This window comes from Bufo bufo, chromosome 4 (genome assembly GCF_905171765.1).
Source record: "Bufo bufo chromosome 4, aBufBuf1.1, whole genome shotgun sequence".
Lineage (NCBI taxonomy): Eukaryota > Metazoa > Chordata > Amphibia > Anura > Bufonidae > Bufo > Bufo bufo.
In genome coordinates this window covers 565,376,959-565,665,316 of record NC_053392.1, presented here as the reverse complement: position 1 = coordinate 565,665,316, position 288,358 = coordinate 565,376,959, and the positions used below count along the sequence as shown (strand labels likewise).

The 288,358-nt window shown below is 45.2% G+C and overlaps 2 protein-coding genes across 3 annotated transcripts; one reads left to right on the top strand and one right to left on the bottom strand.

Moving 5' to 3' along the window:
• Positions 1–100,185: 100,185 nt before the first annotated feature.
• MSH6 (mutS homolog 6) lies at positions 100,186–156,771 on the top strand. The gene is made up of 10 exons (XM_040430304.1): positions 100,186–100,457; positions 108,508–108,710; positions 109,811–109,974; positions 125,992–128,500; positions 131,013–131,278; positions 138,709–138,826; positions 152,261–152,350; positions 154,419–154,573; positions 154,661–154,860; positions 156,638–156,771. The coding sequence occupies exons 1-10, from the start codon at positions 100,258–100,260 to the stop codon at positions 156,708–156,710; spliced, it is 3,978 nt and encodes a 1,325-aa protein (XP_040286238.1). The 5' UTR covers positions 100,186–100,257; the 3' UTR covers positions 156,711–156,771.
• Positions 156,772–156,952: 181 nt separating this feature from the next.
• FBXO11 (F-box protein 11) lies at positions 156,953–257,993 on the bottom strand. 2 transcript variants are annotated; one of them, XM_040430305.1, is made up of 23 exons: positions 257,609–257,993; positions 215,758–215,882; positions 191,601–191,682; positions 188,097–188,241; positions 185,366–185,495; positions 179,378–179,461; positions 177,344–177,476; positions 173,282–173,388; positions 172,601–172,712; positions 172,391–172,497; positions 172,163–172,300; positions 168,027–168,244; positions 165,669–165,754; positions 165,493–165,587; positions 165,018–165,140; positions 164,280–164,365; positions 164,102–164,178; positions 163,881–164,024; positions 163,520–163,630; positions 162,416–162,523; positions 160,802–160,910; positions 158,193–158,291; positions 156,953–158,116 (listed from the first exon to the last, which is right to left on the bottom strand). In XM_040430305.1, exons 1-23 carry the CDS (start codon positions 257,697–257,699, stop codon positions 157,987–157,989), a joined length of 2,640 nt encoding a protein of 879 aa, XP_040286239.1. In that variant the 5' UTR covers positions 257,700–257,993; the 3' UTR covers positions 156,953–157,986. The 2 variants fall into 2 exon arrangements, 1 of the variants encoding a protein (XP_040286239.1); XR_005778523.1 differs by lacking the exon at positions 160,802–160,910 and having other exon boundaries at positions 157,976–158,116.
• Between the last annotated feature and the right edge of the window lie 30,365 nt (positions 257,994–288,358).

Here is a 288,358-nt window from a genome sequence, read left to right as displayed (position 1 = left end):
CTCCTTTCTAGAGGAGTATTTTGTTGATTAATAATACCCGAGAGATATCCCCCCAGACTCTCTGGGATGCACATAAACCATACATTAGGGGCCGCCTGATAGGTCTTTGTTCTTTCCTAAAGAAAGAATCCGAAAAAAAGCTCTCCACATTATTAACTAAAATTCATGTCGCAGAAAAGGCCCATAAACAGTCCTTGCTCGCCCACCAATTATTGGAACTCTCTTCTCTTAGAACTCAATTGAAAAATTTATTGAATGAGCGTTCAGCTAAGTTTTTTTTATCTGCTCAACAAAAAACCTTCGCTCATGGAAATAAAGCATCAAAATACATGATGCGTAGGATAAAACAGAGAAGAGACTCCCGATATGTACAGAGCATCAAATCCTCTCAGGGTACTCATCTTTTTAAAGCGGAGGAGATTGCGGAACAATTTAGACAGTTCTATGAGTCCTTATATAACCTTCCACCTTCTGCTCTTCCAAACCCTCTCTTGGGAAGAGAGGCCAACATCAAATCCTTCTTAGACACCCTCAACCTTCCGTCCCTAACCCCATCAAAACAGGAATCTTTGTCCAAACCATTTACCCCACTAGAATTGGCTACGGCCATTAAATCAACCCCTAAAGGGAAAAGCCCTGGTCCTGACGGCCTTCCTATAACTTATTACTCAGCCTTTGGAGAACTACTACTACCATATATGCTCCCTATTTGTAATCGTGCTTTATCTGGCCATCCGCTTTCCTCAGACATGATAAAAGCTACGATCACAATTATCCCTAAAGAAGGAAAGGACCTCTCATCCTGTTCCAACTACCGACCCATATCATTGCTTAACCTTAAACTTTTAGCAAAAATGTTGGCCACAAGATTGCAGAATTTACTTCCCGACTTGATCCACCCTGATCAAGTGGGTTTTGTCAGGGGACGTGAAGGGAAAGACAATACTACTAAGATATTAGATGCTCTATATTATGCGTCACATAAAGCCACCCCCCTAGTTATGATTGGCACGGATGCTGAAAAAGCATTTGATAGAGTGGACTGGTCATATATTAGGCAGGTTCTCTCCAAATTCCAGCTTCCTGAACAGTTCATTAATGCTATGTTCTCTATGTATACACATTCTTCAGCATCCGTGTCAGTCAATGGCCTTATGTCCTCCCACTTCCCAATAAGAAATGGTACGAGACAAGGTTGCCCGCTGTCACCCCTCATATTTGTCTTAGTGATGGATTCCCTATTGCTGTCTCTTAGACAAGACAAAGAAATTGGTGGATTGATGATCGAAGGTTATGAGCTTAAACTGGCAGCCTTTGCTGATGATCTTCTGATCCTGACTACTAACCCCCTTAAATCTATGCCCAAAATAGTTTCAAAACTTAATCTATTTGGCTCTCCATCCAACTTCAAAGTCAATCCTTCAAAGTCCCAAATGAGTGGAGTATCACCCTTTAAATCCACGCTCTTCTCTCTCCTACTAGCAGCAGCCAGACTGCTTCTCCCGACCCACTGGTTATCCCCTGTGGTCCCTAGTACTGAGCATTGGATCAACAGAGTTGACCAGATTTACAGAATGGAGGAGATCTCGCATTGGGAGCTGCGCTCCAGATCTACTTTTCTTCAAATTTGGTCCCCCTGGAAATCCTTTAGAAACTTTACCTAACCCCCTTTCCTCAACTTCAGTCTTCGCTCATTGGCTCCTAGAACTGAAGATTTTCCTGCGCTAGTGGTGTTTCATCCCATGCCATAATATCCTCGTTTCAGTGTACCTGTCATAATACTGTTTACTCAATCGAGTATTTATGTTCACTGTTTATGGACAATTGTCCATCTGAGGCCTTGTAGGCCTTCTTTTGCACTTTCAATTGTTTTTTGTGCTTATGTCGGTCTTTCTCAGGCATTTACTGTAAAAAAAAGTCTATATATTATGTATCTGACAATGCTTGATCCAATGAATATGAAAAACAATAAAAATTGTCAATTTAAATAAAAAAATAAAAAAAGGAACAGCTCAGGCAAGATGGCTGCCCCCATAATCATGTTCAAGGATGTGTGTCGCTATCTGGTTTTAACTGGCAGAAAAAACATTTTGGTGACACATGTCCTTCAAGTAGGCCCTGTGAACAGTCAGGTCAGGGACCTGTCGTAGCATAAATGATGATGTCGCTAAAAATATTTATAGTATAAAGTCTTCAAAAACATCTTAGTCTATCAAATTATATTAATATATTAATATTTAGTTTTTACTTTAATGTTTATTTTCTGTAAAACCTGAGTCATAATCTATATATCAGTACAGCTACTGCCAGGGTTACTATTCGGCTACCCTAGAGTCCCATTTTTCCCAGATATGCAGGAAATTTTGTAAAGCACCATGCACCTACCTTCCATCCTATCGTACTAATATTAGATCAATGCAGCATAGCAGGGGCACTTTAATATAATTAGTTTGACCTTTATGGGCCTTATGTTGCACATTATTGAATCTAATGATATAGTAGGGATAATATAATGAATGTTTCTTGGTGAAAAATGATCTCATATGTGTGTTATTGATTACAAAAGCAAAGCTACGTATTGGCGTGTAGTAAACGCTGGCTGCAGAGAACTGTATATTTTTCTGTTTTAAGTATAATATCATTTAGATTGTATTCTTTTTACAAGTAAAGCATAGATTAACAGATAATTCTATGACCTGAGCTTTAGCGGAAGCAATCTGGGTGATAGAGGAAAGCAGAAGCCAGGCAATCAGACCACCAGTGGCTGTTCTACATACAGGCACTTTTTACAGCAGCCTGTCTGCTGCGAATACAGAGAGGCTCTGGTATTGGAGTACATATCATTTATTTATTAAAGGGGTTCTCCAGCCCTAAATTGAAAAATATGACCTGAGTCTAACCTATGGAGATTGGGAGAGCCCTAGTTACTAATATTGGCCCATTACTCAACATACCTAAACAGAGATTCCTAGGCACACCCAAGTTTGGCACCTTCCCATGTCTCCACTGTTTTCAGTGCTCTAACATCCTCAAGGGCTCTCACTTCCACCACCCCCAGTCTGGTCATCGCTTTCCCATCAAAGATTTCTTCATGTGCGACTCTTCATTTGTTATTTATCTGCTAAAATGTCCATGCGGCAAAATTTACATTGGGGAAACCACACAGAAAATTAGAGACCGAGTGTGCCAACACAAGTCATCCGTCCTGGTTTCTGTTTTGCAGGACTGGACTCCTGCATAATGGAAACCAGGACGGATCCATTATGCTGCCCATAGACTTGTATTATGAAGGATCAAAACGGAATGCCTCTTAAAGGCTTCCGTTTTGACTTCCGTCATTGATTCCATTATTTTCCTTTATACCCATGTTATCTGATCCGCAAAAAAAATACGGATGATGTCCGTGTGCATTCTGTATTTTGTGGAACGTAACAGCTGGCCCTTAATAGAACAGCACTATCCTTGGCCGTAATGCGAACAATAATAGGACAAGTTCTATTTTTTTGCGGAACGGAAATATGGAAACAGAATGCAAACCGTGTAACTTGCTTTTTTTTGCAGACCCACTGAAATGAATGCTTCCGTATACGGTCACCAAAAAAAACTGAACGGACATGGAAAGAAAATACGTTTGTGTGCATGAGCCTTTATGACCGCACAGCTGTCACTGTTATGACCGCATTACAGATGTCACTGTTATGACCGCACTGCAGATGTCACTATCATGGGAGCACAGCTCATACATGTGAAAGTGATTGGCCCAGGACACACGTGTCAGCTGTATCTCCAACACCGACTGCAGCTCCCCTGACCCGAACTGACTGTATCATAGTAATTTGTGATACAACCATTCTCTATATCTGATCGCAAAGCTATAGCAGTGTGCTCACATCATCACGTGCCCCGCGATCATATACAAACTGACTGTATCATAGATTTCATCCAACTGTGTTTTCAGGGCTGATCATGGTCGTGTGCATGAGCCCTTACATACAGAAGCTGATCAGATAGTATCACACATGATAGGCCTAGATGAACACTTCAGCAGGCAGCAGCAAAAAAGATAGTGATAGGACTCATGCACACAACCGTATCCGTTTTGCGGTCTGAAGATCGCGGATCTGCACCATCCGTGTGCTTTTAACGTCTGTATGTCTTTTCCACAAGAGATAGTACATGTCCGCACTGAATCCGGACCCATTCATTTTTATGGGGCTGTTCACGTGAGTGGTGATATTCACGCATCACTTGTGCGTTGCGTGAAAATCGCAGCAAGCTCTATTTTGTGCGTTTTTCACGCAACGCAGGCCCCATAGAAGTGAATAGGGCTGCGCGAAAATCGCAAGCATCCGCAAGCAAGTGCGGATGCAGTGTGATTTTCACGCACGACCCGATCATCATTATTTCCCCTTATAACATGGTTATAAGGGAAAATAATAGCATTCTGAATACAGAATGCATAGTACAATAGCGCTGGAGGGGTTAAAAATAAATAAAAAATAATTTAACTCACCTCAATCCACTTGCTCGCGCAGCCGGCATCTCTTCTGTCTTCTTCTTTGCTGTGTACAGGAAAAGGACCTGTGGTGACGTCACTCCGGTCATCACATGGTCCATCACATGATCCATCACCATGGTAAAAGATCATGTGATGGACCATGTGATGACCGGAGTGACGTCACCACAGGTCCTTTTCCTGTACACAGCAAAGAAGAGAAGCCGGGCTGCGCGAGCAAGTGGATTAAGGTGAGTAAAAAAAAAAAATTTAACCCCTCCAGCGCTATTGTACTATGCATTCTGTATTAAGAATGCTATTATTTCCCCTTATAACCATGTTATAAGGGAAAATAATACAATCTACACAACCCCGATCCCAAACCCGAACTTCTGAGAAGAAGTTCGGGTTTGGGTACCAAACATGCCGATTTTTTCACGCGCGTGCAAAACACATTACAATGTTTTGCACTCGCATAGAAAAATCGTGCATTTTCCCGCAACGCCCGTGTGAAAGGGGCCTTAGGCTACTTTAACATCTGCGTTTTTGCTGGATCCGGCAGGGTTCAGCAAAAACGCTTCTTTCATAATAATTGTCACGGACGTTCCTGCGACAAGTGGCAGGAGATCGGTGAGACTGGCAACACGTGGTTTGATCTGACATGTTTTCCGTTTGGATCAAATGACGTCTGTGTTGTTTCTGGTGCTTGCCATACCTTCTTTCCCCAGGTATGGCTATTTGGGTCATTTAACCTTCTCTATTTATTGTTTTTTCTCAGTTTATAGCTTCAGTTGGAGTTGTGGATAGCTGGTGTGTGGATCTCGGCTGAGTTCCTGGTGCTTCCATAGTCACTTGAAGTTAAGTGTTTTCTTTCCCTTTTATATCTTGTTTGGGTTATTTTGTGTGTTGCATTTCCCTGACATTTGTATTAAGGCCTGAGGGAGACTCCTGTTCGTCCTTCCTTTTGGAGGAACAGGTTGTCTCAGTCCTGACATTAGTACCAGGGTCCTATAGGGTGAGTTAGGACATTAGGTATTGCTGTGTATGACCTCACCTACCTCTGGGGTCTGTTCATACTGGTAGTTAGTCAGGATTTTGATTAGGGTTTTACTAGGAGGTGTCCATCTTCTTTCCCTAGATTCCAGGCCTTATTCCCTCACCCCTTTCCCTCCTATGTTCGGTGTGGTGTTTCCCTCCCACACCTTATCTCTAAAATTGCCATGACGGATCTGGCACTATAACCAAACCAGTCAGAAGATCAAAGCTTGCAGTGGTTTTCTGTCGAGTATGGAAACGCAACCATACGGAACAGAACAGAATTAATTCTAGTGCACTCCGTTTGATTCCATTTTGTCCCCATTGACAATGAATGGGGACAAAACAGAAGCGTTTTTCTCCGGCATTGAGATCATATGATGGATTTTAATACCGGAAATGAGAAACGCAGATGTGAAAGTAGACTTAGGCCGCCGGGACAAACAGAGGAAGAGGCTCGGCTGCTTCCTGCTCTCTCTCCCTGCCCTCAGGTACCGCTCTGCTGCGGGCACAGGAGAAGGCAGAAGCGGTAAGAAAAAAGGGGTATGTGCAGATAGGATGTATATATCCAGTGGTCAGTCTGGAAGGGGTTAACACGCCTGTACATCCAAGCCTGCAAACACTGAGGCCTTTGATAATATTATGGAAGATAATAGTATGTAATGGTGGTCGTTGTATTCTTTCAACTTTCCACATGAGTATTATTTTCACATCTGAGTCTCAAGAGCCCCCATGCATATTAAAGAATTAATGGAAGGTGAACTTTCAAATCAACATCTGCTCTGTTTTTTTAAGATCAGAGATATTGACGTGCAAGCTGGAAGATAAGCACTAAATACTGGTGTTAAGATGTAATAAGTGAGGTGACATTTGCAAAGCACTGATATTACAGAGCATTTGATGAAAAGCCGTTCTTACACAGTGTGCAGGACACAGCAGACTGATGCTACAATGCGAAGCCTTCTAGTTGTTAAAGGGGTTGTCCCACAAAATTATTCTACCATTTTCAAACCAGCACCTGGATCTGAATTCTTTTGTAATTGTATGTAATTACAAATTCTGCATAGCCACTGAGTACTTCAATAAAATGTATCTGTATAGCACCACCTGCTGTTTGTTTTTTTCTTATTTCTTTGACCTGCTCACTGAGAAGGCCGCACATGCTCAGTTTCATCCTTCAACTGCCTCCTGAGCTGTGATAGGGAGAGCATGGACACGCCCCCTGAGCTGCAGCAGAAAAGACACTCCCCTTGAGCTGCCAGCTTGATATAAATTTAGAAGAGCAATGAACGGGGAGATCTCTGGATCCACGTGAGGTACAGGGCTAGTTCAAGTTTTTTTTCAGAAAGAGATGTATAATATCATTTTATTTTTTTACGTTAGTCATGGGATAACCTCTTTAAAATAAGCCTGTCAATACATAGGCCACTCTAAAATAACATTATCTTCTAGTCTAGTGAGACTGGTACTGTAGCACCTATGTCCCATCTCAGGGTCTGCCTTCAATAAAAGAGATAATGAAGGTAACAGAAGATGGTGAATAGGCAATTCAGAAGGTGGAATACTGCCATACAATGTCCCAAGTAAAATCACCATATGCTTCTACATAATACTGGGTTGTGTTTGGGTTGATTTTAATTTAGGCCAGTAAATGGATTAATGGTAACAGTCCGGGTGGTCTTGGGTAGAGAAGAGGTAAATGTACAGATATGCCAAACAAACATTTTGATCACTATGCTATTAACTTAAAATAATGTTAATGCTGTAGCATGCCACAACTGTTAGCATTAATCCTCAGAACTCCCTCAGTGCGCCTGCGCCGATGACATCACCGAAATAGAAGACGTCATCGGCGCAGGCGCACTGAGGGAGTTCTGAGGAGGCGAGCCTCCTCATCTCAGTGCGCCTGCGCCGAATGAACACAGGCGCACGATTTTTGAAATGCCGACAGGGCTGGCCGGAGGAGGAGATCCCGGCTGGCCCTGTCAATCAACACGACGAGGGGGCGGTTTTCTGCAGCTGCTACCAGCAAGTAGACGCCCTACTTGCTGGTAGAGACCGAATTTACATATTATAAAACTTCGTTTTTAGAAGAAACTGCTGAATCAAAGTAAGTAAGACCATTATATTTTCATATATCGCAATATAAGTAATTTAACTAGCCCAAAAAAAAAAAAAGACTTTAGTGGGGTGACAGAAGCCCTTTAAAGAATTTTCCACAGGAGAATATATTTATGACATCCTCAGGATATGTCATCAATACCTGATTGGTGGTTCTAACACCCGGTCTTGCCACTGATCAGCTGTTTTGAAGGGCTGCAGCATTCCAGTCAGCATCACAACTTCTTCACAGCATACCAAGCATAGCGCCATTCACTGTATAACGGCTCTGCTTGCATCCCAGAACCAATCACGTGAATGGGACTAAGCTAGGCTTAGGCAATCTGCCCAATGTATGTATGGTGGAATCATTGGCCTAGGAAGAGGCTGCATTGATCACTTGAGTGCTGGGGCCTCTATAAGCAGCTGTTCGTAGGGGGGTGTCAGGAGTTTGACTCCTACTAATCTGATATTGATAACCTATCCTGAGGATAGGCCATCAAGATTTAACTTCCGTAGTGCCCCTTTAATGGTTAAATCCCCGGTGGTCTTGAGTAGTGAAGGGGTTTACACGATAAATACCTATTATCTAGTTCAGTGTTTCCCAACCAGTGTGCCTCCAGCTGTTGCAAAACTACAACTCCCAGCATGCCCGGACAGCCTTTGGCTGTGCGGGCATGCTGGGAGTTGTAGTTTTGCAACAGGTGGAGGCACACTGGTTGGGAAACACTGATCTAGTTCTTTCCTCTCCAGGTTCACATAATATCTTGCTATGAGAGGAAGCTGAATGGTCAGGGTCTCACTACAAGGATCACCTTTTTTACTTCTCTTCCTGCATGGTATAGACCATAGGGATCTGACCTGGGCAGTCACAAAGCAGTTTTCTCTATGGTCAGGCAATTTACAATGCAGTTGTGGATTCACTTCATAATTATAGAGCTGAGACAGCTTTACATGTTCTGCTAGGCAAAGACTTATTAGAGAAAATGTCATTTTCAGCAAAATCATATTTCACTTTGATCATAGTTAATCCAATTACTGAAATGTTAATAAACATGAATAATTAATATATCCAGAAGTCAGTTTTAAGAAAGAAATGAAAACCTGTAATTTACTGATACAAAAAATAACCTCCTGAAATCTATAATGTGTTTTAGGCTGCTGGAAACTGATAAATCAGGCACACATTAAGTAATGGCAGTCTTATATGTGAGTATCGAAGTAATCGTCCCAATTATTTTAATATTTAAAATAAAATAAATTCTAATAAAAGCATTTTTCATGAAATGTGAGAGTATATGACTTAAAGGGTTTGTCCCAAGAAAAATATTCTAGTTTTCAAACCAGCACCTGGATCTAAATTAATGTGTAATTGCATTTAATTAAACATTTTGCATAGCCACTGAGTTATTCAATACAATGTATCTGTATATCGCCACCTGCTGTTTGTTCTTTTTCTTATTTCTATGTCCGTCTCACTGAGAAGGCCGCACATGCTCAGTCCCATCCTTCAACTGCCTCCTGAGCTGTGATAGGAAGAGATGAGACACGCCCCCTTAGCTGCAGCAGAAAAGACACTCCCCCTGAGCTGTCAGCTTGAGATAAATCTAGCAGAGCAATGAATGGGGAGATCTATTATATAGCTTTGTTAGAAAGAGATTATCATGTAATAAATTATTTTAATTTTTTTTTCATATTAGTCATGTGATAACTCCTTTAATAATGCCATGTCTCAATCTTCTTTTAAAATAGTTATATCCCAGGTTGTTTACTGCATCCCGACTAGGTGGAGAAGTTAGCTACCTCCTCACTTATGTCCCATATGAGCTATAGTTTTCAACATTTAATTCCTTTAAGCGGTGTTGACATCTGGAAGTTTATGGGATAGCCACAAGATATGCCATAAACATTCGATAAGTGCGGGTGCAGCCTCTAGGAAATGGTCTTATCCTGTGAACATGTCCTAGTCTCACACCATTGGGACAGCAGAAGAGGATCAGGCCATATATGCAGGGCTCTCTCCATTCACTGCTATGGAACTTGCGGAAATAGCTGATGCTAGCTGTTGTTGGAACATCCATAGAAGTAAATCGAGCGAGCTGCGCAAGAGCAAACACCTCTCCATTCCCAGCAGTGCAAGACTGGGTCCTGTTCTTGAGATAGATAGATAGATAGATAGATAGATAGATAGATAGATAGATAGATAGATAGATAGATAGATAGATAGATAGATAGATAGATAGATAGATATGAGAGAGAGAGATAGATAGATGATAGATAATAGATAGATAGATAGATAGATAGATAGATAGATAGATAGATAGATAGATAGATAGATAGATAGATAGATAGATAGATAGAGAGGAGCCTGATATACCATGGACTCCTATATCCCCACCATGGATGTGTCCCCATCCCCCAACCCTACCCAATTATTTCCCACTTGCTTTGGCAATGCTAAAATGTATTTAGTCCTGCCAATAAAGCTTATTTGATTTGATAGATAGATAGATAGATAGATATTAGATAGACAGATAGATAGGTAGATAGATAGTGCAGTAATTTATATGGTGACAGATATAATGTGTATGTATTGCTGCATATTTTTTTATGCTGTGGGCTTTTTAAGCAATGGCCTCCCCTGTACCGAATTTTTTAAAGGGTTTGTTCCACAAAAAATATTCTACATTTTTCAAACCAGCACCTGGATCTGAACACTTTTGTAATTGCATGTAATTAAAAAGTTTGCACAGCTGCTGAGCTATTCACAGAAATATGTATAGCACCACCTGCTGTTTGCTCTTTTTTTAAATACTTTGTCCAGCGCATTGAGGTGGTCGCACATGCTCAGTTCCATCCTTCAATTGCCACCAGCTGCAGCAGCAGACAGAACACACGCTCTGAGAAAGGACACGCCCCTGAGCCGCTAGCTTGAATTTAATCTAGCAGAACAATTGGAAAGTGTAGATCTCGCGATCCATGTGAGGTACAGGGCTGGTTCTAAGTTTATTTGAAAGAGTCATGTACCATACTGTATGATGTCTGATTTTAATTTTTTACATTAACCCTTTTAACCGTGTTTTTCTTCCCTACTGAATGTAATTTTGCCCGCATTTGGTACCGTAATATGCTTTTCCATAGCAGCAACATTAGGAAAATGTCCTCAAAGCACTTAACAAGCTGCCCTGGGATTTGGGAACTCCAAATATGAACATTCCAGATCTTTTTTTTCCACGGTTATTAGGGAAGCTTGTCATGTACTTTTACCATCAGGTTTACATGGGGCTTTATTGAAACTTTACTACCTCCATGTCGTTTTGTCATATTGAGACGTATTACATCATCTGTTCCGGGTAGAGAAGGTATAGAGTGCAGTAAATGGATTTCTCTTGTAGCAATTCCTTGGGTAAATTAGGTGTTTCTTAGCAGGTCAAGCCTTGGAATCGCATCTACGCTCTGTGGCCTAATAGAATTGCTAAGATAAGGTAGTTCACGTTTCACTTAGCCAGGCTGAACCCTGCAGATATGGTTTCCCGTTCAGCCCAATATGTTATGTAACTTGTGTAAATGTTCTGTTACCCGCACAGACCTCTACACCTTCAGTGAATGGTCCGTCACAGCTCAGCACTCAGCTTCTTTACTGGATATATCACAGAAGCTCCTGGGCCCCAATGCAATCTGTATCAGTGGCCCCCACCGAGCATGTGCTGCAGTCATATTATGTGGTGGGGGGGTCTTTGTGCACCCCTATTGTTACGGCCCTGATATATGGTTATAGAACAAATAGGAAAACTGTTACATATAGGAAAAGATTAAGTAAAAGCAGGACAGCAATGACTGCTGGTAGAAATGGACACTTTACTCTCGAGTTAATATGTTTACAGGACACGGAGAAAGGCGATAGGTTATCCGTGGCGCTTACCACACTGTCATCAAATTAGCAGTTAGGTTAGCTGCTGTGACATCACAAGTCAGTTTCAGTCAGGTGAGCAGCTGTGACATCACAAGTCTGTTTCAGTCAGGTGAGCAGCTGTGACATCACAAGTCAGTTTCAGTCAGGTGAGCAGCTGTGACATCACAAGTGGGTTTCAGTCAGGTGAGCAGCTGTGACATCACAAGCAGGTTTCAGTCAGGTGAGCAGCTGTGACATCACAAGTGGGTTTCAGTCAGGTGAGCAGCTGTGACATCACAAGCAGGTTTCAGTCAGGTGAGCAGCTGTGACATCACAAGTGGGTTTCAGTCAGGTGAGCAGCTGTGACATCACAAGTGGGTTTCAGTCAGGTGAGCAGCTGTGACATCACAAGTCGGTTTCAGTCAGGTGAGCAGCTGTGACATCACAAGTGGGTTTCAGTCAGGTGTGCAGCTGTGACATCACAAGTGGGTTTCAGTCAGGTGAGCAGCTGTGACATCACAAGTCGGTTTCAGTCAGGTGAGCAGCTGTGACATCACAAGTCGGTTTCAGTCAGGTGAGCAGCTGTGACATCACAAGTCGGTTTCAGTCAGGTGAGCAGCTGTGACATCACAAGTGGGTTTCAGTCAGGTGAGCAGCTGTGACATCACAAGTCGGTTTCAGTCAGGTGAGCAGCTGTGACATCACAAGTCGGTTTCAGTCAGGTGAGCAGCTGTGATGTCACAAGCCGGTTTCAGTCAGGTGAGCAGCTGTGACATCACAAGTGGGTTTCAGTCAGGTGAGCAGCTGTGACATCACAAGTGGGTTTCAGTCAGGTGAGCAGCTGTGACATCACAAGTCGGTTTCAGTCAGGTGAGCAGCTGTGACATTACAAGTCGGTTTCAGTCAGGTGAGCAGCTGTGACATCACAAGTCGGTTTCAGTCAGGTGAGCAGCTGTGACATCACAAGTCGGTTTCAGTCAGGTGAGCAGCTGTGACATCACAAGTCGGTTTCAGTCAGGTGAGGAGCTGTGACATCACAAGTCGGTTTCAGTCAGGTGAGCAGCTGTGACATCACAAGTGGGTTTCAGTCAGTTAAGCAGCTGTGATGTCACAAGTCAATTTCAGTCAGGTGAGCAGCTGTGACATTATTAGTGGGTTTCAGCCAAGAACAAAGTTAGACCAGCACCTCTAAACAATATGAAACAGATATACAGGTGCACTCTACCATGGGTGACATGCAAATGCAAACACACACTACATGTAGAAACACAGATGGATGGATGGATAGATAGATAGATAGATAGATAGATAGATAGATAGATAGATAGATAGATATGATAGATAGATAGATAGATAGATAGATAGATAGATAGATAGATAGATAGATAGATAGATAGATAGATAGATAGATAGATAACGCAAAGCAATGTTTGTGGGTGGATAAGGCTACTTTCACACTCGCGTTTCCGTCATGGATTTGCACAGATGGATCCGCACCGATAATACAACCGTCTGCATCCGTTCAGAACGGATCCGTTTGTATTATCTTTAACATAGCCAAGACGGATCCGTTTTCTATTGTGCCATATTGTGTCAGTGAAAATGGATCCATCCCCATTGAGTTACATTGTGTGTCAGGACAGATCCGTTTGCCTCCGCATCGTCAGGCGGACACCAAAACGCTGCAAGCAGCGTTTTGGTTTCCACCTCCAGAGCGGAATGGAGACGAATCGGAGGCAAACTGACGCATTCTGAGCGGATCCTTATCCATTCACAATGCATTAGAGCAAAACTGATCCGTTTTGGACCGCTTGTGAGAGCCCTGAACGGATCTCACAAACGGAAACCAAAACGCCAGTGTGAAAGTAGCCTAAAGCGGGTCCACCACCCTTTCACCTTATTTTGGAATGCTGCCTCATTCTTAAATTTTATACCCACTGGTCCATAACCCATGGCCTTGGAACGCACGCATGATACACTTAGGCCTCATGCACACAACCGTTGTTTTGGTCCGCATCCGAGCTGCAGTTTTTGCGGCTTGGATGCGGACCCATTCACTTCAATGGGGCCGCAAAACATGCGGACAGCACTCCGTGTGCTGTCCGCATCCGTTGCTCCGTTCCGTGGTCCGCAAAAAATATATAACCTGTCCTATTCTTGTCCGTTTTGCGGACAACAATAGGCAGTTATATTAATGGGTGTCCGCGCCGTTGCGCAAATTGCGGACCACAAAGCACACAACAGTCATGTGCATGAGGCCTTATTTTGACAAGTCCTGCTATTTCTTTCCGTTGTAGAGAGATGATAGATAGATAGACTGATAGGTATTAAGGCAGATTGCCTGGATTTGTGGGAGGGGCTGAGGTCCGCCTCCAGCCTATTTAGGGCACTCCCCTTACCTGGCTCCTGCATCATTGAGGTCTGAGCTTTTGAGAGAGGAGGTCGCTTGTGGAGTGTCTGGAGAGTTGCCTGCGAGTCGCTGAATTTCTGGGAGTTTTCGTTGCCATCAGTTCTGGATTTGGAGCATTTCGGTTCTATTTTTCCGGCTTTACTCAGGTTCACTGTGGGTCACGTTTGCCCGTTAAACTGCGAATCATCCATACGGTACAGCCGGGGCCTCACGGTTGCCCCCTGTACCGGTTCAATTCATTTCACCAAACGCTGCACCAATGTCACTGTTTTCTCATACAAGTCACCAGTATTTCATTTCTGTCACGCCTTGTTCATGCACAATTTGTCCACACCGTACCACTATTCCGGTCAGCACCCCTGCGGCAAACATGCAGTCGTTTCCTGGGCAATCCCCCATTTCTGTTCATTTCATTTCACCAAACGCTGCACTAATGTCACAGCTTTCTCGCCCAGGTCACCAGCATTTTATTTCTGTCATGTCTTGTTCATGGATAATTTATCTACACCGTATCACCACTCCGGTCAACACCCCTGCGGCTGCAGGCAGTGGTTCTGAGTCATCCATACGGTACAGCCGGGGCCTCACGGTTGCCCCTGTACCGGTTCATTCATTTCATCATACGCTGCACCTATGTCACGGTTTTTCTTATACAAGTCACCAGTATTCATTTCTGTCACGCCTTGTTCATGCGCAAATTTGTCCACACCGTACTACCATTTCGGTCAACAGCTCTGGCAGCATGCGGCCAATGGTTCCTGGATTAAATCCCCCAGTTCTGTTATTCTTTTCACACACGCTGCACCCATGTCACGGCTTCTCGCAGCAATCACCGGCAGCTCATTGCTCTCATGCCTATGCTGGCGTCTCCCCACAGGACCGACACTCCGGTCAGCACCCTGATGGTTCCAGCCCCATTCCCCATTTCTGGTTTATTTCATTTCACCCCTCAACATCCAACATTCATGCCCCTCCCCCCCTCCTCGTATTCATGTACACAGCACAGGGGCCAGCTGCGGTACACCCGGCGAACCCCCCATTCATTTCAACCTCCACTGGACTTACCGCTGCACAGACATCCCCTCCCCACCGCCTCCTGCCTGTTTTGCCGCTCCTCCTGCCGCGCGGCCGATGGCGCCAGGCCGTTGCATAGAGAGGGCCTTACCTGTCACTCCCTTCCCCTAGTCCTGTCTTACAGTCACCGAGAGGCCAACGCTCCTGCCACTACCACAAGTGGCCTCATTAACCCCTCACGCCAAATCATAGGTAGAGCCTCTCAAGCCGCTTGGCAAATTAGCAGGGCCTCATCTGTCACCATGCAAGTATAATTTTTTCGCCGTCCGGCCTAGCTAGCTTGCCAGCACGATCCTGTGTTTCCCCAAGCTAATCAACTGTTTTGTTTTACTATGTCTCTGGAAGGGATAGAGAACTTCTCCCTACCTGGCACCCCTGCTAGATCCGTCACTGCTACCCAGGGAGACGGTCTAGCCAGTCCAGCACCCATCAGATCCTGGACAATCCCGCGCATAACGACGGAGTTAAGGTGTCGGCATGTTCCCTTCCCCGCCACGGCGAGGGAAGCAGAGCTTTTTCCGGCTGCTGCGCACGCCAATCGATAACAGGAAGGCAGGGGAAGGACCTAGCCAGTCCAGCACAGGGGATATACATACCATGCTGTCCTCCCTAAATGTCATCCATGTCTAAAGTCAACGCCAGGTTGGAGAGGCTGGAATCGGTCACCGCGACCCTCTCCTTGGCAGGGCCACCACCGGCAACGTCACCGGCGCCGGCCGGATTACCAGTGATCACGTCGACCGTTAGCCTGGAGGACCAAGAAGTCAGCCCGGCGCACATAATACCGGAGGAGGAACCTGGGGTACCCATCGCCACCAAGAAGACAGAAGGGCCAGACACGGTCATCACCTTTCCTGGGTACCCAGTTGGATTCAGCCTCAAGGCAAGCCAGTTTGCCATCCGGGAAGATCCAGGACATTCTCGCCCACATAGACAACTACCTTCAACTCAGCACCGGCAACCGCAAAGAACTGCAGTCCCTGCTGGGCTCCCTGATCTTTGCCATGCGCATCCACCTCAGGGTCGCTCATTTATATCACGGCTCCTGCACCTCTCCCCTTTTTTCCTACACGACTCGCACGGGTTGTCCCTGAGTGCCCACGCTGCAGGCAGGTCTGGGCATGTGGGGGAGATTTCTGTCCTCCTGGAATGGCGGGAGCTTGTTTCTCTCTCAGCCGTCGGACTCTTCCCCCTCTATCTGGTCAGATGCGGCATCTACCACAGGCTTCGCGGCCATTTTTGGGAACGATTGGCTGTGGGGCAGCTGGCCTCCTGCGGTCCGGGGTTTGGAAGGATTCTCCACTGCCTCAGCGCTTTTCAAGATCTACCCCATCATGGCGGCTGCCGTAGCGTGGGGTCATTCATGGGCAAACATGTCGGTCCGGTGCTATTCAGACAACCATACGACCTGCCAGTTCATCAACAGGATCGTTCCAAATCTCTCACAATCGTGAGGTTTCTGCGGAGACTTCCTTGGTTGGCCGCTTGCAATATTTTCTTCTTACATTGTTTCCATGTCCCGGGGGCGGGCAATACGGCAGCGGACAGTCTGTCTCGCGTCAAATTTCAGGCATTTCATCAAGCTCTCCCATCAGCGTCACCCACGGCCTCCATCACTCCATCATTTCAAACAGCTCATTCTGGATTAGAAGGCATCATGCGGCATAGCCAGTCTTTGTCCCGCTTAGCACTATTAGACGATACACATAGAACATACGACAGAGCGTTCACACTATTCAACAGGTCCTGTTGGAACACAACATCACGCACCCTTTTGTCATGACGTCTCTTCCGGAGTTTGCTTCTTTTTGCCACCTCAAACTCATGTCATACAACACCATTAAACTATATCTCACTGGCATTTCAACATCATATGCTAATCATACACCCCAATAACATCAGCTTCATGTCCTCGCACCAGATCAAATCCATACTCAGAGGTATTCAGGAAACGGAACCCGCACGTCCAGCCCAGAGGCTACCCATAATCAATCATATCTTCAAAGCATTATCCGACTTACTGGACGCCACGCTTCTTGAAACAGATACCAACTCCATCATCAAAACGGCAATTTACTTGGCCTTCTACGGATTCCTGAGTACCGGGAAATTCACTACAGCCTCCACGACCCGAACCTCACCTTGTCTTCTTGTCTCCCACTTGTCAAAACACATGGTTCACTACATCCTGTCCTTACCTCACTCCAAGAATAGTCAGCACTTACCCGTCAACATTTCATATCACCCCACGCGCAACAGATGGTTTCCAGTCAGGGTCCTGGATGCTCACAATCAGCGTCACAAGTTCTACCCTCTCAACCGCTACTTCAACTACATGGTTCGGTACTCACCACCACCACCTTCATGACCCATGCCGGGTCACCCCTCACACAACTAGGCCTCAACGCAGCCAACTACTCAGGGCACTCCTTTCGCATTGGAGCCACGTCCACGGCCTCCAGTGCCAACATTCTCACTCATGTCATCAGGGGATTGGGGCGCTGGGAGTCATCCGCTTACGCGCAATACATTCCCAATCCAACACAAGAGTTAAGAGTGGCTTTCCAAGACATGTCGGGTTAAGCTATTGATACATCAATTGGCTACAATAAACTGGTTATTTCCATTTTTGCCCTCTTCTTTCTCAGGCCTACCTCATCCTCGGTTTCGGCACACCACAACCGACTGCACCCATTCCCTGCTTTCCCAGGGCTCTTCACTGTACTACCGTAAGCCCCATACACAAATATAGATAGATAGATAATTTCACATGTACTTTATTTTAGAACCCAGAGAAACACTATTTACAATGTGCCTCAATTACCAGTAAAAACTGCAAGGCAGAGAAATGAATGGTTCGCAAAGGCTGAATTCAACCTTTATTGCTACAGGGATTTGAGTAATGATTTCCGAAACTGTTTTCTGCATTTTCTAAAGCTGGAAATACTTCATAGACTCCAGCAGCACGGGAACACAACTTGTCCTGCTCCTGCTTCTCTGCAGAAGATGAAATCAGAGGAATGTGCACTTTATGGAACTAAATCGCCACCTAGTGGTAGGATGAGGCAGAGACACCCTTGGTACTTCTAGAAATTGTTGTAGAACATTTTATGCAGCAATTAAAGTGATCATGCAGCCTTTTGAAATGGATGACCTATCCTTTTAGTATAGGCCATTAATTGTGGTTGGGCCCCCCCCCCCCCCCCAAAATGTTTGAAGGAGCAGCGGCGCTCAGTCAGTGTTCTGAGTATGAACAATGTCCAGACCAAAGTGAACAAGGTAGAGACTGCAGGGGCCATACCTGGCTCTTCTAACAGCTAATCGCAAAGGGTGTCGAAAGTCAGACCCTCCTGATCTGATATTGATGGCTTATGCGAAAACCAAGTCATCTATTTTAACCCCATCCTGACCACCACCATACCTGTATGGCAGAAATCGGGCCTTTAAACATGGCGGACGGCACCATAACCATAGAGATTCTGCTGTTTTAAACTCATAATGCCAATAACAGACATATAACCCCTCAGATGCTGGGGTCAATTGTGACCACAACATCTGAGACGGCTTTCCCTCTGGAGTGTTGCACTCCCGGGCCCCGAACAGCTCCCCCGTGTGGCGATCTGGGAAGCCATGCCTTCTCTGTGTAATTAATTTCAGTCTATGGGAAAAGTGATCTGAAAATAACATGTTCTTTTGTTTTTAAAATCTGTTAGGAGAAAGTTTATAAAAAAAAGTTAAAAAAAATAAAAAATTCTAATCATTTCCCTTTCCCCATTATAAAGACAAAAAATGACAGGCATCACTGCATTCTAAAATGCCTAAAGTATTAAAATATAAATGTGTTTATCTCGTATGGTGAACACCATAATGGAAAAAAAAAATATCGAAATGGCCCATTTGCCATTTTTCATTACTTCACCTCCCCAAAAAAGTGAATAAAAGTGATCAAAAACGGATCCGGCTGTATTATCTTTAGTATAGCTCTGCCGGATCTCAATACCGGAAAATGTAAACGCAAGTGCGAAGGAAGCCTAAAAGTGGTATCATTGTAATCGTACTGACCCTGAGAATGAAGGGAACTGAACTGGTCAGCTTTACTACATAGGGAACGCCATAAAACAAAACACATAAACCTGTAGTGGAATATATATTTTTTTCAATTCAACCTCATTTGGAATTCTTGTCCAGCTTTTTAACCACTATCTTGTATGCAACACATGCCATACAACTTGTCCTGTGATAAATTAGCCCTTACATAGCTATCTGAATGGAAAAATAAAAAAAGGTATGTCTCCAGGAAGGAGTGTAAAATGAAACAACAACAAAAAAAATCACCTGATCGGGAAAGTGTTAAAATGCCAGATAACGCTTTAAAAAAAAAAAAGCTTCACGGCTTTTCATGTACAATAAGATCTCATTACCTAGTCCATCTGAACACAGCAGGTACATTTTCTTATATACTACTCTCATAAAGCTTATATAAATGATCAAGGGCAGGTAATGAGCGTTACCTTTTTGTTTGCCCGGGTTGGACAATATTAAAATGTACTTAAAGGGTCCGCATTTTAACACTGTGCCATTTTAGCTCAATGATCTGTGATGATTACAGTAGTTTCTATGATAATTATATAGGGGTCAGAACTGCATTTCTCTGATTCTAAGATCACCCACATAGACATATGGGTAATGATAAAATTCTGGCTGCCTGCAGAGACCAATAGATGAGCTACATACTGTTCTACTATTCAGTTCAATGTACTTACAGTATGCAGTAAGCTCCTTAGCTCCCACTAGTGGTGGCTAATTATATAACCAATATAACAGAATATTAAAGAAGAGCTGTCACCTCTCCTGACGTGTCTGCTTTAGTAACTACTTGCATTCCCCATGTAATAACAATTTTGGAGCATCTATTCTTATGACTCTACGTTGTGCCATTCCTTTTATTATTGATGCTGGAAGTTAAGAATGAATTACTAGCCAATTGCAATGAAGGTCCAGATGCATGTTACCAGTTGGGGGGGTCCCTGCAAAATCTGACACTATCCAATCAGTTCTGCCAATGTCAGACTGGGAATGGACATCCCCCCAACTGGTAACACCCTTCTGGACCTAGTAATTCATAACTTATAGAAGGAATAATAAAGAAATGGCATGTCCTAAGAATGGATGCTCCAGAATTGTTAGTTCATGAGGAATGAAAGTAGTTACTAAAAAGGCATGTCAGGAAAGGTGACAACTCCTTTTTAAGATTGTTGGTGGTCAGATGTGTCTGCCCATCTGAGGTCCCACACCTGGGTTTGGTACCCTCCTCTCTTTTTAGTATTGAGGCTTCATGAGGAGCACACCTTTGGGGTCTTTGTGTCATATTCAGCATGTGGTTATACAGTCAGGTCCATAAATATTGGGACATCGACACAATTCTAACATTTTTGGCTCTATACACCACCACAATGGATTTGAAATAAAAATGAACAAGATGTGCTTTAACTGCAGACTTTCAGCTTTAATTTGAGGGTATTTACATCCAAATCAGGTGAACGGTGCAGGAATTACAACAGTTTGCATATGTGCCTCCCACTTGTTAAGGGACAAAAAGTAATGGGACAGAATAATAATTATAAATCAAACTTTCAATTTTTAATACTTGGTTGCAAATCCTTTGCAGTCAATTACATCCTGAAGTCTGGAACGCATAGACATCACCAGACGCTGGGTTTCATCCCTGGTGATGCTCTGCCAGGCCTCTACTGCAACTGTCTTCAGTTCCTGCTTGTTCTTGGGGCATTTTCCCTTCAGCTTTGTCTTCAGCAAGTGAAATGCATGCTCAATCGGATTCAGGTCAAGTGATTGACTTGGCCATTGCATAACATTCCACTTCTTTCCCTTAAAAAACTCTTTGGTTGCTTTTGCAGTATGCTTTGGGTCATTGTCCATCTGTACTGTGAAGAGTCGTCCAATGAGTTCTGAAGCATTTGGCTGAATATGAGCAGATAATATTGCCCAAAACACTTCAGAATTCATCCTGCTGCTTTTGTCAGCAGTCACATAATCAATAAATACAAGAGAACCAGTTCCATTGGCAGCCATACATGCCCACGCCATGACACTACCACCACTATGCTTCACTGAGGAGGTGGTATGCTTAGGATCATGAGCAGTTCCTTTCCTTCTACATACTCTTCTCTTCCCATCACTCTGGTACAAGTTGATCTTGGTCTCACCTGTCCATAGGATGTTGTTCCAGAACTGTGAAGGCTTTTTTAGATGTCGTTTGGCAAACTCTAATCTGGTCTTCCTGTTTTTGAGGCTCACCAATGGTTTACATCTTGTGGTGAACCCTCTGTATTCACTCTGGTGAAGTCTTCTCTTCATTGTTGACTTTGACACACATACACCTACCTCCTGGAAAGTGTTCTTGATCTGGCCAACTGTTGTGAAGGGTGTTTTCTTCACCAAGGAAATAATTTTTCGGTCATCCACCACAGTTGTTTTCTGTGGTCTTCCGGGTCTTTTGGTGTTGCTGAGCTCACCGATGCGTTCCTTCTTTTTAAGAATGTTCCAAACAGTTGTTTTGGCCATGCCTAATGTTTTTGCTATCTCTCTGATGGGTTTGTTTTGTTTTTTTTCAGCCTAATGATGGCTTGCTTCACTGATAGTGACAGCTCTTTGGATCTCATCTTGAGAGTTGATAGCAACAGATTCCAAATGCAAATGGCACACTTGAAATGAACTCTGGATCTTTTATCTGCTCAATGTAATTGGGATAATGAGGGAAAAACACACACCTGGTCATGGAACAGCTGAGAAGCCAATTGTCCCATTACTTTTGGTTCCTTAACAAGTGGGAGGCACATATGCAAACTGTTGTAATTCCTACACCGTTCACCTTATTTAGATGTAAATACCCTCAAATTAAAGCTGACAGTCTGCAGCTAAAGCACATCTTGTTAGTTTCATTTCAAATCCATTGTGGTAGTGTATAGAGCGTAAAAATATTAGAATTGTGTTGTCCCAATATTTATGGACCTGACTGTATATACATTGAATACGGATACCCCTTGATTAGAGAAGAACGAATTTGAAAAATATTCGATTTGGCCGGCTTGCCAAATTTTTAGGAAAAATTTGCTTTGATCCGAATTTATTCGCGGTGAATCGCGTTAAAAAAACTGATATTTCTGGGCTGCAGAGAGCCTTTATAGTGGTGTAGAACACTGTGCCTTGCAGTAACACGCATAGGGAGTCTGCTGTGGTAGTGAAACAATACTGTGAGTCAGTATGATAAGGACATGACAGGCGTCGCTCTTAGAATCACTGCATACCACACTTATTTGGGCAGTTACAGGGCCAAAACTGACCAAATAACTCAAGTGTGAACTCAGCCTTACAGGTCGATGTTAGCGTCAAGAAGAAGCGCACTCCTTTCACACCATCGTCAGCTGATTCCACATAGATGTCTACAGAACCTGTTCTATTAAACGCTTATACAAGTAGTGCCCCCCCCCTGACAGAGTGGAGAGGGTGTCAGCAGTAAGTTTGTGTTGACGTCACTGATTAATTTGCCCTTGCTCTGATCCGTCAGAACAATAACCTACAAAAAAAGGGTTGTGGAACATCCGCCTTCACTCGGTCAGCATTTGGTCAATAATCCATCAGTATTGCTAATGCCAAAAAAAAACAGGAATGGATGCAAAACAGAGATGACACGTGAATGGAATATTTGCATGTCTCCTGTGTCTTGCACCCACTCCTGCTTTTGGCTACCAAATCATAAGCCAATTCTGATGGGACCATACAGGCCTTACAGCTGCTACACAGACAGGATCCTTTGTGTGTCTCATTTTTCCTTCCTTCTGACAGATCATAAGAAAGGTCAAATAAATGATGATGTCAGCCAGGCCGAAAGTCAAAATAGTGGCCCAGTCATGAAGTGGGGAGGGTGGGAACAGCATGAGAAGTCCACAGAGTGGCCCTATGACATAGTGGTGAGGTGGAAGTAGCATAAGGAGGCCACAGAATGGCACAATTACAAAGTCTGAAGGTGGCAACAGCATCAGGAGGCCACAGAGTGGCACAATGAGCGAGTCTAGAGGTGGCGACAGTAACAGCATCAGGAGGATACCACAGAGTGGCAAGGTGACATAGTATGGAGATGGCAACAGCATGAGGAGACCACAGAGTGGCAAAGTGACATAGTTTGGAGGTGGCAGCAGCATCCGGAGACCACAGAGTGGCAAGGTGACATAGTGTAGAGATGGCAGTAGTAGCAGCAGCATCAGGAGACCACAGAGTGGCAAGGTGACATATTGTGGAGATGGCAGCAGCAGCAGGATACCACAGAGTGGCAAGGTGACATAGTGTGGAGTTGGCAGCAACATGAGACCACAGAGTGGCAAGGTGAAATAATGTGGAGATGGCAGCAGCAGGATACCACAGAGTGGCAAGGTGACCTAGTGTGGATTTGGCAGCAGCATGAGGAGACTACAGAGTGGCAAGGTGACATAGTCTGGAGGTGGCAGCAGCATCAGGAGACCACAGAGTGGCAAAGTGACATAGTTTGGAGATGGCAGCTGCATCAGGAGACCACAAAGTGACCCGGTAACAGAGTGGGGCAGTGGGTGGCAATACCAGTACCCGCTGACGAAGGTGGGTGAAATAAGGAGCACTTGGCATCAGATGTGTGACATCAGGCGGGTTGCAGCATCAGAGTAGTAGCTGAGGCAGGTAGTCAGAAGAAACCGGTCTCTTTTATCAAAGTGTTGGTGTGGCACCATGGATGATCTAGTCTGATGCATCAGGAATTGGTGGTTGGAAATCCTGGCTGATCCACTCCTGATTCATCTTGACAAAGGTCAGTCTATCCACATTTTGGGTGGACAAGCGAATTCTCCTTGTGGTAACTATGGCCCCCGCCACACTAAAAACCCGCTCGGATGCTACACTACTGACCGGGCAAGGCAGCTTTTCCAGGGCAAACTCTGCTAGTTGCGGCCACAAATCCAGTTTGGCTACCCAGTAGTCCAGCGGATCTTCAATGTTGGGTGGCAGGGTGTTGTCCAAGTATGCCACCACCTGCTGGTTCAGGTCCTGCTCCAGGTCTACCTGCTGCTGCTGGTGATTAGTTTCTTCACTATGCGTTTGAAGAAAGCTACTAATCATCGACTGTAGACTCAGGCTGCTGCTGATGGAGCTGGTACTGCTCCTGCAACCCCACCCCTCCACAGCAGCCATAGCAGTGGAACGTGAGCACAGAGGGACCCCCCAGTCAGACCTGTGAGAGGATGGACGATGACGCAGATAGGTAGCGGCCAACTGACTACATAGGATGTCTCTGTAGTAGTTCAGTTTGTCCTCCCTCTCGGTGGGTGTAAAAAAAGCCCTCATTCTGGACCGGTAGTGAGGGTCCAACAAGGTGGAGAGCCAGAAGTCATCCCTCTGCCGAATGGTGACAATTCGGCTGTCACTACGCAAGCAAGTGAGCATGCATCGTGCCATTTGTGCAAGTGGCTCGGAGGAACTCGCTGCCTCCATCTCCACTGCATACTGCCACGGTGTGTCTGGTTCCTCTGTCTCGTCTTCCTCGTCGCCCTGTAGCTCCTCTGGCTGCTCCTGCTCCTCCTCTCCTGTCAGCTGAGTAGAAAAACCACCCATTTAGCTACACATTGCCTGTGCTCCAATGTCCTCTTCCCCCTCCACTTCCAGTTCAGCCCCCACAGGGCTCATGTGGCCGTGAAATCGAGGCGCCGGGTCTCCTGTCCCCTGACCAGCCATAGTTACCAGCATCTGTTCCAGGACATGAAGCAGTGGAATTACGTTGTTCATTCCATAGTACTGGCGACTGACAAATAACGTGGTCTCCTCAAAGGGCCTGAGCAAACGGCAGATGTCACGCATAGTGATGAGCGGCAGGGGCAATATTCGAATTCGCAATATTTTGTGAATATTTTGTAGAATATTCGTCATATATTCGCGAATTCCTGATTATTTTCTTGATTGCGAAAATCGGCAATGTAATATTCACGTAATGCGCGCACAATACAGGCGTGGGCAGGGGCGGATTAAGTGCATGATAGGCCTGGGGCTGTCTACCTAACTTGGGCCCCTCCCTCTATTTTAGTTTAGTTTTTTTTTGTATGAAGAGGCTGCGGTGCTTCATGAGCGCCACAGTCTCTTCCTAGGCCATATGACATCTTCAGACTAAAAAAAATACCCCAAATTGGGTCCTAAACTGAAAAATTTAGTCGCCAAATTTAAAATACATATAATTATAATAAAAAAGACATGGAGGAGAATACAGCACCACATACCTCTTACATCCAGGGACATCTCCTGTCATGTAGACCTTCTCTTTCCTCTTCTCCTCCATTTGACCCAGACCACCATGGCAAATTCTTTCAGCCACATTTCGTCTCTACAGTTTGTAACACGGACATGTTAGATTTCTCAATTTTTACATCAACCTCCTCATCCTGGTGTCCCCACAGTGTCATCCTGCTGCCACTCCCAATACTGTGCCCGTTTTGCTCCCCAATGTCCAAGGTGCTATACTGCTGGAAAAAAAATAGTGACCCTAATAGACATAATTGGAGTAATTTATCAAACTGGTGTAAAGTAGAACTGGATTTCCAAAAGAGCTGTCAAATATGAAAGGTGGAATCTGATTGGCTGCTATGGGCAACTAAGCTAGTTCTAGTTTACACCAGTTTGATAAATTACCCCAAATGTCCCTATAGTGTCCACAGCAGCTATAATGTCCCCTAGAGTGCCCCGAGTAATAATACCACCCTCTATTGTGCTCCAGGCAATAATCCCTGTATAGTGTCCCCAAAAATAATAGAATTGCCCCTACAGTGCCTCCCCAATAGCAACACCCCCATATAGTAATCCCCCCATAGTAATTTGCCCCCACACAGTAATTTCCCCCAAACTGCCCCATATAGTAGTTTGCCCCCACACAGTAATTTCCCCTACATAGTAATTTGCCCCACACTGCCCCTACATAGTAATTTCCACCACACTGCCCCTACATAGTAATTTCCACCACACTGCCCCCACATAGTAATTTCCACCACACTGCCCCCACATAATAATTACCCCACACTGTCCCCACATAGCAATTACCCCACACTGTCCCCACACAATAGTTTCGCCCACACTGTCCGCACATAGTAATTTCCACCACACTGCCCCCACATAGTAATTTGCACCCACACTGCCCAATATAGTAATTTGCCCCCACATAGTAGTCCCACCCATAATAAATTGCCCCCACACTGCCCCATATAGTAATTTGCCCCCACATAGTAGTCCCTCCCATAATAATTTGGCCCCACACAGCCCCATATAGTAATTTTCCCCCACATAGTAGGCCCTCTCATAATACTTTGCCCACACATTGCTCCCACATAGTAATTTGCCCCCACACTGCCCCATATAGTAATTTGCCACCACACTGCCCCATATAGTAATTTGCCCCCACATAGTAGTCCCTCCCATAATAATTTGGACCCATAGCCCCCACATTCCCCCCCTATGTACTCGATGTCTCTTAATATGTCCTACTGTTTGTCCCCCACCCCCCACATGTCCCCCAAAGTAGGCAAATGAAAAAAAAAAAAAAAAAAAGCTAAATACTCACCTATGTCCAGGGCCAGGCGCTTGCTTGCAGAGGAAGGCGAGATGAGGCAGTGCTGCGTCCCGGCACAGGCGCGCAATGACGTCATCATGCACGCCTGCGCCGGGATTTCACTACCGCATAGGCCTCAGGCCTACTAGGCCTGAAGCCTATGGCGGTGATTGGCGACAGGACAGGGAGCTATGCGCTCCCGTGCCCCGCCGCAGTATGTGGGCGTTCGGGTCGGCGTTGGGCCCCCCAGCGGTGCTGGGCCCAGGGCTGCCGACCCGAACGTCCCTATTGTAATCCGCCACTGGGCGTGGGTCACTTTTGCTTCATTTTCCAAGCTGCTAGAAGTTTCCTGAGACTGGAGAAAATGGTTGGCACGGCAGAACATCAAAAATGGCTTTATATGCAGATAGAGTGCTCTAATATATCCACGATTGTGCTAATCGGCACTAAAGATGCAAATATTTTGGCGCAATATGTGAAACTTCACATTTTAGGCTACTTTCACACTAGCGTTCGGGTGTCCGCTCGAGCGCTCCGTTTGAAGGGGCTCACGAGCGGCCCCGAACGCATCCGTCTGGCCCTAATGCATTCTCAGTGGAGGCGGATCCACTGAGAATGCATCCGCCTGCCAGCGCTCAGCCTCCGCTCCGCTCAGTGAGCGGACACCTGAACGCTGCTTGCAGCGTTCGGGTGTCCGCCTGGCCGTGCGGAAGCGAGCGGATCCGTCCACACTTACAATGTAAGTCAATGGGGACGGATCCGCTTGAAGATGACACTATATGGCTCAATCTTCAAGCGGATCCGTTCCCCATTGACTTTCAATGTAAAGTCTGAACGGATACGCTCAGGCTACTTTCAGACTTAGAAAATTTTCTAAGTAATAATGCAGACGGATCCGTTCTGAACGGATGCAAACGTCTGCATTATAGGAGCGGATCCGTCTGATGAAACATCAGACGGATCCGCTCCGAACGCTAGTGTGAAAGTAGCCTTAGCAGGTCTGACTACATATTACTGATTGGTGCACTAAGTATTGTTGTGACATCACAGCACTATGTCTGTAGCATGTATGTATGGACAGCAGAACCTATATCACTACCTAACACCCTGCACTGCAACCTATCAGCTACATTATATCACTATCTAACCTACACTGACTATCTCCCACTAACTATCTGTATTATATATATAAGCTACCTAACTAACTAACTATCTAATGCAATGAGTGGAAAGCACAAAGCACAGCAATGACACTGCTGTCTCTCTCAGAACTTTAAAAAACTGTAGAAAATGGCTGCTGGGGAGGTTCTTATGTAGTAAGGGGTAGGCAACTTTCCTATTGGTTGCTAGGGATGTTGTTAAGCTCAAAGACATTGCAGCCTTCTCATTGGCCTACAAGCAAGAAGCAGGGAGGGATCATGGGTTCAGATGAAAAAAAATCTAAAATATTCGAAAATACGAATATACAGGGTGGGCCATTTATAGGGATATACCTTAATAAAATGGGAATGGTTGGTGATATTAACTTCCTGTTTGTGGCACATTAGTATATGTGAGGGGGGAAACGTTTCAAGATGGATGGTGGCCATTTTGAAGTCGGCCATTTTGAATCCAACTTTTGTTTTTTCAATAGGAAGAGGGTCATGTGACACATCAAACCTATTGGGAATTTCACAAGAAAAACAACGGTGTGCTTGGTTTTAACGTAACTTTATTCTTTCATGAGTTATTTACAAGTTTCTGACCACTTATAAAATGTGTTCAATGTGCTGCCCATTGTGTTGGATTGTCAATGCAACCCTCTTCTCCCACTCTTCACACACTGATAGCAACACCGCAGGAGAAATGCTAGCACAGGCTTCCAGTATCCGTAGTTTCAGGTGCTGCACATCTCGTATCTTCACAGCATAGACAATTGCCTTCAGATGACCCCAAAGATAAAAGTCTAAGGGGGTCAGATCGGGAGACCTTGGGGGCCATTCAACTGGCCCACGACGACCAATCCACTTTCCAGGAAACTGTTCATCTAGGAATTCTCAGACCTGACACCCATAATGTGGTGGTGCACCATCTTGCTGGAAAAACTCAGGGAACGTGCCAGCTAGATGAACAGTTTCCTGGAAAGTGGATTGGTCGTCGTGGGCCAGTTGAATGGCCCCCAAGGTCTCCCGATCTGACCCCCTTAGACTTTTATCTTTGGGGTCATCTGAAGGCAATTGTCTATGCTGTGAAGATACGAGATGTGCAGAACCTGAAACTACGGATACTGGAAGCCTGTGCTAGCATTTCTCCTGCGGTGTTGCTATCAGTGTGTGAAGAGTGGGAGAAGAGGGTTGCATTGACAATCCAACACAATGGGCAGCACATTGAACACATTTTATAAGTGGTCAAACTTGTAAATAACTCATGAAAGAATAAAGTTACGTTAAAACCAAGCACACCATTGTTTTTCTTGTGAAATTCCCAATAAGTTTGATGTGTCACATGACCCTCTTCCTATTGAAAAAACAAAAGTTGGATTCAAAATGGCCGACTTCAAAATGGCCGCCATGGTCACCACCCATCTTGAAAGGTTTCCCCCCCTCACATATACTAATGTGCCACAAACAGGAAGTTAATATCACCAACCATTCCCATTTTATTAAGGCGTATCCATATAAATGGCCCACCCTGTATATCACTATATTCTAGATATTTGCGAATTCTCAAAGTTCTGATATTCGCGATTAATATTCGCGATTCGAATATTCGCGTCCAACACTAGTCACGCATGAGCATCGAAGTTACACAGTGGAGTACTCCTATCCGCTTGCATCATCAAGAAATCGTTGATAGCTAGTGTTGGGCGAGCATGACTCGAGCTACGCAGCCAATAAACGTGCGAGGAAGTACTGGCACTCACTGTAATGCCATAGCCATGTTGGTTACTGGCATTATGTGATTGGCTGGCTAGAACGCGTCATCGGGTGCTATATAGCACCCAATGACATTTGGTTCGGCTCAGTCTAAGGCCCCCTGCACACGAACGTGTGCTTCCCGTTGCCGTATTGCGGACCGCATTTGCGGATCCGCAATACACAGGTGCCTTTCCGTGGGCATTCCGCATCACGGATGTGGACCCATTCACTTGAATGGGTCCGCAAATCCGGAGATGCGGAATGGTACGGAACGGAAGCACGGAACGGAACCCTACGGAAGCACTACGGAGTGCTTCCGTGGGGTTTCATCCCGTACTTCCGTTCCGCAAAAAGATAGAACATGTCCTATCTTTTTGTGGAACGGTCGGATCGCAAACCCATTCAAGTGAATGGGTCAGCGATCCGCCGTGGCTGTCCCACAGACTGTGTTCGTGCATTGCGGCCCGCAGCACGACCACGAGGCGCACACGTTCGTGTGCAGGGGGCCTTAGTCAGGGCGAGCCGCAACAGAAGGGATAGATAGTGTAGGGACAGGAATTATAATTATTTTTTTTTAGGGAGGATTTAGTTTTGAAAGGTGTTAGAGACCAAAAAGTCCTTTTAAGGACTATTGTTTTATCTGGCTGCAATATATATTATTAGCACAACCTGCACTAAATTGTGTGCAATTGTTTGGCCACTGCTGACAGTGACACAACCTCTGCTACATCTGTTGTGTTACATTTGCGCATCCTAAATATCTGTGACATTCAGCATAATTGTTTGGTCAATGGTGACAGCGACATTACCTGCGCGACATCTCATGTGTAACGTTTGCGCATCCTAAATATCTGTGACATTCAGTTTATTTTTTTCGCCGCTGGTGACAGCGACATTACCTGCACTACACCTCCTGTATAACATTTGCGCAGCCTAAATATTTGTGACATTCAGTGTAATTTATTTGCTCATATTTAACACCCCGGAGTTGTGTTACTACACGCCTCTACCCCGCTACTATCTTCTAAGAGCTTTATCTAATCGGTTAAGCACCAAGAGTCTGGTCAACAGAATCCTCACCCTGATCCTCCTTCCTCCCACCATGGAGAGTCTTGGCAAACAAGTGATCCCACACTCGGATATTCCGAGGAGCTCTTTTCATCGCCATTCCTTGATTTGGCCCTCTTGCCAAGCCCGCTTGAAGAGGGACATGAGGAGATCTTGTGCACTGATTCCCAAACTCTTGAGCCTCCACAGTCAGAAAAAGATGACGGTGGGGAACGGCAATTAGTGTTTCACGAGGTGGATGATGAGATACAGTTTTCAATAAGTCAACGGCAATTAGTGTCTTAAGAGGTTCATGATGAGGATGAGACACAGTTGTCAATAAGTGAGGTTCTTGTTAGGTTAACAAGTCAGGAGGACGACCAGAGTGAAGAAGTGGAAGAGGAGGTGGTGGACGATGAAATCACTGAGCCAACCTGGGAAGGTGGCAAGCTGAGCGAGGACAGCAGTACAGAGGGGGAGGGATCTGCAGTGGGGTGGCAAAAGGAAAGAAGGCAGGCCACACCAAACAGGCTTGCAACTGTTCCCAGAGTATCCCCTTACAGCAATCTCTCTTACCAAGGGGTAGGTGTTCCGCAGTCTGGCGCTTTTTTGAGGAAAGTGCAGACGATAAAAGAATTGTCATTTGCAACCTGTGCTATACCAAAATGAGCAGGGGCGTGAACACTAGCAACCTCACCACCACCAGCATGATGCACCACATGGCATCAAAGCACCCTAATAGGTGGGCCGAACGCCTGGGTCCACAATCAGTGTCTGCGGGTCACACCACTGCCTCCTCTTCCCCTGTGTTACGAACTGGTCAATCCCCTGTCCAAGACGCAGGCCCACATGCCTCAAGCCCTGCACCTGGACCTTCGCAAGCACCATCATCTAGCACATCGACTTCTGTGTTCCAGTGCAGCGTACAGATGTCCATACCCCAGGCCTTTGAACGAAAGAGAAAATACCCAGCCACCCACCCACAGGCCAAAGCACTAAATGCGCACCTTTCCAAATTGCTGGCCCTGGAAATGTTGCCATTTAGGCTTGCGGACACTAAGGCTTTCCGCAGCCTGATGGCGGTGACCGTCTCTCGTTACTCAGTCCCCAGCCGCCACTATTTTTCCTGGTGTGCCGTCCCCGCCTTACACCAGCATGTTTCCCGTAACATCACCCGTGCCCTGACCAACGCAGTTATTGGGAAGGTCCACTTAGCGACTGACACATGGACAAGTACTTTTGGCCAGGGACGCTACATTTCCCTGATGGCACACTGGGTTAACATTGGGGAGGCCGGGAGCGAGTCGTACCATGGGATGGCACAGGTGCTACCAACGCCAAGGATTGCGGGCCCTACTTCCATCAGGATTTCCACCACCACCTACATTAGTGACTGCAACCCACCCTTCTCCTCCTCCTCCACCTCCTCCTCCACTTCCACCTCTGAATTCTCATCTTTTAGCACCAGTCAGCCATCAGTCAGTAGCTGGAAGCATTGTAGAACTGCAGTGGGGAAAAACAGGCCGTGCTGAAACTAATTTGCTTAGGTGACAAACAGCACACTGCCGCAGAGCTGTGGCAGGGTATAAGGGACCAGGCTGAGTGGTGGCTCTCACCACTCAACCTACAACCAGGCATGGTTGTGTCTGATAATGGCCATGGCAAGCTCACACACATATCATGCCTAGCCCACATGTTCAACTTATTGGTTCTGCGGTTTCTCAAAACCTACCCCAATTTGCCTGAGCTACTGGTGAAGGTGAGCTGTGTGTGTGCCTATTTCCGAAAGTCATCTACAGCTGCTGCCGGTCTGGCAACGCTACAGCAGCCCTTGCAATTGCCAGCTCACTGACTGTTGTGCGACATGAGCACTCGACTTTCCACATGTTGGCCAGGCTTTGTAAGCAGCAGAGGGCAGTAGTGGAATACCAGCTGCAAAATGGTCATCGCCTTTCCAGTCAGCTTCCGCTCTTCACAAGCGACGAGTGGGCATGGATGTCTGACCTCTGTGAGGTTTTACACAACTTTGAGGAATCAACACAGATGTTGAGCGGCGATGCCGCTATTATCAGCGTAACCATCCCACTTCTGTGTCTACTGAAACGCTCGCTGCTCACAATGAAGGCGGACGCTTTGCATGGGGAAGAGGTGGAAATGGGGGAAGACAGTACACAGGGTGATAGCCAGACCACCCTCAGTACGTCTTCTCAGCGTGAATTGGATGATGATGAGGAGGAGGAGCAGAAGACAGTTGCCTCTGCTACAGAGGGTAGTACCCATAGCAGGTTTATTCCATCTGTTCAGCGTGGATGGGCCAAAGAGGAAGAAGAGGATGAGGAGATTGAGAGTCATCCTCTTGATGAGGACAGTGAAGTCTTGTCTTTTGGGACTCTGGCACACATGGCTGACTTTATGTTATGCTGCCTCTCCCGTGACCCTCGCGTTATACGCATTTTGGCCAACACTGATTACTGGTTGTTCACCCTTCTCGACTCCCGGTACAAAAAGAACTTCTCATCTCTCATTCCTGTGGTGGAGAGGACTAGCAAAATGGTGCAATACCAGAAGGTCCTTGTGGAAAAATTGCTCCTAAAATTTCCCGCTGACTACGCTGGCGGCAGAGTATGTAGTTCCTTGGGCAACCGAGGAGGGGAGACGAGGGAAACACACAGCAGTTCCAACAGAGGCAGGGCAACACTCTCCAAGGCCAGGGACTGTTTCATGACACCCTGCCAGCACCCTCACCCTGATGCACGGCCTAGTGTCACAAGGAGGGAAAAGTTTCGGAAGATGGTGAAGGAGTACGTAGCAGACCGTGTCAGCGTCCTCAGTTATCCCTCTGTGCCTTACAACTATTGGGTGTCCAAGCTGTACACGTAGCACGAACTGGCGCTCTACGCCTTGGAGGTGCTGGCCTGCCCTGCTGTCAGCATTTTGTCAGAACTGGTATTTAGTGCTGCTGGGGGCATAATAACTGACAAGCCATCCGCCTGTCAACTGAAAATGCTGACAGGTTCACTCTTATCAAAATGAACAAGACCTGGATTGCCCCTGACTTCTCTACTCCACCAGAGGAAAATGGCTGAATATAAAGGCACTTTAAAAGTGGCTTTTATGGTGTATTGAACATACTGTATTCCCATGCACCCCTTCCACCACAAAAATGGGTATATGGTTCAATCTTCTTTTTCTCGTCCTCCTCCTTCTCCTCCATCATATCAACATGCTTATTAGGCTGCCCTCGCTCCTAATGTTTTAGAGGGTCAGCTCAGCAGCAGACCCTCACCCCTAATGTTTTAGAGCGTCACAAGCAGGCCCTCGCCCATAATGTTTTAGATGGTCAGATCAGCAGCAGGCCCTCGTCCCTAATGATTTAGAGGGTCAGCTCAGCAGCAGACCCTCACTCCTTATGTTTTAGATGGTCAGATCCGCAGCAGGCCCCCTCACCCCTAATGTTTTAGAGGGTCACCAGCAGGCCCTTGCTACTAATGTTTTTGAGGGTCACCAGCAGGCATCAATCATAATTTTTTAAGGCTGTGTATGATGTCCTCCTTTATGTGTAATAAAGGGTATATTGTAGTGCCGGTTCCTTGTAATTTTTGGTAGCCCTTTCACTTAGTGCATAGGCCTTATGAGTGTAGGAGTCCCACTACATGAACAATTGTACCACAATGTGAATGAGGCCCTCCTTTATGTGATATACAGGTTGTATCGGAGTGCCTCTTCCTTGTAATTTTTGGCAGCACTTGCACTTTATATACAAGTAAATATACAGGAAATAATGTTTCCTAACAATTTTTCATCAAAAATCTATTTTATCTTGGTTTTGTGTGTATTATTGTCAGCAGTGGCGTAGCTATAGGGGTCGCAGCGGTCGCAATTGCGACCGGGCCCCTATGTCAGGGGGGCCCACGGGGCCCCCTCCAGGAAAGACAGAGTAAAGCCCTATTTAACTATACCTGCACGGCCCGGGCTGCGGGCGGCTTCACATAGGGGGGCGGAGCCTGGCAGAGCCGTGCGTGCAGGAGAGGGAGTGGCTCCCTGCGGCCGCGGCAGAGTTGTACTGGCCGGAAGAGGACGAGTGAGCAGTGAGGTGAGGGCAGTGTATAGGCGTATACCTGCATATGTCACCCTTAGGCTACCATTGTAAAAGAAGAACTGTACAGGAGCAGCACCGTCCACTGCACTATATAATACTGCCCAAAAAACCTGTCTCTGTGTCCTGAGGATGCAGCAGGGACAGCCGAATAGTGAAGCAGAGAGCCATCAGAGTCTGTGCAATCCCCAGCAGCACGGGCCATAGAGTGACGTCGCACAGCACAGGCCGGGGATGATCGGGGCTTTTTATTTTATTTTGGGGTAGGGCAGATCTCGTAGGGGGGCGGTGGCATAGGGATCGCCATAGCAATGGCTATGGGGCCCTACGCCACTGGGGGCCCGGGCTGCCGGCTGAGGATTTAAAAAAAATAATAATTTGAGTGGCGGTGCGATAGGGGGCCCCCCCAGCTTCATTGGTGGCAGCGGCAGTTCCAATCAGAGTTTCAGCAGTGTAATGCTGGGGCTCCGATCGGTTACCATGGCAGCCAGGACGCTACTGAAGTCCTGGCTGCCATGGCCAGTTACTCTGCAGCAATATACTTACATGCGCTGTGGCCGCCTGGCGCTCCTCCTTCTTGTAACTCGTCACAGGTCTGTGCGGCATAAGCAATGCGCTGCACAGACCTGTGAGTTACAAGAACAAGGAGCGTCGGGCAGCCACAGCGCATGTAAGTATGCTGCAGAGTAACTGACCATGGCAGACAGGACTTCAGTAGCGTCCTGGCTGCCATGGTAACCGATCGGAGCCCCAGCATTACACTGCTGGGACTCCAATCGGAACTGCCGCTGCCACCAATGATTGGGGGGGGGAGGGCGCACTGGCCACCAATGATTTATAATACAGGGGAGGGGGGAGAGGGTGCACTGCCCACCAATGATTTTAATACCGGGGAGGGCGCACTGGGGGCTGAGGGAGGGCGCACTGGGAGCTGCTATGAGGCATGGGGCTCATATCTGAGGTCTGATTGGGGGTCATTCATATTGGGGTCTGAGCTGAGGTGTAATCTGAGGTCTTATTGGGGTCTTAATAACATTGGGGATCTTATTGGGGCTGTTAGCTGAGGTCTGATTAACATTGGGGGTCTGAATGGTGGTCTGACCTGAGGTATAATGAAAAAACTATTTTTTCCGGAGCAGCTTGGAGAAAAAAGGCCTCACAGTCTCCCACACTCCTTTTGCCCAGCCAAGCGAGCCAGCACCCCTGAGGCCAAGCCAGCCAGCACCCCTGAGTCTTCAGAACTGTAAGTAAATTATATATAAGGAGAGCATATAATATGAAAGAGACTAATTATGTCAGAGAGGCAGTATCAGCACTAGATACATACATCCTTACTCTCCCTAATACCCAAATTACACAAGATACATATCCCTACCTTCTGTCTTATACACATACACACCCCACGATATGTACTTTCACCTTCTTGTGTTACAGACCCCTGTACAATTTAACAATCTTCTTTAAGGGTCCATTCACACGTCCGCAGCGTGTTTTGCGGATCCGAAAAACACGGACAGCGGCAATGTGCGTTTCGCATTTTGCAGACTGCACATTGAAGCACTTATAGAATATGCCTATTCTTGTACGCAATTGCTGACAAGAATAGGACTTGCTCTATTTTTTTCGGGAACAGAATTGCGGACCCGGAAGTGCTGCCCCATCGAAATGAATGGGTTCGCAATTCCGTTCCGCAAAATGCGCAACGAAATTGCGGACGTGTGAGCGGACCCTTATACACAGACATTTAGATTCATACATTTCCTGCACTGACACAAATGCGTTGCCAGTGACCAACTGTCTGTGCTCAATCCTACGCGTAACCGTCGCAAGTGCATGAGGAGCTGCGGATGTGGCAGCGAGGTCCGAGAGTTATGTGGGGGTGGGAAAATCAGGAGGGGGGCCCATAATTTTTTTTGGCTATGGGGCCCAGTCATTTCTAGCTACGCCCCTGATTGTCAGTCTGTAAAAGTGGCGTACTACTCGGACAACATCGTTCCCAGCAGCGACCTGGGAGTCCAAAATGCATCCAGACATCCTCCCCATGCTGTTCCCAAACCATTTCAGTGGTGTTTCCATCAATTTCTGACCTTTTCCTGTGAACCAGACACCCTCCACTCTTCGGAGCAGGGGGGGGGGGGCTGGTTTAATGCTCTGGTTCTCCCATTGACTTCCATTGTGCTTGGGTGCTCTGTAGAGCACCCGAGCATCCCAAAGTGTTCTACTAGAGCACCCAAGCACTTTGGTGCTCGATCAACACTATTGATGGCCTTTCTCTGTTCGTATTGTCGGTCCAACATATGGAGGGTGGAATTACAACGGGTGGAAACATCGCATATCAGCCTATGTTGAGGGATGCCGTTGCAGCTCAAAGAGGGGCTGCTTTGCAGTGTACGAGTAGCTGAAGTGCATGCAAAGTTTCCTGCCCATATTTAGGATGTCTTTCAGATGGGTGGAAGACTTCAGGAACCGCTTGACAACCAGATTGAACACGTGTGCCATGCAGGGCGCATGGCTCAGCCTTCCTTGACGCAGCGCTGACACCATGTTCTTCCCATTGTTGGTCAGCATGGTTTCGATTTTCAGTTGACGCGGAGAAAGCCAGGATTCGATTTCTTGATGCATCACACAAAGCAGTTCCTCCCCTGTGTGACTCTGTTCGCCAAGGCAAACCAGGTGCCGAACAGCGTGACACCGCCAAGCCCTGCACATGTGGTATGCTGGAGGGGCTCTGTGACTTGTCCCTGCAGTGGAGGCTGAGGACACGGTGGAGGATGAGGATGCAGAGGCAGACAACCTGGAGGCGTGCACTTTGGCAGACACCGACAGGCTCAAGGACTGGCCCACCTTCTGTTCGACATATCTGTGCAGGGCTGGTATTGCCTTTTTCGCAAAGGAATGACATCTTGGGACTCTCCACCTCGGCTCGGCAAAAGCCATCAGTTCTCTGAAAGGTGCAGAGTCCACCACTTGGAAAGGGTACTATACTGTTAATCTGATTTTCTGGCAGTTACATCTTGATCTTTAATAAAGCTGGTGTATCCTTCAGCCTCCTTGTTTGCTGTACTGTATTTGGATCCTACCTTGCGGTCTCTTCCTTCTCTGACTGCCACAACTGCAGCACCACCAACTTGGACAGGAGCACGTTCAGCTTCTGCGTCGTTGGATGCGTGCACGCATACTGCTGTCTCTTGGCAATCGCTTCGGTGATTGATTGCTGACGGAATGACTTACGAGGAGTAGGAGCATCTGGACCAGCAGAAGATGGGAATGACAGACAGCTCCCTTCGGCTGAGGTGGTGGACCCTTGACTGGCTGAAACCGGGTGCATGCCACTGGGTGATGCAGCAGTAGCTGCTGCAGGTTGGACCACCACAACGGAGCCACGGTTCTCCCAGGCCACTGCATGGTGACGTTGCATATGTTGACGCAGGGCCGTAGTGCCAACATTGGCACCCTGGCCATGCTTCACCTTCTGCCCACATTTTCTACATGTGGCCACGTTAACCTCCTCTGGCATCTTAATAAAAAACTGCCACACCGCCGGCAGTGTGATTTTCCCCCAACAGTCCGCACTGACTGACTGCTACCGCCGCTGCCTCAATGAACCCCTGCACCACTACTTCCCGGGCAGGAAGGCTGCTGCGAAGCAGGTGGTCTACTCTGGGCACGTTTGGCTCCCGACCTGCAACTTCTGCCACCCTGCTGACTCCCAGCCATGCTACAACGCAGATGGCTCAGCCGCTGCCTCACAGGCAAGCTGCCACCCTCTTCTCCCGATGATGATGAAGCCCCTTCTGCACCTGGCTTCCAAGTGCGATCGGCTTTATCATCATCAAGTAGTGTCAGCACGTCACTGATGTCCTCCTCAACGGTCTCTGGGTCAGGAGCCTGCCCGCTCGCAACACAAGCTCCTGCGCCACTTTCCTCATCACTACTTGCTGGCCTAGCGGGGGAAGCGGCGGATGTCTCCTCCAGATCTTGGCTGGGCAGTAACTGCTGACTGTCCTCGCTGTATAGTGGAGCTGAGCCCACAGCATACAATACTTCTGTGGCTGAGGTAACAGCAAATGACAGAGGCAGGTTAAGGACAGGTGTGGGCACAGAGCCTGCTCCCGGGCTATGCCAACTAAGGGTTGTGTCTGACGAACCCACCGACTGTTGGCTGGGGGTATCTGATGTCACTTGGGATTAAGTGGATGACCGAGTTAACCAATCAAGAACCGCTGGGTTGCTGGTCAAGACACGACCGCTAAATGACACCGGGAGCTCAGGCCTCTCGCTGCGACTCCTGCTTCCACGCCCCCTTACTCTGCTGAGACCTCTGCTTGCGCCCAAAAAATTCAGGCCTCTGCCACTACTCTGTGCATGGCCCGGCACTTCTCTGCCTGACATACTTGTAGCTGAACTACACAACTTAAACGGAAATTAAAACACTCCTAAAAGCGATGAATATATTTTTCTTTTTGTACTAAAATAGACCACTAAACGCTTTCACCACAATTTACTGCAGAAATGCACTGAGAATATATTATTCTAGTAGTACTGAAATACGCCCCTATATGCTTTAACCAGAAAAAACTGCAGAAGTGAAATGCGTATATATTTTTATTGTTGTACTGAACTACCCCCTATACGCTTTCACCAGAAATAACTGCAACAGTGCAGTGCGCATATATTTTTCTTTTTTTACTGAAATAACCCGTATATGCTTTCAACAGAAATAACTGCAGAAGTGAACTGAGAATATATTTTTCTTGTAGTACTGAACTACGCCTCTTTATGCTTTCACCAGAAATAACTGCAACAGTGCAGTGCGTATATATATATATATATATTTTTTTTTTTTTTTTTACTGTAATATGCCCCTATACGCTTTCAACAAAAATAACTGCAGAAGTAAAATGCGTATATATTTTTCTTGTTGTACTGAAATACGCCCCTATACACTTTGACTAGAAAACAATCAGAGTGAAGTGCGTATATATTTTTCTTGCAGTTCTGAAACACGCCCCTATACGCTTTCAACAGAAATAACTGCAACAGTGCGATGAATATATTTTTCTTTTTGTACTAAAATAGACCACTAAACGCTTTCACCACAATTTACTGCAGAAATGCACTGAGAATATATTATTCTAGTAGTACTGAAATACGCCCCTATATTCTTTGACCAGAAAAACTGCAGATGTGAAATGCGTACATATTTTTTGTTGTTGTACTGAACTACCCCCCTATACGCTTTCACCAGAAATAACTGCAACAGTGCAGTCCGTATATATTTTTATTTTTTTACTGAAATACGCCCCTAAACGCTTTCACCAGAAATAACTGCAACAGTGCAGTGCATATATATATATTTTTTTTTCTGAAATACACCCCTATTCGCTTTCACCAGAAATAACTGTGAACAATGCAGTGCGTATATATTTTTCTTTTTTTACTGTAATACGCCCCTTTACGCTTTAAACAGAAATAACTGCAACAGTGAAGTGCGTATATATTTTTCTTGTAGTACTGAAATACGCCCCTATATGCTTTCACTAGAAATAACTGTAATACGCCTGTGAGGAAAGTGGAAATTATGATTTAATGTCAACCATGATTTTGATTTGATTTGAGTCAACTTTATTGTCAGTACACAGGTAAAAATACAGGGTAACGAAATGCTGTCAGATAGCAGAGAACTCAGCAGGGGGTCCTGGCTGAAGCAGGCCACTTATGTACATTTCACACCTTCACCCAGCCAGCCAGGAGCCCAGCTAATTTAACAGGAAAAACCTCTCTGCAGGGGGTCTCAACCATTGCCCAGATCAATCAGATCCCTCAGACATCATGGATCCGGTGATTCATAAGGAATTATGAATTGCCCGTCCATCACAGGCATAAGTCAGTTATATATCTGCGACCCCCTGGTCATAGGTTGCAGTAGGGTGCCAGGAAGGGGAGATACACAGATCTCCCCACAGAAACCTAGTAATGGTACCATGTTTGGGCTCTCCTTGTAGCCGGAACCCAGGCGGATCCGTTGGTCCCAGAACCATCTCCCTGTGACCTTCTGGTCTGGAGCTATGAGCCCTAATGGGTTTTGTGGGTCATTGGGCTGCCAGGACCAGCAGGGAAGGGGGACCCCTCCAAGAGGCAGGGATGGGAGGGGCCGACTACAGTTGAAAATGGCCAGGCAAGCAGAGTCCAGCGTCTTTCTCTGGAGGGGGGTCACATCGTGTAACGTGTTTGGAGGGACATGGAAACTGCTGACATCACTGCCCCCCATATGACTACAGCCAAGCCTTACAGCAATCCAGAACTCATCTAAACCCAAAGCACTCATCCATCTGGTAAACTGACTTTTGTTCTGCTTAACCCTGTTTGTACCACTGTCATGGATGGTGTACAGGAAACAAGATAAAACAATACAAACAATGACTCACTGGACCCACAACTAAGGAACAAAAGGGAGACCCCTGCAATCGACCTGCCGCTCTCCCTTGTTGCTCAGCCTATGCGACCACCCCAAAGGTGGATGGGCGCATATCCACGTACCTCGGCTATCTTAGACCTGAAGGCCCTACAATAGTGAGGGGACACGACCACCGGCTCCCTACACAGACACGGAGGGAGTCAGGGTCACCTGGATCCAGAAAACAGAAAATCATAAATGCATAAACAGAACTTATCTTGCAGACGACTGTGGACAGGGAACTGGGAACTGGGAGCTGGGAGCTGGGACAGCATGCACACACACTCCAGGAAGAAGTATCAGCCGCACACTACTGCCATATGGGGAGGAATTTAAAGGGAGGTAATCAGTCTGACTGCATGACAGCTGAGATAGACTAACGAGGTGAGAAACAGAAACCAAAACAAAGAAACTCAAGGAGGAGGATCTGGACGGCTCCTGTCAGAGCTTCTCAGCTGTCTGGTTGTGACAGTACCCCTCCCTCTAGGAGTGGACTCCGGACACTCAGGGCCCACCTTCTCAGGATGGGACCTATGGAAAGCCCTGATGAGACGAGAGGCCTTAATGTCCGTCACTGGGACCCACATCCTCTCCTCAGGACCATAACCCTCCCAATGAACGAGGTACTGGAGGGAACCGCGGACAAGACGAGAATCCACAATCCTAGAGACCTGAAATTCAAGATTTCCATCAACAATAATCGGAGGAGGAGGCAAAGGCGAGGGTACAATAGGTTGAACATAAGGTTTCAATAAGGACTTATGGAAAACATTATGGATCTTCCAAGTCTGAGGAAGATCAAGACGGTAGGCAACAGGATTGATGACAGACAGGATCTTGTAAGGCCCAATAAACCTAGGACCCAACTTCCAGGAGGGAACCTTCAATTTGATATTCTTGGTAGACAGCCACACCAAATCACCAACATTCAGGTCCGGACCAGGCACACGTCTCCTATCCGCCACACGCTTATATCTCTCACTCATGTTCTTTAGATTATCCTGAATCTTTTGCCAAATAGATAACAAAGACGAGGAGAATCTGTCCTCATCAGGCAAACCAGAAGAGCCCTCTCCAGAGAAAGTCCCAAACTGCGGATGAAACCCATATGCACCAAAAAATGGTGACTTATCAGAGGACTCCTGACGACGGTTATTTAAAGCAAACTCAGCAAGGGACAAAAAAGAACACCAATCCTCCTGATTCTCCGCCACAAAACAGCGCAGATATGTCTCCAGATTCTGATTGACACGCTCTGTCTGGCCATTCGACTGCGGATGGAAAGCAGAAGAGAATGACAAGCGAACCCCCAAGCGAGAACAGAAGGCCTTCCAGAATCTGGAAACAAACTGCGTGCCCCTATCAGAGACTATGTCTGAAGGAATCCCATGCAATTTGACAATGTGGTCAACAAATGCCTGCGCCAGCGTCTTAGCATTGGGAAAACCAGGAAAAGGGATAAAATGCACCATTTTGCTAAAACGGTCCACCACCACCAGAATCACAGACTTCCCCGAGGAACGAGGCAAGTCCGTTATGAAGTCCATGGACAGATGTGTCCAAGGACGGGAAGGAATGGGCAAAGGAAGGAGAGGACCTGATGGCCGTGAATGAGGGACCTTGGCACGAGCGCAAGTCTCGCAAGCTGCCACAAAACCCTCAACCGACTTACGAAGCGCAGGCCACCAGAATCTCCGGGCAATGAGATCCAGTGTGGCTCTTGTCCCCGGGTGCCCAGCAAGGACCGTATCGTGGTGTTCTTTAAAAATCTTGTGTCTCAAAGCGAGAGGCACAAACAACCTCCCAGGAGGACAAAGATCAGGAGCTTCTGACTGGGCTGCCTGCACCTCTGCCTCCAATTCAGGAAAAAGAGCAGAGACCACCACACCTTCAGCCAAAATGGGACCCGGGTCTTCAAAATTCCTTACCCCCAGGGCGGAACGTAACAACAAAATTAAACCTTGAAAAGAACAAAGACCATCTGGCCTGTCTCGGGTTCAGACGCTTGGCTGACTCCAAGTAGGCCAGATTTTTATGGTCAGTAAACACGGTAATAGGGTGTCTGGCTCCCTCTAGCCAATGGCGCCATTCCTCAAAAGCCAACTTGATGGCCAACAATTCCCTATCTCCCACATCATAATTTCTCTCTGCGGAGGAGAGCTTCTTTGAGAAAAAGGCACACGGTTGCCATTTGGCAGGAGAGGAACCCTGAGACAAGACCGCACCCACCCCTACCTCAGAAGCATCAACCTCAACTATGAAGGGTAACGAAACATCAGGTTGTACTAGGATGGGAGCGGAAGCAAAACTCTCCTTGATATTAGAAAAGGCCTTACGCGCCTCTACCGACCAGGAAGAAAAATCTACCCCCTTTCTGGTCATATCAGTGAGTGGTTTAACAACAGAGGAATAATTCAAAATAAATTTCCTGTAATAATTAGCAAAGCCCAAAAAACGCATCAGCGCCTTCTGATTCTCAGGAAGCTCCCACTCAAGCACAGCGCGAACCTTCTCGGGGTCCATGCGAAAACCAGAAGCGGAGACAATAAACCCCAAAAATTGGATCTCTGGAAACGCAAACACACATTTTTCCAGTTTCGCGTATAATTTATTCTCCCGCAGGATGAGTAAGACCTGACATAAGTGTTCCTTATGAGTCTTGAAATCAGGAGAAAAAATCAAAATGTCATCCAAATACACTAATACAAATTTTCCCATTAAATGATAAAAAATGCTGTTGACGAAATGCTGAAAAACGGCTGGGGCATTCATCAAACCAAAAGGCATAACTAAATTCTCAAAATGGCCCTCAGGGGTATTGAAAGCCGTCTTCCATTCGTCTCCTTCTCTGACCCTAACCAGGTTGTATGCCCCTCTTAGGTCTAATTTGGAAAAGACTTTCGCCCCAACAACCTGGTTAAACAAGTCCGGGATCAGAGGAAGCGGATAAGGATCACGAATAGTGATACTGTTCAGCTCCCTGAAATCCAGACAAGGTCTTAAAGAACCATCTTTTTTCTTAACAAAGAAAAAACCAGCGGCAACAGGTGACTTCGAGGGTCGTATGTGTCCTTTTCTCAGACTCTCAGAGATATAAGCACGCATAGCGACCCTCTCAGGTTGAGAAAGATTGTATAAACGAGATTTAGGCAGCTTGGCGCCTGGGATGAGATCAATAGGGCAATCATATTACCTGTGCGGAGGTAAACCCTGAACTCCACTCTCAGAGAAGACATCCAAAAATTCAGAGAGGAAAGGTGGTACAGTTTTAGTAGAAACCTCAGAAATAGATGTTATGAGGCAATTCTCTCTGCAAAAGTTACTCCAACCATTTATTTGCCTCGCTTGCCAATCAATGGTGGGGTTATGTTTAGTGAGCCAGGGTAGCCCCAACACTAGAGGAGTAGGCAAACCGCTAAGGACGAAACATGACACATCCTCAACATGAGCATCATTCACAATTAAACGGATATTGTGAACTATGCCCTTTAATGATTTCTGAGAAAGTGGAGCTGAATCAATAGCAAAAACAGGAATATCTCTTCCCAAAGTGCATACCTGGAAACCATGAGTTATTGCAAATTGATTATCAATGAGGTTGACAGCTGCTCCACTATCCACAAAAATCTCACAAAAAATGCTCTTGCTCTCTAGCGCCACCCTAGCAGGCAGGACAAAACGGGAACTACAAGCAAAAGGAAAACCTTCAATTTCCGCCTCAACCCTGCCAATAGTAACCGACGGAACATTCTTAAAAGATTTCTTCCTTTTTGTCTCTTTATTACTCCCAGAAAACTGCCTGAATCTCCTAGAGGGACAAACATTTGCCAGATGATTTATACCTCCACAACAAAAGCAAACCCTCCCCTGCGGGCTGAATCTTCTATTGTCCGAGGCAATCAACCCCAGCTGCATGGGCTCCTGCTCAGAAGGGGCTGACAACGACTGAGACCCCTGTGCACAGAATGAGACCGCTGCACTGTCCCGGGACTGAGTATGACAGGAAGGAGAGATCTCTCCTCTCTCTCTAAGACGCCTGTCAATACGAACAGCCTGAGACATAGCAGAATTCAAGGAGGTAGGTCTTTCATGAAAGGCAAATGCATCTCTCAATCCCTCTGAAAGACCATAGCAAAATTGACTTCGGAGTGCAGCATCATTCCAACCCGTATCTGCTGCCCATCTCCGAAATTCTGAGCAGTAAATCTCTGCGGATTGTTTACCCTGGCATAACAGACGAAGTTTAGACTCAGCCAGAGCAATACGATCCGGATCATCATATATCTGACCCAGGGCTAAAAAGAATTCATCCACTGAACGGAGGGGCCGTGCCCCCTCCGGCAGCGAAAAGGCCCAGGACTGAGCGTTACCCCTGAGCAGCGATATAATGATACCCACTCTTCGTTCTTCATCACCAGAAGAATGGGGAAGAAGGCGAAAATGGAGTTTGCAAGCCTCTCTAAAACGTACAAAATTCTCACTACCCCCGGAAAGCGTATCCGGGAGCGAAATCTTAGGCTCATCACAAACTCCATGAACGCAAGCTGAACCGGTCACTTGAAACTGAGAAAAAGTCTTACAGAGATCAGCTACCTCCAAAGCAAGACCCTGAAAGCGTTCAGCCAAAAGTGTAACCGGATCCATGCTTGAGACGGTTTTGGGCGGCTGATAATGTCACGGATGGTGTACAGGAAACAAGATAAAACAATACAAACAATGACTCACTGGACCCACAACTAAGGAACAAAAGGGAGACCCCTGCAATCGACCTGCCGCTCTCCCTTGTTGCTCAGCCTATGCGACCACCCCAAAGGTGGATGGGCGCATATCCACGTACCTCGGCTATCTTAGACCTGAAGGCCCTACAATAGTGAGGGGACACGACCACCGGCTCCCTACACAGACACGGAGGGAGTCAGGGTCACCTGGATCCAGAAAACAGAAAATCATAAATGCATAAACAGAACTTATCTTGCAGACGACTGTGGACAGGGAACTGGGAACTGGGAGCTGGGAGCTGGGACAGCATGCACACACACTCCAGGAAGAAGTATCAGCCGCACACTACTGCCATATGGGGAGGAATTTAAAGGGAGGTAATCAGTCTGACTGCATGACAGCTGAGATAGACTAACGAGGTGAGAAACAGAAACCAAAACAAAGAAACTCAAGGAGGAGGATCTGGACGGCTCCTGTCAGAGCTTCTCAGCTGTCTGGTTGTGACAACCACGCCATCTGTATTTACCACTCAGACCACTGTATATATTCTTTGTGTGCATCGTGTAATGTCTAGTGCGCTCTTAAGGCAATTAAATATATAATTTAATCTTGTGCTGTCCTTGTATCTTGATCACGAATCCCCACGTCCGTGTTTCAGCATAGTCATACGCTACTGCGGGTTGGTTTCTCATCCTATATAATCCCATTAGCGGACCGGTCTTATATCAAACGAGAAACTGGTGGAAGTCTACCCGGGCTGAGAAAGTGCTGTTTTACTGGGTCAGTGAAAAGGCTCTCTCAGCTTGTGGCCTCTCTGTGCCCGCGTGGACAGTAGGCGTCTGTGTAAACTGTATCAAGCGGACCTTATGTACTCCCAGGAGGACGTAACATCACGTTTTGGTAATCAGTGACTACGTGGTTGACGTCAGGCACAGACGCGAGGTGCGGTATTTGTCACAATGCCCCTATACGCTTTAAACAGAAATAACTGCAACAGTGGAGTGCGTATATATTTTTCTTGTTGGACAGAAATAGGCCACTATACGCTTTGACTACAAAACAATCAAAAAATGAAGTGCGTATATATTTTTATTGTAGTTCTGAAATACGCCCCTATACGCTTTCACCAGAAATAACTGCAAAAGTGCAGTGCGTGTATATATATATATATATTTTTTTTTTTTTAATGAAGTACGCCCCCTATACGCTTTCAACAGAAATAACTGCAGAAGTGAAATGCATATATATTTTTCTTGTTGGACTGAAATACGCCCCTATACGCTTTCACCAGAAATAACTGTAACAGTGAAGTGCAAATATATTTTTCTTTTTTACTGAAATACACCCCTATACGCTTTCACCAGAAATAACTGCAACAGTGCAGTGCTTATATATATATTTTTTTTAATGAAATACGCCCCTATACGCTTTCACCAGAAATAACTGCAACAGTGCAGTGCGTATATATTTTTCTTTTTTTAATGAAATACACCCCTATACGCTTTCACCAGAAATAACTGCAACAGTGGAGTGCGTATATATTTTTCTTTTTTTAATGAAATATGCCTCTATATGCTTTCACCAGAAATAACTGCAACAGTGGAGTGCGTATATATTTTTCTTTTTTTACTGTAATACGCACCTATACGCTATCAACAGAAATAACTGCAGAAGTGAACTGAGAATATATTTTTCTTGTTGTACTGAACTACGCCCTTATATGCTTTCACCAGAAATAACTACAACAGTGCAGTGCATATATATTTTTCTTGTCGTACTGAATAAGATACTAAGATATAAGGCTTTTCAACATAACACTTACAGCCCAATAACAAATAGCTGGAATGACAGAGCTGTCTAATGACTATTTGGATCCCAAAATAATCATTCCGTGCACTTGTAAATCACTTTCCTAAGATGCTGGGAAATGATTCCTCCCTATCGCAGCGGAGAGCGTCACAGCCAGGGAGAAGGTGAGTTTTTTTTCTCTCCCTGGCTGTGACGCTCTCCGCTGCGATTAGACAGCGCTACAGCCAGGGAGAAGGAGACGCCCACGGAGAAAGACTCAGCCTCCTCCTCATTGTTCCAATGATAAAATTAGCATACCAGGCGGAAGAATACAATGGGGGCGACAGCGGCTCCCAGGCCCAGAAAAAATAGTAAGTGCAGTTAGATCCCTGCACTATGCACTACGTATCCTGCTAGTTAGTTTATAATGTTTGGACCCATGAAAGGCCCTCTTTAAGAAAAGGTAAATAGACGCTTTTTCTAGATCACCTCAACAGGTGCTGGCAACTTTTGGGGTGCATTACTTGGTCCCAGAATTACCATGACTGGGACAGGTGGTAATTCATCAGGCAGTATTTCACCTGCTATGGGATCGGACCTACATACTCACTTCATGTTCTTTTTTTATAAAAGTTACCCAAGAAATGACCCCAGGTTCCGTTCTTCCAAACCCAAGCGATTTTTATGAATTTATTACTATTTTATATAAAACCGTGTGCACTTGCTTGGAAGAAAGCACAGACAAATCAGTACACCGAATACCACTGCTGCTATTAGAATCCATCAAGGGCATAGCTGCTGATTCAGGAGGGAATATTATAGAGATCCAGCAGAAAACACAAAGCTAAATTCACTCCAAGGATAATATTAGGCATTGCATCATCTATTCTCAAGTAGCAACAAGGACAAGAGGGAATTTTACATTCAACCTTGCACTGCAGTAGCTTAGATTTTTTTTCACTGTGATGTTCAGGCTGCGAAGACCACTTGTGTGCACAGACAGTATACAGCTAGCTGTGAATGGCTCCTGATTTCTGCTGACAGCTCCTGCTGAGATTGCACATTGCCTTCTGACACCCCCACTATTAGATGAAGAGTAAGGCCTCTTTCACACGGGCGTTGCGGTAACATGCGCGATTTTTCTGCGCGAGTGCAAAACATTGTAATGCGTTTTGCACTTGCGTGAGAAAAATCGTGCATGTTTGGTACCCAAACCCGAACTTCTTCACAGAATTTCGGGCTTGGGATCGGTGTTCTGTAGATTGTATTATTTTCCCTTATAACATACTTATAAGGGAAAATAATAGCATTCTGAATACAGAATGGATAATAAAAAAGGGCTGGAGGGGTTAAAAAAATAAAATAATTAAACTCACCTTAATCCACTTGCTCGCGCAGCCCGGCATCTCTTCTGTCTTCTTTTTTGCTGTGTGCAGGAAAAGGACTTGTGGTGACATCACTCCGGTCATCACATGGTCCATCACATGATCTTTTACCATGGTGATGGATCATGTGATGACCGTAGTGACGTCACCACAGGTCCTTTTCCTGCAATCAGCAAAGAAGGAGACAGAAGAGAAGCCGGGCTGCGCAAGCAAGTGGATTAAGGTGAGTTAAATTTTTATTATAATTTTTTTTAACCCCTCCAGCACTATTGTACTATGCATTCTGTATTCAAAATGCTATTATTTTTCCTTATAACCATGTTATAAGGGAAAATAATAAAATGATCGGGTCCCCATCCCGATCGTCTCCTAGCAATCGTGCGTGAAAATCGCACCGCATCCGCACTTGATTGCGGATGCTTGCGATTTTCACGCAGCCCCATTCACTTCTATGGGGCCTGCGTTACGTGAAAAACGCACAAAGAGGAGCCTGCTGCGATTTTCACGCAACGCACAAGTGATGCGTGAAAATCACCGCTCGTGTGCACAGCCCCATAGAAATTAATGGGTCGGGATTCAGTGCGGGTGCAATGCGTTCAACTCACGCATCGCATCCGCGCGGAATACTCGCCCGTGTGAAAGGGGCCTAAAGGCTTATTCAATCGAGCGATGGATAACTGACGACTTTGCATCCACGTCAACTCAGTTTTATCTCCAATTGTGTTCACTTTGTCCAATATTTTCCATCCACATGGCATCAGTATGTCATCCCCCCCCCCCCCCCCCCCAAAAAAAACTGAAGAATGGCCACCCAGCATTTCCAAGCAAAATCAGGGAAATATGAACTGCACAAGGATGGCGTTCGTGTACGGACCTTTTTTTCATGGACCTATGGACTTGAATGTGCCAGACTATTGTGAAAATTGTACCAAAATGGTGCAGGCTGTATTTTTCTCTGCACCGACCAAAGGTCTGTTAAGAAAATTAGACGTGAATTGGCCCATCGACTTTACAGGGCTTGTCTGAGATAATGAAAAATCTTGGACAACCCTTACAATAAAAAAAAACATACACTCACCTAAAGAATTATTAGGAACACCTGTTCTATTTCTCATTTGCCTTCAGAACTGCCTTAATTCTATGTGGCATTGATTCCACAAGGTGCTGATAGCATTCTTTAGAAATGTTGGCCCATATTGATAGGATAGCATTTTGCAGTTGATGGAGATTTGAGGGATGCACATCCAGGGCACGAAGCTCCCGTTCCACCACATCCCAAAGATGCTCTATTGGGTTGAGATCTGGTGACTGTGGGGGCCATTTTAGTACAGTGAACTCATTGTCATGTTCAAGAAACCAATTTGAAATGATTCGAGCTTTGTGACATGGTGCATTATCCTGTGGAAGTAGCCATCAGAGGATGGGTACATGGTGGTCATGAAGAGATGGACATGGTCAGAAACAATGCTCAGGTAGCCCGTGGCATTTAAACGATGCACAATTGGCACTAAGGGGCCTAAAGTGTTTCCAGAAAACATCCCCCACACCATTACACCACCACCAGCCTGCACAGTGGTAACAAGGCATGATGGATACATGTTCTCATTCTGTTTACGCCAAATTCGGACTCTACCATTTGAATGCCTCAACAGAAATCGAGACTCATCAGACCAGGCAACATTTTTCCAGTCTTCAACAGTCCAATTTTGGTGAGCTTGTGCAAATTGTAGCCTCTTTTTCCTATTTGTAGTGGAGATGAGTGGTACCCGGTGGGGTCTTCTGCTGTTGTAGCCCATCCGCCTCAAGGTTGTGCGTGTTGTGGCTTCACAAATGCTTTGCTGCATACCTCGGTTGTAACGAGTGGTTATTTCAGTCAACGCTGCTCTTCAGCTTGAATCAGTCGGCCCATTCTCCTCTGACCTCTAGCATCCACAAGGCATTTTTGCCCACAGGACTGCCGCATACTGGATGTTTTACCCTTTTCACACCATTCTTTGTAAACCCTAGAAATGGTTGTGCGTGAAAATCCCAGTAACTGAGCAGATTGTGAAATACTCAGACCGGCCCGTCTGGCACCAACAACCATGCCACGCTCAAAATTGCTTAAATCACCTTTCTTTCCCATTCTGACATTCAGTTTGGAGTTCAGGAGATTGTCTTGACCAGGATCACCCCCCTAAATGCATTGAAGCAACTGCCATGTGATTGGTTGACTAGATAATTGCATTAATGAGAAATAGGACAGGTGTTCCTAATAATTCTTTAGGTGAGTGTATATTCACCCATCTTCTCCAGTGCCACTCTTTGCAACGCTCCTCTTGTGCTCTTTTTACGGTTTGCTTAAAAACAGTTCAGTGACCCAGTGGATCACTGCTAAAGGTTAATAGTTAATCTGATGTTTTGATCTAATGCTAAAAGTACTTGTCGCTTTATACCCTGTGTATTCTACATACAGTTGTGTTCAAAATTATTCAACCCCCACTGAAATTGAGTGTTTTGGCCAGTTTGACATTGATTTTGATCATTTCAGTCATCTTGTTTACAATTAAATCAAAGAGGCACTTGTAAGTCAGACAAATAGAACATAACATTTATAATGAAATAACCACAAATGTCTTTTCTGTGCTCACATCATTATCAGTTTTATTCAACCCCCAAGTGACATTCAATCTTAGTACTTAGTACAACATCCTTTTCCAGTTATAACAGCTTTTAAACGTGAAGCATAGCTTGACACAAGTGTCTTGCAGCGATCTATGAGTATCTTCGCCCATTCTTCATGGGCAAAAGCCTCCAGTTCAGTCACATTCTTAGGCTTGCGCGCTGCAACTGCTTTCTTTAAGTTCCACCAGAGGTTCTCAATCGGATTTAAGTCTGGTGACTGCGATGGCCACTTCAAAATGTTCCAGCCTTTAATCTGCAACCATGCTCTAGTGGACTTGGAGGTATGCTTGGGATCATTGTCCTGTTGAAAGGTCCAACGTCTCCCAAGCCTCAGGTTTGTGACGGACTGCATCACATTTTCATCCAATATCTCCTGGTACTGAAGAGAATTCATGGTACCTTGCACACGCTGAAGCTTCCCTGTACCTGTAGAAGCAAAACAGCCCCAAAGCATGATTGACCCCCCGCCATGCTTCACAGTAGGCAAGGTGTTCTTTTCTTCATAGGCCTTGTTCTTCCTCCTCCAAACATAGCGTTGATCCATGGGACCCAAACAGTTCTAATTTTGTTTCATCAGTCCACAGAACACTATCCCAAAACTTTTGTGGTTTGTCCACATGACTTTTGGCATACTGCAGTCGACTCTTCTTATTCTTTGGAGACAGCAAGGGGGTGCGCCTGGGAGTTCTGGCATGGAGGCCTTCATTACGCAGTGTGCGCCTTATTGTCTGAGCTGAAACTTCAGTACCCATATCTGACAAATCTTTTTTCAGTTCCTCAGCAGTCACACGGGACTTTTCTCCACTTTGCGCTTCAGGTAGCGCACAGCAGTCGAAGTCAGCATCTTCTTTCTGCCACGACCAGGTAGCGTTTCAACAGTGCCCTTTGCCTTGAATTTGCGAATGATGCTTCCTATGGTGTCTCTTGGTATGTTTAACATCTTTGCAATCTTCTTATAGCCATTGCCCTTCCTGTGAAGAGAAGTCACCTCTTCTCTTGTCTTCCTGGACCATTCTCTTGACTTCACCATGTTTGTAAACACACCAGTAAATGTCTAGAAGGAGCTGAGTATCACAGTCCTTTTAAATCTGCCTAATTGGCGCTTATTATGCTTGATTGCTGCTCCTTGACATCCACAGGTGTTTTCAATACCTGATCGAAAACACTTGAATGAACCTCTGTTCTTAAGAGTGGTAGTCTTTAAGGGGTTGAATAATTGTGTCAATGAAGAAATCACAAAAAAAAACATTTAATACTATATTACAAAAACAATTGATGTCATTTTAGTTGCATTTGGTTCTTTAAAAAGTCCTTGTAAGATTTCATTCTGAACACAATTACAAATGTACACTAAATTCCCTAAAACCCTTTACAGCATTGGGGGTTGAATAATTTTGAACACAACTGTAGCTGTGTATGGACAGTGTTAGCCTAGTTTCCAGGGTGATGGACTGGTCCTGCCCCTGGCTAGCGGTGGGTCTGAATTGTGCAGAGCTAGAAGCAAGAGCTACATGTGTGAGCTCCTGCCAAGTAGGCCCAAAAAGCAGCCTCATCCAGGAAACACAATTCCTGAGACTGAAAAACTGCCAGAGAAACAACTAACCCTGAAGGAACGAGAAGAGACATCCACAGAAGGTTTAGAACCATTACGGCCGTGCCTGGAAAGACAGTAATCAACCACACGTTTGTGAAAATAAGACTTTACTGCTTGTAGAAAAGGTATATTGCGCTTTGATACAGACTAGACATCCTGTTCTAAAGATTGCCCCCTGCAACTGGGAACTGTAGAGGGTTAACAAGAACAAAATTGAACATCTGTGGTTATTTTGGAAGGTTGTAAAGTGAACTTAGAGTGAGACTACTACTCCCATTATCTATTTAGTAAAGACAGACTTTATTGCAATGAAACAGGCCTGGTCATTGTCTCCAGCATCTGCTGGCCCCTGCACCTGACCACATGCCTTACACCTTGCCAGACAGCTACCATCAAGGGCACACCACCTAAAACCAAGCAGGAGACTCCAAAGAGTCCAGGGAGTGCCCAACAGGAAGAAAGGCTGCACCTTCCATTCACTGCATGACCCAGGGAGAGCCAGGGTAAGGACTGCCACCATGAACTGTGAGTACTACTACCCCCATCATAGCCACTACCACTTCTCCCTATCCTCGCCTTTCCTCCAGGTCACAGCATTAGCAGTGGTGACATGCCAGGATACGGCACATGACCACTGCAGCCAATCACAGTCCCCAGCTGTCTACAGTGTGGTCTGGTGCTGCATCCCTGCGCGTCATAGTTAGGGATGAGCGAATCGCCTTCGGATGAAACATCCGAAATCGATTCGCATAAAACTTTGTTTCAATACTGTACAGAGCTCCGTACAGCATTAGAATGTAATGGCTCTTATGAGCTGAAGCAATTACTTCGCGAAGTCTCGCGAGACTTTGCATAATAACTTCAGAAATTGATTTATACTGTAAAAAAACATTTCCCGAACTCGGGTTCGGTTCCAAGTGGTACCTTCTCTCATCTCTAGTCATAGTGTCAGGATCACAGCGGTTTACAGTCACATGACTTACACTTGCACACCCTACTGGAGGCAGGGCTTATGGGAATGAATACATTTTGTGTACAGTGCTGTGGTATACAGTATATGACTAATAGGTAAAAAAAAATAATTCGAATATAAACTATAGTTTTAAAGGGAATGTGTCATCAGGTCAAATGACCTATTGTTCAAATCATGTTTTTATGTTCACATTTTATTAGAATTTTTATTTTTTATTTTTCCATGTCACTATCTATATAAAAATGTAATCCTGCAATTCTCACACTGGCCACTAGGTCTAGTAATAGTTTATGATTTCCTGTTCTGTACATCGCATTATCACAACAGCAGGATTACAATGACAGATATCACCTCTGTATAGATAACACAATCCCCCATTCACAATAGGTGATATCACAGTAGATCTCCTCCCTCCTGACCTCTGCACAGAAAAGTCTCCCATAGAAGTCAAAAGGGTCAGCTCCAGACTATTGTGTCTTAACATATTTTTAAGCCTAGTGTCCAGTGTAAAAACTGCCAGATTATGTACATTTTTTTTAAATATAGATGAAATGGAAAAATTTGTAAAAAATTCTAAAAAAAAATGTTTAACATAAAAAAGTAATTTAACGAGGACCTGTCCCCTCTCCTGACATGTCAGTTTTAGTAACTACCTGCATTCTTCAAGTTTACAAATAAATTGCAGTCTCCAATAAAGGTGCTCCTGGGTGTTATCAGTAGATGGTGTGTTTGACTCTGTCCAATCAGTGCTGCTGGTGTCAGACTGTGCAAGGACACACCCCAACTGGGAACACCCATCTGTACCTTTACTGCAAGCTGCTGGCAATTCATTCATGAGATGAGTAGTAGAGATAACAGAGGAACGGCACAACATAGGAATAGATTCTCCAGAATTGTTATTACATGGGGAATTCAAGAAGTTACTAAGACAGACGTCAGGAGAGTGGACAGGTCTTCTTTAAAGAAAAGGTCATTTTCAAACGACACATTCCCTTTAAATAACCATCATGGTGCAACGTGGAGAATGGTGTTTTCCAGGAGCTGTCTTTTAAAGCTGCATCCTCTGATTGCCGTGTTTTGGAGCATCTTTCCCCACTGACTTGAGTAGCATGTCCTTCCTCAGCAACATGATGTGATTTAACGTGAGCCAAGAGACTGGCTGACTGTGGAGAAGAAATTTACTGTTCAACTGCAAATTCCATGGAGGGAAATTAAGCACGCCATCGGTAAAGTCTGGGTCTGCAGCCAAAAATGTAAAACCTCAGCTCTAACTACAGGTATGAGCTCTGCATTCCCCAGATCCTCCTCTGTCCTGCACTAAGCCATGTACTGGCCATGCCAATCCGCACGAGCCACCCAGGAGTTTCCATAGGGAATGCTCCAACTGGCAACTAATGGTAACCACAGATCATAGCTGCCTACATTCCCAGATTGTCCAGGAGCATCCTGGCAGAGCATGCAAGTCATGGGTATAAATGGCTGGCAGCCACTGCTAGGGGGGGGGGGGGGGACTTGCTGCATATTTACTTACATTGAATGGGAGCAGCATGAATATGTATGCATTGCAGAACTGCCAGAATCTACACCCATGGGAAGCAAGGCACTTTTCTATTGGCAGTGTTTGTGAGGGTCCGCCCGGCTTATCCTTCTGGAACAGGGCTAGGTTGGCTGGGTCTGCTCCTACGTACCACTTCTGTCTTAGTGGCCTCTGTTGCACAGAGACCGAAGCTCCCATGAGTACACAAGCCTAAGGGCCACAGCGTTTTTGGATATCCGCAAACTTTCTGTTCCAAAATCCTTGTCAAAAAATGCTTCCAGTGCTCTTCACATTAAAAAAAAAATTTCCACATCATGGAAAAAAACAATTTGAACGCTAGAATGAACGCTCATCAATGGACAGGTTCCACGTCAATGCAAACTGCTGCAAAAATCTGAGGGTCGGCCTAGGATTTCTTCCATGGGTTCCATGGCAAAAACACACATTGGTACCTGCACATGAAACAGATATGTGCTCTGCGGATACAGTGTCAGATTTTGCTGAGGATCTACAGAAAAATCCATGTGTATTACATACAGACGTCGTGGCAGATTTGCTGTGGATTTTGTAGAATCAGCGTGGCATGTTAAGTTACGTGTGTAGATCTACTTTTCCGGTACTATACGGTACACTACTTTTTTGCGGTGCGGACTGTCGGATGCGGATCGCAGACCCCGTTTAAGTGAATGAGTCCGCATCCGCAGATGACAGCCACACAGTTGGTGCCCGTGCATTGTGCCCGTGCACGGTCGTGTGCATTAGGCCTTAGGGTACTTTCACACTAGCGTTCTTCTTTTCCGGTATTGAAATCCGATAAAGGGTCTCAATACCGGGAAAAAAAGCATCAGTTTTGTCCTAAAGCATTCTGAATGGAAAGCAATCCGTTCAGTATGCATCAGGATGTCTTCCGTTCCGTCCCTTGTATGGTATTTGACCGGACAAAATACCGCAGCATGATGCAGTATTTTTTCCGGACAAAATCCCGGAACAATACCGCACTTGCCGGCATTAATTTCCATAGAGATGTATTAATGCCGGATCTGTTACCAAGTGTTCTGGAAATTGCCGCATCGCCGAATCCGGTTTTCCGGTCTGCGCATGCGCCAGGATATAGGAGGAGCAGGTTTCTCTTTTGATCTTTGAAGACAATTTAAATACCGGATTCGTTATTCCGGATGAGACGGATCCGGTATTTCACCGGATCCGGAAAAAAGAGCTTTCCATTTGTATATGGCTTGCAGGATCCGGTACGCAGTTCCGTTGCCGGAACTGCCTGCCGGATTGTAACAATACTTGTGTGAAAGTACCCTTAGGCCTCTTTCACACGAGCGTGTCCGGATAAGGTCCGGATGCGTTGCGGCAAATCCGCGCGAGTAGGTACCCAATTGCAGTCAGTTTTGACTGAGATTGCTTTCCGTTGTTCAGTTTTTATGCGTTTTGCACGTGCGTGATAAAAAACTGAATGTGGTACCCAGGTTCAAGGTTGTGTAAATTTTATTATTTCTCCTTATAACATGGTTATAAGGGAAAATAATAGCATTCTTAATACAGAATGCATAGTACAAAAGGGCTGGAGGGGTTAAAAAAAATAAAAAATTATTTAACTCACCTTAATCCACTTGTTCGCGCAGCCGGCATCTCTGCTGTCTTCTTCTTTGAGGAATAGGACCTTTGATGACGTCACTGTGCTCATCACATGGTCCATCCCGTGATCTTGTACCATGGTGATGGATCATGTGACGGACCATGTGATGAGCGCAGTGACGTCATCAAAGGTCCTTTTCCTCACAGATGAAGACAGAAGAGATGCCGGCTGCGCGAATAAGTGGATTAAGGTGAGTTAAATTATTTTATTTTTTTTTAAACCTCTCCAGCGCTATTGTACTATGCATTCTGTATTAAGAATGCTATTATTTTCCCTTATAACCATGTTATAAGGGAAAATAATAATGATCGGGTCTCCATCCCGATTGTCTCCTAGCAACCGTGCGTGAAAATCGCACCGCATCCGCACTTGCTTGCGGATGCTTGCGATTTTCACGCAGCCCCATTCACTTCTATGGGGCCTGCGTTGCGTGAAAAACGCACAAAATAGAGCATGCTGCGATTTTCATGCAACGCACCTGATGCGTGAAAATCACCGCTCATGTGCACAGCCCCATAGAAATGAATGGCTCTGGATTCAGTGCGTTCACTTCACGCATTGCACCCACGCGGAAAACTCGCTTGTGTGAAAGGGGCCTTAGTCTTTTATAATTCAGTTATTTGGTCAGATACTTCTATCAGTTATTGTGAGCCAAAAGCAGATCTGGGTCCAAAACACAGAACAGGTGAATATCTTTCCATTATACCTTATGTCTGAGTAGACCACTACTGGTTTTGGCTCACAATTAAGTCTCATTCACACGTCAGTGTTTTGGTCAGTGATTTCCATCAGTGATTGTGAGCCAAAACCAGGATTGGAGCCTCCACCTTATACATAAGGTATAAGGGAAAGATCTGCACCTGTTCTGTTTAGGGCCGCACCTGGGTTTGGCTGAAAATCACTGATGGAAATCACTGACCGAACACTGACGTGTGAACGATGCTTAGGCCTCATGCACACGAAAGTATTTTGTTTCCGTGTCTGTTCCGGGTTTTTTTTGCGGATAGGATGTGAACCCACTCATTTCAATGGGTCCGCAAAAAATGCAGACAGCACACCGTGTGCTGTCAGCATCCGTATGTCCGTTCCGTAGCCCCGCAAAAAAGATAGAACATGTCCTATTCTTGTCCGTTTTGTGGACAAGTATAGGCATTGTTACAATGGATCTGCAAAAAAAAACAAAAAACGGATGCCTAACGGACATCATCCATATTTGTGGATCCGTGTTTTGCGGAGCACAAAACACATATGGTCGTGTGAATGTAGCCTTAACTGATGGAAATAACTGACCAAATAACTGAAGTGGGAACTTGGCCTAATGGCAGTACACTGCAAAAAAATTGGCATTAGCATACGCAATAACATATTAAAAGCCAATTAGAACTAGAGCTCCGACGTTCTTGACTGCAGCCATCAATTAGGAGAACAATATACTAAACGATTACCGATGTTTGCACTCTCTGATTAGTCTTGTGCAGCAGAAACACACCCAAGGTTTTACTGCATCCAGACGTACAACCAATACATTATTCAATGTTCCCAAACATCAGCAAAACCATAAATAAATGCGCTTGCGAAACCCTCCTACCTCCTCAGATTCTCCTTCTCCTACAGGAAAATGACAGATTTGCCACAATAAATATTTATGCAGAAATTTCACTGTACACCCCTGAAGCAATTTTATCTACAGAAGCTTTTAATGTCTTCCTTAGCCTTGCAAAGAGGATCTCTAGCCTCTCCTGACATGTCCGTTTTAGTAACTACCTGCGTTCCCCATGTAATAACAATTCCGGAGAATCTATTCTTATGGTTCTATGTTGTTCCATTCCTTTATTATTCCTGCTAGAAGTCATAAGTGAATGGAGGTCAAGATGAGTGTTACCAGTTGGAGGTGTGTCCTTGTACAGTCTGACACTATCCAATCAGTGAAGACTGTGCAGGGACACACACCCAACTGGAAACAACCATCTGGACCTTCATTGCAAACTGCTGGCAATTACTTTATAACTTCTAGCAGGAATAATAAAGGAATGGAACAACATAGAATCATAAGAATGGATTCTCCGGAATTGTTATTACATGGGGAACGCAGGTAGTTACTAAACCAGACATGTCAGAAGCGGAGACAGACCCTCTTTCCTTGCATTTCCAGAGATCTGAACAAAACTGTTGGGTTGTGTCTCAGGACATACATTACAACAGCTGAAAATCCAGCATCTTACCTGTCTTGCCACGCAATTATTCCACAGACTGCCAATGATATGAATTTCTATTGCAAACCATATATCAGGAAAAGCTGGCTACTTCAGCTAACTACCGCTCCCAATAATGTTAGACTATGTTCACACAGTGAGTTTTCCACATGGATTCCAGTGCATTTTGACAGAAAGATCAGCACAGAATCCACTCTTAATTTGCCCTTTATTTTAAATGGGAAATCCGCACTCTAGTTCATATGGAGATTTTTTTATTTTTCTGTGCACTGATTCATAATGTGTGGAGCAGGAAAATAGGCAACATGTTTATTGTGCGTGGAAATTCACACTGAGAACAATGAGGCCTAAAATCCGCAAAAAAAAAAATCTATAAAACAATCTGCATCTGCAGGGGAATCACCAGGCCACTACCTCTTGGAATAGTCTCTGTTCAGATGATGGCTGGCCCACGGGGGTCAGGATACACCGGTGTGGAGCAGTGAGAGATCAGGGAAAACCATAGTTTTTTTTAATAGTGTTTATTTATAGAAAGCATTTTAAATTGCAAACTTGTCCAAATCCCAAAGGGATACAGAAAACGAAGACAACCGGACGACAAGTCCGTAATCCAGTACTCATACAAGGATCCCTACACGGGAAATACATCAGAATAGCACAGTAGCAATATGTTACAAAAAAGAAGGCAGTCCCGTGATACATCATGGCATATTTACTAGTACAGGACTAGACAACCATTCACACACACATCCATTCAACCTGGAGTCCCAGAACCCTGCACATAAAATCAGATAGTGCCCTGCACACTTAACCATAAGCCCCGAATCTATCAGGAGTTCCCCTCGCTGCATAAGTGAGTTTGTACATCTGCAGGTCAGCATTTATCAGTTGGATCCAGGAAACAAGGGTAGGGTTCTTTGGTGGTTTCCAATTCAAAAGGATTATTTTCCTCCCATAGAACATGAGTAAACATGAGTAAACGGAGCAACTTCCTTCCATATTTGGTAGGAATTATTTCTGCCACCAAACCCAACAGACAGACTATAGGAGAAAGTATCCCCGAAAGCCCCAACTTCGAGGAGATAAAATCACAAATCTCACTCCAGTACCCCCGCACAACAGGACAAGTCCATACCATGTGATATAAAGATCCTCTCGGCTCTCCACATCTGGAACAAGAAGGGTCTGGGAGCTTACGCATATGGTGCAGGCGCACCGGAGTGAGATAAACCCTGTGTATCCACTTAAGTTGAATGAACTGGTCACGAGCACTTATTACCGTGTTCTTCCAGACAGAGCTCAGTTCCTCCAGGTGAGACGCCTCCAGATCTGGGATATCAACCTTCCAACGCTCGAAGAAGCGACAGAGCGGCGAGTCTTGCATTTTCATAATTTCAACATACAATGATGAGATAGGTTTATAAGGTTGTTTCAACCGAGCCACAGATTCAATGGGGCCACATTTTAAACACAGGGATAAGGATTTGAATTGGGCCTCACAGGCGTGCCCCAGCTGGAGGTACCGATAGAAACATGTATGGGGCAAATTGTATTCCCTGCAAAGGTACTCAAATGAACAAAAGACCCCATCCACATACAATTGAGTAAGGTACTTCACACCCTTTTGGGGCCAAAATTCATAGTCAGATAAGTGAAACAGTTCTTGCAACTGCCTGTTGCGCCACAATGGTATATACGGGGACCAAGTAGCACTCCCCCTCACCCTCAACGTGCATCACCACAAACTTCCAAGTAGGGTTGAGCTTTAGGATTTTTGGACCCCGAACCCGAACATTTCAGTAAAAGTTCAGGTTCGGTGTTCGGCGATTTCTCTGCGCTTTTTGAAAGACTGCAGAGCAGCCAATCAACAAGCGTTTAACTGTCTGACCTTAGAAGCCATCACAGCCATGCCTAGTAATGGCATGGCTGTGATTGGCCAGAGCAGCATGTGACCCAGCCTCTATATAAGCTTGAGTCATGTAGCGCTGCACGTCACTCTGCTGTTACTAGTGTAGGGAGAGGATGCTGCTGGACTGGTGATTTCAGGGAAAGAATAGGAGAGAATCTAACTCAGTGATCTACATACAAATAATTGTGTGGGTGCAGGGCACAGTCTTTTTACCCTGCCCTGAGCCCATTGACCAAAAAAAAATTACTTTTATCCGTCTGTTAGTTAGGTAGGTGGCCATTTTATGCATGCTCAGTGCACCAGCACTGCATCTGAGCTTTTGGGACATTGAAAATCACCATTTTTTTGGGCAATATACAACATCTGGATTAGTCAATGTGCAATTTAAGCTAGAAATACAGCCATCATTTTCTGGGGTTTTAAAAACACACTTTTTTGCCTAAAAAACTGTATTTTCCTGATCTGCAAGTGTTAAATTCAAGTTTAATATATACAGCTTTCATATTCTGTTACCAAAAAAAAACTTTTTGGGCAATATACAACATCTGGATTAGTCAGTGTGCAATTTAAAGAGGACCTTTCACCAGAATAAAGCATCTAAACCAGGGGTCTCAAACTTGCGGGCCGCGGGCCATTTGCGGCCCTCAGTACAATATTTTGTGGCCCGCACCAACGGCCGGCCTGCGCAAAAATGAATGAATGAAAAAAAAAAAATCATCTGACTTACTGTAGTACTGCTGCAGCGCCGCGCCGCCTGCCCAGCCTGCGAGTGCCGTCATGGCAACACACGGTCACATGGGCTCAGGGCAGGCCACGGGGGTGTGACAGGGTGAGTGAGCAGCGCCGCGGCGGCGGGAAGCAGCCAGAGCAGAGGGACTGTCAGAGGCGAGCAGTCTGACACAGCCACAGCGGTCAGAAAAAGATTGAATTGAAGAGTCGCAGGCAGCCGGCAGCAGAGTCAGGACAGGTCAGGTTGTGTTATGTTAGGGTAGCGAGTGTGATGTGAGTGACAACACAACATAGATGGCATGGAGGGGGAGAAATATGATAACATGGATGGGGGGGAGAAATGTGACAAGATGGAGGATGGAGGGAGCCAGAGGGGGAGAAATGCGACAACATGGAGGGAGCAAGAGGGGGAGAAATGTGACAACATGGAGGGAGCCAGGGGGGGGGGGGGGAAATGTGACATTTAGGGGGGGAAATCTGACATGAGGGCATGATTTCTGACATGGGGGGCTGATGGCTGACATGGGGGGCTGATGGCTGACATGGGGGCATGATGGCTGACATGGGGGCATGATGGCTGACATGGGGGCATGATGGCTGACATGGGGGCATGATGGCTGACATGGGGGCATGATGGCTGACATGGGGGGCTCATGGCTGACATGGGGGGCTCATGGCTGACATGGGGGGCTCATGGCTGACATGGGGGGTTGATGGCTGACATGGGGGGTTGATGGCTGACATGGGGGGCTGATGGCTGACATGAGGGGGCTGATGGCTGACATGGGGGGTTGATGGCTGACGTGGGGGGCTGATGGCTGACATGGGGGCTGATCTGAGGCATTGGGGTCTGATCTGAGGTCTGATTAACATTTCTCCTGCGGTGTTGCTATCAGTGTGTGAAGAGTGGGAGAAGAGGGTTGCATTGACAATCCAACACAATGGGCAGCATATTGAACACATTTTAAAAGTGGTCAGAAACTTGTAAATAACTCATGAAAGAATAAAGTTATGTTAAAACCAAGCACACCATTGTTTTTCTTGGGAAATTCCCAATAAGTTTGATGTGTCACATGACCCTCTTCCTATTGAAAAAACAAAAGTTGGATTCAAAATGGCCAACTTCAAAATGGCCGCCATGGTCACCACCCATCTTGAAAAGTTTCCCCCCTCACATATACTAATGTGCCACAAACAGGAAGTTAATATCACCAACCATTCCCATTTTATTAATGTGTATCCATATAAATGGCCCACCCTGTATAATGTCATTGTGAAAAGTGAGACTGGGTGTCGTCGGCCCACTGGTTAGCAAAAGACCAATCGGCCCCTGCTCAGGCACCCTACTACAGGTTAAAGGGGTTCTCTGGGAATTAAGAATAGTGATGAGCGGGAGGTGCCATATTCGATTTCGCGATATTTCGCGAATATTCGAATGAATATTCTTATTATTTTCGGCGAAATCGAATATTCGTAATTATTTAATTTTTCGCGAATAATATGCGATTAAAATAATCGTGCGATTATTTTTTTTTTTCCCCTGTATAAGGCAATGTTCCTATGACTATGGCTAGGCTAATATGTGTATTTTACGAAATTTCTTAATATTGCTCTAACTTCGTCTTTTAGAATATTCGGAATATTGCTCTAACTCCGTCTTTTAGAATATTACGAATATTCTAAAAGACGAAGTTAGAGCAATATTAAGAAATTTCGTAAAATACACATATTAGCCTAGCCATAGGAAAAAAAAAAAAATCATAAGATTAAAAATAATCGTACGATTATTTTAATCTTATGATTTATTTTTTTTTCCTATGACTATGGCTAGGCTAATATGTGTATTTTACGAAATTTCTTAATATTGCTCTAACTTCGTCTTTTAGAATATTCGGAATATTGCTCTAACTCCGTCTTTTAGAATATTCCGAATATTCTAAAAGACGAAGTTAGAGCAATATTAAGAAATTTCGTAAAATACACATATTAGCCTAGCCATAGTCATAGGAAAATAAATCATAAGATTAAAATAACCGTACGATTATTTTTTTTTCTCGAAAAAAAAAATACGAATATTCGATTTCGCGAATATTTGGAACTATATTCTAAATATTCGCGAAATCTCGAAATTGCGATATTCGAGAAAAAAATTCGAAATTCGAATATTCGCGCTCAACACTAATTAAGAAAATGAAAATACTTAAATATGAGAAATTTTAAATATTTATTATAAATATACTCCCAAATACCTTTCATTAGTTATCATGGCTTGTTTTGTCTAGAGAGCAATCATTAGGATAAATAAAATGGCTGCCGTCCTATTAGTACTGTCACGGCTGAGGATGGGGAAAACCCTCAGCCGTGCGGTATCAGCAGATGGAGTCGCTGCAAGGCCAGGACAGAGAATTAGGGAGCTGGTCACCTCCTACACATCCCTAACTCTGACCCTGTCTCCTATCCGTATGAGCCAACCCTGAAGGTAGGAGGGCTCATACTCCGGAACCTGATATTCCTGCTCGCCCTCAGGGTGGCCCTGGACTAGGAGCAGGGTAAGACGACCCGTTCCTCCTAGACACGGAGGAACAGGAGTCTCACTGGCCAAGCTACATAGACAGGGGAACATAAACAGACATATGGCAATGACAGGTAAGTGAGACTAGTACCACACTTACCTGCCACAGACACACAACCTGGAACCCACATGCAAGTGCTGCTATCCACAACCAACACAAAGGACACAGCACACAACAGACATCACACGGGAACCCAGAAAACCATATGCTGCAATAACAGATAAACCATAAACTAACACCAGACATAACGTTTATGACAATCAGGGTGGCCCTCACTGGCAGATGGTAAATAAGCAGGAGGCTGTCTCCAGCAAGCATGGCTGAAGCACCCTCTCTGACTACTGCCTTCCACTGAGGCTTTATAGGGCCAAGTAGCCACACCCACAGTCAGACACACCCAGTGCACACACACACTAGGAAGGAAGTTAACCCTTCCAACACCAGGGAAGGGAAAACAACAACTTAAAGGGGAAGTGCACACAACACATATAACACCCCGTGCACACCGATAAAAGGCACACCTATAAAGAGAGGTTGCCAGGTGCAACCGCATGCCTACTGCAGCAAGCTGCCTAGCACCGCTCAGGCTGCTCTGCTGCCACATACACAATGTTGCCAGCGGCAACCACAGGTGAGGCAACATACTATAGCCCTCACCTGTGATTGACAACAACACCAAGACCGCAGGCAACTGCATGCGGTTAAGAGTCACGACCATGACCATGGCCGTGACAAGTACACACAAAACCTGTCCTAATCACAGGAGGACAAGTTACTTCACAACACTGAGCTAAAGAGCTGCCTCATCCGCCTCGCCCACTTATCAGGGATTATGATCCTGAATAAGGCCTCATGCACACGACCGTTGTGTGCACCCGTGGCCGTTGTGCCGTTTTCCGTTTTTTTTCGCGGACCCATTGACTTTCAATGGGTCCGTGGAAAAATCCGAAAATGCACCGTTTTGCAGCCGCATCCGTGATCCGTGTTTCCTGGCCGTGAAAAAAATATGACCTGTCCTATTTTTTTCATGGCCAACGGTTCACGGACCCATTCAAGTCAATGGGTCCGTGAAAGAACACGGATGCACACAAGATTGGCATCCGTGTCCGTGATCCGTGGCCGTAGGTTAGTTTTTATACAGACGGATCCGAAGATCCGTCTGCATAAAAGCTTTTTCAAAGCTGAGTTTTCACTCGTGAAAACTCAGAACCGACAGTATATTCTAACACAGAAGCGTTCCCATGGTGATGGGGACGCTTCTAGTTAGAATACACTACAAACTGTGTACAAGACTGCCCCCTGCTGCCTGGCAGCACCCGATCTCTTACAGGGGGCCGTGATCAGCACAATTAACCCCTTCAGGTGCGGCACCTGAAGGGGTTAATTGTGCTGATCACGGCCCCCTGTAAGAGATCAGGACTGCCAGGCAGTAGGGGGCAGACCCTCCCCCCCCCTCCCCAGTTTGAATATTATTGGTGGCCAGTGCGGCCCCCCCCCTCTATTGTAATAATAGGTTGGTGGCCAGTGCGGCCCCCCCCTCTATTGTAATAATAGGTTGGTGGCCAGTGCGGCCCCCCCCCTCCCTCTATTGTAAGAATTCGTTGGTGGCACAGTGTGCGCCCCCCCCTCCCTCCCTCTATTGTAATAATTCGTTGGTGGCACAGTGTGCGCCCCCCATCGGCCCCCCCTCCCTCTATAGCATTAACAACATTGGTGGCCAGTGTGCGGCCTCCCATCTCCCCCCCCATCATTGGTGGCAGCGGAGTTCCGATCAGAGTCCCAGTTTAATCGCTGGGGCTCCGATCGGTAACCATGGCAACCAGGATGCTACTACAGTCCTGGTTGCCATGGTTACTTAGCAATAGTACAATAGTAGAAGATTCATACTTACCTGCTGCTGGCTGCTGCTGCGATGTTCGTGTCCGGCCGGGAGCTCCACCTACTGGTAAGTGACAGGTCTGTGCGGCGCATTGCTAAATGAACTGTCACTTACTAGTAGGAGGAGCTCCCGGCCGGACACGAACATCGCAGCTCCCAGGTAAGTATGAATCTTTTACTATTGTACTATTGCTAGTAACCCGCTGCCACCAATGATCGGGGGGGGGGAGATGGGAGGCCGCACACTGGCCACCAATGTTGTTAATGCTATAGAGGGAGGGGGGGGGCGATGGGGGGTGCACACTGTGCCACCAACGATTTATTACAATAGAGGGAGGAAGGGGGGGGGGCGCACACTGTGCCACCAACGATTTATTACAATAGAGGGAGGAAGGGGGGGGCGCACACTGTGCCACCAATGAATTATTACAATAGAGGGAGGAAGGGGGGGGGGGCGGGCCGCACTGGCCACCAATGATATTCAAACTGGGGAGGGGGGGGGGGTCTGCCCCCTGCTGCCTGGCAGCCCTGATCTCTTACAGGGAGATATGATAGTACAATTAACCCCTTCAGGTGCGGCACCTGAGGGGTTAATTGTGCTGATCACGGCCCCCTGTAAGAGATCGGATGCTGCTAGGCAGCAGGGGGCAGTCATGTACACAGTTTGTAGTATATTCTAACTAGAAGCGTCCCCATCACCATGGGAACGCCTCTGTGTTAGAATATACTGTCGGAAATGAGGTTTCACGATCTAACTCATATCCGACAGTATATTCTAACATAGAGGCGTTCCCATGGTGATGGGGACGCTTCAAGTTAAAATATACCATCGGATTGGAGAAAACTCCGATCTGATGGTATAAAAGGGACTCCAGACTTTACATTGAAAGTCAATGGGGACGGATCCGTTTGAAATGGCACCATATTGTGTCAACGTCAAACGGATCCGTCCCCATTGACTTGCATTGTAATTCAGGACGGATCCGTTTGGCTCCGCACGGCCAGGCGGACACCAAAACGACTTTTTTTTCATGTCCGTGGATCCTCCAAAAATCAAGGAAGACCCACGGACGAAAAAACGGTCACGGATCACGGACCGCAAAAAAATACGGTCGTGTGCATGAGGCCTAAAGCTGATAAGATCTTCAGTTGAATATCTGTAGGATTAGAGTTCATGAGGAGACATTAAGTACAGAGAGGATGGACAGGACAGTCTGTGGTAATAAGTAAATGGTCTGTGGTAATAGAGACTGCATTCAAGTGTCACGCTGTATCTCCACGTCTGGAGAATAAATTAGTATGTCATCCAAATACACAACTACAAATCTCCCCACCAGGTGATGAAAAATATTATTCACAAAATGCTGGAAAACCGCAGAACCAGGTTCTCAAAGTGACCCTCAGGACCCTCAGGAGTATTGAAAGCCGTCTTCCATTCATCCCCTTCCTTGATCCTGACCAGATTATATGACCCCCTTAAGTCCAACTTGGAGAACACCTTGGCACCAACAATCTTTTATAACACATTATGAATCAAAGGAAGGGGGTAAGGATCACTGAAAGTAATCCGATTGAGTTCACGGAAATCCAGACATGGCCGAAGACCTCCGTCTTTTTTTTTAACAAAAAAAACCCCCTACTGCCACTCAGGCCCGGCGCTATAATAAGGCAGACCAAGCGGCTGCCTTAGGGCGCAGAGACAGGGGGGCAGAAAAATTAAACTTTTTTTGCCCCATAACACGCTGTCCCCCCTGTCCCCCAAAGTCGGGCGAAAATGCCCCTGCATCTTTTGGGGCGAATACTAATGAAACGCTTCCATTTTGGAAGCGCTTCATTAGTACCGGAGGACCGCTTCCTGGTCCTCCGCTTGGCTGTCTGCTGTGCAGGGCTGCGCACCATGTGACCTCACTGTGCGCAGCCTTCACAGCTGACAGCCGAGAACCAGGAAGAATAGAGAGAGAGCACTGGTGGTGAGGAGCGGAGGCGTCCAGAAGCAGGAGAGGTAAGTTTTTTTTTTTTGTGCTGATGGCTGACATGGGGGGCATGATGGCTGAAAAGGGGGCATGATGGCTGACATGGGGGCATGATTTCAAATTTGCTTGACCACAGCACTCTTTCTTTACCTGGCAAAATTGGGTGCACGTCCGGGTTTTATTCTTAGCTCCACCACAAGAACTGTGCACGTTGTATAGATTTAGACAGCACTCCAACAACACTTATGATGCTCGGTGAATTTTATTTCATTTCATTTCAGCCGGGCACAGTGGTACACAAGAAGCAACGTTTCGGGCTAGCATAAGCCCTTCATCAGGCGGTATCGTGACCACATAAAGGACTGATGGCTGACATGGGGGCATGATGGCTGAAATGGGGGCATGATGGCTGACATGGGGGCATGATGGCTGAAATGGGGGGCATGATGGCTGACATGGGGGCATGATGGCTGACAATGGGGGGCTGATGGCTGACATGGGGGTCTGATGGCTGACATGGGGGCATGATGGCTGACCTGGAGGCTGATGGGTGACATGGGGGGCTGATGGCTCACATGGGGGCTGATCTGAGGCATTGGTGGTCTGATCTGAGGTCTAATTAACATTGGGGGTCTGATCTGAGGTCTGATTAACATTGGGGGTCTGATTGGGGCTGTGAGCTGAGGCCTGATTAACATTGGGGGTCTGATTGCTGGTCTGACCTCAGGTGTAATGGAAAATATTTTTTTCTTATTATCCTCCTCTAAAACCTAGGTGCATCTTATGGGCCGGTGCGTCTTATGGGGCGAAAAATATCCTCAAACCAGCGATTGTCTGAAGCAGAGAGAAGATACCAGGACCACACAGAGGAGAAGCCAGCTGCTGCAGATGGGACCAGGGCCAGGTTAGCTGCGAGGGGGTGGTGGGGCGCCAAAATGTAGCTTCGCTTGTGTTGGAAAAAATCCTTGCATCGGCCCTTTTGCCACTGGAGATTTGGAAGGTCTTATGTGTCGGTAATATACTCTCTCATGGCCAGTCTTTCAGGTCCAGAAAGGTTATACAACCTAGATTTGGGCAACTTAGCTTCGGGAATAAGGTTGATAGGGCAATCATATTCCCGATGTGGAGGTAAATCCTGGCATCCACTCTCAGAAAATACGTCGGCAAAATCAGATATAAAAGAGGGTAATGTCTTAGTAGTTAAAACAGAAAAAGTTGCAATAAGACAACTGTCAACGCAATAATCACCCCAATCCAGAATCTGTCTAGCTTGCCAACGATGGTTAAATTGTGCTTGCTCAACCACGGCAAACCCAGAACCACCGAAGCAGGGAGACCCTCCAACACAAAACACAAGATAAATTCCTGATGAAAGTCACCTGTAAATGGGCGCCGAAGGCGCACTCGGTCTCCCATCAGCCGCAGACCTGCTGCTTAGCTTCGGGAGCAAGGATCTGTGTTCAGCCTCGTTCCCAGGGCGGCTTTTGCTAGCTGGGAGGCTCCCTGCTCTTAGGTCTGCCTTGAGCGAAGAGCTGATCACTCGGTGCTCGACTTGTTTGTCTGTCGGTCATATGACGCTGGCCACGTCACATGACCCTCACTCCCCACTATAAATACAGGCAACCTGCTGGCTACAGGTTGCCTGTGATTTTGGTCCCTTAGGCTGTGTATTATTATTGTTATTTAGCTTACCTTTGGATTTGACCCTTGATCTGCTTCCTGACACCTCTTCTGCCTGCTCCCTGAACCTTGATGCTACCTCTCGGATTTTGACCTCAGCTTGCATTTGGACTTTGTCTTTGCCTCTTCTCTTGTATTGACGTGACCTCCTGGACTGACCTCGGCTAGTTGACCCGCCTCGTCCTTCCGTTTTTGTTGGTACCTTGCTTGTTCCACCTCTCTGTCCGCTCTAGTGCTACCTCTCATTGGCTGTCCGCTTCCCTGCTGTCTCTATCTCTCTGCTTGCACTTACTCAGGTCAGGGACTGTCGCCCAGTTGCGCCCCGTCACCTAGGACGGGTGGTGCAAGTAGGCAGGGACAGGGGACCTGGTGGCAGCTCAGGTGGTGCACCTCCGCTCTATCTTTATACCCGTGACTCTACCCCGTGACAGTCACCCATTCTTAATCTGATATCATGCACCACTTGCGATAAACACTTCTGAGCTAGAGGTGCAGAATCAATAGCAAAAATTGAAATATTTTTCTCTAATGCACTCTGTGACTACCCGTGCATACGAACTGAGCATCAATCAGGTTCAACCCTGCCCTGCTGTCGATAAACAACTCAATCCCCACTGTTTTTGACTCTAGCGCCACCTCAGCAGTCAGGAGAAATCAGGTACTACCAGTCAAAGACAAATGCACATTTTCTGGCTCTTCTTTCACCCCTACAAGAGTCAGATGGGAATTAAACGTCCTTTTTTTTTTTTTTTTTTATGCTGAATGTATGGACAGACTCTCTCCTGTCCGCAGAAAAAAAACACACTCCCTTCTTACGACCGGTATGCTTAAAAATGGATCCAGGAGTAGCACTCCCTAACTGCATGGGTTCGTCCCCAGACCTAAACTCAGAAGTATCTTTACCCAAAGTGTCAGAGGAGGACGATACATCATGTGATATTACATCCTGAGAGTGGGGGCCCCTAGATCTTTCTCTCAGGCGTTTATCCATGCATATGGCAAGAGAAATAGCAGCCTCCAGAGACACAGGAGTTTCATAAAAGGCCAAAGCGTCCTTTAGCCTCCCTGATAAACCCTGATTGTTCCACTTAGTATCCGTAGCCCACCTCCTTAACTTGGAGCAATAAATCTCAGCAGAACGATCTCCCTGACGAAGGCAAAGCAGCTTAGTTTCGACCAGGGATGTCCGATCCGGATTGTCATAGATAAGACTCAAAGCTTTAAAAAATTAATCCACCGACCGGAGATACTCCAATCAGGTCGGCAAAGAAAAAGCCCATGACTGCGCATCGCCCTTAAACAATGAAATAACCACACCGACTCGCTGTTTCTCATCCCCTAAAATACAGCCTCCCTAAACAAAATGAAATTATCGCATCCCCCAGAGAATCTGTCCGGATAGGCAACTTTAGGCTCCAGATAGGTCTGGTTTCCACCACCACCACCAGGACCAACAGCCTATGGTCTCTAAATCTGCCAGACAGTTGTGCGGAGATCGGCTACTTCCAAAGACACCCCTTGCAACTGTCCTGCCAGTGCAGCAACTGGATCTATGACTGCACTCAAACAAACAAACAAAAAATGACGGTTTTGGCGGTTTATAATATCACGCTCTAGTGTGGGAGGGAAACCCCACACCGAACATAGAAGGAAAAGGAAATGAGGCCTGAAAACTAGGGAAGAAAAATGGACACCTCCTAGTGAAAACCCTAATCAAAGCCCTAACTGACTACCAGTATGAACAGACCCCAGAGGTAGGTGAGTTCATACACAGGAATAAAGTCCTATCTAACCCTAAAGGACCCTGGTACTACTGACAGGAATGAGACATCCTGTTCCTCCAAAAGGAAGGATGAACGGGAGTCTCCCTTAGGCTTCGTTCACATCACCGTTCAGCCTTTCCATTCTCCTTCTCTGTTTAGGAGCAGGAGAATGGAAAGGACCGATTCGGCACATAACTGAGACGAACGGAACCTAAGGACCCCATAGACTATAATGGGGTCCGTTAGGTTTCCGCTCAGAGGAAGAATTTTGAAGCGGAGACAAAAGTCCTGCATGCACAACTTTTGTCTCCGCTCCAAAATCATCTTCTCAGGAGAAACCTAATGGACCCCATTATAGTCTAAGGGGTCCTTAGGTTCCGTTCGGCTCAGTTATGTGTCGAATCCGTCCTTTCCGTTCTCCTGCTTCTAAACGGAGCAGGAGAACGGAAAGGCTGAACAGTGATGTGAACGAAGCCTAAGGCCTAATACAAAACAACAAGGAAATGCAACACACAGAAAGGCCAAAATACAAAGGGAAAGGTAACACTTAACTTCCAAGAAGCTATGGCAGCACCAGTAACTCAGCCAAGATCCAAACACCAGCTATCCACAGGTCCAACTGAAGCTATAAACCGCACAGCATTGTGGGAGAAACAACTATAAATAGGGAAAGTTAAATGATCACAATAGCAACACCTGGAGGTTAAGGGTGTGGCCAGCACCGGAAACAACACAGACTCTGATTGATCCACAAGGTAAACATGTCAAATCAAACCATGTGTTGCCAGTCTCAAAGATCTCCTGCCACTCACTGTCGCGGAGACGTCCGTATGTCTCGGTATGTCCGTGACAACAAGAGCTGCTGCTTATTAGCCACATCCTCACCTCCTCGCTATACTTTATGTCTCCTCATTAACTCCATTCCTACAGAGATTCAGCTAAAGATCTTATCAGCTGTATTCAGGATTATAATCATTGACAAGCAGAGCAGAGAGGAGAACAAGGCAGCTCTTTAGCTCAGTGTTGTGAAGTAACTTGTGCTGCTGTGTGATTAGGACAGGTTTTATGAGTACTAATAGGACGGCAACCTTTTTATTTCTCCTAATGATTGATCCCTAGACAAAATAAGCCATTAAAACTAATGGCAGGTGTTTGGGAATATACACTCACCTAAAGAATTATTAGGAACACCATACTAATACGGTGTTGGACCCCCTTTTGCCTTCAGAACTGCCTTAATTCTACGTGGCATTGATTCAACAAGGTGCTGATAGCATTCTTTAGAAATGTTGGCCCATATTGATAGGATAGCATCTTGCAGTTGATGGAGATTTGAGGGATGCACATCCAGGGCACAAAGCTCCCGTTCCACCACATCCCAAAGATGCTCTATTGGGTTGAGATCTGGTGACTGTGGGGGCCATTTTAATACAGTGAACTCATTGTCATGTTCAAGAAACCAATTTGAAATGATTTGAGCTTTGTGACATGGTGCATTATCCTGCTGGAAGTAGCCATCAGAGGATGGATACATGTTCTCATTCTGTTTACGCCAAATTCGAACTCTACCATTTGAATGTCTCAACAGAAATCGAGACTCATCAGACCAGGCAACATTTTTCCAGTGTATACTGTGGGTTCTGTATATTGTGGAGTGCTATACTGCTGTACTGTATACTGTGGGGGGCTGTATACTGTGGGGGGCTGTATACTGTGAGTGCTGTATATTGTGGAGTGCTATACTGCTGTACTGTATACTGTGGGGGGCTGTATACTGTGGGTGCTGTATATTGTGGAGTTCTATACTGCTATACTGTATAGTGTGGGGGGCTGTATACTGTATACTGTGGGTGCTGTATATTGTGGAGTGCTATACTGCTGTACTGTATACTGTGGGTGCTGTATATTGTGGAGTTCTATACTGCTATACTGTATAGTGTGGGGGGCTGTATACTGTATACTGTGGGTGCTGTATATTGTGGAGTGCTATACTGCTGTACTGTATACTGTGGGGGGCTGTATACTGTGGGTGCTGTATATTGTGGAGTGCTATACTGCTGTACTGTATATTGTGGGTGCTGTATATTGTGGAGTGCTATACTGCTGTACTGTATACTGTGGGGGGCTGTATACTGTGGGTGCTGTATATTGTGGAGTGCTATACTTCTGTACTGTATAGTGTGGGGGGCTGTATACTGTGGGTGCTGTATATTGTGGAGTGCTATACTGCTGTACTGTATACTGTGGGGGGCTGTATACTGTGGGGAGCTGTATACTGTATATTGTGGAGTGCTATACTGCTGTACTGTATACTGTGGGGGCTGTATACTGTGGGGAGCTGTATACTGTGGGTGCTGTATATTGGGGAGTGCTATACTGCTGTACTGTATACTGTGGGGGCTGTATAGTGTGGGGAGCTGTATACTGTATACTGTGGGTGCTGTATATTGTGGAGTGCTATACTGCTGTACTGTATACTGTGGGGGGCTGTATACTGTGGGGGCTGTATACTGTATACTGTGGGTGCTGTATATTGTGGAGTGCTATACTGCTGTACTGTATACTGTGGGGGGCTGTATACTGTATACTCTGGGTGCTGTATATTGTGGAGTGCTATACTGCTGTACTGTATACTGTGGGGGCTGTATACTGTGGGTGCTGTATATTGTGGAGTTCTATACTGCTATACTGTATAGTGTGGGGGGCTGTATACTGTGAGTGCTGTATATTGTGGAGTGCTATACTGCTGTACTGTATACTGTGGGGGGCTGTATACTGTGGGTGCTGTATATTGTGGAGTGCTATACTGCTGTACTGTATATTGTGGGTGCTGTATATTGTGGAGTGCTATACTGCTGTACTGTATACTGTGGGGGGCTGTATACTGTGGGTGCTGTATATTGTGGAGTGCTATACTTCTGTACTGTATAGTGTGGGGGGCTGTATATTGTGGAGTGCTATACTGCTGTACTGTATACTGTGGGGGGCTGTATACTGTGAGTGCTGTATATTGTGGAGTGCTATACTGCTGTACTGTATACTGTGGGGGGTTGTATACTGTGGGTGCAGTATATTGTGGAGTTCTATACTGCTATACTGTATAGTGTGGGGGGCTGTATACTGTGGGTGCTGTATATTGTGGAGTGCTATACTGCTGTACTGTATACTGTGGGGGGCTGTATACTGTGGGTGCTGTATATTGTGGAGTTCTATACTGCTATACTGTATAGTGTGGGGGGCTGTATACTGTATACTGTGGGTGCTGTATATTGTGGAGTGCTATACTGCTGTACTGTATACTGTGGGGGGCTGTATACTGTGGGTGCTGTATATTGTGGAGTGCTATACTGCTGTACTGTATATTGTGGGTGCTGTATATTGTGGAGTGCTATACTGCTGTACTGTATACTGTGGGGGGCTGTATACTGTGGGTGCTGTATATTGTGGAGTGCTATACTTCTGTACTGTATAGTGTGGGGGGCTGTATACTGTGGGTGCTGTATATTGTGGAGTGCTATACTGCTGTACTGTATACTGTGGGGGGCTGTATACTGTGGGGAGCTGTATACTGTATATTGTGGAGTGCTATACTGCTGTACTGTATACTGTGGGGAACTGTATACTGTGGGGAGCTGTATACTGTGGGTGCTGTATATTGTGGAGTGCTATACTGCTGTACTGTATACTGTGGGGGGCTGTATAGTGTGGGGAGCTATATACTGTATACTGTGGGTGCTGTATATTGTGGAGTGCTATACTGCTGTACTGTATACTGTGGGGGGCTGTATACTGTATACTGTGGGTGCTGTATATTGTGGAGTGCTATACTGCTGTACTGTATACTGTGGGGGGCAGTATACTGTGGGGGGCTGTATACTGTAAGTGCTGTATATTGTGAAGTGCTATACTGCTGTACTGTATACTGTAGGGGGCTGTATACTGTAGGTGCTGTATATTGTAGAGTTCTATACTGCTATACTGTATAGTGTGGGGGGCTGTATACTGTATACTGTGGGTGCTGTATATTGTGGAGTGCTATACTGCTGTATTGTATACTGTGGGGGCTGTATACTGTATACTGTGGGTGCTGTATATTGTGGAGTGCTATACTGCTGTACTGTATACTGTGGGGTGCTGTATATTGTGGAGTGATATACTGCTGTACTGTATACTGTGGGGGGCTGTATACTGTAGGTGCTGTATATTGTGGAGTGCTATACTGCTGTACTGCATAGTGTGGGGGGCTGTATACTGTGGGTGCTGTATATTGTGGAGTGCTATACTGCTGTACTGTATACTGTGGGGGGATGTATACTGTGGGGAGCTGTATACTGTATATTGTGGAGTGCTATACTGCTGTACTGTATACTGTGGGGGCTGTATACTGTGGGTGCTGTATATTGTGGAGTGCTATACTGCTGTACTGTATACTGTGGGGGGCTGTATACTGTGGGGGCTGTATACTGTGGGGGCTGTATATTGTGGAGTGCTATACTGCTGTACTGTATACTGTGGGGGGCTGTATACTGTGGGGGGCTGTATACTGTGGGTGCTGTATATTGTGGAGTGCTATACTGCTGTACTGTATAGTGTGGGGGGCTGTATAGTGTGGGGTGTTGTATCGTGTATAGTTTGGGGTGCTGTATACGGTGAGGTGCTATACTGCTCTACTCTATACTGTGAGGTGTTTTGCCCAGGGTCCAATCAATATTAAAGACAGCCCTGGTTATTCTCCTGGAAGAAGTCCCTTGTCCTGCGGGCATTGTGTACTGTAGCGTTGTCCTGTTGAAAAACCCAGTCGTTACCACACAGACGAGGGCCTGCAGTAATGAGGAATGCTCTCTGCAACATCTGGACATAGCCAGCGGCCGTTTGACGCCCCTGCACTTCCTGAAGCTTCATTGTTCCACTGAAGGAAAAAGCACCCCAGACCATTATGGCGCCCCCTCCACTGTGGCGCGTAGAAAACATCTCAGGTGGGATCTGCTTGTCATGCCAGTAACGTTGGAAACCATCAGGACCATCAAGGTTACATTTTTTCTCATCAGAGAATAAAACTTTCTTCCACCTTTGAATGTCCCATGTTTGGTGCTCTCTTACAAGTCCAAACGAGCAGTTCTGTGGTGTTCAAGGAGATGAGGTCTTTGAAGACGTTTTTTGTTTTTGAAGCCCTTCAGTCTCAGATGCCGTCTGATGGTTATGGGGCTGCAGTCAGCACCAGTAAGGGCCTTAATTTGGGTCGAGGATCGTCCAGTGTCTTGACGGACAGCCAATTGGATCCTCCGGCTCAGTGCTGATGAAATTTTTGTTGGGTCTTCCACTTGACTTTTTTGTTCCATAACCCTCAGGATCCTTTAAGAAATTCCAAATGACTGTCTTACTGCGCCCCACCTCAGCAGCGATGGCTGTGAGAGACCCTGCTTATGCAGTTCAACAACCCGACCACGTTCAAAAAGGGAGAGTTTTTTTGCCTTTGCCATCACTATGTGTGACTACCTGACAGAAAATGAAAATGAATCCACATCTTTGCACAGATTTGGCCTTTTAACCACTTCAGCCCCCAGTGCTTAAACACCCTGAAAGACCAGGCCACTTTTTACACTTCTGACCTACACTACTTTCACCGTTTATTGCTCGATCATGCAACTTACCACCCGAATGAATTTTACCTCCTTTTCTTCTCACTAATAGAGCTTTCATTTGGAGGTATTTCATTGCTGCTGATATTTTTACTTTTTTTGTTATTAATCGAAATTTAACGATTTTTTGGCAAAAAAATGACATTTTTCACTTTCAGTTGTAAAATTTTGCAAAAAAAACGACATCCATATATAAATTTTGCTCTAAATTTATTGTTCTACATGTCTTTGATTAAAAAAAAATGTTTGGGTAAAAAAAAAATGGTTTGGGTAAAAGTTATAGCGTTTACAAACTATGGTACAAAAATGTGAATTTCCGCTTTTTGAAGCAGCTCTGACTTTCTGAGCACCTGTCATGTTTCCTGAGGTTCTACAGTGCCCAGACAGTACAAACACCCCACAAATGACCCCATTTCGGAAAGTAGACACCCTAAGGTATTCGCTGATGGGCATAGTGAGTTCATAGAACTTTTTATTTTTTGTCACAAGTTAGCGGAAAATGATGATTTTTTTTTATTTTATTTTTTTCTTACAAAGTCTCATATTCCACTAACTTGTGACAAAAAATAAAAACTTCCATGAACTCACTATGCCCATCAGCAAATACCTTGGGGTGTCTTCTTTCCAAAATGGGGTCACTTGTGGGGTAGTTATACTGCCCTGGCATTCTAGGGGCCCAAATGTGTGGTAAGGAGTTTGAAATCAAATTCTGTAAAAAATGACCAGTGAAATCCGAAAGGTGCTCTTTGGAATATGGGCCCCTTTGCCCACCTAGGCTGCAAAAAAGTGCCACACATGTGGTATCTCCGTATTCAGGAGAAGTTGGGGAATGTGTTTTGGGGTGTCATTTTACATATACCCATGCTGGGTGAGATAAATATCTTGGTCAAATGCCAACTTTGTATAAAAAAAATGGGAAAAGTTGACTTTTGCCAAGATATTTCTCTCACCCAGCATGGGTATATGTAAAATGACACCCCAAAACACATTCCCCAACTTCTCCTGAGTACGGAGATACCAGATGTGTGACACTTTTTTGCAGCCTAGGTGGGCAAAGGGGCCCATATTCCAAAGAGCACCTTTCGGATTTCACTGGTCATTTTTTACAGAATTTGATTTCAAACTCCTTACCACACATTTGGGCCCCTAGAATGCCAGGGCAGTATAACTACCCCACAAGTGACCCCATTTTGGAAAGAAGACACCCCAAGGTATTCGCTAATGGGCATAGTGAGTTCATGGAAGTTTTTATTTTTTGTCACAAGTTAGTGGAATATGAGACTTTGTAAGGAAAAAAATAAATAAAAAAAAATCATCATTTTCCACTAACTTGTGACAAAAAATAAAAAATTCTAGGAACTTGCCATGCCCCTCACGGAGTACCTTGGGGTGTCTTCTTTACAAAATGGGGTCACTTGTGGGGTAGTTATACTGCCCTGGCATTTTCCAGGGGCCCTAATGTGTTGTAAGTAGGTAAATGACCTGTGAAATCCGAAAGGTGCTTTTTGGAATGTGGGCCCCTTTGCCCACCTAGGCTGCAAAAAAGTGCCACACATGTGGTATCTCCGTATTCAGGAGAAGTTGGGGAATGTGTTTTGGGGTGTCATTTTACATATACCCATGCTGGGTGAGATAAATATCTTGGTCAGATGCCAACTTTGTATAAAAAAATGGGAAAAGTTGTCTTTTGCCAAGATATTTCTCTCACCCAGCATGGGTATATGTAAAATGACACCCCAAAACACATTCCCCAACTTCTCCTGAGTACGGAGATACCAGATGTGTGACACTTTTTTGCAGCCTAGATGCGCAAAGGGGCCCGTATTCCTTTTATGAGGGCATTTTTAGACATTTGGATCCCAGACTTCTTCTCACGCTTTAGGGCCCCTAGAATGCCAGGGCAGTATAAATACCCCACATGTGACCCCATTTTGGAAATAAGACACCCCAAGGTATTCAATGAGGGGCATGGCGAGTTCATAGAAATTTTTTTTTTTTGGCACAAGTTAGCGGAAATTGATTTTATTTATTTTTTTCTCACAAAGTCTCCCTTTCCGCTAACTTGGGACAAAAATTTCAATCTTTCATCGACTCAATATGCCCCTCACGGAATACCTGGGGGTGTCTTCTTTCCGAAATGGGGTCACATGTGGGGTATTTATACTGCCCTGGCATTCTAGGGGCCCTAAAGCGTGAGAAGAAGTCTGGAATATAAATGTCTAAAAAATGTTACGCATTTGGATTCCGTGAGGGGTATGGTGAGTTCATGTGAGATTTTATTTTTTGACACAAGTTAGTGGAATATGAGACTTTGTAAGAAAAAAAAAATAATTTCCGCTAACTTGGGCCAAAAAAATGTCTGAATGGAGCCTTACAGGGGGGTGATCAATGACAGGGGGGTGATCAATGACAGGGGGGTGATCAATGACAGGGGGGTGATCAGGGAGTCTATATGGGGTGATCACCCCCCTGTCATTGATCACCCCCCTATAAGGCTCCATTCAGATGTCCGTATGTGTTTTGCGGATCCGATCCATGTATCCGTGGATCCGTAAAAATCATACGGACATCTGAATGCAGCCTGACAGGGGAGGTGATCAATGACAGGGGGGGTAATCAATGACAGGGGGGGTGATCAGGGAGTCTATATGGGGTGATCACCACAGTCATTGATCACGCCCCTGTAAGGCTCCATTCAGACGTCCGTATGCGTTTTGCGGATCCGATCCATCTATCAGTGGATCCGTAAAAATCATGCGGACATCTGAATGGAGCTTTACAGGGGTGTGATCAATGACAGGGGGGTGATCAGGGAGTCTATATGGGGTGATCACCACAGTCATTGATCACGCCCCTGTAAGGCTTTATTCAGACGTCCGTATGCGTTTTGCGGATCCGATCTATCTATCAGTGGATCCGTAAAAATCATGCGGACATCTGAATGGAGCTTTACAGGGGTGTGATCAATGACAGGGGGGTGATCAGGGAGTCTATATGGGGTGATCACCACAGTCATTGATCACGCCCCTGTAAGGCTTCATTCAGACGTCCGTATGCGTTTTGCGGATCCGATCCATCTATCAGTGGATCCGTAAAAATCATGCGGACATCTGAATGGAGCTTTACAGGGGGTGTGATCAATGACAGGGGTGTAATCAATGACAGGGGGGTGATCAGGGAGTCTATATGGGGTGATCAGGGGTGATCAAGGGTGAATAAGGGGTTAATAAGTGACGGGGGGGGGTGTAGTGTAGTGTAGTGGTGCTTGGTGGGACTTTACTGAGCTACCTGTGTCCTCTGGTGGTCGATCCAAACAAAGGGGACCACCAGAGGACCAGGTAGCAGGTATATTAGACGCTGTTATCAAAACAGCGTCTAATATACCTGTTAGGGGTTAAAAAAAACACATCTCCAGCCTGCCAGCGAACGATCGCCGCTGGCAGGCTGGAGATCCACTCTCTTACCTTCCGTTCCTGTGAGTGTGCGCGCCTGTGTGCGCGCGTTCACAGGAAATCCCGGCTCACGCGAGATGACGCGTATATGCGTCGCTGAGCGCAGGGCTGCCACCTCCGGAACGCGAATCTGCGTACAGCGGTCCGGAGGTGGGTAAAGACCTGACTTTTGTCCTACATATACGTTGAATGTCAGGAAGGGGTGGCCAGCCATAGGTTGGGGAAGATTAAGGTTGTGAACCCTGGCCCTAGAAAAGTCAGGGGTAGTGCGAAGTGATAGGCTGAGGAGGTGAAAGACAGGCCACAGTTGGAGTCTGCGTGGAGTGGGCAAACCAGCGCTACTATGGACCATCGGAGAAAGAGCAGAATAACACAGGTGAGATCTCCGCCAGCGAACACGCCCCAGTGAGTTGGTCCCCTGAACCGAGCACCACCCTAGGCACTGGGCCGCCACTGCCTAAAGCAAAATAAAACCCTGCTCCGTGGTAGCAAATAGCATACATGATGTATTGTCCCCGGTAGGTTAGTCTATAAGAGGATGAGACTGTTTTTTGTATTTTATTTAAGCTGAATGTATATATATGATAGGATGTGATATGATAGATCACACAATATGATATGATACCTCTATTTTGAATACATAAGTACTTACAGATCAGGACTTTAGTGTGCAATATAATTAAAGACTGTACTGCAGGATTAGGAGAGTCTTATAAAACACTATTACATTGTTGAAGAAAAAGTACGGTATATATCGTTATTATAATGTAACATTACAATAGGCATAATTAGGTTCACGCACAGTGCACTGGCATTACGGCAGCTGAATCAATCAACACCATTATATTCCCAGAGTGTTACAAATCTGTAACGTAGACTATAAGAGCACAAAGACAAGAGATTCTTCAGTTTTAGAGCGACCTCTTGTGGAAACTGTGAGGAACTGCTATTCAGAGAATGAGAAATAACATTAAAGGGTGTGTCTGGTATTTTAATATTGATAGCCTATCCTCAGGATAGATCATTAATATCAGATCGGCGGGGGTTCTGGGAGTCGCATTTACCAGCCACGTGGCCTAGCTGCAGCTCAGTCCCATTCAAGTAAATAGTGCTGAACGGCAATACCAAGCACAGCAGCTATAGATGGTGCTGTGCATGGCAAGCTACAAAGAGGTCACTGTGCTCACCAGAGCTCCGGTGAGTGCTGCGGCATCCTCAAACAGCTGATCGGTGGGATGCTGGGTGTCTGACCTCTGCTGATCCGATACTGATGACCTGTCCTGTGTATAGGTCATCAATATTAGAATCTCAGAAAACCCATATAATAGGGCATAGTCCATCACTTTATTGCGGCTCCATGTTGTATATTTAGTACCCAAAAAAAAAAAAAAAAGCTCCATTATAGTAAAAAAAAAAAATCACAAAAATATTTCTAGAAAGTTTTCATGTATTCCCACGTTGTGATCTCTTAAAGGGGTTGTCCAGGTTCAGAGCTGAACCCGGACATCCCTCCATTTTCACCCAGGCTTGAGCATCGGAGCAGTTCATGCTCCGATGCTCTCCTTTTCCCTGCGCTAAATCACGCAGGGCAAAGGCATTTTTTGGAGATCTGGTGACGTACCGGGGCTCTCCATGGGGCTGCCAGGAACCCCGGTGATGTCACCGGCACTGATGGGCGGCATTTAGCGCTGCCCTAGCCAGTAAAACGGCTAGGGCAGTGCTAAAGCCCGCCGATCAGAGCCGGTGACATCACAGAACACACTGCCGGGAGGAAGTTTCCGCCCGGCAGTGTGTTATTGAACACAAAAGAGCCCGTGCCCTGTGCGATCTAGCGCAGTGCAAGGGAGCGCATAGGAGCATGAGATGCTCCGATGCTAGCCTCAGGGGGGCTGCCTGGGTGAAAATAAGGATATGTCTGGGTTCAGTTCTGAACCCGGACAACCCCTTTAATTATGCAGCTTTCATACAAAGCATGCAGGACTTTTCTCTGGTCTACAATAACAGATCTCTGACGGAACTGACAAAAACAGATGCTCAAAATAAAGGATCAGAAGAAAGGAAAATTAATTTAGGCTGCTTTCACACCATGTTTGGTCTGTGATTTCCATCAGTAAGGGCTCATGCACACGACCGTTGTTGTTTTGAGGTCCGTTTTTCACTGATTCGTTGTTCCGTATCTGAGTTTTTTTCTTTCTCTGATTTAGGTCCTCTTTCATTCCGTTATTGCATAAAACATATCCATATAGTTTCCGTATTTGATCAGTTTTTTGTGGATCGTATACAGAAACAGTAACTTATTAATCACCAAACACATTAGCAATATGGGCTGGGCATAGAATTTCTACAGTATGGATCCGCGAAATACGGATGGCATACGGATGTGTTCCGTGTGCGTTCCGTATTTTTTGCGGACCCATTGACTTGAAGGGGGCCTAGGACCGTGATTTGCGGACAGTAATAGGACATGCACTACTTTTTTGCGGAACGGCCATGCGGACAAACGGAAACGGAATGCACATGGAGTAACTTCTGTATTTTCTACAGCCCCATTGAAGTGAACGGTTCCACATACGGTCGGCAAAAAAAAAAACGGAACGGAAGAGGAAAGAAAACACTTTCGTGTGCATGAGCCCTAAGGGCTGGCGGCCGTGCCTGCATTGTGTCCTGTAAACAGCGGGTCCGCATTATAGTAGAACCGGCCGTGTGTATACCGTTTCACAGACCGGATCCGTTTTTCCAGGACACTTAGGGCCAGATCCGGCATTAATGCATTTCAATGTAAAATAATGCAAGTGTTCCGGAATTTTGGGCATCCTGATGCATACTGAACGGATTGCTCTCCATTCAGAATGCATTAGGATAAAACTAGAACTTAATACCGGAAAAGAAAAACGCTAGTGTGAAAGTACCCTAATTCTTCAGTTTTTCTTCACGCTCATGAAAAACGCATCAAAAACAGATTGGATCCACATGGAAAAAACTGGAACATTGAACATAATCGTAGACAAAACTGATTAAACCTGCGTGCAAAATCATCAGTTTTTCCTTAGACAGATCCTGACACATATGGCGCGGTTGACTACTGAGCAGCCGTATGGGCCCCAGCAGGCTCTGATTTAACTACTGTTTAGTCGGTCTGCATTGTTAGGTCTCTTTCACACGAGCGTGATGGATTAGGTCCAGATGCGTTCAGGGTGCGTTCAGTGAAACTCTCACCATTTTGCAAGTTTAGTCAGTTTTGTCTGCAATTGCGTTCAGTTGTTCAGTTTTTTCCGCGTGAGTGCAATGCAATGATAAAAAACTGAAGGTTTACAAACAACATCTCCTAGCAACCATCAGTGAAAATCGCATTGCATCTGCACTTGCTTCCGGATGCAATGCTTTTTACACTGAAGCCCCATTCACTTCTATGGGGCCAGGGCTGCGTGAAAAACTCAAAATATAGAACATGCTGCGTTTTTTACGCAACTCAGAACTGATGCGTGAAAGAAAACGCTCATGTACACAGACCCATTGAAATGAATGGGTCAGGATTCAGTGCGGGTGCTTTGCGTTCACGTCACGCATTGCACCCGCACGGAAAACTCGCTTGTGTGAAAGGGGCCTTAATGGCTGCGCAGCACCTTCAATACTGCATGGCATATTGTGGGCCGCTATATGAGCCCTTATACTTTTGTAGGTACATCTATCTGTTAAAGCCCCGCCTTCCCAATTATCTTAAAGGGGTTAACCCATGAAAAGTATGTGACATTGATAACCTATCCAGAGGACAGGTCATCAATAGTAATTCCCAGATAACCCCTTTAAATTTGCCCGAGCTCCCTGTCTCTTGTGTCGTTACGAGTTATTTCAACCGTGACCTTACATTTTGCATTGTGCACCTGTTCTTCTACATGGGTCATAATGCAGAACATCTTTAACCACATTTAAGATATCCCCCCTCCCCCATAACAGGTCTGTGCTGTTTCCATTTCCCTTGGTCGCGAACCGTAACACGCTGCGGTATGTGTATGCAAATTAGGGGTTCACATTTATCAAATGTTGTGCTCAGCAGAGGTAACAATGAGGGCTCATGCACATGACCGTATATTTGGTCCGCATCCAAGCCGCATTTTTGGGGGGATCGGATGAGGACCCATTCATTTCAATGGGGCTGCAAAAACGGCACACATGTCCGTTCCGTGGCCCGCAAAAAAAAAGTACAACATGTCCTTTTCTTGTCCGTTTTGCTGACAACTATAGGACATTTCTAGAGGAGTTTGAAAAAAAAATGGCGGCATGTACAAGGCCAGGTTCTGTGTTTTACGGATCCGCAATTTGCGGACTACAAAACAGATAAGGTCGTGTGCATGAGTTCTTAGGTAGAACACTAGGGCTCTGTTCACATCATGATCAGAAAGGCTAGCTGGTTCTTCAATATTGATGGCCTATCATTAGGATAAGCCATCAGTATTAGGGGGTGTTAACATCTTGTTTTCGTTGTACGTCAAGCGGATAGGTTTCAGTAAGAAACATGTACACAAACGTATGCATTATTGTGGGTATCTATCCTCTTTTTAACATACAGTACAGACCAAAAGTTTGGACACACCTTCTCATTCAAAGAGTTTTCTTTATTTTCATGACTATGAAGGCATCAAAACTATGAATTAACACATGTGGAATTATATACATAACAAACAAGTGTGAAACAACTGAAAATATGTCATATTCTAGGTTCTTCAAAGTAGCCACCTTTTGCTTTGATTACTGCTTTGCACACTCTTGGCATTCTCTTGATGAGCTTCAAGAGGTAGTCCTCTGAAATGGTCTTCCAACAGTCTTGAAGGAGTTCCCAGAGATGCTTAGCACTTGTTGGCCCTTTTGCCTTCACTCTGCGGTCCAGCTCTCCCCAAACCATCTCGATTGTGTTCAGGTCCGGTGACTGTGGAGGCCAGGTCATCTGGCGCAGCACCCCATCACTCTCCTTCATGGTCAAATAGCCCTTACTTTCAAAGTTTTCCCAATTTTTCGGCTGACTGACTGACCTTCATTTCTTAAAGTAATGATGGCCACTCTTTTTTCTTTACTTTTTTCTTGCCATAATACAAATTCTAACAGTCTATTCAGTAGGACTATCAGCTGTGTATCCACCTGACTTCTCCTCAACGCAACTGATGGTCCCAACCCCATTTATAAGGCAAGAAATCCCACTTATTAAACCTTACAGGGCACACCTGTGAAGTGAAAACCATTTCAGGGGACTACCTCTTGAATCTCATCAAGAGAATGCCAAGAGTGTGCAAAGCAGTAATCCAAGCAAAAGGTGGCTACTTTGAAGAACCTAGAATATGACATATTTTCAGTTGTTTCACACTTGTTTGTTATGTATATAATTCCACATGTGTTAATTCATAGTTTTGATGCCTTCAGTGTGAATCTACAATTTTCATAGTCATGAAAATAAAGAAAACTCTTTGAATGAGAAGGTGTGTCCAAACTTTTGGTCTGTACTGTATATGTTTGATAGATGTGCATACGTCTCAATGGGCCAGATTTATCATTAGCTCAGGTCAGAATAATGGAGTGAAAAAGTCCCCAAAAAATGCGCAAACGCTAAAACTGCGCACAAATTTGCGACTTTTTTCTGCTCTGCACTATGCTCGCCAGTTTTCTGAAAGTGGACGTGTTTTCTTATGTAAATGAATCTCTAGACAGATTTACTATTGGGACTATTTAAAAAGTCGCAAAAAAGTCGCAAAAAAGTCGCAATTTCACTCCAGTGAGGACCATGCTTATCTTATGAGACTTTTTAATAGAACATGCGACTTTTTCATAAAGATGTGCGACTTTTGTAAAGCTGTTACTGACGGATAAACTGTTACCGTCAAACCACATTTATTACAGTCTTAAAGGGCCGATCATAAATCTGACTTGGCTAAAACTGACTTTAGCCATATGTGAAAGTGGAGTGAGCTGTCAGAGTAATGATAAATCTGGCCCAATATGTTTGTGTCCGTTTATTTATAACAAAAAATGTATATGTCTTTGTGAAACCTTTTTTTAAATAAAGATTTGAAAGCATCTGAAAGAACGGATATGTTTAATGGATGGAAACGTATTGTTTTACGTTTCCATCCATCTCTCATTCACTGCAATGTTAAAAAAAAAACTACATATGTCTATCTAATTTGGAGTCAAAAGCATGCACTCCAGCTGTGGTGAAACTACGACTCCCAGCATGCTCCATTCATTTCTATGGAGTTCTGAGAACAGCCAAGCAAATGTACATGTTGGGAGTCATAGTTTTATCACAGCTAGAGTGCCGGAGGTTAGCCATCACAGCTCTATGGGTACGTCGAGTAATACGTTTCTATACGTTTTTGGTTTACAAATGTGTCCGCTTGACGTACAACAAACATGAGGTGTGAACTGCCCCTTAAATCTGTTAGGGTCTGACTGTCAGCATTCCCTGCGATCAGCTGTGTGAAGAGACCACAGGGCTCTGACAAGCACTACATCCCCTTCATTGTGCAGTGTCCCACTCAGTGATGGTCGTGGGCACTTCAAACTTTTGTATATGCCTATCTAACGTATTTCGGTGTAAGCTGTAATTCCTATTACCAGGCTGTTAGAGTGTCATTACATCTATTCTCCCCTAGGTGGTGCTGACACCACTTATATATATATATATATATCCTGGGGTTTGCTAATACAGACAGGAAGTAGATCAGTGTAGAACAACAGAGAAGGTAGAAAGTTAATGGAGGAGCAGAACGGGCCTAGTCCACAATGTAGCTGCTATTTTAGCCCCTTGGCTCTGGCCAGGCTAAGGGAGCACAGATAACAGTATTATCAGCACAGCACAGACCAGTGAGTCTGCATATGGATATACTGTAGAGAAAGTCTAGTGGAGGTTAGAGCTAAATTAGCCAATGGACTTCACAAGCACCAGTGACCAGGAGAAACCTAAAAGTACCTGGACACAGCCGGATGATTAGTGCGCAGAATTATCCTTTACTGCATGCCTTGATGGACATAGTGAACCGTAATTCTTCAGTGAGCATCCTTTCCAAAGACTGGAGCAGAAGACTGATGCCTGCCATTAGGGAGACCTCCCTGTGGATTTCTACTGACCAGTAAGAGTTATTATATTCAGTACCTGAGTGCTAGAGAATGGACCTAGCGCAGACTTATAAAAGAGAGAGCCTTTTTCTTGCCTGTTAAAGTAAAAGTCTGACAACTATCCAGCCTGTTACAAGGATTACAGCTAAACCAATATCTGAGTCATATCTTTATGCCATATAAATGAACTGTACGGACCACATGGAGACAAGTGATTAAAGTAAAAGTTCAACTGTTTTACTACAACCGACTCGTCATCTTTTCCACCACCAACCATTGCACCTAACGGTGCTGGCGTCACGAACATAAGGGACCCTGCCTCCAAGGCACCCAAAAACCCATTCCACCAAGGACACCTCAAACACCATCTGGCAGGATTAGTGACACCCCCTCAAGCGCGGAAAAATTGAGTTGCCGCCCCTTTGAAAAAGATTATTTGCTGCAATACTATAGACTTTTCATTCCGCCTCCTGGTGGTGCCGCCCCCCTAATGCAAGTGAACCTAGGGGGCACACCTGAAAGAGAGGTGAATGTCAGCCTATCAGAGGAAGCGGAAGTGCTTTGCTGTGGTGGTGTTGAGGAAGATTTGATCATGGCGGATCACAGTGCATCGCAACCGGGAAGACCAAGCCACCCGGATCCCCAGCCATAGACCGAGGAAGAGCGGGTCCCTGAATATGAGGCATGGGCTGCCAATTGGAGGAGACAAGGCGTGGAACTGCCACCCTACAAGGACCCTGCCAAACCTGTGGAGCCGACTTACTTGCTCCATCAGTAATTGATGAGAGAGGGACCATCAAGAAGCCCTACCTTTCCTGCGCGTGGAGAGAGCATGTATACCGCTATGGCTCCTATTGGCCGTGCACTCCACCTACTATACCTCAGGAGATCCTGGCTGGACTGAAATGCACGGTTGATCAAGTCAGGAACAGAGAGGATCCACCACCCAGTGTTCCATCAGAAGATTCCCCAGTGGGCTGGATCCCACCTTTGCAGGGCCAGAGACATGGTAGTCTCCAAAATCGTTCTGGGCGGTATGGGAGTCCTGGAACCCTCCAGAGAAAGAAGTCCCATCAGAACCAAACCCATATTGGTAAGTAGGCCGGATGGCCAAAACACTTTAGCCTCCTTGTGAGAGACTACTGTATTGGGAGCCCGTACTGTCATGTTGGGGAAAGAACTCTTTGTTTAAGTTGCTGTTGCTGTGGCAGTTTTCCAGGCCACTTTGGAGTCCTATACTCCTTGTTCCAAATTGTTCAGGACTACCATGGACTCCATTACTACTGAAATGTCCTAAATTGCGCCTAGTTTGACCTATGTTATCTCCATTTTACCCCATTCTCGGGTTTCCTGGGACTTTAATTCAAAAAGTTTCTGCAACGTTCAAGTCAAGTGCCCAGAAGGACGTGTCTTATCTTATGCAACGCACATCCTTTTAATCAGAAACTTTTGCACTTTAACCAAATTCCGTGGATTACAAATATTTATACTCCAAATCTGGGATGGACTTAGTTGCCCCATTATAAGATTAACGCCCATTTTTGTCACTGTCAAGCACAGAAGATTCAACGCCCCATGTCCCCCTTGCGCCATGAGAACAAAGAAAATGTGTCTACAGTGTTATTTTAATAATGTGTATTTTCGTGCCAAATCTTTTACATACTGAAGTAACTTAATAATATTATGCAAATGTTGAATTGGGTAGAGGTATGTGTGTATCTGGCACATGTTTGGTGTTTTTCAGGTGACGGCGTAGAGATCCATAGCGTCCATCAAGACAAACGTCGAGGACGGCTTCTTTCAAAGCAGCGGGTAATGCAGTGTCCCACTCAGTGATGGTCGTGGGCACTTCAAACTTTTGTATATGTCTATCTAATGTATTTCGGTATAAGCTGTAATTCCTATTACCAGGCTGTTAGAGTGTCATTACATCTATTAACCCCTAGGTGGTGCAGGCACCACTTATACATATATATCCTGGGGTTTGCTAATACAGACAGGAAGTAGATCAGTGTAGAAAAACAAAGGAGAAGGTAGAAAGTTAATGGAGGAGCAGAACGGGCCTAGACCACAATGTAGCTGCTATTTTAGCCCCTTGGCTCTGGCCAGGCTAAGGGAGCACAGATAACAGTATTATCGCAGCACAGTCCAGTGAGTCTACATCTGGATATAGAGAAAGTCTAGTGGAGGTTAGAGCTAAATTAGCCAATGGACTTCACAAGCACCAGTGACCAGGAGGAACCTAAAAGTACCTGGACACAGCCGGATGATTAGTGCGCAGAATTATCCTTTACTGCATGCCTCTATGGACATAGTGGACCGTAATTCTTCAGTGAGCATCCTTTCCAAAGAATGGAGCAGAAGACTGATGCCTGCCATTAGGGAGACCGCCCTGTGGATTTCTACTGACCAGTAAGAGTTATTATATTTAGTACCTGAGTGCTAGAGAATGGACTTAGCGCAGACTTATATAAGAAAGAGCCTTTTTCTTACCTGTTTGGGGTATAGAGCTGAGGACATGGGTTGCTAGATGGCCGCTAGCACATCCGCAATACCCAGTCCCCATAGCTCTGTGTGCTTTTATTGTGTAAAAAAACTATTTGATACATATGCAAATTAACCTGAGATGAGTCCTGTCCCTGAGATGAGTCATGGTTATGCAGTGTCCCACTCAAGTAACCGTGGGCCCCGCAAACGTGCTTTTACCATGTATTAATGTCATGTGATATGCCTGTATTTTGTATTTTATCTCCTGTCATATTCTCCATGTCACAATGTCATTTTACATGCAAATATCCTTTAGACAGGCCTAGTCAGGGTGCACTACACTCGATTCTCCACAGGATGGAGCAGTGTCAGTGTGTATAAATAGCTTAGCTCAGACCTAAGTTAGGAGTGTGTGCAGTCATGTGTCCTGTGCAGTCATATGCCGTGTGTGCAGTCCTGTGCAGTCATATGCCATCTGTGCAGTCCTGTGTCCTGTGCAGTCATATGCCGTGTGTGCAGTCCTGTGCAGTCATATGCCGTGTGTGCAGTCCTGTGTCCTGTGCAGTCGTATGCCGTGTGTGCAGTCCTGTGCAGTCATGTGTCCAGTGCAGTCATGTGCCGTGTGTGCAGTCCTGTGCAGTCATCATGTGTCCTGTGCAGTCATCATGTGTCCTGTGCAGTCATGTGTCCAGTGCAGTCATGTGCCGTGTGTGCAGTCCTGTGCCGTGTATGCAGTCCTGTGCAGTCATCATGTGTCCTGTGCAGTCATCATGTGTCCTGTGCAGTCATCATGTGTCCTGTGCAGTTGTGTGCTGTGTAGAGCAGTTCAGTTCCTGGTTGAGGTGAATCCAGACCAGTGCAGATGAGCTCAGGTAAATCCAAGTGAGAGTTCAGTTGAATGCAGTTCTCTCATGAGCCTTCAAGAAAGCAACAGCCATGTAGCTGAATATCTGGAGGGAGGCCCCTTCCTAGCCTCTCTACTCTGCCCCTGTCAGTTCCATAACCCAGGGTTAAGACCTGCAAGTATTCTACCTAGAGGTGAGCAATCCACTCCTATAGATCGCTCTTCCAGGGTGACCAATGTCTAAACTGTATGCAGCCGAGTATATAAGGAATTATCACGTTTATGCAAGACAAAGGATTAGCAAGATAGTCATTACCTGAGGACTTATTAAGCACCTTTGTAGTAGGTGTAGGAGATAGCTTGAAGCATCTACATCTCCAGTTTAGATCCTGAGGACAGTCAGGCCAACTGTCAGAACAGCATTGGAATAGAAGTTTCAGTATTCAGAAAAGCACCTTTTTATTCAAGGATTAGGATCAGGCTGGAGTTGTTACCAGTGTAAGACGTTCATTATTACCAGCCTAGTCTGAGCAGTAGTTTCTTATGTGTTACAAGAGCCTGTACTTCATTGAGGATTTGCATTTCCCTTTCCCCATATGTATGGGAGATTGTGCTTAATGCCGGATTGTATCAAGAGACTGTTTAATGCCTATGGATGTATTGTAATCAAGATTCATCATCAGTAAAGTGCCATTTGGAGTTTCACCCTGCTTGCCTCAGACTCAGTTCCTCTATTAACACTATAGTAAATGGTTTTACCTCCATCCAAAAGGTACTGGCGCCACGATTACAAGGAACATTGCCACTGGCACATTAATACAGACCACCAAGGGCACCTCAAACCCACATCTGGCCAGTGTCCCTTACACCAGAGTGTGCCCCAGAGAATCCTTGTGCCATACTCCTTTTCACTTATGCGAGCCTGCCCAGGGACGACATAACCGTGAGTAACCAGAACTGTATTTACCTCGGACCACCTATTGCTCACACCATGACCTCACACATAATTCCCCTGCAAGCTCTGGCATACCGCACTTATACATAATCTCCTGCTCTCTCGCCCATCTGCTGATGATTGGCAGTTCTCTCCTAGAGAGAAAGGGAGAAAACTAGGTAGAAGACTGTCAGTCATCAGCAGGTGGCAGGAGAGCAGGAATTCCTGAATAACCAGGACTCTTCTCAGGTGGCCGTGACTCTTCTCCAGGCCTGTGCTGCAATGATTGTGATGTTGGTTCTCGGCAACCATTTGCTTTTAACTTAGAAATGACAGACCGCTGAAATCAATTCATTTGTCTCTACTTTATGCTGCTGTTAGTATGGGCTGCATAAAGTTGATGACAGGTTCCCTTTAACTGACAACTATCCAGCCTGTTACAAGGATTACAGCTAAACTAATATCTGAGTCATATCTTTATGCCATATAGATGAACTGTACTGACTACATGGAGACAATTGATTTAAGTAAAAGTTCAACTGTTTTACTACAACTGACTCCTCATCTTTTCCACCACCAACCATTGCACCTAACGGTGCTGGCGTCACGAACACCAGGGACCCTGCCTCCAAGGCACCTAAAAACCCATTCCACTCAGGGCACCTCAAACACCATTTCGTGGGATTCCCTGGACAAACAGAGAGTGCCCCGAAGGAACTGGTGCTGTCCTTCCCTTCACTGCACGCCGGGCCAGGGAGCTCTGCTAACCGTGATTAAAAATACTACTACCCCCATCGGCCCACTGTGCCTCATGTGTTGCCCCTGCGGACCTGGTCGCAGCAATTTTTTACCAGGTACTGCGCAGTACTTTTAGTAGCGCCTGTGTCTGGTATTACGATCGACTACATGCAGGGATCAGCAACCTTTGGCACTGTGGAGAGGTACGGGGTGCTATCTGCTACATGTATGGAGCTGTGGAGGGGTACGGGTGCTAGCTGCTACTACATGTATGGAGCTGTGGAGGGGTACGGGTGCTAGCCGCTACTACATGTATGGAGCTGTGGAGGGGTACGGGGTGCTAGCCGCTACTACATGTATGGAGCTGTGGAGGGGTACGGGGTGCTAGCCGCTACTACAAGTATGGAGCTGTGATGGGGTACGGGGTGGTAGCCGCTACTACATGTATGGAGCTGTGGAGGGGTACGGGGTGCTATCTGCTACATGTATGGAGCTGTGGAGGGGTACGGGGTGCTATCTGCTACATGTATGGAGCTGTGGGGGGGTACGGGGTGCTATCTGCTACATGTATGGAGCTGTGGAGGGGTACGGGTGCTAGCTGCTACTACATGTATGGAGCTGTGGAGGGGTACGGGGTGGTAGCCGCTACTACATGTATGGAGCTGTGGAGATGTATGGGGTGCTAGCCGCTACTACATGTATGGAGCTGTGGAGGGGTACGGGGTGGTAGCCGCTACTACATGTATGGAGCTGTGGAGATGTATGGGGTGCTATCTGCTACTACATGTATGGAGCTGTGGAGGGGTACGGGGTGCTAGCCGCTACTACATGTATGGAGCTGAGGAGGGGTACGGGGTGGTAGCCGCTACTACATGTATGGAGCTGTGGAGGGGTACGGGGTGCTATCTGCTACATGTATGGAGCTGTGGAGGGGTACGGGGTGCTATCTGCTACATGTATGGAGCTGTGGGGGGGTACGGGGTGCTATCTGCTACATGTATGGAGCTGTGGAGGGGTACGGGTGCTAGCTGCTACTACATGTATGGAGCTGTGGAGGGGTACGGGGTGGTAGCCGCTACTACATGTATGGAGCTGTGGAGATGTATGGGGTGCTAGCCGCTACTACATGTATGGAGCTGTGGAGGGGTACGGGGTGGTAGCCGCTACTACATGTATGGAGCTGAGGAGGGGTACGGGGTGCTAGCCGCTACTACATGTATGGAGCTGAGGAGGGGTACGGGGTGGTGGCCGCTACTACAAGTATGGAGCTGTGGAGGGGTACGGGGTGGTAGCTAAAGCGCTACGGCACCTTCAAGCAGGTGATCATTGTGGGTGCCAAGAGTCAGACCCTCGCCCCCGATCTAATACTGGTATCTTATCCTAAGAATAGGTCAGCAATTTTAAAGAACTGGAGAACCAGTATAAAAACACTGGGGGAGATTTATCAAACTGGTGCCAAGGAAAACCGGCTTAGTTGCCCATAGCAACCAATCAGAGTCCACCTTTCATTTTCCAAAGGAGCGTTGAAATATGAAAGATGGAATCTGATTAGGTTTCTATGGGCAACTAAGGGGGATTTCACATCACAGTTATGTTTTCATTCTTCTGATCTGTCAGAACAGAAAAATAAAGAGAAAAAAATGGATCCTGTAAAAAAACACATTTGGCATCTGTTACCATCAGAGATCCGTTATTTAAGATGGAAAAATGTCCTGAGTGGAGGACCATCGGCAAGTGTTCTCACTAACATTTATTAGTATCCTGCTGCCCTCCATTCCAGATAAAGACTTTAGGGCAAGTTTCAGATGCGGTTTTCGAAACCAAAACCAGAAGTTGATTCGCTCCTTTTACTTTCTCCCCTTTATGATTCACATCTAATTTTGTCTAGAAGTGTATGTTTAGGCTAGAGATGAGTGAAGCGAGTTTCGGATGTGACATTCAAAGTCGCTTCATTCATAACTTCGGATTAATAGACAGATCTCTGTACAGCATTAGAATGTATGGGCTCCGATGATCCGAAGTTAGTTATTTGCGAAGTTGCGTGTGACTTTGTTGGATAACTTTGGTAGTTGATTTTTAAAGTTGAAAACCACTTTAAAACTTGAAACCGAACTCCGATTCCAAGGTACTAGCTGAAACCGAAGCTGACTTTGGTTTCAAGTTTAATGCTCCATTCACACGTCCGTGGTGTGTTGCGGACCCGCAAATTGCGGATCCGCAACACACCCGCCCGACACCCCTATAGAAATGCCTATTCTTGTCCGCAAGCTGCGGACAAGAATAGGACATGTTCTATCTTTTGCGGAGCTGAAGATCGGGGCCGCGCTCCGCAAATGCGGATGCTGACAGCACACTGTCTGCTGTCCGCATCCATTCCGTCCCCATAGAAAATGAATGGGTCCGCACCCGTTCCGCAAAATTGCAGAACGAATGCGGACTCATTTGCGGACGTGTGAATGGAGCCTTAGGGTACTTTCACACTAGCGTTATTCTTTTCCGGCATTGAGTTCCGTCCTAGGGGCTCAATACCGGAAAAGAACTGATCAGTTTTATCCCCATGCATTCTGAATGGAGAGTAATCCGTTCCGGATGCATCAGGATGTCTTTAGTTCAGTCTTTTTGCCTTTTCAGGATGGAGATAATACCGCAGCATGATGCGGCTTTATCTCCGTCCAAAATTCCGGAACACTTGCTGGAATGCTGGATCCTGCATTTTTTCCCATTGAAATGCATTAATGCCCGATCCGGCCCCGAGTGTTCCGGCAAAACGGATCCGGCATTGCAGTCTGCACATGCTCAGGCTGCAAAAAAATGTGAAAAAAAATAAATGCTGGATTCATTTTTCCGGATGACACCGGAGAGACGGAGTCGGCATTTCAATGCATTTTGAAAAATGCCATCTGTTTGCATATGTTTTGACGGATCCGGCGGCGGAACTGCCTGCCGGAATCCTCTGCCGCAAGTGTGAAAGTAACCTCCAAGTGGTTTTCAACTTTAAAAATCAACTACCGAAGTTATTCAACGAAGTCACACGCGACTTCGCAAATAACTTACTTCGGCTCATCGGAGCCCATACATTCTAATAGTGTACGGAGACGGATCTCGGTACAGTATTAATCCGAAGTTATGAACGAAGCGTCACTCATCACTAGCTCAGATTTTGGGTGCAGTTTCAGCGCAGAATCTGTATTGAAAACCGTTGTTTTCAATGGTAAGCCACGCAGCAGTTCATGCAGCTGACGGCCACATGGTTGCCAAGACAGCACCAAGAATGTACAAGTCTTCTTCATTTCTTGGCGCAGTTATCGTGCTTGGACCCCCACCGATCAAGAGAATGGGGGCCCCGTGCCCCATACAGCCTTAAATGAACAGAAGGCAGGTCAGGCATGTGTGTGGCCGTTCCATTCATTTCTATGTGAAATACTCGGCTATCCCCAGTACTCCCATAAAAAATGAATGGAGCGGCCACCCGTGCAGTGATGGTCAGTTCACAGTGTTCGCCAGCGAACACATACGGGCAACCATCTTTAGTAAGGTAGACACACCCGTCCGGCGATGCACAGGTAAGCCCTTACCTGTGCCTGTGTCGGGAGCCGGTCTGAAATCAAATGCAGTCACCGGGAGCAGGCAGTTCCGAGAACAGCCCGATGAAGGCCCCCGGCGGCTGTTCTCGGAACTGCCTGCTCCCAGTGACCGCATTTGATTTCAGACCGGCTCCCGGCACAGGTAAGGGCTTACCTGTGCATCGCCGGACGGGTGAGTCTACCTTACTAAAGATGGCAGCCCGCATTGGGCTTATGCACATAAAGGTATTTTTCTCCTGTTTCCTTTCCGTTTTTTTTTTTTTTTACAGGTTTGTATGTGTAACCATTCATTTCAATGGGGCTTAAAAAAACCGGAAATGACTCAGTGTGCATTCCGTGTCCATATGTCCGCATGACCGTTCTGCAAAAAATATAGAACATGTCCTATTCTTGTTCGTTTTGCAGACAAGGACAAGATTGTAACCCATTTTTTTTTTTTGTGTGTGTGGGGACCGTAAAATACATACAGTCGTGTGCATTAAAAAAAACATACTGTCTGTGCATCCATTCTGGGACGGAAATTTCCCGGTAGGCCGGCAAGCCTGAGTGCCGCAAGGCCGCTGCCCTGGTGACAAGTGGGGGCGGCCGCGGCCGGCGGCAGGGCAGAGCAGGAGATGAGCGCCTCCATTGTGGAAGCGCTCATCTCCATAGTCATCTGTATTGCCGTCCTCAGGACGGCAATACAGATGCCTGTGCCGTGGCAGAGGAGGGAGAGGTGTGTCCCCTCCTGTTCCTCTGATAGGCTGCCGGCCTAGTGCTGGCAGCCTATCAGAGGCCAGTGCAGGCGGCGCGATGACGTCATCGCGTCGCCTGAGCCGTATAGCGAGGGACACAGACGGAAGAGGCGGCCTGCATCGCATCACATCGCTGGAGGTAAGTATAAGTGTTTTCTTTTTCTTTTTTTTTATATAGGTACAATACTGGGCTGGCACATGATAATGGGGGGACTACTGGGCTGGGCTGGCACATGATAAGGGGGGCTACTGGGCTGGCACATAAGGGGGGCTACTGGGCTGGCACATAAGGGGGGACTACTGGGCTGGGCTGGCACATAAGGGGGGCTACTGGGCTGGCACATGATAATGGGGGACTACTGGGCTGGGCTGGCACATGATAAGGGGGGCTACTGGGCTGGCACATAAGGGGAGACTACTGGGCTGGGCTGGCACATGATAAGAGGGGCTACTGGGCTGGCATATGATAAGGGGGACTACTGGGCTGGGCTGGCACATAAGGGGGGCTACTGGGCTGGCACATGATAAGGGGGGACTACTGGGCTGGCACATGATAAGGGGGGACTACTGGGCTGGCACATGATAAGGGGGGACTACTGGGCTGGCACATGATAAGGGGGGCTACTGGCCCATAAGGGGGCTATTGGCACATAAGGGGGGCTACTGGCACATGATATGGGGGGCTCTGGCAACTGGCACATGATGGTGGGGGGGCTCTGGCACATGATAAGGGGCGCTACTGGCACATGATAAGGGGGGCTACTGGCAGATAAGGGGGGCTACTGGCACATGATAAGGGGGGCTACTGGCCCATAAGGCGGGCTACTGGCACATAAGGGGGCTACTGGCACATAAGGGGGACTACTGGCACATAAGGGGGCTACTGGCACATAAGGGGGACTACTGGCACATAAGGGGGCTATTGGCACATAAGGGGGGCTACTGGCACATGGTAAGGGGGGCTACTGGCCCATAAGGGGGGCTACTGGCCCATAAGGGGGGGTACTGGCACATAAGGGGGCTATTGGCACATAAGGGGGGCTACTGGCACATGATAAGGGGGGCTACTGGCACATGATATGGGGGGGCTACTGGCACATGATATGGGGGCACTCTGGCTACTGGCACATGATAATGGGGGCGCTCTGGCTACTGGCACATGATAATGGGGGGCTCTGGCTACTGGCACATGATATGGGAGGACTCTGGCTACTGGCACATGATATGGGGGGGCTCTGGCTAATGGCACATGATATGGGGGGCTCTGGCTACTGGCACATGATGGTGGGGGGGGCTCTTATTTCTGGCACATGATTGGGGGCACTGGCTACTGGCACATGATATGGGGGGCTCTGGCTACTGACACATGATATGGGGGGGCTCTGGCTACTGGCACATGATGGTGGGGGGGCTCTTATTACTGGCACATGATTGGGGGCATCTATGGGGGCACATCTTACTGCAGATTATTGGGGGGCACTATAGGGGCATCTATTGAGGCTAAAAAGAAGATATTTTATATGGGGGGCTCTGTATAGGGGCATTTTATACTGGGACACATTATGGTGGGTACTATGGGGAAGGGGGGAGCACTATGGGGTCATCTACGGGGGCACTGAGAAGGGGTATTTTATATTGGCACATTATGGGAACATTAGCTCAACTGGGGGCATTACAAGGGGGTATGTTTTGCATATTATAAGGAGAATTATTACTACTGGGGGGGGCAATATGGTGGGCTTTATTACTCCCCCATGGTATGACCCCCTAGTAGCAGCACCAGCCTCTCCCTGCTCTGCTATCCCTCTGCCCTTTCTCCCAATCCTTATTATGAAATCTTTCTCATTAGGATAAAGCACAACATCAGCTCCGCCGAGCCCCCGGCCAAGTGTTGAACTGGTGTCCGAGATCTCCAAGGGCCAAGTCAAGTAACTGTAAGTTTTTATGGGGGTTCTACAAAAGAGCTATCGTGGGGCAAAGTTCATATTCGTGTTTACACATGTGTTTTAAAATTAATGCTTTCTCCTATTATAAACAAGTAAATAATGACGCAATGCTTTGGGGCTGGTGTGCAACTTTTTCCAGGGCTGGTTTTTTTATCCCCAGTCCGGCCCTGCATCCATTCAGCTAGAATAGGGGCCCATCCAAGCTGTGGAGCAGCAGAAGTACCCTACAGTCCGGCGATGTAATAGGCCAGGGCTTAGTGGCGCCCTGGGGGTGGAGCTTAGAGTGGGCCCCCATACATAACTTTTCTTAGGGCTCCAGAAATACAGAATCCGCCCCTCACCACACTTTTTACGGCTTCATGCGTAAGATAAAACGCGAGGCTGCAGGTCACGTGACTCCCGCTAGGCATTTCCCATAGATTTTACTTTAACAACAAGCAGCCCGGTCACCATGACAACAGCCGGGGCTCCACACGTGCTCTCTCTGCGTCCCCGCCCCCTTCTGCTGTCTCGTTCGCCGATTGGCTGCGTCGGCGCTCAGTACTTCCGGTGCGTGACGTTTCTCCCTCGGAGAAAGATTTTCCCGCCACCTCTGTGTCCCGCGTTGCTTGCTGATGCTGGGAGTGGGCTGAGCGGCGCCATGTCCAAGCAGAGCACTCTCTTCAGCTTCTTCACCAAGTCCCCTCCCGGGACCACCAGCAAAACCACCGCCAAAAAGAGCGGCTCCCCCACAGAGGCGGACGTGCCCTCCTTCACCAGCCACAAGTCAAACTCTTCTCCCAAAGAGTCAGCGGGGCCCCCGAAGCATGGAGGGAAGACCCCCAGAGCTGCCACGCCGAGGTACCGCCGCCGGGCAACTACATTGATGCGGTTATTAAGGAACTACAACGCCCAGCAGACTCGCGGGCAGCTGTGTTGGTGTATTAGTCTGGAGATTGCTGATAACTACACTCTGTGCGCCCGAGCATGCTGGGACTTGTAGTTTTCCTCAGCTCTATGGTAGAATATCAAGTAATGGCTTTCTTTGTATCTGTTTCTGGGAAAGCTGGGTGTCTTGTTCCTGGCTCCCCAGTGTTACCTGCAGTGATGTGGTATTGTAGTGGATGATGGCCATGTGCAGCAGTCACCCAGCTTTCCTAGAAGCAGATAGCATGTGCTGGACAGACAGGGGTGCACTATTGGCAGGACCACGCAGGGTTTCTATTCACTGACTGCTGATTACATGCACCTCTGCTCTCCTGCAACTTTAAAGGGGTTTCCTGACATTTTGATACTGATGACACGAGCCCCACCGATCAGAAAACCTTTTTAATAACCCTGTGCTTGTTGTTCATGACAACCAATACTTTCTAATGTTTTGTTAATGGGGTTGTCAGGGTTAGTGTGCCTAAACGTATAAATAGACTATTAAAGGGGTTGTCAGAGTTGGGCTACTTTCACACTTGTGTTGTTGCATTTCGTCAGGCAGTATCGTCGCCTATGTTAACCTCTTGCCGCTACGCTAACGCTGAAAGGCGTCATCGCGGCGGCTCTCCCAGGCTACACTAACGCCGATTGGCGTCATCTCGCGTGAGCCGAGATGAAGGTAAGCGAGTGGATCTCCAGCCTGCCAGCGGCGATCGTTCGCTGGCAGGCTGGAGGTGCGATTTTTTTATAACCCCTAACAGGTATATTAGACGCTGTTTTGATAACAGCGTCTAATATACCTGCTACCTGGTCCTCTGGTGGTCCCTTTTGCTTGGATCGACCACCAGGGGACACAGGTAGCTCAGTAATATGTAGCACCACACTACACTACACCCCCCCCCCCCTGTCACTTATTAACCCCTTATTCACCCCTGATCACCCCATATAGACTCCCTGATTCCCCCCCCGTCATTTATCACCCCCTTGTAAGGCTCCATTCAGACGTCCGTATGATTTTTACGGATCCACTGATATATGGATCGGATCCGCAAAACACATACGGACGTCTGAATGGAGCCTTACAGGGGGGTGATCACCCCATATAGACTCCCTGATCACCCCCATGTCATTGATCACCCCCCTGTAAGGCTCCATTCAGACATTTTTTTGGGCACAAGTTAGCGGAAATTTTTTCTTTATTTTTTTTCTTACAAAGTCTCATATTCCACTAACTTGTGTCAAAAAATAAAATATCACATGAACTCACCATACCCCTCACGGAATCCAAATGCGTAAAAATTTATAGACATTTATATTCCTGACTTCTTCTCAGGCTTTAGGGCCCCTAAAATGCCAGGGCAGTATAAATACCCCACATGTGACCCCATTTCGGAAAGAAGACACCCCAAGGTATTCGCTGAGGGGCATATTGAGTCCATGAAAGATTGAAATTTTTGTCCCATGTTAGCGGAAAGGGAGACTTTGTGAGAAAAAACAAAAAAAAATCAATTTCCGCTAACTTGTGGCAAAAAAAAAAAAATTTCTATGAACTCTCCATGCCCCTCATTGAATACCTTGGGGTGTTTTCTTTCCAAAATGGGGTCACATGTGGGGTATTTATACTGCCCTGGCATTTTAGGGGCCCTAAAGCGTGAGAAGTAGTCTGGGATCCAAATGTCTAAAAATGCCCTCCTAAAAGGAATGTGCCCTTTGCGCATCTAGGCTGCAAAAAAGTGTCACATCTGGTATCGCCGTACTCAGGAGAAGTTGGGCAATGTGTTTTGGGGTGTCTTTTTACATATACCCATGCTGGGTGAGAGAAATATCTTGGTCAAATGCCAACTTTGTATAAAAAAATGGGAAAAGTTGTCTTTTGCCGACATATTTCTCTCACCCAGCATGGGTATATGTAAAAAGACACCCCAAAACACATTGCCCAACTTCTCCTGAGTACGGCGATACCAGATGTGACACTTTTTTGCAGCCTAGGTGGGCAAAGGGGCCCACATTCCAAAGAGCACCTTTCGGATTTCACCAGCCATTTTTTACAGATTTTGATTTCAAACTACTTACCACACATAAGGGCCCCTAGAATGCCAGGGCAGTATAACTACCCCACAAGTGACCCCATTTTGGAAAGAAGACACCCCAAGGTATTTCGTGATGGGCATAGTGAGTTCATGGAAGTTTTTATTTTTTGTCACAAGTTAGTGGAATATGAGACTTTGTAAGGAAAAAAAAAAAAATCATCATTTTCCGCTAACTTGTGACAAAAAATAAAAAGTTCTATGAACTCACTATGCCCATCAGCGAATACCTTAGGGTGTCTACTTTCCGAAATGGGGTCATTTGTGGGGTGTTTGTACTGTCTGGCCATTGTAGAACCTCAGGAAACATGACAGGTGCTCAGAAAGTCAGAGCTGCTTCAAAAAGCGGAAATTCACATTTTTGTACCATAGTTTGTAAACGCTATAACTTTTACCCAAACCATTTTTTTTTTTTATCAAAGACATGTAGAACAATAAATTTAGAGAAAATTTTATATATGGATGTCGTTTTTTTTTTTTGCAAAATTTTACAACTGAAAAATGTCATTTTTTTGCAAAAAAAATCGGTAAATTTCGAATAATAACAAAAAAAAGTTAAAATGTCAGCAGCAATGAAATACCACCAAATGAAAGCTCTATTAGTGAGAAGAAAAGGAGGTAAAATTCATTTGGGTGGTAAGTTGCATGACCGAGCAATAAACCGCTAAAGTTGTGGAGTGCCGATTTGTAAAAAAGGGCCTGGTCACTAGGGGGGTATAAACCTTTGGTCCTTAAGTGGTTAATCCCACTAGAAGTTATGAATGAACTGCCAGCAGTCTGCCATAGAGAGCCAGGGTCCAGACTGTTGAGGGGGGTGTCCCTGCACAGTCTGACGCCAGCAGCCCTCAGACTGTGCAGGGCACACACAGAACTGGTAACACCCATCTGTACCTTCATTGCTGACTGCTACCAATTTATTCATAACTACGGAAGAATAAAGGAATTGCACATTATGGTCATAAGAATAGATGCCTCAATTATAACGTGGGGGAAACAAGTAGCTACTAAACCAGATGTGTCCGGAGAGGTGATGAGTGCTCTTTAAGGGTATGGCGTCAGGATCGCAGGGGCATGTGCTGCGGCCCTTAACCCCTTAGTGACCACCCATATGCCTTTTTACGGCGGTCACTAATGGGCTTCTCACATGAGCCGCGGCCCTGCTCTAACAGCCCGGACCGGCAGGAGTGCCGATCCAGGCAATTTAACACTTTACGTATCGCCCGCGGTATATAAACTGCTGACCGAGGGAGTGGACTCCCTCTGTCTCCCATCGGCACCACGCAAATGTGATCGCGGGATGCCAATGTGTGTGAAGGCTGGCAGGGGTCTGATGTAGGCCCCAGACCAGCCTTCAGTTATTTCCAGCAATCTTCCCCATTTGTTTGGTATTGCCGCCTCCGTAACGACCCGGACTACATAAATATCATGTAAATTATCCCCTACGGTGAACGCCTTAAAAAAAGACAGAATTGCTAAATTATTCTTAGTTGCCATCGAAAAAACGTAATAACAAGCGATCAAAAAGCGCCATTTACTCCAAAATGATACCAATGAAAAATACAAGTCGTCCCCCCAAAATCAAGCCCTTACACAACTCCATTTAAAGATTTTTTTTTTTTTAAAAAGGTGTTTTATTACAAAAGTAGCAAAACATAAAAAAAGATGTATTTGGTATCACTGTAATCGTACTGACCCAGAGAAAAGAGATTATATTTATACCAAAAAATGAACGCCGTAAAATTTATAATGTAAAAAATGCTGTGGCAGTATTGCTGTTTTCCCATCTCCCTCCCAGAAAGAGTTAATAAAAGTTAATCAGAAAGCTATATGTACCCCAAAATGGCGCCTTTAAAAACTACAAATTGTCCCGCAAAAAAACAAGCCCTCATAAAGCTATATAGACAGAAAAATAAAAAAGTTATAGCTCTTGGAACGCGACGATAAGTAAGGCCAAAACAGGCTGGTCACTAAGCGGTTGTCCGGGTTCAGAGCTGAACCCGGACATACCCAGAATTTCATCCAAGCAGTCCTCCTGACTTGAGCATCGGAGCAGTTCATGCTCTCCTTTGCCCTGCGCTGAATCGCAGTGCAAAGGCATTTTGTGGAGTTCCGGTAACGTACCGGGCTCTCCTTCAGGCTGCCAGGTGGAGGCTTCTGGTGACGTCACTGGTACTGATGGGCGGGCTTTAGTGCTGCCCTAGCCTGTAAAACGGCTAGGGCAGTGCTAAAGCCCACCCATCAGAGCCGGTGACGTCACCGAACACACTGCTTGGCGGAAGCTTCTGCCTGGCAGTGTTATAGTAAATAAAAAAGCCTTTGTCCTGTGCGATCCTGCGCAAGGCAAGGGAGAGCATCGGAGAATAAACTGCTCCAATGCTCAAATCTGGGGGGCTGCCTGGGTGTAATTATGGGTCGCAGGTGTGGCACAAAGGGTGACTCGTGCTGCGACCCCATTCATTTCCTTGGGATCCTGGCTGGGACCGGTGTCACCGAACCCTAACTTAGAGAAGACCTGTCTCCTCTCCTGACATGCCTGTTTTAATAGCTTCATGCCTTCCCCATGTAATAACAATTCAGGAGCATCTATTCTTATGGCTCTATGATGTGCCATTCCTTTTATTATTTGCAGTAGACGTTATGAATGAATTGCTATTAGCCTTCAGTAAGGATACAGAGGGGAGGTAACCAGTTGGGGGGGGTGTTCCTGCACAGTCTGAAAATGGCAGCACTGATTGGATAGATTCAATCTGTGCAGGTGCAGGTGGAGGTCCGGTCCTTAAACATGGCGCCTGCTTGCATGTGCAGCGGGTGCCATAGCCACCTGGTTTCTGCTATTTTAAATAGCAGAGACCCGTGGCGCATGTATGCGATCAGCCATAAGGCTGATCGCATACATTTTACCCTTCAGATGCCATGGTCAAATGTGACCACGGCATATGATATGACAGGAAGCAGAAGTCGCCCTCTTCCACTCCGGTAACAGCGTTCCCCGACTGATCGGGGAACCTGTTACATTACTGAAATAGCCCGAAGCCTCAAGCAGGCTTCAGTGCCTATTTCATGAATATACCAATACAGGCCACTAGATTGTTGCAAAACTACAACTCCCAGCATGCCTGAACAGCCTACAGCTGTCAGCCTACAGCAAGGCATTGTGGGAGTTGTAGTTTTACAACAGCTGGAGGCCCGCAGGTTGAACATGCCTGATGTAGTACAAATGAAGTGTTCAATGATGTCTATATAGCCATCAATGAACACAATGGGCAATCTAATAAAAAAAAAAAGTTTTTATAAATATGATAAAAAATAAAAAACCTAAAGTTCAAATCACCCCCTTTCCTTAAAATTAAAATACTTAACCAATAAAAAAATAAACATCGTGGGCATCGCCACGTGCGAAAATGCCAATACAATTAAAATATAACAATATTAATGGCATATGGCAAATGGCGTAACTTCAACTACCCAATAATTAAAAAAAAAAACCTTGATCAGATTTGCGTTTTCCCCAATTCTACCCCATTTGGAACTTTTTGTTTCCGCTTCCTACTACATGGTATGCAACCGTAAATTGTTCCATTAGAAAGTACAACTTGTCCCCCCAAAAATAAGCCCTCATAAGGCTATGTGAATGGAAAAATTAAAAAGTTAGGGCTATGGGAAGGCGGGGAGTAAAAAATGCAACAATGGTAAATCCCCCGGTCCTTAAGGGGTTAAAGGAGTACACCTCTATCATAGATTCTGAAAGATGACGGTTTCTTCTCTAGGACCCACTTCTATCTATATGACTGGGCTCCTGGCACCGGCGTCCTGTCCGCAGAGGCGGCTGTCGTAGCCCCGTTGTAGGATGAATGGAGAGGCGGCCTAACTGAGCACTCTGCTAGTTCTGACAACCCCATAGAGATTTCTCATTAGACGTCAATGAGGCCTGAACAAATACTTAGGAATTGATTAAGGCCCTGTTCACACTGCTTTCGTTGGTAGTCTCTCCAGATTTGCTACAGTGCAGTTCTTTCCATCAGAAATGAGAGATTAAGGCCTCTTTCACACGGGCGTTGCGGGAAAATGTGCGGGTGCGTTACGGGAACAAAAAAAATAAAAAAAATAATTAAACTCACTTTAGTCCACTTGATCGTGATGCCCGGCATCTCCTTCTGTCTCCTTTACTGAACAGGACCTGTGGTGAGCATTCATTACAGGTCAAGGACCTGTGGTGACGTCACTCCGGTCATCACATGATCTTTTACCATGGTGATGGATCATGTGATGACCGGAGTGACGTCACCACAGGTCCTTGACCTGTAATGAATGCTCACCACAGGTCCTGTTCAGTAAAGGAGACAGAAGGAGATGCCGGCATCGCGATCAAGTGGACTAAGGTGAGTTAAATTCTTTTTTTTTTTTTTAAACCCCTCCAGCGCTAGTTTACTATGCATTCTGTATTCAGAATGCTATTATTTTCCCTTATAACCATGTTATAAGGGAAAATAATAATGATCAGGTCTCCATCCCAATCGTCTCCTAGTAACCGTGCATGAAAATCGCACTGCATCCGCACTTGCTTGCGGATGCTTGCGATTTTCACGCAACCCCATTTACTTCTATGGGGCCTGCGTTGCGTGAAAAACGCAGAATATAGAGCATGCTGCGATTTTCACACAACGCACAAGTGATGCGTGAAAATCACTGCTCATGTGAACAGCCCCATAGAAATGAATGGGTCGGTATTCAGTGCGGGTGCAATGCGTTCAACTCGCGCATCGCATCCGCGCGGAATACTCGCCCGTGTGAAAGGGGCCTAAAGGTCGTTTTGCCCTGGACTATTATCGGGCCGATCACCTTAAACTCTCCTTACTCCAGTGGAATAATTCTTTAGGCAGATGCCAAAATCGCTGTTTTTGGGCAGCAGACTGTGCAGTGTCAACAGGGATCTGCTCCACAAAAACAATGAATCTGTATGAGCAAGAGAGATTGCAGTAGCCATAAGGGTCCATTCACACTTCCGTATGTGTTTTGCGTTCCACATTTTGCACTTCCACTGCACCTGGGCGGCCCTATGATAGAAATGCCTATTCTTCTCTGCAATTGCGGACAAGAATAGTACATGCTCTGTTTTTTGCAGGGCCGCGGAACTGAACTACGGATGCAGACAACACACGGTGTGCTGCTCGCATCTTTTGCAGCCCCATTGAAATGAACTGCGGAACGGATGCGGACCCAGAACGGTGGCAGTGGTGTCCGTCATACAATTGATCCAGCAGACTGCTGTCAGGAGGGTTTGTTTACTGAAATGGCTTGTCTATCAAATACAGAATAAAGGAATTCTACGTTGATGGGGGTGCGTCTTGGTCCCCCGTTTCAAATTCCTTGTCTGCTACCCCTGGAGTATCTGACACATCTTTTTGTTTTTTATTACTTCCCTCCTTGATTTCTGAACACTTGCAGCCAGGTTCTTCCATAGATTGTTACTCTATGATCTGTTCTCTTTGGGGGGGACCTGTCTAACAAAAAAGCTTTCCAGAGCAGAGAACCCCCTTTTAATATGCAAAATCTGTGTTGCAGCCTCCGTTTCAGATTTCTTTAAAAAAAAAAAAAAACTATGCTGCCCTGTCTTTTTCGGGAAAAATGATGGAAACTGATTGGATCTTATTGGTCAGTAGGGTCCCTCAGACGCTGTTGGTGCCCATCATGTGACGGATCCTGAACTTTTGTAGTTTTATTATTTTTCCCGTGACTGATAGTAATTGGACATTTACATAATTCAAGCCTGTGTTTATAAATCTATCCGTGTAAAAGAATAAAGCTTAATGTGCTCAATGCCTCCGTTATAGAAGTTACTTTCTTCCAATTTTGTTGCATTCATGACTCAAATGAAACTTCATTATTTTTCTTTCCAGCGTTGTCTGCGATTTTACACCTGGAGACCTGGTTTGGGCCAAGATGCCAGGTCACCCATGGTGGCCCTCCTTGGTGTACAACCATCCCGGAGAAGACACGCATCTGAGAGGAAAAGGGAAGTCCCTCCATGTTCATGTGCAGTTCTTTGATGAACCTGTGACCAGAGGATGGGTGGGAGCAAAGTATATAAAGAGTTATTCAGGTATGCATTTCATGACTGATTTAGGTAACCTGTATCAGATCAGCGGGGGTCCGGCACCCCTGCTGAGCAGCTGTTTAAAGAGAAGGCGGCACTCTATGCGAGCGCTGCCTTCTCTTCATTGTTTACCTGCTCGCCATCACAACCGCAGCGGTGAGAAGCTGTAATTACAAGAAGCTGTCCCATTCACTTCAATGGGACGGCTCTGTAGTATTCAAGTGTGTAGGAAGGAGCCATCCCATAGACGTTATTGGGATGGGGTATGTGTAATTACACTGCTCACCGCTGTGGTTGCGGCAGCAGGCAGGTAAACCATGAAGAAAAGGCAGTGCTTACACGGAGTGCAGCTTTCTCTTCAAACGGCTGATCGACCGGGGTGCAGGGAATCGGACCCCCGACAGTGTCATCCTGAGGATAAGTCATCAGTATAAATAAAGTGGACAACCCCTTTTAAAGATGTTCACAATCTGACCATTAGATGGAAAACCTGATGGCTGGGGATCAGAGTTGGCTATAATTGCACATCCACTCACTGTACAATTACATTGAGACATCTAAAACTGTGTGATGTAACCACTCTGCTGTTTTACTTAACTCCTATTAATTTCTAACGAGACTGGTTGCACAATGGCTGGTAAGGGATCCCAGGGCTTTGTCAACTTGGACTTTACTCTTAAGATCCCTTTACACTGGCCAAGAATCGGCCAGACAATTAAATAAGATGTGTTCGTAGGAACGCTTGTTAGTGATAATCCTCCTTTGTAAAGGTGCCCCCGATTACCTGATGAACGAGCAAAGCACTTGATCGTCTGGTAATACGATCGTTGATGTGAAGATTGTGTTGTCTAAACATGCTCTGCAGATGATTCTGTATGGAGATGAGCAATGGCATGATGATCGCTCCTCCCCATGCTGTGGAGGAGATCGCTGCATGTAAGTGCAGCAGTTTCCTCCACTGACGAGCAAGCGATTGTCGGGAAGGAAGTGTTCCTTCCCGACAATCATCTGATAAATCTAGCGGTGTAAAGGGGCCTTTAGTGTGTGTGTGTTATGAGTGTTATCAAGCTGTGTTCTGAATGTTTTTTTTTTATTTTCGATTTTAGGTTCAACAGCCCCAGATGCCCAAAAGGGAGGGATGTTTTTCAGCACCAGATCCGAGATAGTAAGATCAATGAAAATGGCAGATGAAGCAATGACAGCTGACAAGGAGAAGAGACTGTCTCTGGCGGTGTGCACTGAACCTTCTGATTCAGAGGAGGAAATGGAGGTAAAAGTTATGGAGGAAGAGGGCGATTTAAGCAGCTGCGTGGAACAGATGTGTGTTACATTTTATTCACTTCTTTTCTTGAGACTCAAACATAACACATTGCAGGTACTTTTAGAGCTGATCGTAAAGGGGTTGTCTCACTTCAGCAGATGGCATTTATCATGTAGAGAAAGTTAATACAAGGCACTTCACTTACTAATGTATTGTTGTTGTCCATATTGCCTCCTTTGCTGGCTTAATTCACTTTTTTATCACATTATACACTGCTTGTTTCCAAGGTTTACGACCACCCAGCAGCAGTGGTCATGCTTGCACACTATAGGGGAAAAGCGCCAGCCTCTCTGGTGGCTGGGAGTGCACATAGGCCAGTGCTCGTTCATCCTAATAATGTGATGAAAGAGTGAATCGAGCCAGCAAAGGAGGCAATATGGACAATCAATACATTAGTACAGGGGTCAGCAACCTCTGGCACTCCAGCTGTTGTAAAACTACATCTCCCAGAATGTTCCATTCACTTCTATGGGAGTTTTGAAAACAGACAAGCAAGTGTGCATGCTGGGAGTTGTAGTGTTACCACAGCTGCAGTGCCGAAGGTTGCTGATACCAGCATTAGTAAGTGCCTTGTATTAACTATCTACATGATAAATGCCATTTGCTGAAGTGAGACTACTGCTTTAAGAATATTCTGGGGAGTCCCATGTAAAAACTATCCCGTACATTATTATTTTTTTCTTATGCAGTGTTACTTAGGCCTCTTTCACACGACAGTTTTTTTTCCCCTTGTTTACGGGCTGTTTTTTGCGGTCTGTATACGAAACCATTAAAGGGTTTCTACCACCAGAAATACTTTTATGTAGCTGACTGACATTAGCGATGCGCCAATGTCAGCACTACATAACATGGTGTTTCTAACATTTGTCCCTGCAGCTGTTTTTGTAAAATAAGCACTTTTATTATATGATAATGAGCCTCTAGGTGCTATGTGGGCGTAAAATCAGCACCTAGAGGCTCCGTCCACGCTTTATCCCGCCCAGGTCCCCTGTTCTGCCCGCCCCGCTCCTCTTGATGTCACTGTTCCCTGCATCACAGATGAAATCCTGCGCCGTTTACTTCTGTATTTGGTGCAGTGAGTGAATGATGTGCTCCTGGTGCTGAATTCCTCACTGCGCCTGCGCTGACTACGTCACAGTGAGGAAGCCGGCATCAGGAGAGCAGCCTTCACTTACTGCGCCTGTGCCGAATACAGAAGTGAACGGCGCAGGCGCCGGATTTCGTCTGCGATGCAGGGAGCAGTGACATCAATCAAGAGGAGCGGGGCGGGATAAAGCGTTTTACGCCCACGTAGCACCTAGAGGCTCATTGGCATATTATAAAAGTGCTTATTTTACAAAAACTGCTGCAGGGACAAATGTTAGAAACACAGTTATGTAGTGCTGACATTAGCGCATCACTAATGTCAGTCAGCTTCATAACAGTATTTCTGGTGGTAGAAGCCCTTTAACCACCTGCCATCTGGGCCATTTGCCCCCTTCCTGACCAGGCCTAATTTTGCAAAACTGACATATCTCACTTTATGTGGTAATAACTTTGGAACGCCTTTACTTATCAAAGTCATTCAAAGATTGTTTTCTTGTGACACATTGTACTTCATGACAGTCATAAATTTGAGTCAATATATTTCACCTTTATTTATGAAAAAATCCCAAATTTACCAAAAATTTTTAAAAATTCGCAATTTTCTAAATTTCAATGTCTCTGCTTTTAAAACAAAGTGATACCTCATAAAATATTTATTACTTAACATTCCCCATATGTCTACTTTGTTGGCATCATTTTGGAAATGTCATTTTATTTTTTAGGACGATTAGAAGGCTTAGAAGTTTAGAAGCAATTCTTCAAATTTTTAAGAAAATTGCCAAAACCCACTTTTTAAGGACCAGTTCAGGTCTGAAGTCACTTTGTGGGGCCTACATAGTGGATACCCCCATAAATGACCCCATTGTAGAAACTACACCCCTCAAGTTACTAAAAAAAAAACGATTTTACAAACTTTGTTAACCCTTTAGGCGTTCCACAAGAATTAAAGGAAAATAAAGCTCAAATTTTTAAATTTCACTTTTTTGGCAGATTCTCCATTTTAATCCAATTTTTTCTTTAACACATCGATGGTTAACAGCCAAACAAAACTCAATATTTATTACCCAGATTCTGCGGTTTACAGAAACACCCCACATGTGGTCATAAACTGCTGTATGGGCACACGGCAGGGCACATGGCAGGGCGCAGAAGAAAAGGAACTCCACATGGTTTTTAGATGCCATGTCCCATTTGAAGCCCCCTGATGCACCCTTACAGTAGAAACTCCCAAGAAGTGATCCCATTTTGGAAACTAGGGGATAAGGTGCCAGTTTTATTGCTACTATATTTGGGTACATATGATTTTTTGATCATTCATTATAACACTTTATGGGGCAAGGTGACCAAAAAATTGGTTGTTTTAGCACAGTTTCTATTTATTTTTACAGCGTTCACCTGAGGGGTTCAGTCAAGTGACATTTTCATAGAGCAGATTGTTACTGACGTGGCGATACCTAATATGTATACTTTTTCTTTATTAAAGTTTTACACAATAGCATTTTTGAAACAAAAAAAATGTTTTAATGTGTCCATGTTCTGAGAGCTATAGTTATTTTTATTTTTTGAGATTTTCTTATGTAGGGGCTAATTTTTTGCGGGATGAGGGGAAGGTTTTATTGGTACCATTTTGTGGGACATGCGCATTTTTGATCACTTGGTGTTGCACTTTTTGTGATGTAAGGTGACAAAAATTGCTTGTTTTGACTTTTTTTTTTTTTTTACGGTGTTCACCCGAGGGGTTAGGTCATGTGATATTTTTATAGAGCTGGTTTTTACGGACGCGGCAATACCAAATATGTCTATTTTACTTTTTCTATTAACATTTTTTTTTTTTATTCCTTGGGGAATTTATTTTTTTACATGTGAAACCTTTTTTTATTTTATTTTTTTTATTTTACACTTTTCGTCCCCCATAAGGTCATACAAGACCCCTGGGGGACATTTGTTTCACTTTTTCTTTTTTTTTCCACTGTTGATTTCTCCTGTAACTGGGGCTGACATAGTAGCCCCAGTTACAGGAGAAATGCACCCCCCAGAGAGGCTGTACAGCGCTGTGCAGCCTCAGTGCAGGGCTGATCGAGGTCTGTGAAAGACCTCACACAGCTCCTGCACTCTCCGATCCCGGCGGTCACATGACCGCCGGGCCGGAACAGGAAGCGCATAGCGCTTCCTGCTCTGCATACACAGCGCTCGGTGAGCGCAGTGCTGTGTATGCAGCGATCCAGAAGGCAGGGACACCTGGGCACTGTCCCTGCCTTCTCTTAGGGTTGCCCTGCTGTCACTGACAGCGGGCAACCCGATCAGCAGCTGCACGATTAGCGTGCAGCTGCATTTTCTGAACGGACGTTCTGGAACGTCCATTCAGAAATAGAGAACCACCTCCCGGACGTTTATAATCCTATGGGCGGACGGGAGGTGGTTAATTTCAATGGTTCCGCAAAAAATAAAAAAAAACGGAATGTACTCCGTATCCATTCAGTTTCAGTTTTTCCGTTCAAAGATAGAACATGTCCTATTATTGCCCGCAAATCTCGTTCCGTGGCTCCATTCAAGTCAATGGGTTCCACAAAAAAAACATACGGAAATGCATCCGTATGTCTTCCGTATCCGTTCCACAAAAACGGAACGATCTATTGAAAATGTTATGCCCAGCCCAATTTTTTCTATGTAATTACTGTATATGCCATACAGAAAAACGGAACGGAAACACAATGGAAACAAAAAAACGGAACGGATCTGTTTAAAATGGACTGCAAAACAATGAAAAAGCCATACGGTCGTGTGAAAGAGGCCTTAGGCTACTTTCACACTGGCGTTTTGGTTTCCGTTTGTGAGATCCGTTCAGGGCTCTCACAAGCGGTCCAAAACAGATCAGTTTGCATTCTAATGCGTTCTGAATGGAAAAGGATCCGCTCAGAATGCATCAGTTTGCCTCCGATCAGTCTCCATTCCACTTTAGAGGCTGTCACCAAAACGCTGCTTGCAGCGTCTTGGTGTCCGTCTGACGAAACGGAGGAAACTGAGGCAAATGGATCCGTCCTGGCACACAATGTAAGTCAATGGGGACAGATCAGTTTTCACTGACACAATCTGGCACAATAGAAAATGGATCCGTCCCCCATTGACTTTCAATGGTGTTCAAGACGGATCCGTTTTGGCTATGTTAAAGATAATACAAACGGATCCGTTCTGAACGGATGCAGGCGGTTGTATTATCTGAACGGATGCATTTGTGCAGATCCATGACGGATCCGCACCACACGCGAGTGTGAAAGTAGCCTTAGATGGTTTACGGTTTTCATGGAGTTTTCCAATACCAGCATACTTAATATCCTATCCATAGACTAGGTCATAAATATAAGATCCTTGGCGGTCTGACACCTTAACCCACCAGCTATTAGCTGCAGGTTTGGGGCCAAAACGGTGTACAGAGCCAGAGCGCCACAGCTCCGTACAGTGGCCATTCTTAGGTACTGCAGCTAGTGCTCCTATTGAAGTGAATGGAAGCTGAGCTGCAGTATCCAAGCTCTGTACACTGTTTACTTTCACCGGCGGCTGCTGCTAACAGCTGGTGAGTTGGGGTGCCAGGTGTGACAGCCCTCCCCCAATCTCATATTGATGACCTATAAAACTTGTAATTTCCTAACCGCAATTGGCATCGACACCTGTTTGCTATTGAAACCTAAATATTTTTGCGCACCTAATTGTATAGATGCCATCTGCAATATGTTTCTTTCCAGGGATGATATGCTTTAATGCCCCATCATCGTAAAGGGCATTATGCCTGGAAGTAGACATTACGACTGGCATCCATATATTTTTTATAAGGTGCATAATTATATTTACTGCAAAGAAAAAGGGGGTCAGTCAGCACATCCCAAAGCGCAGGGGCACGTTGCTATGGCTGAGAACAAGACTGTTAAACAAAACAAGCAATGCAACAGCTCACTGCAAATCAAATAAAGTACAAAATTGCATCATAATAGCAAATGCTGAACTAATAAGTTAGAGATACTTGGCAAATCGTTTTGTACAAAATTATTTGAGCCCGTCTGCCGAACGCCAAGGCAATCTCTAGTTAGACGGGTTCCTAACACTAAATATACCTGTTATGTGCCATAGCGGCTATCATATAATTCAGAAAGTGCAGGTTCCACTTACATGCTGGATCCGCCTGAATTTCCGTAATTTTCGGTGCCAAAATGGCCTCCATTATATCCAGGGAAAGCAGTTACCAGCATGTACGCCGGGCCCACTCCACACCACCCCTGGCGCCACATGGTCACCAAGGACTGCAATTTTGTACTTTATTTGGTTTGCAGTGAGCTGTTGCATTGATTGTTTTGTTTAACAGTCTTGTTCTCAGCCATAGCAACGTGCCCCTGCGCTTTGGGATGTGCTGACTGACCCCCTTTTTCTTTGCAGTTTGTACTGGAGGTGTGGCTGCCTCCTTAGTCGTGCACTCCTTCCAGCTCGTCTGTCCCACAGGTTGATTTTAATTAGTGTTAGTATATAGCTTGGCCTGCTCCCCCCCACTCACTGAAGCCATCTGGCACCAGGAGAGAGATAGTGTGTGGACTCTCATTGCAGTCCTTGGTGACCATGTGGCGCCAGGGGTGGTGTGGAGTGGGCCCGGCGTGCATGCTGGTAACTGCTTTTATGATAGCCGCTATGGCACATAAAAGGTATATTTAGTGTTAGGAACCCGTCTAACTAGAGATTGCCTTGACGTGCGGCAGACGGGCTCAAATAATTTTGTACAAAACGATTTGCCAAGTATCTCTAACTTATTAGTTCAGCATTTCTATTATGATGCAATTTTGTACTTTATTTGATTTGCAGTGAGCTGTTGCATTGCTTGCTTTGTTTAAGATTATATTTAGGTTTGCATTGCTGATGCCAATTGCTTTGTGATCACCATGTTAAATAAATGGATCTGCGCTGCTCACTTTGCACTCAGGCCGAGGATCCTCTGATTACATAATGTCCTTCAGGAATCAAATAATCCCAACGGACCTGTAAAGGTATCCAAAATAGTGAAGCGCTGCTAAGATGGTATTCACATACAAGATTTATTTTATTTGGGGCAAAGAAAAGGGGGGTAAGTCAGCACATCACAATGCAGCAGCACTCTGCAAACCAAATAAAGTACATAGAAATAGAAATTATTCTGGTTCTAATGCTACGCTTATTTTGTAAATGTGAGATTCTTGGCAAATACATTGGGAACATCAGATGATAAAATTTCATATAAAACGGTGCCAGGGGCATCTGAAGCAGGAGTGAAACCTGGGCCGACCCCAAAGAGGGATTGTTTTATATGCAATTTTATAATCTGGTGTTTTTCTTGTGTGTGTGAAGACCATCTTAGCAGTGCTTCACCATTTTGGATACTTTTACCTGCTTTTCATACAGTCACTATTATTAGAGAACCTCCTTAACCCCTTAGGGACCGGTCTCATTTTCACTTTAAAGGGGGTTCTGTCACCCCCCCCCCCCCCCCCATTGTGCAATTTTCATTAGCTGACATTAGCCATTTGCTAATGTCAGCTGAGTGCAATCATACATGTCCTACCTTTGTCTGTGGCTAATTTCTGGTAAAAATCATACTTTTATCATTTGCAAATTTCTTCACTACCAGCAAGTTGGGCGTGTACTTTCTGGTAGCTGCCGCTTCTAGGCACGCCCAATAGTTGGTACTATTTTAGGGTAAATATGATTTTTGGTGTAGGGGTGTAGTTTCTTAGATGGAGTCACTTTTTTGGAGTTTCTACTCTAGGGGTACATCAGGGGGGCTTCAAATGGGACATGGTGTCAAAAAAACAGTCCAGCAAAATCTGCCTTCCAAAAACCATATGGCATTCCTTGCCATTTGGCTATACAGCAGTTTACGACCACATATGGGGTGTTTCTGCAAACTACAGAATCAGGGCAATAAATATTGAGTTTTGTTTGGCTGTTAACCCTTGCTTTGTTACTGAAAAAATTGATTAAAATTGAAAATTTGCAAAAAAATAGCTGTTTTGGGACAGTTTTTATTTTTTATTTACATCGTTGATCTGACAGGTAAGGCTACTTTCACACTTGCGTTCAGAGCAGATCCGTCTGGTGTCTGCACAGACGGATCCGCTCCTATAATGCACACGTTAAGATCCGTTCAGAACGGATCCGTCTGCATTATAGTTCAGAAAAAATTCTAAGTGTGAAAGTTAGTCAGACAGATCCGTCCAGACTTTACATTGAAAGTCAATGGGGACGGATCTGTTTGAAATTGCACCATATTGTGTCAACTTCAAACGGATCCGTCCCCATTGACTTACATTGGACGGATCCGTTTGGCTCCGCACGGCCAGGCGGACACCCGAACGCTGCAAGCTGCGTTCGGATGTCCGCCTGCTGAGCGGAATGGAGGCCAAGCGGAGCCAGACTGATGCATTCTGAGCGGATCCGCATCCACTCAGAATACATTAGGGCAGTACGGATGCGTTCGGGGCTGCTTGTGAGAGCCTTCAAACAGAGCTCATAAGCGGAACCCCGAACGCTAGTGTGAAAGTGGCTTTAGATCGTGTGCTATTTATATAGAGCAGGTTGTTGCGGACGTCACAAAACAAAATATGACCACTTTTTGGGGTTTTTTGTTTCAGTTCTACATAATAAAGCATTTTTGAAAAAAAAGTTTTTTTTTATTTTTTAGTGTCTTCACATTCTTAAAGCCGTATTTTTTTATTTTTTGGGCGACTGTCTTATGTAGGGGCTCATTTTTTGCAAGATGAGAGGTCTTTGATTGGCACCATCTTGGGGTGCATATGACATTTTGGTTTCTTGCTATTACACTTTTTGTGATGTAAGGTGACCAAAATGGCTTTTGACACCTTATTTATAATTATTTTGCTGTGTTCAACTGAGGGGTTAGGTCATGTGTTATTTTTATAGAGCAGGTTTTTACGGATGCGACTATGCCTAATGTGTATAGTGGTTTTTTTAAAAATTTATTTTACTTTAACGCAATAACAGCATTTTAGAAAAAAAAAATGTTTGTCTCCATAGTCTGAGAGCCATATTTTTTTTTACTTTTTGGGCGATTGTCTCATGTAGGGGATAATTTTTTTAGCGCAGCAGGTGATGGGGAGGGAGGAGGCCCCCCCTCCCTCTGTGATCCCGTCAAGAATCGGGCTGAAACGGCACAGCAGCCCCCGATGGGAGAGGGCGGGAGCTCCCTACCTGTTAACCCCTTCCATACAGCGGTCCCTACGGACCACGGCATGGAAGGGGTTAAACGGCTGACATCTGTGCCAGCACAGATGTCAACCGTTTCAAGCAGAGTGTCAGCAATGTGCTGATACTCTGCTAACCGCTCTGCCATCTTGGAAATGAGAGGGCGGGCGAATGATCACACATAGGCTGGTGCTTTTTCCTATATTGTGGATGCACGACCACCACTGATGGATTGCCGGGTGGTCTGTAACCATGGAAACGAGCAGTGTATAATGTGATAGAAAAATGAATCCAGCCAGCAAAGGAAGCAATATGGATAATAACAATACATTAGTAAGTGCCTTGTATTAACTTTCTCTACATGATAAATTACTTACTGTACTGAGACTACCCCTTTAGAGGACTTTGTGTGTGTGTTTTTTTCTACTTTATGAGATCACCAGTTTTTGGCCATATAAGTAAAGGAGGAGGTGGCTAAATAGTTACAGCTTGTTTCCATGTGGGTCCTTCGGTGTACTCTTGATTATTGTATTTTATTAATAAATCCTATCATACATGTAATTTCTGTACCTAAATTGTTTTCTCGCCTAATTCCTTGGGGGACACAGGAAACCTTGGGTATAGCTCATCTCCATAGGAGGCGTGACACTAAGTGAAAGACTGTTAAGCCCCTCCTCCAGCAGCTATACCCTCAGCCTGGAGCGAGCGACTACCAGTTTTTTGCTTAGTGTCAAGGAGGCAAGACACTCTCTGCACTGCAGAGCTGTCTTTGCTAAAGATTTTATTTTTTTCTCTTTTTTATTATTTTCAACTTTTTTCCATTTTTCAACAGGGACAACAGAGTCGCAAAGACCTCTCTGTTTTCCCGGGGTTGAGCTGCGCCAGTGCCGGCTATCCGCACTGTTGCCTCCCCCACAGAAGAAAAGGAGGACCAGGGCAGCCCTGCTCCCCTGCATCCCGCCAGCGCAAGGGTCGCCCGCCTGCAAGCCCCTCTCCAGCTTCCTGCCACTTCGGTGCCAGTGGCTGAAGGGGCGTCCCTGCTGGATGGACTGAGGGTGAAAACGTCGACTGGTGAGGTGGCTATGCAGCCGTTCCTCCCCCCCCCCCCCCCCCCCCTCTGTTAGGGTTCTAACTTCTGTGTTCCCTCTGCCTAGCCTTGTCACATTAAAAGGCTTACTGTCGGCTTCCCCCCATTTGTGTGTGGAGCAGGACGGAGCGGTGCTCGTGGGGGAGGGTTTACTGCACAAGTTTACCTCAGGTGCTGCGGCCATGTGGGGCCGCCTTTTGTTATCTCGGCCAGTGCTGCCGCGGTATTCAGCTGCCGGCTGACTTCTCTTGCCGGCTACCGGTGTGTCATTCGCCGCCGGTGTATAAGGAGGTGGTCGGGGGGCAATATTTTCTCGGCGGCATATTTGTTTGAATCGCGCGCGAAAGTTCCAGCGGGGGGCGGAGCTTCGTTCCGCTTCTCCTGTACATGTTAGACATTCAGTCGGGGGGGCGGACGTCTTTCTTCCCGCTCCTCGCTGGCCCCGCCTCCTCTTCGTGCCAGCCTGCTCTCAGGACTGATCGTTTTTACCTCAGGTGTTGCCGCTGCTGCTGTTGTCGCTGCTGTTGCCGTCCGCTCCCACTGTGACCTGGTAGGACTGTTGACCCCTTCTAGCTCTGCAGCCCTCTGGCCTGGACGCTTTTATATTACTTCAGCCAACATGTCTGACCCCTCAGCGCCGGCCGGTCCTTGGTATCACACCTGCACCGCATGTAAGGCGCCCCTTCCTCAAGGGCAGCCTGACCCGCATTGCTCGGCTTGCAAAGCCCCATTACAGGGTCCGCCATCTGTTGTGTCACCCCCTGGCCTCTTGGATCCCCCTGACTGGGCTAGATCCCTTTCCCAGGCTGTGGTCAGCCTCTCTAACGTTGTGGGCCGCCTTGCAGAGGTATTGCCCTTATCGCAGCCGGATATTTCCCCTGCTGGGCCCTCCGGGTCCGCTATCTTAGCTGACCCGTCTGAGTCCCTCTCTCCAGGCGACACCTCCAGAGCCCGTCAACCCCAGAAGCAGTCTAGGGCGGAGCGCCTATCATCCTCGGATGCTTCAGTATCACCCCCAAGGGTGCGCTCTCAGTCGGGCCCTTCCTCGATACAGGATATGCCCTCTGAAGGGGAACTAGTTGATTCAGATTGTGATATGGACTCGGCCTTGCCTTTAAAACTGGCTTCTGCTGTGGGCCACCTTATTAACAATATTCGTGATACCTTTAAGATTCACGATGATCCTCCTAATTCTGAAAAAACCAGTGTTTCCTTTTTTCGCCAAAAACAGACGTCTGCAGTTTTTCCCCTCCACACTGACTTCTCGTCGGTGGTTTCCAAGGCCTGGGCCCGCCCTGATGCCCGTTTTACCCCGCCTAAGAAGTTGGATATCTGTTATCCATTCCCGGCGGATTGCATTACAAACTGGGCGTCACCACCCAAAGTCGACCCCCCCGGTGGCCCGTTTGGCAAAAAGCACGGCTATTCCCGTTGCTGATGGCTCTTCCTTACAATCCACTGAGGATCGCCGTATAGAGGCCATTACCAAAGGTATCTTTGCAGCCTCCGGTTCCGCCCTCCGGCCGGTCTTTGCTTCCGCTTGGGCTGGAAAAGCGGTTTCAGAGTGGGCTTCTCAGCTGGATCAGGAGCTTGAATCCGACGTCCCTATTCAGGACCTCCGTGCTCTAGCCCAACTTATCGTTCAAGCCGGCAAATTTGTCTGTGAGGCATCCCTTGATGCGGGGGCTCTCATAGCCCGTTCGTCTGCCCTGGCCGTTTCGGCCAGGAGGGAGCTTTGGTTAAAGGTTTGGACGGCGGACTCCACGTCAAAGCGGTCTCTTACTGGCCTTCCCTTTACTGGTTCTCGATTGTTCGGGACCCGCTTGGATGAAATCATATCCGAAGCCACGGGGGGGAAGAGTACGCATCTTCCTCAATCTAGGACTAGGACCACCACTCGAGGCCGTCCCACTTTTTCTCGCTTCAGGTCTTCCCGCAGGGCTCCCGCACCTCGCACCTCTTCAGGTCCATCCCCTAACTCTGTCCAAGACAGACGTAAGAAACCTTTTTTTCGGACCCAGCCCTCCTGGCGCAAGTCACAGCCTGCTCGCCCTCCCGCGACCAAGCAGAACACTACCTGAAGGTGCGCCCCCACCCACCCGGGTGGGGGGACGTCTCTTCCTCTTCAGGGACTTCTGGCAGGCGCACGTCTCCGACGCCTGGGCTCTCGAAGTTGTGTCTTCCGGGTACAAACTCGAGTTTACGTCCCTCCCCCCAGTTCGGTTCTTTCGCTCCCGGGTTCCCTGGGATCCCCAAGGGGCGGCCGATTTCTTTACTGCCACTCGCACCCTTCTGGACAAAGGGGTCATCGCTCCGGTTCCCATGGAAGAAAGATTCAAGGGGTTCTATTCGAACCTTTTTGTGGTCCCCAAAAAAGAAGGCTCGGTTCGTCCCATTCTGGATCTAAAACGGTTAAACCGTTTCCTTCGTCTTCAGCGATTCCGGATGGAGTCTCTCAGGTCGGTGGTGGCCTCTCTGGAAAAAGGGGAGTTCCTGGCCTCTATCGACATCCAGGACGCCTACCTTCATATTCCAATCGCTCGGTGTCATCAGTGCTTTCTGCGCTTTGCAGTGGGGTCCGACCACTACCAGTTCGTTGCTCTCCCCTTCGGGCTGGTGACGGCCCCTCGCGTTTTCACAAAGGTCCTTGCCCCTGTCCTCGCCTTACTTCGTTCCAGGGGAGTTTTTCTTCTTCCATATTTGGACGATCTCCTTATCAAGGCACCCTCTCTGTCACTGACATCCGCCAGTGTGGACCTCTCGCTACAAACCTTACGCCGGTTTGGTTGGATTATCAATCTTCCCAAATCCGCTCTTGTTCCATCCAGGCAACTGATCTTTCTGGGGATGCTGCTGGATACAGATGCAGCGGAGGTTCGGCTTCCGTCAGAGAAGCGCCAGCTCCTTCATCGGTCGGTTCGGAGCCTTCTGAACCACCGCCATCCTTCCTTCCGGTTCAGCATGCGGGTCTTGGGACAGATGGTGTCCTGTTTCGAAGCTATCCCCTACGCGCAGTATCACTCCCGCACCTTTCAGACTGCCATTCTGTCCGCATGGGACAAGTCCCAGGAAAGTCTGGATAAGCACTTCCCCCTCCCCCCCCCCCCCCCCAGGTTCGCTCCTCTCTCCTCTGGTGGTTATGGACCCCTCTCCAAGGGAAGTCCTTCCTGCCGATAACTTGGTTGGTGATTACCACCGATGCCAGTCTGCGGGGTTGGAGGGGGGTGTTTCCTCCTCGGTCCGTACAAGGCACTTGGTCTCCATCGGAGTCCAAACTGCCGATCAACGTTCTGGAGCTGAGGGCGGTTCTCCTTTCACTCCGGCATTGGACTTCGCTGCTTCAGGGTCACCCTATTCGTGTCCAATCGGACAATGCCACGGCTGTGGCATACATAAATCATCAGGGGGGCACTCGCAGCGCGGCGGCGATGAGGGAGGTGTCTCTAATCCTTCGCTGGGCGGAAATTCATGTTTCGGCCATTTACATCCCGGGGGTGGACAATTGGGCGGCGGATTTCCTCAGCCGGACGACGATCGACCCGGGCGAGTGGTCTCTGCACCCCGACGTCTTCGAGTCTCTTTGCCTCCGTTGGGGTCGTCCGGACGTGGATCTCATGGCCTCCAGATTCAACCACAAGCTTCCCACCTTCATGGCCAGAACCAAGGATCCGGACGCTTACGGCGCGGACGCGCTCGTCCTTCCCTGGACGAAGTTCTCTCTCCTCTACGTTTTTCCGCCCCTGCCTCTTCTTCCACGAGTCCTTCGGAAGATCGCGGCGGAGGGCACGCCTGCGATCCTAATAGCCCCGGATTGGCCTCGTCGTCCTTGGTACGCCGACCTTATGTTGCTCCTGGCAGACGCCCCCTTGCCTCTGCCTCTAAGAGAAGACCTCCTCTCTCAAGGGCCGATCTTCCACCAGCATTTAGGGTCGCTACGTTTAGCGGCGTGGCTATTGAAACCGCGGTCCTAACGCGGCGGGGGTTTTCTGCTGACGTGGTCCGTACCATGATTCGTGCGCGTAAACCGGCTTCGTCCAGGATTTATTACCGAACCTGGCGGGCCTATTTGAATTTCTGCGAGACCTTAGATGTTCATCCCCTTTGGTTTTCTCTCCCCACGATTTTATCCTTCTTGCAGTCTGGTCTGGACTTGGGTTTAGGTCTCAGTACCCTAAAGGGTCAGATCTCAGCGCTTTCGATCCTTTTTCAGCGACCTCTGGCTCCGCTCGGTCCAGTTAAGACTTTTCTTCAGGGGGTTGCTCACTATGCTCCCTCGTATCGCGCTCCCGTTCCATCTTGGGATCTTAATGTTGTGCTGACGGCTCTCCAATCTTCTCCTTTCGAGCCTTTGCGCAGGGTTTCCCTTCGCTTGTTGTCTTGCAAAGTTTTTTTCCTCGTTGCCATCACGTCTCTTCGGCGTGTGTCTGAATTGGCGGCACTTTCTTGCGTAGAACCCCTCTTGGTTTTTCACCAGGACAAGGTGGTTCTCCGCCCGGCTCCGGATTTCCTTCCGAAGGTGGTGTCCGCTTTTCACCTGAATGAAGATATTGTCCTTCCTTCTCTGTGCCCGTCCCAGTCTCATCCTCGGGAACGGGATCTTCACCGTCTGGATGTTGTTAGGGCTCTGAGGATCTACTTGGATGTAACTAGACCCTTTCGGCGCTCGGATTCTCTATTTGTGGTTCCGGAGGGTCCGCGCAGGGGGCTGGCGGCATCTAAAGTGGTTATTGCCCGCTTCATCAAGATGGCTATTGCTGAGGCTTACCGTGCTAAGGGCAGGGAAACGCCCTTTGGTGTTACTGCTCATTCTACCAGAGCGGTCGGGGCTTCCTGGGCTCGGCGAAATCAAGCTTCGGCTGAACAATTGTGTAAGGCGGCCACCTGGTCTTCTTTGCACACTTTCACCAAGTTCTACAAGGTGAACACTTATGCATCGGCGGATGCTGCTTTGGGCCGCCTGGTCTTGCAGGCGGCGGTGCCTTAATGCCTATGGTGCTTTAATTCATCTTGGGTTGTGGTCCCTCCCTATTTGTGGACTGCTTTTGAACGTCCCAAGGTTTCCTGTGTCCCCCAAGGAATTGGGCGAGAAAACGAGATTTTTGTATAACTTACCAGTAAAATCTCTTTCTCGCTCTTCCTTGGGGGACACAGCACCCACCCATTGTTTTGATTGCCCTGACGGGAGTTTTGACTTGGTGTTAATTTGGTTGATCCTTGCCTTTGTTTTAACTACTTGGGCACATAACTGGTAGTCGCTCGCTCCAGGCTGAGGGTATAGCTGCTGGAGGAGGGGCTTAACAGTCTTTCACTTAGTGTCACGCCTCCTATGGAGATGAGCTATACCCAAGGTTTCCTGTGTCCCCCAAGGAAGAGCGAGAAAGAGATTTTACTGGTAAGTTATACAAAAATCTCGTTTTTCAGTCTTACTAGTTTTTACATATCATCTTGAGTGATAAACGCGGAGTTGCATTTGTTAAGAATAGTGTTATTAAAGTGACCCTCTAATTCAAGAAATAAAATTCTTCTGGTTCAAGATATAAAAGTTACATTAACAGGGGAACACACAGAACACTTACATAGTGGTTTCTTTTTCATCTTTTCAGTTGTATATCCCCTAAATCTTGTGCTTCTCTTCTGTCATCCAAGATGGCTGTGCCGTTTCTCAGACTACATGATGCATGTCTGTCCCTGTTCATGGATTGACCAGCACTGCTCACGTACCAAACTCTCATCAGACGGTCTGAGAAGTGGTGTCCCATCTTGGGTGGCTGAAAAGGACCCTGGGAACTGACAGATCTGCAAAGATGAAAAGGAGGTCACCAGGTAAGCGTTCTGTCCGTTCCCCAGTTAATGTGAATTTTATTTATTTTTCTATTTAAAGGGAATTGTCACCGCGTACCTGAAAATAAAGCCATTTCACAGTTGGTCCCATATGGACTGAGTTCGTAGAAATAAGTCTTTGTTGTTTTTATTTTTTTATGTAAGTGAGCCCTTAGGTGCAACAAGAGTGTTGCCTTTGCACCCAAAGCTCCGCTCACTTTTAGTGCTGGCTATGCTGCCTCCGCTTTGACTGACAGGGTCAGGTAGTGCAGACATACTCGATCCTCGCCCTGAAACCTCACAGCAGTGTTTGGTGCACATGCAGTACAGGTCTGGAGACCACCTGGAAGATGGAATCAGTCTGTGCAACTGCGCATTTGATCGCCACCCCTGTACTGCGTGTGTGCAGAGATTTCAGGGCCTGCACTTGATTACGTCTACACTGCCTGGCCTGGTCCTGTCAATCTAAGCGGAGTGGGCACGACTTGCAGTGAAAGGGAGCAGAGCTTGAGGTGCAGTGGCAACGCCCAAGTTTTACCTAGGGTCTCATTTACATAGTGTTATTTCTACGAATAGAGGGCCACATCAACATGAGACCAAGTGCGTTTCTTTCATCTACACAGTCCGATTTTATTTCCAGACATTTGGTGACAAATTCCCTTTACCCGGAGGGTTTCTTTAAAATCCCCTATACTGTGTAATCTTTGAGTTGGTTCTGTGTGTTCTTCATAATCTCCTTTTTTTTTTTTTTTTTTCAGGTAGAAGAAAATTCTTTAAGTGAGGAACCAACTCCCGAGCGAAAAAACAGACCAGTACGTCAAGCCAGGAGTGATGGAAAGGCCAAGAGGAGGAGAATTATAGTGGCGTCAGACAGTGAGGAGGGCTCTGATGATGAGTTCAAGCCAGACACTAAGGATTCTGCAAGCAGTGATGAGGGCAGCAGTGGAGTAGATGAAGATGACGTGTCTGCACCTGAAACAGAGGACAGCCCAGTCAAGGTCCCTATCAAACGCAAGAGAGGGAGTGTGTCAAAGCCTCCTGTTAAGAATTTGCAGTGTGAGCTTCCAGAAACTCCAAAAAGAACGGTCAGTGTTTCCGCAGAAGCAAAGTCAAAGCTGTCATCCTTTTCTGCCCCAGAATCCTTTGAATCACAGTCAAATGCTGGCGGTACTGGTGGTGTCTCTACGTGGGACCATGAAAAGTTTGAGTGGCTTCAAGATGGGAGGAGGAAAGACTCAAAACGGAAGAGGCAAACTGATGAAGACTATGACCCTGGCACACTGTATGTTCCAGATGATTTCCTCAATAAATGCACCCCAGGCGTGAGAAAGTGGTGGCAACTGAAATCTCAGCAGTTTGACGCTGTCATATTTTACAAGGTTGGGAAGTTTTATGAACTTTACCACATGGATGCTGTTATCGGGGTGAACGAGTTGGGCCTGATGTTCATGAAAGGCACCTGGGCTCACTCTGGATTCCCTGAGATTGCATTTGGCCGTTTCTCAGATGTTCTAGTTCAGAAGGGTTATAAGGTAGCCAGGGTAGAGCAGACCGAAACGCCAGATATGATGGAAGCACGCTGCAAATCCATGTCTCACGCCACTAAGTTTGACAAAGTTGTGAGACGAGAAATCTGCAGGATTATTACCAAAGGGACTCAGACCTACAGCGTGTTAGACGGAAGTCCTTCAGAGAGTCATAGTAAATACCTGTTGTGCTTAAAAGAAAAGATGAACGGTTCTTCTAACCAGCAGAGAACATACGGTGTCTGCTTTGTGGACACTTCAGTGGGAAAGTTTTATGTTGGCCAATTTCACGATGACCGCCATTGTTCACGTTTTAGGACCTTGGTTTCCCATTATCCCCCAGTACAGATCTTGTTTGAGAAGTGTAATCCATCGCTGGATACAAAGAAAGTTCTTAAAAGCTGCCTCTCCACGTCCATTCAAGAGGGATTAAATCCTTCTCAGTATTGGGAAGCTTCTAAAACACTAAAGCTCTTGGCTGAAGAAGGTTATTTTGTAAAAGACTCCAAGGAAGGCCAAGACAGCGGCGCTTTGCCCCCAGTTCTTAAAGCAATGACTTCAGACAGTGACTCTTTAGGGCTTACACCTGGCGAGAACCACGAGCTTGCTCTTTCTGCACTCGGGGCTTGCATTTTTTATCTCAAAAAATGTCTCATTGATCAGGAGCTGCTCTCTATGGCAAACTTTGAAGAGTACGTTCCTGTTGACCTTGACATTGAAAGGGCCCAAACCTCGACCAGTTTCTTTGCTAAAACAAGCCAGCGAATGGTCCTTGATGGCGTCACCCTGACAAACCTAGAGATTCTTCAGAATGGGACAAACGGTTCCACAGAAGGGACCCTACTGGAGAAATTGGACACATGCTTCACTCCTTTTGGCAAGCGTCTTTTAAAGCAGTGGCTTTGTGCTCCACTATGCAACCCGTTTTCAATCAATGATCGGCTTAATGCGGTTGAAGATCTAATGGCTACTCCGGGGAAAGTGTCAGAGGTTGGAGAACTGCTGAAAAAACTTCCGGATCTTGAAAGACTACTGAGCAAAATTCATAGCATTGGCTCTCCACTCAAAAGCCAAAACCATCCAGATAGCAGAGCTGTCATGTACGAGGAGACCACCTACAGCAAGAAGAAGATAGCAGATTTCCTTTCTGCCCTGGAAGGTTTTAAGGTGATGCGCGAAGTCATAACGATAATGGAAGATGCCATCGATGATTTTAAGTCCAATATTCTCAAACAGGTGCTTATTCTTAAAGAAAAAAATCCCAAAGGGCGTTTTCCAGATCTGTCCACTGAGTTAAAGCGCTGGGATACTTCATTTGACCATGAGAAAGCTAGGAAAACTGGGGTGATCACCCCTAAAGCGGGTTTTGATCCAGACTACGATGAAGCCCTGAGGGACATTAAGACGACAGAGCAGAGTCTGGCTGATTATTTGGATAAGCAGCGGAAGAGACTGGGATGCAAGAGTATAGTTTATTGGGGGACTGCAAAAAACCGTTACCAGATGGAAATCCCGGAGAGTGTCACGGAACGCAATTTACCAGAGGAGTATGAATTAAAATCTACAAAGAAGGGGTTCAAGCGTTACTGGACAAAAGCCATAGAAAAGATGTTTGGTGAACTGGTAAATGCAGAGGAGCGCAGAGATGCAGCCCTTAAAGACTGTATGAGGAGACTGTTCTATAACTTTGATAAAAATTACAAAGAGTGGCAAACGGCAGTGGAGTGCTTTGCTGTATTGGGTGAGTACCTTGATGCTGTAGTACAGCTGTATTGGTAGAAAAGGGTTAAATGGGGCAGGAGAAACTGAAAGGGATTCTGTAACCATGATCTTGGACTAGTATCTGCAGTACAACACGAGTAGTACTGCAGATAAGGTGTCCAGATTGCCATTTTTCGTTTTCCTTCTGCTTCCTGTTCCCCTCCTTAAAGCTGCAGTCAAATTCACCGTCTGAAATGCTTTGCCAGATTAACTTAAGTGAGAGGACTCCTGTGCGTGTGCTGACTGAAGGGGGTAATGGGGGCCGTAAAACTAAATATTGATCTCAACTCCTTATCTGTATTACTACGCACTATTATGGTTACGGATTCCCTTTAAAGTAGTTGTTTCATACTTTTACTGTACAGCGTGAGATTTAAACGGGTTGTGCAGTGGTATAATGTTGAAGACCTATCCCCAGAATTGGTCATGAATAGAGATGAGCTCAGCGAGCTTCAGAGGTAACATACGAGGTCTCTTCATTCATAACTTTGGATTAATACTGTACGGAGATCCATCTCCATACAGTATTAGAATGTATGGGCTCCGATAGGCCGAAGTAAGTTATTCGCGAAGTCGCTCACGACTTTGTGAATAACTAATTTCTGCTCATCGGAGAGCATACATTCTAAAACTGTACAGAGGCGAATCTCCATACAGTATTAATCCGAAGTTGTGAACGAATGCTACATCCGAAGTGCGCTTTACCCATCACAAGTCATGAATATCAGATAGGCAGATGTGTACTCCCAGCATTCCTGTGATCAGCTGTTTGAAGAGGCCATGGAGCTCGTGCCAGCGCTTCGTCCTCGTCACTGTTCAACTGCACCCCGCCTACTTTGTAGCGGCAGCACGGTGTAAATACAGCTGCTCGTTCTGTTCACTTAAATGGGAAAAGCAGTTGTAATTACACTACTACTGCTGCTATGGCTTAGGGCTCAGGCACACAAGCGTATGTATTTTGCGGTCCACAAAAAATACGGATGACGTGTGCACTTCGTATTTTGCAGAACAGTCTTATCTTTGTCCGTAATGCGAATGATAATAATAGGACATTTTTTTGGGCGGAACGGATATACCGTAACGGAATGCACACAAAGTAACTTCCGTTCTTTTGCAAAACCATTGAAATGGTTCCGCATACGGTCCGCAAAAAAAACTGAACGGACACGGAAAGAAAATTTGTTCATGTGCATGAGCCCTTGGACATCGTGCAGTTAAACAGTGAAGAGGACACAACGCTCTCATTAGAGCCGCGTCATCTCCATACAGCTGATCGGCGGGGGAGCCCAGTGTTGGACCTATCAATATACCAGGGCTGCACAACCCCTTTAAATGGTCTCTGCCTTGTTTTTATATTCTACACAGCAGTAGCGGTAATATGTCCGAGGTTTTTCTCAGTGAGAGACTCAGTGCAGTGACCTTCACAGGTCATTGGAGCAAGGGAACCAAAGCAATGTCAGTGTTGTGCCCATTTGGTTTCGATAGTTTGGCTTTCCTCAGAAGCGTTAGACCCGGAAGAAACTGTGTGTTCTAAAAGGGCACAACACTCATGTCAACCCACTTTCTGCTTTGTTTCAATGTTCAGTGGAGGTCTCGACAGCCAGAATAGCTCCATTCAAAACTTCTGACCTGCCTAAAGTCCTTTAAAGCAGCAGGTGCACTTTAAATAGATTTTGGTTGCTCAAAGAATCTGGTATAAACCATGGTTTGTAGCCTAGCTCTGTCAAATGTTTAGTCAAAGTCTATGTTGGCAGTTAAAGGGGTTGTATGGGGGTTTATATTGGTGACCGATTCTCAGGATGGGTCATTGATATCTGATCGGCAGGGGTCCGACAGTCGACACCCCTCACGGATCAGCTGTTTGAAGAGGAGGTGGCGCTCAATGTGAAATTTACTTCCTCTTCATTACACTGCCTGTTGTCTTAGAAGCGAGCGTCATTACAAGTACTCTCTCCATTCACTTGAATGCAGCGAGTACTTATTACACTGCACGCCGCTATAAGGGAGACTAAGCGCAGTGTAATAAAGAGGAAGCAGCTCTCGCATGACGTGCATCCGCCTCTTCAAACAGCTGATTGGCGAAGTGTCGAGTCAGACCCCCGCCGATCAGATGTTGATGACCCAACCCCTTTAACACCTAATGCTCTAGATCAGGCATCCTCAAACTACGGCCCTCCAGCTGTTGTAAAACTACAACTCCCACAATGCCCTGCTGTAAGCTGATAGCTGCAGGCTATTCGGGCATGCTGGGAGTTGTAGTTTTGCAACATCTGGAGGGCCGCAGTTTGAGGATGCCTGCTCTAGATCATCTTTTGAAATGGTTAGACAGTGTAGAATATGAAGCTCCTGTCACTGCCCCAACAGCTTCCTCTTGGATGCGTTCAGACGGCTGCAGTAGTTGGTATGGCTTTAGGATCCTGTCGGCACAAGGCCGGGGAGCCCTTTCTCTGATGTTTTCTTTGCACTCACCAGTTCCGATCTTTCTGCTGCAGATGTGCTTATATGCTTGGCGCAGTACAGCCGAGGTGGTGATGGACCGGTTTGCAGGCCTGACATTTTGTTACCTGATGACATCACACCATTCTTAGAGCTCCGCGGGTCCCGTCACCCTTGCATTACAAAAACCTTTTTTGGAGATGACTTTATCCCAAATGATATTGTAATTGGTTGCAAGGACGAGGAGGGCGATGAAAACAGTGCCCACTGTGTGCTCGTTACAGGCCCAAACATGGGTGGCAAGTCTACTCTGTTAAGACAGGTAAGCTTTGTGTTGTGTGACCTTAACGGACATGTATCATTTTATGAAGAGTTTTTCAGTCACCTTCAGTCTGGTTAGACAGGACTATTGATGACCTAAGCTCAGGTTATCATAGAAACATAGAATGTGTCGGCATATAAGAACAATTTGGCCCATCTAGTCTGCCCAATATACTAAATACTATGGATAGCCCCTGGCCCTATCTTATATGAAGTATGGCCTTATGCCTATCCCATGCATGCTTAAACTCCTTCACTGTATTTGCAGCTGCCACTTCTGCAGGAAGGCTATTCCATGCATCCACTACTCTCTCAGTAAAGTAATACTTCCTGATATTACTTTTAAACCTTTGCCCCTCTAATTTAAAACTATGTCCTCTTGTAGCAGTTTTTCTTCTTTTAAATATTCTCTCCTCTTTTACCTTGTTGATTCCCTTTATGTATTTAAAAGTTTCTATCATATCCCCTCTGTCTCGTCTTTCTTCCAAGCTATACATGTTAAGGTCCTTTAATCTTTCCTGGTAAGTTTTGTCCTGCAATCCATGTACCAGTTTAGTAGCTCTTCTCTGAACTCTCTCCAAAGTATCAATATCCTTCTGGAGATATGGTCTCCAGTACTGCGCACAATACTCCAAATGAGGTCTCACTAGTGCTCTGTAGAGCGGCATGAGCACCTCCCTCTTTCTACTGGTAATGCCTCTCCCTATACACCCAAGAATTCTGCTAGCATTTCCTGATGCTCTGACATTGTCTGCCTACCTTTAAGTCTTCTGAAATAATGACCCCTAAATCCCTTTCCTCAGATACTGAGGTTAGGACTGTATCACTGATTGTATATTCTGCTCTTGGGTTTTTACGTCCCAGGTGCATTATCTTGCACTTATCAACATTAAATTTTAGTTGCCATATTTTTGACCATTCCTCTAGTTTTCCTAAGTCCTTTTCCATTTGGTGTATCCCTCTAGGAACATCAACCCTGTTACATATCTTTGTGTCATCAGCAAAAAGACACACCTTACCATCGAGGCCTTCTGCAATTTCGCTGATAAAGATATTAAACAATATGGGTCCCAGAACAGATCCCTGAGGTACCCCACTGGTAACAAGACCTTGGTCTGAATATACTCCATTGACTACAACCCTCTGTCTGTCCCTCAGCCACTGCCTAATCCATTCAACAATATTGGAGTCCAAGCCCAAAGACTGCACTTTATTGATAAGCTTTCTATGTGGGACAGTATCAAAAGCCTTACTAAAGTCTAGATAAGCGATGTCTACTGCACCTCCTCCATCTATTATTTTAGTCACCCAATCGAAAAAATCAATAAGATTAGTTTGACATGATCTCCCTGAAGTAAACCCATGCTGTTTTTCATCCTTCAATCCATGGGATTTTAGATGTTCCACAATCCTCTCCTTAAGTATGGTTTCCATTAATTTCCCCACTATTGATGTCAGGCTTACTGGCCTATAGTTGCCCGATTCCTCCCTACTACCTTTCTTGTGAATGGGCACAACATTTGCTAATTTCCAATCTTCTGGGACGACTCCTGTTGCCAGCGATTGGTTAAATAAATCTGTTAATGGTTTTGCTAGTTCACCGCTGAGCTCTTTTAATAGCTTTGGGTATATCCCATCAGGCCCCTGTGACTTATTTGTATTAATTTTAGACAGCTGACTTAGAACCTCTTCCTCTGTAAAGACACATGCGTCAAAAGATTCATTAGTCTTCTTTCCTAACTGAGGTCCTTCTCCTTCATTTTCAATGTCAGATTCGGGGGAAGCTTTTGGAAAGGTCCTCTTCCTCAGCCTGTGATGTCACATAGCCATTCTGCAACTCTGTCCCACCCAAGTGAACGGGATTGAGCTGCAAGCACAGCTGCTGCGCAATATACAGCGCTATGCTTGATACTGTATGAGAAGACTGGCATGCGTCAGAGCACTGTGGCCCCTTCAAACAACTGATTGCTGGGATGAAAATAATCTATACACAGAATAGGTGATTGTTGGGACCCCCAAAGATCGCTAAGGCTAAATGCACAAGATCAGGAAAATCCTCACCTTAGGTCATGTACATTGTATTCTATGAGAATTTGAAATTCTCATGTACATGATATAGATTTTATTTTATTTTTTTCTGTGCAGATTTTAAAATCCACAGCATGTCAATTTTATTTTTCTTGACCGTATTTCATGCAGATTTTCTCCATTTACTTTGGTTAGTAAAATCCACATGACGCACACAACTAAGGATAAGCGAATTGACTTCGGATGAAACATCCGAAGTCGATGCTCATAAAGCCACTTGGAACCGAACCAGCGTTTGGGAAATGTTTTTTTTTTTTTTTACAGTACCAATTCATTTATGAAGTTATTACTCAGTCTTGCGAGACTTAGCAAAGCAATAACTTGGGCTCATTGGAGCCAATACATTTGAATACTGTATGGAGCTCCTGCTCCGTACAATATTGGAACGAAGTTTTATGCGAATCGACTTCAGATGTTTCATCACCCTACACACAACCAATGTGGATTTCGATGTGGAAAAATCTGCACAAATTCACGTGGATTGTCCACAAGGATTTCCCTGCAAACACCTGTGCAATTCAGCGTGGATTCTCTACACCTAAATCCTGATCATGTGCATTTACCCTAAGGGTGACTACACACGCTGCAGCTTTGTGCAGAAAATCTGTATGAAATCCACACCAAACACACACAAACCCGCACTATTTATTGTGTGTTTGGTACATTTTATGAGGTGTTTGATGCAGATTTTTTCAGATCTCACACTTGCATTGAAAAGCATCAAGTCCGCACAAGTGAAAAGCAAAAAGTGTCATGCAGATTTCAAAATCTGCATGGTAGGTCAATTTCTGCACCTAAGAAAAAAAGTGTCCATGAGATTTGTGTAATTTCATACACTTTGCTGGTTCTGTGGGTTTTCTGCATTAAAAACCACACATAATCCGTTTGAATGAAGATGCAGTGCGCACGTGTGACCAGCGGTTAATTCAAAGTCTATAGGGTTAATAGAGAGAGCTGCATAATAACGCTCTATTATCTTTCTAAGAAAAGAGTGTATGTATATATCATCCAGCCTAAATCGTGAAGTGGTGCTACAAGAACTAAATATAGTATAGTCCGAGCACTCGGAACGAATATCATTAGTAAAAACATTTAAAAAACATCGGAATACAATAAAATATAAAAACTGAAAATAAAACTCAGACTCCAGTTAAGGGGGGCTTGGTTGGAAATACACTCAAACACAAGCACTTTATATAGAGTATATTTCCTAAGAGAATAAAACGTCCTGAAACCGATAAAGTCAATACAACTTCAAACCGGCTGATGCATATGAAACACCACGGATGTGCACAGATTGACTCTGAAAAAACCTGCCTGTCAAAAGGACCCACAGCAATAGTTAAATCCAAAGAATCCAACACCACTTGTTACCTGTCCCGAGGTCTTCAGATGGAAATACCGTCCTCCCAGTAAGTAAGTCATGCGTCCTGCTGTTACGGGCCCAAACAAAGGCCACACCAAACGAAGGTAGGGAATGCTGGCTTGTCACGTGATGTGTCACTTGGTCATGATGATCCTGATATCCTCAATCGAATATGGAGGAAGTAAATCTAATGAAATAACCATCCAGTGGTATATAAAAATAGCACAAAGTTCTGATTCATCCAGGGAATCTCAAACTGACGTCAGGATGGGTCTCTTAGAACCAAACGCATTTTGGGGTATACAACTGCCCCCTCCCTCAGTGGTGACCCAAATGGTGAACTTTCCCTGTTTATATAGCCAATCTCGATCAAACATAAAACGTGGATACAACCTGGAATGGAATAGAGCGCTAAAATGTGATGAAAAATGAAATAAACAGCAATAAAAACTAAAGGTAAATACATACACAATAAAAAAAACAGTTATGATTTGACAATCAAAAAATGTAAAAAAAACGCAGGTGCGGTCAGAGGTTGCACTACATTTTTTCCAAAAGAGTAAAAATACTCCTCTTACCGTTTTTGAGTATTTTCAGCTGAAGAGTACGAAAGTTGAAGTAATCAAATCTATATAATACATGGGTCTAAATAACATTAAGAGGCTGCTATTTATGCAGGAAACCATTACCAGTCTACTCTAGAATTGTCTTCTGTACATAAATAGCAAATTTATACAATTTAAAATTTCTGACTTTTGTGCAATTTAAAAACTCGTGTTTTATCCATCATATTTAAAATACAACGCAGCCAAAAAGGCAAATTATCAGCGCTCTGCATCTCCAGTATTACATTGGCCCAGCACCATGATTATCCCCACAATGTCCTGCTGTGTAGATCCTGTGCCCACATATAAGATGTCCGAGCAGCGCAGAAATCTTTGTTGGGATGATGCTGATGGGGCAAAAAAATACAGGATACACAGAGCACTGCATTAACATGATATAGACTGATAGGAGGCAAATACACTCACTGATTACTGCACCAGCAGGCCCTGGCTGAGCAACTGAGCCAGAGCTTGCACTCAGCCAGAACGTGCTGGTGCAGTTAATCCACAGGCTCTTGCTGAGCACCTGAGCTGGTGCAGTGATCAGTGAGTCCTCTGACTCAGATGCTCAGTGCTCACTCACTGATTACTGCACCAGCAGGCACTGACTGAGCACCTAACACAGGGAGAACACAGGAGAGTTTAGCTTCATACTCTACATTCCGGGTGTCAAGATTCCTAGAGGTATGATGACCTCTTGTCTTCAGTCACCTCCTCACCTCTGATGTTGGCAGCTGGCTCCGCAGTCAGAAGAATACAGCCATGCTGCACTCTAAGAGTGATCCCATTACCCCAGTGCAGAGCAAAGATCAGTGCTCTGCTGTCCGTCCACAGATCCTTATCAGCTTGTCCCCAGACATCTGTTGGCCTCCTCACGGGCTGCTCTTCAGTCTTCACGGATCTTTCATCGGCCAGCCACTAGTTAGCCTGCACAGTCAGGGACTCTGGAGAAGCAGCGCACCGAAATTAGCCAATGAGCAGCCTCCCTCCCTCCCTAATAACAAGCTCCTTACTTGCTGCCATCCCTACTGCTGCCAGTAAGGAGCTTAGCTATTGGATGTTTTGGGTAACGGCAGTATTACTGTGCTGCCCATGAGATTCACAGCCTGCAGTGCGCTGGTTAACTACATGAAAAGCCTTAATGCGTATTCATACGTATTAGCCTTTTTTCAAAGTGTAAAATTGCCTGAACAGGCGTCTGACGCTTGTACAGGCGTTATTGTGACCTCTGGGTTCGGTTTTGATGCGTTTGGTGTAAACTGCTGTTTTAATACAATAAATAGATTCTATGAAGTATTTGGGCCTAGCAATTAGCGTAACCCAAAATATAAGGTAAAATCGTATAAGAATCATATAAGACATGTAGACATATGAACAAACTCAACAGGACGAGGCCCCCTGACTAGGGAGGACCAGAGCGGGTGGTCCCACTAGGCGTGAAAAGCGTTTCAGAACATCTAACGAATATAAGGAAGGGCTTTGAAAACCATACGGCTTCAAAGCACTTCAAACAGTGGCATAACCGAGACCCAAAAGGTCTTTCGTATATGGCTTTGGAAAGTGTGGGTCCACATTGGAGAGGGGGCGATTTCATTAAGCGGATGTCACGCTTGGAATCAAGATTCATTTTTGACTTTGGCTCCTTAATACCGGGCGGACTCAATGCAGAGTGGGAACTTTTGTGTTTTCTTTAGCTTGGGTGCCCCTGATTGATGGTCGACCAGAGGCGGTATGTCTCTACCCGCTCTGGTCCTACCTCGTCGGGGAGCCTCCATCCATTTCCTCTTGAGCTCGTCCTGTTGTTTGTTCATATGTTTACATGTCTTATGATTCTTATACGATTTTACCTTCTATTTTGGGTTACGCTAATTGCTAGGCCCAAATACTTCATAGAATCTATTTATTGTATTAAAACAGCAGTTTACACCAAATGCATCAAAACCGCACCTGCGTTTTTTACATTTTTTTGGCCTTTCTTGATTGTCAAATCATAACTGCTGGGTTTTTTTGTTTGTTTTTTGTGTAAGTATTTACCTTTTATTTATTATTGCTGTTTATTTCATTTTTATTTCCTTTTCATCCCATTTTAGCGCTCTATTCCAGTGCATTCCATTCCAGGTTGTATCCATGTTTTGTTTGACTGAGATTGGCTATATAAACAGGGAAAGTTCACCATTTGGGTCACCACTGAGGGAGGGGGCAGTTGTATACCCCGAAATGTGTTTGGTTCTAAGAGACCCATCCTGACGTCAGTTTGAGATTCCCTGGATGAATCAGAACTTTGTGCTATTTTTATATACCATTGGATTTACCTTCTCCATATTAGATTGAGGATATCTGGATCATCATGACCATGTTATCATCACGTGACCAGCCAGCACTTCCTGCCAACACATCACGTGACAAGCCAGCATTCCCTACCTTGTTTGGTGTGGCCTTTGTTTGGGCCCGTAACAGCAGGACGCATTACTTACTTACTGGGAGGACGGTATTTCCATCTGAAGACCTCGGGACAGGTAACAAGTGGTGTTGGTCTCGCACAGCTGTGGGACGCCTCGGCGTGTGGGTTATTACCGCACCACATTTACCGAACTTTCTTTGGATTTAACTATTGCTGTGGGTCCTTTTGACAGGCAGGTTTTTTTTAGAGTCAATCTGTGCACATCCGTGGTGTTTCATATGCATCAGCCCGTTTGAAGTTGTATTGACTTTATTCATTGTTTTCAGGACATTTTATACTCTATTAGCTTTGTCTCAAATGGAGAGAGACTACTGCACCATTCAGACTCATCGGTGAGGACTGAACAGCTGCCAGTCAAGTAAGGCTACTTTCACACCAGTGTGTTTGCTGCATCCGTCATGGATAAGCAAAAAACTATTCCGTTCTGATAATACAACCGTCTTCATCCGTTATGAATGGATCCGGTTGTATTATGTCTTATATAGCCAAGACGGATCCATCGTAAACACCATTGAAAGTCAATGAGAGATGGATCTGTTTTCTACTGTCAGAAAAAAGTCTTGCTCCGAACCACATCGCCGACAGAAAAACGCTGCTTGCAGCATTATTCTGTCCGTGATGGGAGCGCAACCAAATGGAATGGAATGCGTTCTGGTGCACTCAGTTTCGTTCAGTTGAGTTTTGTCCCCATTGACAATGAATGGGGACAAAACAGGCATTTCCCCCGCTATTCAGATCCTATGACAGATCTCAATAGTGGAAAGGGAAAGCGCTAATGTGAGAGTAGCCTAAAGAGTGACTGCAGCAGCACAGGAGTGTTTTATCTTGTGTTCACATGTTATAGTGACTGCAGAGTCACATCGTCTGTCATTTTTTTACCAGGCAGGTTTGATGAAACTTTCTTCTTTCAGGCTGGTCTCATCGTGGTTATGGCACAGCTGGGATGTTACGTGCCTGCAGAGGTATGCAAGCTCACTCCTGTGGACAGAGTATTCACAAGACTGGGTGCATCAGACAGAATCATGGCAGGTAACGTGGCTTGATCTCATACTTTCTGACAGATTTCAGATTTAATATTTTAATTAGTCACACAGATAAGGAGTCATAAAGTGATCTTCATCCATTAAAGCTGTAGGCATAAGTCTGTAAGGAAACTATCCAGTAGATCAGCAGGAGGAACAAGGGTGCACAAATTGGGGATAAAAATGAATTAACAGATTGCTTAGTCAAAAGTATAATTACATTCAGCTGAGCAAGCCGTACAAGGCATGGTCTAGTTTAATAGCGAATTCCATGATGACACTCCCTTTAACCCCTTCCCAACCAGCGCCGTACTAGTACAGCACTGGCCGGGTCTTTAAAGATGGCGCCCGCTCCTGAGTGGGAGCCATAGCCGCGGGGTGCCTGCTGTTTCTTATAGTAATGCTGGCCGTGGACATTTTACACTTTAGATGCCGTGGTCAATCCTGAGTGCGCGCTTCCGATTATGCTCCGGCTCCCCCGTGCGGCGATCGGAGAAGCCGGAGTGTGTGTGTGCAGCAGCCTGTCTTTGTGAATGATAGGAGGCTGCTGCTGCATAGTATTTCCTATGGAGCCCTTGCCTGTAATAGGGCTCCATAGGAAACTAGCAATTTTTCCCTTCCCCCACAATAGCACCACAGAGAGAGAGGATCTGCCCCCAGGGACAGGAAACCTGCAGAATAAAAAGGTGGATCAGTGGTTTCCTGTCCCTTGAGTGGGAGACCTGCAGTTTTCTTTTCAGGTACCGCTAGTCTGGAAGTCCCAGAGATGTTCTGGAGGGCTATGTGGTAATACCTGCTGGGGTCTATCGTCCATAGGTTTGGCTGACTGGGGGGGGGGTCTGGGCCCTCTGTCCGGTTCTTGCGGCAGGTGCGTGGGTCCCTCCATGGGAGTAAGGCCATTCCACGTTTGGTTGTCTGCCTCGGGGCCTGGTTTCAGGCCTTCCTGGCGGAATGTCTGTCGTTATGTGTTTTTTTTTTTTTTTTTTTGGTTTTTTTTTTGTATTTATTTTTTTATTACTGATGCCTGTATGGCTAAATGTCTTTGCATATATACCTGCTTTGTTGAACGTCTGTTGCATCTGTCTGGTCGGCTGAACGCCTGTAGAATCTTTTTTGTCTGGGAGACTATGCCTGTCTGGCTGCCTTTTGAGCCTGTGCCTGGCTGGAGGGCTGCATGTGAAGCTGTGCCTGTTGGGTCTATGCCTGGGGCTGACGGAACTTTAGTATTTGCCCGCTTGGCCTCATGTACCTAGGGAGCTGATTGCTTCTGTGTTTATGCTTGCTGGGCTGACTGCTCTTGCTGCAGGGTTTATCTAGTGCGGTTGTGGTGTTCGGCAGACAGCTCCCCATGGCCGCGTATGCATGGGGGACGGCTTCTGGCGTTTGTCAATTTGCAGTTTAATAGTCTACAACAGGCATAGCACTCCGACAAAGCCTATCATGTGAATAAGCACACTTTTCCAGCTCCCCTTGTATCTGGCCTTTCTGCCCGTATTCAGGAGCCTTGGGTGAGTCCCCAGGTACGGTAAAGTAGAAAATAGTAGAAAATTAGTATCAGGGATGGGATCCCTAACTGAACGCCTGGGCAGTTGGCTGGATAACATTTTACAGCCAATGGTGAGGGGTGTTCCAGGGTTCTTAAGGGACACGTCTGATGTCCTGAGAGCCATGTATAATTTAAAGTGGCTGAGTTACACTGGTTTTATTAAATGTGGGGGTAGACAATGCAAGACATGAAGTTTTGTTGTCCCTAAAAAGCATTTTGACAACTTTGATCACTCCCTTCGTTTTGCTATAAAAAGCTATATTAACTGCAATGCCAGGGGCGTGGTGTACGTTATTGTATGTACTGAGTGTGATCTCATGTATGTGGGAAGCACCACACGAAAATAAAAAAAATAGGGTATTAGAACACCTCAATTATATTGCTAACTCCGCTCTGATAAATATCTCTAATGCGGCCAAACACTTTGTTCAGGCTCACGCCTGCCGAACTAGATCCTTTTGTGCCTATGGGATAGAAAAAGTGAGTGCACCCCTACGCGGAGGAGATTTTCGTCAAAAACTTCTCCTCCGTGAAGCATATTGGATTTTTAGGTTAAACACGAGGGTTCCTGCGGGCCTGAACCTGAGGAAGGAATTAATGTATATATACCAATGACTGCAATATATGTTATGGATCCAGCATTGAGACATTCATGTCATGTCCCAATGTAGTTAAATATAATGTGGTGAAAAAGCAAATGTGGATTGTTATTACCTGTTGTTATTTTATTTATGTAACATGTAGCCGTTCACACTGTGCGTTTTCTGGTCCTCACCATGCACTCATTTGTGCATGTCAAGCCGTTAATGTGTTATGTAGAGGAACAAGAGCGGCAGAGGTTAATAGGGCGTGGGATGAAATCCCAGTGTGAAGGAAACATGAAATCCAATATGCAAATGGGTAACAGGTGTTACCGTGGTGGATTAACCAATGAAGGAGGTGGGACAAGTGTAACATTTAAACCATGCTTTCCACCATGATACCATTAAGGACGTATTGTCTGAAACGCGTGAACGAGCACTGCATATGAAGTGACTATCTGCTGTTGAATATTATGAATTAAAGGAGAAGTTTTAGAGGCCGAAAATTGCTTTCTGGAGCCGTTTTTCTACTATTTTCTACAAAGCCCTATAATGCTCTTGATGAGGAGTGAGAAGATGGGCTACAGTATGAATGGTGTATCAATAAAGCCCTATATGGCTCCTGGTTGGGAGTAATGAGATGGATGGCCTACAGGAGGTATGGTATACTTGTCGCCGATCTAGAATTCCCAGGCTGAAGGGTCCAGTGGACTCTTTGGACCTCATGTGGCAGACCTGTGAGCTGCTCCGGGGGATGGGTGCCACGGTAGTTTTTCCATCATGGATGCCAGATTGCGAGGAAAATTGGAGATTTGACATCTAAAGTTCTTCTGGTATGGCGAATGGTAAGGCGCCTGGAGCTGATGGCCTCCCAGTGGAGGTGTATAAAAAGCTGCAAGGGATATTACTTCCTGAATTACTTAAGGTGCTTGAGCACTCATTGGAGGCAGGTTCGCTACCACATTCGATGCAGGAAGCTATAATTGTGGTTATACCTAAACCTGGGAAGGATCCTAAAATACCGGATTCCTACAGGCCAATTTCGCTTCTCACAGCTGATGTTAAGCTCCTGGCGAAGGTGTTGGCGAACAGGCTGTCCAAAGTAATTCTGACTATAGTGCACCCGGACCAGACGGGTTTTATGCCTGGGAAATCGACTGCTATTAATCTCTGTAGGCTGTATGCTAGCTTAAATATTCCGGCGGATAACTGTGGAGACAGGGCCTTGCTTGCTCTTGACGCCGCCAAGGCGTTCGATAGTGTGGAGTGGAGCTACTTGTGGGGGGTCTTGAAAACTATGGGTTTTGGAGCACGGTTCATTCAGTGGGTAAAGGTCCTATACTCTAGTCCTAAGGCGAGAATCAGAGCTAATGGAGGGTTGTCAGATTGTTTCGCTCTGGCCAGGGGCACCAGACAGGGATGCCCATTGTCGCCCTTATTGTTTGCTCTCGCAATAGAACCGCTTGCGGCACATATTCGCTTATCAACAAATATAGTGGGGTTTAGGTACGGTGGGCTGCACAATAAAGTGGCTATGTACGCTGATACTCTTTTTATGGGCGATACTGGTGCGTCCCTGGATGCGGCCATGGCATTGATTGACAGATTCGGTGGCTTCTCTGGACTTCAGATAAACTGGCAAAAATCCTCTTTGATGCCAATAGATGGGCAGGCCTTGTCAGGCAGACAAGTAGATAGCCTGGTGCCATGGGTGGATAAATTTAAATATCTGGGACTATATATAACACCGAGACTATCGGATTTTGAAGACCTTAATCTATCCCCATTGCTGGCTACTTTCAGGCTTAAAGTAAGGTCATGGTGTAGACTTTCTTTCGGTGGTAGGTAGAGTTAATCTTTTAAAAATGGTTATGATGCCCCAGTTGCTGTATGTACTGAATAATGCTCCCGTATGGATTCCCCAGGATAGATTCAAGAAAATTCATTCTATATTTAGGGATCTCACTTGGAAATATGGGCAGGCTAGGATTAAACTGGAGACATTGCAATATCCTAAGTCGGAAGGGGGCCTGGCTGTCCCTAATGCATGGATTTACTTTCTGGCTTCCCAATGTCAACACTTTAAGGGATGGATTGATCTACAAGCTCCAGATATGACAGGGCAGATATTGCAACACTGGTTGGGCAGTCGTGACCTCATGGGCATTCTGGAAGGCTCAGGAATGCATGCTGGGAGAGAAAAACTCCCTCTTATTGAACTTATGAAAAAGGTTTGGGCAAAGGTGAAGCAGCTAAGAGGTGTAGGTGGAATTAGTGAACTTTCCCCTATTGGAAAGAATCATCTGTTGCCCGAATTTTTTGCCGTACCAGGACTTAGAAATTGGGAAACTTATGGAGTGACGAGAATTGGCCAATTAATCAAGGACAAGATATGTAAGTCATTTCAAAACCTGCAGCAGGAATTTAACATTCCTAGGGGGTGGTTTTATAAATATCTCCAGGTGAGGCATGCCCTTGAGGCCACACTGCGGAAAGGATGTGTGATAGCTCAAATGGAGACGGTTCATAAGCTTGTTCTCCCGTCAGGAGGAGGAAAAAGAGGGCTGATATCACAGTTGTATGCTCTTTTATTGGAAAAATTCCTGGAGGGGTTTCCGCTCTCAAGAATGAAAAAATGGGAGGCTGACGTGGGGGTTATGTCTAAAGACAAGTGGGAAGATATATTGGAAGGGGTCCCCAAGGTGTCCTTGAGCGAACAGGGCAAACTATCCCAGCTATTTATTATACATAGAGTGTACAAAACACCTGTGTTTCTAAAAAAGGTTGGAGTAAGAATTGATGACAGGTGTCCAAAATGTATGGAAGAGGGGGCGGATTTGCTACATATGCTGTGGTCTTTCCCAGTAATTGGTAATTATTGGGAGGAGGTAAGAAATATGATTAATAGCAGAATGACATTGAGAATCCAAAAGGACCCAAAGGTGTGTGTACTGGGATACGTGTCTGAGATTGGAGGGAATGAATCGGTTAAGGTAGCTGTGGGGGAGATTGCTATATGTGGCCAGGAAACTGATTGCTATGAGGTGGATCCAGGGAAGTCCGCCTACACTGAGTGAGTTTGAACGGAAGGTGAATGACATGATGATACTTGAGAAAGGGGTGTATGTGAAGAGAGGATGTCTGCAAAAGTTTGATAAACTGTGGAGTGATTGGTTATCTCACACTCATGTGGTTATATAAGCTCGTCAAAATCAAGACTAGTTATAAGGGAGGGGGGCGTTAGGCAAGGAGGGGGGGGGGAAGGGATTTGGGGGGGATTTAGATATGTATAATCCTTGGTTTCAAATATTTGTTTTAACATGTATACACATTATGTACTGTTATTGGATAAACTATGTGTCGTTATTGGTACGGTTACTGTTGTACTCTGACTCCACATGGTGGATAAAGAAAGAAAAAACAACGAACTTTTTGTTGTAACACTCTGTATTTATTTTTCAATAAAAACGACTTGATTTAAAGTTCTTCTGGTAAATGTAACACAAGGCCTCCAGTGGATCTTGGATCAAAGCATCTGTCTCGCAATATATTCTCCACCAAAGGAATCTGTGTTTTGATCATTCTTTGTCAAACTAAGTGCTTCTCTAAGGCTACTTTCACACTAGCGTTCGGGGCTCCGCTTGTGAGCTCCGTTTGAAGGCTCTCACATGCGGCCCCGAACGGATCCGTCCAGCCCTAATGCATTCTGAGTGGACGCGGATCCGCTCAGAATGCATCAGTCTGGCAGCGTTTGTCCTCCGCTCAGCAAGCGGACACCTGAACGCAGCTTGCAGCGTTCGGGTGTCCGCCTGGCCGTGCGGAGGCAAACGGATCCGTCCAGACTTACAATGTAAGTCAATGGGGACGGATCCGTTTGAAGTTGACACAGTATGGCTCAATTTTCAAACTGATCCATCCCCCATTGACTTTCAATGTAAAGTCAAAACAGATCCGTTTGCATTATAATGAACAAAAAAAAAAATATATATATATATATATATATATATATATATATATATATATATATATATATATTATTTATTTATATATTTTTTTTTTTTTTTGTTCATGGTAATGCAAACGGATCCGTTCTGAACGGATCTAAGCGTTTGCATTATAGGAGCGGATCCGTCTGTGCAGATACCAGACGGACCCGCTCTGAACGCAAGTGTGAAAGTAGCCTAAGATGTTTTGTTAAAAATCTGTAGTGATGATTTTGATAAACACTTGATGAGAAACCCATATGAGATTTCTTTTATAAGATTATACTAGATTAAGTATAATGTCCGGTATTAAAATTTTCTAGGATGTTATTGATCCGACCCTTTTTTCTTTTAAGTTCGGACCTTTAGTTAGCTTTTGGATTCCCTATGCTTCCATCTGGGTATTCTAAGCTTTGATTACTTATCCAGCACTTTTGATAAGTTGCCGCTATCTGGACATTAGGAGATGCCTTATACGTTACCTAGGGGTAACGAAGGATTGGAGAAAGTCCTCTGCGCTTTTTATTCCCTTTTTCTGGCAAATAAGGGTAAGGTGGCCTTGAAGAGTTCACTAGCCATATATATCTCTAACCCAGCTTGGAGTCACTCATGCTCTGTAAACCACTGAGGTTGGTTTATAGAGGTGGTTTCCTGTCCCTGGAGGCAGATTATCTCTCTATCTCTCTCTCTCTATCTCGAAAATCCATTTTTTTTTTCAATATTCTACTCGCCCCCCCTTTCCCAAAAATAAAAAAATACACCACCATGGGTATTGCCATGTGCGAAAACGCCCATAGATAAAAATATTAAAATATCTTCCTCATACAGCAAAACAGAAAAAGCATCAAAATGGCTGATTCGCCATAAATAAAAAAAAAAAAAACTATCAAAAAGTCACACAACCCAGAATGGTATCAATGAAAAGTTCAGATTGCCCCGCAAAAAATGAGCCCCCAAAAAAACTATACATATAAGATATCGCCGGATTCGTACTGACCTGTAGAATGAAAGTTACTGGTCAGTTTTATCGCACATCCAACGTAAAAAAAAAAAAAAACTGTGGCGGAATTGCTTTGTGTTTTTGCAATTTCACCCCATTTGGATTTTTTTTTCCTACATATGCAAAAAAAAACTCTGGGGTAGAAACGGTTAAAGGTGTGGTACATCTGTGCTATATCCACACAAGCCACTTAATGTATTGTACTAATGTATTGCCCATTTTGCTTCCTTTGCTGGCTACACTAATTTATCAATCACATTATACACGTCTCGTTTCCATGGTTATGACCACCCTGGAATCCATCAGTTGGCTGAGCTTGCATACTAAAAAAGCATCAGCCTATGGTCCTGGTCACTAGAGAGGCTGCCATTTGTTTCCTAGGTTGTGCGAGGACAACCACCACTGATGGATTGCAGGGTAGTAGTCACCCTGAAAACGAGTGGTGTATAATTTGATGGAAAAATGAATCCAGATAGCAAAGAAAGTAATATGGACAATCGCAATACATTAGTAAGTGCCTTGTATTAACTTTCTCTGTGATAAATGCCACTTTCTGAAGTGACACAATCCCTTTAACCCCTTAAGGACACGGCCATATTTCACTTTAACCACCTCAGCCCCTATAGCTTAAACACCCTGAAAGACCAGGCCACTTTTTACACTTCTGACCTACACTACTTTCACCGTTTATTGCTCGGTCATGCAACTTACCACCCAAATGAATTTTACCTCCTTTTCTTCTCACTAATAGAGCTTTCATTTGGTGGTATTTCATTGCTGCTGACATTTTTACTTTTTTTGTTATTAATCGAAATTTAACGATTTTTTTTGCAAAAAAATGACATTTTTCACTTTCAGTTGTAAAATTTTGCAAAAAAAAAGAGCCATATATAAATTTTGCTCTAAATTTATTGTTCTACATGTCTTTGATAAAAAAAAATATGTTTGGGTAAAAAAAAAATGGTTTGGGTAAGTTATAGCGTTTACAAACTATGGTACAAAAATGTGAATTTCCGCTTTTTGAAGCAGCTCTGACTTTCTGAGCACCTGTCATGTTTCCTGAGGTTCTACAATGCCCAGACAGTACAAACACCCCACAAATGACCCCATTTCGGAAAGTAGACACCCCAAGGTATTCGCTGATGGGCATAGTGAGTTCATAGAACTTTTTATTTTTTGTCACAAGTTAGCGGAAAATGATTTTTTTTTTTTTTTTTCTTACAAAGTCTCATATTCCACTAACTTGTGACAAAAAATAAAAAGTTCTATGAACTCACTATGCCCATCAGCGAATACCTTGGGGTGTCGTCTTTCCAAAATGGGGTCACTTGTGGGGTAGTTATACTGCCCTGGCATTCTAGGGGCCCAAATGTGTGGTAAGGAGTTTGAAATCAAATTCTGTAATAAATGGCCGGTGAAATCCGAAAGGTGCTCTTTGGAATGTGGGCCCCTTTGCCCACCTAGGCTGCAAAAGTGTCACACATGTGGTATCTCCGTATTCAGGAGAAGTTGGGGAATGTGTTTTGGGGTGTCTTTACATATACCCATGCTGGGTGAGATAAATATCTTGGTCAAATGCCAACTTTGTATAAAAAAATGGGAAAAGTTGTCTTTTGCCAAGATATTTCTCTCACCCAGCATGGGTATATGTAAAATGACACCCCAAAACACATTCCCCAACTTCTCCTGAATACGGAGATACCACATGTGACACTTTTTTGCAGCCTAGGTGGGCAAAGGGGCCCATATTCCAAAGAGCACCTTTCGGATTTCACTGGTCATTTTTTACAGAATTTGATTTCAAACTCCTTACCACACATTTGGGCCCCTAGAATGCCAGGGCAGTATAACTACCCCACAAGTGACCCCATTTTGGAAAGAAGACACCCTAAGGTATTCCGTGAGGGGCATAGTGAGTTCATGGAAGTTTTTATTTTTTGTCACAAGTTAGTGGAATATGAGACTTTGTAAGAAAAAAATAAAATAAAAAATCATCAGTTATACTGCCCTGGCATTCTAGGGGCCCAAATGTGTGGCAAGTAGGTAAATGACCTGTGAAATCCGAAAGGTGCTCTTTGGAATGTGGGCCCCTTTGCCCACCTAGGCTGCAAAAAAGTGTCACACATGTGGTATCTCTGTATTCAGGAGAAGTTGGGGAATGTGTTTTGGGGTGTCATTTTACATATACCCATGCTGGGTGAGAGAAATATCTTGGCAAAAGACAACTTTTCCCATTTTTTTTTTATGCAAAGTTGGCATTTGACCAAGATATTTATCTCACCCAGCATGGGTATATGTAAAATGACACCCCAAAACACATTCCCCAACTTCTCCTGAATACGGAGATACCAGATGTGTGACACCCCTCCCATGAGCAAATTATAGTCGTGGAATGAGAGGGGCTTTTCAATGACACGGGTTGCTCAATTTGGATTGTCGTGTCTGCGTGAATGGAGGAGAGCATGTAAACGTCACGCTTGTCTCTCCATTTCACCGCGAGCAGTTCTTCGTTACACAAGGCAGCCCTCTCCCCCCTTGCAAGACGGGTGGTAACGAGCCGTTGGGGGAAGCCCCGGCGACTAGGTCGCACGGTGCCACAGGCGCAAATCCGTTCTAGAAACAAATGCCTAAAGAGGGCCACACTTGTGTAGAAATTGTCCACATAAAGGTGGTACCCCTTGCCGAATAAGGGTGACACCAAGTCCCAGACTGTCTTCCCACTGCTCCCCAGGTAGTCTGGGCAACCGACCGGCTCCAGGGTCTGATCTTTTCCATCATAGACACGAAATTTGTGGGTATAGCCTGTGGCCCTTTCACAGAGCTTATACAATTTGACCCCATACCGGGCACGCTTGCTTGGGATGTATTGTTTGAAGCCAAGGCGCCCGGTAAAATGTATTAGGGACTCGTCTATGCAGGGGGTGATCTGGGGCTACAGTGTACTGTTGGTGCTACTCACAGTTCAGTCTGCTCCTCTGCTGGATCCAACCGACGAAAAGGACCAGCAGAGGAGCAGAGAAGTCATATAACAGATCATATTTACTAATATGATCTGTTATATGGCTTGTGATTGTTTTTTTTGAAAATCGCCAGCCTGCCAGCCAATGATCGTTGCTGGCAGGCTGGTGACGAAATTGTTCTTTAACTTTTGCCGGCCCGCGATGCGCATGCGCGGGCCGGCTCTGACCGAAATCTCGCGTCTCGCGAGATGACGCACGGATGCGTCCAGGAGGAATGAATCAACCACCTTCCGGACGCATCCGTGCGTTAGGCGGTCGGGAGGTGGTTAAGGACCAGGCCATTTTTTGCAAATCTGACCAGTGTCACTTTGTGTGAATAACTATAAAACGCTTTTACTTATCCAGGCCATTCTGAGAATGTTTTTTAGTCACATATTGTACTTCTTGACTGTGGTAAAATGGAGTCAAAAAAATTCATTTTTATTTATAAAAAAAAAGTTTACCAAAAATTTGGAAAAATTAGCAAATTTCCAAATTTCAATTTCTCTACTTCTATAATACATAGTAATTCCTCCAAAAATAGTTATTACTTTACATTCCCCATATGTCTACTTCATGTTTGGATCATTTTGGGAATGATATTTTATTTTTTTGGGGATGTTACAAGGCTTAGAAGTTTAATCTTTAAATTTTTCTGAATTTCTAAAACCCATTTTTTCAGGACCAGTTCAGGTCTGAAGTCACTTTGTGAGGCTTACATAAAAGAAACCACCCAAAAATGACCCCATTTTACAAACTACACCCTTTAAGGTATTCAAAACTGATTTTACAAACTTTGTTAACCCTTTAGATGTTCCACAAGAATTGATGGAAAATAGAGAGAATATCACTTTTTTGGCAGATTTTTCATTTGAATCCATTTTTTCCAGTTACAAAGCAAGGGTTAACAGGCAAACAAAACAATATTTATGGCCCTGATTCTGTAGTTTACAGAAACACCCCATATGTGGTCGTAAACTGCTGTACAGGTGCAGAAGGAAAGGAATGCCATACGGTTTTTGGAAGGCATATTTTGCTGTACTGTTTTTTTTGACACAATGTCCCATTTGAAGCCCCCCTGATGCACCCCTAGAGTAGAAGCTCCAAAAAGTGACCATTTTGGAAACTACAGGATAGGGTGGCAGTTTTGTTGGTACTATTTTAGGGTACATATGATTTTTGGTTGCTCTATATTACCCTTTTTGTGATGCAAGGTAACAAGAAATAGCTGTTTTGGCAATGTTTATTTTTTATTTACAACATTCATCTGACAGGTTAGATCATGTAGTATTTTTATAGAGCAGGTTGTCACGGACACGACAATACCAATCCCACACTTTTTTTGGTTTAGTTTCAGTTTTACATAACAAAGCATTAAAAAAAAAAAATAATAATAATAAATCTTTAGTGTCTCCACATTCTGAAAGCCATAGATTTATTTTCTCTTGTGTAGGGGCTCATTTTTTTTCCGGGATGAGATGACTGGCACTATTTCGGGGTGCGTATGACTTTTTGATCGCTTGCTATTACACTTTTTGTGATGTAAGGTGGCCAAAAATGGCTTTTTTGACTTTTTTTTTTTTTTACAGTGTTCACCTGAGGTCATGGGATTTTTATAAAGCAGGGTCTTTACGTATACTTTATTTTTTTATTTACTTAAGTTTTACACAATACCAGCAATATACCATATTCTGAGCCATAGGGTTTTTTTTTTGTTTTTTTGGGCGATTGGCTTAGGTAGGGGCTGATTTTTTTTTTTTTTTTTTTTGCTGGATGAGGTGACTTAGGTACTATTTTGGGGGGGCATATGCCTTTTTGATCACTTTTTGTGATGTAAGGTGACAAAAATGGCTTTTTTTTTACAGTTTTTATGGTATTTATTGGACAGGGTGGATCATGTGATAGATATAGAGGCGGTCATTACGGACGTGCCGATACCTAATGTTTTTTTTAGTTTTTTTCCTGTTATTATAAAATAAGGGGAAAGGGGCTTACTTTATTTCTGATCACTTTTGGTACAGTGAGTAGTACATAAACAGGTTGCCTAGGAGACCCAGCCTGAGGCTTGATCTCCTCGGCTCCCGTAGAAGGCAGGTCCCAATGCCGTGCAAGGCATTGGGCAGCCTTCTGAGACATAGAGTCCCCGCCACAGCAGCGCGGGAACTTGATGCGCTCCTTCAAACACAAACCGGTAGCGGCATAGAAGGGGTTAATCCGCCACGATCCCTGATGTGGGGGGGGGGGGGGGGGGGAGGGAGGTCGGTCACAGGACCCCCCTCGGCATTGACCTAAGGTGCCTGCTCAATGATTTAAGCAGGCACCTTGTTCCGATCCCCGCCCGCCGCGCGGCAGTGATCGAATAAAATACACAGTGCGTACAGGTACGCCCTGTGTCCTTAAGAGGTTAAAGGGAACCTGTCATCGGGATTTTGTGTATAGAGCTGAGGACATGGGTTGCTAGATGACCACTAGCACATCCGCAATACCCAGTCCCCATAGATCTATGTGCTTTTATTGTGTCAAAAAAACGATTTGATAGATATGCAAATTTACCTGAGATGAGTCCCGGACAAGACTCAAATCAGGTTAATTTGCATATGTATCAAATCTTTTATTGTGTAAAAAAAAAAATTAAGCGCACAGAGCTATGGGGACTGGATATTGCAGATGTACTAGCAGCCATCTAGCAACGCATGTCCTCGGCTCTATACACAAAATCCCGGTGACTGGTTCCCTTTAAGTTTCCATTACACAGGTCGTCTCTTTATTGGCAAGGTTCAATGGGAAAATAGAACCATCTCAACTAGCGCCACCTTTTGGAGGTGGCCTGCCTATGCTGCATCCAAGGCATTGCACTCAGCCAGCCAGAATCCTACTCTGTACTGTTGAGGGGCAAGCACCCTGAAGCAGTTCTCTACAGATGGATATTTGGCTAAATTCCCTCGTCATGTCCCAAGGCTTGTTAAAAAGTCAGTCTTGACTCATAGGGAGCCACTTCTAAAAAGTGGCGCTAGCGAGATGGTTCTTTCTCTGGGAGATATGCCTTGGCATAAGAAAATAGCAGAGCATGCATTTTTTTTATTTTTGCACTCATGCCGTAATGTGGCTGGATCCCATTATAATCTATAGGGTCTGGTGGTGAACAGAACTATTGGCAATGGCGGCAGTATGTTCTCTGCCAAATCAGGTTACCAGAGATGTGAATCTAATAAATGATCCTGAATGGAGGCACCCTCTATTGTACAATCCTTACTGACAACTGCAGTAAGACTAGATTCCAGGACATTATTGCCAAATGTATTTATTTCAGTATATTTTTATCATTTTCATAGGTGAAAGCACTTTTTTTGTGGAACTGAGTGAAACCTCAAGTATACTACAGCACGCTACTGAGCATTCCCTTGTGCTCCTGGATGAACTTGGTATGTTATACATATAACACTTTGTGTTTTAACGTTATGTTAAGTGTATTCACTGGAAAGCTCATGGCACCAGGGAAGTAATATACAGCATTTTGTGGTATGGAATAGCTTATTCAAATCCAGTTAAAAGGCATGCTTCACTTTATGCATTGACCAGTGCATAGATTCAAATATTCATGATAGTCCCAATCAGATAAATGGGTCAAAGCTGAGTATAAGGTGTACTGAAGGATGAGGCTGCACCCTCACAGCAAGAGCCAGGGCTTCAGGAACAACTCATCTGATGTCGATGGCCTATCCTAAGAATAGATCATTGGTAGGGTTGAGCAAATCTGGTTCGAATTGCTGTATCCAAACTCTATTCTTTTAAACACTTAAAGAATATGTCCTCCGGAGCTCTTTCTGAAGTTTACTACTTCTCGCTGTTATCGTGTCTTTGTTTATTCACATAAGTTACTGTATCAAAATACGAAGTTCAACTCTGCTTCGTTAATGAGGCGCACAAAGCTGATTTCGGCTTAGTATTTTGATAAAATAATTTATGCGAAGAATAACTGAAGTGACAAGAAAGAGGCGAGATTAAAGAAGGCTGAAGTTTCAATGGAGTAAAGTAAACTCCTGCACTATTTAGGGAAGGGGGGGGGGGGGTAGGGTCTAAATAGATAGACCTAGTGGCGTTCCTGTATTGTAGGGGGCATTTTGTATGTACTGGGGAGGAGCCTAATCAGGTCACTAACTCTCCCTACTTGCCCTAGTCTAGTCCGTGTAAATGCCTCAATGGCTGTAGTTGGGGCACTCGTCCTTAGGACGACCCCCAGCCTCAGGAACCTCGGGCCTATATTGTAGGTCCCTATGCTCTTACCTCCCTAGTAGAGATGTCCTGTGTCATCCTCCAGTGTCATGGAGGATGACACAGGACATCTCTACTAGGGAGGTAAGCGCATAGGGACCTACAATATAGGCCCGAGGTTCCTGAGGCTGGGGGTCGTCCTAAGGACGAGTGCCCCAACTACAGCCATTGAGGCATTTACACGGACTAGACTAGGTCAAGTAGGGAGAGTTAGTGACCTGATTAGGCTCCTCCCCAGTACATACAAAACGCCCCCTACAATACAGGAACGCCACTAGGTCTATCTATTTAGACCCTACCCCCCCTTCCCTAAATAGCGCAAGAGTTTACTTTACTCCATTGTCTCATTTATTTTAATAGAAAAAAGTTAAATCTTAACTTTAATACAAGGCACACTCTGTACACAAAATACACTATTTGAGACTACTGAGAGTAACTAATAGTGGGTCTACCCTATTTAGACACCAACTATTAACATATGATATAAGTCTGAAGTTTCAGCAAATATTGCGAGAGAGAACGCCACGGAGGCAACATTTTACAGTAGGTTGGAGCCCATATTCTTAGTTTTTAAAATCTGGTTTGGATACAGCAGGGATGCTCAACCTGTGGCCCTCCAGCTGTTGTAAAACTACAACTCTCACCATGCCCTGCTGTAGGCTGTCAGAGCATGCTGGGAGTTGTAGTTTTGCAACAGCTGGAGGGCTGCAGGTTGAGCATCCCTGGCATACTGCAATCCAAACCTGAATTTGCTCAATGGTATTAAAATGTCAGAGCTCCTGCAAGTTCACTATAATAGGGCGGCTCAGTGGTTAGCACTGGTGCCTTGCAGTACTGGGTTCAAATCTGACCAAGGACAACAGCTGAATGGAGTTTGTATGTTCTCCTGGTGTTTGTGGGTTTCCTCTCACACTCCAAAGACATAGGGAACATAGATTGTGGAGCCCCATTGGAGACAGTGTGATGCTAATGTCTGTAAAGTGTTGCAGAATATAGTAGTGCAATAAATTAATGATATACATTGCTGCTGGTAGCAAATCTGCATGCATTTCACACCGATTGAGGCAGATAATGCACACTGCTACGGTAAATCAGCAACTAATGTTGACACCTGCACTGCAGGCCAATTTTACACTTCAGAATTTCGCATTGATCACAGGTTTCTAAGTCTTGGCCACAGCATATTTGTCTCATGCAATCCCATTGATTCTTTCACAGGCAGGGGCACGGCTACGTTTGACGGGACGGCTATAGCCAGTGCTGTGGTTAAAGAGCTCTCTGAAAGGATTAAGTGCCGTACGCTGTTTTCAACACATTATCATTCTTTAGTGGAAGATTATTCTCATACGACAGCAGTGCGCCTCGGGCATATGGTAAATCGCAGCTTCTGACCTTTTATGAAGAGGGGAGGTTTCAGAATTTCAAAATCTTTGTACTAAGCAGATCAACATTTCTTTTAGGCTTGCATGGTTGAAAATGAATGCAAGGATCCCAGCCAGGAGACAATAACGTTCCTTTACAAGTTTATTAAGGGAGCTTGTCCGAAAAGCTATGGATTCAACGCAGCAAGACTTGCCAACATTCCTGATGATATCATTCACACTGGTCATAAGAAGGCACAAGAGTTTGAGTGTAACATACTGTCTGTCAAGATATTCAGGTAGGTTTCTATGATCTAAGGAGTTGTTGCACTGATGCAGCACGCCTGATGTGAATTTTCAACTGCTGACTGTTCAAGTTGGATGTACCTGAAAAGGGATAATTCTCATCTCAGACACTTATGGCCTAGGTTTCTGGAAATCTAGACTCCTATCACAGCCTGATTTGGTGGTCAGTGGGTGCTCTTTTCAAGACAAAACACTTGTTTTTTTTTTTTATTTATTAGATCTCAGATACTTATGGGCATGACGAGAGGGGAAAAAGTGGTACCGCTATTCACTTTTTTTGAATGATACGGATTGGCTCAGTGAAACTTGCACCATTTTGCAAGTTCAGTTTTGTCTGCGATCGTGTTCAGTTTTTTTCCATACGTCTGCAATCTGATTTGATGCGTTTTTTACTTGTGTGAAAAAAAGGTTTACAAACATCTCCTAGCAGCCATCAGTGAAAAATGCATTACATCCAGATGCAATGTGTTTTCCACTGAAGCTCCATTCACTTCTATGTAGCCAGGGCTACATGAAAAACGCAGAATATAGAACATGCTGCGATTCTCATGCAACAGACCCATTGAAATGAATGATTCAGTGCAGATGCTATGTGTTCACGTCGTGCATTGCACCCTAAGTGTTATTTAGAGCACAAAGGCTAGACAGACAAGTCCGTTCCATATGACTTCTGCTCCCTGACAGGATGATGATTTATAAATCTGTGTCCATGTAAAACAGGGAATCTATTGTATTACACTGATGTAATGCTTAGTGTAATTCAGGGATACAGCATTATGACTTTGAAAACATGCAGAATCTGAGGTTTATGTTTATTTCCCTCCCCCCCCCCCAAAGCTTACAATTCATTTCATGGGAGAGTCATCACAGACTGGGTTCCAAGAAAGAGCATGCTGGTGTTTTTGGAAAGGATTCTGTGTGTGGGGAATGCCTCATGCACACAGCTGTGCCATTTTTTGTGATCCGCAAAAAATGGAAGCCGGCAATATAAATGCCTATACTTGTCCGCAAAGCGCGGACAAGAATAGTACATTTTTTTTATTTTTTATGGGGGCCTCGGAATGGAGCCACGGATGTGGACAGCACACGGGAGTGCTGTCCGCATCTTTTGCAGCCCTATTGAAGTGAATGGGTCTGCATCCAAGCTGCCAACCCAAACAGTCGTGTGCATGAGGCCAAAGTCATATGAATTGGCCTATTAAGATCACACAGCATTAGGTCAAACAGAATTCACACAAGTTTCTCATTTAACTCTCTAGCTTTAGGGCTAATGGACACAACTGTATGTATTTTGCGGTCTGAAAAAAAAAATACAATCGACAGCTGGCTTGTAATAAACATAGTAACATAAGGCCGAAAAAAGACATTTGTCCACCCAGTTCGGCCTGTTATCCAGCAAGTTGATCCAGAGGAAGGCAAAAAAAAAAAATGAGGTAGAAGCCAATTTTCCCCACTTTAGGGGAATAAAAAATTCCTTCCCGACTCCAATCAGAATAACTCCCTGGATCAACGACCCCTCTCTAGTAGCTATAGCCTGTAATAATATTATGCTCCAGAAATACATCCAGGCCCCTCTTCTATTCCTTTATTGTATAATAGAATGGAAAGAATGTGCATGAGGCCTTAGATTGTGTGTACTTGCCATTGTTGCAGTTTTGTGACTATGCACCTGATTTATAGTGATCAGCCTTTCAGTTTTACAGTCCCCTGAGCAAAGCATGAAACTGTAGAATGAACCATATTTTGACACTTTTGATCTGCTTTGTGCAGGGAGCTCTGCGGTTTACTGGAAAGAGACATCTTGGACAGACAAGCAGTTGGCAAGCTCCTGGCGATGATGTAATAACATATAAAAGTACAAACAGTGATTTTTGGTGTTTATTCACAAGGCTGGTTTTCACACATTATGATCTAATAAACTTTATTTTTTAAAAATGACCATATTTCCATTTTCTTTCCTAGGAAATTAAACCCCTTTTTTTAATTCATACCTACCCTCTACATAATGGTTATTGAATACTCCACAATATATTAAGTCTAGATGTTATGGTACATGCATACACTTTCAGGCTGTTTGATTACCCACTGTCACCAATACATATAAATGGGGAGAGAAACAAAAAATAAAAAGCTATGAAACTTTATATATGCTTGTCTCAGCTTCATAAAGCAGGAAATCTCACAATTTCCAGCAGTGTACAAGTTCCAGGCTGTTCAAACAAAAAATGAACAGTAACATACAGGAGCGCTCGGAGGAGACTACAGTAAACTTTCAACCAAAGTCAACACCTGCCACTTCCTAGGGAGTGATAGAAGCTTAAACGTGGAGCTTCAGAGACTCCTCACGACTGTCCTCGGCTTGGGGGGAGGAGATATGGACATGAAAACTGTTGCAGGGGAAGGTACGAGAGGAAAGGAAACAACATTCTAACTTTTCCAAAAGGATACCAGAAAAATTGCTGGATTAAGATTAGTGTTTTCCTCTTTCATAGAAAGAACATAGATACTGGGACATGAGTACAGTTTACAGCAATGCTATGGTGTGCTAACAAAACAGGACACTTTCAAGTACAATAAACTTTGCTTGAAATTAAATAAAAAAAACTACATGAGATTAAAGCATTAAAATATTTCAATCTGAATACGTGTTAAAAAAAAAATCAAAAGAAATGCAGAAGTGCTAGCTCACATTTTACCATGTTACAAAAGCAATTGGTACCCATGTCCGTGTGTACAGCAGCAACAACAACTGCTGCCTGTCTACAGAATAGGACTACTGCACATTAGGCTGTCCGCCAGGAGTAAAACCACCAGCAGGAGACTGCCTCTATACAAACAGTAGCTTCTTTCTCTTCACTTCTGTCCTTCTGAAAGTCTGAGTAATGCTTAAAAAAAAAAATGCCCAGTTCCTCCTTAGATCCTGAGTCAACAACATATTGCCTCCTCCAGCTCTGCTTCCTTTTTTTTTTGGCAGGTTGAATATCATCACATCAACTGGTTTCCAGAAATGGGCAATTTTTTTGTTCAGCTTTCTTCTTTTTTGTAAATTTTTCCAAAAGAAAAAAAAAAAAAACCTTTAAACATATCTGTTACAATGGCAGGACTTCCCCTTCTTAAGTTCAGTTGTGTTGCAAAGTATTAGATTCTATAGGAGGAGCAGAGTCATATAATGTATCTGTGTCATGTGTGGGCTCTCCTGCTAATGTGCAAGGATTAGACAGTGTTCCGGCACCACAGTCACAGAAGAACCTGGACCAAGAAAAAAAAGTGCATTAATGAACTGACCACCATCAACAAACTGACAATAGAGGCAGTGTAGACTTACCGATCGTGTCTAATAAACTCTACATCATGGCCTTGGTGACATTTCTTAATGCAGTTCACACAGATGGCGTTGCGGTCTGTGGTGTTACAGGTGTGACATCTGAAGACCAAGAAAAGTGCAAGACATTATCTGTATGTCTCATTATTAATTCCAACCCCACGTATACAGGTCTTTCCAACTTTAATCGTACAGAGTTGACAGACACAGTTCAGTGGTCATCAAAAACATTGCAGCCCAGACTGGAGAAGAGTCCTAGCTATTCACAAGCTCCTTTTAAAAGGCAGTGTGTTCTTAAAGGGGTTGTTCACTTTAGAAAATCCTTTCGGTTTTATTGGTGGAGTCACCTGGCAATGAGCTGATCGCAGGATCTGAAAACCTGGCAAATAGTGTTTGACAGCCCTGCAGCACCACACACAATCCTGGCCTCCCAAGATGAACCATTTTGCTACAAATTATTTTTTTTGCGAAGTAAGCCAACCAATCGTTGGTATAAAGTTAGACAAATGTGCACCAGAACCACTAGAATAAACAGTCTATCTTCAGACTGCCCCCATCTAAAGTTTAGACAGCTTTAAAAGGGGTTCTCCAGGCATTTTGAGAAATCAGTTCTTAGTACTATGCTGTGGAAGAAAAATTGTTTAGTTAGTACTCCACCACTACTGCACTCAAACGATCTCCTCAGGCTGGGTGCTGACCAGATGTGTGCCCTTCTCTTCCTATTCAGCTGCATAATAGTAAATGCAGCTGAAGGGAAGACATCCGGACAGTAAAGTACTAACTTAATGATCTTTCTTCCACAGGATAGTGCAAAGGACCGATTTGCTGAAATGCCACAAGAACCTATTCAACCCTTTAGTGACCACCCATACGTGTTTTTACATTGGTCACTAAAGGGCCTTAGGTTGGACGGCCCAGTCTAAGCGCTGCATGGGTCTCGCAGGGACCTGGCTCTCACATGAGAGCCACAGCCCAGACCAGCAGGAGTGCCGATCAACACTTGACATGCCGCAGACAATGGCGCCTGCCGCATGCAAACTGCTGACAGAGGGAGCGGACTCCCTCTGTCTCCCATCCGCACCCTGCAAATGCAATCACGGGGTGCTGATGTGTGTGAAGGCTGGCAGGGGTCTGATTTAGGCCCCAGACCAGCCTTCAGTAATTTCCAGCAGGCTGCGCCCTGGTCAATGTTAGAATAGCATTGCAATTAAAATGCTATGCACTATAGGGATAATGCATTGCATTTTAAAAGCAATCAAAATACTGTCTGTTAATAGTCCCAACTAAGTGGTAAAAAAGTAATACATTTATTAAATAAAATTCCATAAAAAAATTACACTTTTTTTCCCACTGAAAATACATTTTTCAATGATAAATAAATAAATATCCCCTTATGTTTGGTATTGCTGCATCCGTAACAACCCGGACTACATAAATTATCCCCTACGGTGAATGCCGTAAAAAAAAATAATAATAATAATAATAAAATCAAGCCCTCACCACTCCATAGAAAGAAAAATGTTACCAGTCTTGAGACGCAGCAATGCAAAAAACTATTTTTTTTTTTCGTAAAAAAAAAAAATGTTTGGTATCACCATAATCTTACTCACCCAGCTAAGATGTTATTTATACCGAAAAATTAACGCCATAAAATTTATAATTTAAAAACGCAGTGGCAGTATTACTGTGTTTCCCATCTCCCTCTCAGAAAGCTATGTGTACCCCAAAATGGCACCATTAAAAACTACAACTTGTCCCGCAAAAAACAAGCCCTCAAAGCTATATAGACGGAAAGATAAAGGTAAAGCTCTTGGAATGAGACGATTAAAAACACTGTCACTAAAGGGTTAATAAATCTGTCCCACTATGTAGTCATACTCCCTGCTCTCCTAGCTGATAATACTAGTAACCTTCAGGGCAGTAGAGGCAAACCATCCCTACATTTTTCCAAAATCTGCCCACAAGTGTCACATTCCCCCCAGGCCTGGAGACTGGGAGTTAACATCTCCATTGTTTATAGTCTGGCAGCCGTATCCTCCATCACTGGTCATTTGTAAAATATTCGGCCTCTTAGACCTCCATAAACAGTTGGTTTTGGGGTACGGCCACACCGTCAAGTTTTATGATGCAGTTTTGAAAACCCAAAAAGAATATATATATATTTTTTTTTTAAAGTGGCAAATATCCTGTACACACTTTCCACTCCTAATTTTGGCTTCCAAAACTGCACCAGGAAACCTGACCGTGTGACCATACCCAAAAGTCTGCAGACTGGTTCCCAAGGCAACCACAGAATTTCTTTCATTTTCCTTATCTATCCTGCAGTATTTCCTCCTATAATAGTGTCTGATTGCAGTGCATACCAAATCAGCTAACATTTCAGATCCCTTACTAGGGCACTACTGAAAACCTTTCCAGTTGAACATAAAATGTATCATCTTCACAGGGGAAGTCATTTTAATAGTGTACCAGGAAGTGTGAGCAATTGCAGCATCCACACTGTATAGTAAGCAGTAGCACAAATCTAGAAACCTCCCCAGCTTTGACAACCCGGGAAATCTGCAATGTAAATGTATTAGCTGTGACCGCATAAGAGCAAAATGGAATGTTACCTGTAAAAGTCATGCATGGGGTAGCTGGTGTAACTTGATATCTTATATAGACACTGGCCTCTATTGACTGCTTTTTCTATGGCATCTTGATTGTTCATTATTTTATTATCTGCAAGAAATACAAAAATAGGACCGGAATACTTCATGGTAACATTCGCCCATTGCAGACTAGAAAATAATGTAGCTGCTTACACTAAGCAGCCCATATTAACTGAAATCTGAATGATCTATATGAACAACCAATATTTCATGCCAAAGTACAGATTGGAATCTGTCAGAAAAGCAGGGAAACTGTTTCCAAACTTTTCCTTAACTTAAGGGGGAGGGGTGTCTCACTTCAGAAAATGGTATTTATCATGTTGAGAAAGTTTTCAGTTGTATTGTGATTATCCATATTGCTTTCTTTGCTGACTTGATTAATTTTCCCATCACATTATTCACTGCTCGTTTCCATGGTTATGACCACCCTACAATCCAGTAGCGGTGGTTGTGCTTGCATGCTATAGGAAACGGCACCAGCCTCTCTGGTTGCCAGGATTGCACATAGGCCAGCGCTTTTTGCTATCATGTGCAAGCACGACCACCACTGCCGGAATCCCTTGATACGAGCAGCGTATAATGTGATAGAAAAATTACCAGCAAAGGAGGCAATGTGGACAATCACAATACAATAGTAAGTGCCCTGTATTAAAAGGGTATTCCGGTTGCTTCACGTTATCCTCTATCCACAGGATAGGAGATAACTATTAGATTGGGTCCTACCAATCACGTAAACGGGGGCCAAGTACCCCCTGCAGCCCCCCCTGAAAGGCAGAGTGGCGGATCTATTCATTTCTATGGGAATTCTGGAGATAGTGGAGCACTGTATTTGGCTATATCCAGAACTCCCATAGAAATAAATAGAGCAGCTGCAGGGGGTATAGAACCCCCATTCTCATGATGAGTGGGGGTTCCAGCGCTCTAATAGTAAGATAAGATGGGGAATAACTTGAAACAACCCGAATACCCCTTTAACAGCTACATGATAAAGGTCATTTTTTGCTGAAGTGAGTGAGTTAATAGTATGACCACACTAAAACCCGGAGCAAAATCTCTACGGTTTGGTGCATTTTTTTTTACCACTGCAGATTATTTGCAGGCTCGCAAGGTGTGGCTGTGCCCTTAAAGACTTTCCTGCTCCTCTGTGATACAGTTTTGGTATAGAATAGTATTGGCCATGTTACCAGCTGGACAAGTTACTTCCAGTACACGCGGCACCTAGTGTTCTACCCTGCCAGCTAGCAGACCACAGAAGGAGAAATAGATAAAAGTCTTCCACCAGTAGCACCTCCTGCTGTCTTCAAGTCTGAACTCTGAACGCAATATCATTGGTTCTTGGGTATCAACTAGCAGATAAAAAAAAGGGAACTTAGTAGAAACTTATTTGGGATCAAAAACCTATAGTGGGTTATGTGGACAGGTGAAATATAGAGGCACAAAAAATGTCAGCCAACATCTATCTGAAAAATCTCCACAAAATATTACATGACAAAGTAATAACTTGTGTGGGTTAATAGCAGGCATCTCCTGTGTAGCACCACTCATTCGGTGTGATAAGCCACGGGCGGCACATACCTTTCATAGTAACGTTAACACCAGATGCCAGAAATAGCCCTCCAAATCGGTTGTTGAATATCTGATTGCCTTCTAGGGTCGCGGTCGCATGGTTTGTAATTTCAATACCTGCAAATGAATAAGACATGCAGAAAACTGTAAACCCCAATCCTCCATACATCAGCGGCTATTATGCTATACAGAAAACAGAGCTGATTTCCAGCAATGCTCTAATATCAGGATTTCTGTAGGAGAAGGACCAGTTCAAGTCTAGAACAGGGAAAGGGAAGGGAAACTCATCTCCCTGCTTGTTTGTCCTGTAAGTCAACAGTATATGGGCCACTGTCTACGGCAACTTGTACTCTTAAAGGGAACCAGTCAGCATGAACGTTCCGTGTACCCTTGTTATAGAGCAGGAGAAGCTGAGCAGATTGTTATATAGTTTTGTGGGAAAAGATTCAGTGTATTTTATACATTTAGATTCCTGCTCAGTGACTGACAGCTATCTCTGTATACACAGTCATAGGGAGAAGGCTGTCAATCACTGACAGCACCGACTTCATAGCACAGAGGGAGCAGGAATTTAAATGTATAAAATCACATGTTTTACGGAATCTTTTCCCACAAACCTATATATCTGCTCAGCTCCTCCTGCTCTATAACATGCTGCCTGCAGCTCAAACACCATGTTCAAGGCGACAGGTTCCCTTTAACATGCAGCAGACACAAACGGCTGTAAAACAGGCTTTTTCTGCTGAGCTGCTCACTTGTGCTGAGAACAGGAGGAATAATAGGGGGTAATGCTGTACACGCACTTCCCTCATACACAATGATTGCTTCACTGCATTATTAAAGCTAATGACACCCAATATAAGTTGGTTAAAAACGTTCACACCATAGTTATGGCTTCTGGTATAATGGAGCCATGACAGCCAAGTCTAGTCAGGATGTAACCCTGGCATATTCTTGCAATTTTTGAAGCCCAAATCAGGTGTTGAGAAAATATTAAGAACAGATACTTTTTTAGATCTACTCCTGGTTTTGGGCTTCAAAAACTGCACCAAAAAACATGAACGTGCGGCAGCAGCCTCAAATTTGGGTCAGTGATTATTCCATGATACCAACCTGCAGCAAATCCATCAAATATCCGGTTTTTCCGTAAGACAGGGTGACTGTTGGTGCTAATTAGCACGCCGGCTTGAGCATTCCTGAAGATGTCATTTTCCTCGAGCAACCCTGCCACACACAATGACCAAATTATCAGAATGTGCAGTTTATATGTAGTGACAAAATAGATTCCGTTGTCTGCTTTCTGTGATACAAACACAGGTTTAGCAGCGCATAAAATAAAACCACCACTAGGTGGCACCTTATTCTATTTAGCCAATGCTCTAACTTGCTCCTCGATCAGCTTCCCATATGCTTATTTCATTAGAACTGGCACGAGTAACCTTATGTGCACTACATAAAAGGGCAATCGCTTTACCTCTGCCCCCGTTAAATATACAGATGCCGCCATCTCGTCCATCGTGGATTTTGTTTCGTCGTAACGTTGGGTTGCTATCTGTTTTGATCCAAACTCCAGCCATTGCATTGTCAAAAATCTCATTGTCCTCAATAAATCCAAGCCCTGTGTAAGAGGCACTGCGGTTAAAAAACTGGTTTAGAAAAACCTGCCAGCTGCACGGTCACATTGTATCGACTCACCAGAATTGTAGACTAGTATCCCGCCATTCTGACCTCCCCAGATCTTGTTTCGTCTAATTTTAGGGTTGCTTCCAGTTCTAGAAATAAATGAATACCAGAAAATTAGACGTATTACACTGTAAGTGTACCTCTGTGATAATATAATATATTCCTCAAGAAAACTGACTGTAAATCTTACCGTATCTGAACACCAGAATACATGTGGTTATAGATGTCATTGTCTTCTAGTACTCCATGGCCATTGTCGTAGAAGTATACTCCAACCTACCAAGCAAGAGCAGAAATAGATTTAAACATTTTTAACACTTCAGGATGTGTATTTTTTAGGCCAAAAACACTAGCCAGATAGTACACTAAAATATAAAATGCATTACACACAAAGAATTTTGGTGGCACTTTGAGTGTTTTTATTCCTCAATGCAGTACACTAGGGGCATGACCTTATTTTCTGGCATTTTTCCCCATTGGTTTCTCTATAGGACAAGAAAAAAACGTGTGTACAAATGTGGAAATAAAAGGCAACAAAAAAAACAGCATGAAGTTATTTTTTTTTTTGTTTTTTTTTTTAAAAACACTGAAAACGGGGGTGAGCCCAGAATTATTTGTGTATATGGTCTATTCGAGCTTGGCTCTTCTGCCCCTTCATTTTAGCATTAAGTGGTGGTCTCAGCACCTTGACCCCCACCAATCAAAACATGTGACAGATCACAAGATTGTGGTTGGTCTGGAGGAAGGTGAGGAAGTTGCAGTAAAAGCGACGGCATGCTCTATTTTGCAGGGCATTTGCTGCAGAGTCCACCTACAGTTTTCATGTAACAGAGCTCTGGGATAAAATGTGGAGGATCCAACGACACACGGAAGAGCCATCTTGATATTTAGAGGAGAACGCCGCAGTAGAGAACAGTCGGATACGTACCTGTTTTCCGCTGTGTATCCTGTTCCTCCGCAGCACCGGAGTACTTCCTGTTGTCACCCAAACACCAGCCAAGGTGTTGCTATACACTTCATTCTCTTCAATGACGCCCTGCCCTTTTTCATGCTGGGAATGAAAAGAATCAACCACAATCAACCCCGACATTAAAATGATACCTAAATTAAGACGGTTCAAGATTTTGTTCAGAGTGTCGTTATAGCTGTTATGATGTGGCAATGTGCTGAGCCCTCGTTCACCGGGCGCATCTTTTAAAGCAGCACATAAAAATCACTGTTTGCTGGCAGCAGATCTTCCTGTGCAAACCGGGATGTGCTGCCAGCAAACAACCCGTATGGGACAAGTGATCGCATCTTCAGTCACAATCAGGCAATGTTTATGAACGTTTGGTTAATTCATGATAATCGCCTGTTCCTCAGCCTAATCTATCTAATCAGATGCGGCTTTATAAAACACTCACCACATAAATGCCGCCATGCTGACCGTCATGTATTTTGTTGTGTCTGACAATAGGGCAGCTGTTTGTGCGGATCTGAATGCCCGCTAAAGCGTTGCCTGTAGATAAAGGGAAAGAAAAAAAATGACGATACTGATATAAAACGCAAGACAAACGAATAACCTAACACCACAACTCACCATATATGTCATTTTCTTCTATAAGGCCTCTTCCGTCACCAAAGATATACACTCCACCTTGGTGTCCATTAAAAATTGCATTTCCCCTGGAAAAACAGGAAAAAAAATATTTAGTCACGTGTGGATGGTACAAAGTAACGCGACGACCAGTAGGATATCAGTGCGAGGGTATATTCACATGCAGCAAAAACCACAACAAGGACATAAACCTCAACTACAACTTTCTGCTGCACAGGCTAAGAGCTCATGCACACGACCGCATGTATTTCGTGATCCGCAAAAGACGGATCTGCAAAAAATACAGGTGACTTCCGTATTTTGCGGAACGGAACAGCTGGCTCCTAACAGAACAGTCCTATCCTTGTCTGTAATGCGGACAACAACAGGACATGTATGCCAATAAAGATTGAAATATAAGTATCATTTATTAACACAATTTACAAATGACAATCCATACATAAAATCAAGTGCAGGAGAAAGGCGACATCCACAACAGGAGACACAAATGGTGACTCAATCCGTATTATACATAGCACATAATACTAAAGTGCAAGTGCATATAACCATCTCATACAATAAACAGAGTCTATTTACCCATTATGTGTCTCCTCTGGGATGCGGAACGGACATACAGAAATGGAATGCACACAGAGTAGCTTCCGTTTTGGTTTTCTTTTGCGGACCCATTGAAATGAATGGTTCCGCCCGCATAAGGTCCGCAAAAAAACACGGAATGAACACGGAAAGAAAATACGTTCATGAGCCCTACAGAAGATGGTAAATGTCTTGGGTAGGTTTACATCGCATTTTATGCATCCGTTTGACATATGCGTTAAAAAAAAAAAAAAAAGGATACAAAAATTTGGTTTTAAAAAAAAAAATGTATTTTTTTTTTTTTTTAACACAATGGAACTCTATCAGTCTGCGGCATCCATTTAACATTTACCTTTTTTGCATACGTTAAACAGATGGGAAAAATGTGATGTGAACCCTGCCTTACAATGTAATATGATCTCATGACTAAGGCTAGTTTCACACTGGAGTTTACAGATCCGGCAGGCTGTTCTGTTTGAGAACAGTCTGCCAGAACGCCATCCAGCCCTATTCACTATAATGGGGACAGCAGAGATCCGGCAAATATTACGAGAATCAGCCGGACAAAGACCACCGATTCCCAGCATTCTATACTGGAGGAGCCTGGCGGAATGCTCTAACGGCAGTGTGAAACAGGTCTGAAGAGGTTTTCCAGGATTTTTTTTTTAACTGACGACCTATGCTTCAGATCAGTATCCGATTGATGGGGATCCGACACCTGGGCCCGCTGCCCATCAGTTGTTTGAGAAGGCACCTGCAGTAGCACCGTGGCTTTCTTGCAGCTTTCTCTAGGCCATGTGAAGTCACGTTCATCAGTCACATGGCCTAGGCACAGCTCAGCCCCACTGTAGTGAATGAGGCCAAACTGCGATAACAAGCACAATGCGATACGATCTATGGCACTGTGCTTAGTGAGCAGAGAGAAGGCTGCAGCACTAATGTGAGCACCGATGCCTTCTCAAAAAGCTGATCGGCGGGGATCCCGGATGTCAGACCCACACTGATCAGAGGATAGGTCATCAGTTAAATAAGGTTGCGGTAACTTGCAGTCACAATGCTAACCCTTTCACTTGCATTATATTGTGGCATACAGTAAGCATCACAATGCTGCAATCTTTTGCTGCATGACGTGACGTCCTTATGTAGCCCCCAAAAAAAGGGGGTTAGTCAGCACCTCCCAGTGCGCAGGTGCACGCTGCCATGGCAAAGACCAACACTCCCTGAACTTTATGGCAGCAATTATGGCACATAACAGGTAGTATTTAGTGTTAGGACCCGTCTAACAGAGATCGCCTTGGCGTACCGCAGACGGGCTCAGATGGTTTTGTACAAAATGCATTGGCCAAGCATCTCACTTTATAAATAAGCGTAGCATTAGCACTATCATTTTTGGCATTATTGTACTTTATCTGATTTGCAGGGTGCTGCTGCATTGTCTTTTTCCCCTTATGTAGCCCCAGCCATAGTCATCCGTGGAGATGTTGATGCAAACGGCGCACAAGATAATCTATTAGAGTGGCCTCCAACTGTGGCTGTTGAGAAACTGACTCATCAAGCCCTGACAAGTGCAGGCATGCTGGGAGTTATAGTTTCACAACAGATGTGTAAGCATATCCTGTACAAGCTTCAATAAACATAACCAGGATCAGCTTTCACACGGGTATAAATCTCAGTATATTTGGACGCGTTCTCCAGCTTGACGTCACTGATGCCAGGCAGGAGACTAGAATAAAATGTGTAAAACACATAAATGGATAGACTTACCGTATGGTTGGGTCACTATTTGAGGTAATCCAAACACCAGCAAAATTGTTTGCATAGATTTTATTCTCCAGGAACTGCCCTCTCCCTTTTTCGTGGACGTAAATTCCTCCAGTCTGGCCGTGGTGGATTTCACATCTGACCACTGTGGGATTGGCATAGGCTTTTACTTCAAAGCCGGCTATTCGATTTCTATGTATGATGCAGCTTTCAAAGTAGCCCTGTAATCAGAACGTTGTTATTATTTTTTTAAACAACCTAAAAGTTCATTTACTTGACTTCAAATTCAAGAAAGGCTTAAAGCATGTAGTAAAGAAACCCAGGCTCCGACTACAGTAAGGGGTAGCTCTGTCTTGGAGCCATGTTAAAGATCACAAGGACAATCCCTCCATCGGAGGTACACGCCAAATAAAGGATGATATTGTGATGTGAACAAGGCCTTAATATGCTTGCTACTAGTCACATCAAGAACAAGAGTGGTCCTTAAAGGGGTTATCGATACCAAAAGAGTGGCCCAGACCAGCCTGAACAAGGGTGGGGGTGATTCTCACCTGATCCCCGTTGCTGGATCCATCCTGCTGGGCACCTGGGCCGGCTGTTCTGCGCCCACGTGCGCTGAGGACAACATCTGTCGATGGAGGCACATGTGACTGCTTCAGCCAATCACAGGACGCATCAGTGACCTGCTCGCATGTGACGTCATGCATGATGCAAGGTGAGCGGGTCACTCTTGTTGTCACATGTGCCCCCATCAACGGATGTTGTCTTCGGCACATGTGGGAGCCGACCTACTGTCCCGGGAGCCCAACAGACTGGATCCAGCGGCGGGGGATCAGGTGAGCAGATAACCCCTTTAACCTGGTATTACTGTTTCTGCAAATAGAGGTCATTCACAATTACACAATGGGGCTCATTTATCAATGCCTGGCGTTTTACACTGCCAGAGGATGGAGCTTCATTTATTACAAGGTGCACACCTCATGATAAGTTGGGTGTATCATCTGGCAGTCCATGCGCCCAGACTGGAGTAGTTTTCAGGCGTACATGTTAGCGAGTTTGGCGGGGCCATGGCCTGGACCCCACCACTCGCCAGGACAGTGTAAATATGCCTGTCCAAAAAAATTGTGTTGCATGGGTATTTAAAAAGTCCCACAAAGGGGGATTATGGCTTTTTTTATGGCAAATACTAGCGTAAGCTTCTTCGTAAATGACCCCCAATTTTTCAATTCCTCACGTATTTCAAGATCTCCAATTGCTGTCCTTTAGTTGAAAACCTCAATGTTTTACTTCAGTGGATAAAAATCTGTCCAGGTCCACGGCTCGTTATAGGAATTTACCTGTGCAAATTGTCACATGACCAGGACAAACCTTTATCCAATGGAAGTTAACAATTGGGGGTCCTACTAAATGACAGCAAGCAGAGATCTTCCAAACATAAGGAAAGAGTATATCAATATACAAAATATAATCTTTATTTTATGAAAGCTTACACCAATTAATAAGCTAACATACTTAGGCAGGTTTAGGACAGCGATATTGCGTTCTCATTTTAGTGTCTGTTTTATGACGACACCTGCACCTCCCACGTGGCTGTAAAATATGGCTGCATTAAAGGGAACCTGTCACCACTTTAATGCTGCTCCATCTGACGCAGGCCCTGCAGTTGCCCAATAGGGCCAAAGGTAGGGGTCCCAGCATTTCAGTCAGGGTCTCCGTTACTGGTTCATGCACCACTCAGGCAGGGCAAAAAAAAACAAAACCTGGTGACAGATTCACTAAATTCCTTTAAAGGGATTGTCCGCTTTTGAAACACCTATGACCTATTCTCAGGATCGGTCATCAATATTAGATCTACGGGCGTCTGACACCCAGCACCCCCACTGATCAGCTGTTTGAAGAGAATGCAGCGCTCGTACCATTACTGTGTTCTCGTCATTCGCGAGCAGTGTAATTACAATTCCGCTTTTCCTATTCACTACAATGGAAAGGCTCCGTCCTATTCACTTGAGTTGTAATGTAAATACACTGCTCACTACTACAAAGCAGACACCAAGCATGTAAACAGCGACAGAACGCAGTGCTTGTACAAGCTCTGCGTTCTCTTCAAACATCTGATTGGCGGGGATGTCGGATGTGGGACGCCCACAGATCTGATATTGGTGACCGATCCAAAGAATAGGTCACTGATCTTACAAAAGCGGACAACCCCTTTAAGGCCGTCTAAGACTGTCCTAAGAGCATACACCACCTGTGGGAGGACAGTATTTCTTGCAGAAAAAAAAAATCCTAACATAATAAAAAAAATTCAATAAAATACCAAGATCTCAAAATCATAATTGCAATGATGATAAAAAAAAAAATTGGGTCATCTCTCTCTAATGCTGTGGGGTTATAAGAGAAAACCGATAAAGTGGTCAATCAATAGGAGATGCCAATTATATTCTACAGCATTTTCTACGGACTGCTAGTCATTCACATGCTGTACGATGGGTTGTAAATCAGATTATGCTAATCCGCAGAAAGGGTGTGCTCACAGACAAATATTGCCTATATAGAACACGCTAATCCCAAAATAATCAGGTAGTAAAGACTTTGAGGTGAGGCTGCTGAGAGGGATATTTATGGAAGAGCAAGTAATATCTGTTACGTGTAAGAAATGAGAGGCGTGCTGGGATAAGTCCAGACAGTAAGCATTTATAACGGCATATATCAGAAGATATTAACCCGATTCATGCGTCACATGTATGGTGCGGAGCTTTAATCCAGAGTGCCCTACATCTGTGAGGCCAGTTTAAAGGCAATCTGTCACCACCAATGTCCCTATTAAACGGTTTACACAAGCACATAGCTGTGGTTCACCCGATTAACCCTTTAGCTACTAGCACCGTACATGTACGGCGCTGGAGCGATGTGTAAACATGGCACCCGCTTACATATGCAGCGGGCGTCATGGCCGGCAGGTCTCTGTTGTTTCAAACAGCAGAGACCTGCGGCTAATTACCGTGACTGGCAATAATGCCGATCGCGGTAATTAAAGGCTTTAGATGCCGTGATCGTGCTTCCGGGCTTCCTACAGATACCCCATGCGGCCAATTGAGGCATTGGTAGTTGCTTAACACTACGAGCCTCGCTGACGAGGCTGATAGTGTTCATGCTGCCATTCTTATTTTGGCCACCAGATGGCAGGCCAGGATAAGAAATTAGCCATTTTCTGTGTAAATCACATTAAAAAAAAATCCCTTATAGAACAAAATAAATTAAAAACCTAATTTATAGGCTCATATTTGAACTTCAAAAGCATGATAAAAAAACTAAAGAAATGTAAAAAAAAAAAAAAAAAAATTATATAAAAAAGTTTAAAATATTCTCCTTTCCGTATAATTTAAAAAAATACCTAAATAACAATAAATATAAACATCATGGGTAGAGATGAGCGAATTTCAGGTCATGAAATTCATTCACGCTTTGTTTACTGGTAAAAGGAGAATTGTGCTATGGATTCCATTACCACGGACCATGACTGAATGCATATTCGTTCCATCATAATAGAAGTCTATAGGCTGCAAAACTGATCTGTCCCCTTTCCGTTATGCAGGGGAGTCCTCTCATACAGCTATGTGAACGGATATATATAAAAAAGTTATGGCTCAAGGAAAATAGGGAAGAAAAATAAAAAAGCAAAAACCTCTGGTAGTGAAAGGGTGGAAACACTTAATTTGGTTGGTTCCTGAGTTATGACACTATTTCTTAATGCATCTAGTGCAATGAGGGCGTTGCCATTGCTCTTGTTACACCAAAGCTCCTCTGCTTTCTGTGGCCAGCCCTTCCCTCACTGCTGTGCCACTGCCTGGCCATGTCAATCAAAGCAGCGAAGGAGGGGCTGACCACAGAAAAAAAATTATATAAAACAGCCCATGTTATTCCCAAATAACTATTAAGAGAAATAAAAAATCATCTAAAAAGAGCCCAAAGTGTCAAGTCAAAAAAAAAATCACAAAAATGATGCATAGGCCACCAAAGTTAGGGGTAAATCACAAAAGAAGGTATGATCATTAAGCCTTCCTGGTAATTAAAGGGTTAACGAAATAATAAAAAAATAAAGAAAAAAAATAGCAGAAAGGGACAGAAACCGAACTCACCATGCCATGGTCAAACGTGAACACGCCAACATCCCGGCCGTGGTGAATATGGTTTCTCCTAATGATTGGGTTGCCATGATTTTTAACCCATATCCCAGCTAGAGCGTTATTGGAGATCTCATTGTCTTCATAAATCCCCTAAAAGGAAAACAAAATGCATTAAAAACAATGCAGCAAAGAAAAAAGAAGAAAAAAAAAGGAAAAGGAGATTCAGCGAACACTGGTCACCTCTGCGTGGTCCGTGATATAGAGTCCTACATTTTCGCAGTCACTGATGTTACAGTGTTTGATGGTGGGACAAGCACCCTGACCACTCACACATACTGCTGAGCCGACTGCAAAAGAAGGGAATACATGTAAAAAGATCATTACTGACAAAAACAATACACGGATGTGCTTTCAGAGCATCTGCGGCATATCGGGAACTGGGTCACATACCTGTGCAAGTGCTGCGGATGATACAGTGATCGATGACCGGACTGCAATTTACTGTGATCTCTAAACAATGGTGGGCGTTGTGGTGCTGGGCAGATTTGTCATCAGGGTTAAACTGGGTGAGAAAAAAACGTCACATCATATAACCAGGCAGATATTTCAATGCCACTTTCCCTCAGGTTGGAGAACAAAGGCTATAAAAAGTAATTTTCCCATTTTATAAAAGTGAGGACAGTTGCTGGGATAAGCCGTCATCTTATGTCTGGTGGAGGTCCAGTCTCCGTGAAGGACAAGACCGCAGTGCTGATGTAGGCCCTTTTCACAAGTGCAAGTTTTCCATCATGGTGCAATACATGATAGTATACGTGTTTCACACGTTTTTCACGCAGCTCGGGCTCCATAGAAATGAATGGGGCTTCAGTGAAAAATGGAAGGAATCCGGTTGCAATGCGTTTTTCACTGATTCATTGAAGTGAATGGGGCAGGATTCAGTGCGGGTGGTATGCGTTCACTACCTACCTCGGTCACCAGAGCTAACGGAAGTCACAGACAATAATTCAGGTTAGGGGCACGGGAAGGAATGTGTCTGAATTAGGGAAAGCAGGGGGGGGGGGGTGTATAGGAGAGTGACTTTTGTTAAGTCAGGGTCTCACACACAAGGTAAAACATCTACATAAATCTTACCCTGATTGTCATATACCCAACGTACGCATCTTCTGAGCCTTCCATGAAGACAAACGTGGAGTCTCTAGTGTTTTCAATGATCACTTTGTCCGCAACTTTTCCTGGTGCTGTTTAGACCAACAGAGAAAAAAGGATTGTATTTTTATAGAGGTTTTCCAGGAGTAAAATACTAAATGGCTGACTACAGGTCATCAAAATCAGATTGGTGGGGGTCTGACTCTTGGCACCCCTGCAGATCAGCTTTCTAGGCCGTTGACATCATGTTCATTGTTCACATAGCTCACATGTGCAACTCAGTCCATTTAAAAGGGGTTGTCCACTTTATTTATATTGATGACCTATCCTCAGGACAGATCATCAACGTCAGCTGTTTGAACAGAAGGCCACTCTCGCACGAGCGCTGCCTTCCCTTCATTGTTTGCCTGCTCTCCGTCGGAACCACAGCGGTGAGCAGTGTAATTACAGCTCAGCCGTCCCATTCATTTCAATGGGACGGCTCTGTAGTATTCACTTGAACAGAAAAGAGCCGTCCACCGGCTGAGCTGTAATTACACTGCTCACTGCTGTGGTTATGACGGAGAGCAGGCAAACAATGAAGGGAAGGCAGCGCTCGTACGTAAAAATGTGAAAAGAATATATAACACATCCATTTCTCCAGATGATATACGGAGAGACGGATCTGTTCTTGCATTGCATTTGTAAGACAGATCCGCATCCGTCTACAAATGCTGTCCGTTTGCATGCAGATTGCTGGATCCAGGAGGCAGTTCCAGCGACAGAACTGCTTGCCAGATCACTGTGCCGCAAGTGTGAAAGTATTAGTAGAGGTATTGCTTTTAGGTGAAAATATAGAACCTTCTGGAGACCCCATAAAGCAGGACAGTTTCTTAAAGACTAACTAAGCTTTTCATTAACTTTTTTGTAAAATGTCCTAATAATACTTTTTCTAATACACTTTATGAATAGATTTTGAATTTTTTATAGTTTTCCCTCCTTAAAAAGCACCTTTCCCTGCGCACTTTAAATTCATTTTTCTGCACAACACTGACTTCTCAGCGGTGTACGGAGTCTACACTTTATGAATGGGGCCGCAGTGCAGGGAGTACAGGCAGGAGCGCATATTGCTGCTCCTGCATGTGCCACCCCCCCCCCGAGGTTTACTAAATCCTGGTACCCTGTAACCATGTGCTATGCCAGGCTGAGCGGAGCAGCTCCTGCCTGTGCCTGCTTCGCTAAAAGCTGACATGCAGGACTTTTAGTTTAGCAAAGCAGGCACAGGCAGGAGCCCGCTCCGCTCATCTAACCCTGACATAGAACATGGTTACAGGGTACTAGGGGTGGGCGATATGGCCTAAAATTTATATTGCGATATAATTTTAAGCATGTGCGATATATATTGCGATATATTGTTTTCTATATTGGGGGGGGTGTTTAAACTTTTTTTTTTTTTACTTTTTATTTAATAACTATTAGCCTCCTTAAGGGCTAGAACCCTTGTCATATTCACCCCAATAGAGCTCTATAAGGGTGAATAGGACTTTACACTCTCCCTGCTGCCCTGTGCTTTGTGCACACAACAGCAGGGAGCTGACCATGGCAGCCAGCCTCTCATGTGCCCCCCCCCCCCCAGCCTCTCATGTGCCCCCCCCCCCCCAGCCTCATGTGCTCCCCCCAGCCTCTCATCTGCTTCCCCCCCAGCCTCTCATCTGCTTCCCCCCCCAGCCTCTTATCTGCTTCCCCCCCCAGCCTCTGATCTGCTTCCCCCCCCAGCCTCTGATCTGCTTCCCCCCCCAGCCTCTGATCTGCTTCCCCCCCCAGCCTCTGATCTGCTTCCCCCCCCAGCCTCTTATCTGCTTCCCCCCCCCAGCCTCTTATCTGCTTCCCCCCCCAGCCTCTTATCTGCTTCCCCCCCAGCCTCTTATCTGCTTCCCCCCCAGCCTCTTATCTGCTTCCCCCCCAGCCTCTTATCTGCTTCCCCCCCCAGCCTCTTATCTGCTTCCCCCCCCAGCCTCTTATCTGCTTCCCCCCCCAGCCTCTTATCTGCTTCCCCCCCAGCCTCTTATCTGCTTCCCCCCCAGCCTCTTATCTGCTTCCCCCCCCAGCCTCTTATCTGCTTCCCCCCCCAGCCTCTTATCTGCTTCCCCCCCCAGCCTCTTATCTGCTTCCCCCCCCAGCCTCTTATCTGCTTCCCCCCCCAGCCTCTTATCTGCTTCCCCCCCCAGCCTCTTATCTGCTTCCCCCCCCCAGCCTCTTATCTGCTTCCCCCCCCAGCCTCTTATCTGCTTCCCCCCCCCAGCCTCTTATCTGCTTCCCCCCCCAGCCTCTTATCTGCTCCCCCCCCCAGCCTCTTATCTGCTCCCCCCCAGCCTCTTATCTGCCCCCCTACGGTAACTCAAACCCACCCCCCCTCACTCCCTCCCCAGTATTAATCATTGGTGGCAGTGGCCACAGGGTCCCCCTCCTCCCCCCCTAGTTCATTGATGGCAGTGGGCAGTTCCGATCGGAGTCCCAGCAGTGTAATGCTGGGGCTCCGATCGGTTACCATAGCAGCCAGGACGCTACTGAAGTCCTGGCTGCGATGGTATGTTAGTGAGCAGCATTATACTCACGTGCGCCGTGGCCGCCGGGCGCTCCTTCTCATAGGTCTGTGCGGCGCATTGCTAATGCTATAAGCATTAGCAATGCGCCGCACAGACAGAAGGAGCGACCGGCGGCCACGGCGCACGTGAGTATAATGCTGCTCACTAACATACCATCGCAGCCAGGACTTCAGTAGCGCCCTGGCTGCTATGGTAACCGATCGGAGCCCCAGCATTACACTGCTGGGACTCCGATCGGAACTGCCCACTGCCATCAATGAACTAGGGGGGGATATGGCCGGCCACAGTCCCTCCCCTCCTCCTCCTACTCTGTCCTCTCCTCATTGGTGTTCAGCGGCAGCCGCGCACAGTGGGGAGGGAGGGACTCCCTCCTTCTCCCTCCACTGTGCCGGCCGGCGGGCTCAGGAGTAAATGGTGCGCGCAGAGAGCGCAATCATATCGCGGTCCGGCGATATAGGCGATATGGCGAAAATCCATATCGTGGCCCAAATTTATATCGCATATCGCCTATACCGCCCACCCCTACAGGGTACCCATGTACTATGCCAGGAGTCAGTAGACCTCGGGGGATGCAGGCAGGAGAAGGAATGTGCGCCCCTGCCCGTACTCAGTGCGCTGCAGCGCCACTCAAAGTGTAGACTCCGTACAAGTCAGCGCTGTGGAGAATAGTGAATTTAAAACGCACAGGAAATGTGAGCTTTAGAGACTGAAAACTATATAAAAAAAAATAATAATAATCTAAATCCATTAATAAAGTATATTAGAAAAAGTATTATTAGAGCATTTAGGACATTTTACAAAAAACTTAGTTTAGTTACACTATAAGGTATGCATAATGAGTTCATAACTTCTCTGTAAGGCTACTTTCACACTTGCGACAGAGTGATCCGGCAAGCAGTTCCATCGCCGGCAAAATGTATGCCAACTGATGGCATTTGTAAGACTGATCAGCATCCAGATCAGTCTGAAAAATGCCTGATCCGTCATACAAATGCATTGAAATGCCGGATCCATTTTTCCGGTGTCATCCGGAAAAACGGATCTGGCATTCCGGGATTTTGAATGCCGAATCCGGCACTAATACATTCCTATGGGGGAAAAAATGCCGGATCCAGCATTCAGGCAAGTGTTCAGTTTTTTTGGCTGGAGATAAAACCGTATCATGCTGTGGTATTATCTCCATCCTGATCAGTCAAAAAGACTGAAGTGAAGACATCCTGATGCATCCTGAACGGATTGCTCTCCATTCAGAATGCATTAGGATAAAACTGATCAGTTCTTTTCCGGTATTGAGCCCCTAGGACAGAACTCAGTGCCGGAAAAGAAAAACGCTAGTGTGAAAGTACCCTAAGCCACTGTACAGAGTTTGTATACATGGCAATGGTGTATACAAAGATCCACAGTGCAAAGAGTAAAATACTAACATGTAGCATTGATAAAAAGAAAAAGAAAAAATCATTACCTGCACCGATCATAGTAATTGGAGACTCTATGTAGATCCATTCATCGGTGTAGATGCCAGAATGGACAAAAATGAGTCCATCAAAGTGAGCTTCTTGTACACCACCTAATGCATCTTCAATTGTATCATAATACTAGGTAAAGGGGGAAAAAAATAACATAAAACAAATGTTTATTGCTTAAACCAAGTTTCTATATTAAATAGTCACTGTATTTTCACACAGGGCGGCGTCTCAATCTTCCGAGCCCAAGACCGGACCTCCCCAACGGCTCATAACCCAGCCCTCCGTGTGCCTCTGCCCGCCCGTTTACGCTCCTCCTCTCTCCTTTTCCACTGCGCCGCAGGAGAGAGGAGGAGCGTAAATGGGCGGGCAGAGGCACACGGAGGGCGGGGTTATGAGCCGTTGGGGAGGTCCGGTCTTGGGCTCGGAAGATTGAGACGCCGCCCTGGGCACTTGAGAGGGCGCATTTACAGAACCTACAAAGTTCATTTTTGGCTGAAACAAGACTCTGGTATATGCAACAAAGGTACCGTTTTAAACTTCTGGGTGGCACATATAACACTATTGGATCTGTCTAATAGGCTCAAATGTGGTGACAGACTCCCTTTAACAGAGAGCGGTGTAATTAGTACATTTCTAAATCACTTCATTTAAAAAATATGCCTGCGTCCACCTGAAAAAAACTGTACAGTCATGGCCACTAGGGGTCTCACTCCCTCCTAATATGCAGTCCATTGCAGGCTAGATCTGTCTCTAGTAACAGACAGGTTCACAGCTGAGCTCATGGGCCTGATGCGCTGCCTCTACACAGCTTTTGAAGAACAGAGAAGCTCCTGTGTGTCTATAATTTACATTCTGGTGATGGGACCTCTCTCTGTGTCAAGGACTTGCATGGGTAAGTAGGAGGTTCCTGACACGGTATCGCCCCTATCGGGGCGGCTATTCGGTCTACAGGCAGGGCATAAATAGATACAGGGTGAGATTTAGGGAATTTTTTCTTTCTTTTTGTAATTGTTTCATCCAATGATGCAAAATGGCATCAAATTATTTTATAAAGTTAGTGACTCTGATTAAAAGTTATGTTTTAATGGTGTTCTTTCAGTGACTCCCCAAGGAACACATTGGGAATCCTAAAAAGACCTGTGCCTTCATAGTTCTGATTCTACAATGAAGCATAGCTAATACGCAAATTTTTTTTTTTATGCTTTAAGCATATTTTTTTAGAACTTTGGGCAATTTTTACAATTTTCCATTTGACTTTTTTTTATTATTATCTTGCCGTTTTTGCAATGGCCACTATTGGTGGGTCTACACTGGGCAATTGTCGGGCCGAATGTTAGGTTTAAAGGTGCCTGAGATCACACAATGAATGATCAAAATGCTCATTCATCGTGAAATGTCCGTTTATGTGGACGCCTCAATGATCACTTCTGGGCAGCAGATCATACTCTTAGGGCTCATTCAGACGGCCATAGTACTTTGCGATCCACAAAACACACATAATAAAAACGCACATGGCAGGCACTATGACAGAAATGGCTATTCTTGTCCAAGGATTCCAGAGAAGACTAGAACATGTTTTATCTTTTTTGCGGGGACGCGGAAAGGCACAACGGATGCGGACCAGCACACAGTGAGCTGTCTGCATCTTTTGCCCTACGGTCGTCTGAATGAGCCCTTACTGTGTAAACAGGGACCTGCCAGAAACAATCTGTATAAGCACGAGCGATGGCACAGAGATCTCCCATGGAAGTCAATGAGGCCCCTCCAGTCTATCGTGTCTATAGGCCATGACTGCTGCTGTAAAGCACAATGCTTAATAGCTCAGGCAAAATGACTGCCCTCATAATCTTGTTCAGGAGATTTTTTTAAAAATTAAGAAATCTAATTCTATAATCAGAAAATTCAAACAAATCTGAAAAAAAAGGATGCGTGTCGCTATCCGGTTTTATCTGGCAGGGAAAATTATAGGGGGCACATTCTCTTTAACCACCGTCCAAACATCTTCTGTACATACGTAGACAGATACTCACCAACATATTTTCCCTGCCTTTATATCTGGTTGGGTTGCTGTAAAAATGTTCTGCAAAACCTGGTTTAACATGTGCTCCTTTATACTGTAAGGTAAATCCACACATTAGTTATTTTTAAAAGCAGTTTATCCATATTTTAAACTAATTATAACCTTACATAAAGACATGGAGATTTATAATTAAAAGCCTTTACCAGGTTCATTTAAAATTAATGCACATCCACATACTATGCATTGATTTACTGCTTCTCAGCATCATTTATAAACCGTCTTCAAGGCCTTTGTACACTTTCTGATCAGCAGGCGGCTGCACAAGGGTTAATACCTACTTGGTCTCTGTTTAGCTTCTGAGACCACATTGAAAGGTGAGCTTCTGAGATCTGTTCACATGGTGCAGTGCTGTGCGTTTGCTGTGCCTGTGGGTTAGCGTGGGCTTTGCCTGACAGCAGAGGTGCTGTTGGACTGCTGGGCCTCCCCGCCTGCGGGTGCTGTTGGACTGCTGGGCCTCCCCGCCTGCGGGTGCTGTTGGACTGCTGGGCCTCCCCGCCTGCGGGTGCTGTTGGACTGCTGGGCCTCCCCGCCTGCGGGTGCTGTTGGACTGCTGGGCCTCCCCGCCTGCGGGTGCTGTTGGACTGCTGGGCCTCCCCGCCTGCGGGTGCTGTGTTGTGGCGGCAGTGGTCGCTATGTGGTGCTGCATCAAATCAGAATAGTGACCCTCATGAAAGAGGGAGTGGGATTATGTACTTTGATCAAAAAGTATACAAAGGCCTCAGACTAAAAGCAGGAGATCAATGCACAATATGGGGATGTGCGATGCATGTTCTTTTTGGCAATTTATAATGCTTAAAGGGCTTCTGTCAGCCCACTAAACCGTTTTTTTTTGTTTACTAATAATCCCTACACTGCGAGCTCTGCATACATAAGTTAAATAATCATTTTTGTTCAGTAGAATTTGATAAAAAGCGATTTTTAAAATATGCAAATTACCTTGCTACCAGCAAGTAGGGCGGGTACTTGCTGGTAGCAGCCGCATCCTCCTATCCTAAAGACGCCCCCTGTGCATTGTGATTGACAGGGCCAGGGAATGGAATCGTTCTCTGCTGGCCCTGCCTGTTAGCATTCAAAATCTGGCGCCTGCGCTGCGGCCGTACGTATCTTCAATCTGCGCAGGCGCACTGAGGGGCGGCCGCTCGCTCCTCAATGCGCCTGCGCCGGGTGTAGATGTGATGTCATCGGCGCAGGCGCATTGAGGATGGAGCGGCCGAGCGAGTGGCCGTCTCTCAGTGCGCCTGCGCAGATTGAAGATAGGTACGGCCGCGGCGCAGGCGCCAGATTTTGAATGCTAACAGGCAGGGCCAGCGGAGAACGATTCCGTTCGCTGGCCCTGTCAATCACAATGCGGAGGGGGCGTCATTAGGATCGGAGGATGCGGCTGCTACCAGCAAGTACCCGCCCTACTTGCTGGTAGCAAGGTAATTTGCATATTTTAAAAATCGCTTTTTATCAAATTCTACTGAACAAAAATGATTATTTAACTTATGTATGCAGAGATTGCAGTGTAGGGGTTATTAGTAAACAAAAAAAAATAAACGGTTTAGTGGGCTGACAGAAGCCCTTTAAAAAGGAGCTGTTCAGCCAGTGAAATTAAGCAAAAAGGGTCAGAACACAAAGGTAAAAAGACACACAAAATATGCAATACTCACCGATCCCCTGCCACTCCCGTTCTGGCGCTTCCTGGGTCTTCGTTGGTCTCAGGTCCCTCTCCACAGAGAGAAAATGACCACTCAGCCAATCGCTGTGGAGGGTCACTGCTGCAGCCAGTAACCGGCTGAGCCTTCATTTTCTGTGTTTTGAGAAGGACCAGAAAGTAAAGACCTGCGGGGACTGGAGAAGCGCTGGAACCAGAGCGGCAGGAACCTGTGAGGTGAGTAGTCATTCAATTATGCAATTTTCATCCCAAAAAAAAATATAGAATAATTCATACATTTCCCACTGACCATATTGCTCGTTACAGTAGGTGAAAACTGCATTTACATGCAATAATCTCCTCCGCTGTACAGGGATGAGCGATCACTAGTGTGATCGCTCTTCTCCACACACACAGTTTCGGGGCAGCAGATCGATAAACAGGACGATCTGCTGCCCAGAAATGATTATTTAGGTCGCAGCAGCAATGCCTTCACCTGATGATCGGCATCACCTTAACAATGGCAATTATTGGACTGTTCCTAGGTACAGAATAGGGGGAGTAGATCGTTCCAAGACCACAACTAATGTGTTTAGGAAAATAAATAAAAATGTCCAAAAATGTAACATTTTATTAATGGGAAAAAATATCCATATAATGCTGTGGTGGAGGCTCAGATCCATTCAAAAATGCTGGATAAAACAGCACAGCTGCACTATGGAAACCATATGGAGACCCCATTATAGTCAATGGAGTCTGTTAGGCGCCATTTGTGTCAATCATATAGCGTGCACAGTGTTTCCATTATTTTCCCCCAATAATAACATTGCTGCATGAGTAACAACCCACACTATAGCGTTAACTCGTTATTTATCCTGCACAGTAAATGCTGCTCATATCTAGAAATAAAAGAAAATGCCAGAATAGCTGTTTTACTTTATCCTGCCTCCCAAAAACTGGAAAAATAAATAAATAAATAAAATAGTCAAAATGTCCAATTAACCAAAATGTCATGTCATAGGTCTTGAAATAAAATTACCAAAATTTCATTAAAAAAAAGTTTTTATTACGAAAGAGTGGTAAATTATTTCGTATCACCGTAATCGTTCTGACCACAGAATTAACTTAAAGGGGTTGTCTCATCATGGACATTTGGGGCAGATCGCTAGAATATGCCCCCATTGTCTTACAGGTGCAGGTCTCACCGCTGGGACCCGCATCTATATGGAGAACCAAGCCGGCTCCCCCTAGAAGTGAATGGTAGCATACCGCACAAATGCGCGGCCCCCGCTCCCATTCATTTCTATGGGGCTGACTGAAATAGCCGAGCCAGCTCTTGGCTATTTTTGCCGGCCCCATAGAAAATGAATTGAGGGCGGCTGCGCATGCGCAGTGCGTCCTCTTTCAATTGTGGGTCTCCGTTCTCGATATAGGTGTTGGTCCCAGCTGTGGGACCCGCATCTATAAGACAATGGGGGCATATCCTAGCGATATGCCCCAATTGCCCATGATGAGACAACCCCTTTAAACAGGACCTGTCACCGCAAAGTGAGTGAGAGTGTGTGTGTGGGGGGTATGGAAATGGCAGTTCGCCTTAAGGAGCGAATACTAGTAAGCGCTTCCAGGTCTTCTCCGGGCACTGCACTGCTCTGACTGTGTACAGCATCAGGACATAGTGCGCACGCTATGACCTGACGCTGTGCAATGTCAGGGCACAAAAAAGAGCAGGCGAGTGCAGGAAGAGCCACAGGCGGTGCCATTTGGAGCAGAAGAGGCAAGTATATTTATATATTTTAATCTGTTGGGGGCCTGATGAGGAATGCAAGTCTGAAATATGAAAAATATTTTTATTTTCTTCCTCTAAATCCTAGGTGCGTCTAATGCATCGAAAAATATAGTACTTTTTTTTCCCTACTGCCCCCCATTCCCCTGCAGCATTCAGAGCTGCATCGAAATGTACTTTCAGGACCACTGTACATGCGCACAGGAGTCCTCGCCATTATGTCAGCACATCAGAGCAGCCCAGACTGTGAAGGCTTGGAAAGCTTACAGCGGGGGAACGGGGAGGTAGTAGGAAAAGAATAGTGATCTGGACTCATGTGCAGTACTAAAGTATCAACTGCAGAGAATAGTCCAGAACTAGGGATGAGCCAACTTCTGTTTTCAAATTTAGCGTACAAGGTTTGGGTTATCTAAGAAATCCGTTATGGATTCCGTTACCACGGAACATAAGTTATGGTCCGTGGTAGCAGAAACCATAAGGGAATTCTTAGATAACCCAAACCTTGTATGCCGAACTTTAAAACAGAAGTTCGCTCAACACTATCCAGAACCAATGGTGACAGATTCCCTTTAAATCTCTGCTTTTTCTTCATTGTTCACATGGGAGGTATGATCAGTGATTGCTAGCATTCTCTGTATGTAGAGATAGCTGTCAGCCCCTGATTTAACACCTCCCCCCTGAACAATGGAACAGAGATTTAAAGTTAGAAATGACAGTTTCTTGAATCTTTCCCCACAAAACTTTATATATCAATCTGCTCAGCTCCACTGCTCTACAACATGCTGCCTGCACTGCATTTCGTGGTGACCGGTTCCCTTTAACATTATTTATACCAAACACCATAAAAATAAATCCCAAAAAATAATGGTGATATTAGTAAAAATCAGTACATTATATCTAGTCCCAAACATCACTGTAAAAAATACAACTCATCCCACACCAAACAGAACAGAAAAAAAGCCCCCTTTACAGATATTGTCAAAGGCCAAATCAAGGCATGGCTTTTGGAACTTGGAGGGGGGAAAAAAAAATGATTACATAAAAAGAGTTTGGTCAATAAGCAACATTTGGCACCTATTCAAAGGATTTTTTATAAAATGTAGGATCGTGGAGGGTCCGACCACTTAGGTCCCCAGCAATTACGAGAACAGGGAGCCCCATGTGAACCCCCAGGAATCTCACTGACTAATGAGGTCCGATGGGTTACTCAGATTATACCCAACAGAAATGGAGAAATTATCAAGTAAGCAATGTAAATGGAGCCTTCAACCTGCAGCAAGCATATAGAATTAATACCACTCATCACCCCCCAAAAGATCACGATTTTCAGACACGAGAGTTTATAAACCAGTTCCCATTGGACTTTTTAGTAGAAGGATACGTTCACACAGCAGGATTCTCATGCAGAATTTGTTGCCGAACAAGAACGGTTTGCAATGGGAATACACACTGCTACTCTTTAGGGTCAGTTCGGATTTTTTAGAGCGTTTCTGCCTCAAAATCAGCTCCAAAAAACACCTCAAAACAGCCTCCATGTCAATGGAAAGCAGTGCTCGCTTTTTTTTTTTCCACATAGAAAAAAGAAGAGCCAATTCTGTGCTAAAAACAGCTGAAAATGCAGCTTTGTATTGAAGTGAACATCCATTGGTTAAAAAAATAAAAAATAAAACGCACAAAACAAACCACATGTGGATTCCTTCCGGACAACAGTGTGCTTATCAGTGGAGGAGACCTCTGATTTTACATGCAGTGATCTCCTCCACAGTATGGGGAGGAGCGATCGCTCCTCCTCATATAGAATCATTGTTTAGACGGCACAATCTTCTGCCAGAAAACAATGATTTAGGCGACCGCACAATCATATAACCCGATAAAAGAGCGATTCGCTCGTTCATTGGGTAATTGGCGGCACCTTTACACTGGCCTATAATCACTAACTAGCTTTCCTACAATCGCCTGTTAGCGATCATCTCCCCCGATGCTTGGCCAATGTAAAGCAAACTAAACCCATGGATCGGGACTAGTCCTGTGTGGAAGCGCAGCAGTTGTAGATGCAAATCTGAAGCAGAAGCCAGAGTGTAAATTTTCGCTGTGTATTCCACTGCTCTGTGTATTTCTGCTGTGTGAACATAACCTAAAAGGAGAGAGAGGTGTGAACTAACAAATATTTGGTTAAACCAAATCTGCACATTGATCCCTAGGACGTAGGGAGGGGTAACTGCAGCGAAACCTCTTCAGCACAGTAGGGAGGTGTGGAAGAGGGGGTAGATATAGCCTACAGCTAAAGGGGTTTTCCGAGATGTTAATACTGTTGACCTATTATTCTCTGGATAGGTCATCAGTATCTGATCAGTGGGGACTGGCACCCGAGACCCCCACCGATCTGCTATTTGAGGAGCTAAGGATGGGTCATCAGTATTGAAATCTCGGAAAACCCTCTTAATGTAAAGATTAAAAACTATTGCCTTCATTTACACAGTACTACAACTACAAAGTCAAACAAGCGCACAGATTCCTACCAGCTGCTGGAAGCTCTCCTTCCATGGGTTTGGATGCTCATATTCCTCAGGGTTAATCTGATAGAATTTGCCAGGTTCAGGGTGCATCATGGGGCGTGTATACTCAAACACTTCCATATATAATCGTTTCCTGCAAGTAAAACCGCTGCATTAGTACAGACCTTCCAACAGAATATTTAAATAACGCAAAAAACATCATTGTTCAAGTCGTTTGTCCCGGGAGGTGTAGGCGTCCATGTTCAGATCTACAGTCATGGCCAAAAGTTTTGAGTCTGACACAAATTTGGGTTTTCACAAAAGTTTACTGCTCCAGTGTTTTTAGATCTGATATTTCTACAGTATACTTAAATACAATGATAAGCATACTTTTTTTTTAACTTCTATTCACAAATCCATCAAATCAATGTAAAGACTCAATATTTCCAGTGGCGACCCTTCTTTTATCAAGCCTTACCGTATGTAATTCGGACATCAGCTTCTGGGCTGACTGCTGACAACCCATTCTTGTGTAATCAGTGCTTTGAATTTCTCACGTTTCGGTTTTCGTTTATTCACCTGCTTTTTGAGGACTGACCGCAGGTTCTCAATGGGATTGAGATCTGGGGAGTTTCCTGGCCATGGACCCAACATGTCAATGTTTTGTTCACCAAGGCACTTAAGTTATGACTTTTGCCTTGTGACATGGTGTCCATCATGCTGGAAAGAGCGTTGTTCATCACCAAACTGCTCCGTGACGGCCGGAAGAAGTTTCTCTCGGAGGATGTTTCGATCCCATTCTTTATTCATTGCAGTGCTCTTAGGCAAGATTCTCCCTTGGATGAGAAGCACCCCCACACATGAATGGTCTCAGGATGCTTTACTGTAGGCATGACACAGGACTGATGGTTGCACTCACCTTTTCTTCTCCAATCATTTTTCCAGACAGTGTGAAGGGGGCTACATCAGAGATTCTAACTTGACCTCTGTCCTCTGCAGTCCAATCCCCGTACTTCCTGCAGAATGTCAGTCTGTCCTTGATGCTTTTCTTGGAGAGAAGTTGCTTCTTTGCAGCCCTTCTTGACACCAGGTCATTCTCCAAAAACCTTCACTGTACTGTGCATGCTGGTGCACCCACACCTGCTACTCCTGAGCAAGCTCTGCACTGGTGGCGACTCGACCCTGGAGATGAATCCTCTTCAGGAGATGGTCCGGGCAACTGCTGGACTTTCTTGAGCCCTCTGAAGCCTTCTTCATATCAAACGTACCTCTCTCCTTTAAGTTCTTGATGATTTGATAAATCGTTGATTTAGGTGCAATCTTACAAACAGCGATGCTCTTGCCTATGAAGCCCTTTTGATGCAAAGCAATCATAACTGCATGCGTTTCCCTGGTTAACAGAAGCAGACAATGATTTCAAGCACCACCGCCACCTTTAGATCGCTCTTCTAATTCAACCAGCATGGCAGAGTGATATCAGCTGCCTTGTCCTCATTAACACTTTCTTCTGAGCTAACGAGAAGATCAATGAACTTATACTAGCAGGTCAATTTTGTGGCAGGGCTGAAATGCTGTGGAAATGTTTTTGTTTTTTTTATGATTAAGGCTAGGTCTACACGACGACAAGAGTCACGCGACACATAGGGCACAACTACACTGCAACATTTTGTCATGCGACAATTTTTATAATGATAGTCCATGGTGTCGCACCGCGACATGCTGCGACGAGACAGTTGCAGAAAAATCCATCTCAAATGGATTTTTTGCGACTGTCGCGTCGCAGTATGTCACATGTCGCAGTGCGTCACCATAGACTATCATTATAAAAATTGTACCGTGACAAATGTCGCCGTGTAGACCTAGCTTAAGTTAATTTTGATGGCAAGGAATGACCTTGTTCATCTGATCGCTCTTCATAATAATCTACAGTTAATGCAGATTTCCACCATAGAAACTGAAACGGTAAACTTTGTGAAAACCAAAATTTGTGTTGGCCTCAAATCTTTTGGCCACGACTGTAAGTAGCATTTACCCACCGTACCAGTCACCACTCTGTTATAGTTTGCCTTGATAAAATAGAGATCTTTACCCAGATCTACAGGAAGACCATATGGACGATTTGCCAACGTATCATTTACGTGCAAAAAAACAAACAAACAAAAAACCTTAAATCGCAGCAAACAGACACCACTAACACCACACAAGCTAGTAGATTTCTCACGTAAATGTTATATTCCCAGATAAGTCCTAATGGTGGACAGACGGAGCAGACTGGGGAGTCTCACGTGTGGCTCCTTTTCTAAGAAGGTCTGTGACTTTGCAAAGTTTCCTTCACAACTGTACCATCCAGTATGCTCCCTATGCATCTCCGTGCCAGACAGGGCGGACAAATGGAACGATATGGGCATTTCTAATATTATATCCATCTCTCTGTCAATCACTTAGATCATTAAATACTGCTGGAACTATGACCAACAAACTGACATTTGGGTGTAGTTGCATATAGCATCCAGGCACTATTTCCATGTCCCCAGTTACCATATGGGCAGCTGTTTTAGTTTTCCTTTGCACCATTTTTTTTTATCATCCACGGCTTTCCTTTTTATAACAGCTAGCAGGTAATACTGAGGACCATCCTTCCCTGGATTTTTCTTTGGGTTTTGCAGAACACTTTCCATGTGGGCTCATTATATATATATACATATATATATATTTATTTATTTATATAAAATCAATCATTTTGTTCTTCGCTTACCATAAAATAGGATCATTAGCGAGTTCACTAAATCGCTTGCACACACAAGCCGCTCTACAGAGGTCCTGCTCCAGGAGGTAAGAGAAGATCTTCAATACCACCTCATCTGGCAGCTTTTCTTGAAGATACTGTTCTGCTGGCGCGGCTGCGGTAGTAGTAAATGAAAACCAAGTTAATAACGTCAAACAAGATTATTTAAAAAAAAAAAAAAAAAGGCAAAACCATAAAACACAAGTAAACAGCAATTGTTACTCCAGTCGTAGTAAGCCTGTCGCAGCGTATGGCATCTAGATTCTTTATGTGAAAGCATTTATAGCGAATCTTTGCTTCTTCATAAAGAAAGGTTTCCTGCACATAAAGAGGTAGAGCCGAGTTGTACCAAACTATAACACAACCACCGTAGACTTCTAGAGGACCCTACTCTACTCCATAGTCCCCAACTGGATACAAGACTTATCTTCAATTTCATTTTCGCTGGCCATAAAAATGAGCTGCATGCCAGCTGACCTCCCGATTTTGATAGGTTTGGCCGACCATCTAGCCTGTGGGGACCTCCTAACTCTCCCCTGATGGCAGATTTCAGGGAAGAGAAGACTTGGGCAGTTGCATTTCAATACGCCCAATTCTTCTGCACCTGGGGTCGAAAAGCAGTAGCTTTCTCCCTTCTCCCCAACCTCAGATGAGCATGCATGTGTATTAATACTATTTATTTATGGGTGCTGTGCATCTCAAAGGGGGTATACATGCATAATATAAAACACAAGTAAAATGTGCATAACCTTAGTAACAGACTGGTACAGAGGGGGAGAGGATCCTGCCCCAGAGAGCTCACAATCTATAAGGGAGAGGGGAAGGACACAATAGGTGAGGGTAGACGCTGCTCATCTGGCTGTGTGCTCATTCATTGTAGGTGGTTGGCTTTCCAGGTTGCTTTTGAAGGCTTGGATGTTGGGGGAGTCTCTGATGTGCTGAGGTAGAGACTTCCAAAGTACAGAGGATGCATGAGAGAAGTCCTGTAGTAATTGTGCGAGAAACTGACAAGAGGAGAACAATGAAGGAGATCCTGGGGGGGATCAGAGATGTGGGGATGTATCCGGGAAGCAGGTCAGAGATGTAAGGAGGGGGCAGGTTGTAGACGGCATTATACGTAGTCATTGGTATCTTAAAATGAAATCACTGGGCAATGGGGATCCAGTGAAGAGACTAGCACAGGCGTGAGGCAGAGGAGAAACGAGGGAAGAGGGGGATTACCTGAGCAATAGCTCTATGGATAAATTACAGCGGTGAGCACTGCGTTCTCTTCAAACAGCTGATCCCGGAAGTCAGGCCCCCGCCATTCTCATACCTATGACCTACCCTGAGGATATCCTGTTACTATGTGATCTAGCAAAAGTGGAGAACCCCTTTAAGGCCATCATACACATTAGCAAATTGACGGTTGAACCTGTTGAGAACACTGTATTTGGCCATCTAATGTGTGTGGTAAGCACCTGATGATTTGCCTGATCCTTTTGTTTTCTAGGGAGAAGTGTCAGGTAGAGGCTTTCTCCACCCTCCCCATAGAATACTCATACCAAACCGAACGTGGATGTATATGGAGGAGTCGGCAGGTAGCCGTCAGCCGAATGATCATTGAATGTGTATGGCCGTCAAATTCAGAGAGCAGCAGGACCCACTAGTGATTGTACCCCGGCTGCAGTGTGGGATTGTGCAGTGTAAGTTGTACTGCACAAAACGTGATCCCATCGATTGTCACTTCTACGGTACAACTGCAAGAGGGGAAAGATCTCTCTCTGGCTGAAGAGCTGCCTAGGATGACAGAAAATGTAATTTTATTTTTTAACACAAAAAGCATCATGGCCTCAAATTTTGGGACCATGATAAGGCTCCTAAGGGACGTTACACCAAACGTTTATATCCCATCTCATTGTCCTATGCAGTTTAATGCTGTCCATTCTTTTCTTCCAGGAAGTCACCCCGACTATAGCATTCATCAATGGTATTATTAATGAGCCCACCCCTGGATGGCCCCTCACCCCCATAATCACTACGTTATCTCCTGTCTCCAGATACTCACACATGATCCACATTCATACTTTAGTGGCTCTGTACCCCTTTGTCCAGGCTTTTTTAACCCTTTAAGGATCAGGCCTATTTTGACCTTCAGGACACAGCCTCATATTACAAATTTACTAAGTATCTCTTTTTGCATTGTAAGTTTTGAATGCTTTTACTTATCAAAGCGATTCTGAGATAGTTTTTTCAGAACACATTGTACTTTATGTTGGTGGTAAATTTGGGTCGATTTCAGTTCATAGAATTTATTACAATTGAGGCATACATTTTTTTTTTTATAAATAAAAATGACATGTTAACAATATGTAGTTTAAGTTCAAAGCCTGACTGGGGGACTTGAACATACAATGGTCTGATTGCTGGTACAATACACTGCAATAGTTATTTATTGCAGTGTATTGTACCTGTCAGCTTTACACTGACACCTCGCCCATAACAGCTTGTCTCTGGCAGGGCTTGATGGCGTCCGTACATGGCAGACCTGGAGGCCTTTGTATGGACTCCGCTTGCGATAGCGACTATCAGGACCCTCCAATCATGTTGCAGGAGGCCCATTAGAGAGCGAGCCCCATCCTTCTGTAAAACTTAGATGCAGTGGATGCTACTGACAGCAACATTTAAGGGGTTAAACATCCAGGATCAGAGTTAGCTCCAATCTCAGCCATAGCAGCAGGGGGTCAGCTGTACAGTACAGCCAACACCTGCTGCTAATGAGGACGGCTCAGTTCCTGAACTGCAGCTATCACTATGCCGTAAATGTAAGGCGTTGTGAGGGAACTAGCCATTTGCCATGCTGTACATTTAAGGCATGGTGCGGGAATATGTTAAGTGATGACCGATCCTCAAGATAGGCCATTACTAGCTGAACAGTGGGGGTCTGTGATCAGCTGCTCTGAGTAGCTACAAGACAGCACTGGAACTATACAGCACTATCAATATTGTAGTGGACATAGTTCACAATTGCTGCTCCCAGTGAAGTGAATGGGAGCATCGCAGAAGTTGTGAGCGTGGTCCACTACAGTGATGACAGTGCCGTGTACAGCTGATCGGCAGGGGTGCGGGGTATCGGACCCCAGCTGATCAGCCAGTGATGGTCTATACTGAACCCACACCATCACTACAATATAAAAAATAAAAAAAAGCTGGACTACCCTTTAACTTTCAATGTGGCCATGACATTCCAGCAACACAGAAAGCTAAATACATGATGAGGATGCGCAAACTCTTTAACCTATAATAACTGCTTGATAAAGTTGCAAGATTGGTAGCCGCAGGTTGTACAGTCCCATCTGGTCACATTCACTAAGCGCATGGGACCAGCACAAAGCTTTATTGCATCTTTATTCAGCTTTTCTTTCTTAATGCTGACAAAAGAAAGCAAAAAGACCCCACACTTCAAGACAATGAAGAAATAAAAAGTAGGCTTACCGGGCAAATCTTGGGATTTCCCAGACACTCTTGCACGTTTTGCTCTATGGCCAAAGTTTTCAGTTGTCGACGTTGAAGCACCCTAAGAAAATAGGAAACAGGTACAGAATGTAAGTGTGATCTAAAGCTGCAGTATTCTCCTTATACAGCAAGGACACATTGACACATCTCTATCTCTCTATATACACACACACTGAATGACCACTTTATTAGGAGACACTCATCTAGTAGCACATTGGACCTCCTCTGACCTTCTGGAATAGTAACCCATACGGACAAGGTAGCTTCCTGCAGTTGCCAGCACTTAGATGAAAGTACTGACAGACTGTGAACACCTCATTCTACCGTGACCCAGAGATGTTCTACAGCAGGCACGCTCAACCTGCGGCCCTCCAGCTGTTGCAAAACTACAACTCCCATCATTCCCGGACAGCCTACAGCCATCAGCCTACAGAAGGGCATGGTGGGAGTTGTAGTTTTACAACAGCTGGAGGGCTGCAGGTTGAGCATCCCTGTTCTACAGCATTAAGATCTGGGGACTGTGAGGGACAGGGAAGCAAGGAAAGCTAGAATCAGTCCATGACTGTCCTGCTGAACATGTCCTGCCATAAAGTGATGAACTTGGACATTTGGACAGCAAGGCTTACCCGAACATCCATCAAAGGTATTAGAGGAGCCAGAGTGTGCCAAGAAAACATTCCCCACACTATTACTTCACCTCCACCAGCCTGAACTGTTGACACCTGGCAGTAATGGTTCATCGGTTCAGGACGAGTGTGCCAAACTCTGACACTTCAGCATGGTACACAAACCTTGGTTCATCTGACCAGGTGATATTTTTCCACTGGTCCAACCTTTGCACACTGGAGACTTGCCTTTGTTTTCCTCACATTGCAGCGACACTGGAACTGGTCATCTGCCGTTACAGCCCATCCATGCTAAGAGAAGACAAGTGTTGTATTTGGCTGCAATCTGCTTGACTGGGCAGTGCCTATTCGTCAAGAACTTTTAACGACCTTCCCACTGACCCATTTCGTTGACGAGCTAAGATAATTCTGTCACACTGTGCCAGCTACAATTCTCACTGGGGAAGATTTACCATCAGGGGAATTGTTTAAAGTCTATGTACACCTTTGGGGGAATTTTTTATGAATTTTACTAATTTTAGGCTACTTTCACACTAGCGTTGTTTTAATCCGGCGTTCAATTCAGACACCGGAACTGCCCGCCGGATCCGGAAAAACGTGTGAAAACGGATTACATTTGAATCCTGATCAGGATTTTGATCACAATGAAAAAATGCATTGGAAAAAACGGATCCGCCATTTATGGACTTTAACTTTTTTTCCACATTTTTCGGGTTTAACATGCAAAAGCCGAATCCGTTTTGACTGAACACACAGTGTCAGATCCGGCGTTAATGCAAGTCAATGGGGAAAAGGCCTGATCCGGCGTTCAGTCAAAGTGTTCAGGCTTTTTGGCCGGAGGTAAAAATACTGCATGCTACGTTTTACTGAAAAGCCTGATCAGTCAAAAAGACTGAACTGAAGACATCCTGATGCATCCTGAAGGACTGACTCTCCATTCAGAATGCATGGGGATAAAACTGATCAGTTCTTTTCCGGATTTGAGCCCCTAGGACGGAACTCAGCGCCGGAAAAGAAAAACGCTAGTGTGAAAGTACCCTTAGGCAAAAAAAATAATTCAATTGGTCTTTATAAAAAATATTGAGTAGTTCTGTCACAAAGGGTTAACTGTTTTTCTAGCTGTGTGACTGGTTCTTTCACTTTCAGTTTGCTCTGGTCATCTAATAAACCTCATCTCTAGAAACGAGCTATAATGAATGTTTAGGATGTCAGAGATCAGAGATACGGAGTCGTCAGCTGAGCTGCCTGATGGAACAGAGTGAAAATTCAGATCCTGCTGCTAAAGAAACTCAAGGCTGCACATAGACAGGGGTTCAATACTCTTCATAAAGATCAAATGAAAAATCATATTTAGCTGAAAATGAATACAATGCAATGATAAAAAAAAAAATTTAAGGGCTCATTCACACAAATGTATTTTCTTTCTGTGTCCGTTCCGTTTTTTTTGCATACTGTATGCAGAACCATTTATTTTAATGGGTCCGGGGGAAAAAAAAGCAAAAAATAAATAAATAAATAAATAAATAAAAACACAACGTTTCTTTATGTCCAGTCCTTAAAAAAAATAGAACATGTCCTATTATTGTCCACATAACGGACAAGGATAGGAGTGTTCTATTAGGGATTTCATCCATATTTTTTGTGGATCAGAGTTTTGTGGACAAGAATAGGCATTTCTATGGGGGTGCCGGGCTGGTGTGTTGCGGACCGCAACACACCACGGACGTGTGAATGCAGCCTTAGTGGAATATGAGACTTTGTAAGAAAAAACAAAAAAAATAAATAAATTTCTGCTAACTTGTGCCAAAAAGAATTCTGAATGGAGCCTTACAGGGGGGTGATCAATGACAGGAGGGTGATCAGGGAGTCTATATGGGGTGATCACCACCCTGTCATTTGTCACCCCCCTGTAAGGCTCCATTCAGACGTCCGTATGTGTTTTGCGGATCCGCGGTGTCCGTGTTTTGCGGATCCACGGATCCGCAAAACACATACGGACGTCTGAATGGAGCCTTACAGGGGGGTGATCAGGGAGTGTATATGGGGTGATCACTAGGGATCGACCGATATTGATTTTTTAGGGCCGATACCGATAATTTGTGAACTTTCAGGCCGATAGCCGATAATTTATACCGATATTCTGGGAATTTTCATTTTTGAAAAAAAATAAAAAAAATTCCTACACAAATCTGCTGAAAATGAATATGTTTATTGTTAACGTGTATTTTTTATTTTTTTGTAAATCTTTTTCATTTATACTTAATATTTTTGTGTTTTTTTTTTTTAAACTAACTTTTAGCCCCCTTAGGGACTAGAACCCTTGTCCTATTCACCCTGATAGATCTCTATCAGGGTGAATAGGATCTCACAATGTCCCTGCTGCTCTGTGCTTTGTGCACACAGCAGCAAGGAGCTGAACATGGCAGCCAGGGCTTCAATTGCGTCCTGACTGCCATGGTAGCCGATCAGAGCCCCAGACTTAGACTGCTGGGGCTCCGATCGGAGGAGCAGGGGAGAGGGGATCCTGTGGCCACTGCCACAAATGATTAATACTGGGGGGGGGGGCTTGGGTGGGGGGTGCACTGCGCCACCAATGATTAATACTGGGGGGCTTGGGGGGGCGCACTGCGCCACCAATGAAGATAAGTCTTTCATTAATTCATATACAGGAGGCGAGAGCTGGCTGCAGAATCACATAGCCGGCTCCCGACCTCTATGAGCGGTAGCTGCGATCCGCGGCACCTAATAGGTTAACTACCGCAGATCGCAGCTACAGCTCATAGAGGTCGGGAGCCGGCTATGTGATTCTGCAGCCAGCTCCCGCCTCCTGTATATGAATTAATGAAAGACTTATCTTCATTGGTGGAGCGGTGGCCACAGCCCCGCCCCTCCTTTTGTCCTCTCTCCTCTAATTGGCAGCAGCACAGGGGGAGGGAGACACTGCTTCCTTCTCCCCTGTGCTGCGGAGGGAACACAGAGCGCTGAGAGCAGCGCGTTCTGTGTTCCCAATACGTTATCGGTATATCGGCAAAATAGATGCCGATAACTGTCAAAATCCTCAATATCGGCCGATAATCGGTCGATCCCTAGTGATCACCCCCCCTGTCATTGATCACTCCCCTGTAAGGCTCCATTCAGACATCCATATGTGTTTTGCGGATCCGATTCGTGGATCCGTAGAACACATACGGACGTCTGAATGGAGCCTTACAGGGGGTGTGATCAATGACAGGGGGGTGATCAGGGAGTCTATATGGGGTGATCAGGAGTTAATAAGGGGTTAATAAGTGACAAAGGGGGGGGGGTGTAGTGTAGTGGTGTTTGGTGCTACTTATTACTGAGCTGCCTGTGTCCTCTGGTGGTCGATCCAAGCAAAAGGGACCACCAGAGGACCAGGTAGCAGGTATATTAGACGCTGTTATCAAAACAGCGTCTAATATTCCTGTTAGGGGTTAAAATTCTGATCTACAGCCTGCCAGCGAACGATCGCCGCTGGCAGGCTGTAGATCCACTCGCTCACCTTCCGATCCTGTGAACGCGCGCGCCTGTTCACAGAAAATCTCGCGTCTCGCGAGATGACGCATAGATGCGTGACTCTGCCTGGAGCTGCCGCCTCCGGAACGCGATCCTGCGTTAGGCGGTCCGGAGGCGGTTAAATGTCCCCCAGAGGTCTTGTATGACCTTATGGGGGACGCAAAGTGTAAAATGCTAAAAATAGAAAAAATAAAATAGACATATTTGGTATTGCCGCGTCAGTGATGGCTGGCTCTATAAATACATCACTTGATCCACCCCATCCATTAAACACCATAAAAAATAAAAATAAAATAAACAGTGTCAAAAAAGCAATTTTTATCACCTTACATCACAAAAAAGTTCAACACCAAGTGATCAAAAACGCATATGTCCCACATAATGGTACCAATAAAATAGTCACCTCATTCTGCAAAAAATGAGCCCCCTACATAAGGAAAATCGCTTGGAAATAAATAAATATATATAGCTCTCAGAACATGGGAGACAAAAAAATAAAAAATAAAAAAAAATATTTGTTCTAAAAGTATACATATTAAGTATCGCTTCGTCCGTAACAACCAGCTCTATAAAAATATCACATGACCTACCCCTCAGGTGAACGCCGTAAAAAAGAAAAACCTTGCCTCACAAAAAACATAATTTAGAGCAATTAAAAATCATAGGTACCCCAAAATAGTACCAATAAAACTGGCACCTTATCCCCTAGTTTCCAAAATGGGGTCACTTTTTGGGAGTCTCTTATGTAAGGGTGCATCAAGGGGGCATCAAATGGGACATGGCATCTAAAACCAGTCCAGCAAAGTCTTCGCAAAACCATACGGCGCTCCTTTTCTTCTGCGACCTGCCGTGTGCCCTTACATCATTTTACGACCACATGTGGGGTGTTTCTGTAAACTGCAGAATCAGGGTAGTAAATATTGAGTTTTGTTTGGCTGTACACCCTTGATGTGTTAAAGAAAAAAAATGGATTAAAATGGAAAATGTCAAAAAAATTTAATTTAGAAATTTGATCTCCATTTTCCTTTAATTCTTGTGGAACACCTAAAGGGTTAACAAAGTTTGTAAAATCAGTTTTGAGTAACTTGAGGGGTGTAGTTTCTACAATGGGGTCATTTATGGGGGGCTTCCACTATGTAAGCCCCAAAAAGTGACTTTAGAAATGAGCTGGTCCTTAAAAAGTGGGGTTTAAATTTTGCTTCTACAATTCTAAGCCTTCTAACATCCTAAAAAAATAAAATGACATTTACAAAATGATGCCAACATAAAGTAGACATATGGGGAATGTCAAGAAATAAATATTTTATGAGGAATCACTTTCTGTTTTAAAAGCAAAGAAATTATGAATTTTTAAAACATTTTTGGTAAATTTGGGATTTTTTCGTAAATAAAGGTGAAATATATTGACTCAAATTTATGACCGACATGAAGTACAATGTGTCACGAGAAAACAATCTCAGAATGGCTTAGATAAATAAAAGCGTTCCAAAGTTATTACCACAAAGTGATATGTCAGATTTGCAAAATTAGGCTCTGTCAGGAAGGGGGTAAATGGCCCGGTCTGGAAGTGGTTAAAAAAAAAAAGTGACGACCTAATAACACAGCGAACCGAATGCAGAGTGCAGTGTAAAAGTACAAAAAGTCAATAACTTATCAAAATTGCCACTCCCCCCCCCCCCCCCCCCCCCCCCAATCAGGAATCTGGCGAAAAGATAAATCCCCCCCCCCCAAATGTTTCTACAGACTGCTGAGTTTAGAACTGACCAACACAGCAATGTGTAAATCAAGAGCCCCCTCCGACCTGAGAGACGCAGAGTTCTTCATTTAGCACCTAATCTATGCAATATAAGACAGTATAGGATACAGGTAGAGCTGGGCGATTACGGGAATCAAATTCGCCCTTAAAGCCTCTAACGACTCATTTAGAATCGTCAAACAGATTTGGCCCACCCCACCTGACCCATGTGTAGTAACCCCTGCACTGCCGATCTATACGTATGTAAGTAACACCTGCACTGCCGATCTATACGTATGTAAGTAACCCCTGCACTGCCAGAGATAGATAGAGATATAGATTATACACACACATATATATATATCCCTGAGTTTTCATGTCCACCTTTATCATCTTACCGTCGATCCAGAAACTTGCGGGATCAATTGGTCAAAGCCGATATTGGCCCCAAGGGATCCCTGAGACAAACCAAGTTGACGCAGTCCGGCCAGGGCTGTTTTCCTTGTCTGAACTGCGTCAACTGCAAATACATTCGCAAAGGGAGGAATTTTGTACATCCTATCACTGGCGTAACCTACAGTATTTTATTTCATCTAACCTGTGATTCAAACCATGTTGTCTATGTATTATCCTGCCCATGTAATTTGCTTTATGTGGGCGAGACGACAACCGAATTGAAGACTCGCCTCAATAATCATCGCCTCAGTATCCGGGAAAAAACGGTTGGATCTGCCGGTATCCAAGCACTTTACTGAGGCCAAACACAGAGAAGGTGGTTTGAGGTGCTGGATCCTTGATCACATACCCCAGCCCAGACGGGGTGGTGACAGGTCCAGGATACTCAAGCGTAGAGAGCTCAGCTGGATCCACAAGTTGGACAGCTTGAAACCCAAGGGTTTAAATGTCGAATATAATTTTGGGGATGTCTTATGAGGGTTGGTTTGCCCCTGAGGTCTAGCAGGATGTTGTTCCGCTACTTGTGTACATACTTGGAGAGTTATATAACTCAATTTATTTTTCTTCTTCTTCTTTTTTTAGATCACCCACACTCCAGCACCATGGGGGATGGAACATACGGATGGTGTGCATGCAGTATACCTCAGGAGGAGGCCACTCGACTGTATTTTGTGTTTTTTTTTTATGATGGCCTCTTTTATCTATGTTTTTGCCAGGTATGGCAGGCACCGCGGGATTGGTTTTTGTGGTACAATAGCCCCTGTTGGTGCAGTGTGTTTATGATATTCATTTCATTTTATTACCCTGTGGCATCTAAGTACCTAGATGAGGAGATCCCTCTTGGGCTATAAGGTGGCTTGGCACCTCTGGTGAGAACCCTGCAGGTACTGCGGATCTCGCAGTTGCGGTGGATCTTTGCCTGGGTTGGGCATGCAGGCACCCGATTCTATGGGAGCTTTGTGCCCTTTTCAGGCCACTGATGCCCGTTTTTGTTCTAGGTTGGATGTGGTACACAGAGGGACGATCCATGGGCAAGTTTCCAATTACCAAGATGGCGCTTTCTAGCTAGGCCCTTCATTGGGCATGCGCATCATCGCGGCTGACTGGAGTGACGTCTGCATGACGTACGGTTGCCGGCCTGCTGAGATGATGCGTGGCGCTTCCTGTATGTCCAATACCTGCTATTGGTGCCTGGCCACGCCTGCGCAATGGGATGTCCACAACGCCGACATGGCGATATTGAATGAGCCTCCCTGCTGGTTCGGTATGTCTGCGGCACCACCGCCTTGCTCCTCCCCTTGCATTATTTACACTTATGTCTAATCAGTGTGGACGCATTGTTTGATCAAATTTATTGCATTTGATTTACACATTTTGTATCACGTCTTTGATGTATATAGCATGCATGGTCATGCTTCTTAACTCACGATTCATTTAATGCACTACGAGACACTGTATTTATTCAATATATTGTTGTTATGATTTGTAACACACCCACCAGGTGATATGTGATCACATGACTTGTATGTTGATTGATTTCCCTATATAACTGTCACCATTTGAGTTGTATTTTTGCTTGAAGAAGGCTCATGCTTGGAGCCGAAACATTGCACCACCTGGGTGAATAAAGGGTTCACTTACTTTTACCTACCGGAGTGCCGCTCTTTTTTCTGGATGGATAGATATAGAGAGATATAGATATAGAGAGCTATAGATATAGAGAGATATAGATATAGAGAGATATATAGATATAGAGAGATATATAGATATAGAGAGATATATAGATATAGAGAGATATATAGATATAGAGAGATATAGATAGAGAGATATATAGATATAGAGAGATATAGATAGAGAGATATAGAGAGATATATAGATATAGAGAGATATATAGATAGATATATAGATATAGAGAGATATATAGATATAGAGAGATATAGATAGAGAGATATAGATAGAGAGATATATAGATATAGAGAGATATAGATAGAGAGATATAGATATAGAGAGATATAGATAGAGAGATATATAGATATAGAGAGATATATAGATAGATATAGAGAGATATATAGATATAGAGAGATATATAGATATAGAGAGATATATAGATATAGAGAGATATATAGATATAGATATAGAGAGATATAGATATAGAGAGATATAGATATAGATATAGATATAGAGAGATATAGATATAGATATAGATATAGAGAGATATATAGATATAGATATAGAGAGATATATAGATATAGATATAGAGAGATATATAGATATAGATATAGAGAGATAGACAGAGATAGACAGAGATATATATATATATATATATATATATATACACACACACACACACACACACAGAGACTGGTAGTTACTGCACATAAAACAGCAGATATATATATATATATAATATGTCTTAGTATTTTTCAGTTTAATTTAAAAAAAAGACAAGATTCAAATTGAAAATAGTCCATAGGGTTGGGGGAAAAAAATTTTTTTTATGTATTTTCTGGCAAAATCACCCAGCCCTAGATACAGGTACAGTAAAATTATAGCAGGCAGCACATAGGTTTTGCTCATCAAGGACGAGCTATGTATACAAAACACCACGTCATAAGACTACATAGAAAGAAGGAAAAAGGAAAACTTGCTTCTACATACCGACCAGTACATGACAAATAAAAGATCAAGTGGAAACGAGAAAAATCAAAAGGACAAACACATGGCTCCAATTTTCAGGCGCCTCTCTGCGTCCATGATGTAACGAGAGCATGTGGCCCTGTTGGCAATCAGTCTTCATGAAGGGAACAACCGACCGAGGAGGGGCGGCTAGGTAATCTAAATACGACACAGGATTTACACACCAACAAATAGGTCAAATCATTTACGGACATGAAAGTCCATAGTTGTTTGGGGGTATAAAACACTGTGCACCAGCTAATGAATGCTAACCAGTGACACATTGTGTGCAAGCATCGGCCTAAGCTAAACACTACCTATTACACAGGCGAGCCACCCAACGCATTCAGTCCCACACTGGCATCACCCGGCTGAAGGCTCCAGCGCTGCACTACAGCACCGACGTCCCATGACCTTGCAGCTAAAGGTGCTCCCTCACATTAGATTAAAGGCGGCCATTATAGAAAGTTGCGTTAAAAGATACAGTGCACCGTGCAGGGTTTAAACCTGTGCCACCGAAAATGTTCTGCGCACTGCGAGGATTTCAATCATAGACCATCAAAAATGTCTGCCACACCGTGTGGGGTTTAAACCTGTATCACCACAAATGTCCGGTGCACCGTGTGCGGGGGAGGTTTAACTATGCCACCGAAAATGTATGCAGCAGAGTTCAAACCTGCGCCACCGAAAATGTCCAGCACACCATGAGGGGTTTAAACCAGGACCACAAAAAATGTCCAGCACACCTTGAGGGGTTTAAACCCATGCCACTGAAAGGATACTCTGCAGACTTGAAGCTTCTGCAACATATCAGCAGTAGGTTGAGTCCCAAGCAGTCAGAGAAAGCCAATGAGCGCTACGTGGTGAAGAGAGGCAACCGGGTGACCCCGGCATGACAAAGATCAGCATTTCCAGTGACTAATGTCACCTCATGGAGCAGTTTTTCCACTGGAATTACTCAGTAAGGAAGCTGGAACAGAGCAGCAGGAGCAGACGAGTAGGATTCTATCCTCAGGCACAACAGGCTGCCGCTAGCCCCAGTTTAAAAAAACAAGTAATGAAAATGAAACCAACATGGAATGCTGGTAGATTTCAGCTCTGAAGCACAATTGAGTATAAAAATTTGTAGGCTAATATGTCACAGGAGAACACGAGTTGCAACTCAGACTATTACTCTAAAGTTGAGATAAGAAAGTCGCACTAGGGTTGTTTCGATACCATAAAAAAAGTATTGCAATACCCGATGCCATTCGATATCACGCGGAAAAAATAAAACAAACGTGCATTCTGCATTTTATGGAACGTTCGCCCCATAATCCAACAGTCCGATTCAATTTTTTTTTGGGGGGGGACAAAGTGACAAAAAATAGCAAAATCGGCGTTCACCGCATAGGAGATATTTTTTATATTTTAGGGCTCTCTCACACCTGCGTTCTTGTCTTCCGGCATAGAGTTCCGTCGTCGGGGCTCTATGCCGGAAGAATCCTGATCAGGATTATCCTAATGCATTCTGAATGGAGAGAAATCCGTTCAGGATGCATCAGGATGTCTTCAGTTCCGGAACGGAACGTTTTTTGGCCGGAGAAAATACCGCAGCATGCTGCGCTTTTTGCTCCGGCCAAAAATCCGGAACACTTGCCGCAAGGCCGGATCCGGAATTAATGCCCATTGAAAGGCATTGATCCGGATCCGGCCTTAAGCTAAACGTCGTTTCGGCGCATTGCCGTACCAGACATTTAGCTTTTTCTGAATGGTTACCATGGCTGCCAGGACGCTAAAGTCCTGGCAGCCATGGTAAAGTGTAGCGGGGAGCGGGGGAGCAGTGTACTTACCTTCCGTGCGGCTCCCCGGGCGCTTCAGAGTGACGTCAGGGTGCCCCAAGCGCATGGATCACGTCATCCATGCGCATGGGGAGCTCTGACGTCACTCTGGAGCGCCCCGGGAGCCGCACGGACTGTAAGTATACTGCTCCCCCGCTTCTACTATGGCAACCAGGACTTTAATAGCGTCCTGGGTGCCATAGTAACACTGAACGCATTTGGAAGACTGTTCCGTCTTCAAATGCTTTCAGTACACTTGCGTTTTTCCGGATCCGGAGTGTAATTCCGGCAAGTGGAGTACACGCCGGATCCGGACAACGCAAGTGTGAAAGAGGCCTTAATAGTTAGCACTTTTTTGGCCGTGGTGATATGTAATATGTTTATTTATTGTTTAGATATTTTTTATGTAAAATTAGTGTTTGTTTTTAGAAAGAAAAAAAAAACATTTTCCTTTTTATTTAATAACCATTAGCCCCGTTAGGGGCTAGAACCTGGGATCTTTTCAGCCCTTGTCGTATTCACCCTAAAAGAGCTCTATCAGGGTGAATAGGATCTCACACTGTCCCTGCTGCCCTGTGCACACAGCAGCAGAGAGATTACCATGGCAGCCAGGGCTTCAGTAGCTATGGTAACCGATCGGAGCCCCAGGGTTACACTGCTGGGGCTCCGATCAGAAGCTGCCACTGCTACCAATGAAGATAACTCACCCATTAATACAAATACAGGAGGCGGGTGCCGGCGGCAGAATCAGGTGCACCTGAAGGTGTTAACTGCCACGATCACAGCACCCTGTCATAGAGGTTGGGTATCGACTATGTGATTCTGACGCTGGCACCCGCCTCCTGTTTTTGTATTAATGGGCGAGTTATCATTGATGGCGCAGTGGTCTCAGCCCCTCCCCTCCTCAGCCCCTCTCTCTTATTGGAGGCAGCAGCACAGGGGGGAGGGAGGGAGTGACTCCCTTTACCTTGTGCTGCTGAGGAGAGCAGCGCGCGTGCCAGGTTCTCTGATACTAAGCTGCGCAGTAGTGCAGCCTAGTATCGGTAAACGTCAATTCCCGGTATCGCAGGGCTTGACAAATTTCCTTGGAATCTAGGAGCCAGCTAAAAAAGTTAGGAGCAGTTTATTTATATTTTTTTAGCTTATAAAGCCTTATTTTCAGCGACAAAAATAACACCTCTTAAATTAACATATACAGCGGCAGTGTGCAGAACCGCACACACATACAGGGTGTGCAGAATTATTAGGCAAGTTGTATTTTTGAGGATTCATTTTATTATTGAACAACCATGTTCTCAATGAACCCAAAAAACTCATTAATATCAAAGCTGAATATTTTTGGAAGTAGTTTTTAGTTTGTTTTTAGTTTTAGCTATTTTAGGGGGATATCTGTGTGTGCAGGTGACTATTACTGTGCATAATTATTAGGCAACTTAACAAAAAACAAATATATACCCATTTCAATTATTTATTTTTACCAGTGAAACCAATATAACATCTCAACATTCACAAATATACATTTCTGACATTCAAAAACAAAACAAACAAATCAGTGACCAATATAGCCACCTTTCTTTGCAAGGACACTCAAAAGCCTGCCATCCATGGATTCTGTCAGTGTTTTGATCTGTTCACCATCAACATTGCGTGCAGCAGCAACCACAGCCTCCCAGACACTGTTCAGAGAGGTGTACTGTTTTCCCTCCTTGTAAATCTCACATTTGATGATGGACCACAGGTTCTCAGTGGGGTTCAGATCAGGTGAACAAGGAGGCCATGTCATTAGATTTTCTTCTTTTATACCCTTTCTTGCAAGCCACGCTGTGGAGTACTTGGACACGTGTGATGGAGCATTGTCCTGCATGAAAATCATGTTTTTCTTGAAGGATGCAGACTTCTTCCTGTACCACTGCTTGAAGAAGGTGTCTTCCAGAAACTGGCAGTAGGACTGGGAGTTGAGCTTGACTCCATCCTCAACCCGAAAAGGCCCCACAAGCTCATCTTTGATGATACCAGCCCAAACCAGTACTCCACCTCCACCTTGCTGGCGTCTGAGTCGGACTGGAGCTCTCTGCCCTTTACCAATCCAGCCACGGGCCCATCCATCTGGCCCATCAAGACTCACTCTCATTTCATCAGTCCATAAAACCTTAGAAAAATCAGTCTTAAGATATTTCTTGGCCCAGTCTTGACGTTTCAGCTTGTGTGTCTTGTTGAGTGGTGGTCGTCTTTCAGCCTTTCTTACCTTGGCCATGTCTCTGAGTATTGCACACCTTGTGCTTTTGGGCACTCCAGTGATGTTGCAGCTCTGAAATATGGCCAAACTGGTGGCAAGTGGCATCTTGGCAGCTGCACGCTTGACTTTTCTCAGTTCATGGGCAGTTATTTTGCGCCTTGGTTTTTCCACACGCTTCTTGCGACCCTGTTGACTATTTTGAATGAAACGCTTGATTGTTCGATGATCACGCTTCAGAAGCTTTGCAATTTTAAGAGTGCTGCATCCCTCTGCAAGATATCTCACTATTTTTGACTTTTCTGAGCCTGTCAAGTCCTTCTTTTGACCCATTTTGCCAAAGGAAAGGAAGTTGCCTAATAATTATGCACACCTAATATAGGGTGTTGATGTCATTAGACCACACTCCTTCTCATTACAGAGATGCACATCACCTAATATGCTTAATTGGTAGTAGGCTTTCGAGCCTATACAGCTTGGAGTAAGACAACATGCATAAAGAGGATGATGTGGTCAAAATACTCATTTGTCCAATAATTCTGCACTCCCTGTATACAGCGGCAGTGTACAGAACCGCACACACATATACAGCGGCAGTGTCAGGGCTCCAGATGGCGACCAAAATGGTCGCCAATGCGACTTAGAATTTACAAATGGTGACAAGACTTTTTAGTCTTGTCGCCATTTGCGACTAGACCCGCTGCTGCAGCTCTGCAGTTGAATACAGCGGCGGGGCACAGCAGATGATAGTTCTCTGCCCCGCCGCCGATGTTCTTCTCAGCAGCGCAGTGGAGAAGGAGCCTCTCCCTCCCCCCTGTGCTGCCGCCACCAATAAGAAGAGAGATAGGAGGAGGAGGGGAGGGGCTGTGGCCACTGCGCCACCAATGAAGATAAACTGACCTGGTAATACAAATACAGGAGGCGGGTGCCGCAATCGAATAGCCTGCACCCGACCTCTATGACAGGGAGCTGCGATCTGCGGCAATTAACCCTTGCGGTACCTGAGGGGTTAACTGCCGCTGATCGCAGTTCCCTGTCATAGAGGTCGGGTGCCGGCTATTTGATTCCGGCACCCGCCTCCTGTATTTGTATACACAGGTCAGTTATCCCCCCCACCCCAACACCCCAGTATAATAAACATTGGTGGCGCAGTGCAGAACAGGAGACCAGCTGCTACGCAATCAATTGGAGGAGATGAGTAGGGGTGGGCGATATGGCCTAAAATCTATATTGCGATATAATTTTAAGCATGTGCAATATGCGATATATATCGCGATATATTGTTTTCTATATTTGTGTGGGGGGGGGGGTTGTTTAAACTTTTTTTTTTTTTTTACTTTTTATTTAATAACTATTAGCCTCCTTAAGGCCTAGAACCCTTGTCATATTCACCCTAATAGAGCTCTATTAGGGTGAATAGGACTTTACAATCTCCCTGCTGCCCTGTGCTTTGTGCACACAACAGCAGGGAGCTGACCATGGCAGCCAGCCTCTCATGTGCCCCCCAGCCTCTGATCCACCCCCCAGCCCCTCATGTGCCCCCCAGCCTCTCCCTCTTATCAGCCCCCTCTGGTAATTCAAACCCACCCCCCCTTCCCTCCCCAGTATTAATCATTGGTGGCAGTGGCCACAGGGTTCCCCTCCCCCATCATTGGTGGCAGTGGGCAGTTCCGATCGGTTACCATGGCAGCCAGGACGCTACTAAAGACCTGGCTGCCATGGTATGTTAGTGAGCAGCATTATACTCACGTGCGCCGTGGCCGCCGGGCGCTCCTTCTCATAGGTCTGTGCGGCGCATTGCTAATGCTATAAGCATTAGCAATGCGCCGCACAGACAGAAGAAGGAGCGACCGGCGGCCACGGCGCACGTGAGTATAATGCTGCTCACTAACATACCATGGCAGCCAGGTCTTTAGTAGCATCCTGGCTGCCATGGTAACCGATCGGAGCCCCAGCATTACACTGCTGGGACTCCGATCGGAACTGCCCACTGCCACCAATGCAGACTGAAGAACATTCCCGGCACCCGACCTCACAGGACGCTGTGATCCGCACGATTAACCCCTCAACTGACACATTGATTAACCCCTCAATGACCGGCACATTTATTGGTGGCGCAGTGGCCACAGTCCCTCCCCTCCTCCTCCTACTCTGTTCTCATTGGTGGTCAGTGGCAGCCGCGCACAGTGGGGAGGGAGGGACTCCCTCCTTCTTCATTGTGCCGGCTCAGGAAAACATGGCGCGCGCCGAGAACGCGATCACATCGCGGTCCGGCGATATACACAAAATCCATATCGTGGCACAAATTTATATCGCATATCGCCTATATCGCCCACCCCTAGAGGTGAGTTAATTTTTTATTTTATTTTTTAACCCTCATTGGCACTGCCCACTGCGCCACCAATGTTTATTATACTGAGGTGTTGGGGGGGGCGCACTGCGCCACCATTGTTTATTATACTGGGGTGTTGGGGGGGGGGGGCGCACTGCGCCACCAATGTTTATTATACTGGGGTGTATGTTGTTTATTATATTGACCTTCTACTAAGCATTCTGTATTAAAGAATGCTACTTTCCCTTATAACCATGTTATAAGGGAAAATAATACAGTGAATAGACTTTCATCCTGGCAACCATGCGTGAAAATCGCACCGCATCTGCACTTGCTTGCGATTTTCACGCAGCCCCATTAACTTCTATGAAAAACGCACAACATAGAGCATGCTGCGATTTTCATGCAACGCCCAAGTGATGCGTGAAAATCACCGCTCATGTACACAGCCCCATAGAAGTGAATGGGTCCGGATTCAGTGCGGATGCAACGCGTTCACCTCGTGCATTGCACCCGCGCAGAAATCTCGCTTATGTGAAAGGGGCCTAAGGGTGAATAGGACAAGGGTTCCAGCCCCTAAGGGGGCTAATAGTAAGTAAAAAAAAAAAAAAACACTAAGGCTACTGTCACACTTGCGGCATTGTGATCCGGCGGGCAGTTCCATCGTTGGTACTGCCTGCCGGATCCGCCGATCTGGATGTGACTGAAAGCATTTGTGAGACGCATCCGGATGCGGATCCATCTCACAAATGCATTGCAAGAACGAATCCATCTCTCCGCTTGTCATGCGGACAGACGGATCCGTCTTGTATCTTTTTACACATTTTTACCGGTCTGTGCATGCGCAGATCGGGAGGACGGATCCGGCATTCCGGTATTTTGAAAGCCGGATCTGGCACTAATGCATTCCTATGGGGGGAAAATGCCGGATCGGGCATTCAGGCAAGTCTTCCGTTTTTTTCGCCGGAGATAAAACCGCAGCATGCTGCGGTTTTATCTTTTGCCTGATCAGTCAAAATGACTGAACTGAAGACATCCTGAACGGATTACTCCCCATTCAGAATGCATGGGGATATGCCTGATCAGTTCTTTTCTGGTATAGAGCCCCTAGGACGGAACTCTATGCCGGAAAAGAAAATTGCTAGTGTGAAAGTACCCTAAAATATTAAGTTTAAATCCCCCCTTTCCCAATTTTACATATAAAATATGTAAACAAATAAATAAACATATAACATAGCGCTGCGTCCGAAAAGTCCAAACTATTAAATTATTAAAAAATATCTCCTATGCGGTGAGCATTCGCCATTTTTTAGTCACCTTGTCACCCCATAAAATTGGATAGTACTGTTCTATTATGGGCCGAACGTTTCATAAAATGCGAAATGCACGCGGCTTTTTTTTTTTTTTGCGCGGTATTGAGTATCGCAATACTTTTTTATGGTGACGAAAGCTAATCAAAATTTTGGTATCGAAACAACAACGATCTGATCGGCGTAGCGTTGTCACGATACCCAAATTTTGATTCGGTTCCGATTGGGCGACTAAAAATTTAATTTGGCTCCTAAATTTTTCAGTTCAGGAGCCAATGGCTACTAGGCAGTTTTTTTAGTCTGGAGCACTGAGTGTACAGAACCGCACACACATATACAGCGGCAGTGTACAGAACCGCACACACACATACAGCGGCAGTGTACAGAACCGCACACACACATACAGCGGCAGTGTACAGAACCGCACACACATATACAGTGGTAGTGTACAGAGTCGCACACACATCCGCACATGATGCAGACCCACTGCATCCTTCCTACCTACCTCCTCCGCTCCCCCCGATGCTACCCTATCCACCCCACTCTCCGCCCGCGGGTCACACCGCCCCGCTTGGCCACGAGCAGCATCCAGTGAGCGGGCAGGGCGGATCTGGGTAACTCCTTCCCTGCCAGACTGTCCAAGAAGTCCACGTAGAGGCGGCAGAGAGCCGGGAGCGCCCCGGATTACTGGGGGGCAGCCATGTGAGGGCAAATACCCAGGCGCCAGGACAAAATTCCTGATCGCCATGGCGACCTGGCGCCTGGTATTTGTCGAACCCTGCGGTATCGAATAGATACCAGTACAAAAGTATAAATTGGGTACCGATAATTCAATACCTGCTACAACCCTAAGTCAGAAAAATGAGAACTGCCAGCCAAATGTTCATTCAGCCCATAGCATGGGAGCGGGGAGACAGCAGTAAGCAGCTCAAGAACAAAATGATCAGGCAAGATGAAAGCCAACCCGGATCTCCTCCGACATAGTCTGTCAGGGAAGGCGTGGGGGCTCCCATATGTAATAAATAGCCATCCAAACCCGATGAAATCAGTGGCTTCACCCAACGTGTGTATGACCAGATAATCACCGCAGTCAGATGATATCACAAATCCAACAAGCTTCGCACGTTCCCTTAGTCTCTACCACTGGTATTTTCAATGCATGAGCAGCCAGCCTCGAGCCTCTGCTCCACCCAACATAACTCACACCGCGGTGGCCAGAACCTTCCAGCACACTCCTCCACTACTACTGTATGTGCAATATTCCCACCTACGTCTCTTCCAGCACACTGCTTCACGTATTTCATGGGAGCACCAAGTGCTCGCTTCATAAACAGAGACCGATATTATACATTATCTGGACAAAGGATCTCCAGATGGCAAAACCTTTAAAAATCTGAACTTTGGGACGATACTGATGACTGATATTTCCATAGGAAATCAGTGATGGCTAACCTCCAAGCACTCCAGCTGTGGTGAAACGACGAAACTACAACACCCAGCATGCTCCATTCATTTCTATGGAGTTCTGAGAACAGCCAAGCAAGTGTGCATCTTGGGAGTTGTAGTTTTACCACAGCTGGAGTGAAGGTTAGCCATCACAGGGATAGGTCATCAATATCAGATGGGTGGTGGTCAGACACCCCCACGATCAATCATTAGCAGCAGCGTATTCTGGTGGCTTGATTTAAATGGGGCAGCATGGTGGCTCAGTGGTTAGCACTGGTGCCTTGCAGCGCTGGGGTCCCGAGTTCTAATCCAACCAAAGACAAAATCGGCATGAAGTTTGTATGTTCTCTCCATGTTTGCGTGTTTCCTCCGGGTTCTCATTTTTCCTCCCAAACTCCAAAGACATACTGACAGGGACCTTAGATTGTGAGCCCCATTGGGGCAGAGGTCAGGAGGGGGGAGTGTGATGCTAATGTCTGTAAAGAGCTGTGGAATATAGTGGCGCTATATAAGTGTGTATAATAAATAATAAAGGGAGTGTGTCATCCGAAAAAGACCTATTGTTAATATTACTTATGTTAAAGGAAAACTGTCATCAGATTGCGCCTTTGCAGCAAATGGCTCAACCCTGCTCAGGAAATCTGTCACCAAAAATTTTAGCTGCCAGTTAAAAGTAAATCTAACACATTCTTTTCTTCTAATCGGATTTTGTTTTCCTATTTCCTGCACATGATGATGGGGCGGCCATCTTGCCTGAGCTGTTCTTAACAGCATTTAGAATTGCTTTACTGCAGCTACATGGTCCAGAGACACAATGGTCAGGAAGGGACTATATATTGACTTCTATGGGAGAGTTTTCTGGGCACGCTCTGTGACCTTTGCAGAGGTCATTGTACAAGGAGAGAATAGATAAGCTCTGACAGTCACCTATTGTGAATGGTGGATCCTGTCTTATCTGTTATTCTAATCCTGTCTAATGATCTCACCTCTGTGTATATATAAGCAGATAACTGCAGTAAAGTGATCTGTACAGAGCAATAAGTAGCGCCTATTATTAGGTTTAGGCCTGTTTCACACTTGCGTCGTGTTATTCCAGTTTTGAGATCCGGCCTAGGATCTCAAAACCAGGCCAAAAAGCTTCTGTTTTGTCCCCATTCATTGTCAATAGGGACAAAACTAATAAGCATGTATTCCGTTCCATGTTTTGATCGGACACAAAACCGCCGTCAGCTGGAACTGCTTTGATCCTGTTTTGAGAACCTGATCTCAAAACCGGAAACCAAAACGCAAGTGTGAAACAGGCCTTAGCGGCCAGTGCGAACACAGCAGGATTTTATGGGCTTTGTTTAAATATGGATATTGACCTGGAAAATGTAAAAAATTAAAAATAAATTAAATCAAGAACTCTTTAAAAACATGTTATACGTAAAAATGTGATTTAAACAATAGGTCATTTTCTATTAAAAAAAACTAATCATAAAGCCATTTTGCTGAACTAAAAGTTAGTATTTTGTCCTAACCTGAAGTCAATGTGAGAACAAGAGTCATCGGGGCGTATAACTGGAATCCCCGACTCACGGCTGCTAGCCCACCTTGCTCTGACATTCTCTTAGCTTCCCAACATCAGCGCTAGCTCCTCAGAAATCTCGTGCCCTGAACTTCCTCCTCACTCGCATGCGCAGTGAGCTAAGATGCATACACCTCAATTTCAATAGCTCACTGCGCATGTGAGGAGGAAGCACAGTGATCAAAGACAGGCGCAAGATTTCAAAGGGGCTTGCGCTGAAATCAGGAAGCTAAGGGAACGTCAGAGAGGGCTGGCGGAGGTGACTTCGTGATTAGGGGATTCCAGTTCTACCACAATGACCTAACTTATATCAGCAAAACAGCTTTATGGTTATTTTTAAGGAAACAAAATTCGAAAACTAACGTGCTGGGCAGCAACATGCCATTTGTTGTATAGCCACAATCTGATGACAGGTTCCATTAAAACATTTTTAAAGAATTTTTGGCGATTTATTTTTATTTTTTCATTTTCCATGTCACTATATTTAAAGAGCATCCGTCAGCATGATCAGCCTTATTAAACCAGGAATACTTTCTGGTAGGGTTGATCATGCTGAGTAAAATGAAACCCTTTTGTCACTAGGTTTAATAGCTGCCACGAAATAATAGTTTTTATATTTATGCATATGACCTACTTTAATAGGACTGATCACGCTGAGGGTCCATTCACACGTCCGTAGAATATTGCGGATCCGCAACACAACCGGCCGGCACCCCCCATAGAACTTCCTAATCTTGTCCACAATTGCAGACAAAAATAGGACATGTTCTATTTTTTTTTGCAGAGCCGAAGCCTGGAAGTTCAGGGCCGCTCTTTGGAAATGTGCTCTCCACATCCATTCCTGCCCTACTGAGAATGAATGGTTCTGCACCAGATACCAAATATTGCGGAACGGATGCGGACGTGTGAATGGACCCTGACAGATGCCATTCAGGAGGGGATAAAAAAAATAAAAATCATTTTTCTCACTGGCCACTAGGCCTAAAATTCCCGTCTTGAGAGCAGCCCCATGGTCCATAGACACAATGAATAGGAGGGGACCTCACTGACTTCTATGGGAGTTTTCTAGACTTGCTCTGACCTATGCAGAGGTCAGGAGGGAGGAGATAAGCTGTGATATCACCTGTTGTGAATAGTGGATCCTGTATCATCTATATATAGAGGTGTTACTTATCATTGTAGTTCTTCCTGTGTTTATAATGGCTACTGAAAAGTCACCTGTACATAATAGGAAATCATGACCTATTAGACCAGGGACCTATTAGACTTCAGGGTGCTGAAGATTGCTAATTCCTGCATCGGACTTAGACCAGTGTGAAAAATTGCACTATTATATCCATAATTTTATTTTTTTATTATAGTGACATTGAAAATTATATATAAAAAAACAAACTGAAAAAAAAGAAGAAAAAAAAAGTTCTAACTAAAACTTAATTTAGACAATAGGTCATTTTCTAATGACACATTCCCTTTACATGAAATCTGCAATGGAAGAACTCTACATGCACAGTGCTCCAGAATAAAAAATAAAAAATACCTAGTAGCCATTGGCTCCTGAACTGAAAAATTTAGGAGCCAAATTCAATTTTTAGTCGCCAAATCGAAACAGAATCAAAATTTGGGTATCGTGACAAGCCTACGCCGATCGGCGTAGGGTTGTTTTGATACCAAAATTTTGATTCGCTTTCGTCACCATAAAAAAGTATTGCGATACTCAATACTGCGCCAAAAAAAAAAAATACCACCAAAAAAAGCCACGTGCATTTCACATTTTATGAAATGTTCGGATCATAATAGAGCAGTCCTATCCTATTTTTTGGGGGTGACAAGGTGACAAATAGTTTGGACTTTTCGGACGCAGCGCTATGTAATGTTTCTTTATTTATTATTTATATATTTTATATGCAAAAATTGGGAAAGGGGGGGATTTAAACTTTATATTTTAGGCTACTTTCACACTAGAGTTATTCTTTTCCGGCACCGAGTTCCGTCACAGGGGCTCTATACCAGAAAAGAACTGATCAGGCATATCCCCATACATTCTGAATGGAGAGCAATCCGTTCAGGATGCATCAGGATGTCTTCAGTTCAGTCATTTTGACTGATCAGGCAAAAGATAAAACCGCAGCATGCTACGGTTTTATCTCCGGCGGAAAAAAACTGAAGACTTGCCTGAATGCCAGCATGATCCGGCATTTTTCCCCATAGGAATGTATTAGTGCCAGATCAAAATACCGGAATGCAGGATACGTCCTTCCGGTCTGCGCATGCGCAGACCTGTAAAAATGTGTAAAAAGATACAAGACGGATCCGTCTGTCCGCATGACAAGCGGAGAGATGGATTCGTTCTTGCAATGCATCCGGATGTCACATCCAGATGGGCGGATCCGACAGGCAGTTCCGACGACGGAACAGCTTGCCGGATCACACTGCCGCAAGTGTGAAAGTAGCCTAAGTGTTTGTGTTTTGTTTTTTTTACTTACTATTAGCCCCCTTAGGGGCTGGAACCCTTGCCCTATTCACCCTTAGGCCCCTTTCACATGGGCGAGATTTCTGCGCGGGTGCAATGCGTGAGGTGAACGCATTGCACCCGCACTGAATCCGGACCCATTCATTTCTATGGGGCTGTGCACATGAGCAGTGATTTTCACGCATCACTTGTGCGTTGCGTGAAAATCGCAGCATGCTCTATGTTGTGCGTTTTTCATGCAACACAGGCCCCATAGAAGTTAAAGGGTCTGAGTGAAAATCGCAAGCATCCGCAAGCAAGTGCGGATGCGGTGCAATTTTCACGCATGGTTGCTAGGATGAAAGTCTATTCACTGTATTATTTTCCCTTATAACATGGTTATAAGGGAAAATAATACCATTCTTTAATACAGAATGCTTAGTAGAAGGTCAATATAATAAACATTGGTGGAGCAGTGCTCCCCCCCAACACCCCAGTATAATAAACATTGGTGGCACAGTGGGCAGTGCCAATGAGGGTTAAAAAATAAAATAAAAATTAACTCACCTCCTCTAATTGATCGCGTAGCTGCCGGTCTCCTGTTCTTTCTTCAGGACCTGTGGTGACGTCACTGAGCTCATCACATGGTCCATTACCATGGTGATGGATCATGTGATGAGCAGTGATGTTACCACAGGTCCTTTGAAAGGTCCTGAAGAAAGAACAGGAGACCGGCTGCTACGCGATCAATTGGAGGTGGTGAGTTAATTTATTTTTTAACCCTCATTGGCACTGCCCACTGCGCCACCAATGTTTATTATACTGGGGTGTTGGGGGGGAGCACTGCGCCACCAATGAAGATAACTGACCTGTTAATACAAATACAGGAGGCGGGTGCTGGAATCAAATACCCGGCACCCGACCTCTATGACAGGGAGCTGCGATCAGCGGCAGTTAACCCCTCGGGTACCGCACCCGCCTCCTGTATTTGTATTAACAGGTCAGTTATCTACATTGGTGGCGCAGTGGCCACAGCCCCTCCCCTCCTCCTCCTGTCTCTCTTCTTATTGGCGGCTGCGGCAGCACAGGGGGAAGGGAGAGACTCCTCCTCCACTGCGCTGCTGTGAAGAACATTGGTAGCGGCGGGGCAGAGAACTATCATCTCCTATGCCCGCCGCTGTATTCAATTGCAGAGCTGCGTGTCTAGTCGCAAATGGCGACAAGACTAAAAAGTTGTCGCCATTTGTAAATTCTAAGTCACGTTGGCGACCATTTTGGTCGCCATCTGGAGCCCTGATGTAGCTTTACTCTAACAGCCTCCCGTGAACTACTCATTCCATGTACCTCAAAAATCCCAAGTAACAGATTTTCATTCCTTAAACTGTCCATACACATTATACTTTTGTCAGCAGAACCACCCCAAAAATGGCGGGTTCAGCCGAAACACTAGTGTGTGGGGAGCTTCCGACTCTCCCCTGACACATCATGAATATTTTCATCTGATCCTTTTGTATGGCAGGAGCTTTCTCCGCGTTCCCCACAGTCGACCGTGTATGAGGAAGCTGGGAGGGAGATGGGAGAGATCGCTGTCGGAAGAACCGGTCATTCGGCCGGCAGCTACTGAATGTGTATGGCCAGCTTTACACTCAATGTCCAAGATTTGTCACCTTGCTTTTCTCCCACTTCATATATGTTTAGTGTGACCAGGCCTCATTTTTCGGTTTCAGAACTTCAAATGCCATGAAGTAAAATTCTGGAGCTTACTGCATACCCATTTATTATGGGGTTCACTGTATAAGCCGTATGCAAGTAAGCACCCCCTGGTGGCAGCTGCAAGCTGCCGGAATTTTATCAAAACGCTGCCATGTGAATAAAAGAGGCCGACGGACGTATTAAGACAATCACCCATTTTACTCAAACTCACAAATAAAATAAAAGCACCATGACTGTACCTCCATACTGTTTTTTGTTGGACAGGCTGTTCTTTTAGGGACGAGAGTTTTTCTGCGAAGTTGATATGGACTATTCTGTGCACCAGGACCTGATTCTTCTGCAACCATGTCTGCAGGCACTTCATCTAAAAGAAAGAAAAACGTGTTACTACATGCATCAGATAAATACCTCTTTAAACCAGAACCAGACAGTTAAAATTTCACAAACTACGTAAAAAAGGCTCAAAATGCATTTGTATTAGGAATGGGAAAAACTGGTCCTATGAAAGTCTGAGGGAAAGCTCCAGCAGAATTGCTCATTTTCAAGCAGGATCAGTCCCAATAACAGAAGGAGGTACTGATTGGGACATCAAATGCCCTGTTGGTGGAATTTTGACGATTATTTTTGGTAGCCTGTGTTCGTTGAATGGTGTTAGTCCTAAATAAACAAAGGCCAGATCACACACAGGTCTTTTCTGCAGGTGGAAACTGTCTCCTATTGTTATTAATGGGAGTCTGATCCACCTTGCATACCGCAGCGATTTCCACGCAGTTTTCCCAACCACATCACGGAACCACGTCATAGTGAATGTCCCCTCGAAGGATTAGCCCCAATGAACGGGGTTAAAGCTGCAGGAAAATCTGCCACATTCAAAATGCAAAAAATTAGGTTCAGACTCCGGTTTCAGCCATGGATTTAGCAGCGGAAATATTTGCAGTGTGAACATACCCTTAAAGGGATGTTTGTATTTTGTAAGGTATTGGCATGGGGTCTGGGCACTGGGACATCTAAGATCCTAATGAAAATGCTGCAGTTCTGCTTTAGCAATTCATCCAAACCAGCGCTGAGACCCATGTGTGGACCTCAAACTACGGGTCGTGGACCTCAAACTACGGGTCCGCAAAACACGGGCACCAGCTGTGTGAACGCTGCATCACAGTGCAGACATATTGCCTTCAATGGGTCCATGTACCTTACAATCCCCAAAAATAGGACATATCCTATCTTTTAACCCAGAAGCCCACAGAAATTTATGGAAGCTCTTCTGTGGGCTTAGGGGTCTGTGCCTCCATGTTGCAAAAGAAAGGACATGTCCTATTTTTCTCTTTATCTTGCGAATAGCGAGCCCACTGAAGGCCGCACTGCAACATGGAGTTCACATGGCCGGTGCCTGTGTTTGCTGTCCACAAGACGGGCAAGGTGGCACCATGGCCGTGTGAACGTAGCCTAAGGGTATAGTCACACAATCATTTAATAAAAACAAAAAAACTTTTTTTTTTAAAGGATGCTTTCTAAGAAACTTATGTTAAAAACTGCCCCCCTCCAAATGTAAGTGGCCAAAATAGGACATTTTTAAAAGATGGCCATGTGACTAGACCCATAGACTTCCACTGTTGTATGAATGCACTCTGAGGATCACGGAGGTCCCAGGGGTCAGACGCCCACCGATCAATGTGAAGGCAGGTCCTACTAATACGCCATCAACAGAGCCCCTTGTTTTTGTACGATTTTTCACGGATTCGGACAGCCCTGCTGTTATTTGTAGTGAACGCGCTCATCAACCACATAAAACACCTTAGGCCCCTTTCACATGAGCAAGTTTTTCATGAGGGTGCAATGTGTGACGTGAACGCATTGCACCCGCACTGAATCCTGATTAATTTCAATGGGTCTGTGTACATGAGCGTTTTTTTCACGCATCAGTTCTATGGTGCGTGAAAAACTCAGCATGTTCTATATTCTGGCCCCATAGAAGTGAATAGGGCGGCGTGAAAAACGCATTGCATCCACAAGCAAGTGCAGGTGCAATGCATTTTTCACCGATAGTTGCTAAGGGTCCATTCACACGTCCGCAAATGGGTCCGCATCCGTTTCGCAATATCAGGAACGGGTGCGGACCCATTCATTCTCTATGGGGCTGTTAGAGATGCGGAGAGCACACCATGTGCTCTCCGCATCCGCATTTCCGGGCTTCGGCTCTGCAAAAAAATACATGTTCTATTCTTGTCCACAATTGCGGACATGAATAGGCAGTTCTATGGGGGGTGCCGGCCGGGTGTATTGCGGATCCGCAATACACAACGGAGGTGTGAATGGACGCTAAGAGATGTTGTTTGCAAACATTCAGGGTTTTTTTATCACGCGCGTGAAAAACGCATCAAAACGCATTGCACCCGCGCAAAAAAAACCTGAACACAAGCGCAGACAAAACAGACTGAACTTGCTTGCAAAATGGTGCGAGTTTCCCTGAACGCATCCGGACCTAATCCATCACGCTCGTGTGAAAGTGGCCTTAAGGTCTTTAAATCATCTAGTATGCGCCCGTCTGCTGAAACAAACCGCTATAATTAAGATGTCCAAGTAGTCCTCACAGCAGCAGGGGACATCTTCATTTTAAAAACTATCACAAAGTGTGCGGCAGGCTAGCTCTGCTCATTTACAAAACAGTAATTGATAGCGTCGAGTCCGTATTCCTACTTTAATAATTAATAAAATCACTAACTGTGCACACTCCAAGATCATGTTGGAGATCAGTTTTTTCCTTTTAATCTAAATGGGTACAAAATTAATTTCATGATAAATATCTTTGGAGGGCGCCTGAGCTGTTTATTGCTTTTCTTTCATCTAAAGACAGCCCCAAATCCCCTGCTTTTCCTCAGCTGTAGAATAAAATTCTGTCTGCCTGCAGCTGCCACTAGGGGGAGCTACTAAATACCTATTTCACTCACTGAAAGTCTTCAGCTAGCTCTGCTGGCAAGCAGACAATATTCTTTTAGGATGAGGATTTTATTAGGATGAGGATTAGTTAAGGATTTTGATAATGATTGCCTATCCCCATCAATGAAGTTAGCCACCACAGGTATAGAGGCTGTGCTTGGTATTACATCACAGGTCCATTCACTGGAATGGGACGGAGTTGCACATAGGCCTGGGAAGAGGTTGTGCCACTCACTGGAGCACCATGTTTTTTTTTTCAAACAGCTGATTGTTGGGAGTCGGACCCCCACCAGATATTGATTAACTATCCTGAGGACAAGCCATCAATATCAAAATCCCAGACAACCCATTTAATCGCTGGCTGTCATATCTATGTCGTGAGGGATCAGGAGGTACAGAGACCAGAGAGTGATCTGGAGGGTTTTGATAGAGGAGTGGTGGGTGGTCAGTAAGGAATCACACCACTGAGAGTCTTCAGCCATGGGGGACAATGTAATGCAGTGGCGGTCAATTGAGGAACATCGTCAGGCCATTTTCTGAAGTACCAGTTAAAGGGCCCAATGGAGGGGATCAGAGCAGGGCAGTATATTACAAAAAGTTCTACTTGGACATTTTGGGCTGACTGAAAGGCCATTTATCAGAACACCCCAGAAATAAAGCCTAAAAGGCATAATGTACTAATCAGTTCTAGCAAAATGAGGTTTTTGGTCCTTGTCACGGATGACCAAAAAAAGGAGTAGTTTTTTTTTGTTTTGTTTTTAGAGGATCCAGCCAATTTTGATTGACAATGTAATGTGTTCGCATTTATGAGAGTTGAACAACATGACTGAATGACGTAGCTTGTGAGATTTACATAAATCTAATAACATTTACTACAACACAAAGAAAACTTATAAAAACAACAGCGCACACCCTCACTATGTGAACCCAAACTAGCACCGCACCCATTTACAAGTAAAATTCCCATCGCTTTCTATGCCGTGTATGTTACTGTGGAAGGTATGGCATGTACACCGTAATAATGCTATAATTATCCGACGCTTAGCTGCGTTACCTCGGATAATCTCAACTGCAGTCAAGCCACGATTCCCGTGGAAAACGCAGGGAAAAACCTGCCGCCGTCTATTATAAAAGCACGCGCTGAACAATGCAGTAAATAAGGCTGCTTTCAATGTTGTTGATGAAGCCGTCAGCTCCGGAAAATGACAGTGCATAGAAACTAAGACTGAGGCGCCATACGGTGTCACCGGAGGTAAAAGTCGAGGAGAGCATGAGCCGTGCCGCAGGAAGATGCCTTCACTGCAGAGAGGACACAAGGTCACTGTCCACGCTGGCTTATTAACCACCAATGTGCCAGGTTACAGACTAGAAATGCTAGAGTCTACCTGATCATTCCTGTCCTATAGGTACCTGATTACCTGACAACAAGTGCTGCCATCACAGCTTGCATGGGGCCATCACCCAGCTTTCTACAGACCCACATAGAAATCAGCAATATCTGGAAATTTAACTGTGTTATCTATTCTTTTATGGGGGTCACCAGATGGCGATATACATCCTTTAGAGCCAAAACCAAGGGATTAGCGTTAAAGTCATGACTTTTTTCAACCAGCTCCAGGTTTTTTTTCCCCTTGGGTTATCCAGGAAAAGATAATGCTGACATCCTCAGGATAGGTCATCGTTCTCACATCAGCAGGGGTCCAAGTCCCGACACCCCCGGCCATCAGCTGTTTCAGGGCGCCACTGAACTCAGACGCTAAGGCCTCATGCATCATGGATCGGCAAAAAACGGAAACCGCCCGTGTTGCCTTCCGCAATTTGTGGAACGGAACGGGCGCCGGCAATATAAATGACTATTCTTGTCCGCATAGCGCGGACAAGAATAGGACTTTTTTTTTTTTTTTTTAACGGGGCCGCGGAACGGAGCCACAGATGCAGACAGCACACGGAGTGCTGTCCGCATCTTTTGCGGCCCCATTGAAGTGAATGCGTCCGCATCCGAGCCTCCAAAACAGCGGCTCGGATGCGGACCCAAACAATGGTCGTGTGCATGAGGCCTAAGGGTACTTTCACACTAGCGTTTTTCTTTTCCGGCATAGAGTTCCGTCACAGGGGCTCTATAGCGGAAAAGAACTGATCAGGCATATCCCCATGCATTTTGAATGGAGAGTAATCCGTTCAGGATGCATCAGGATGTCTTCAGTTCAGTCGTTTTGACTGATCAGGCAAAAGATAAAACCGTAGCATGCTACGGTTTTATCTCCGGCGAAAAAAACTGAAGACGTGCCTGAATGCCGGATCCGCCTTTTTTCCCATAGGAATGTATTAGTGCCGGTAAAAAGGTGGACCGGTAAAAAGGTGAAAAAAGATACAAGACGGATCCGTCTACGGAACTGCCCGCCGGATCACACTGCCGCAAGTGTGAAAGTAGCCTAAGATGAGTGATGCAGGCATCTGGCAGCTTTCCAAGTACAGCGCCGTACATCGTATAGTGGCTGTGCTAGGTATTGAAGCTCATCTCCATTGTCTTGAATGGGGCTATGCTGTAACTAGGCCAGGTGACCAATGTACAGTGATGTCACCGGCCTAGGAAGAGGCTGCGGTTCTCAAGGCCTCTTCTAACAGCTGATCGGGGGTCCCGGGTGTCGCACCCCCTCAGATCTGATTACCTATCCTGAGAATAAGACCTCATTCACACGACCGTATGTGTTTTGCGGTCCGCAAAAAAAACCACATCTGTATGCCATCCATTTTTTCTCCCCTGCGGATCCATTGTAAAAATGCCTAAAACGGACAAGAATAGGACATGTTCTATTTTTTTTGTGGGGCTACGGAACGGACATACTGATGCGGACAGCACACTGTACTATCCGCATTTTTGTGGACCCATTGAAATGAATAGGTCTGCATTCTATCAGTAAAAAAAAAAACGGAACGGACACGGAAACAAACGTTCATGTGCATGTAGCCTAAGGCCTCAAAAAACGGATCCTCAGAAAATACGGATGACATCCGTGTGCATTCTGTATTTTGAGGAATACATTGGTGTATAACAAAATGCAGATAAGGTGTACCACAAAACGCAGGTGGCTTGGTGTTTGTTCACACACAAGGAAAGTCCATAAACAATAAAAGTCACCTTTTCTCCTGTGTCTTAAATCACACCCTGTTAGCCGTTCAGCCTCATCAAGTCCATAGGCGGCCTGTTCGCCTTTAGAGAGGCCTGATCCCTCCAGCCCGGTGTTCCGTGAAATTTCCCTACCCTCGTCACTTCCTGTTGTGACGCGGCCGCACCGGACATGACGTTCCCAGCTTTGGAAGGAAGTGTGCCGCACAACGACCTCCTAGAGGTGCCGTTTGCCCACCTCTTTTCACGCTCTTCTTCTCTTGATTGACAGGGCCAGGGCAGCGCTGCTCTCCTCCCGTCGGCCATGACTAAGAAAATTTCACTCCTGCGCCGTCCTGTCCAGAATTCGGTGCAGGTGCAGCGCTGAATACGTCACAGTGAGGAAGCCGGTTGCCGGAAAACATCCTTCCCTCACTGCGCCGGCACCAAATACTGGTTTGTAGTCAGGAATACTGAACAGGACGGCGCAGGTGCAAGATTTTCTTAGTAGACCCGTCCAGAGGGAGGAGAGCAGCCACCAATGATTTAATCGTGTAGAGGGGGGGGGGGCCGCAATTAATACTATACTTAGAAGAGGGGGAGTAGAAGTGAGGGACTGTGGCCATTGCACCACCAATGAATATAGTTAATATGCCTGAATACAAACGTAGCCTGCATGTGCCGGCTATATCCCATACCTGGCCTCTATTACTGCGCGCTGTGATCCGCTGCAATTAACCCCTCCAGACCTGAAGGGTCATTGCGGCAGATTACGGCGCGCAGTAATAGAGGCCAGGTATGGGATATGGCCGGCACATGCAGGCTACGTTTGTATTCAGGCATATTAACTATATTCATTGGTGGCGCAGTGGCCACAGTCCCTCCTCCTCCTCCTCCTCTCTGTTCTCATTGGTGGTCAGCGGCAGCCGCACACAGTGGGGAAGGAGGGACTCCTTCCTCCTCCACTGTGCCGGCTCATGAGAACATGGTGCGCGCCGAGAGCGGCGCATGCCGTGTTCTACTGCGATATGGCAATATAAACTAAATCTCTAACGCTGGCCAAATTTATATTGTTTATAATGCCCATCCCTAATGCACATCACCCCAACTTTCCGGCCGGTATACTCAGTGGACCGCACCACGGTAGTCCTTACCAGGGTGACCAAGCTCTCCGAGTCCAACAGCGCCTCCGCTTGAGTGTCTCCCACTTCCAACCAGGCACAAGTGGTCTACAGCCTCCGGGGTACTTGTGGCACACCGTTTCCTAGCATATAGCGATTGTCGGTAACCACAATTAGTGTCCATGGGCTCAACCCGATGAGGGCAATCAGCCCTGGTGTGGCCTGGTTCCTGACACCGCCAGCAGATTAACTGGGTCCAGCCCATAGGGGGAACCTCCCGGGGGTTTCATTGGCTCATACCGGTGGGCCTGGGGTGGGGAGTTCTGGAGTTTGCCTGCCCTCCTCCCATAAGAGATTCTTGGTGGCCTCATAGCATTCCACCAGGTCCACCATTTCCAGGAGATACCTGGCCGATCCAGTGCTGGAGAAGGGGTGGCAGCGCCCTCCGGAATATGTCAGCCATTAGTCTATCCAGCATAGCCGTGGGACTCAGCACATCAGGCTGTAGCCACTTTTGCAAAAGGTGGAGATAGTCATAATACCGGGGTCTCGCAGGCTTAGCCTGCTTAAACGCCCACTGATGTACCCACTGGGCCGGGACCAACACATTCACCCCCAGTCTTGCCAAAATCTCAGTCTTTACCCTTTGGGTAGTCGGCCGCTTGATCGTCCGGCAAGTCGAAATACCCCTCTGATGCCAGGAAAGGAACGACGACCTCAGCCCACTGGTCTAAGGGCAGGTTTTCCTTGGTGGCCACTTATTCATACATCGCCAGGTAGATTTCGATGTCATCTGCGGGTGCCATCTTAGGGATCGATGCACTGACTGCTTTTCAGGCATTGTGGACGCTTGGGGTTGCTCCTGCTGACTGCAAAGCCATCACGTGTTGCAGCAGCAACTGGTTGGTCTCTTGCTGCTGCTTATTAGCCTCCCGTTGGTGCAGGTTGGTCTCTTGCTGCTGCAAATTAGCCCCCATGAGGGCCTTCACAACAGCCTCCATTTTGTCGTGGGGCACGGGTTGAAATACAGCTGGTTTGATGTACGACATACAACTGTGCTTAAAAACGCAAACCCAAAAATATAATCGGCATTCACGCCAGCCTCACTGCGCTTGTCTGCAGTATAGAGGCAAAGTACACAGTTCTTGAATCAAACAGCGGTGTTTATTCACACATTGGTGTATAACAAAATGCAGATAAAGTGTATCACAAAACGCAGGTGGCTTGGTGTTTGTTCACACACAAGGAAAGTCCATAAACAATAGTCACCTTTTCTCCCGAGTGTTAATTCACACCCTGTTAGCCGTTCAGCCTCATCAAGTCCATAGGCGGCCTGTTCGCCTTTAGAGGGGCCTAAGTCCTCCAGCCCGGCTCAAACCTCAAATCCCAGCACAGCCCTCAGTTCACAGCACACAGACTCCTGAGCGCCACTGTCAAAGGGAGGTAAATCCACACACCTGGCAGTGCTGGCCGGTTATTATGCCTGGCAAAACCCAGCCTGGAATATGGGGAGTAGTCACCCACCCAGAACTTTGACTACTCCCAGTAAGAGCTGTCCCGGATCAGCTATGACAGCCATGCTAAATCTTTAGGTGTCAATTAGCAATAGCTGCTGCTGACACATAAAATACCAGCTCTTACTTCACCGAGGACAAGAACCTCGGTAACACATACCTTCCATCCACGATGATTCCAGGTACCTTCTTACAGTGCAGAGAAGAAAAAATAATAAAATGATCATATACACGTCAGTGTATGTATATATATATATATATATATATATATATATATATATATATACATATATATATATATATATATATATATATATACACACATACATACATACACACACATACACACGTCTTTTGGAGCATATTTTTCCATGTTATTGTCAATTGCCACTTATGCATGTTAATACGATGTGACCTCATAAATATTCACTGTTCACTAAGATGTATTGCTTGAGAATGGTCCCAGCAAGCGGATCGAAAGGTTGCATGGGTGAATAAAGGATCCCACTGTTTTTCACCTACTGGATGTGCTGCGGTGTATTATTATATATATTATAGAACAGTATGGCACCCATTAACGTATACTTTTTTGTATACATTAAACGGGTGGCAAAAACTTCATGTGGACACAGCCTTAGGCCCCTTTCACACGAGCGATTTTTCCAGGTGGGTGCAATGCGTGACGTGAACACATAGCACCCGCACTGAATCCTGACCTATTCATTTCAATGGAGCTGTGTACATGAGCGTTTTTTCACGTATCAGTTCTGCGTTACGTGAAAAACACAGCATGTTCTATATTCTGCGTTTTTCACGCAGCCTTGGCTCCATAGAAGTGAAAGGGGGTTCAGTGAAAAACACATTGCATCCAGAAGCAAGTGCGGCGGATGCAATGTGTTTTTCACTGATAGTTGCTAGGAGAGGTTGTTTGTAAACCTTAAGTTTTTTAAACACACGCATCAAAACGCATTGCACCAAGGTGAAAAAAAACTGAATGCAACCACAGACAAAAACTGACTGAACATGCTTGCACAATGGTGCGAGTTTCCCTGAACGCACCCTGAACAAATCCGGACCTAATCCGTCGCGCTCGTGTGAAAGAGGCCTTAGGACCAGTTCACACAACTGATTTTTAAAATTAATTTCAATGGGAGAGTCAGCGCTGATTCTGCCTCAGGAAAGGGCACGCTGCTTCTTTTTTTGATGTGTTTAAAAAAATTAAAAAAAATCAAGTGCTGCTTGTGACCGAAAAGAATGGCAGGTTTATTTGGAGACGATTTTGAGGCAGAAACAATCCAAAATCAGCGCCACAAAACTACGTGTGAACTGGCCCTTATGGAAACCTGTACAGTTTACTCATGAACGGCATGTTGGCAACATCCCAAAACTATGACAAGTCCCTGCCTCACAAGGAAAAGCCCTCAGCATAGTATATCCAACAAATAAACTTAGGAAAGATGCTCAAACGTCCTCATGCTAATAATATTCTCACAAGTACAAACTCACCAATAACCTGAAAACTCCAATACCAATACACCCTGTACAGAATTATTAGGCAAATGAGTATTTTGACCACATCATCCTCTTTATGCATGTTGTCTTACTCCAAGCTGTATAGGCTCGAAAGCCTACTACCAATTAAGCATATTAGGTGATGTGAATCTCTGTCATGAGAAGGGGTGTGGTCTAATGACATCAACACCCTATATTAGGTGTGCATAATTATTAGGCTCCTTTCCTTTGGCAAAATGGGTCAAAAGAAGGACTTGACAGGCTCAGAAAAGTCAAAAATAGTGAGATATCTTGCAGAGGGATGCAGCACTCTTAAAATTGCAAAGCTTCTGAAGCGTGATCATCGAACAATCAAGCGTTTCATTCAAAATAGTCAACAGGGTCGCAAGAAGCGTGTGGAAAAACCAAGGCGCAAAATAACTGCCCATGAACTGAGAAAAGTCAAGCGTGCAGCTGCCAAGATGCCACTTGCCACCAGTTTGGCCATATTTCAGAGCTGCAACATCACTGGAGTGCCCAAAAGCACAAGGTGTGCAATACTCAGAGACATGGCCAAGGTAAGAAAGGCTGAAAGACAACCACCACTGAACAAGACACACAAGCTGAAACGTCAAGACTGGGCCAAGAAATATCTCAAGACTGATTTTTCTAAGGTTTTATGGACTGATGAAATGAGAGTGAGTCTTGATGGGCCAGATGGATGGGCCCGTGGCTGGATTGGTAAAGGGCAGAGAGCTCCAGTCCGACTCAGACGCCAGCAAGGTGGAGGTGGAGTACTGGTTTGGGCTGGTATCATCAAAGATGAGCTTGTGGGGCCTTTTCGGGTTGAGGATGGAGTCAAGCTCAACTCCCAGTCCTACTGCCAGTTTCTGGAAGACACCTTCTTCAAGCAGTGGTACAGGAAGAAGTCTGCATCCTTCAAGAAAAACATGATTTTCATGCAGGACAATGCTCCATCACACGCGTCCAAGTACTCCACAGCGTGGCTGGCAAGAAAGGGTATAAAAGAAGAAAATCTAATGACATGGCCTCCTTGTTCACCTGATCTGAACCCCATTGAGAACCTGTGGTCCATCATCAAATGTGAGATTTACAAGGAGGGAAAACAGTACACCTCTCTGAACAGTGTCTGGGAGGCTGTGGTTGCTGCTGCACGCAATGTTGATGGTGAACAGATCAAAACACTGACAGAATCCATGGATGGTAGGCTTTTGAGTGTCCTTGCAAAGAAAGGTGGCTATATTGGTCACTGATTTGTTTTTGAATGTCAGAAATGTATATTTGTGAATGTTGAGATGTTATATTGGTTTCACTGGTAAAAATAAATAATTGAAATGGGTATATATTTGTTTTTTGTTAAGTTGCCTAATAATTATGCACAGTAATAGTCACCTGCACACACAGATATCCCCCTAAAATAGCTAAAACTAAAAACAAACTAAAAACTACTTCCAAAAATTTTCAGCTTTGATATTAATGAGTTTTTTGGGTTCATTGAGAACATGGTTGTTGTTCAATAATAAAATTAATCCTCAAAAATACAACTTGCCTAATAATTCTGCACTCCCTGTATAGGCTGACCACCGCAGGAATAAGGGAGACTCCCGACCAAAATCATTTAGGTCCACCTGGCCAACTCCTTTTCCATTAGCACTTCGGGCACACAGATGTCACCCCCAAACCAGATGTCGGCCAGGAAGGATCCATCACCATTCTAGAGGATATAACGCATTTATAATCTAAGAAAGCGCACAAAATACCACATCTACTTCTATAAAAGCTCATCTATATCAAAACAGTGTAACACCGCATTACATGGCGATCCATTACACGACATGTATTGCAGAGGCAGTATTTCTTGTTCCATCTATCCATTACATCAACTTGGTGCAACACCTCCGTATGTAAAGCATTATGCACCCGCACTTGTATGGAGCAGGCTGCTGCGCTCAGCCCGCTCCATACGAAGAAGGTGACGGCTGTATCATACAGCAGGCACCCGGCCGCAATGACGGGCAATGTCGATCACGCCACACCATGTCATTTAACCCTTCAGATGCTACATTCAACGCTGATCGCAGCTCCCTCTGCCTTCCAATCAGAGCCCCTGCAGTGAAAGAGCAGTGCTCCAGTCGGTTACCATGGCAGTGAAGCCTTCCAGGCTTGTCATGGTAAGCTTCCTGCGGCACTATACACAAGACACAGCTCAGCAGGGACAGTGTAAGAATCCTATTCACCCTAACAGACCCCTATTAGGGTGAATAGGACAAGGGATCAAAAGATACTAGGTTTCAGAGCCCTAATAGTTAATAAATAAAGTTATTAAAAAGTAAAAACACAAAATAAGTTTGAATCACCTCCCAAACAAAAAAAATTGTGAGCCAAAACCAGCAGTGAAGCCTACAGATATAACCTATAATGGAAAGACTCACAATAAGGGCTCATTCAGACGGCCGTATGCTGTCCGCAAAAATACTGAATGCTATCCGTTTTTTTGCGGATCCGCAAAAAAACGGATCTGCAAAAAAACGGATAGCATTCAGTATTTTTGCGGACCCATAGACTTCAATGGGGCCATGTCCTGATTTTCACAGACAAGTATAGGACATGTTTCATTTTTTTTGCGGATCCGCAAAAAAACGGATAGCATTCAGTATTTTTGCGGACAGCATACGGCCGTCTGAATGAGCCCTAACTGATTGAAATCACTGACCAAACACTGACTGTGTGAACTCGGCCTTAGGCCTCCTTCACACGAATGTATGTGTTCCGTTTCCGTATAAACGGACACCGTTCTGTGTGCATTCACTTGAATGGGTCTGCAAATCCAGAAATGCGTAACGGTGCGTAATGGAAGCACTACGGGGTGCTTCTGTGGGGTTCCGTACTTCCGTTTCACAAAAAGATAGTGCAAGTTTATCTTTTTGCGGAACAGGCGGATCATGGACCCACTCAAGTTGAATGGGTCTGGATCCGTCTTGGAGGCTGCACAAACGTTCTCCGTGCATTGGGGACCACAAATTGCGGTTACCAATGCACGGAACGTTACACATAGGTTCCCTTTAAGGCCTCCTGCATAAGAACGTGTCATCAACTTTATGCAGCCCATACTAACGGCAGAATAAAGTAGACACAGGTGAGTTGATTTCAGCAGTCTGTCATTTATAAGTAAAAAGTAAGTTGATGAAAAGAACCGACATCACAAACGTTGCAGATGTGGGCCTGGAGAAGAGTCATGGCCACCTGAGAAGAGTCCTGGTTATACATGAATTCCTGCTCTCCTGCCACCTGCTGATGACTGACAGTCTTCTACCTAGTTTTCTCTCTAGGAGAGAACTGCCAATCATCAGCAGATGGGTGAGAGAGCAGGAGATGATGAATAACCAGGACTCTTCTCAGGTAGATGTGACTCTTTTCCAGGCCTGGACTGCAATGATTATGATGGTGGTTCTCAGCAACCACTTACTTTTAGCTCATGAGTGACACACCGCTGAGATCAGCATTTCTGTCACTAATTTTTTAATTAATGACAGGTTCCCTTAAACAAAGGAAGAAACCCAAAAATAAGCCCTACATTGCCTTAATCGACATCAATATCTGGAGGGAAAAAAGATGCAAGAATCCACCAACATGGCATCACACAAAGAAACGAATAACAATATAATGCAAGATTCAGGAAGACAAAAGGAAAAACCGCATAGCAACACAGACATTAAAAGAGAGCGGAGGTCGCAGCGGTCACCGCGGTAAGAATCAGGATTACCGACTCACCAATTTAATGCTTTACCAGATATACGTCTCCTTCTCAGAGATGTGAAGGCCACATAAGGTTTCTGGGTTAGCTCGTGTAGGAGGGCTAGGAAGCAAGAAACTGCCTGAAAAGGTGAAGCCAACCCCAGTATAATCCAAAATCCCCACCAGACAATGGGCCATTGGATAAGAAACACACAGGGTCTGAAAAGACAACACAGCAAGGGCCAAGACTCTGTGGGGGATGGGAGAACACAAGGCAAGGGGAGGCTGGGAAGACATTTGTCTCCGTAGGCCATTGACAAAAGCCCACGTATCTTTAAATAGATTTAAAAAATATACCGTACATTTGAAGGCCATCTAAAAAGAAAAAATTCATGCAAATGCCTATGTACAGAGAAGGTAGATGCAGCGTGCTGCTATGTATAGACTGTAGACAGACAGCTGTTGTGTTCCTGAACTACAACCACCATTATTTCCAGACAGTGACTGGAATAGGAAGATGGGGGGATGAACCGGCGACAGCTGGAGTGCAGATGGTGGCCTAGTCCTAATATAGGAGCTCCGACACTCCGCATTACTCATCCGCACTTCCTTTACTCTTCAATATGTGATTTATAGGAACAAGCCTTTTGTTACAAATACGAATTAGCATTTCCTTATTCCACAGATCAAAACGATGACGTGGAGCTCATTCGTTCCTTATTTTGTGATTCTTTGTCCCCTCTTTTCTGGTGGCACTTCCTGAATTAGTCAGGAGGACTGGACTATTAGATGGTGAACAGGGTACAAATGTTGTTGGCCACCGGGCACTATTTCCAAACCTTAACCCATAAGGTCCGACAGTTGATCAAGGTGTCAAGATAGTCTTAGGCCTCATGCACGTATGCGGACGCCGGGCCCATTCACTTGAATGGAGTCTGCGATCTGCAACAGATGGTCTGCACTAGTGTTGGGCGCGAATATTCGAATTGCGAATTTTAATCGCAAATATCGCCACTTCGAGAATTCACGAATATAGCGCTATATATTTGCACAAAGAAGTTGAAAGAAATCCAGCTCCACTTGGATAAAGGAATGTGCGTTTATTCAGCTTGCGGTTAAAAACTCATCCATGAATTACAAAAATTAGCAGTCTTGTCCACGCGTTTCGGGCTACCAGAGACAATTCCAGCCTTTCTTCATGACGCTATATATTTGTATTCTCGAATAGTGTTGAATATTCTAATCGCGAATTTATCGCGAATATATTACATTGGCGATTTTCGCAATCACGTAAACAATGACTGGAGATCACGAATTCGCTAATTTATCGTGAATATTTGGCCAAAACTTTGCGAATTCCAATATTGCCTATGCCGCTCATCACTAGTCTGCACAGCAAAAAATAGAGCACGCACTGCTTTTTTGCAGTGTGGAGGCATGGACAGAAAACCCACGGAAGCATGGCAGTGCTTATACAGTGTGCCCTTATATTGTGGACCCACTGTCTGCGGGCTGCAATACGGGTACAGACCTGCTACGGTCATGTGTATGAGGCCTTCGGGTGGAATCTATCATCCGCTCTGCACCAGAAAAAAGGCGTCAAAAAGTTGCACTGTGCCAAATTTTTCAACTTTTGGTGGGGTTTTAGGCGCCGCTTGCCACTTTTCAAAGTAACAAGAGGCGAGTCCAGAGTAGGGGGCCTGTCACATTTAAGGCTCATTCATACAACCATTTGGCAGTGAAGCCTATATTGCATACCGCAAGCAGCAGTTCCGCAATATACGGGCAATGGGCGCGTGAACTTTGTGCTGCAGATGTGGACTTATTGTCTTGAATGGGTCCGCGATCCACAAAATATGACAAAGAGGACATGTCCTATCTTTTGCGTAGTGGAGGAACGGATTTGAAGCCCATGGAAACACTCATAAGGGCTTTCGGGTCCATGCTTCTGCACCGCACAAGATAGGACATGTCCTATCTTTTGCCCTATGTTGTGGATCGGGAACCAATTCAAGTCAATGGCTCCGTGCTACAATATGGGATTCACATGGCCAGTGCCCGTGTATTGCGGACCGCTATTTGCAGTCCGCAACACGGGTACAGCGATCATGCGGTCGTGTGAATGAGCCCTTATAATCTACACCAGGAAACTGGGACAGATTATAGAGCAGATCTATGCCAGTTCCCTCGCTTTGGTGTATGGACCTGCAGAGATTTACGTCTCTAGTTGTAGCGTACATAAAACAAGCAAGGTAAACCACTTGTATTGATAACAGGTCCCCCTCAGCACAAGGAGGGTTCATGCTGCTTCTCCTGGTGCCTCACAAATGGTCATTGACCAGATCACAGACATTCAGAGGGAACCAACCTAAAGCACATGGAGGCCCCAAACAGCCAGGACTGGAAGGACACAAGATATCTTCCTACAGGTGAAAATATTAAAACTAGCCTAAGGGAACGGCCATATGGAATGGAATTTGCAAGGGAAAATATCCCCTGCAGAGTTTGCTTTAGGCTAGCTTCACACTGGCGTTCATCTTTTCCGGCAGGTGTCCACCAGACCCCCACCAAAGATGAGAACAGAGTACTGGTTTGAATAAAGAGCTGGTCAGGCACGCAGACCTCCATTCAACTCTATTGGACTGCTGGAGATGGCAAAGTACACCTGGCTATTTTCAGCAGTCCCATAAAGATCAATGGGAAGGCTTGGCCCGTCGCTCCACTCATTTCTGGGGTGATCAGTGGAGGCCTCAGTGGCCAGACACTCACCGATTTAAGTTAACCCCTTTTCCTGCAGATAGGGAATAACTTGATTTAACCTGAAGTAACCCTTTAAGCACCCAACAACATACATAATTCTAACAAACATACGGCAGTCATGACGGAGAATTCCTGGTTACAACGGGAGTGATTGCTCCCATCATAGTAATGAATGAAAATGCAAAGAGGAGTGGAATCGCTCAGCACGGGGGCTCAGTGGTTAGCACTGGTGCCTTACAGAACATGGAGTTCGTATGTTCTCCCCGTGGTTGCGTGGGTTTCCTCCCACTCTCCAAAGGCATACTGATCGGGACCTTAGATTGTGAGCTCCACTGGGGGGCAGCGTGATAATATCTATAAAGCGCTGCGGAATATGTCAGCATTATATAAGTTCGTAAAATAAATGAATAAATGATCACAGATCACAACATAAATGACAAAAATTCTATTTGAACATTTTCCACACCAACAAGAAACTAAAAAAAGATGCTTTTAAACAAACAGATTCTTAAATGGAACCCGTCAGCAAGCTTATGCTGCCCAACTGCTACATTTTAGAAAAAAAAACAATAAGGAGAGTTAAAGGGGTTATCTGGGAATGTATACCACTGAATAGGTCATCAATATCAGATCAGTGGGAGTCAGACCCAGGGACCCCCGCTGATCAGTCGTTAGAAGAGGCGGGCGCTCAATGACTGACACAGCCACTACCTATGCCAGGTGACAGAAGGATTTGGGCTAACAGGATCTTCGACCAAAATTACAAGCTATGATCAATTAGGCTGAGTTCACACGGGCGTTGCGGGAACATGCGCGATTTTTCCGCGCGAGTGCAAAACATTGTAATGTGTTTTGCACTCGCGTGAGAAAAATCGCGCATGTTTGGTACCCAAACCCGAACTTCTTCACAGAAGTTCGGGCTTGGGATCGGTGTTCTGTAGATTGTATTTTTTTTCCCTTATAAACATGGTTATAAGGGAAAATAATAATGATCGTCTCCTAGCAACCGCGCGTGAAAATCGCACCGCATCCGCACTTGCTTGCGGATGCTTGAGATTTTCACGCAGCCCCATTTACTTCTATGGGGCCTGCGTTGCGTGGAAAACGCACAATATAGAACATGCTGCGATTTTCAAGCAACGCATAAGTGATGTGTGAAAATCACAGCTCATGTGCACAGCCCCATAGAAATGAATGGGTCCAGATTCAGTGCGGGTGCAATGCGTTCACCTCCCGCATTGCACCCGCGCGGAATACTCGCCCGTGTGAACTCAGCCTTAAAAGGAATCTGTCACTAGCATATTAGCAAAAAAAATTTTTAATGAATACATGTGTAATAAAGTACCTTATATCCATATGTCTTGTTCTTTTTATTCTGTGTCAAATCATTTCTTCAAAAAAACGCTTCTTATGATATGCAAATGAAGCTGAGGGGCGTTATTCTTTCTCCACGGTGCCCAAGTGCCGTGCCCGCCTAAATTTGAAAACGAATGACTCCTCCAAGTTCAGCTAAATCGCCTCCCAGAGGCGTGGCTAAGTGCTCCCCCCCAGCGCCGCGCTCAGTGGCAAACACCACCAATCCTCCTCTCGCCTGCAACCGAAATCCCACGCAGGCGCAGTGCTGGCGATTTCCTGTGCCTGCGCTATGATAAGATGACTGAGGGCAACAGCTTCAACAGTGTCACTGGGCATGCGCCGATCCCAGTGACGGGTTTGCTGTTTCCTCAGCCAGCAGCTAAATCGGCGGCACTGCGCCTGCGCGGGATTTCGGTTGCAGGCGAGAGGAGGATCGGGGGTGTTTGCCGCTGAGTGCGGTGCTGGGGGGGGGGGGGGGAGCATTCAGCCTCGCCTCTGGGAGGCGATTTAGCTGAACTTGGAGGAGTTATTAGTTTTCAAATTTAGGCGGGCACGGCCCTTCAGAGGGGCGTTCCTGGGCACCGTGGAGAAAGAATAACGCCCCTCTGGGCTTCTTACAGCTTCATTTGCATATCATAAGTGTTTTTTTGAAGAAATGACAAGACTCACAATAAAAAGTACAAGACATATGGATATAAGGTACTTTATTACACATGGATTCATTAAAAAAAAAAATTGTTAATATGCTAGTGACAGATTCCCTTTAAGGAAAAAAAATAAAGAGACAAGTTTGGCCATTTTATCTAATGCTAAGTGTACATCTGTATCAGACTCTGGAGCCTCCATTGCAGATTTCGTCAAAAGAGCTGAACGGCACCATTTTCTTGCGTTAGGCCGCTTTCTCACAGTCAGGCATCTTGCACACGAACATGTGCTGCGGACTGCAATGCATGGGCACCGGCCGTGGGGCTGCCGCATGCGGATCGCGACCCCATTCACTTGAATGGGGTCCACGATCCGTCCGTCCGTCACACAAAAAGATAGGACAAGTTCTATATTTTTGCGTAACAGAACCCCACGAAAGCACTCCATAGTGCTTACGTAGGGTGCAGTTCCGCATCTCCAGATTTGTGAATCCATTCAAGTGAATGGGTCCACATCCATGATGTAGAATGCACACAGCCGGTGCCCAGTGTATTGCAGACCGGCCGTATGCGGGCTGCAATATGGCCAAGAGGGGTGCACGCGGTCGTGTGCAAGAAGCCTCAGTTATTTAGTCAGTGATTTCGCTCAGTGATTGCGAGCCAAAACCAGTTGCGGGTCAGAAACACAGAACAGGAGCAGATCTTTCCAGTTATACCTTATTTCTGTGGAGCCTCCAGTCCTAGTTTTTGGCTCACAGTCACAGATGAAAATCACTGATCAAACAGACTGTACAAAAACAGCCTTAGGCCTCTTACACCCGACCGTATGCATTTTGCGGTCCGCAAAAAATACGGATGACGTCCATGTGCATTCTGTATTTTGCGGAAAGGAACAGCTGTCCCCTAATAGAACAGTCCTTGTCCGTTATGCGGAAACGGAAACACGGAAACGGAATGCACACGGAGTAACTTCAGTTTTTTTTGCGGACCCATTGAAATTAATGGTTCAGTATACGGTCTGCAAAAAAACAGAAAGGACATGGAATGAAAATATGTTCGTGTGCAAGAGGCCTTAAACGGGTTTTCCAAGATTTTACTACTGATGACCTATCAGCTGTTTAAGAAGGCACCAGCTCTTACAGTAGCACTGCTGCCTCCTCCAGCTTTACCATGGCCATGTGACATCACGTTCATCGGTCACATGGCCTAGGCGCAGCTCAGTCCCATAGAAATGAATAGGCCTGGGCTGCGATACCAAGTACAGCCACTATACAAGGTACGGTGCTGTGCTTGGTGAGCAGAGAGAAGAACCTCACAGGAGCACAGCTGCCTTCTCAAAACAGCTGATCAGCAAGGGTCCTGGTTGTCGGACCCCCACCGATCAGAGGATAGGTCGTCAGTATTAAAATCTTGGAAAACCTTTTTAAATTATTGGTTCCCTTATGGAATACATTATATGGAGAAAAGTATTAGGACGCATGTCTTAATCCTTAAATTCATGTGTTCCATCCAGCCCCAGCCATGCAGTGTAACTGTACAAACATTTGTGATAGAACGGCTCGTTCTGAAGATCTCCCTGAATTCCAGCGCGTCCTCAAGTCTGGGTTTGGCAAATGCCAGGAGAACGTTACCTGCCGGACTGCACTGTGCCAGCTATAAAGTTTGGTGGAGGAGGGACATTGCTATGGGTGGTTTTTCAGGGTTTGGCCGAGATCCAGTGAAGGGAAATCGTAATGCTCCAGCATACTGATTATATTCCTCTACTTCTGCAGGAACAGTTTGGGGAAGGTCCTTTCCTGTTCCATGATGACTGTGCCCCAGAGAACAAAGCAACCTCCATAACGGCATGGTGGTTGGGCAAGTCTGGTGTGGAGGAACCTGACTAGTCACACAGAGTCCTGACCCTATGGAGGACCTTTGGGATGAACTAGAACAGATTGCGAGCCAGGTCTTCTCGTCCAACATTAACGTCTGACCTCACAAATGTTCTTCTGGATGAATGGGCAAAAATACCCACACCCAAAATCTTGTAGAAAGCCTTCCCAGAAGAGTGAAAGATCTTTTAGATGCAAAGAGGGGACCAACTCCATATTAGTGTCTGTGGATTTAGAATGGAAAGTCAAAGCTCCTGTAGGTGACCCAATACTTTAGTCCAGGGATGCCCAACCTGCGGGCCCTTCAGCTGTTGCAAAACTACAATTCCCAGCATGCCTGCACAGCCTACAGATATTAGTGCAAGCTGGGAGTTGTAGTTTTGCAACAACTGGAGGGCCGCAGGTTGAGCATCCCTGCTTTAGTCCATAAAGTGTACTTTGAAGAGAGGGAGAGGACACTGCGACTCCATTCAAACTCTTACTAGCTGCAGTCATGCGGCTGGAGGGAATGGGGGTCAGACCTGGTCTGGAATACGCCACCTGTCCAGTGGATAAATGCTTCTGGAATACCCCCCCCTTCAGAGATCCACGCGGAGCTCTACTGATCATTTACACAATGGAGGCACACACAGTATATACAGGATGATACAAGGACATCTGCACCAACGAATCTGCATTAAACTCTGTCAGTGCGATCAATAGCGGATTAAGCATTCCTCGTCTGTAGCCTGGCCGCTCCTAAACGCCAACACTTGTCCAGTACATTACATTGTAAGAACTCCTACAGTCCCGACCTATAAGCTTCAATATAATGTGTGCCTTCATGTCTAACACGCTACTGATTTAAGACTTGTAGAATCTGACACCCAGTAAATACACGTAAGCACGAGATACAAATACCTGGCAGAAAAAAGGAGTGAATGCAGCAAATCCAACCTGGAGAAAGCCAGACAACCTGCTGAGTAGTACGTTTGCAGAGCTTACATGCTTCTTGCAGTCGGTGTTGTCTAGTACGTGTTTGTTTCCAGTTGCCTTTGGTTAGCTGGTTGTACAACACAAATCATAATCTGTCCCTAGCTCCCTGTGGCTACTACTCCCATAGCAATGTGTGGATGGAAACCGTCACTAATAAAGTGCGATGCTAGCAGCCAATTGTTGTTGGTGGTTGCAATTAAACGGGGAATTTCTAATTAAAATAAAGCGCTCATATTAGAGCGGTCCTATCCATCATCCGTCAACAGATTACTGGTGCAGGGTACAAGACGAGTCAACGGAACCATTCTATGCAAAGCAGGTAAAGGCGCCGCTGCGAGCGCGGAAGTCATGACAACCTCACCTGGTCAAGCAGGACAACGAGGCACTGGAGAGATCTACATTTTGATACGTCACATGCACTTGATTGAAGTTAAACCAGAAAATGTTATATTGACTTCAAGGACCGCCGGACAGTACAGCTCGGTAGGTACACGCCACACAACCTGTCCGAATGGAGCCCTTTAACAGGGATTTTATTTAACCCCCTTGCCAGAAGTGCCTGCCGGATCCGGAAATCCGTATGCAAATGGATATCATTTGTTTCCGGATCCGTCTGACAAATGCATTGAAATACCGGATCCGTCTCTCTGGTGTTATCCGGAAAAACGGATCCGGTATTTATTTTTTTCACACTGGGTACCGGATCCGGCATTAATAATTTTTTTAGGGAAATTAATGCCGGATCCAGCAAGTGTTCCGGAATTTTGGCCGCAGAAAATACCGCAGAATGCTGTGGTATTTTCTCCAGCCAAGTACCGTAAAAGGGACGGAACTGAAGACATCCTGATGCATACTGAACGGATTGCTCTCCATTCAGGATGCATTAGGACAAAACTGATGCGTTTTTTCCAGTATTGAGCCCCTAGGAAGGAACTCAATACCGGAAAACTTTAACACCAGTGTGAAAGTACCCTAAAAATACTACTCTGACCTTTTTTGAGGAGTATTTTTATCCGAGGAGTACGAAAGCTGCAGTAATACAAATACATAATACGTAGGCCTGCGCTTGAAGGCTGCGCTTGAAGGCTGCGTTTGGAGTCTCTGTTGCAGATTCTGTCAAAAGACCAGACAAAAAAGCCTAGTATGCAGAACTTTTTTGTCTGGTAAAAAGACAGGCTCATGAACGGAAACTGAACGGACTCCTTCATAGTTGGCGGAGTCTGTTCAGCTTCTTCCCCGTCAGTCAGGCTGGGCTCACATCACATTTTTGTCATACATTAAGAATCTATTCACACGTCATATGTGTTTTGCAGATCGCACATTACCAGCACTCATAGAAAATGCCTTTTCTCGTCTTCAATTACGGACAAGAATAGGACATGTTCTATTTTTTTGTGGAACGGAAGTGTGGATCAGGAAGTGCGGATCCGTAAATGTGGATAGCACATTCCGGCCCCATTGAAAATGAATGGGCCCGCACCTGTTCCGCAAAATTGCAGAACGGATGCGGACCCATTTTGCAGACGTGTGAATGGACCCTTAATGCACACAAAAAACGTATAACTGTTACCAGACGCTTCAGACAGATGCCATACTGTCGCATCCATTAGCACAAAGTTCCATTGTAAAAAAAAAACAACACACCATACATAGCCTTCATGTTTTTTTGCCAAACCTTGCAGGATGGAAAAACGTGGTACACTACACTTTCTCATCCTGCAAAAAAACACTTTTTTTTATGTATACGTTTTTTGTGTATGTTGAAAGTATGACAAAAACCCAACCTTACGTGCCCGATCCAGCACTTCTGTTATTTTTGTTGCTCTGCTCATCTAACGGAGCAGAGCAACAGAAATAAATAGTGGTGGTGTGAACGTGGCCTAAGAGAGGACAATACTAAATACCATCAGGCAATTATAGCCAAGTAATAAAAGTCCAGTGCAATATAGCGGAATTAACCCTGTACTTTAGCAGTTGGCTATAATAGCCTGCCTGCATTCACTACACAGTGCACTACATGCATCAGTGTGTGATGTATACGTGTGTGATTATTACACACTGCTGTCACCATGATGTCCGGGTCTGTTTGTCACCTCTGAGGAGTCCTCTTTAGCTCCTTGGCCGCCCCACTCTCCTTACTGTAGAAACTCCCGGGAGCCAGCCCCTCCTCCTTCCAGCTCCCCCTGCTGCAGGGCGCTGTATCGCTCCGGCACCCGCCCAAACCATCCAATAGTAAAGCTCCTTACTGTATGGAGCTTTGCTATTGGTCATTTCAGGCACAGGCAGCATCGCTGCGCTGCCTGTGCCGTTCACTGTGCTGCTGAACGTAGGAGAAAAGTCTAAGGCCCCTTTCACACGGGCGAGTATTCCGCGCGGATGCGATGCGTGAGTTGAACGCATTGCACCCGCACTGAATCCTGACCCATTCATTTTTTATTTTTTTTTCAAATATAGTTTTTATTAGAATTTTCTTAGTGTAAAGTACACTTAAAAAGTAATTTATAATTAGAAACATAAAATTTGTAATTTCTTGGCAAGTTGTTACAGTACATTAATAATAGAATGAGTAGTTACATTTGTATTATCGTAAATCTCATTCATTTCTATGGGGCTGTGCACACGAGCGGTGATTTTCAAGAAAATCGCAGCATGCTCCTCTTTGTGCGTTTTTCACGTAACGCAGGCCCTATAGAAATGAATGGGGTTGCGTGAAAATCGCAAGCATCCGCAAGCAAGAAGTTCGGGTTAGGTGCTGGGTAGATTGTATTTTCCCTTATAACATGGTTATAAGGGAAAATAATAGCATTCTGAATACAGAATGCATAGTAAAACATCGCTGGAGGGGTTAAAAAAAATAATAATTAAACTCGCCTTAATCCACGCTCGCGCAGCCGGCTTCTCTTCTGTCTTCTTTTTTGCTGTGTGCAGTAAAAAGGACCTGTGGTGACATCACTCTGGTCATCACATGGTCCGTCACATGATCTTTTACCATGGTGATGGATCATGTGATGACCGGAGTGAAGTCACCGCAGGTCCTTTTCCTGCACACAGCAAAAAAGAAGACAGAAGAGAAGCCGGGCTGCGCGAGCAAGTGGATTAAGGAGAGTTAAAAAAAAATAATTTTAACCCCTCCAGCCCTATTGTACTATGCATTCTGTATTAAGAATGCTATTATTTTCCCTTATAACCATGTTCCCGCAACGCACCTTTTCCCGCAACACCCGTGTGAAAAAGGCCTAAGATGTACCAATACTTTTCTAGGGAGTAAAAAAGCCTGAACACGCTTGTACAGGCGTTAGTGCGACCTCTGGACAGGACTTTTCAAGGCTTGGCTTTACATGGGAGTAATAGGTTGGGGGTTTTTTTGTGCTATTTTGAGAGTACATAAATTACTTTGTAATTTATAACCTTTGTGTCAATCTAAAAATATATTTCATGTAATATAATCGCTTATTTTTTACTTTATTAACTTTAATTTTTTGTAATATTCTTAAAAATCCTATTAAAGGGAGTCTGTCACCACATTTGGGCATATTAGACTGATCAAATAGCATATTAGACTGACAGCTGCGCGGTCAAATTCGTAGCGGGCGCATGCTCAGTAGGTATTGCGATGCCCTGCCAGGAGCAGGCATCGCATTGCGCCCGCTACGAATTTGACCGTGCAGCTGCAGTGGAAAAAGACAGAGGAGGGGAGTAAACGGGCGGGCAGAGGCACACGGAGGGCGGGATTATGAGCCGTTGAGGAGGTGCTGCCTGGAGCTCGGAGGATTGAGCCGCCGCCCTGGGCACTTGAGAGGGCTCATTTACATAATGTTAAAAGTTCCTTTTCGGCTAAAAGAAAACTCCGTTACATACAACAAAGGTACCGTTTTTAAGTTCTGGGTGGCACATATAACGCTATTTGATCAGTCTAATATGCCCAAATGTGGTGACAGACTCCCTTTAAGGCCTCTTTCACACTTGCGTTGTCCGGATCAGTCGTGTACTCCATTTGCCGGAAGTGCCCGCCGGATCTGTAACACCGCAAGTGAACTGAAAGCATTTGAAGACTGATCCGTCTTCAAAATGCGTTCAGTGTTACTATGGCACCCAGGACGCTATTAAAGTCCTGGTTGCCATAGTAGTAGTGGGGAGCGGGGGAGCAGTATACTTACCGTCCGTGCGGCTCCCGGGGCGCTCCAGAATGACGTCAGGGCGCCCCATGCGCATGGATGACGTGATCCATGCGATCACGTCATCCATGCGCGTGGTGGCGCCCTGACGTCACTCTGAAGCGCCCCAGGAGCCGCACGGAAGGTAAGTATACTGCTCCCCCGTTCCCCACTACACTTTACCATGGCTGCCAGGACTTTAGCGTCCTGGCAGCCATGGTAACCATTCAGAAAAAGCTAAACGTCGGATCCGGTAATGCGCCGAAACGACGTTTAGCTTAAGGCCGTATCCAGATTAATGCCTTTCAATGGGCATTAATTCCGGATCCGGCCTTGCGACAAGTGTTCAGGATTTTTGACCGGAGCAAAAAGCGCAGCATGCTGCGGTATTTTCTCCGGCCAAAAAAAGTTCCGTTCCGGAACTGAAGACATCCTGATGCATCCTGAATGCATGGGGATAATCCTGATCAGGATTCTTCCGGCATAGAGCCCTGACGACGGATCTCTATGCCGGAACAGAACAACGCAAGTGTGAAAGAGCCCTAAGGAATCACTGTTTTACAAAAATATTTTATGCTTAGAATGTATTAGAATACTACAGAAATTACAGTCCTGTGGTGGTCCTTTCTAGGTCCCCGTGGCTGACTGCAGCGGGCTTAAGCTGGCCATACATTTGTGATAATAAAAAACATACTCCCTGGTGCTTGAGCACAATGGCAAGTGATCGGCTGAATTCAGACAATCATGCCATCAACTTGCAGTTTCGGCAGATGAACAGCCTAAGTGTTCCAGCATGGCAGATCGCATTTTCGGCAGATGAGAGTCTACGGTCGCTTGTTCGCGCTCGTTTTTCAACTTGATCCGTGCAGTCTATGGTGGAGCTGGTAGTCCCTCCGGATGGTGAACCACAGATACTCGACCAGAAGGATTTAAAACGGACTCACAAACACACGTTAGTGGCATCTGTGAGACAGAAGCTCACATTATATAATGCCAGACAAATAAAGACTGTTAACGTAAGAACTAAGGTCAAAAGATCCTCGCTCCACAAAATTAGCATCACATAAACAAGGTTTTCTTTTAGAAACATGATTAAAGAGGAGAAGGTCTAAGTGTAAGATTAGTGACTATGATCAGCATCTCCATGCTCTCGGCTGTGATTACCACAACACTGCCTTATGCAAAACAGCTATTTGGTTGATGTCCTCGGCTGCCCTCGAAAGACAACAAAGACGAGGAGTGGGACCATTCCAAGAGGACAAAGCACCTCACTAGATCTTCAAAGATCACATGCACCCAACACTCAAAGCATCCAGCAAAATTTCTATCCAATCGAGAGGAAAAGTGTGAATGAGATTTCTTAAATGATACTGCTCAGTCAAGCTGTTACAATGTGATTTAGCTAGGTGACAACCTGTGTCATCTACAGTCTAGAACAATGTAGCCCAGTAGTCACTGTCTAGCCCACACCTTAAAGGGGTATTCCCATCTCAGACAATGTCCTAGCGATGTGCCCCCAATGTGCTTTTATTTCTTATTGATCCAAAGAATGAAGTCGATTTTGAAACAGTTTTACAAAATGGTTGTCTGTTGAACTTATCCCTCTGTCCAGTGCCTAATAAGACATATGGACGTCATAGTAGGTGGGGTCCCTCCTCCATGAAGCAGAGTGGACTCTAGCAGTAATGGGACAACCCCTTTAAGATTGCGGCATCGCTGTGCCTACAGCTTCTACACAGACCTGTTTCTATGGTAACAGACTACAAACAGACCCTGCAGTCATACTCCCATCCTCAGTAGTAGTTAGCAAGTAAAGTATGACTGCAGCATCAGACTACGAAGGGTTTGATTGTAGTCTGTTACCATGGACACAGGTCTGAACAGGAGCTATAGACACAAAACAGTAGGAAACTTTTTGCTAGCTTTCTCCATTTGATGTATTATGCGTTGGGGCCATAAAATGGATGATTAGGGTGTACATATGTGCAGAGCTCCAGATGGCGACCAAAACGGCGGCCAATGCGCCCTAAAATTTGCAGATGGCGACAAGACTTTTTAGTCTTGTAGCCATTTGTGACTGGACCGCGGCGCTGCTGCGCAGCCTAGTATCAGTTAAACATGGCACGCGCCACGTTCTCTTCACTAGCACAGTGGAGAAGGAGGTGATCCCTCCCTCCCCACTGTGACGCGGTGCCACTACCACCAATAGGGAGATAGCGGGGAGGAGGAGGGGAGGAGCTGTGGCCACTGCGCCACCAATGAATGTAAAACATATTAATACAAGTATAGGCAGCGGTATCACAGACCCGGCCTCAATAACAGGGCATGCGATACACGGCAATTAATCTCTCAGGTGCCACATCTCAGCGGTTAATTGCCGCGGATCGCCTGCCCTGTTATTGAGACCAGGTGTCGGGTCTGTGATACCGCTGCCGACACTTGTATAAATGAGTTAGAGGACCTTTCATGGGTCCAAAGTAGGGATCGACCGATTATCAGTTTTACCGATATTATCGGCCGATATTCAGGATTTTGACAGTTATTGGTATCAGCATCTATTTTGCCGATATTCCGATAACTTATGGGGAACACAGATCGCGCTGCTCAGCGCTCTCCGTGTTCCCTCAGCAGCACAGGGGAGAAGGAAGCAGTGTCTCCTCCCCCTGTGATGCTGCTGCCGCCAGTGAGAGGAGAGAAGACAAGAGGAGGGGAGGGGCTGTGGCCACTGCGCCACCAATGATGTTGTCTTACTCATTCATTCAAATTGAACAGGAGGCGGGAGCTGGCTGCAGAATCACATAGCCGGCTCCCGACCTCTATGAGCGGTAGCTGCGATCTGCGGTCGTTAACCCCTTAGGTGCTGCGGATCGCAGCTACCGCTCAGAGGTCGGGAGCCAGCTATGTGATTCTGCAGCCAGCTCCCGCCTCCTGTATATGAATTAATGAGAGATTTAGGTTCATTGGTGGCGCAGTGTGGCCCCCCAGTATTAATCATTGGTGGCGCAGTGCGCCCCCCACCCCAGTATTAAAATCATTGGTGGCGCAGTGCGCCCCCCACCCCAGTATTAAAAACATTGGTGGCGCAGTGCGCCCCCCACCCCCAGTTTTAATCATTGGTGGCAGTGGCCACAGGGTCCCCTCTCCCCTCCTCCTCCGATCGGAGCCCCAGCAGTGTAAGCCTGGGGCTCCGATCAGTTACCATGGCAGCCAGGACGCTACTGAAGCCCTGGCTGCCATAGTAATCTCCTTGCTGCTGTGTGCACAAAGCACAGAGCAGGAGGGACAGTGTGAGGTCCTATTCACCCTGATAGAGATCTATCAGGGTGAATAGGACAAGGGTTCTAGTCCCTAAGGGGGTTAAACGTTAGTAAAAAATAAACACCAAAATATTAAGTATAAATAAAAAAAGATTTACAAAAAAAAAAAAAAACGACACATTAACAATAAAAAAATTCATTTTCAGCAGATGTGTGTAGGATTTTTTTTTTTAAAAAATGAAATTTCACAGAATATCGGTATAAATTATCGGCCTGAAAGTTCATAAATTATCGGTCCTAAAAAAATCAATATCGGTCGATCCCTAGTCCAAAGAAAATGAACCAAGTAGCAGGCTGCATAGAGCGGCGCCCAGGGATCTAAGTGCACTTACTATTATTCCTGGGCGCCGCTCCGTTCGCCCGCTGTGGCCCCCGGTATTTTCAACATTCAGAGCAAGGAGGAGTAGACGCCAGTGTCTCTCCTTCTCCCTGACAGCTTTTAAGCATTTACAGTACAATGTCTATTTCTTGTCGGAGGCTGACATGAGGCCAGATACAGTCCTTGGGCAGTTCTCAAAACTGAAGACCACATCGTGAAACTAGAGAATGGCTGACCCATCACTAAACAAGAAGCGTGGCCCAAGTGGGGCGTACCTAGAACCAGAAGGAAGACTGCATGTAATACCAGATGTCCTCTCCAGGCGATGACCACGATAAGCCAGTAAATAACACTGCATAGTTATCAGAGCGGAGATTATAATAAATAGGTCACCTAGACCGGTATTTCTCAACTCCAATCTTTAAGTACCCTACAGATCATCACCGAGAACTGTGGAATTCATAATGTACTATCAATTCTCTCATCTGTAATACTAAGGAAAACATGATCTGAGGGGAAAAATGTAAATTAAAAATGAAAAAAAATATATATTTAAAAGGATTATCCCAATATTGAAGTAAAAAAATTAAACACTCTACAAAACTACAACCAGCGCTGTCACTCGCTTGGAACCAGAGATCTCCCCGGTCATTGCTCGGCGACACTCTCTTCAGACTGGCAGCTCAGGGGGAGCATGCCCTTTCTGCTGCAGCGCTCTCCCTGTAACTGTCACAGCTTGTAACAGCAGATATAGCTGGTGAGTGTTGATGGATGGAAGTGAGCATGTACGACCACCGTAGTAGGTGGACAAGCATATTACTATACAGATTAAACCCCAGGGGGCGCCATTATAATGAAGTAAAGAGAATCTCTCACAACTGAAGCACTTAATAACAGAACAAAAATACAAAAGTTATATTACATTACAATATTTAATGGTGCACAACCCCTTTAACCACTTCCAGACCGGGCCATTTGCCCCCTTCCTGACGGAGCCTAATTTTGCAAATCTGATGTGTCACTTTATGTGGTAATAATTGTGGAACACTTTTACTTATCCAGGCCATTCTGAGATTTTTTTTTCTCATGACACATTGTACTTCATGACAGTCATAAATTTGAGTCAATATACAGTACAGACCAAAAGTTTGGACACACCTTCTCATTCAAAGAGTTTTCTTTATTTTCATGACTATGAAGGCATCAAAACTATGAATTAACACAAGTGGAATTATATACATAACAAACAAGTGTGAAACAACTGAAAATATGTCATTCTAGGTTCTTCAAAGTAGCCACCTTTTGCTTTGATTACTGCTTTGCACACTCTTGGCATTCTCTTGATGAGCTTCAAGAGGTAGTCCCCTGAAATGGTCTTCACTTCACAGGTGTGCCCTGTCAGGTTTAATAAGTGGGATTTCTTGCCTTATAAATGGGGTTGGGACCATCAGTTGCGTTGAGGAGAAGTCAGGTGGATACACAGCTGATAGTCCTACTGAATAGACTGTTAGAATTTGTATTATGGCAAGAAAAAAGCAGCTAACAGTCTATTCAGTAGGACTATCAGCTGTGTATCCACCTGACTTCTCCTCAACGCAACTGATGGTCCCAACCCCATTTATAAGGCAAGAAATCCCACTTATTAAACCTGACAGGGCACACCTGTGAAGTGAAGACCATTTCAGGGGACTACCTCTTGAAGCTCATCAAGAGAATGCCAAGAGTGTGCAAAGCAGTAATCAAAGCAAAAGGTGGCTACTTTGAAGAACCTAGAATATGACATATTTTCAGTTGTTTCACACTTGTTTGTTATGTATATAATTTCACATGTGTTAATTCATAGTTTTGATGCCTTCAGTGTGAATCTACAATTTTCATAGTCATGAAAATAAAGAAAACTCTTTGAATGAGAAGGTGTCCAAACTTTTGGTCTTTACTGTATTTCACCTTTATTTATGAAAATAATCCCAAATTTACCCCAAAAAATTTTACATTTGCAATTTTAAAAATTTATATTTCTCTGCTTTTATAACAGAAAGTGATTCCTCATAAAATATTTATTACTTAACATTCCCCGTATGTCTACTTTATGTTGGCATCATTTTGTAAAAGTCATTTTATTTTTTTAGGATGTTAGAAGGCTTAGAATTTTAGAAGCAATTCTTAAAATGTTTAAGAAAATTTCCAAAACCCACTTTTTTAAGGAACAGTTCAGGTCTGAAGTCACTTTGTGGGGCTTACATAATAGAACCAACCCATAAATGGCCCCATTTTAGAAATGACACTCCTCAAACTATTCAAAACTGGTTTTAGAAATGTTGTTAACCCTTTAGGTATTCCAGTAGAATTAAAGCAAAATCGGGGTGAAATTTCAAAATGTCACTTTTGTTGCAGATTTTCCATTTTAATCCATTTTTTCCTGTAACACATAAAGGGTTAACAAAACAAACCTCAATAATTACTACTTTGATTCTGCAGTTTGCAGAAACACCCCATATGTGGTCGTATACAAGGAGCGCCATATGGTTTTTGGAGGGCAGATTTGGTTGGAATGGTCTTTGGGCACCATGTTGCATTTGAAGAGACCCTGAGGTAACCCCACAGTGAATACCCCCAAAAAGTGACCACATTTTGTAAACTATAACACCCTAGGAATTTTTAATACTCTCTTTTTTTTTTACAAGAAAATGGTGCTTTAGGCCCAAAGTTTCTTTTTCACAAAAGATAAAAGGGAAATATTCCCAACCCCATTTTGCTACCCACCTTCTCCTGAATACAATAAATAACACCCCAATTGTGGCCGTAAACTTTTATTTGGGGACACTCCAGGGCTCAGAAGGGAAGGAGCAGCATTTGGATTTTCTTAGGCTACTTTCACACTAGCGTTCGGGGCTCCGCTTGTGAGGTCAGTTTGAAGGCTCTCACAAGCGGCCCTGAACGGATCCGTCCAGCCCTAATGCATTCTGAGTGGAGGCGGATCCGCTCAGAATGCATCAGTTTGGCACCGTTTGTCCTCCGCTCAGCAGGTGGACCCCTGAACGCTGCTTGCAGCGTTCGGGTGTCCGCCTGGCCGTGCGGAGGCAAACGGATCCGTCCAGACTTACAATGTAAGTCAAAGGGGACGGATCCGTTTGAATTTGACACAATATGGCTCAATTTTCAAACGGATCCGCCCCCATTGACTTTCAATGTAAAGTCAAAACGGATCCGTTTGCATTATCATGAACAAAAAAAAATTATTTTTTTTTTTGTTCATGGTAATGCAAACGGATCCGTTCTGAACGGATCTAAGCGTTTGCATTATAGGTGCGGATCCGTCTGTGCAGATACCAGACGGATCCGCACCTAACGCAGGTGTGAAAGTAGCCCAACATGGAATTTTCTGTCATGGTTTTTAAAAGCAATAACTTTTTTATTTTTTGTTGAATGAACTGCGTTAGGTCTTATTTTGTACAAGACAAGCTGTAGTTTTTATTGGCACTATTTTGGGGTACATTTGGCTTTCTGGTTGCTTAGAAAAAAAAAATCATGTCTGTTTTCATAGAGCCATATTTTTTTATTTTTCTGGCTATGGTCTTGTGTGGGTGCTCATTTTTGCGGGATGAGGCGACGTTTTATTGCTACCATTTTGGGGTACATTGAAGGTGAGGTGAGCTCACCAAAAAACAGTTTTTGAGCAATTTATTTTTTTTTTTTTTTACGGCGTTTACCTGATGGGGTAGATCATATGATATTATAGAGCCGGTCGTTGTGAATGCGGTGACACCAAATTTGTCTATTTTATTTATTTTTTAAGCAACGGATTTGGGGGGGAATTATTTTTTTTTTATAATGTGAAACTTAATTTTTATAAAACACTTTTTTATTTTTTAAATTACACTTTGTGTCTCCCATAAGGTCAAACAAGACCTCTGGGGGATATTTAACTTCATGTGATGTATGGAAGACCTGACAGCTCCTGCACTCTCTCGGCCGTCACATGACGTAGCATAGCGCTTCCTGATCTGTATACACAGTGCTTGTTGAACACTGTGTATACAGGATCTAGAAGGCAGGGACATACAGGAACGGTCCCTGCCTTCTCCCTGGGGTGCCCTGCTGTCACTGACAGTGGGCCCCCGCTCTGCAGCTGCAGGATTAGCGTGCATCTGCCATCTCTGCATGGACGTTCCAGAACGTCCCATTCAGAGATCGCCCAAGGACGTTTATAGTCAATGGGCGGTCAGGAAGTGGTTAAAGGGGCCGTCCCAGGACATATACATCTATTCAACCTAATGGGACTGCCAGAGATAGCCAAGAACAGTGCTGAGCTATTACTGCAGTCCCATAGAGGTGAATGGAGCAGCAGTGCACATGTGTGACCTCCACACAGAGTTCTTGTAATTGGCGGAAGCTGATAAGACCCTTATCCCCTATCCTGTGGATGGGAGGGAAAAGTGTTTGCTGTGTGACAATCCCTTTAAGAACAGAGACACTACTGTAGCTGTTCTCTCATTATATGCAGACTAGCCAGGCCTGAGTCGCTTATATTTGCATCAATAAGCTGGATTTACCAGTGAAGAATTTCCATAGGAAGAGACAGTCAGGAGATCAGCACTTTAGGATGATGCAAGCAGTCACCGGGTCACATGGAACTAGCCGTCATCTAAAGCATGTTGGCAGGTAAACACTATGCAAATGGGACACAGTAATTTTATTATAATGTGAAATATTCCAACACAATAGATAATCAGTAGTGTTCATACACAGCAAGCCGCTGTTCGCACCAAAAAAAAAAAGAAATTTCCATTTCCACAAGACCAAAGAGAAACTGAACGGACATCACAGCGGCGTCCATTGATTTAAACAAGATTTCATTTTGCACAAAATCGCCTCAAAGTGCATCTGTCATCTGTGGTGACAAGGACAGGAAACGGAGCATGTTCATGTCCAGTTTTGTTTGATATAATTATAAAAAAAACTTGAATTCAAAAGGGGAGACAGGTGAACAAATAGGTCCTTTCTCTGTCCAGCTCACTTGGTAACACATGCTCAGCTCCATCCTTCAACTGAGACCAGCTTCAGCAGGCAGGACACCCCCCCCCCCCCCCCCCCCGAGCTGCCAGCAGGCAGGGCACTCCCCCGCCCCCCCCGAGCTGCAGCAGGCAGGAGACAGCCCGCCCCCCCCCCCCCCCGTGGTGCAGCAGGCAGGAGAGAGAGCCCCCCCCCCCGTGGTGCAGCAGGCAGGAGAGAGCCCCCCCCCCCCGTGGTGCAGCAGGCAGGAGAGAGCCCCCCCCCCCCGTGGTGCAGCAGGCAGGAGAGAGCCCCCCCCCCCCCCGTGGTGCAGCAGGCAGGAGAGAGCCCCCCCCCCCCCCGTGGTGCAGCAGGCAGGAGAGAGCCCCCCCCCCCCCGTGGTGCAGCAGGCAGGAGAGAGCCCCCCCCCCCGTGGTGCAGCAGGCAGGAGAGAGCCCCCCCCCCCCCCCCCGTGGTGCAGCAGGCAGGAGAGAGCCCCCCCCCCCCCGTGGTGCAGCAGGCAGGAGAGAGCCCCCCCCCCTCCGTGGTGCAGCAGGCAGGAGAGAGCCCCCCCCCCTCCGTGGTGCAGCAGGCAGGAGAGAGCCCCCCCCCCTCCGTGGTGCAGCAGGCAGGAGAGAGCCCCCCCCCGTGGTGCAGCAGGCAGGAGAGAGCCCCCCCCCCCCCCGTGGGGCAGCAGGCAGGAGAGAGCCCCCCCCCCCCCCGTGGTGCAGCAGGCAGGAGAGAGCCCCCCCCCCGTGGTGCAGCAGGCAGGAGAGAGCCCCCCCCCCCCCGTGGTGCAGCAGGCAGGAGAGAGCCCCCCCCCCCCAAGCTGCAGCAGGCAGAAGAATGCCCCCCCCCCCCCCAGCTGCAGCAGGCAGAAGAATGCCCCCCCCCCCAGCTGCAGCAGGCAGAAGAATGCCCCCCCCCCCCCCAGCTGCAGCAGGCAGGAGACAGACCCCCCCCCCCCCCCCCCCCGAGCTGTGCCTTTTGGCACGCCCACGTGCACTTGATTGACGTCCTTCTCCGCATCGTCCTCATAATCCTGCGCCGTGACATTTAGTATTCGGCGCAGGCGCAGTGAGTGAAGGATGCTCGGCTGCTGCCGGCTATTACGTCAAAAGCCAGCCGAGCGTCCTTCACTCACTGCGCCGAATACTAAATGTCACGGCGCAGGATTATGAGGACGATGCGGAGAAGGACGTCAATCAAGTGCACGTGCCAAAAGGCGAGTAGACCAAGCCTCTAGGTGCTGCAGCAACGCCCTCATAGCACCTAGAGGCTTCATTAGCATATTATAAAAGTCTGTTTAAGAGAATGACGGCAGGCAGTTAAGCATACTGTTATGTACTGCTGACAGTAGCACATCGCTAATGTCAGTCAGCTACATAACGATTTTTCCCACGACAAAAAAACCTTTAATGCTGGATCCGGTACCAGGTGTTCTGGAAAAACAGAAGTGGTATTGCATGCGCAGACCTTTAAAAATGTGAAAATAAATAAATACCGGATCAATTTTTCCAGGTAACACTGGAGAGACGGATCCACATCCGGAAACAAATGCTATCCGTTTGCACAGGGATTTCTGGGTCCGACAGGCAGTTCCAGCAACCGATTCCTCTAACGCTAGTGTGAAAGTACCCTTAGATACAGACCGTCATGCTATGATATCTGATTAGGTAAGTCATGCTTTTATTATTTTATCTCAATTCTGTCCCAGACAATTTATGCCCAAACTCGGACACCCCTTTTGTGAATAGGTCTCAGCTGCAATACCACGCACAGCCCGTGGACAGGTGAAAGCAGCCATATTTTTCTGATCCCCCTTTAAAGTGCGGCCCTACAATATCTCAATGGGGGAGATTTATCAAAACTGGTTTAAAGGAAAATTGGCTGCGTTCACCATAGCAACCAATCAGATTGCACCTTTCATTTTCCAAAGAAGCTCTGAAAAATAAAAGGTAGAATCTGATTGGTTGCTATGGGAAGCTAAACCAGTTTTCCTTTACATCAGCTTTGATAAATATCGCCCGATGGCTTCTAGGGAAAAATTATAAAAGGAAAAATGTCACTACGGTTACATCAAATCGGACGATTCCATATCACCAAGGCCCATAGGTGTGGTCCGGCATAGGAAGCCTATTTCCAAATACCCTAAGGAAATAAAGGAATTCTGACTTTAAAGAGATCTGGGGTCCCTGCTTCAGGATTAGAGATGAGCGAACTTCTGTTTTAAGTTCGGCTTCCGGTTAGCGGAGGATCCCGATATGGATTCCGAATTCCGTTGTGGTCCGTGGTAGCGGAATCAATAATGACCATTATTGATTCTGCTACCACGGACCACAACGGAATTCGGAATCCATATCGGGATCCTCCGCTAACCGGAAGCCGAACTTTAGACGCCGAACTTAAAACAGAAGTTCGCTCATCTCTATTCAGGATCCATATTTATTGGAGGGGTGGAGTGAGGACCTCATGTCTGAAGGACCTCACACTGCCGTGACAATGATCTCTAAAGGAACCAGCAGCGGGAAACAACGAGATCAACGCTGGTCAGAGAACATAGTGAATCCATCTCAGAAGACCCCTTTCATATATTATTTACTTTCTACAGAAGTCAGAATGCACCGACCTAGACCTGGTTCCTTCAAGCTCAAAGCATTGGTCTCCAGCCTATCTGCTGCTTCCTCGGTCCAGTTTTTCTGCTGCGGCTTCGACTGCAACAATTTTGAATCAAAAAACATGCAGATTGTGCTGTGGATTTCACCCTCTACATGAAAAGGGTAGAATTTGGTGAAAATCCACGAGATTTCAGCACAAGAATTAGCATGCCACGTGTGGATGAGGTTCTGCAATTTCCATCCACATTGGTACTGTAGAGTTCTGTCACATCTGAACACGGCCTTACAGGCAGGCGTCACTTACTGCGAAGACACGGAGGGCAGTAGCTTATCACTCACAACCTGTCTGCCTGAAATGGATGTGTACTGACAGTATATCCCATGTATACTGATCCCTGCTGGGTCGGGCCACACCGTATACAACGCGGTGGGACGGAAGTGAGGTCTACTCTTACGCTACATGCGCAGGCTGTCAGTTTTTCATGGCCATGTTGCATCAGCGTGTGCATCCATTTTCTGGCCGTGTCTCTGTTTTTCATGTCCGTTAAAAATGGACATAAAAAAAAAAATTTATGAATTTGATTGGCAGTTATTTCTACCACCCTTCTGAGAACAGCTACAGGATGGTAGGCCCCCAGCTAAAATAATGTCCCCCATAATGTAGTGTTTTTTTTACCGCCCCAGCTTAAATAATGCCCCCATCTTAAATAATATCCCCCATAGTATAGAAATAATGTTTTTAATGTCCCCAGCTTTAATAATGCCCCCAGTGTAGGGCCCCATCTTAAATAATTAAACCCTTATCTTATCCACTTGCTCGCGCTGCAGCCGTCTCTTCTCTCTTCACTGAACAGGACCTGCCGAAAGACCTGCGATGTGCGCGATGACGTCACTGAGCGCTCCCACGTGGTTACGTCACCACGCATATCGCAGGTCCTGCTCAATGAAGAGAGAAGAGACTGCTGCAGTGCGTTGAGGGTTTTCTTTTAAACCCTAAATGGCCATATAAAGTGTACCCGTTTTTAACGGCCGTTAGACGGGTGCACTCCTGTCAGACGTTTTAAAATGGTCCCATTGATTTCAATGTACTATTTTTTGGCGGACGCTATTCACTGGCCATTAAAAGAACGGCCATGTGAATAGCCTCAGACTTTCATTGGTGGTAAAAATGGCCGTTACTTAGACGGCAGTCACACGGCCATTATTAACTGTTGTGTGCATGAGGCCTTAGGTCAAGATATGCAAGTCCCATTCCTGTGAGGCCGCTGCATGTAGCACTGAAACATTTCCATTACACGTACAAACACACACTATATTTAGGCACACGAGTGTGTCGGACACTGCGGCAACCTGTATACACATACACTGCAGCAAGAAGTAGCTCACGCCCTTGGCCTGGGTGGCCCTCTTTAAAGGAAATGCATCATCAGAAAATGACCTATTGTTGAAATCACGTTTTTATGTTTACGATATTTTTAAAATTATTTTTGTTGACGTTATTTTTAAATTTTCCAGGTCAATATCTATATATAAAACAAAAAACTAATTCCTGCAGTTTTTGCACTGACCGCTAAACCTAATAATAGGCGCCACTTCCTGGTCTGTACTGCAGTTACCTGCTTATGTTATTCTAACCCTGTCTGTAAGGATACCACCTCTGTGTACAGATAAGACAGGATCCTCCATTCACAATAGGTGACTATCAGAGCTTTATCTATTCCCTCCTTGTACAATGACCTCTGCGCAGGTCACAGAGTATGCCCAGAAAACTCTCTCATAGAAGTCACTGAGGTCCTCTCCTGACCATTGTTTCTATCGCTCGTGGGGCCCATAAAGCAATTTTCACAATTCTTTCTAAATGCTGTTAAAAGGGTTATCAGAGGAATAATAAAAAATAAACAAACACCTTATAAAACTCATCAGGACATACATATACATTAGTTAAGCTTGATTTCTTAAGAGAAAACCCATACTTACACCTTTGCATGGTTCTGTTATTATTGCTTTGTTTACATGCTGCAGCAAAGCTGTGGGGGCGTGTAACAACAATGCCTGAGCTCTCCCTCATGAATATTTGTGGGCGTGAACAATCTGACCTTCCCCGCCCCCTGCTCAGCACTTTGCATAAAAAACAGTCACATGATCATCTCCTAGCTCACATCTGCAGATCTTCCTGTCACATTGCAGATACACAGATATATGTATATGAGACCTACATCTATCTAATCTATATCTGTATCTAAGCTATATCTGTATCTAAGCTATTAATAAATAAATCTGGGCCAGTGTACTGAAACACTTAAAAAAAGGTTTATGTGGGGTGGAAAACAGAATAACACAATTCTACCATTTTATTTATGGGAGATGTTATTTTTTTCGGGGTCACTGAGCATGGCTTCAGCATGGTGGTGTGAGGCAGCCCAAGTATAGGTTCAGGCCACCCAACAATAATCTGGGCACACACTTACCGACCCTGGCACTGCTTTGCATGAATAAGGAGAAGAATACTGAAGTGGAGCACAGGGAGGGAGCGGGCACACCACTGAATCTCTCTGCCCCGCTGCCGGCACTGATAAGGACCGCGCATGCGCGATACCTCACAGGAGCCGCGGCAGCGGGCACACAAGGCTCTGACGTTTCGTATACAGAGCCGGGAGAAGCCTGTACACGAGCTGTCACCGCCGGAGCCTGGTGGATGATGTCAGGGGCCACGTGACCCGCATCGGCCGTTCACAAACAATGCAGAATAAATTATGTAAGTAAATTACTAATTTTTTTTTATTTATTTTTTTTATACTGTTATAAGACAAAGTAACATGTATAGATATAACTCTAATAACCCCTTTAAGAACAGCTCAGGCAAGATGGCCGCCCCCATAATCATGTTCAGACAGAATTTTAAAAAAATGATTAGAAAAAAAAAAAAAGAATACTTGTTAGTTACTATCTGGTTTTAAGTGGCAGACAAAATTTTTGGTGACTCATTTCCTTTAAGGGACTGTCCTAGTTGTATTATTATTTTTTTTTTTTTAAGGGTCAATCTGCAAGGAGAACGTTTAAATCAACAAACTCTCCTTCCGGGGGCCCCTTTGGGTCCTGCTGCTCTAGCCTCTCCGTCAGGCTGCACCCACGATGTAATGTTTTGCCTGCAGCGGTGACATCCCGCAGACCACTGCAACCAATCGCTGTCCTCAGTGGTGATGCTCATAAGGCAGAAGATCACTGAGGCCAATGATTGGCTGTCACATGGAGGCACGGCACATCATCACTGCAGCAAAGTAAATGAAGATAGAGATATAGATAGATATATATATATATATATATATATACATATACACATACATACACACACACACGGTGGCTCAGTGGTCAGCACTGGTGCCTTGCAGCGCTGGGGTCCTGGGTTCGAATCTGACCAAGGACAACATCTGCATGGAGTTTGTATGTTCTCCCCGTGTTTCCTCCCACACACCAAAGATATACTGATAGGGACCTTAGATTGTGAGCCCCATTGGGGCAGTGTGTAAAGAGCTGTGGAATATGTCAGAGCTATACAAGTGCGTAAAAAATAAAATGTATATATACACACATACATTACACATTTCCAGTTTATCAACTATGGTCATTTTTTAAACTCTCCGACATCCACTTTAAATACCAAACATTACTCATTTCCACCTAGTAGAGAAGCCCCGGAGGAGAGAATCCTTAATTTGCTTAGAGATCCCTTTAAGACTACCGCCATGTATAACCTATGCTCTTCAGGGCCGCTATCTGACAGACTGACTATGATACGAGGTTTGTTAAATGTGCACCAATTATGATGTCCCGATTACCATTATATTTCACTTTAAATGGGTGAAAATGACAATGAAAACAGAAAAAATCCCATATAAAGGAAATTGCATATAAAACGCATACATGCCCTTAAATAAATAAATACCGACCATAATAAATTAATATCACATTAAGCCTAACTATGCCGCCTTATACACTCCACAGCACAAAGGAATCCCATCCTTACTTCCGGCATACAATCTGCTCCCCATAACCTGCCATGTAACTGGGGGCCATTGTTCCCCCGACACTACCTGCCATGTACCCGACACAGGGCTCTGCCCTCATTAGTAAATGCTAATTAGCTACATGATGCTTGATGTGATGGCTGCCTATGTGCGATAGTCACCCCGTGATATCAGCAACCTCTCGCTGACAGACGTCTACTGCCAAAATATTTAAAGAGAAAAAAATGCCACTAGAGACACTAAGGGAACCAAGTTTCAGCCAAAGCTTCCACAAAGACTTGACGCACGTCCTGATGTGACCTCACCGTTCACCTGTCCACGTGCCGATTCTACATCACGCAATGGTTTAGACCACCCAAAATCCAGATCTCTATCACGGGAAACTGGCAGCCGCCGCCGTGAACATCACGGAGAAAACTCCGAAGGGGCGTCCAACTGATCTTTAGATATTTTTTTTTTATCTATCCGACGTTGGTTCTGAATGACCCAAGATCCGACCACCTTCTCGGGCCATTGTGCCGGGAAACAATGCACCCTTAAGCGGAAATATTACACGTGACCGTCGTCTGCCTCGGATCCGTGTCGCGAGACGCAAAAAAAAAAAAAACACGGACATACGTGGTCCTAACCATTTCACAGGTCACGCAGACGCAGCAACGGCGGTCTCGGTCGGACGTCGTAGACGACAAAAAAAATATATATATATATATAAATATATTATGTCGGCGAAGGTTGGCGCTTTAATTTTGCGTAACCGCAGGCGATTATGGTGGCGGATACGGCGGTCATTGTCCTGATGTCACCTACACAGGGGCAGGTAGAGCTGGCAGTGTGTGGTCATTGTGTGCCGTGCCAGGGGAGGGGGCTGCTCTTTGTACGTGGGGCTGGCAGCTCGGTGGCCGGCCTTCCTCTCCTCCAGCCCGGGGAACACGCTCGTTACTCTGCGGTTTGTGGTCTGCAGCAGACAAAGCGCGGCCTGAGGCCCAGCACAAGCCACGCACTTTCCTGGCAGCGCCCCCCGAGGCTGCTGAGGGAGTAGGCCCCTGCCTCACGGAGCGGCCTGGGAAGGAGTCAGTAATCCACCCCCTCCCCCCTCCTCGTCCTCCTCCACCCGCCGCCCCCGTCTCTTACCCCGCTCCCCGGCGTTGTTTCTCTCCGGCTGCACCGGGCGCGGCCTCGACACTCGCCTGGGTCTCCTGTTCGCTGCTCTGACCGAGTTCATTTGCTGACTGTCGGGGGGAGGAGGGCCGGGCTCCTGGCTGCTCGCAGAGCTGGGCTCGCCCCTGTGTTCGGTTGCCGAGTGAGAGTGCGCGACCTGCGGTTGCTTCACAGTCCAGCCGCCGCTGCTGCTGCTTTCTTCGTCGGCTCCTCCTCGCTGTCCACAAACCCCCTCCCCGTCACTCCGGTGTCTGGAGCCCCGAAAAGATCCCCTCCCGTAAGCCCCGTCTGTCCGCGGCAGGAGGAGCCATTGACACCGCCAGAGACACAGTCACACAGCTGAGGGGGAGGGGAGGAGAGGGAGGGATTCTCAGTCACAAGCCTGCCCCCACCCCGGCCAATCGCGACCTTCAACACAGCGCTCTGCCCACTGCGCAGCCAATCGCAGCCTTCGATGCAAAGCTCAACCTGCCCAGCGGCCAATGAAAGGCGGCGTCTCTCTCTCACACGCTCACATAGAGCCCAGCCGCTGAGGGAAGATGGTGGCTGGGGTGGAGTTGTGCTGAGCGCTGGGCGAACACACAACAGGCAGGCTGTCTGTACGTGTGTACAGTCACTTCCCCAAACACCACAGCCCGCTGCAGTCACCCACACTGTGGCGGCTGTGCTGGGGGCGGTCACCCCTCTCACAGTAATGGCTGGCAGGGTGAAGGTCTTGCTGGTGACGCAGTGCCCTAGGACGTGACTCTCCCCAGCACAGTGCTGAGCGTGAAGTCAGCTGCCACTCTTGTAGCCTGTCATGGAGGAGGCTGTGCAGGGCCGGCGGCTGCGTTATCTGGGGGCCAGGGCTTGTGTAGACCACACAGCCCATGTCTGAATACTGGCTTAGGAACGTACTGTGTGGGGTTCCTCCATAATGGAGGGCGAGGGCACAGCTGACGGGATGTGGGGTCATGTGCCGCCATATACCTCCTGGTGCAATAAAATTACTGCGCGTGTTTCTGGAGAATTCTGCATAGGTGGATTAGACGGTGCAATAACCGGGCAGATTATCGGGAACGACCGTGTCCGCAAACGCTCCTTCCTGCCCGTTGTAAAGGTGCAGCCGAAACTGTCGTTCGTGCAGGGACGACCGATCATCGCTTCTGGGCCGTCTATAAACCGCGATCTGCTGCCCAGAAACGATGATTCTGTATGAGGACGTCAATAGCGACTGCTTGTCCTCCTACCGTGGAGGAGATCGCTGCATGTAAATACTGAGCCAGCAGCCTACTCTCGGAAGGAACGCTTCCTTCCCGACAATCTGCTGCTCCTCCGATAGTGTAAATGCTTCTTAACCCCTTCACATCCGGGCCATTTTCCCCTTTCCTGACAGAGCCTAATTTTGCAAATCTGACATGTGTCACTTTATGTGGTAATAACGCTTTTACTTATCCAAGCCATTCTGAGATTGTTTTCTCGTGACACATTGTACTTCATGACAGTGGTAAATTTGAGTCGATATATTTCGCCTTTATTTATAAAATAATGCAAATATTTACCAAAAATGTTCGAAATTTTCAACATTTTTATTTCTCTTCTTTTAAAACAAAGTGATACCTCATAAAAAAATGTATTACTCAACATTCCCCGTATGTCTACTTTATGTTGGCATCATTTTGGAAATGTCATTTTAATTTTTTTAGGACGTTAGAAGGCTTAACATTTTAGAAGAAATTCTTAAAATTTTTAAGAAAATTTCCAAAACCCACTTTTTAAGGACCAGTTCAGTTCTTAAGTCACTTTGTGGGGCTTACATAGTGGAAACCCCCCCCCCCCATAAATGACCCCATTGTAGAAACCACCCCTCAAGTTATTCAAAACTGATTTTACAAACTTTGTTAACCCTTTAGGTGTTCCACAAGAATTAAAGGAAAATGGAGATGAAATTTTTAAATTTCACTTTTTTGGCAGATTTTCCATTTTAATCTATTCTTTTAACAGCCAAACAAAACTCAATATTTATTACCCTGATTCTGCGGTTTACAGAAACGCCACACATGTGGTTGTAAACTGCTGTATGGGCACACGGCAGGGCGCAGAAGAAAAGGAACGCCATATGGTTTTTGAAAGGCAGATTTACGTGAACTGGTTTTTAGATGCCATGTCCCATTTGAAGACCCCTTGATGCACCCTTACAGTAGAAACTCCCAAAAAGTGACCCCATTTTGGAAGCTAGGGGGATAAGGTGCCAGTTTTATTGGTACTATTTTGGGGTACATATAATTTTTAATTGCGCTATATAAAAATTTTTGTGGAACAAGGTAAGCAAAAAATGGCTGTTTTGGCACTGTTTTTATTTTTTACATTCATCTGACAGAGTAGATCATGTGCTATTTTTATAGACCAAGTAGTTACGGACACAATGATATCAAATATGTCTGCTTTGTTTGTTTCAGTTTTACATAATAAAGCGTTTTTGAAAAAAAAGTTTTTGTCTCCATTTACTGAACGCCATTTTTTTTATTTTTCTGCCGATCGTCTGGTGCAGGGGCTCGTTTTTTGCAGGAAGAGTTGACATTTTTATTGGTACCATATTTGGGTACATATGATTTTTTTAAATCATTATTTCACTTTATGGGGCAAGGTGAGCAAAAAATTGGTTGTTTTAGCACAGTTTTTATTTATTTTTACAGCGTTCACCTGAAGGGTTAGGTCATGTGACATTTTTATATAGCAGATCGTTACGGACGTGTCAATACCTAATATCTATACTTTTTATTTATTTAAATTTTACACAATAATCACATTTTTTTAACCAAAAAAAGATGATGTTTTAGTGTCTCCGTAGTCTGAGAGCCATAGCTTTTTTATTTTTTGACCAATTGTCTTCGTTAAAGTGATGTGGGATTAATTAGAGACGATTTGTCAAAAATCCGAGACAGAGTTAACAATGTGGAGAGCTCTATGGCGCTGATACAGAATGAATCCCAAAAAACAAACTCTGAAATCTCTACAAAGAAGATAGAGTTTAACCTTCTGAAGAAAAAGGTGGCGGATCTTGAGGATAGATTACGAAGATACAATGTGAGAATAATGGGGGTTCCAGAGGGTGCCGAAGATAAGAATCCTACTCAATTCATACAGATGTTAATCCTTGAGATTTTTGGGAAGGATTCTTTTTCCCCATTGTTTATAATAGAAAGAGCTCATCGGGCCCCAGGTGGTAAACCAATCCCTGGGAGACAACCGCGGGCATTCCTTGTTAAGTTCCTGGCTATAAGGGACAGAGATATGTTACTGAGAAGGGCGAGGGGATGCTCACCGGTCGTATACAATGGAAATAGATTGGCCTTTTTCCCCGATTTTTTTTTTTAAAAGACCTACTAGAAAAGAGACGCACATTTATGATGGTAAAAAAAGAAGCTAAGAGAAAGGGATATTAAATACTCCCTTATGTTCCCAGCAAAACTTTGGATTATTTTTAACGACACAACCTTATTTTTTGAAACTCCGGACAAAGCCGTGGACTGGCTTGAATGAAATGATATGTGACCTAATTGTTTTAGGATTTGTTGGGAACAACAACTCTTAGAGGGGGTTTATACCCTCAATCCTTTTTCCCGTTACTTAGTGGGAGGTGCCGAGTAGGGGGGAGTGTGGGAGGGATGGTCTTAGGAGAGAGATCTGCTACAATACGTGGTGGATTACCTGTATGGGGGGCGGGGTCTGGGCTGTGATGCATCCTTTTTTTTTTCTTTCTACACTTAACCGCTTCCTATAATGTCTATTAGAATTCTTGCCTGGAACGTACGGGGTCTGGGGGATAGAAGAAAGAGACAAGCGGTTTTTGATCTTACACGGATTTATCTCCCAGCAATAGTATGTTTGTTGGAAACGCATCTCACTGGGGAGACCTCCAGGGCGGTCGACAGGGGATGGGCTGCGCACACGTATCACTCTACTTTTTCTAGTTATTCTAGGGGTGTTACTGTTTTTATACATAGAACGATTGATTTCGTGTGCGAGGCATCCTCAGTCGACCAGCACGGGAGATTTGTCTTCCTATACTGTAGGTTGATATGCATTTTGGCCTTTGTCTATATTCCACCGCCATTCTCTTTCTCAGTCCTCAACTCTCTGCTATCATTCATGGATAAATGGCCAGAGTGCCCAACATTGATTATTTGGCGATTTTAATTGTGTTATTGATCCTGTATGGGATAGGGTGTCCACGAGTGTCAAGGGTGATAATCCTGTTCAGGGGTCTCCCTTGGCACGGTTTTGTTCTGAGGCTGGGTTTGAGGATGTCTGGGGATATCTAGGTCAGGGGAAAAGGGCCTTTTCATGCATCAGTAAAGCAGATAAATCTATGTCTAGAATAGACCTTGCCCTGATAAATAGAAAATATGTAAGACTTGTAAACCGAATGTAAGAAACAAGGTCATTCTCGGACCATCTACCGTTACTTCTTGAACTTTGTTTGACCCAGGAGAGACGCTTACAGAGACCCCCATTCAGATTAAACCCCTATTGGCTATCAGTAATAAAGAAACACGATACAGTCCAAAATGAAATTAATCGATTCTGGGAAAATAATTATGGCTCAGCAAAAATCCAGGTGATATGGGACACTTTTAAGGCCTATATGAGGGGTATAATGGTCAGTAATATTGCGAACCTCAGAAAGGAGTACGGGAAAAAACAGAAAAACTTAGAAGAATTAGCATTCTTAGCTACACAATCCTTCTACACAAATAAGACGGAGGAGAATAGGGAAAATATGCAAAAGACCACACAAGCATATTCGAACTTTTTGCTGGACAAGGCCCAACAAAGCTTATTTTTTAAAGGGCAAAAATATTTTACAGAGTCAGGGCGACCTGGAAAACTTCTATCTAGAGTGATCTCGAGTAAAGAATCCAAAAAATATATAGATAATGTCCGACTGGCCAATGGTAGGACGGTTAGTGGACAAGGTCTTGTAGAGAAAGCTTTCTTGGACTATTTTCTAGATCTTTATAAAGCTGAACCTAAGATTACAGATGAAATGATGGATTCTTATCTCGATGGCATTGCTTTCCCAACTATTACTGAGGCTCAAAAGAAAGCACTTGAGGTAGAGTTTTTCGATTCAGCAACTTGAGGGGGCAATTAAATTATGCTCGGCCAATTCTACCCCCGGTTCAGATGGACTCCCATATGAATTCTTTAGTAAATATGAGGAGTTTATGCTCCCTAGACTGTTGGGGGTCTTTACTGAATCGGTGGAGGATGGGAAATTGCCAGACTCAATGATGGAAGCTGTAATAATATTAATTCCAAAAAAAGGTAAGGACCCCTCAGAGCTGGAATCGTACAGACCGATTTCACTGCTTAATGCAGATGTAAAGCTCCTTGCAAGGATTTTGGCCACAAGACTCTCTAGGGTTATTTCCTCCATTGTCCACCCAGATCAGAATGGCTTTATTCAAAATAAGGACACGCACCATAATCTGCATCGGCTCTTTGCCAATATACAAGCCCCCGGGGGGACTACCCGCTCCATCCTGTCATTGGATGCCTCTAAGGCCTTTGACAGGGTGGAGTGGCGCTTCCTCTGGAGGGTTCTGATAAGGATGGGCTTTGGGGAAAGATTTATAAGCATCCTTAAATTACTGTATAGATCTCCCACGGCGAAACTGAGTCTTAATGGGATCTTGACCACTAGCTTTGATTTAAATAGAGGTACGCGGCAGGGTTGCCCACTATCCCCATTGCTATTCGATATTTACATTGAGCCCCTAGCTCTGGCCATTAGACAGGATGATCAGATTAAAAGATTTGGAACATTAGGAGCGCAAGACCGTATCTCCTTATAGGCGGATGATGTTCTTTTCTTTATAGACCATACGGAAACAACTCTCCCCAGAACTATTCAAATGGTTAAATCATTTGGTGAGGAGTCTGGTCTTCTTATAAACTGGTCCAAGACCAGTTTGATGTTAATAGACCCGTTACCTCAGAAGGAGGCCCTTGTGACTCAGTTGGATATCGTTGACACTTTTCAATACTTAGGCTTGATTATATCGCCCAGGGTTGAAAATTTTGCCCAACTCAATCTGATCCCCCTAATAACAAAAACTAGAGCAAAAATAGGGATATGGTTGAGACTTCCCCTATCCAGAGCGGACCGAGTTTCATTGGTTAAAATGGTGATACTACCACAATTTCTGTATGTGCTTAGGAATACACCTACCTGGATAGAAGATAAATATTTTAAACTCATGGAAAGAATAATTAACGATCTAGTGTGGGGAAGAAAACGAGTTTGGTTAAAACTGGAACATTTATATAAACCACTAGAACATGGGGGTCTAAATCTCCCCTATCTCAAAGGGTATTTTATTGCTGCCCAGCTACTGATGTGTTATGAATCAAAAAATAGTGCACTTCTAGGGAGCTTAGTAGGGAGTTATGCCTATAATAATATATTTACCCTTCTGGAATCTGGGCTACTGAGTAGCCAAGAGCGGGGTTATAGAGAGACTAAAAAATTACTTTTGAAAGTGTGGGCCACTACTAGAACATGGTTGAAGATAAAGGGCTCACTTACATTCACGCCTCTTTGGCACAATGTACACTTGGAGATGTTAGATGGTATTGCAGCGGACACATTTTGGCAAAAGAATAGGATTTTTTATATTTCACAAGTAGTTAAGGATAGAGAGATTAAGTCATTCACAGAATTATCACATAATGTAAAAAACCTTTCATGGTTTAGGTACCTTCAGCTGCGTTCAGCATTATTTAGTCTGGACGATAAATCACTTCTGGATATAGATAGTTCATCTTTTTTAAATGATTGGATAGGGAGGACACCTTTAAGAATGAAGATTTCAAATATATATATAAACTATTAGTTAAGGCACGGTTTTATGATACACAGTCACCAGGATAAAGAGCCTGGGAGTTGGATTGTCCGAATATACAATTAGAAGGATGGGGAAATATTTTTGCTAACTTAGGCTCACTCTCCCAGAACTTTAACCATGTTCTAGTACACTTTAATATCTGCCATAGATTATATGTCACCCCTACATGGCTAAATAAATGTGGGCTAAGAGATTCATCCAAGTGCCCTAGATGTGACACCTCAGGTGCGGACTACCTCCATATGATCTGGACCTGCCCAGAGCTCATAAAATACTGGAATAGAATTAATAACTTCCTTATTTATAAACTTAAAATACGAATACCTTTTGAACCACAAGTGTTCCTGCTTAATGAGTTTTCCACAATGAGCACCCATAAACTATCAAAAGATTCTCCTAGGCAGGATATAGCTGTTAGCTAGAATTTTGGTTAGTCGGACCTGGTTTGCTCGGCACAGTCCAGAATTAAATACATGGATAAATTTATTTAACAAGGTAAAAAACTACGAGCAAATTGTGTATAGGCAGAGAGATGTGGATGAGAAGTGGAGTAAGATATGGGGCTGCTGGAAGATCTGATTGTAATAATTTATAATTATATATATATATTTATTTATATTTTCTTCCCCTCCCCCCCTGTCTCTCACCCCTTTTTTGGGGGGGGTACCTACTTAAATTTCTTGTTCGTTGTAATATGTTTTGATATATTAATAAAGATAATTAAATAAATAAAAAAAGTCTAATTTTTTGTAGGATGAGGTGACTGATTGCTACTATTTTGAGGGGGCACAGGGGCGTAGCTATAGGGGGTGCAGAGGTGGAAGTTGCTACCGGGCCCAGGAGCCTGAGGGGGCCCAAAGTCCCTTGGGCCATATAAGAGGACACTGGTATTATAGAAAGTACATGCTGGTCAAGTTACACCTCTGGCTGAAGGGAAGAGGTTAGGTCAAGAATTTGGATTGAGGGGGGGGGTGCTGTTTAAATTTTTGCCTCAGGTGGCACGAAGGCTATGTGTTTCCCTGTCCCTTGCCACAAAGTAGGGGGCCCAAGCTGAACTCTTGCACCAGGGCCCATGAGCCTTTAGCTACACCCCTGAGGGGGCATACACCTTTTTGATCGCTTGGTGTTGCACTTTATGTGATGTTAGGTAACAAAAAAGTTTTTTTCCATTTCATCCACCATGACGGCTACGGATGAGATTAACCTCTGTAGGGGCAGAAATTACACAGAGAGAGAGTTTAAGAAGCCCCCACCCACCCACTCTCACCCTCAGTGTTTTTCTTGTCCCTACGGGGCTAGGCTGCACAGAGAAACTCCTGCGAGAGTTTGAAGAGTTTTATTATGTTCTTTTTATTTTATTATTTATTTAAAAGATTGGCTTACCAATCTCCTCCTTAGCCCTCCCGCAGCTTATGCCAAAGCTGGGCTGGGGAGGTTAGCGTGGATCTCGTCTCTGATGCGGGGAGATCTGACTTCACTGTGGCTGGCAACGTCCTCCTTCCCTATTTATGTGGTAGCAGACCAGCAGGAGCAAGTATGCCAAATGCCAGGCATTGCTCGGGTGTCCGCTGCATACCGCTACTTCCGGAAGTGGTGGAGCTTGACGGGCATGTGTCATCACGCTGGGTTGGGCTCCAGTGTCGAACCCTGATGACGTCAGACTCTGTGCTTTGAAACAAGCGCGGCAGCGCACAGCCAGCGTCTCCCCTGCTCTGCAGCGACGATGTCAGTTCCAGAGGCTCCTAGGACCCGTGGCGAATGTACAGACCCACCTTCGGTAACTCCAACCGTGAGTCTCCCAGTGGGAAAACCTGCATCTCTACCTGTATATGTTTTTTTTCCCTTAGTCCATGGGCCTGATTGGGGTTGCTCTTCTTTTACCTAGGTTAAAGAAATTAAAGCAAAAACAAAGTATTCTAAATGCATTAATTGCTAAAAAAAAATTACCTGAGGGACATAAGAAAAAGCTCTGCAAAAATTGCATTAGCGACCTTTTGAAGGAAGAGCAACCGTCTATCATGACAGAAATTTAGACCATGATTCAGGATGAAATCAGATCCTCATTGGCCTCTCACCACCCCTCTCAAAGTGCACCTCCTACGAAAAAGCCGAGGTTATCCATTCCATCCTCCTCTGATTCTGAGGACATGGAAGAGGGAGCGTCAGCATTTAAACACTATCTTGATGAAGATCAGTTGTCGGATGGGGAGATAATAGAGGATGAGGAAGGGAAAAAAAACTTTTTTTCCTCTGAAGAGATGGATGAACTTCTTAAATCCGTAAGGGAAACTATGGGCATCGAAAACGTCCAAAAAACAAGATCTGTTCAGGATGAAATGTTTGAGGGATTACGCACTAAAAAAGCTAGGTCTTTCCCATTAATGAAAATATAAAAGAAATTATCATTGATGAATGGTCGGATCCTGAAAAAAGACTAGGGCTCTCTAAATTCAGAAAGAGGTTACTCTTTGACCCTGCCGAATCCAAAATTTTCAATGATGCCTCTAAAATTGACGTTCAGGTGGCAAAAGTAGTACAAAAGACTTCCTTGCCATTTGAAGACGCATCCCAGCTGCGTGACCCTATGGAACGGAAAGCGGATTCCCTTCTAAGAAAATGTTGGGAAGCTTCGACGCTTTGCGGTAAAAACAAATATCGCAGCTACCTCAGTGGCTAGAGCCATGTATTTCTGGCTCAATGATCTAGAATGTCATATAAAAAATAAAACCCCTAGAGAAGAAATCCTTCAGTCTTATCCCCTCTTAAAATCCACCATGGCATTTTTAGCGGATGCTTCCGCTGTATCAGTTAGATTTGCTGCAAAAGATGCCGCCTTCTCAAACTCTGCCAGGCGCGCACTTTAGATGAAATCCTGGGGGGGAGGCGATACAATTTTTTATAAATCTAAGCTTTGCTCCATAGCATTTTCGGGGGAATATGTTTTTGGACCAATACTTGATAAAATATTAGAAAAAGCCGCCGACAAGAAGGGCTTCAGTCAGCAATCCAGACCTTTTAGAGGCAAAGGCAAGTCTGGTCGTTGGAGTTACCAGAAGGGAGGCAAGGGCAGGTACTTCCTTCTCAATCCCCAAAACAAGCCAAGCGAAAAGCAATGACACCACAGTAGGGGGAGGTTAAAAAATTTCTTAACCCAGTGGGAAGCTACAACATCAAACCCTTGGGCGCTAGACATTGTAAAAAAGGGATACAAAATAGAATTTACTTCTACCCCACCAAAAAGATTCCAAGTGACGTCCCACGATCCGAATACCCTTTAAAAAATCTGGCGGGGTATACTAGAACTAAAAGCATCAAGAGTAATAAAACAGGTCCCAATACCAGAGGAAAAACAAGGTTTTTACTCAAGACTCTTTTTAGTTCAGAAACTGGATGGATCCTGCAGAACCATCATAAACCTAAAAGATTTAAACAAGTCCATAGTGTACAGAAAATTCAAAATGGAATCCATCTCCTCCATCGTACCTTTAATAAAAAAGGGGGCATGTATGACGTCCGTAGATCTCAAGGACGCATATTATCACGTCCCTATACATCAAAATTCGCAAAAATATCTCCGTTTTGCATTACCAAGTCCGGATCACAAAATCATTTTCAATTCTGCGCCCTTCCATTTGGCATTTCATCCGCACCAAGGGTCTTTACGAAACTTGTAGTGAAAATGTTGCCCTCCCTCAGGAAAGAGGGACTAGTAATTTTCCCATATCTAGACGATGTTCTTCTATTGGGAAATTCAGAAGTCGAAACAGTCACAAACATGCAAACCTTCTTACAGAAAGTTTCCAGCCTAGGTTGGCTAATAAATATAAAAAAATCTTCCCTAATTCCGTCATCCAACAGGAAATTTCTGTCACTACCAGAGCTTTGAGACGTTCTCACAGCTCTGTTTCTCCACCCCTGTGATGATGTCACTACCAGAGCTTGGAGGAGTTCTCACTGCTCTGTTTCTCTGCCCCTGGGATGAGGTCATTACTTTCTGTTTCCTTCCTCCCAGCTGTTCCTCCTATGTTTGATTTCTCTGCCTTTAAATCACCCCTCCTCCTTTGTAGAGTGTGGATTATATTTCTCATTTGAGTTGTAGCTCTTGCTTGAGTATCTTCACTTGTATGCTATCATTTCACTGGACCTGTGTTCTGCTGCAGCAAGTACTCCGGATATTGCCACCTGTCTTTGGATCCGTCTTCTCTGCTGCTGCAGCTCCTTCAGCTAAGTGTGCAGACATTGTAGTGTATCTGTTTGTTTTCTGACCGGATCCGAGGCGACCACGGTTCCCTCCATATCCTGAGCAGGGCACCGGTGGCCGTGCCCCTTCCACTATTGTAGGGGTTACAGTGGTCATCAGTCTTAGGTACGCGGGCATGCCTCGTTCCACCATTAGGATCCGGGTATGTGCTTTGCAGCATAGGGAGAGCTTTGAGGGTCTGACAGGGGTCACCCTTTATCCTCCCTAGTTTGGGTCCGGTCAGTGGCTCTATTTTCTGTGTATGCTCTAGTTGCTCACATACACCCGTGACATTATAATCCACCAAAACCGTCTTTTTTGACATGGATCCGCTTTCTGGCCTGGTTGACCGCATGCAGGGTCTTTCTTTGGAGGTAGCGGATCTCCGTCAATCTATGACTCAGCTTCAAGCATTGGGCTCTGCTCCGGCCCATGGAGTCTGTTGCGAGCCAAAGATCTCACTTCCGGAAACGTTCTCCGGGGGCAGTGAGAATTTTGTTCGCTTCAGAGAGGCATGCAAACTCCATTTTTGCTTGTGTCCCCATTCCTCTGGTAATGAAGAGCAGAGGGTGAGGATTGCCATCTCCCTGCTCAGGGGTAATGCTCAGACTTGGGCTTTTTCGCTGCCATCAGGGGATCCCTCCCTTCGATCCGTAGAGAGATTTTTTGTGGCCCTGGGGCAGATATATGGTGACCCGGATCGTGTTGAGCTGGCCGAATCTAACTTACGTTTTTTATGCCAGAACAAACTGTCTGCGGAGCTTTATTGTTCTGAATTTCGGAGATGGGCAGCTGATTCAGGTTGGAATGATGCTGCACTCCGGAGTCAGTTCTGTCATGGTCTCTCAGAGAGATTGAAAGATGCGTTTGCTTTCCATGAGAGACCAACGTCCTTAGAGTCTGCCATGTCATTGGCGGTACGCCTTGACAGGCGTCTAAGAGAAAGAAACGAGACCTCTCTGTCCAGCCATTGTTGGTCTAGGGGCAGTGGTGCGGACTCATTCAGTGTGCAAGGGCCTCATCCTGTCTCGGTCCCCTCTGAGGAGGAGCCCATGCAGCTAGGTCGACTTGCCCCTGATAAAAGAGGATTTAGTCCTCAGAGTATGCTGTGTTTTTGTTGTGGGAGCATAGGTCATTTGGCAAATGTTTGTCCGTCTAGGAGATTCTTGAACTGTACTAAGAGCGATAATAAGAGAAAAACCTCAAAAGGAAAATCATCAAACTCTGCTTCATCTGCTACTTTGGGCAAAGTTGATGTAGGAATTGATGCTTTTCCTCTGACCTGCAGTTCCCGTTTTCTCCTGTCTGCCAGGGTGGCGCTAGAGAGCAAAGTAATTTCTTGTGAGATTTTTGTCGATAGTGGAGCGGCCGTCAATCTTATTGACACTCAATTTGTAGCCATGCATGGTTTTCAGGTTTGCACATTAGAAAAGGATATACCTGTTTTTGCTATTGACTCTGCTCCACTCTCACAGAGATCTCTGAAGGGCATTGTTCACAATATCCGGTTGGTTGTGGGTGACACTCATGTGGAGGATATATCTTGTTTTGTCCTTACCGGATTGCCTTCTCCTCTAGTTTTGGGGTTACCCTGGCTCACTAGACATAACCCCACTATTGATTGGCAAGGAAGGCAAATAAATGAGTGGAGTGACTTTTGTAGAGAGAATTGTCTCACAGCGACTTTTGCAGAGGTGTCTACTAAAACTGTGCCATCATTTCTCTCTGATTTCTCAGACGTGTTTTCCGAGAGCGGTGTTCAGGAGCTACCTCCTCACCGGGAGTTTGACTGTCCCATTAACCTCATTCCCGGCGCCAAGCTGCCAAAAGCACGCCTCTACAATCTCTCACAACCGGAAAGAATCGCAATGCGAACCTATATCTCCGAGAGTCTCGATAAGGGGCATATTCGTCCCTCAAAATCACCTGTTGCCGCTGGTTTTTTTTTTGTTAAAAAGAAAGATGGCTCTCTGAGACCTTGCCTAGATTTTAGGGAGCTGAACCGTATCACGATTCGTGATCCCTATCCCCTTCCTCTGATCCCGGACCTCTTCAACCAAATTGTTGGGGCCAAGGTTTTTTCCAAATTTGATTTGAGAGGCGCGTACAACCTGGTCAGGGTCAGAGAGGGGGATGAATGGAAAACGGCCTTTAATACCCCTAACGGGCATTTCGAGAATCTCGTTATGCCTTTCGGCCTGATGAATGCTCCGGTCGTCTTTCAGCATTTTGTTAACAGTATTTTCTACCATTTAATGGGGAAATTTGTATTGGTGTATCTTGATGATATTTAGATTTTTTCCCCTGATGTTCAGACCCATCAGGATCATCTTTTTCAGGTTCTGCAGATTCTGCGGGAAAATAAATTATACGCCAAGCTGGAGAAATGTGTTTTTATGGTATCAGAGATTCAATTTCTGGGTTTTCTCCTCTCTGCTTCTGGTTTTCGTATGGATCCGGAGAAGGTCCGTGCTGTACTTGAGTGGGAGCTTCCTGAGAATCAGAAGGCATTGATGCGCTTTCTGGGTTTTGCGAACTATTACAGAAAGTTCATTTTGAATTATTCCTCTGTTGTCAAACCCCTCACTGACATGACAAAAAAGGGGGAGGATTTTTCCTCTTGGTCGGAGGAGGCGCTTGCAGCTTTTTCCAAGATTAAAGAGAGTTTTGCGTCTGCTCCCGTCTTGGTGCATCCCGATGTTTCCTTACCTTTTATTGTTGAGGTGGATGCTTCCGAGGTGGGTGTGGGTGCAGTTTTGTCCCAGGGCCCTTCTCCTGCCAAATGGCGACCCTGTGCCTTTTTCTCTAAAAAAACTCTCCCCGGCAGAGAAAAACTATGATGTGGGAGATAGGGAGTTGTTGGCCATCAAGTTGGCTTTCGAGGAATGGCGCCATTGGTTGGAGGGGGCCAGGCACCCTATCACCGTTTTTACCGACCATAAGAATCTGGCATACTTGGAGTCGGCCAGGCGTATGAATCCGAGACAGGCCAGATGGTCTCTGTTCTTCTCCAGATTCAATTTTGTCGTTACATTCCGCCCTGGGATCAAAAATGTGAAGGCTGATGCTCTCTCTCGCTGTTTTCCGGGAGGAGGAAACTCCGAGGACCCGGGTCCCATTTTGGCGGAGGGGGTAGTTGTTTCTGCTCTATATTCTGATTTGGAGGCCGAGGTCCAGGCTGCCCAGACTGAGGCACCTGCCCGTTGTCCTTCTGGGAAGTTGTTTGTGCCTCCTGAGCTACGTCACAAACTCTTCAAGGAGCATCATGATACTGTTCTTGCTGGTCACCCCGGGAGTAGAGCCACGGTAGATCTCATTGCTCTGAGATTTTGGTGGCCGGCTCTTCGTAAGTCGGTGGAGGGTTTTGTGGCTGCTTGTGAGACGTGCGCTCGCGCTAAGGTCCCTCGATCACGGCCTTCAGGTTCCCTTCTCCCGTTACCCATACCGTCTCGTCCTTGGACACACCTGTCCATGGACTTTATCACGGATCTTCCTCGTTCCTCAGGGAAGTCGGTGATCCTGGTGGTGGTGGACCGTTTTAGCAAGATGGCTCATTTCGTACCTTTCCCTGGTTTACCCAATGCTAAAACGTTGGCGCAAGCTTTTGTCGACCATATTGTTAAATTGCATGGCATTCCCTCTGATATTGTTTCCGATAGAGGCACGCAGTTTGTGTCCAGATTCTGGAAGGCTTTCTGTTCTCGCCTGGGGGTTCGGCTGTCCTTCTCTTCTGCTTTTCACCCGCAGTCGAATGGTCAGACTGAGCGCCTCAATCAGAATCTGGAGACATATTTGCGCTGTTTTGTGGCAGAGAACCAGGAGGATTGGTGTTCATTTCTCCCTCTTGCTGAGTTTGCTCTGAACAACCGTCGTCAGGAATCTTCTGATAAGTCACCATTCTTTGGTGCATATGGGTTCCATCCGCAGTTTGGGACATTCTCGGGAGGGGCTCCTTCTGGTTTACCTGAGGAGGAGAGATTTTCCTCGTCTTTGTCTACCATTTGGCAAAAGATTCAGAGTAATCTTAGAAAGATGAGTGAGAAGTATAAGCGTGTGGCTGATAAGAGACGTGTGCCTGGTCCGGACCTGAATGTGGGTGATCTGGTGTGGTTGTCTACAAGAAATATTAAACTGAAGGTTCCCTCCTGGAAATTAGGTCCCAAGTTTATTGGGCCTTATAAAATCTTGTCAGTCATCAATCCTGTTGCCTTCCGTCTTGATCTTCCACGGGTTTGGAAGATACATAATGTATTTCACAGATCTCTCTTAAAACCATATGTCCAGCCCACGGTACCCTCCTCTTTGCCTCCTCCTCCGATTTTGGTTGATGGCAATCTGGAGTTTGAGGTTTCCAGAATTGTGGACTCTCGCATTGTCCGCGGTTCTCTTCAGTACCTCGTTCATTGGAAGGGTTATGGTCCTGAGGAGAGGATGTGGGTTCCGGTGTCGGACATTAACCACCTCCGGACCGCCGAACGCAGCGACGCGTCCTGGAGGTGGTTGTTTCATTCCGCTTGGACGCGCCGGCGCATCCTCTCGCGAGACGCGAGATTTCGGTCACAGCCGGCCCGCGCATGCGCATCGCGGGCCGGCAAAAGTTTGAGGACAATTGCATCAGCAACCTGCCAGCCAATGATCGTCGCTGGCAGGTTGCTGATTTTTAAAAAATCGAATCACAAGCCATATAACAGATCATATTAGTAAATATGATCTGTTATATGGCTTCTCTGCTCCTCTGCTGGTCCTTTTCGTCGGTTGGATCCAGCAGAGGAGCAGACTTCACAGTGAGTAGCACCAACACTACACCTTAGCCCCAGATCACCCCCCTGCACCCCAATTAACCCTTTGATCACCCCTTTGATCGCCCCTGTCAATCACTAGTGAAAGACAAAAAGTGATCAGTGTAAACTGTCACTTTTTTTTTTTCACTAGTATTGGCTGTTAGGTTTTAGGGATAGTTTAGGCCCCTTGGTTAGGTAGTTAGCGTCAGTTAGCGCCCAGCCCACCGCACCGCAGTCACTTTTATTCGCTGATTAGCATATCGCTAATCAGCATTTGTACTTTTATAGTATCTGTAAGTGATCAAAACTGATCACGGTCAGATCTATAATTGTATTAGTGTCACCTTAGCTCGCCCTCCACCCAAAACGCAGTGTTTGCCCGATCAGGCCTGATCGGTCGCCCACACGTGCGTTCACCCACGCCCGCCCCACCGCAGTGACAAAAAATTATTATTTTTTGATCACTGCACATTCACTTTACACGCACTGCGGCGATAAAAAAATCAGTTTTGATATTTTTTATCAACCGCAGCGGCCTCCGGTACTTCGCTAGCCTCCCCTTTGTAAGACAGGTTTGCTTTTTTTCTTGGGTAGTCTCAGGGAATACCCCTAAATTTAGTAGTCCAAAATGTCAAACAGGGGGTATTCTTCTGAAGAGGCCTACAGGATTCTGACCCAGTCGGATGAGGAATGGGAACCCTCATCTGACGAATCTAGCGGGTCAGAATATGAACCTGTGGAAAGCAGTGGCTCTCTGACCCAAAGTTCGGACGAGGAGGTGGAGTTCCCTGATAGAACCAGGCGTACCCGGCCCCGTGTCGCTAGACCACAGGTTACACAGGATCCGCTTCAAGAGCAGCAGAGTGGGGCTGTCGCTGCCGGATCACGTGGTGAGGCATACACCAGCAGCGCAGCCCTTCCTGGACCTAGTACCAGCACTGCCGTACAACCTGGTGAAGTAGCGAGCACCAGAAGGGCAGTTGAAGCTGGTACGGTGACACGTGCAGTAGTTACCCCGTTGCAGCCACCGCACAGACAGGCCCGTAGAGCCCCTAGAATCCCTGAGGTGCTGGCAAACCCTGATTGGCAGTCACCAACTTCAGCCGCACCATTAGTTCCCCCTTTCACCGCCCAGTCTGGAGTTCGGGTTGAGATGGCTCAAATCGGTTCGGCCCTGGGATTTTTTGAGCTGTTCTTGACTGCGGAGCTCTTGGACTTAGTCGTGGCAGAGACAAACCGGTATGCCACACAATTTATAACCGCAAACCCGGGAAGCTATTATGCCCAGCCTTTCCGGTGGAAACCAGTCCAAGTTTCCGAACTTAAAATTTTTCTGGGCCTTCTCCTCAACATGGGTCTAACTAAAAAGCATGAATTGCGGTCATATTGGTCCACGAACCCAATTCATCACATGCCCATTTTCTCTGCTGCTATGTCCAGGACACGATTTGAGACCATCCTGCGTTTTCTGCATTTTAGCGACAACACCACCTCCCGTCCCAGAGGCCACCCAGCTTTTGACCGGCTCCACAAAATTCGGCCCCTCATAGACCATTTCAACCAGAAATTTGCAGATTTGTATACCCCTGAGCAAAACATCTGCGTAGACGAGTCCCTAATACATTTTACCGGGCGCCTTGGCTTCAAACAATACATCCCAAGCAAGCGTGCCCGGTATGGGGTCAAATTGTATAAGCTCTGTGAAAGGGCCACAGGCTATACCCACAAATTTCGGATCTATGAGGGAAAAGATCAGACCCTGGAGCCGGTCGGATGCCCTGACTACCTGAGGAGCAGTGGGAAGACAGTCTGGGACTTGGTGTCACCCTTATTCGGCAAGGGGTACCATCTTTATGTGGACAATTTTTACACAAGTGTGGCCCTCTTTAGGCATTTGTTTCTAGAACGGATTTGCGCCTGTGGCACCCAGCGCGAACTAGTCGCGTGGGCTTCCCCCAACGGCTCGTTACCACCCGTCTTGCAAGGGGGGAGAGGGCTGCCTTGTGTAATGAAGAACTGCTCGCGGTGAAATGGAGAGACAAGCGTGACGTTTACATGCTCTCCTCCATTCACGCAGACACGACAATCCAAATTGAAAGGGCAACCCGTGTCATTGAAAAGCCCCTCTCAGTCCACGACTATAATGCGCTCATGGGAGGGGTGGACTTCAATGACCAGATGTTGGCTCCCTATTTAGTTTCCCGCAGAACCAGACGCTGGTATAAGAAGGTGTCTGTATATTTAATTCAATTGGCTCTGTATAATAGTTTTGTTCTCTACAGTAAGGCTGGGAGAACACGATCCTTCCTCAAATTCCAGGAAGAGATCATCGAGAACCTCCTGTATCCAGAAGGTTCCGTGGCCCCATCCACCAGTGTAGTTAGCCGTCTACACGAGCGACATTTCCCCAGTGTCGTTGCTGGTACCTCAACCCAACCGCCACCCCGAAAATTTTTTCGTGTCTGTAGCAGGAGTGGAATAAGGCGTGACACCCGCTATTTCTGTCCTGACTGTCCTGACGACCTTGCCCTATGCTTAGGAGAGTGTTTCCGGAAGTACCACACACAGGTACACCTAGCATAGGGATTGCATCTCACAGGACAGGCACACAGGGCTATTAGGGCCCTTTTACTCACAGCTGCTGCAAACCTCTCCTTTCACCTGGGATAAAGTGCATAACGTACTTCGCCACATCTTTGGGCGATTTGCGCTTTGCACATTGTCCCATGGGGAAGGAGAGGTTTGTTCAATAAAGGTAAAAAAAAAATAAACAAAAAAAAAATTACCGGTAAGTAAAAAAGTTAAAAAAGTTAATATGTTCTGTTCTGAAGTTAATAAATTTATTGCGTTGCGGCCTGGTTTTTTCTTTTTTGTTTTGTTTTTTTTACCTTCCAGGTGGACCAACCGATCGACTAGCTGCAGCACTGATGTGCATTCTGACAGAAGCATTGCGCTGCTGTCAGATTACACGCAAGTCGGTGTATGCGGCGCTGCAAGACGAGATTTCTCCTCTGCAGTAAAAGATACATTTGCCGAGGCATATGAGCTGAGGAGGTGGCGGTGTTCATATACTTTGGCAAACACTTTGTATATATATAAAAAAAAAAATCCCGGCAAGGATTTATTCATCCACATCGATTGATGTGAATGGAGAAATCTGGTTTGCCAGGGCATACGAGCTAAGTGGGTATGGATGTTGGGCGGAGCTCCTATGTCCTGGCAGACGCCTTTCCCCTCCTTTTTCTTTTTTTGGCAGAGATTTTTTCATCCACATTGATCGATGCGAATGAAGAAATCTGTGCCGTTCATTTTTTTCTTTCAGCCCAGAGGCTGAACGGAAAAAAAAAATCTCATTACCCGTATGCTCAATATAAGGAGAATAGCAGAAACTCCTAATGCTGGGCATACATGTAATGATTGCGGAGACCCTCAAATGCCAGGGCAGTACAAACACCCCACAAATGACCCCAATTTGGAAAGAAGACACCCCAAGGTATTTGCTGAGGGGCTTATTGAGTCCATGAAAGATTGAAATTTTTGTCCCAAGTTAGCGGAAAGGGAGACTTTGTGAGAAAAAAAAAAAATAATCAATTTCCGCTAACTTGTGCCCAAAATTTTTTTTTTCTATGAACTCGCCATGCCCCTCATTGAATACCTTGGGGTGTCTTCTTTCCAAAATGGGGTCACTTGTGGGGTATTTATACTGCCCTGGCATTTTAGGGGCCCCAAAAGCGTGAGAAGAAGTCTGGTATCCAAATGTCTAAAAATGCCCTCCTAAAAGGAATTTGGGCCCCTTTGCCCACCTAGGCTGCAAAAAAGTGCCACACATGTGGTATCTCCGTATTCAGGAGAAGTTGGGGAATGTGTTTTGGGGTGTCATTTTACATATACCCATGCTGGGTGAGATAAATATCTTGGTCAAATGCCAACTTTGTATAAAAAAATGGGAAAAGTTGTCTTTTGCCAAGATATTTCTCTCACCCAGCATGGGTATATGTAAAATGACACCCCAAAACACATTCCCCAACTTCTCCTGAATACGGAGATACCACATGTCTGACACTTTTTTGCAGCCTAGGTGGGCAAAGGGGCCCATATTCCAAAGAGCACCTTTCGGATTTCACAGGTCATTTACCTACTTACCACACATTTGGCCCACCTAGGCTGCAAAAAAGTGTCACACATGTGGTATCTCCGTATTCAGGAGAAGTTGGGGAATGTGTTTTGGGGTGTCATTTTACATATACCCATGCTGGGTGAGAGAAATATCTTGGTAAAAGACAACTTTTCCCATTTTTTTATACAAAGTTGGCATTTGACCAAGATATTTATCTCACCCAGCATGGGTATATGTAAAATGACACCCCAAAACACATTCCCCAACTTCTCCTGAATACGGAGATACCAGATGTGTGACACTTTTTTGCAGCTTAGGTGGGCAAAGGGGCCCATATTCCAAAGAGCACCTTTCGGATTTCACTGGTCATTTTTTACAGAATTTGATTTCAAACTCCTTACCACACATTTGGGCCCCTAGAATGCCAGGGCAGTATAACTATCCCACAAGTGACCCCATTTTGGAAAGAAGACACCCCAAGTATTCCATGAGGGGCATGGCGAGTTCCTAGAATTTTTTATTTTTTGTCACAAGTTAGTGGAAAATGATGATTTTTTTTTTTTTTCTTACAAAGTCTCATATTCCACTAACTTGTGACAAAAAATAAAAACTTCCATGAACTCACTATGCCCATCAGCGAATACCTTGGGGTGTCTTCTTTCCAAAATGGGGTCACTTGTGGGGTAGTTATACTGCCCTGGCATTCTAGGGGCCCAAATGTGTGGTAAGGAGTTTGAAATCAAATTCTGTAAAAAATGACCAGTGAAATCCGAAAGGTGCTCTTTGGAATATGGGCCCCTTTGCCCACCTAGGCTGCAAAAAAGTGTCACACATCTGGTATCTCCGTATTCAGGAGAAGTTGGGGAATGTGTTTTGGGGTGTCATTTTACATATACCCATGCTGGGTGAGAGAAATATCTTGGCAAAAGACAACTTTTCCCATTTTTTTTATACAAAGTTGGCATTTGAATTAACTAAGCAAAATAAGAGGGGCACACCTGCATATGAAAATCAGATGGAGCTACAGCCGATGCGTTTAAAACTATTTATTAGTGTTCACAGTAAAATAAAATAAAATAAATATAGGGTACCTCAATAATACATTCATAAAATACAGTTAAGACATAAATAACCACGTGTATGGATTCAGGTATTAGCCGATAATGTGTCACTAACAGCCAGTAGGGAATCGTGAGTTGGATAATATAGTCTTTGATATAAATTCCAGTGCGCAAGGTTTGATGCGCTATGTCTCAGTTGATGTTAGGTATAACTAGCAATTGTAGCTAGTATGTTGCAATTTGTATACAAAGTCTCATGATATTACTTACTGGTTGTTACGGTATATCTAATAATGTGCAATATTAGCTTGCCGTGTGTGGCCACACTACTTATTGTTGGAAGCGGTGGAGTGACCGATCACTCGTGCTTAACGTGGCGTCCCACGTGTTGCAGCACAAGAGATCTCAGTTCCGGTCCGCTCTCGATATATGAGCAGGGTACCGTGACCAGGAAAGAAACTGTCCGTTTAGACGCCGGGGTCTATTTGCTCTGACCCACTAGAATCGTCGGCGTTGATTTGGTGTCTGTTAGTGTAGACACAGAGGGACTTGAATTTCTTCCTGTCCGTTATAAAAAAAGCGCTTCAAATAACTCCAAGGTTGCGCAGATAGTGTGCTGCGGTTTCTTGCTGCGGTTTCTCGAGACTTGTGCACCAGACGCGTTTCGGAGTTGGCAGTGACTCCTTCCTCAGTGGCGAGTTCCTAGAATTTTTTATTTTTTGTCACAAGTTAGTGGAAAATGATGATTTTTTTTTTTTTTTCTTACAAAGTCTCATATTCCACTAACTTGTGACAAAAAATAAAAACTTCCATGAACTCACTATGCCCATCAGCGAATACCTTGGGGTGTCTTCTTTCCAAAATGGGGTCACTTGTGGGGTAGTTATACTGCCCTGGCATTCTAGGGGCCCAAGTGTGTGGTAAGGAGTTTGAAATCAAATTCTGTAAAAAATGACCAGTGAAATCCGAAAGGTGCTCTTTGGAATATGGGCCCCTTTGCCCACCTAGGCTGCAAAAAAGTGTCACACATCTGGTATCTCCGTATTCAGGAGAAGTTGGGGAATGTGTTTTGGGGTGTCATTTTACATATACCCATGCTGGGTGAGATAAATATCTTGGTCAAATGCCAACTTTGTATAAAAAAATGGGAAAAGTTGTCTTTTGCCAAGATATTTCTCTCACCCAGCATGGTGAGAGCGAATACCTTAGGGTGTCTACTTTCCGAAATGGGGTCATTTGTGGGGTGTTTGTACTGTCTGGGCATTATAGAACCTCAGGAAACATGACAGGTGCTCAGAAAGTCAGAGCTGCTTCAAAAAGCGGAAATTCACATTTTTGTACCATAGTTTGTAAACGCTATAACTTTTACCCAAACCATTTTTTTTTTTTACCCAAACATTTTTTTTTAATCAAAGACATGTAGAACAATAAATTTAGAGCAAAATTTATATATGGATCTCGTTTTTTTTGCAAAATTTTACAACTGAAAGTGAAAAATTTCATTTTTTTGCAAAAAAATCGTTAAATTTCGATAAATAACAAAACAAAGTAAAAATGTCAGCAGCAATGAAATACCACCAAATGAAAGCTCTATTAGTGAGAAGAAAAGGAGGTAAAATTCATTTGGGTGGTAAGTTGCATGACCGAGCAATAAACGGTGAAAGTAGTGTAGGTCAGAAGTGTAAAAAGTGGCCTGGTCTTTCAGGGTGTTTAAGCCATAGGGGCTGAGGTGGTTAAAGCCACTCGCCTCATCAGGGCATTTCATAGGGCTCATCCTGAGAAGGTGGGTCCTGGGTGTCCGGAGTCCACCCGTAGATGGGGGGGGTACTGTCACTACCAGAGCTTTGAGACGTTATCACAGCTCTGTTTCTCCACCCCTGTGATGATGTCACTACCAGAGCTTGGAGGAGTTCTCACTGCTCTGTTTCTCCGCCCCTGGGATGAGGTCATTACTTTCTGTTTCCTTCCTCCCAGCTGTTCCTCCTATGTTTGATTTCTCTGCCTTTAAATCACCCCTCCTCCTTTGTAGAGTGTGGATTATATTTCTCATTTGAGTTGTAGCTCTTGCTTGAGTATCTTCACTTGTATGCTATCATTTCACTGGACCTGTGTTCTGCTGCAGCAAGTACTCCGGATATTGCCACCTGTCTTTGGATCCGTCTTCTCTGCTGCTGCAGCTCCTTCAGCTAAGTGTGCAGACATTGTAGTGTATCTGTTTGTTTTCTGACCGGATCCGAGGCGACCACAGTTCCCTCCATATACTGAGCAGGGCACCGGTGGCCGTGCCCCTTCCACTATTGTAGGGGTTACAGTGGTCATCAGTCTTAGGTACGCGGGCATGCCTCGTTCCACCATTAGGATCCGGGTATGTGCTTAGCAGCATAGGGTGAGCTTTGAGGGTCTGACAGGGGTCACCCTTTATCCTCCCTAGTTTGGGTCCGGTCAGTGGCTCTATTTTCTGTGTATGCTCTAGTTGCTCACATACACCCGTGACAATTTCTTGGGGTAATACTAGATTCAGAAGCCCAAAAAACCTTACTACCTGGGGCAAAAATAAAAGCCATAATAGAGAAAATCTGAAGATTTCAAACTCAAAACAGCACCTCGATCAGGAGCATCTTGGGTCTTATGACCTCCTGTATAACAGCGGTTGCCTGGAGCCAAGCCCACACCAGGACCATCCAATCCTGGATATTGCACAATTGGAACAAACATCAGTCATCCTTGGAAAGGATAATACAAATCCCCTTGCAAGTAAAAATAGATCTAAATGAATGGAAACCAATCTAACCAGGGGGGTCTTCTGGCAAAAAGAACCAGGAGTACAAGTGGTAACCGACGCAAGCGCAACAGGATGAGGTGCAATGGTGGCCTCCTCAATCTGGCAAGGGAAATGGCCGGAACGAATAAAAAACGAGTCATCAAACTACAAGGAGTTAAGAGCGGTCTGGGAGGCCCTAAAAGTAAATCTGGATCTATTAAGCTGAAAACACCTTAAAATATTCTCAGACAATAAAACACCAGTCGCTTTTCTGAAACAACAAGGTCCGAAAAACTCCTAACAAGAAAGATTTTTTCCTGGGCAGAAAGAAACGTCTTATCTATCACAGCAATTCACTTGAAAGGATCAGAAAATACTGAGGCACATTTCCTAAGCAGACAAACTCTAGACCCAGGAGAATGGTCCTTAAATCCAGTCCTATTTCAAAAATTAATAAACAGGTGGGGCCAACCTCAAATAGACTTATTCGCATCAAAAAGAAATGCAAAGGTCAACCGATTTTGCTCCCTAAATCCCAGGGAAAATCCATGGGCGGTGGACGCCTTTTCAGTAAAATGGAACTGGAACCTAGCATACGCGTTCCCCCCATGGGCATTAATACCCAAGGTTCTTCAGAAAATCCTCAGACCCAGTTACAGTGATTCTAATTACCCCATATTGGCCCAAGAGAACCTGGTTTCCCATCCTGAGAATTTTATCCTTGGAAGGTCCATGGCTGATTCCTTTCCAGAAGAACATTCTCTCACAGGGTCCAATCTTACATCAAAACCCGGGTCTCTTCAAGCTATCGGCTTGGATCCCATGGAAATCTGTCACCCATTTAATGCTTCCCCTGAGACAGGGGAACATAAAACTGGCGATAGATTCCCTTTAGGCTAGAGCTACACGGCGACATGAGTCGTGCGACAAGAATTGTACAACATTTTTTGTAATCATAGTCAATGGTGTCGTGCTGCGATGCAACAGTCGCACAGAACTCCAACGCCATTGACTATGATTATAAAAAATGTGCGACTTTTCTGCGATAAGTTGCACCACACGTGTAGCCGTAGCCTTAGTGCAATTGCTGCTAATGTCTTGGTGCCAGATACCACAGGACACCTTCAGAGGTCTTGAGGAGTCCACGTCTCCACATTGTTAGGTGATTTTAATGTTATGGCTGATTGAAGGGTGTATAGTACTAGTGCAACATTTATACATGTTTGTGCATGACCTGATAAAGCTTATAATAATTTAAAGTAAATTATACTTTTTTTTAACCCCTTAGTGACCAAGCCTGTTTGGGCCTTAATGACCAAGCCAAATTTTGGAAATCTGACATGTGTCATTTTAGTTTAGAATAACTTTGTAACGGTTTTGCACATCAAAGTAATTCTGACATTGTTTTCTCGTCACATATTGTACTTTACTTAGATGGTAAAATTATACAGATAAAATATGCGTATCTTTATTAAAAAAGTGAAAATTTATGAAAATTGTTAAAAAATGTACACATTTTCCTATTTTCAACTGCAATATTTCACATACATACATAAATACTATTCAATATTTTTATCAGAAATATATTTCCACATCTTTACTTTATTTTGGCTGCACAATTTTAACTTTTTTTATTTTATTTAGGAGACTTAACATTTTAACATAAATTAAAAAATTTTTGAAGTACATATTTTTTCCTGCAACAAGCCAAGTTTGCAGAGGCTTATAAGTGTCAGAATAATAGAACCCCCCAAAAGTGAACCCATTTTAAAAACTAGGCCCCTTAACGTATTTATCTATGGGTGTAATGAGTTTTTTGACCCACTAGTTTTTTAAAGAAATTAATGCTAAGAAGGTTAAAAAAAAACAAAAAACATTTTTTTACACAAAAGTATTAATTTAAAGACATATTTTTCCTACAGAGCACATTATTATTGGTCCCTGATGGTTACTTTGCTGAAGGCAGATCTTCAGCACAGTAACCAGTGCGCATGTCTGCGCCATTATTATATATTTTTTGATTAGATGTGGGTTCGGGGGGCCCTTATAACTTTATTTAACACATCTGGGGGCCATATTGCCCTGATCGGGGTGCTGGGGGACCCGATCGGGGCATAATTTGAACTTCTCTCTCCTCTCCTGAGGAGAGAGACCTTAATGAGAGCGGCGGTGAGCGGCGGCAGCCAGCTTTGAGTCTGCGCATGTGCCGGGCCGCCGCCATCTTTCTTGAGGGTAAGGGGGGTGGGGGGGTGAGGATCGGGACCCAGCTTAGGGCCAGAAGCGCTGGGGGACCCGATCGCTGTATTGGAGACTTTCTCCCTCCTCTCTTACATGAGAGGAGGGAGAAAGTTTAGTGCGGGTAGTTCCGCTGCCGGCATTTTCTGTGATCGCTGTGATAAAGTGTATCACGGCAATCACGTGATCAGAGACCGCTTGTCACGGTCTCTGATCACTGCCCCGAGCTCTCAGCTACCTCCGGTAGCTGCGGGCACGGAGCTACAGCACTAGATTTTATCGCTAACTTGGGCTGAAGTGCCGCCGTAAAAAGACGGCGCTCCAGCCCAAGGCCCCTTAGTGACCGCCGTAAAAACACGTATGGGTGGTCACTAAGGGGTTAAAGGGTTTTTCTGGCAGTACAATATTGGTGAGCTGTCCTTTGGATACCTCATCAATATTTGATTGTGGGGGGCCAACTCCTGGCACTGCCACTGATCAGCTCTTTGAACAGGCCGCACTGTGGCCTTTTCCTAGATCGGTGACGTCATGTAGAGTTGAGTCCCATTCAAGTGAATGGGCCAGGGCTGCAATACCAAGCACAGCCACTATACAGTGTACGGCCACAGTGCTTCACTGAGTTGGACCCCCACCAATCTGATGTTGATGACATATCCTGAGGATAAGTAATCAACATTGTACTCCAGAAAAACCCCTTTAAATCACGGCTCTAATATGGCACTCCAATTGCTCTGCTAGATTTATTTCCAGCTGGCAGCTTAGTTGGAGTAGAATTAATTGTCACATGCAATTACAACACTATTCAGATCCAGGTTCTTTTTGGGAAAATATAGAATATTTTTTGTGGAAAAACCTCATTAAAGACTATTACTCCCTACCCCCCACTCCAAAGGAATAGCTTCAGCTGCTCATAGTTTATAGATGTCAGAATCTATAGAACAGGAGCGGACTGGTAACTTTAAGGCCCCTTTCACATGAGCGTGACGGATTAGGTCCGGATGCGTTCAGTGAAACTCGCACCATTTTGCAAGCAAGTTTAGTCAGTTTTGTCTGCGATTGCGTTCAGTTGTTCAGTTTTTTCTGTGCAGGTGCAATGTGTTCTGATGCGCTTTTCACGTGCGTGATAAAAAAACGGAAGGTTTACAAACAACATCTCCAAGCAACCGTCAGTGAAAAACGCATTGCATCTGCACTTGCTTCCGGATACATTCGTTTGCATCCGTTTTTCACTGAAGCCCCATTCAATCCTGGGGCCAGGGCTGCGTGAAAAACACAGAATATAGAACATTCAGCGTTTTTCACGCAATGCAGAACTGATGCGTGAAAAAAAAACGCTCATGTACACAGACCCATTGAAATGAATGGGTCAGGATTCAGTGCGGGTGCTTTGCGTTCACGTCACGCATTGCACCCGGGCGGAAAACTCGCTCGTGTGAAAGGGGCCTAAAAGTTGCCCTGTTTTGTAGTTGGGTCCAAATTGATGGAAGGCAGGGCCAGCAATAACATATTGTGGCACATTATACCAACACAACAGAGCCAAATACCACAGTCTATCACAAAATACTGCTAGCAGCACAAAATACATCCCCAAAAACTTCCACTGGCCGGCTGTGAGGAGGGCCCTGGCGGCCCCCTGGGCATCAGCCCACCAGGAAATTTCCCTGTAAGGTCTATGGCCAATCCGCCCCTGCTATAGAATGAAGAGGACAACAGACCTATATGGCGCCATTCTCCTGGGTCTATCAGCCAGTGGATCAGGAGGACTTTTTAGGTGCCTTCACACTCAGCTGATTTTGTTGCAGAATTTTTGCAAATGAAAATCAGTTCCACTCATCTCAACCCAAGTGGCAAAAAAAAACATTCAGAAAACTGCTCTGTGGGATGTTCAACATTTATGATATATTTTTTTTTATAATCCAACACTGATCTATTGTTCTCCATAACGTGGTCTCTGACCCCTTGGGTTTCTGCGGGCTCCCAGGTCTGTGTCTCCACCCATCTTGCAGATCACAGACCCATTGAATACAATGGGTCCGCACCACGATGTGAAGCACACACAGCCTGTGCCTGTGGTGTGTGGACCCACGGTTCGCAGTCTGCAACACTGGCCTAGTGCCCCCACAGTGGTGTGAATGGGGCCTTAGACAGCTACGGTGACAGTAAGTAACCCAGAGACCAGGAACATTTTCAGTTTTTTCCTTAATTTTTTTTATTTTTTATATTAGATCTGTCATCTAATGACACAACAGAAAGGTGTAAGGTGTCTCGTGAAAAGTAATATCAAATACAGTTATTTGCAGTTAAATAGGCCCATTGCTAAAACTGAAAAATTGTCCTGATAAGGAAAGGAGGTAAATACTCCGGCAATGAAGCAGTTAATAATATTGAGCCATTTCCCCACCACCTCTTTCTGTCCTTCAAGTTTACCTTTCTTACGTAGTGTAGCCCTTAAACACAGGAAACAATCAAACCAAATATTCGAACAAATGTATGTAAGTGGTAAATCAGATTTGCATGACTTTGGCTACTTTCACACTAGTGTTTTTACTGGATCCGGCAGGGTTCAGCAAAAAAGCTTCCGTTACTGATAAAAACAACCATCTGCATCCGTTATGAACGGATCTGGTTGTATTATCCTTAACATAGCCAGGACGGATCCGTCATGAACTCCATTGAAAGTCAATTGGGGACGGATCCATTTTCTATTGTGTCAGATTATCAGAGAAAACGGATCCGTCCCCATCGACTTGCATTGTGGGTCATGACAGATCTGTCTTGCTCCGCATCCCATGACGGAAAGAAAACCGCAGCTTGCTTTGGTTTTCTCTCCGGTATGGGAACACAACCAAACTGAACAGAATGGAATGCTCCAAAATGCATTCCGTTCCGTTACGTTTTTTCCACATTGACAATGAATGGGGACAAAACATATATATATTTTTTTCCCCGGTATTGAGCCCTTATGACGGATCTCAATACCGGAAAATAGAAACGCTAGTGTGAAAGTAACCTTTAAGTTAAAACAAAAGTGCGAAATGTCATCTAAGCCGAGCATGTACATATACAGTTGCAAGAAAAAGTATGTGAACCCTTTGGAATGATATGGATTTCTGCACAAATTGGTCATAAAATGTGATCTGATCTTCATCTAAGTCACAACAATAGACAATCACAGTCTGCTTAAACTAATAACCACCAAAAAATTTAATGTTACCATGTTTTTATTGAACACACCATGTAAACATTCACCGTGCAGGTGGCTCTGCAGTGTCCCTGCTTGAACTAGTGGAGGTATGCCTGTTGGATGTCATGTGAACCAGCACAACATGGATCCCCTCCAGGTTTACACCAAGCCTAGCTATTATAAATAAGGAGCAGTTCTTCGCTCACCAGGGAACGCACAAAAGATTACTATCAGACTACAGTTTATCCAAAACCTTACGTGCACTGAATAAAACGTGTAACTTCTCATCTTGACAGCTCACTATCCATTTAAGATCCATTGACCATCATAGTTTTTCATAGCAACATGTATTAAAGGGGTTGTCTGCCTTCAGCAAATGGCATTTATCACGTAGAAAAAGTTAAAGGGGTCTGCAGTTTGTTTTAACTGATGATCTATCCTCTGGATAGATCATTAGCTTCTGATCGGCGGGGGTCCGATCAGCTGTTTGAGAAGGCAGCGGCGCTCTAGGAGTGCCGCGGCCTTCTCACTGTTTACCGCTGGCCCAGTGACGTCACGACTAGTATCACCGGCCTGGGCGCGGCTAAGCTCTGTTCACTTGAATGGAGCTTAGCCCCGCCCAGGCCAATTGATACAAGTTGTGACGTCACTGGCCCTGCGGTAAACAGTGAGAAGGCCACAGCATTCCTGGAGCGCCGCTGCATTCTCAAACAGCTGATCGGCGGGGGTCCCGGGTGTCAGACCCCTGCCGATTAGTTGCTGATGATCTATCCAGAGGATAGATCATCAGCTAAAACAAACTGTAGAACCCCTTTAATCCAAGACACTTACTAATGTATTGTTATTGTCCATATTGCCTCCTTTGCCGGCTGGATTCATTTTTCCATCTCATTATACAGTCGTGGCCAAAAGTTTTGAGAATGACACAAATATTAGTTTTCACAAAGTTTGCTGCTAAACTGCTTTTAGATCTTTGTTTCAGTTGTTTCTGTGATGTAGTGAAATATAATTACACGCACTTCATACGTTTCAAAGGCTTTTATCGACAATTACATGACATTTATGCAAAGAGTCAGTATTTGCAGTGTTGGCACTTCTTTTTCAGGACCTCTGCAATTCGACTGGGCATGCTCTCAATCAACTTCTGGGCCAATTCCTGACTGATAGCAACCCATTCTTTCATAATCACTTCTTGGAGTTTGTCAGAATTAGTGGGTTTTTGTTTGTCCACCCGCCTCTTGAGGATTGACCACAAGTTCTCAATGGGATTAAGATCTGGGGAGTTTCCAGGCCATTAACCCAAAATGTCAACCTTTTGGTCCCCGAGCCACTTAGTTATCACTTTTGCCTTATGGCACGGTGCTCCATCGTGCTGGAAAATGAATTGTTCTTCACCAAACTGTTGTTGGATTGTTGGAAGAAGTTGCTCTTGGAGGGTGTTTTGGTACCAT

Coding starts and splice junctions, on each gene's coding strand:
- FBXO11 (XM_040430305.1), bottom strand. CDS start 257,699: ATGAACTCGGTCAGAGCAGCGAACAGGAGACCCAGGCGAGTGTCGAGG. Junction 165,588..165,668: donor AGAAGAAAATGACATATATG/GTGAGTTGTGGT, acceptor CTTTATCTACAG/GCAACGCTTTAGCGGGCATT. Junction 160,911..162,415: donor TGTTAACGTTACTATGAAAG/GTATGTGCCGCC, acceptor TATTTCTTGCAG/ATAATAAAATAATGAACAAT.
- MSH6 (XM_040430304.1), top strand. CDS start 100,258: ATGTCCAAGCAGAGCACTCTCTTCAGCTTCTTCACCAAGTCCCCTCCC. Junction 131,279..138,708: donor AGTCTACTCTGTTAAGACAG/GTAAGCTTTGTG, acceptor TTCTTCTTTCAG/GCTGGTCTCATCGTGGTTAT. Junction 154,574..154,660: donor CAGTGCGCCTCGGGCATATG/GTAAATCGCAGC, acceptor CATTTCTTTTAG/GCTTGCATGGTTGAAAATGA.